The 232,918-nt window shown below is 38.7% G+C and overlaps 1 protein-coding gene and 1 non-coding gene across 4 annotated transcripts; one reads left to right on the top strand and one right to left on the bottom strand.

Moving 5' to 3' along the window:
* Nucleotides 1-8,462: 8,462 nt before the first annotated feature.
* PRDM5 (PR/SET domain 5) lies at nt 8,463-217,975 on the bottom strand. Of its 3 annotated transcripts, XR_009563928.1 has the most exons (17): nt 217,657-217,975; nt 199,478-199,561; nt 149,798-149,920; nt 124,751-124,925; nt 122,186-122,360; nt 120,923-121,015; nt 120,541-120,662; nt 116,599-116,678; nt 112,200-112,284; nt 110,797-110,954; nt 97,377-97,470; nt 93,838-93,998; nt 90,582-90,675; nt 56,827-56,912; nt 25,044-25,148; nt 9,040-11,217; nt 8,463-8,696 (listed from the first exon to the last, which is right to left on the bottom strand). XR_009563928.1 is itself a non-coding variant. In XM_030863957.2 (16 exons), exons 1-16 carry the CDS (start codon nt 217,747-217,749, stop codon nt 11,053-11,055), a joined length of 1,893 nt encoding a protein of 630 aa, XP_030719817.1. In that variant the 5' UTR covers nt 217,750-217,975; the 3' UTR covers nt 8,463-11,052. The 3 variants fall into 3 exon arrangements, 2 of the variants coding, with proteins under 2 accessions (XP_030719817.1, XP_030719818.1); XM_030863957.2 differs by having other exon boundaries at nt 8,463-11,217; XM_030863958.2 differs by lacking the exon at nt 120,923-121,015 and having other exon boundaries at nt 8,463-11,217.
* On the top strand, nt 115,010-115,116 carry LOC115857372 (U6 spliceosomal RNA). The gene has a single exon (XR_004041240.1). It is a non-coding gene; the product is annotated as a U6 spliceosomal RNA (small nuclear RNA).
* Nucleotides 217,976-232,918: the final 14,943 nt, after the last annotated feature.

Raw genomic sequence — 232,918 nt, 5'->3', positions numbered from 1 at the left:
TAACTATTAGAGAAATGCAACTCAAAACTACACACCAGTCAGATGGCTATCATCAAAAAGTCTACAAACAGTAAATGTTAGAGAGGGTGTGGAGAAAAAGGAAACCTCCTACACTGTTGGTGGTAATGTAAATTGGTATAGTCACTATGGAGTAGTTCGGAGGTTCCTTAAGAAACTAAAAATAAAGCTACCATATGATCCAGCAATCCCACTGTTGGGCATGTATACAGAGAAAAAGATAGTTGGAAAGGATACATGCACCCTAATATTCATTGCAGCACTGTTTACAGTAGCCAAGACATGGAAGCAACCTAAATGTCCATCGATGGATGAATGGATAAAGAAGATGTGGTACATATATACAATGGAATATTACTCAGCCATTTTTTAAAAAATGAAATAATGCCATTTGCAGCAACATGGATGGACCTGGAGATTATCATACTAAGTGAAATAAGTCTGACAGAGAAAGATAAATATCATATGATATTATTTATATGCAGAATCTTAAAAAAATGATACAAATGAACTTACTTATTTATAAAACAAAAAGAGACTCAACAGATACAGAGGATGAACTTTTAGTTACCTGGGGGGAAGGGTGGGGGGAGGGACAGATTTGGAATTTGGGATTGACATGTACACACTGCTATATTTAAAACAGATTACCAACAGGGAACTAGTGTATAGCACAGGGAACTTTGCTCAATACTCTGTTATAACCTAAATGGGAAAGAATTTGAAAAAGAATAGATAAATGTGTATGTATAACTGAATCACTTTAGTGTACACCTGTAAGTTACATATTGTTAATCAACTATACTCCATTATAACATAAAAATAAAAAATACACAGAGTGGCAGATTGCATTAAAAAACAAGAGCATATGATATGCTGCCTACAAGAGACACACTTTAGGGTGAAGGACACAGGTTGAAAGTGACAGGTTGGAAAAAGACAGTTCATGCAAATGGAAATAACAAGAAAGCAGGGCACAATACTCAGACAAAACAGACTTTGAAACAAAGGCCATAAAGAAGGACACTACATAATGATAAAAGGATCAACACAAGAGGAGGATTTTACAATCATCAACATATATGCACCTAATATTGGAGCACCCAAATACAAAAAACAAATACTAACAGACATAAAGGGAGAAATTGAGAGGAATACAATAATAGTAGGAGGCTTTAACACCACACTCACATCAACGGACAGATCTTGTAGACAAAATCAACAAGGCAACAGAGATCCTAAATGATACAATAGAACAGACTTAATTGATATTTTCAGGACATTACATCCCAAAAAGAACAAAAAAAAAAACAAAACCCCAAAATACACATTCTTTTCAAGTGCACATGGAATGTTCTCTAAGACTGACCACATACCAGGGAACAAAACAGGACTCAACAAATTTAAGAGTACAGAAATTATCTCAAGCATCTTTTCTGAACACAACCGCAGAACAAGAAATGAGAAAAAAATAGTTACCTGGAGACTAAACAACATGCTACTGAAAAACCAATGGGTCAACAATGAAATCAAAGAAGAAATTAAAAGATACCTTGAGACAAATGACAATGAAAACACAACCATACAAAATCTATGGGATGCAGCGCAAGCAGTTCTTGGAAGTTCATAGCAATAGAGGCCTTCCTCAAAAAACAAGAAAAATCTCAAGTAAACAACCTAACCTACCACTTAAAAGAATTAGAAAAAGAAGAACAAACAAAACCTAAAATCAGAAAAGAGGAAATAAATAAAATAGATTTTAAAAAATAGAAAAAAATCAATAAAGCCAAGAGCTGGTTCTTTGAAAGAGTAAAGAAGATTGACAAACTCTGGCCATGCTCACCAAGAAAAGAGAGAGAATCCAAATAAAATAAGAAATGAAAAAGGAACATAATAACTGATAACGAGAGATAGAAAACATAAGGGACTACTATGAACAATTTATATGCCAACAAATTTGACAACCTAGAAGAAATGGACAGGTTTCTGGAAACACAGAGCCCACCAAAATTGAATCAGGAAGAAACAGATACTTTTTGTTTTTCTTTTTGCGGTACACGGGCCTCTCCCGTTGTGGAGCACAGGCTCCAGACACGCAGGCTCAGCGGCCATGGCTCACAGGCCCAGCCGCTCCGCGGCATGTGGGATCTTCCTGGACCGGGGCACGAACCGTGTCCCCTGCATCGGCAGGTGGACTCTCAACCACTGCACCACCTGGGAAGCCCCAGATACAGATATTTTGAACAGACCAATCACTAGAAGTGAAATAGAATCTGTAATTTAAAAATTCTCTACAAACAAAACTCCAGGACCAGATGGCTTCACAGATGAATTCTACCAAACATAGAAAGAACTTGTACCAATCCTTCTCAAACTCTTCCAAAAAACTGAAGAGGAGGGAACACTCCCAAAGACATTCTATGAAGCCACCATCACCCTGATACCAAAACCAAAGACACCACCAAAAAAATTAGAGGCCAATATCTTTGATGAATATAGATGCAAAAATTCTCAACAAAATATTAGGAAACCGAATCCAACAACACATAAAAAATATCATACACCATGATCAAGTGGGATTCATCCCACATTCACAAGGATGGTTCAACATCTGCAAATCAGTCAATGTGATAACACCACATAAACAAAAGACAAAAATCACATGTTCATCTCAATAGGTGCAGAAAAAGCATTTGATAGAACTCAACATCTATTCATGATAAAAATTCTTACCAAAGGAAGTATAGAGAGACCATATCTCAACATAATAAAAGCTATTTATGACAAACCCACAGCTAACATCACAGTCAATGGTGAAAAGCTGACAGCCTTCTTACTAAAATCTGGAACAAGACAAGGATGCCCAGTCTCATCACTTCCATTCAACATAGTATTGGAAGTCCTAGCCACAGCAATCAGACAAGAAAAAGAAATAAATGGTATTCAAATTGGAAGGGAAGAGATAAAATTGTCATTTTATACAGATGACATGATACTATATAGAGAGAACCCCAAAAACTCCACACAAAAACTACTAGAACTGATAAATTCAACAGGGTAGCAGGACACAAGATTAACATGCAGAAATCGGTTGACTTTCTTTACACTAACAATGAGATATCAGAAAGGGAATGTAAAAAACAATACCTTTTAAAATCCCACCCCTGTAAGTAAAATACTTAGGAATAAAGGTGACTAAGGAGGTGAAAGACTTATACACTGAGAACTATAAAACATTAATAAAGGAAACTGAAGATGACTCAAAGAAATGGAAAGATATCCCATGCTCTTGGACTGGAAGAATATTGTTAAAATGGCCATACTACCGAAAGCAATCTACAGATTTAATGTGATTCTTATCAAATTACTCATGGTATTTTTCACAGAACTAGAACAAATAATCCTAAAATTTATATGGAATCACCCAGTTTTTGTCACTTGATGTTATAGCAGAGTTTCATTTTGATGTGTGCTATGGCATTTAAAATATGAACAATATAATAGGGTTGTTCCCCTTTGAACACTTGGGTACTACTACTTTGTTAGTGGAGAGGTAGGTAGCTCAAGTATAAAATCAAAATTATTGATTAGATTGTGCTTTAAGGCAATAGTAAAATGTAGTTTAAGCAGAATTAAAAAAACCCTGATAATCCAGGAATTAACAAAAATCTTATTTTTATGCTTAAGTTAAAAGAACAGGTCACTCCTAAAAGTATGATATTCTAAACTGGCATAGTATTTAAGAATTTTCGAAAACATTCCTAAATGAAATGCTTCTGCCACCATAATTATGTCAGTGATACACAATTTAAAACTTGTCTAATTTGGCTCGTGACAAGTTTGCTTCAAGGTATGAGCTGGAATGTTGGGGAGTAGTGGAAGTTTCTGAATAGCATATATATAAGGGATTTACCTGGAGGAATACTAGGGTAATATTATTTATTTGAACTCCAGTTAGGATGCCAGGCACCCTTTGCAGAAATATATGCATTTTCTGACTTACTTCTCACAACAAAACCAACAAGCAGATACTAATAAAGCCATTTTACTGTTAAGGAAATTGACATAATTCAGCTGATGAATGTTAGTTTATCATCTTTCCAAATTTATGATCCTTCAACCCTTTTTCTTATGTCCATCCTTTCCTTTCAAATGGGAAAACAGTTGTTTTCACCTCTTGATTTTTTTCCTTGTCTAAAATAGGTTTAATCCCTTTCTTTCTATCCTTTCTCCCTTCCCTTCTCCTTTCCTCTTTCCTTCCCTCTTTTTAAGTATGAGAGAATTGTGGATTTATATAACTTCGAATTTCAGGTAAAATATATTTTGTAACTAAATTCTCAGTGATTTGTTATGCTATACCTTTGTTAAAGTACTTCCTCACTCAAAGCAGGAGTGTATAGGGTATGTTGTGGCTGTAACTTATCTTATTGTCTGATTAAAACATGAAATTTGGTTATGTACTGTTCATTTCAATTTCGTATGTGTATTTTAAATTCCCATGATATGTGTGTGCATTTGCAATAGACCATCCAGGAAACAAGCCAAAAATATTACTGATAAAGAAGGTGAAATATACATGAAATGTGGAAATATGCTATTAATTTAATACTTAAATAAGCTGTGGAAAATTTGTCTCTAATTATTAACTATATGTAACACTCATCTCAAATTCCATGACTTTTGTCCCCCTCCCCAAAATATATTTTCCTTCTTTTTCTGACTCAGCTAATTTTGGTCTAACTGAACATTGGTTTTAACTTACTCATTGAATAGCAATATAAATAGGCACCATCATAGGTATGTACATAAGTTATAAATAACTCCTTTAAAGGAGTACTTAATGTGTCAGGCGTTTAGAAGATCCCATCTTTTTCTACATATGTGTAAAACTCAGACTCAGAGTGGTGTTGTGTAAGTGTGATGTGATTGATCTCCAGTAAGAGAAGAAAGAGAAGGCATGAGATGGAGGGTCGATCTAAACTTTATCATACATAAGCCTTAGGAAAGACATTTGAGTTCTTACATTGCAATACTCTTACCTGAAATTTTAATTCGAACCTACCCATTTTTAGAAGGGGATTGTTGTACTCCCGTCTGTAGGACATACATGTGGAATTCCTCTTTTATCCTCATGACTCTCTCTCAGTATCTGCAGTCGAAACAAGACGCATGCCCTTTACAGAGCCGGCACAATTAGGGGTAACATCTGCAACTTAGCAAACTATGGAATAGTGTTTCTCAGTATAAAGCCAATTGGCTCAATTCACATACTTAGTCTAATAATACCTTAATCAACTAAATTCGTCTGCCCCAATTTCATATTTTATAGTCAGGACAGAAAGGATACAACTTAATATCCTAAATATCATAATTTGAGTCTGGGAACAATACCAACTTGTCACTCTCAGGACCCAGCTGACGGTGAAACTGGAGACTACACGAAGTTATGCAGCAGCTGAAACTGCACAAGAAATGGATTCCACGTGAGAAGAGCAGAAAAGGCTGGAAGTGACACTGAAGGGTGTTGCACTGGACACTGCTTTACTTTGTTACGTTCTGGAGAAAGTGGTGTATTTACCGGGTAGAACGGGACCTGCGAACAGTTACTATGTGCTAAACCTGACTACCGGAAAGTAACGTCAGAAGATTTCCTACATTTCAATGATAAAACTAGATTTAAGACAGTCAAAAGTAGTGACTGGTTAATTTCCACAAAATTTAATTTTTCAGAATTTCTAATTACTATATGTAATATTCCATAAAAGACTCATCAATTTGCCAATTTAAATAAAAGTTTTAGAATCAATGAAGTGTGATTTTGTTCCCCATGCTTTTATGTTCCTACTTAGCATAGGAAACTGTACGGTTTGCTTCAATTTCATAAAAATTAGTTTCAGACTTTCTTTTGTTCATCAAAGACAGTTTCAGCTCTCCAGGTGCTAATACTTACTTTAGAAAGGAAAAACAAATATCGAGTTGGAGGTCAACGTACTTCCCTTTTGATGGGTTGCTTTATCAAATATTAAAAAATGAACAAAGGACGTATTGTTTCAACAACTAAATCCCAATAATGGTGGTGTATTCATTCAGATTTCAGCAGTTATACTTGCGTCCATGGTATCAAAGCCCCAGGAATACTTTTCCAGGAATCTCTTTTGTTGCAAGTTGTGCATCAGCAGCTACCATGGGTCAGCAAGAACCATACAAAGGAGGGTCTTGAATTATGTCTACAATGTCAGGCTTTTATCAGATTTACACATTGGTGGTGATGAATTTCATATGTTAGGTGTAAAGAACAAACTTCTCCATAAGTACAGACTCCAATACAAGCCCAGTGTGCCATATGAAGGCTAGATGAGACTAGAAAAGGCAGGACAGATTCATCATCACAGAATGAAAAGCACACAGCAATTTCAGAGGATAAAAATGTGAAATCTTACCGTAAGTCCTTTATTAGAAACACATCCAAAATGTACATATACTCTAAGAATAGTCTGTAGTAGAAGAATGGGGGGAAAAGGTATGCCAGTCAAAACATTATGTAAAAGATGTCACATGAAATTAACTTTAAGGAATAGAGCATTATTTGTCTTCTTCTCCAAGAAGACAAAATTTTAAAATGAGGTGTCCACGACAAGCTGGAATTCTTTTCATTTCTATATTATTTTGCAGAGGCAAATGCGTGTTGTGTGTGTGTGCTTACTACGTAATTAATTCCTAGTAAGTCTACAGTGTTTCTTGTCAGCAACAGTGATATTCTATATAAACTCCTTTACGTTAATTTAGATCAAGTTTCGGTGGTCCCATGTCCCTTCTCAATTTTCAGCACAAGAATGGTCAATATTACCTAAAATCTTAGTTTCCTTTTGCTATGGAATATGCCAAGGTGCCATGAAAACTCACTCTAAGTGCCTAAATGTTTGCAGGGTTAGGAAGTTAAATATGCCAAGTATTTAGGAAGCCTATTTTGTCACAGATATAAACATTTTTATATATGCTGTTTTACAGTATTGTGTTAAGCATTTTTTTTTAAAAACGTAGAAAGTAAACTTTGACACTGGAACAGCAGCACCATTCTGGGATAAGATCCCCTTTGCATTCTGTACTAGTCCATGGGCCTAGGAAATCTAGAATATTCTCACATGGCCCAGACTGAAGGCTCCAGAGTTAGTTTTGTATTCTGTCATACAACAAATTAACAACCAGCAGTGATAACACAGTTTTGAGCCCAAGATAGTTAAGGCTATGAAAATTCCAAAGAACTAGTACCTCAGCTAGTTAAATGAATTCCAACTAGTACCTCAGCTAGTTAAATGAATTCTGACAGATCAAAGTTACATGAATGTATCATTTTTAAATCTGCTACTTGGAGAATCACCATGATGATGATGATTTTTTTTGTATCAGGGAAACCTCACAAGACTGAGACAACACCAAAATGATGAAACACCACTTTTAAAAAAAGGAACACCTAAAACATTAGCCATAACTTTAATCATCCTTAAATTATATTTGTGAATATCAGAAATAATATTATAAGTCAAGTTTCTTTTATTAGTAGTAATGTTGCTTTTCACACGGTGTTTACGTTTGACCAAGAATCAGATGAGAATTAAAGACAGTGTTCTCTCCTGTGGCCCTGAAATCAACTCGGCTTAACTGTAGAGATACTTTCCAGATCTAGAAATGCTTAGAAATAAACTATAAAACAGGAGGTCTGGGAGTAATGGAAATTATGTTTTCTTCATCAAAAACAACTTTAAAATGTTCATTTGGATTTTACGATAGAACTCTGCTAGTTACAGTCCTGTAGTAAAAGACAATGCTAACACCAACTGTGGTAGTGATTATATAGCTTACAGACATAATAAAATAAAAGTGCTATTGAAGTTCTGCTATATTCACAAATACTGCATTTATATATGTACATGCAAATAAACCTCATCATTAATGATAAAATCTTAGGGTTTTAAATAGACACATTTCCTCCTACCTACCCATCTCCATATATTCACAACCCCAAGATGAGTTTTCACAAGCAACATTTAGATTTGTGAAGGAAAAAATGAATATTTCCAGTACCTATCCTTTTTTCCTCCCTCCCTTTCAGCTTTGGGAGAGGCAGCAGCACATAAAATTGAATGCAAAACCTAAGGTTATAAGACCTTCTGTGATCCATATTCACACTTATCCAATGAGTTGGCTGCCAAATAGGTCAGAAGAGTTTTGAACAAAGTAATGTATTTGCATATAAGCATTTCATAAAAGTGATCCTCTGCATACACACACACACACACACCCCGGATATAGAAAATGTTTCTTAGAAGTAGCATTTTAACTATCCTGTGTAAACCCAAGAATGAATCACCAATGAATACGTTTATGCTGCAACTGTTAATCACGATTAATCAACAAAGTGTTCGGTAGAGCCAACAACTACCTCCCCTGACCAAAAAAAAAAAAAAAAAAAAAGGGAATGGAAAAAAAAATAATAGAAGCCAGTGATTGTAAAGCAAAAAGAAATTCTAGATATACAAATATCTTGAATGTTAATATACAAAGATATAAAAGCATATCTGAACCTACCTGTATTATTGAATACCTTTCAAAATTACTTAGGCCTGACTTCAGGGTAAGAGTTTGGCCTTTTCCCAGGATAGTACAGGAGCCATAACCTTCTACAGCAGAAAAGAAGAGAAAGATACTTCCAAGTGAGTACCTGCACTCCAGCTTGCCTCTAAGTCTTTCCCTCTATGATTGTCTCATTCATGCTCTTAATTTCTCAATTAAACCAAATCACTTCTTATCTTTTTGTTATTGCTAAGTGATTTAATACTTCCAGGATACAAATACTAATATATCTGAAATGCTTATAAATAATCAATCATCTTTTGGATAAAAGGTGACAGCACGCAAAGAGTCTTTTAAGGACCTGTTTTGGTTTCAGTGCTTTCAAAAGAAAGGGTGATGTACCAGTAGGTCTCTCCACACCATTTTCTAAAGTTTCGCTTGACTACAAACCTTGAGCCTGATCAGGTCCAGCACCTCATCGTCATCAGATCACTCCGCAGCATGGACATGACATGGTTTTGAGGGTAATTTCCTCAGCAGCCCTGTAAATTGTGAGTCACTGAGATTATACAAAATTGGTATTTGGCTTCCTTTCAAGTTTCACATTCATCACATAATCGGGCTATGAAGCATCCCATACAGAGAAGGCGGCATCCAAAGCAATGAGCAGATCGTGTTTAAATAATACACACTACTAAATTTTACAGCTGTCCTTTTATATTCAAATGATATTAAGCACACTGTCATGTTAAATTGAAAACACTTTAGATCTAAAAATATACTACTGAAACAAATGACACAGTGAGAAGAAACAAGACCAAAATCTATGTGTATAAAATACAGTCTATGATTTCAGAACAGATGCTACATATAGCCATACTTATTAGATATCTTCTAAATTATCATCTGGGCATTTATATCTTTTAAAATTGTCTCTGGCGAGTCTCAAATTTAGTATTTTCACAGAGTTTAAAACATCTATAACGAATCTTTATGTTTCTTTTTAAAACTGCAACTGAGCATAAATATAATTCTAAAACAAGATTCCTGACTTCAAAGAACTGTCTTCAGGTAACCTTTCTCCAGAAATCAGTAAAACTAAAAAACTTCCTTAAAATTATACTTCCTCTCTCTTCTGAATGGTCTCCAAATAGGAAAGTTCATGAATTGGGCTTCATTTTAATTTTTTTCTGGTTTTTGGATTCTTCTACACTGCTTTGACAACACTATTACATTTTATCTTCTCTTCTCCCAAAACAAGCTGTTCATTGTATGTTGCTCTCAAGTATTTAATTGAAATATAACCTAAAGGAAGAAATTATGCTTCTTGCTTCAATTCCCCTTAAGCATCAGTGATAATTTCAATCATAACAATTGCCAGGTTTATGTTTTTTATTCTGGATTCCTAATTATATAGGATTGAGAGTAATTCAGAAGTGTTTCAGAATCATCTACTGCCAAGATTCTGAAAAATGTCTTTTGTGAAACAGAATGTTAATGCTCTGAGGACTCTGTTATGTCTGCACTAATATGTTCTGCGCACTTTGATGAAATGAGAGGGTAAAGGTCCAGGTGTATCATGACTAATATTGTAATACACCTACTGTCCTGTTACCCTGTCAGTCAACAGATAATGAGAACCTATTTTGTTTCCATTTTTCGTTATATATATTTATATATTGTTAATTTCTAAAGCTCGCTAGTATAAATTCAGGAGGATCAGCCTGATAAATATTTAAGTGTTATGGTCATTTTTTGTGTTGATCTTATCTAGACCATGAATGTCAGCATATGACTGATGAGAGGAAATAATGTTTCCTGAGAATTGTCTAAAATGCACAACATTTCAATCAATGTTTCAGTCCTTAAATACCTCTTTATTTTAAACTGATCTGTTATAAGGAGCTATTTATTAACTAAGATCAACTTTTGGCCTGTTTTAGCAAGTTTCATCCCGTTATCATGCTTGAGACTTTGCAAACTCTTGCCCCTTATCCTTTATCTGCAGTGAAATATCTTGGAAATCTTAATCTCTTTCTGGCTAAACTAGTAATAACCAGTTGCAATAACCAGCATCACAAATGCACACACACACACACACACACACACACACACAAGGATAACAATAAAATAAAAAATGCCTAATACGGAGCATGTTAATAAACTTCACTATAGAGAGATGGCCAAGCAGAGCCATGGCTCCTTTTTCCACTTTTATAAGACACAACACAAGTAGTATTTTGGGAGGCTACAAAGTTATTTTTTTCCATTTGTACCACTTCTTGACAGAAGTAGGATTTTTTTTTTTTTGCATATGTATCTACAGACTCTAAAGGTAGGCAAATAAGAACTATGAGACCAGTGAATTACTTTTCGCTACTTCTGCTATGCTAATCAGCTGAGAGAAATCTGGGTTTCGTATTAGGAGCCCTTCTGAATGGCTTAATTCCTTTACAGCTACCATTAGCTGTCAGCCTCTCCGTGGATATTGTCCATGTGCACTTTGAGGTAGTCATTCCTTGTAAACTTCTTATGGCAAAACTGGCATTCTGCCAGTGGACGATTAGGATTATGAGTCATCTTGTGTCGGATCAGCATTTTCTTCAGGCTAAAAGCCAAGTCACAAACCTAGAAAAGACCCAAAGATACCAATCACATTATATTGAAAAACCTGAAGATACACCAAGTTATCACTTACACAAAATACAATATGCAAATTCCTATTATCAAGTATATACTGACAGGCTTAAGAACAAGAGTGCTCTGGAAATAAATGGAACTTAACATCCAAGGTAAAAGGTAAAGAAAATTAATTATAGTTCCAAGAGTTGTTTGCATTTAATGTGTGTCCTCTGCATCCCAACCACTCTCCCTTCCCCCAGCTACTATATTTTTAAACATCTCTAAAGACACAACTCCCTGGAAACAGTATCTTTCTCCCCATAATTCAGTGTATTAACAATTTCACGTTAAACCTCTTAAACAAAATGCCTTGATCTAGAGGGCATCTTTTTAGTATATGGCATAAATAGCACAAGACATGTCTCACCAGTGATCCCTTCAATCTGGACCCATGTGTGAAGTAAAAGGTTAACACTGCTTTAAGCATCCTAAGCAGAAGTTCGTTATCCACTAGTCCAGTTCTTTATTTCCAATTAAAAATACTTCACATTTTCTTCATGTAAGCTCTGCGACATTGCCACCTGACTCAACAGACATTAAACAGCCCAATAATTTAAAATATTAAATTAACCCAGAAGATGTGAGGCATAGTTATTCAAAAGTAAAAATGAAATGGAATTCTTTTATAATACCAAATTTTCATTCAAAGTTTGCTGTTATTCACAAAAATTCCACGATAAAATAAAATACTTAAATAATGTGAAAATTCCCTGAAAAACATAGTGAATATAATGGGAGAGGTAAAGCCTTGTAAAAATACTGGAAAGAAAGCTGAGGTTCTGAATGAGGTGAAGCATGTGAAAATACAAAAGCAAATAAAAAATTCACTCTCTCTTTATGAGAGAAGCAGGATTTTACATGCTCAGCAACAAGAAACACAGAAGGGCAAGCCCCCAGTTTGGTGACGAGAGGGAGTAATCCAATAATAATGTATTTTGAATTACACATTAGTAGCATAGTGTGACATAAAATAAGTTTTAGAGTTTGCTACGGACTGAATGTTTGTGTCCCCTCAAAATTCATGACGTAAAGCCCTAATCCTTAATGTGATGGTGTTTGAGGTGCAGCCACTGTGAGATAATTAGGGTTAGATGAGCTCATGAGGATGGAGTGATGGGATTAATGCCCTTAAAAAAACGGGAAGAGACACAGATTCTCTCTCTCTCTCTGCATGCACACACCAAGGAAGGCCATGTGAGGCATAACCAGGAAGAAGGCCCTCACTAAAGACCCAACTACTCTGGCACCCTGACCTCAGATCCATGAAGGCAGAGAATCTTCATATATTTTATTCACTCATATATCCTAAGGGATAAGACAGTGCCTATAGAGTAGCACTAAATAAGTATTTGTTGAATTAACTAACCAAGTTTCAACCTGATTCTATCACTTCCTAAGGAAGTTTAAATGAACAAACCATGCCTTTTAACTTCAGTTCCCTCACCTATAAGATGATCGCAATGATCATTATCTCACAGAATTAATACTAAGATTAAATGAGGTAATCTATGCAAATGGATGTTGTACTGAAGACACTCAATAAATGTTAGTGCCTAGTTTTTCTCTCTCATCTTCTCTGGCAAAAAGAATCATCAGCAGGTTGGAAAGAAGAGACTACAACAGCTACCACATGTGGGGTCCGAGAGAGAACACAGCTACTATAAAGAGTAGCAGCTCCCTGCAATATACAAATGATTTTAAAGCAAACAATAATTTTCCATGACAAACATAATGCTTCCAATCAATCTGAGGAAAGGACGTTCTTCTTATGAAATACCTTTGTAAACGTAAGTTTTACAATCACAATTTAAAACAGACTATATACCTTTAAAGTCACTGAAAAACAAAGCCAGGTAAGTTCATGTCATGCAGTAAAAATCGGGATAAAAAGCAAAGACCCAGGAACATGAAAGAGCATAAAATACAATGACAGACTATATAATACATGAGTTATGATAAGTGATATAAAATACTGAGTACCCTTAAAGGCTCTGAAATTAGGGTAAAATGGAAAATGCAAACACATGCTATTTTCAAGAAATGTACTTAAAACAACACACACACCCAAACATAATTTTACAAGGGGGATTGGAATGTGCCTAAGTGTAGAAAATGGTGCTGATGACAGTGCAACCGTACTGAGTAGCGCTTCCTCAAAAGCACCTTGGACGGACAGAGATTATTAGTATTTTCACAAGCCTTAAAAGAGCCAGGAGTACTACCAGTATGATAGCTCCTAGTCAAAGATGTATATATAAGATGTTCATCCCAGAATTATTTATAAAAGTGGAGTATTACAAATAACTTATTTGCCCAAAGTTAATGAGGATATTCATTTTGATATAACGAGAAGAAGAGATACTTCTCAGCTGTTAAAAAAAAGATCATACTTCAAAAAATATGTAAAAAAAGGCAAGGGAAAATGTAAAGGGAAGAAAACAGAATAAAATTAATGCACAATTTACAATACTGAAATAAAGATGGTAACTGTATCTGTATAAATAAGTATTGGAAGAAAATATCAAGAGATTAATGTTAATATTAGTTGACATCAGTTGAGAAATTTGGAATCATTTCATTTCTGTCTTTATTCCCTTCTGTATTTCCTAATTTTTCTAGAACAAAAAAGGAAACAAACTTCCAAATGTTACTTTGGAATGCAAAAAATACCGCTGGCTGAGTGAAGGTTCTACATCCTCATCTTCCATGCGTGCCTCAAGCTCACTGCCATCACACTGATACGTCAAGTGCTGTAACTCCCTGAACAGCTTCGATAGGTCACCAACCACCTCCACATGGCTAAATGGAATGGGGACTCCTGGATCCTCATTTAACATGAAGTTTCAGTATCATTTGACATACCTGGCCACTTCCCTCCTGCCTTTCATTTAGTTTCCATTAGGACCTGTTCTCCTTGTTTTCCTTCTATTTTTCTGGCCTTCCCCCCCCCCCCCCCCGGCCATTTTCCTGTACAGGCTCCTCCTCCACCCTAACCTTGAAGTCTGGATCTCAGTACCTGTTCCTTAGCCCACTTCTTCATTCATTAGGTGTTTTCTCCCCTGGCGACCTTAATCATAGTCATGCTCTTTGTTACTGTTTATATGGAGATACTCGCCAATATCTTATCTCTGATCCAAGTCCTCTCTCCTGATCTGCACAGTGGAGGATCTAAATGCCTGCTGGATAGCTCACTGGTGCTGCAAACTCAGTAAGTCTAAAGTCTAAAGAAAAAATACAACAAACTAGTGAATATGACGAAAGAAAAGCAGACTCACAGAGAACAAACTACTGGTTACCAGTGGGGAGAGGGAAGGAGAGAGGGGCAATATAGTGGTAAGGGATTAAGAGGTACAAAGTATAGGGTATAAATTAAGCTACAGGGCTTCCCTGGTGGCGCAGTGGCTGAGAGTCTGCCTGCCGATGTGGGGGACGTGGGTTTGTGCCCCGGTCCGGGAAGATCCCACATGTCGTGGAGCGGCTGGGCCCGTGAGCCATGGCCGCTGAGCCTGCGCGTCCGGAGCCTGTGCTCCGCAACGGGAGAGGCCACAACAGTGAGAGGCCCGCGTACCGCAAAAAAAAAAAAAAAAAAAGCTACAAAGATATACTATACAACACAGGAAATATCGCAAATATTTTATAATAACTACAAATGGAATATAAGCTTTAAAAATTGTGAATCACTGTATTGTACACCTGTAACTTATATAACACTGTATATCAACTATACTTCAATTAAAAAAAAGACTCTGTCTCCCAAATCTAATTCTCAAAACAAAAATGTGCCATCCATCTGACACTTGCTGGAAATCTGGCAGTCAGCCTTGATCCAATGTCTCCCTCATCCCCACCTCATTTAGTCAATTACCACTTCTTCCCTGTACACATTTCTAGAAGACGTTTAATTGTCACCATCTGTGCTGCCACAACCCGAGTGAAAACCATTACCTGCCTAGACCAGTGATTCTCCAGCAATAAGAAAACATTTCCGCATGCACCTATTATCTGTACTTTTAAATAAAATATACCAAGTGTACTAAGGTATTTCTAAATTATATTATTAGAGACAAACTTTTAAGAGAATTTGAAAAAGATGAAATAAACGTTTTTGTATTAATAATTATGACTTCATATTTTCATTAGGCAACATCTAAGATATGATATTTAGGGTCAGTCATTTTTAAGAAAAATGTAGACAAAAACATATTTCAAATGTCTTCTGGATAATTTCAGTGTTTTGGTTTACTTTTTTTCCAGATATGATGGTGTCATTTGTTTAATCTAAATTTGCTGCTGACTGGTAATATTAACTCTGTTGTTTTCTTTTTGTTGCCTTGTGTCTGTATTATTAATATTATTTTCAATCTGTAGTTTCTGTAAAGGACTCTTTTGTACAAGATTATTTTGTTTAAAAACAGATAACAGAATCCATATCTCCACTTACCTGGGAACACATAAATCGCAGTCCTTGCAAGCACGGAAAACAAACAAGTGACAACCTGCATCGCCATGGAATTGCCACTCTTCCCTCAGATCACATTTAGTACCGTACATCACAAGAAACCAGCTGTTAACAAGGGCACCAAAGTCAAGCCCCGCTATTCAATGATAATAAAGTGTAATTTCTTGTTTTAAGTTCTTTGAAGTTTAAGTTCTTTGTTTTAAAATACACAATAAGCAGGGATCACAACTGTAATCTTTCCTTCCCGTTTCCCAATGGATGTCTCCTAGGCCTCCTGGGATACGCAGCTCCTCACTCTGGAAACCAAAGCCTAGATTATTGCAATAGCCAGTGTCAGTGGTTCTCAAAGAGGTGGTACAGCTTCCCCTCCCCTCAGGAAATGTTTGGAACTAAAGGAGGTGTGTAACTGTCCTGAAGAATGGGGGTTGCTCCATGCATTTTATATAGGAGAGGAGATGCAAATTCCCTGTAATGTATGGACAATTTTACACTGTCAAAAGGACCCAGGTGATAAATACTATCTGAATCTCTCTGCATCCATCCTTATCCCCTTCTGTCCATGCTCCACCCAGCAGGTGGAGGGATTTTTAAAACCATAAATGTCATTTTACTACATAAAACTGTTCCATGGGTCCTTACTGGATCCTTACTTACTTTAAGGGAAACTCCTAAACTCTAGCCCAACTAATCAGCTATAGTGTAGGCTGTTGAAGACACCACAGCCTTCCTGCCTCAGTACTTTCTCACTTCTCTTTTTCTAGCTGCCTCCTATGCATTCCTCAGGGAGGCCTGTATGATCTTTCTGACAGAAGTCTTCTGTTAAATGCTCTCATAGTAGCCTTTACTTTTCCTTTATAACACTTACCTCGAGTGTAATTAATTATTTGTGTGCTTTTTAATGTCTCTCCTTACTAGTCCTAAGGAACAGGAAGGCAAGAGTAGTCATTCCATTAATATTTGTTGAACTAAAGAAAGAAAGAAAGGGAAAGGTAGATAGGTGATTGATAGATACAATCCCTGTGAGCAACGTAAGTAACCCAAAGGCTGTGGAGTAATTCTGGAGAAACCAAAGAAGGTGTCTTTAGAAATTATTTTCAAGTAAAAGAAACTCTAAATTGTTTTTATAAGTATAAATGAACATTTGTGATCGTACGTAAGACAGAATTAAAACTGGTTCCCTATTTTCTATTTCCCTGGCTCCTTCTCTAAACCTCACGTCAAAAGAACAATAGATACCACTCTTCAATGGCTTCCTGTTGAAATCAGATTCAAAATAAATTCCTTAATGTGGCTGAAAGGCTACCAGTTTGCTCTCCAACTTCACCTTGCACCCCCCTCTTCCTCTCTCCCCAGGCTCCAGCTCCCCCTGCCTTTTTACTTCCCCTAACACTGCATGCTCTTTCCCACTCACAAGCCTTGATTTATTCTGTTCCCTGAGCCTAGAATGCTCTTTCCCCCATGGCTACTCTTCATCTTCTAGGTTACTCAGAGTCACTTTCTCAGAGAATTCTTCCCTAACTACTCTTTCCCAGCCCACCCCATTTTTTCCTTTCCCAACCTTTTTCATAAAATGCAATGAGACATCTATTCAGGCTTATTTGTTTAAGTCTGTACTCCACAAGAATGTGAGTTCTATGAGGGCAGGGGACATGGCGTCTTGTTCACTGTTTTATTACAGTCATTTATTTCTGGCACAGGGACTAGGTTTAAGGGCTGACATCCGCTTTCACCGTGGGCCGGGAATGACCCTTGGCAATTTCTAACCATTAGCTTGTTCAGACTTCACAAACCACCCTTTTAGGTATCATCCCCATTTCACAGAAGGAAACTGACACACACACTTCTGTCTCAAGCAGGTTACCCAAGGTCACAGAATGAGGAAGTGGTTTCCAGCATTTAAACCCAGACAGTCTGGGTTCAGAGTCTATACCACCCCCCAAGGGCCAACTATTAAAAAAGTCTCTCACTTCAAACAGAGACATGTGAGCCCACTACACTTTCTTCCATTTGCCTGGCTGACACCATTTTTAAGGAATAAACATCTCTTTGAAAAAATAAAGGAGGTTCTCAGACAGTTCAGCTCACCAGTGTGTTGTGAGGGATACGAAGTTCAAGTCCATTTACATAGTCACCATGGGAAAATTACGGCAGCGGCAAGCTGGAGAAATGGAAAGGAAGTTGGGCAGGATGCCGAAGTCATTGATGACGGCTCAGAATTAAGGAGTTCGAGAAGCTCCAATAGGACATGGGATTGGAACAATCCAACAGACTGCTGAACGAGGGCCAAGGCAGAGGATTAAATGTCAGCAGAGAGTAGCTGATGTCACGGTTGTGAAACTGACTACCTAGACATTAAAAGCTGTGTTCTCATGAACTTAAATGCAGTCATTAAGAGACTTCAAACTGATGCTCTGTATAAATCAGCCAAATGTAAGGTCTTTTATAGTCATTTTAAAAATAGGGAAGAGCAAGGAGTTCCAACAGTGCAACAGAGATGCTTCCTTTTCTTTCTTTCCACATGTGATTCTCATACAACCCTTCAGCCTACTCCAACTTAGTATTAATTCACATTCCCCAAAAATGGGAAAATATTTTATTCCTTCTCTTGGCTAGAGGTAAACTGATTTTGTCTTAAGATAAAGGAAAACAGCATGTTTAATAGAAAGTCCTTGGAGATAATGTTAGAATTGTATACAGTCATCTTCAGTTAACAAATATTTATCGCATACAATGTGTCTACCACTTCAGTAAGGAGAACAGTGACAAAGAGCGCTCTGCCCTGCCTCAGTGGAGTCCACAGCGTTAGGAGAAACACTTGCAATGCCATGAACATAATGCCAAGAGAGGCACACGGGAGGGTGCGATGACTCTTCCTGGATGCACAGGGGTTACCACGTCCTAAGCTGGGGAGTGACGTTCCAGGGAGAAGGAAGGAGATGTACAAAGGCACAGAGGAGTGAACAGCAAGGCTCAGGTGGGGAACGAAAACTGTTCACTAAGGCTGAAGATGAGACACTGTTAGGGGAACAACTTGAAAAGGAAGTTAGAAGGCTGGAACCAAATCCTAGAGACCCTGATAATCATAAGAAACTGGAAGGATGTATATTCTGCAAGCGGTGGGACTTGAAGAAGAGACTGAAACTGAAGTATAATTTAGTTAGCAAGCTAGAGAGTATACAACTGGAATCAGGGAGGCCAAAACAATGTTCCACACCAAGCCAGAAATGATTTGGACATAAACTAAGACAGTGGTCATTGATGCATTTGTTCATTCCTTTAAAATATTCTTTGACTGCTTCTCATACGCCAAGCATTGTTCTAGGGCTGGGAATACAGCAATAAACAATAACGAAAAACTCTGTTGTCATGGAGCTTATAATAAATGATAAATAATTAAACAAACAAATACGTAATATTTCAGGTGGATGTAAGTACAGTGAAGGAGAAGGTGACTATGGGGTGAGGGTTAAGAAAGTAATGGAAGTAAGAGAGAAAGAAATTTGAGCCGAGAACTGACAGAAGCACAGGAACAGATCATAAAGACACCTGAGAAGGGCGTTCCAGGCTGGGGAAACGGCAAATACAAAGACCTATTCACAGGAGTGAGCTCAGTGTGTCTGAAAGAACAGCAAAGAAGCCATGTGGCTGGAGTGAGGCAGAGGGGGCGGTGAAGCCAGAGAGGCTGGGGCACAAGGGCGGGGGGTGCAGGTCACGTGGCCACTTCCAGACTCTGGTACAGCTCTGGTTTTCACTCTAAATGAGATGTACGGTCGTTGAGGGTTTGAGCCAATGAGAGTAATGTAATACATATGTAATCTACACACACATACGTAAAATCTGACTGGGGTTTTAGAAAGATCACTGTGGGTGGCCAGTTGAGGACAGATTGTAAAGAGCAAAGATGGAAGGAGGGAGATCAATTAAAAAGCGACTGTGTTGTTCCAGGAGACTAGGTTGTTAGTTGTGGAGGTGTAAGAAGTGTTCACATGTTCAACTTAACATACAAAGCCAATCAGATTTGCTACTGCACTGGATGTAGGGGGTGATAGAAAGAGAGAAGTGAAGGTGGCAATGGAAACTTAGACAAGGTGATAGGTTTGAGAAATACAGACAAGCAAAGAGGGTCAGGAATTACTGGGGCTGAAAGGAAGCTGCATGGGTTTGATCCTTGGAATCCTGATTTGGCCAGTTATAAGCAGTGAATGATAGGCAAGTCATTCAACCCCAGGGAGCCTCAATTGCTTCCTATAAGTGGAAATAACACCTACATATTTCTGGACTGTAGTGAAATCAGAGACTATATACAAACCATGGATCACTGTGTCTTTCTAACTACAGAAGCTCAACTAGATGATGCTATTGGTCATGGCTCAGGGAAAGAGAGGTGTCTGGCATGAGGCTCCGACCTTTGGCTTGGGCTATTTGGAGACAGTGGAGTTCTCAGAGAGATGGGTAGTTAAAGGAAACATGTTGAGAGCTTGAGAAGGCTGGGAGATCGTGATTTCAGTCTGAATACAGGGGAGATGTCTCACAGGCACCTCACAATACCTGTCTAGAGTTCAAAGAGAAATCTAGGCAGGGAAAGAAAGATTTGGAAGTCATCTACCATATGTGTAGTAGTTAAAGATATTTAAAGTTGAATAGGTATGGCATGCTGGGAGAGCTGCAGAGCATGGAACGACTGGGCCTAAGGTGTTAGAGTGGTGTTGATGAGTGAGGTGGCATTTGAGCGAAATTGTAAAGAACTGAAGTGGATATGTATCAGTTTCTTCTTTACAGTTTTGCTCAGATGCCACTCAAATGTCATATATATATGGTAGACAGTGGGAACGGGAGCAGAAAAAGACTTTCTAGGCAGAGGGAACAGTGTACGCAAGGTACCTGGAACAAGAGACAGATATGAAACAGTATCACTGCTTCAGGAAACTCTAAGTGTTAGTGCAAAGAAACTGCAGAATACTGACAGATAAGATTATTAAGACATAAAACAGTAAGAATGGAGAAAGACCGTAATAATTTTTCAGTCAAGTAGGAAGGCAGATTTTACCTTATAGGTTGTGAGAAGCCGTCATAGAGAAGCACATGACTGAGTTTACATTAAAAATGTCACATTTTGATATTACTACCAAACCCAAAGAAATAAAAACGATTATAAGAGAATACTATGAACTGTATGCCAACAAATTAGATAACCTAGTTGTCATGGACAAATTCCTAGAAATACACAAATTACCAAAACAGACTCAAGAAGAAACAGAAAAATTCAGAAGACCTATAACAAGTACAGAAATTGAATCAAAAAACCTCCCAACAAAGAAAAGTCCAGAACTCAATGGTTTCATTGATGAATTCTAACAAACATTTAAAGAAGAATTAACACCAATCCTCTCAAACTCTTCCCAAAAATAGAAAAGGAGGGAACACTTCCTAATTCTGTGATGCCAGCACGGCCTTGATACCAAAGCCAGACAAAGATATTACAATGAAAGAAAACTACAGACTAATACCCCTATGAATATATAGGAAAAAATCTTCAAATGAACAAACAAAAAAAAAAACAAGACAAAACAAAACAAAAAACTCTAACAGGGGGTTCCCTGGTGGCGCAGTGATCTAGAGTCCGCCTGCCGATGCAGGGGATACGGGTTCATGTCCCGGTCCGGGAAGATCCCACATGCCACGGAGCGGCTGGGCCCGTGAGCCATGGCCGCTGAGCTTGCGCGTCCGGAGCCTGTTGCTCTGCAACGGGAGAGGCCACAACAGTGAGAGGCCTGCGTACCGCAAAAAAAAAAACAAACAAAAAACCTCTAACAAGCTGAATCCAAGATCATGTTAAGAGGATTATAAGCCATGAACAAGTGGCTGTATCCCAGGACTGTAACAGTAGTTCAACATAAAAAGAAATCAAACAATGTACCACACCACATTAACAGGACAAAAGGGAAAAAATGATAATTTCAAGTGATTCAGAAAAGCATTTGACAAGATTCAAAACCCTGTCTTGATAAAAATATTCAGAGAACTAGAAGAGAACCTCCTCAACACAATAAAGGACATTCATAAAAAACTCACACCTACCATCATATTCAATGGTGAAAGACTGAAAAAATGCAAAAGAATGGAGCTCTAACTCACACACCATATACAAAAATTCAACTCAAAAAGGATCAAAGGCCTAAATGTAAGAGCTAAAACTATAAAGCTCTTAGAAAAAAATATAAGGGTAAATCTTTATGACCTCGAATTTGGCAATAGATTCTTAGATATGACACCAAATGCATGAAGAGAAGGAGAAAATGGGTAAATTAAACTTCATCAAGACTGAAAAGTTTTGTGCATCAAAGGACATTATCAAGAAAGCAAAAAGAGAACATATAGAATGAAAGAAAATATTTGCAATCATATCTGATAAGGGTCTAGTATCCAGTATCTCACACTCAACAACAGAGACAATCAACACAATTTTAAAATGGGCAAAGGACTTGAATAGACATTTCTCCAAAGCTGATACACAAATGGCTGACAAACAAGTACATGGAGAGATGTTCAACATCACTAATCCTGTGGGAAATGTAAATCAAAATGACAATGACATACCACTTCATGTCCATTAAGATGACTATAATTTTAAAAAAACAGAAAATAATAAGTGTTTACAAGGATGAGGAGAAATTGGAATCCGTGTGCATTCCTGGTGGGAATATAAAATGGTACAGCTACTGTGAAAAGCAGTATGGCAGTTCCTCAAAAAGTCAAACATAGGGCTTCCCTGGTGGCACAGTGGTTGAGAGTCCACCTGTCAATGCAGAGGATACGGGTTCGTGCCCTGGTCCGGGAAGATCCCACATGTCGTGGAGCGGCTAGGCCCGTGAGCCATGGACGCTGAGCCTGCGCGTCTGGAGCCTGTGCTCCGCCACAGGAGAGGCCACAACAGTGAGAGGCCCGCATACCACAAAAAAAAAAAAAAAAAAAAGTCAAACATAGAATCACTATATGGGCACAGCAATTCCACTCCTAGGTATATACCCAAAAGAACTGAAAACTGGTACTTAAAACTTGTATACACACGTTTGTCTCAGCACTGTTCACAACAGCCACGAGGTAGAAACAACCCAAATGTTCATCAGCTGATGAACAGATAAACTGTGTTGTATACATAAAATGGAGTATCATTCAGCCATAAAAAGTAATGGTGCACTGATACAAGCTGCAATGTAGATTATCCTTGAAAACGTTGTGCTAAGTGAAAGAAGCCAGTCACAAAAGGTCACATATTGTATGATTCATTTATATTAAATATCCAGAATAGGTAAACCTATAGAAATGAAAGCAGACTGGTGCCTGCCAGGGTCTGGGGAGAGTGAGGGGTAACTGTTTAGCGGGTATGGAACTTTATTTGGGGGTGACAAAAATGTTCTGGAATCAGAGGTGATGCCTGCACATCACCGTCAATGTACTAAAGGCCACTGAATTGTTCACTTGAAAATGGTTAATTTTATGTTATGTGAATTTCATTTCGATTTTTAAAAAGTCACCTTGGTGGGGGATTATTACATCTATAGGATGTAATAAGAAATGTAATAAGATAGGATGTAATAAGAAATAGTAAGGTGAGGGTCCAGGCTACGCATCGCTAGTGGGAATGGAAACTGAGAGTAAGGAATGGATCTGAGAACCATTTAGGAAGGAGATAGACTGGAAGTGGGGTGAGAAAGGAGGACTTCTATCTGGAATGGGTAGGTTAAGAGAATAAGATTTTGGAACAGACAGCCAGTTCCCTGACCAGGCTGCATTTCAGGGAAGTTTTGGAGGCATTAAACTTGGATCTCTCCTCAACAGACCAGTCCAGACTGCAGATAAGGCTCAGAGAGATTTGAACATCTGACAGAAGTAAATGGGATAGAAGTAGATAGAAAAAATCATGCCTGTAACATAATTTTTAAAAAATAACTTCATGGTCCAGTCTGTGTAAGGAAGCAGTCCACAAAAATATTCAGCATAAATAAAAGTCAGGTAGAGCGTGATAGAAGGAAGATGTCCATACACAGTTAATATTTAATTTCTATTTCCCATCACTTATTTGTGTAGTTGTGCAATTAAATAATCCAAAAAGTTTTGCTTTTATGAAAATGCTTCCAATAAAAGCACCAATGGATTGAACGTTCAATCCATTAAATTATGAAACTGGCTGTACCTCCAGTCCAGGATAGAGCTCTCCATGTGTACATTTCTTTCTCTACAAGTAGTTCTCTCCTTAAAGAAGTTCACTGTTGATAAAGGTATTTTTATGAGTAGGTCCACTGGGAGTACATTGTTGCCTTAAACTTACCACCAAAGTTTCATGGAAAGACAAGGAAAACATCTTATGTTTGTGAGTTTCCTTTCATATGGACTGCTTACTCCATCCTTTATCCTTTGGGATATGCCAAGGGGACTGAGTACTCAAGTTTCCCTCAACATTTAAAGAGAACTATGTACTGTGCAATTTCACAGATTACAACTTTAATGTTTCTTCTTACATTGAGCTACATTAATACTTTTTTTTTCTTTGCTATTTTTGTGTTAGAAATAAGAACAAGAAGTAAGTGCTTTCCCTAACACCTGTGTCAATTTTCTGTCAACTGTGAATCTTACACAGAACGGTGATGCTGTTCATCGATGAACCATTTTTCTCTAGATTAATCATGATCCAATTAATTTTACTGACAATGGTAGTATTTCTGTCCTTTCATTAATAATGTGAACTATGTCGATAATTCCATTTCACTTCAAATGTCATAAGCAGAAAATCTAAACAATTGGCAGTGGCGTTTTTTAAACAAAGGAGTTTATGCATGTTTTAGAAATTGTTTGGCTTTAACAAAATAAATAATATCTATAACCAGTTAAATCTCTGGTTTAACTATCATTAACCTGTCAAAGACTTGGACAGACACATGAAAGCTGTCTTGAATCATCATGTATTTATACCTTGGAAGAACAACTCAATTGCATTAAAACAGGGTACAGGCATGTCTTAAAGAAAATCAGAGTTCATTTGCTGCCAGTAAACTAGGATAAAAAACATTGCTACAACGTGGTTACATGGATTATGCAATCAAAAGGTATAAAGAGCACAAGACATTAATAGACACAGATCAGCACTGTAAAGCACACACACACACACTCTCTCTCTCTCTCCCTCTCTCTCTCTCTCTCTCTCTCTCATACATGCACAAATAGATGCATGGATACACCCCCACACACATACATATCTCCTGTTACCGGAGGTTACTGGAGGACACGAGGGAAAGAAAAGGGAAGCCAAACTCACATCACACTGAAAAGGCTTTTCTCCGGTGTGCGTCCTCTTGTGCTCATCCAGGCCTCGCTTCTGGCTGAAGGCCTTGCTGCAGTCTGAGCACTTGTATGGTTTCTCCTGCAGTCAGTGAAAAGAGACCATGAATTTGAGTGAATGCAGAGCCCTCCTTTTGAAGGTGTACGTGGGAGGGTGTTTTATCTAGTTCTGCAAGGTGCTGGCAGCACATTCATAGTGGTGTCATGAATTATTTTAAATTTTCAGGGGAAAACAGGAGTACTCAAAATCTCTTGGGCAGTCTTAAAACTACCAGGTGGTTCACAGTTCCAACACTAGATTGCACAACATTTCTTTCGATGCAGTCCTATCTGTGCAAAGGGAGATTCTGCATGATTGCTGTGATCTAACTACTTACTGAAATGAACTTACGTTTTCTTTTGGTTTCGGAGTGCATGCCACAAAGGTTTCGTGGAGCAAGACAGTTTGGGACCCCTGGTTTACATGGTGCAAACTGTTCACTGTCTCAAAGGGATTCCTGGGAATGAAAGCTCAGAACCAAATGTTCAACAGGTTTTGGGGGTAAATTTAAGAAGTTAGAACTCAACTGTGCTTTAAGTATTTTCATTTCCTTTTTTTTTTTAACATCGTTATTGGAGTATAATTGCTTTACAATGGTGTGTTAGTTTCTGCTTTATAACAAAGTGAATCAGCTATACATATACATATATCCCTATACCTCCTCCCTCTTGTGTCTCCCTCCCACTCTCCCTATGCCACCCCTCTAGGTGGTCACAAAGCACCAAGCTGATCTTCCTGTGCTATGCGGCTGCTTCCCACTAGCTATCTATTTTACATTTGGTAGTGTATATATGTCCATGCCACTCTCTCACTTCGTCCCAGCTTCCCCTTCCTCCTCCCCGTGTCCTCAAGTCCATTCTCTACCTCTGCGTCTTTATTCCTGTCCTGCCCCTAGGTTCTTCAGAACCTTTTTTTTTTTTTTTTTAGATTCCATATATATGTGTTAGCATTTCTATCGTCCAATCTTCTTTCCTAGGTAGGAGATGTTCTTTTATAAAATCGAAATTACTTTTTAAAATGAGGCATTTTTTTACAGCTGGTCATAGACTCTTAAGGAAAAGAAATATATCCATAGACAAAGGAAAAAATGATCCACATTCCTTAGCCATCTTTGATACCAGGAACTTACATCACCATCTTTTTAGCTTGGAATAAATTGCAAAATAAATTAATTAACATTGTTTCATCAAAACAGCAGGCCACTAATTACTAAATAGTGCACTGATAAACAGATTTGTTTAAAGTAAAATTGCAGTGTTTTTTCAAATATAGCTTCAAAAATACTGTTATAGACACTTTTTGAATTGAGGTAGTGTGTATATATGTTTTATATTTCATGTTAACGTAGACAAGTTCTATTTATATTTTCTCCTTGGTATTTAAAAGACATTATGAAAATTTTCAGACCTACAAAACGGTATGTAAACAATCGCACACACACGTGTACCCATCGGCCAGCTTAAGACATGGAACATTCTTGTGAACATGAGCGCCGGTTCATTCATTCTTAGTGACTATAGTATTACATTCAATGGCTACATTCTCCAGTGATGGATAGTTAAGTTTTTCCCAAGTTTTCACTCTTACAAATAATGTTGTTCTGAATATTCTTGTAAATGTACACTTGAACACAGATGAGCATAATTCCCTACGGCATGTATATCTAGAAGTGGAACTGCACCTTCAACTTTTCTAGGAATGGCCAAGTAGCTCTACAAAGTGAATAAACCATTTTACACTCCAATATCCAGTATATCCTTATAATTTTATCACTGTAGTTTACAAATTTTGAAACTCTCATTAGGTACATGGTGAGTATATGTAAGTTTAAAACTATTCTACTCCTGGAAAATAGGACCTTTTATCATTTTGAAATGACCTTCTTCTTCTGTAATCATCCTTTTTACCTTAAAATTAATTTGGTATTAATATAGCTATAAAAGCTTTTTAAAATTAGTATCTGCTGGAGTTTGGGAGACTTGTTGAGATGTTGGTCAAAGGGTACAAATTTGCAGTTAGAAGATGAGTGAGTTCTGGAGATCTAATGCACGGCATTGTGAATATAGTCAACTGCACTGTAGTATGCAGTTGCTAAAAGTTGCTAAAAGCCTAGATCCTAAATGTTCTCACTGCAAAAAAAGAAATGATGATAACATGACATGATGAAGGTGTTAGCTGACACTATGATGTAATCATACTATAATATACAAATGTATCAAATCAACAGGTTGCATGCCTTAAACTTATACAATGTTATATGTCAACTATATCTCAGTTTAAAAAAAGAGGCAAAAAATAAAATTAGGATTTGCCTGTTATATTCATCTTTTTACTTTCAAACAGTCTATATATCCTTAGGTATGATAAGCGTCTGTTGTAAACAGCATACGACTCAATTTTTTTAACCCAAACCAATGGCACTTTTCTTAAGATAGTGAACTTTGCTTTTTAATATTTATTATCATTTAAAAATTATATTGTTATAATAGAATTTAATTGCCATTATAATAAATAAAATACAATAGTATCATATTTATCATTATTAATAATATATTTAAATATATTTCTAACATTTAATTTTGTGTACATAAATTTCTAACATTTTATTTTGTGTACTGCTTTTATCTTGCTTGTTTTCTAAGGTTTTTTCCCCTATATTTTCTTTCATGTTTTGGATTTCCTTTCCCCCTGCATTATTATAGAACTTACAAACGCTATTTCTATCCTTTTACTGGTTATCCTTAAAATTTTTTTTACCATGTGCATTTAACACAATTAAAGTTATTTATTTTACCTCGTATTAATTAACATGCCCTGTAGAATGCTCTGTCTTACATGTTATATGTAGCAGTATTTCATTTGTATCTTGATTTTTAATGCCCGGTATGGAATCATTATTATTTTATACAATCAGTGTGGTTTAGCCCAACACACTTTAACAATTTCTTTACTTTTCATGCTTTCTGACATATCTGAATTTCCAAGGATCTGTTGATAGTAAATTCTGATTTTGATTGAAAGTGGCTTTGCTTCTCATTTGTCATTGAATGAAAGCCTACAACCCCAATTAGATCTTTCTATTTTTCATGTCTCTTAACCTGCCTTTGCCATTTCCATCTCTTTGTATTGCACTCTATGTAATTTCTTTAGGATCAGTTGATCAATTCAATTCAGGTATGAATAACTTGCTACCTAATAGGATCACTTTGAGTTTTTAATTTCCTATACTGTAGTTTTAATTTCTAGAACTTTTTATTTGGTTCTTTTCAATTATGCTTAAATTTTTGATACAATCTTACTTTCTATTCATGCTGCTTATGCCTATTTAAAAATATTCTAGGCATTTATACAACTTTCTTCATCTGATAAATCATTATCTTATGTGCTCTGTGGAAGTCTAGTTCTGCGATTTGTGGTTTCTCCTGTCTCGTGCTCATGGCTCTTGTTTCCTTGGGTGTTTCTGGAATTTGAAATCATGAACTCATGTTTGGTGGTCTTTATCTGTTAAACTCCTGTGACCCCCAGGTTGAGGGTAAGTCCCTCCAGACAGCATTTGTGTTTGCTTCTGCCAGGCACTCCAGGATGCTATCAATCAGAGACCATTTTAGGTTTACTTCTTGCCCGAGGGTTTTCTGGTCAGGCAAGCATTTTAAGGCTGAACTCCAAACACACTTGAGGGGAAGGACTGTGGTTACAAACTCTAAGGAGAACCCTTTTCTCTAGCCAGCAATTACTTCAAGACAGTTAAACATCCCGAGCATTTCTGTTTGCCAAAAGTAGATTATTTCTAGCCTCTGATTTCATTTTGAGCATAGTCTTTCTGGGGTCCCAGAATTATGGGGGGATGTGGTTCCATCTCGCCCTTTAACCTGAACCCAGAGCTTGTCCCTTTTCCATCACCATTAAAAACCAAGTCTTGAGTTTACCGAAACTGTAAACACCCTGCAAGGTGCTGCATCCTCAACTTGACCTCACCACTCTGGAGCTGGGTTTCAGTTTTGTTTGTTGGGTCCTGGAGATCACTTTTACTTTTTTTTTTTTACACAATCAGATATTTGCTGTTTGCTTTATTTTATCCAGCATTTGATAGCATTGTACGGGGTATCTTTTCCAGGAAATGGAGTCTACCATATTGCCAGAAATGGAAGTAACCATATGTATAATTTTCAGGACATGAAAAATGTATTTTAATTTGACTGTTCACAATCAACAGGAAAAAAGTAATTGCGTTTTACTGGCAGTCTACGAAATACGATGTTTATGGCCTTTCCCTCTAGTCTGAATAAACACAACCTCTTTTCACATGTTGCATTATTCTTAGCCTCTATTATTTCTTCAAATACTGCCTAGTTAAAAAAAAAATCTTTAAAAGGAAAATGTAGTTCTAAGTATTTAGATCAGGAATTTTCTGGGAATTCCTGTGACTGTTTATTAGCTTTTATTATATCCAAATGTTTCATGTAACTTAATGTTTTAAAGCATATAAAACATATCAATACAATGTATATGAGAAGGAAAAAAAAAGGAAAGCTTTTCTCCCTGCAATTTATCTGTAAAACGAGATCTTATAAAGAAGTGAGAGGCGCATCACTGTGGCAGCTGCCAATGACAGGTAAATGTCTGGCAGAGAACCACCTAAGACAGGACCAACAAGCTGAATGACATCCTAAGAGAAGTTTCAGGGAAGAGAAGGCAGTGAAAAGCAAGTTCTGAGCATCACTGATTAAGACCATCCCTCCCACTCATTCCTAAATTTCCTCATAGGAGATACTGTCTAGGTCAGCATCCTAGAGGTGGCCCTATGGATACTGAGAGGTTCCCAGCCAGTATATGGAGATTCTGGTGGGTCACAGGGGCTTTGCAGTTATCACCAGAGGTTTGAAGTCTCAGATATGTTATGCATTGGCTTGGATTGAATAAATAATGTCTTATACACACACATACACTCACCCACATAGTGATATTTTCAAATGTTTACAGATCCTATTGGTGATTAACTCGATATATTCATTTACGAATGCCACTGAATTATATCACTTTCACTTAATTATTTTCTCCTATAAGACACTAAAAGTGCAACAGCCATCATGTGTTTCTATGTGTATGTTGGCAGGAAAGTGGGGGGTGAAATTTATAATGTCAGAAAGGTCCCTCCACTTCAGAAAGTTTGAGAATCACCGTTGGAAGAGGGACCCGTTTGATTAAGTAGCTCTGTATTTGCCGGGACTCTCTCTTCTTTACCGAGAACCATTTGTAGCCAGGAATTCCCTGGGGTTTTTGCTCTCAGATAAGCTCACAAAGGACCCCAAAATCACATTTCCCTGTCAGTCTAGAAAGAAGCGTTCTCCGAGTGCTTAGGCCATAGCAAAGAAGAAACTATGTTTATCCCTCAAAGGCCTGTCTGTCTCCTTCATCCCTAGTTCTTATTCAAAGAGTCCATACTTTTCCTGAAGATCCTGAAAGGAGGGGTATAATTCGTGACAGGTATTGGTCAGACTGCCTTGCAGTGCTCCTTGGGAGGACCTTTAATGCCCACCCTGGAAGGGATTCCGATTTATAGTGAATGTTGCCAAATCAAGTATTAGAGAATTCCTGCTCCAGAAAAAGCTTTTATGCCAGAGGAAGAGCCAGGAGGTCACGGGTCACTCATCTCAAGTTTAAGAATATCAAATGAACTGAAATAGGAGGAAATACATGCATTTTCTTTCTCAGAACAGAAACTCTCATCCCCCTTCCTTACTAATTTCTTCCATTACTCCTAATCAGCCATGTTAAAGAAACAACACCCTTCACATGGTAAACACAGTCGGGCACAGAGAGTAAGCTGAGTGGTACAGAGCATATTATTACAAAGACACCTGCACCTGTTCCTGTTCCTTTCTCTGAAAATTGTGAAAAAATCTTTGCTGCCTCTAGAACATTCCTGAGTATACTCAGTCATAACTTAGCAGTCATACCTTAGCAATCCAGAAGAATCCATGCTTGTGCACAAGGGTTCACGAGAGCTTCAGCTCTGATCTTCACTGCCTATCCTTGCATTAAGGTTCACTGAAGATGACGGTGGTTAGGTAATTAGTGACTGACACAGCAAGGGACCACGTGACAGAGAAAGCTCCGGAAGCCATATAGTCGTCTTACGGTGGCTGAGCTATCTACTACCTTCCCAAGGACACACTGGAAAACAGCCTGCAGGCCGCTGTGGCTGGACTGCAAGCATGTCTGGATACTGCTGGACTTCCAAAGCCTCAACACCCCTCCTCCACAAAGAGCACAATATCGTCATCTTAACATGAATCGCATCCTAACTTCATTACTTCTCTTCTGCTATCTTTCCCTCCATTATGAAATCTTTAAACTGGGCACAAAATCTGATTCAATGAAGTATCATGGAAATTGTCTGTAACTGTTTCAGAATGGAATGCATAGTATAAATTACACATTTTAACTCATTAGCTGGATTTAACTAGAGACAAAATGATTAGGTTCTTGATGAATTCTGTTTCTGAATGATTATACAGTTTAACTGACAAATAGCTTGTCCTTTGTCATCATAACTGGGGAGCCATTAAGGAATGGAGGCAATCTATTTGTCAGTTAAACTGTGTAATCTACCAAAGGCAGAATTCATCAGCAGTCTAATCAGCCTAGCTTTAATCAAACAGCGTTTGGCAGAATTCATTCAGAAGGTAGGATTTATAGAGCTCTTATGCCCTGCACCTTGAGATGTAGCTAATAAAAAGTCATATTTTTGTGCTAGCGCCCATCTATTAAAGGAACAGAAACTTCAAATGTTATATTTCTTGCCAACATAAACTGAGTAACTAAATTTCAAAATCATTTCAGAGGGCTCGATAGAAAAAATCACATTGTTTATAAATCTTGGAGGGGTCTAAATGTTGAAATTGTATGAAATAGAAATGTATTGGAGGCTTTCTCGTAGTTTAGTTAAGAATTGCTTGCCAGGAGGTAAAGAAGCACGTCCCCCATTACACAGACTCCCAAAGACAAGGATGGATCATGGGCAGATTATCCACATGCTCTGGACACATGATCCACAGATGCCCTATGAGGGTTAAAGGACATTGCCCAAAATCCTTTAAAAATATAAAAATATAATGTAGCCCTTTTAGTTACAAGTTACCCATTTCACCTCTGCCAAAGTCTATAGTATGTCCAACAGGAGATAGTCAACCACTACTGCAGCAGCTGAGAAAATGAGTGTTTTCGTGCTAGGCCACAATCAAATAGAAAAAGAAAATATCACAAATGAGCATTTTCCCGTGTAGTCAGAGGTCAGTGTAAATGGTGTCAGGAAGTCATGGAATGATGGTTAATAAATGTTCTTTCACGGCAGTGGTAGCCTGACCTCAATACAGTTAAGAAAGGAAAATTAGTAAAGCAATTAAAAGAAAACAGGCAGGCTAGTGAGTATGGTAATAAAGACTGTCAGAGCCTGTGGTATTCTGAATATACATAGACACGGTTTGCTTATGAGTGGGTTCAACCTGTGAGTGAAACACTTGGCTATTATAACTTAAATGAAAGTTTGTTCACTTGATGGACAAACCTTTTCTCTATTTGTCTTGCTCAAAGCTGTAACGAGACCAAGAGTGTCTGTGCTGTTAATGAAATAATTTCCATGTGAGCAACCTGGGTATCAAGTACAATTTGAGAGAAAAAACTCACTAAAGAGGAAACAGATGTAGACACAAGTGTCTCTGACACTCCCTCTCTCACACACACACAAGTGTGTTAGCATTAAAAGTTATCTTTTGGTACAAATTAATTTCACTTGATTGTGTTTTCTAGATTAAGGTTATTTTATAGCTATTAATATTTACCCTATTAGAGTTCAGAAAAACAAAGCCTTTTACTAGATGATCATTTCCTATTTCTAAGGTTAAAAGAAAATCCAAAACACCTCATGAAGCAGAGGTTCATGAATTTCTTAAATACGAGCTATGAGTCTCTTAAATGCATGAATTTCATTTTGTTAAGTTATACATTTCTTAAATATGAAATTTCTAAATAAACAAAAATTTTGTAAGGTTTCAGTTTCCCATTTTCTCAGCTGCTACAGTAGTGGTTGACTTTCTCCTGTTGGACCTACTACAAACTTCGGCAGAGATGAAATGGGCAACTTGTAACTTAAAAGGGCTACATTATATTTTTCCGTTTTTAAAGGATTGGGGCAATGTCCTTTAACCCTCGGACTTTTCCATCTGCAGAGTGTCTCACTAATTTCCAAAGTGGACTATGGCACGTCAAGTGCAAGGCAAGATCATATACAGACAGTCTTAGCCTCTTTCTAGTCTGCACCTCGGCAAGACTCATTTGCCAAACGTCCCTGAGACAAGGCACAGAGCTCCGCTGTGGCCCGGAGCAGGGTTCCTCAGCCTCAGTACTACGATATCTAGGGCCAGATCATTCTTTGTCTGGTTGGGAGGGGGGCTATCCCGTGCACCCAGTAGGCATCGATAGCACCTCCACTCAAGCTGTGACTACTCAAAATATCTCCGCATGTTACCAAATGTACCCTGAGTGGCAAAACGGCAAAAGCACTGTACAGAAGAGTGCTTCTGGAACCATCTGTAGTGAAAGACTGTGTTTTTCTCAATGTGCTGCTGACTGATGCTTTTCTAAAATATATTTAAAATGAATTACTAAAAAAAAAAATGGTCGTGCATTTAGATGTGCAGCAAAGTCAGAATGCTATAAAAGTTCTAAACACTTCCTCACAATTTTCATACGAATTTCATCACAGACCAGAAACAAAGAGTCTGTGGGCTGGTACTGTTTTTTCAGCCATACTTTGAATAGCACTGGTCTAGAATAAAAATGTCTGATCACAGGATGTCCATGATTCAGTTTCATCATCATCTAGGTGAACACATTCTAAAATATAATTACACCTAAACCTTGAATTAAATATCATTTTAATATTACATATAAAAATTCCAAGTTTCATGGCTGGGAGGTAGGGAGGTTATAAATGGAGGAAGAATGAATACTTGTTTGAACCTGGGTGAGGGTACATGGAGATTCATTATCCTATTCTCTCTGCTTCTGTAGGTTTGAAATTTTTTTAATAAAAAGTAAAAAGATTTTTTAAAAATTGCTTTATTATTATTTTTTTTGCTTTCATGTTATTTTAAAACTTAAAACATCACCATTCTGCTTGAAAGATCCTGTCTTTTTTTTAGAGGGGCCCTTTTTGATATCAGGACGATGGACCTGGTAAAAATTAAGCCATCTCAGATGTCAGAAACAATGTCTCAGAAATGGCTTCTCAGAGGTGACCCGGTGCTCCTGGGACCGGCCCTGCTGTAAGCCCCGAGATGCGGCCTGGCCAGCAGCAGAGTCCCAAAACCCAGCTCCTCTCTCCCAGCCCAGCATGCCCAGCTTGTTCACTCAAATGTGCCTCCAGAGAAGAGGGTGTCTTGTGTAACTGGGTTAGCATCTGACCTCACGTGGGACTCCACATGACAGATCCTCTGAGAGGAAAATAAAGCTCCAGGCAGCGTTGTGCAGTGGCCCTGACCACTGACCAGGGCTCAGCCTTGACGTGTGCTTCTCAGTGTGGCAGAGACTGTGCTGCAATTTCCAGATTTTTCCTAGGAGCCAACTAATTCTCTTGGTAACGTTGGCTTTGTGACCAAAAGATGGCAACCTGTTTCTAGAAAGCATCCACTTGGCAACAGAATTACGGGTGGCATTTAGAGGAGGGTTTGTGAGGATGGCCCCATGGGCTGCTGTTACACACAGCCCAGCGGACAGATCTACGGCCCACAGGACGGCAGGCCATATATCTGACAGCTCCCCCTAATGGCCCCATTTCTGAAAGTGCACGTGCCACCAGCTGCACACCATCAAAAGGCACTGAGTTTCCCTCTGACGAGCAGCCTCGACTAGAAAACTTCTTTTACAGATGTTTATAGCTTTTGTGGCTTTTTATTCACCATCTTATTTTTATAGCCGGTGTGATCTTTCAACATATGACAAAACATACCCAAGGCCTAGTAAACAACGCACCTAAAAATTCTAACTCTTAGGGAAGCCTACAGAAAGCTAGGAGAAAATTTACAGCAGGTTTCTACACAAGACGTCCATAACTGGTCTTGCATTGTAGCTAATGGAAAACACACATTGTGTAAACTAGGAAAATGTACTGCACAATTCACATTCAGAAAACTAAAAGTAAGCCCAGTAAATAGAACATAATTTTTAAATTTAAGGGATGTATACAGACTTTAAATAGAAACAAGGAAGCCCTCAGTCACTTGTTAGTTAATCCACTCTTGAGGCCCATAGAATAATGTGTGTAAGTGGCATGGCTGGAAGAAAGTCCTATCTCTGAGAGCACAGAGGTGATAGAAGAGCTTGTCTGGCATAAACCAAGCAAAAAATTGCCCAAACTAGCTCAAAAACCTTGTTTTCTTGCGGCCACAGGAGTGACACAAACTGGTCCATTTGGAACAGTCAGATAAACCAACCTAACTAAAATTTTCCTCATACTTTCACTCTCCTAAGCTCTAGCCCAGTGGATTTCATACCTGCCTGCACATTCAAAGCACCTGGGAATCTTTTTAAAAATACTGATGATAGGTCCCACTCCACAGAGACTGATTTATCTGGTCTAGGTGTGGCCAGGCATTGGTGTTTCTTAAAAGCTCCCAAGGTGCTTCTTCTAATGTACAACCAGAACAGATCAGTAAGAACTTATGATCTGGTCCACCATCCTCTCAAGTAATAACTGCAATAGTAATAATTACGACAACAGCAGCAATAACTTCTATCTCCCCTTCTCTTACTATTACTTATGCTTTACCACCAGGGCACTCTGGTGGTACCAGAGTCTGCATGTTTACAGACTGCCTACTTCATGGCTGGCAAAGTGCTAGGAACTTTTAAGGATTTTTTTTTTCCCCATTTAATTGTTAAGCAATGCTGCAAATTGGTATGGTTATTCTCACTTAGCAGACGAAGAAACATTAATTTAAACATATTTCCAAGGTTTATACCATCAGGTAGAGAGGGCAGAACTCAAAATAAGGCACTCGTACTCCAGGGCTGGGGTCTGTGGTGACTATGGCTTCCTCCCCATGCACACCCCTCCCTTGGTCAAGCACTCTGGAACAGGTGACTCCAGAGCCCAGACAAGAGAGGGAACCTTGATCAGGCTCAGCCTTGGCCTCCAAACCTGCCTGCCCATGGAATCACCTGGGGAGCTTCAAAAGCTGCTCATGCCGGTGACCCAGCCCCCAGAGAGTGTGACTGCACTGCTCTGGGGCGTGGCCTGGGATTCTCCAGGAGATTCTAATATGCAGACCCATTTAGAAACTGCTAGGCTAAGCCAGTGATGGAAACTCCATTTCTTCTGCAGTGGTGGGTTTAGACTGGAGCACATGACATGTCTGTGGTTACTGAAGAGAAAGTAAGTCCACAGGGCATTCGGGAAAAGGCCTCCTCTGCCTGGTGAGGCCGACCACGTACAGAGGTGATGCCCGAGCGGCGGCCGAGGAGCTGACTGAGGACCGCAGGAGAGATGAAAGGACCTGGGCCACGGAAGACCCCGTTGAGCCACTGCATAACCAACCCCAGGCTGGCCCTACCTCTGAAAGTCCTGTTATGGGACTTAATAAATACCACAGTTTAAGCCCTTTTAAGTTAGGCTTTCGGTCACGGAGCATGAAAGCATTCTGCTTTCTACATCTTCCCGACCATCACGTCATATTCCGGCAGCTCTATTCTAGTGACAGAGAGTACGTCTAGCTCAGACTGAAGCATAACACTATATAACTATATAATAAGGAACAAGAAACTCGAAGTCAGTGGCTGGCTATTAAAAATGATACTGTTCAACACAGCCTAAGAACCCCCAGCTCTAAAAATGGAAGTGAGTGTTCTTTTAGACAGCAGTGTTTTTCTTATGCACATGAAGGGAGCTCAAAAGGAACTGAAAATATATTTGCTGATAAGAATTCTGAGAACAATATGAGATCTGTGCATTGTAAGAATCTTTAGAAGAAAAGAATGCTGGTTAAGTGAAAGAGTGTTATTGTTTAAATTATCTAAAGGGAAACTCTTTCTCTGCATAATAACTGTTTAGCTTTTTTCCCCTCAAAAATCATGTAAAAGAAGACTAATCGTATGAACAGGAAAATTTTATAATAAGGAAAAACTTATGTTCACCATCTTAAAAATTATAAAGTAAACTTTAAGATTATATGCAAATTATAATGCAAAAATAAAGGAAAGAAATAGAAGAGAAATAAATATGATAAAAAATATAGGGGATATATATACATACACACACACACACAGACAAGTCATAAATACAATGTCCAAGGCAAAAATGCTGAGTTTTAAATAACAATCCAAATGGAAGCCAATTATGAGAAACAAATTGTCAGTTATGAGAGCACAGGCTGGTAATGCAACTGCCTTACTCGTTTGTCACATATTGTCTTCAACATTTTTGTTTGTTTGTATCCCAAAAATTTGCTACTGAAAATCAAAGTAAGTCTTACAAGTCTAAGACAGCCTAATTCTGTTTTTGCATGTTCCAGGGATCTCTATTTACCAATGTTCCTAAGAAATGTGGAGTCTCAGACACAGTAATCCACCACCAAAGGCAAATTTAGGAAGAAAAATATTCACCACTTCCTCTCAAAAGGTCCTTTCCTACATCTGAACTAGTATTTTAAGCTTACAAACCAATTAATTTAAATGTTTCAAGCTCTGTTTACAAGTGAGCTGACAGCAATCAAGACAATTCCCATGATTAGATGATGATGTAATTGAGGGTGAATTTATCAGCAAAAGTCCCCATGCATATTGAGCAAGACATTGTGTTAGGAACTGTGGGAAACACAACAAGGTTTAAAATGCGGTCTTTATCCTCAAGAAGATTCCAACAGGTCGGCAAAGCAAAGACAGGGCAGATGGAGTAGACGGAGTTGAGGTGTACTTGTCCATCAACCTGAGCTTTTGTGGCTACACAACTTGAAATATGGTATTCAGCACATACCAAATATCCCTGTCGATTTAGGGGGCATAACATAGGGGTAAAGAGAATGATGTGAATGAGAACTCAATACAGTCACAGACTACATTTAAGAGGCAGATCCAATCAGTCCACAGAGAATTGATTTAATTCAACTTGCCTACTTCCAAAAATAACAAGCATGCTTTCTGATGTATGTGATGGTGGCAAGTGTAATCCATCTTGAATAAAAACCATAAAGTTTATTCAGAGGTCTCTAGAAGAAAGGAATTACATAAATGCAGAGCCTTAGAAAAAGGTATCTAATTCTAAAGGAATAACATACTTATCCCATTACACAATTTTGAAAATAATAAGAACACAGCAGAAAGGTGCTATCACACATGCAACTAATTCACCCATTTCAATAGCCAACAGAGCAGTCATTTCAGCCAAGTTCATGTCAACGGGTGAAACAAACCCAGCAAGGAGTGGGCAGAAGTCAGAGGAAATCATATCATCAATAGAAATTACATCTCTGAATCAACACACTGCACAGATGGCAAGGAGCTAGTAGCATAAACCTGCCCCTTTCAAACCTCAAAGATGCTGGAAAAAACAGCCTGTCTATTTGCACAGGTGAGAATTCCACAGTTGTCCTGGCAGAGATCTTGCTATATCTGAATGTGCTCAAGTCATAAAATGTTTTGACAAAAAGTAGGTCAGCCTAAAATGTTAAAAAAGGAAGAAATTCATAAAATTAGCATCTCCACTCTTTACCCTTTTCATCTGATATAGTTTTGTTCAGTGAGTAAATCTGAGCTCAATCTTCTTTTACAAATGGGTGAGGTTTTTTGGGGGAAAACTTTTTGTCATCTCTGGTGCTACTACATAGACTCCAGCAGGCTGATGTATACTTCATAGCTTCTGCAAAATACCATTCCTACCCCTAAAAATAATAACCTACAGTCATCAACAGTAGTGAGTAACAAATCAGATTCTGCTTTTTTTTGGTAGTAGTGGTGAACTTTGTAACTAATAGTAGCTTCTGATTGTTTTAGGTTCATATGTTCCTTGTGAAGAGACTTCTCAATAATTGATCTCAAGAACCGTGACTAGTATGACCAACTGTCCCCATTCACCCCTGATTAGCCTGGTTTTAGCCCTAAAAGTCCCACATTCCAGGAAACCCCTCACTGTGGGGCAAAGAGCAAGATAATGCCAAGTTGGTTTCTCTATTAACCAGCACCACCTGCATTTAGGAATAACAGCCCATTGTAATGTCCCACTTAGATACCATCTAGGCAACTATATGCATCGTCCCTGTACATTCGCTCAGCCATCACTTGAGAGAGCAACAGACTAAATAGGAAAGAGACTGCTAACACAAGCCCTGCCTAACTCCCCCTCATCCTCTCTCCTGTTCTCTCATCCCATGTATAAAGAGCCACAGTCTACACTCTCATTGGCAGGATGAACTCAGCTACCAGGAAGAGTACTGATGACCCCCACCAAGAAGAGTGGCTTCCATCCCAGCGGGCGTACGTTAAGGGTACCGGAGGCACAAGGACGAAGAAAAGCAGTACTTCAGGGTGAAGTGCCAAGTTTTTGCTCTGGCCAAACAAAATGCTCTTCCCTCAAGAAGGTGGTTTTTGTTTTATTGTTTTGTTAAAGGAAGAACATTTTGACAGAGATGAACTGTTACTCAGAAATTGTCCAAATCATTCTCTCCGAATATATTAGGTAAAAGAAAAGACTTAATTGAGGCCATTTCCTTGTTTTTACTAAATTCCAAGACACAAGGAACCTGATGGAATCACAGATCTCAATTCTGAGCCATTCTTTTGCATATTGATCTTGTTTTACCGATTTAATTCTTTACATTTACCTCTTGATCTAGAGATACCAGTCCCTTCAGAATATACTGACATGTAAGAACAGAATTGCCAGTCCAATTTCTTAGAAATCTGTTCTCTCTCTTTTAGTGCGGTGGCAATGGTTTTTCTACAGTAGCCAGATATTGTCTAAGTCAAATCAACATAAATAACACACTTGGCAGAAGAGTCAGTTAACATAATTCTTAGTTTGCACAGAAAGGACCTAGGCCACAATGAGGTCCACATGCTCAGGGAGAGTTCAGTGAGTGCATGTGTTTCTTTCCTATCAAATAAAGTACACAACCAAAGGCCTCTTTTCAGAAAGGGATGAAAACATACACTGGTCATCCCAAGACACAAAAATGAGGTTGGGGATGGGTAGTAGAGTAGATCCCTGGGGCTTTAAGCCCCGTATTGCATAAGAAGGAACAGACATCTCAGCTCTTAAAACGACAGATGTTGGAGAACTCACTTATGTCCTGCCAATGGGGAAATATAAACAGAATTTAATATTTAAAAAATTCAGAATTCAGGCATTCAGTCATATATCACTTGGTGATAAACTGTCCCGCATGTTGAAGACTGTAGCATAGATGGTATGTCATTTTTTTGGCAATGACTTGGTACACTGCTTGCATGTCTAAAAACACATGTTAATTTTAGTTCCTTCACTTCTGTTGCCTCTACAAAGCCAAATATACACATATAAGATCCAAAGCAGTCAGGCACATCCATTCTAGCAAAATGTTCATTTTAACTTATCCTGGCACAGTGAACCAAATGTGTTCCTTCACTGCATACAAGGAGTAGCTGCAACAGCAAACTACATGCATAAGAAAGGTATATGTATATGTGTATAGATACATGATATGTATACATATAGACATGATATATATGGTAATAACAAAAGTTTGAGTTAAGTGGAATTCAAATTAATACACTGTAATGCTTACTGAGACTAGTCCTGGGAAAACCTCTAGAATTTCCCCCACTGATGTGCTGAGTTTTGGGGCTGGGATCCAGCCTGCCTCTGGTATGAATACTCTGGGATATTTGAGACCTGGGTCAAGTCCAGTACCATAGGCTTTAGGGCTCAGCGTCCAGGCACTCAGAGAGCCTCAAGGGTAGTGCTAAAGCTTAAGAAGGTTCTCAAATGTCTTCACTTTTTGCTGAGGCAGAAAGTACTTTATACTCTGAAAGTACCACTGAGGAACCTCAGACCATCGGTTTTCCATCATTCTAAGGATCCGTCCTCGGACGAGTGGTTTATGTCACTCACAACTTGCCCTAGCTCAGCCACTGACCCTGGAGTCAAAGGTTTCAGATCTGATTACCAGTCCCCAAAGCCTCTTGCCCATTCCTCCTGCTTCATGATTTCCAGAACACCAAATCTCCAATCAGTAATCTACACTACGTATCTGTTACAATCCAGCATCAGGGCCACAGGCAATCAGCACCACCATCGTCACTATGAATCAGAGCTCTACAAAAGAAAACTTAGGAACACAATCCATTTGTCTGATCTCTCTTTACAATCTTATACTATAAACATTAACAGATAAACAACATTTAGTGACAAAATTGTACTTCAGAAACTTCTCTCAATTCTGGTTCCTGTTATTTCTATTTACAATCTTGAGCATATAATTATAGAGGAACCTCAATTGAAAAAATATGATATATTTTTAGGTATCTTATAGATTTCTAGAATTATAAATACCCTATATTTATTTTTATGCATTTATAAAATTATAAAAATTATGTATAATTTATATTTTTATGGATAAGTTATATATTATACAATTATGTAATTATATATTTATATCACATGTAATGTTAAATATAAATATATATATTCTTTCTGATTCTGTTTCCATACAATAAAGATTTGAGAGAACACTGAGTTACATTTAATAATGTCCAAATATTCAGAAAAATGAAACAGACCAATTGGCTTTTTTCTTTGAGTTAATGCCTGCTTTCATTTTGCAAGGACATGATATCATAGAACTTGGTAGAGTCACTTCTTTTGTACAAATTCCTCTTTCACTTTCTCACCAAGCAAGATCCACCACCACATACATACTCTGCTCAGTGTTGCATTACAGGCATGGCATTAACCTTTTAATATTTGTACTTAAATACTTCCTAGAAGAACTGAGGTCACAAGAAAGGGAAGCACCCACATTAGACAGATTTCCCATAACAAGGAGATCAACTAAATAGAAGACAGACACAAGAAATAAGATTTGACTGGAAAGTAGCCAAATCTGTGACAAAAAATAATTTACAATTGAGAACAGAACTAAAAATGAGATGGGAATTGAAGGGAAAGAATGGAATTTTACATGTTTAAATTAATGTTAAAATGTTCAATAAACAAATGTTAAAGTAGCACATCCAAAGAGTCCTCAAAAGCAGTGGAGCAAAAGCCCACCTAGAAGCTATGCATCTAGGACCCCACAAGGAGGTGATTTTCTCTCTCATGAACCATGATTTATACAGAGCATAAGGACTCAGTCTTGGGAAAGTGAAAAAGGAGATAGCCAGAGCCTCAATGTTTCTCAGGATAAGCAGGTTTTCACTTGAACATAAATATGGTCTGGGTTAGTCAAATTGTAAATGATGTGTTCTTAGAACCACTAACTGCCTCTTTTAGAGGGAAAAACATCAAAGAACAAAGCTTCTTTTAGGGAGAAAAAGGGAACATCCACATGATAATTTAAACTGAATCAAAAACAATAGACTTCTATCCTAAATACTGAAATCAGAGCATTTAAAAAATATTCATAACCTCCTGAAGATGAAAGCAGCACGACTGAGCAGCCTGACGGGTCCTCCAAAGCCACAGTTCACATGTCCTGACCGCTGATCTTGTTATCAACTTGCTATGTGACCTTGTGAGTCGTTCTTGGCTGAGATGTATCTTCCTGGAAAAATATTATACCTAAAATAGCCATCTTCAAAGATCTGAAAGGTTCTGACATTGAAAATGCTGTTTTAATTTCCAATGATGCAGAGAAACTGCAACATGAGGGATTTACATAAGACGTGAGGAGTAGATCTCCCTACACTGAAATTGCACTTATTTAAATGGATTACGAGGCACGTGAAATATCTCTCCCTGGTGGCTTTCAAAATATTAACAATACTTTCTTGAACATAGTTTAAAATGCAAGTGAAGGGAAAACGCCTATAGAGGTCATACTGGTACTGTTGAATAATTTTCTATGAGGGGTGCCTTTGTGACAGTCATCGTGGAGCATTCTCCAGCAAGACACTATAGCATGAATCCTGGGGACCTTGCAAGGGGGGCTGGGAGGGGAGGAGTCCAGTGGACTTAGGAGCAGCCATGAGTTTTTTCTGAACTGGAGAAGTCAACACCACTATTCTTAGAATTTTTGTAAAAGACTGGTTCATGGAATATGGAACATAATCCTTTAGAACATCTTGGTAGCTATATACGTAGTAATAAAGAATAAGGTCTTTAGCAATAAAGAGATCTGAGTTCCAATCTTCATGCTGCCCACTATTAGTCGTATGACTCTGGACGAGCTACCTAATCTCTCAAGCCTCACTTCCCACATTTGTAACATGAGATACTATACCTGTTTCATAGGATTTTGCTTATCATAATGCTTAGGAATTCCATGAGGGTATTTTATATATTATATCAACCTGCTTTCTTCTATGTATTATCAAAATATGCTTAGGAATAATGTAATTCAAAATTGAAAAAGGCACACAAACCATGACAATATAAATGAGGTGATTTTATAAAGAAAGGAAATTATGTACGAGCCTCAATATGGCATTGTTCTTGAACTCCATTAATGGGACCTTCATATAAACAGACAGTCCTTTATTTCAAGATTCTTATGATACTTTAGTAATTAAAACTCCCTGAATAGAGTGCAAGATGAATATAAAATTCTCTTTCACAGGGAAAACAGTATAGAAATATATTACTTTTCTAAAACTAATGGCCTCATTTCTTTTAAAAATTAATTGTATACTGTCTATCCTAAAAACAAAGAAAAATTTTCTTTACACATTTCTGACAGTATGTACTTTCCTTTAACTCCTGAAGTATGTTATTGAAGTCTAAAGATAATATAGTGGTGGCAAAGCAGCCATCAGCCTAAATGCTAAATATTTATAGAGTTTTATTTTAGCTAAATCTGCAAACTGCTCTACATACACCCCTTGTTGATATACCGAGTTCATGAAGGAGTTCAGCAGACATCCCTGAAACAACTGCATTATTATTACAGAGATGACATTCTCTGACAGCACTCTGCCCCAGCCCAGCCCTCCCAGGCACAGTTCAGGAGGATCCAGGAGCCCTTAGCCAACGTGTCGAGTTTCCACGGTGGGTGCCAGGGGAGAGGAAGAGACAGTTGGACTAAAACGCCACTGACTTAAAGCCCCATGACTTACACTTATGATTAGCTGACACGTAATGATCAGTTCAACAAGTATCTAATGAGTTCCTACTATTTAGAAAGTTTCCCTTTTTACAGAAAAGATATATAAACACCAATAAGGATAAGTAGAAAATTAAAAGACATACAGTTACATTGCTGAATTACTGAATGAATAAATGAATGGAGCGCTAAGGAAAAAAGAAGAAAAGGAAAACTATAACATGAAAGTGAAAAAAACTGATTTAATATAGTATAATTAATGTATCAGTAAAGTACGTCCATGGCAGGGGTGGCAGGGAAGGCTGTGGAGAAACTGATGCCTGATCAGGAGTTTTAAGGAGAGCTAAGATCTCCACAGGAAGGGGGGAGAGGCCAGAGGACAGGATTATTTTATTTGTACCCTCAAGAAATATTGAAGCAGATGCAGAAAAACATGGTGAGCTGAGGGAGAAGGACATGCCCTCAATACTGTGTGTCTGTGTACTCAAGGAAAGTGGGGCTGGACAAAGGGCAGGGGGCGCCATGGCCAGGAGGGCACAGGACACCTCAGGCCAGTCTGGGTGCCAGTCTATAGGCAATGAGGAGCCACTGTCGGTTTGTTTTCTTTAGTAACTGAGAAACATCGAAGTTGACCTTCGTAAGTATTACTGTGGCAGCCAATCATGGGATGAATTAGACCAAGATTTCCTAAATAGTGTTTTGTAGAACACAACCCTCCGTGAGATGTAACACACACACACACACACACACACACACACACACACACACACACTCACTGACTCTGCTCAAATTATATTGGTAAATGCTAGGTTAAACAAGCAATACATGAAATATCTTTATTGCTGGACTTTCCAACCTGTAGTATGCTTATAGGTCATGGAACTCCAAGGGGAAGATAGGACATGTGATTTCTCCCTGAAATGCTAAATCTCTTCCTCTCCTGGAGCTCTGGTGTCACCTCTTTTCCCCTGGTTCTCCTTCAGCCTCTCTGGCTGCTCCTTCTTGGTTTCCTTTCGGAGAATCTTCTATTGCTCTGCCTTTTTTTTTTCATTCCATGGAGTCTTCGTGAGTGAGCTTTCTAGTCCTGCAGACTAAACTCTCATCGATGTTTCTCCTAACACCTTTCCTTGCCTGTACCCTTCTTCCCTGGTGAAGCAGGTATTCCTCCTCTGTGTGTTTATAACACCCTTGGAATACTTCTCTTACAGGGCTTCTTATGCTCTAGCTGATCATCTTTTCCCCCAGAATACCTAAGAGCTAACCCTTTTTCTTAACCCTTCCTTGAATATACAGCACATAACTTAAAAGGGCAACTGAGACTAAATGTATGCTCTTCTAAATCTTAAGAGTTACAATATGAAACATACCACATCTGTCAAAAATTTCTTATTTAATTAGAAGTTCTCTATGCAACAACTGTTTGAAGTCATTGTTAAGAAAAGTTAAATAGAAACTGTCACAGAGTGCTCTAAGATAAATTCTTTTGTTTTCAAGTTTTAAGACATTATGTGAGATAATCAAGAAAGGCCATATGTCATCATAAGTCTTTGCAACTTAAAACACAGGGATCTGATTTTATTCCTACTGTTCAGGATAACAGCATTATAAATCAGTTAACCAAATATTCCATAAATAATCCCTTCAGGGCTTCCCTGGTGGCTCAGTGGTTAAGAACCCGCCTGCCAATGCAGGGGACACGGGTTCGAGCCCTGATCTAGGAAGATCCCACATGCCATGGAGCAACTAAGCCCGTGCGCCACAACTACTGAGCCTGTGCTCTAGAGCCCGCGAGCCACAACTACTGAGCCCACGTGCCAGAACTACTGAAGCCCACGTGCCTAGAGCCTGTGCTCTGCCACTGCAAGAGAAGCCACTGCAATGAGAAGCCCGCGCACTGCAACGAAGAGCAGCCCCCGCCCGTGCGCAGCAACAAAGACCCAACACAGCTAAAGATAAAAACAAATAAATAAATTTATAAAAAAAAAAATCCCTTCAAATGAAATTCTGCCTGAATTTTACATTACCCATAAGCTCAAATGATAATGAACTCAAAGCCTCACCAATACCTCAGTTAAAATATCATGTTGATCCTAGCTGTGTTAATAGTCCCTCAGGGTTGGTTATGTGACAGATGGGGGAAAAAAGGCACTCATGTGATATATGTATTTGTGTTACTTTACCCTACTGGAGCAGAAAAGAGTGGATCACTTAAAATGCTGAAAACAGCTCTCCTGTCAGGTTTGGAGGGGGAGGGATGGGTGGTAGAGTCATTTGATTTTAGGCAGATGTTTTACTCCTTACTCTAAAGCAGTGGGAAAAAAGGAAGACCAAACGCAGACTCGAAAAAGGTCACTGGAAAAGGCTTTTACTGTTTCTCCAGGGATGGCTTGCCTGGAAGCACCCCCCTGTCCCTGCCCAAAACTCCCTGGGCAAAGTAGTCAAAAGGGATCAGCAGGCTAAGCAGAGTCCCAGGAACCATGACCATGGAACAGAGACCTCGAACATTTAAGACCAAGGGCACCTGACAGTCAGAGCAGGGCTGGTACTGGCCGGTAATCAGCTATAAACAAAGTACTTAGAAGGGCCTGAAAAAGCCAAAACTCTGAGGCCTTGACCTTTCAGGACTTCTCAACAGCCCTGAGGGTAAATTCTAAATACTTTCATCGAGCATCCAGAGAACCTTCATCATCTGTCCTCTGCTCACGCTGGAAGCCTCTTTTTTTATGACACCCTCTCTATATACCACGATCCATCCCATGAAAGGACCTGAAACTCCTAGGCACCTTGTACTAGACAGTCAACCACGTTATCCCAGGGACCTAGTACAGTCCTGGCACATAGTAGGCTTAATAAAGAGTTGCAGAATAAATGAATTATCCTGTATCCTCGGCTCTAAAAGGGACAATCTTTAGATCAACTGGCACAGCCTCAAAGCCTTGGCACAGTGATATACTATAGAGAGCGGTAAAGTGATTTCTCATTAATAGTAAAGTACTACAGTTTACAAGTGATCTACTTCCTTTTCTACAAATGAGATGAATTTTAATGTCATCCCCTAATCATGTGATCATTCGTGTCCATACCAGATGCTGTCTTCAGTGAGCAAATAAGCAGCAGGGGCTCAGGCTGGAGCCTGAAGCACTGTACGTAGCCCACACTACGGCCTGAGGTGCACAGCCCACCTGAGCTTCCTCTGCTTCCTCAGGTGTGTCAGGGCAGATAAAAAGGGTGGGAATGGCTCCATCACAGGACCACAGACCTCCAGCTTCCCTCTTCGGCAGACAGACCTCTCAGAATAAAGTCTTTAAAGCCAGATGACAAGGACAGTCCAAGAAGGCAGGCAGGGCAAAGTGGGCCCAGTATACACACAAACAAGGTACGTCAAGCACAGAGCAAAAGGTATACAGGGGTCCATTCCTGCCTAGACAGAGAGAACTGGCTTTTACTCACTGTAATGTGAGCAAACGTGGAGATGCACATGTAACAGAAGAAAACCAACACAATGAAGGAGGACTGCCGTGAGGCAGGAAAGCGCCACACCAAAGATGCCAGGATCTCAGGACCAGGCTTAGCGCCTGCTTACACACTTGGGACCCAGTATTTCCCTCTCCACCACTTTGCACACTTAATTTTATTAATTCCTTAAAATAAGGTTTTTAGCGTTCATCTTTCCTGATGGACACAGACAGGGCCTGTGACACAGCGGTTTCTGGCCCATGATGGGCACATCACAAATATCTGCTGAAGACACTCTTGTCTTCTCGGACCTTCTGAGTATAAGAAGGCATTGCAGATTAAGTAAGAATTACTCTTACTACGATAAACAGACTTCAAGCTCCACTGAGGGTAGGGACAACGTCTAATCTGTTTATTGCTATAGTCTCAGTTTACAGCATGCTGTAGTCACTTAGTAAATATTTGTCGAGTAAATGAATGAATGGATTCATATATATTATTTACCTATATATTTTCTGAGTTAATTTGGTAAATTTAATATAGTTTACTATTGCTATAATTTAACTGCATTCATTCAAAAAATTCGATAACCCACTAGGTGTCAGGCATACACAGATGCTGAGGAAAAAGAGGTGTAAGATTCCTGTCCACATGAAAGTGAAGGTCTAGAAAGGAGAAGCATATAAACAAGTTATAACAGTCAATTTGTTAAACTCAAAAACAGAGGTTTGTGTATTTTAAACAGCTGCAATCAGAAAGTAGCCAAATCAAATAGAAAGTCCTAAACAGGAAATGACGCAAGTAACAGTCTACTCAAGATCATGACCTCTGAACAGAGACCACCCCTAATCGAGTTTGCCAGACCCCAGCCCCAAAGGCAAGAATTACACACCAAAGGCCCCGAAACACGGATCATTCCTGCTTGTAATACGGATAGATAACCTAGTTTTAGACTCTTTGGTTGTCCATTTACCTTTCTAAAAAGTATGGAAGAGAAAATGTTATAATGGCAATGGGTCTCATCACTTCAGCCATCCCACTGCCACACCAATTATAAGGCCTATTAACTGAAAAGAAACCTCTTAATTTAGCTCACTTATACATTTTTCAGGGTTACATAAGCAAACTTGCCACCAGACTTTGGATCTATGAATTAAATAGCACAGAAGTATCATGAGAGCCTTACAGTTCATGTTTCTAGGTCTCTCAAATCCTTTTTCAGAACAGTGTATGCCCTTCTGAACAACTGTATCATCTTTTAAACTGAATTTTAAGAATTATATTTTTCCAATCACAAAACATGGCTCCCATTGCTAAATGATGATATTGTGATACAACAGCTAACCTCTGCCAAGTGCTCATTTTAACACTTTGTCCAGAAATGTCAATGACCTTAAAATATAGAAGCATACTTCACAATTAAAATTGTACTTATTCAGCGTTATGTAATATTTAGCCCTCGCCCAGTTATCTACTGCTGCATAATAAGCCACCTCAAAACTTAAGTGACCCGAAACAAGCTATTATTTCTTATGGTTTTATGGACTGACGGGGGGGTATTTTTTTTGTGGGAGTGACTGGGTTTGTGGATTGACTGTTACACAGGCAAAGTTCTCTCTTAGAATCTTTCTTGAAGTTGCGGTCAGTTGGGTGCAGCTGAAGTCACCTAGGTTTCCAAAATGGCTTACTCACATGGCTGGCAGTTCCTGTCGGCTGTTTGCGGAGCGCCCTTCTGTGGCGTCTCCACGTGCCCTCGGGTCCTCACAGCATGGTGGTTGGTTCCAAGAGACGTAGGCAAAAACTGCCAGGTTTCTTCCCACCTAGTCTCAGAAGTCCTAGAATATCACCTCTGCTGCATTCTATTAGTCAAGCAAGTCACTGTGGTCAACCCAGATTCAAAGGAAGGGAAGTTAGGCTCTACCTGTCGACGTGAAGAGCAGCACATACATATGGGGAGGGAAGAAACTGAGGAAAACCGTCTCAGAGGCTACCTTACCACACCATTATTCCAACTTATGCACATTATGCTTTAGATGGATAGTCCCAGCTTTTTTTTTTTCCTTCTAAAAATCAAGTTAGGCACAAAAATACTCGATGAAAATGTAAGCACTGTTAAAAAAAACTCTGCAGAAAAATCACACTTTATGCCAAGTCCAGTTCAATTCCACACATCAGCGGAACTCTACTCTTATAACCCTAAATACAGTGAAACAGGATTTCATTCCACATAAGACTTTTGTCTATTTTCCTATAGGATAATGTACCCACCCAATAAATTTGTCAAGCGTATGAGATCCAACTTATTTTAAGTTTTCACCTCTTACTCTCAAAACCTAGCGAAATTCGGGGAACCACTCCTCAGATCCTAGAATGCCTGGACCCGAAGTCCTACTTTTAGGACCATCATTTGGCATGCCGAAACAGTATTCCTAACCAAGAAGCTGAAAACGTTCTTTGCTGGTGGTTTTAAGAGAGCTGACTAGCTCAAGAGCAGAGCTGCACAGTGAGTAAGAAGGGGAGGCACTCTGCCAAGGGAGTTGATGGCCATCAGGAAGAATTTCCACAGAGAAAAAGGGGAAAGAAAGGGCGAAAAGGACGATGTCAGTCCCTGGAAAGAAAGTTATTTTTCAAATGGTCTGATTTTCCCTTTTACAGAGAAAAGGGAGTTTACTGCGATAGAATAAGCATGTTCCATTTCATGCAGGTATGTCTTCTGAGCCAAAGAAAATACAATGGTATCTTAAAGCCATTTATCTTAAACGATTCATTTGCAGGCCATACAAAATCCCCCAAGCAATATGTGGGTTCTAAAAACGATAAAAGATTTATTAATTCCAAAACAAAATTAAAGATGTTTTCAAATAATGGCAATGCACCAGATCCTCTTGTCCCTACATCACAAAAGCTGATGAAGTTTAGAAAAACAAAAATGTAAAAAATTCAGTTTTCTCTAAAATTGTAATAAACTTAAAAATTACTGAATTTTAAAAAATCTCTTCCTCTTACCTAGACATAAAAACAGAAATAGCTGAGCATGTTCTTCACATACTTAGCCTGCACAAGTGTGAACCGGCAACACCTTCCTCTCCTCCACTTGCTCTCTCTAAATCGACTACCTACTCTTCCTGTCTGTGGGAACTCCCCATCCCCCAAAGCGCCCCTTCTAGGATCTCAGGTTCAGCCCCCTCCCTACTTTTCACCACCTATGTGTACTACACGCCCAGACTTTGTCAAGACTCTTTCAAAGCTGTCTCTCATACAAGTTCCCTACTTTCAAATCCCAAGGCTGCCTGGTGTGGGTGCTCTGTCTCGTTCAGCCGCTTCCGGCATGCCTGCGTCGGGGCCCCCGCCTCCAGTCCTGCCTCAATTCACTCTCAAGGATGACTTCAGAGCAACCTTTCCAAAAGAGAGCCGACGATGTGACCCACCCCTCAAAGTAAGACACACCACTCAAAACAAGATATGTTTCCAGGATTCAGACCAACTCCTTGGTCCTAGCCTGTCTCAGCGGCAGTCAGACTTCAATGTGCATCCTCGGACTTGGTCCCAGGGGACAGGCCACCCTAACTGGGTCTGTACGTACTGCTCTCACTTTGTCCATGTGGTTACATGTGCCCAGCATACCCTCCTCCACCGTCCTCAGAGCTCAGCTCGAACGCCACCCTCTCTCTCCAGCATTTCTGGAATCAACTCGCCTACCCGCTACCTGATTCAGCAGACTTGCTTCTGCATCTGTCACCTACGTTTTTTAGGCATGCCTCATAATGTGTTCATGAGGATTCCAAGCTGGCTCTCTTCCTTAAAAGACCTCGTTCTGTTCTTAACCAAGGCTACCTTGAGAATTCTATCCCATGCTCCTGGAGCTAGGGAGCTCCTTCTTGCCTCTTCTTCCCCTTGACACCCGCTGCTCAATCCCCCTCCTCCAACATCTTCAGCCATAAGAAATTAACGCTCTTCTTTTTCCTTCAACATCAAGCTTACCTTGCTCCCACATGATTCACCAGCTGGATGCTGTGGTCTGAATTTTTGCATACTTTACGAGTTGCTACAACGCTGTACCACCCCGAAGCCTCCAGATAAATCCAGAACTGCCTGGTGCCAAGACACCCACTCCAGTCTGGCCTTGGAGACCCAGGGTCTCACCACAAGGCGTCTAAAGGAAGTGCAATGTGCACACATTTGCAAACCCGGCAGACATCGGAACTGCCTAAGGATCAGGGACAGGAAGCTTCACGAAGGAAAATTAACAAAATATGAAGTGACATAAGAGACTGGCCATTACTTTTGACCACTGGCAATTAATTCCATTTTAATATGTTTAATAACTAATCTGGTTGTTCCTACAAACAAGGCTGGAGCCTCAGCTGTGATCCTAGAACCCTGAAACCTGTGTAAGCCAATTGGGTGTTTTAACTGGTGTTCCAAAGGCAAGGTTTCTGGAATAACTTTCTAATTGGTCCAGGTGTTTTCCATGTTGAACATCAAAAGTGATTAAATGAGACATGAAGCCTTCTGTGGTAAAAGGTTACAAAAAACAATTTCTTTGAACTTAATGTTTACAAAACGGATACTTATGAGCACTTATGTTAACTCACTGACAGCCAGTGTTTTGGCTCAATGTGTCTTAACAATATAAACCTGAGGTCCATGATTTTCAGGTGATCTATAGTTCCTAAGTATAATGTACTAAAATGGACTTGAGATATTACACATAAAGAGTTAAGAAATGACATTCATACCTCAGATATAGTTTAGGGTGGTCAAGAAGACCTTTTAGACAAAAGACAACAGAGATGGGGTGGGGGGCGGTGGTCCTGGAACTATGTCTGGAGCATCTCCAAGCCTAAAAGTCCCAGGAAAATTAATATGATCACTGAGGCTGTTTTATAAGTCTTGGTTGAAGCCACAGTGTCCAAACTAAGACAACTGTCCAACCCCAGCCTAAAGAGGCCCTACTCCTTCCCCAAAGCTGTTTCCTTTATCACCCAAGCGAGAAGGTGGTTGAGGAGAGAACCTAGAGAGAGAGAGAAGGAACTGCTCACAAGGCCAACACCCTCACTGGAGCTCACCAAGCCCACCCCCTATCCCACTCAGGTCTAGTGCTGAGTTACAAGCACCAGCTGACAGGCAAAGGCAAAGACCACTTCTGTGGCAAAGACATGCAGGGTCTGCTAAAACCTGATGATGGAGCAGAACTACTGTGGAATCCCCTGGCCCTCCAGGTCTCCCACTGAGATCATGGAAATGGCAGACCACCGGGGGAGGAGATGAAAGCCTACGGTAACTATAGCAACAACATAACCCAAAGCCAGCGTAACTACTTACCGGATTAGCTCAACCTCTCGTATTAAGGGCCTGGCAGAAGAAGAGGTGTGCCCACTTCCAGGCATAAACAGTATTTACCTCAGTCTATACTATTCTTTCACGTGCAATAATAGGCACTCAATCAAAATTCTGTGTGACACACAAAAAGCAAACCCTCCCCCAACCCGTTACCAAGAGACAGAATAGAGGACACAAGGAGACTGGAAGATGGCCCAGATGGTGGAACCACCTGAGAATTTAAATAACTGTAATTAATACTGTCGAAGAATCCAGTGATAAGGTGAACAACGTGCATGAACAAATGGACAACTGCAGCACAGACATGGAAGCTATTTTTAAAAAGCCAAATGGAAATATCAGAAATGAAAAACATGATGATATCAAAGATGAAATCCTTCAGTGTGCAGACTGAGCACAGTAGAGGAAAGAATCAGTGAAACTGAAAACACTCCAAGAGAAATTAGAAACACAAAGATACAAAGAGACAAACAGAACAGAACTACCAAGAGCTATGAGACAATATCAAACATTCCAACGTATGTAACTGGCACCTTATTAGAAAAAGAGAAATAGAAAGGGACCAAAGAAATATTTGGGGGAAAAAGCTGAGAAGTTTCCCAAATTTAGTAATAATAAACCAGAAATATAAACAGGATGAATGAAGAAGAACATATCTAGTACATCATAGTCTAAGTGCTGGAAACCAAAAATAAAGAGAATATATTGTAGGAAATGAATAAATTACCTGCCCTCGCCTTGAGTCCTGGCCTCTCCGTGAAAGACTAACGATTGTTTAGCCTTTGAGCAAAATTTAGATTTTAGCAAAATCATCTCCCACGCTTGGGGCCCTTGCTGGACTCAATAAATAATTCCCAAAGTGAAAGACTTTGTGTTCCTTCCCTAAGGCGTCTGTGCGGTTTCACAGAATGCAAATCGGGGGCGCTGGCATGGCGTGCAATTTTGTGTTGTCTCACCAAAACTTCTCAAAGACTCAACCTGCTGAATGATACAGTTGTTGTTGTAATGGAATTAAAAGCTTTTGATACAAGGACAAAAAAAAATGTCTGGAGCTAGAGCTATCTAAATACTAAATGTAAGGTGAATAAAAGATTGAAACTGAAAAGTGTTACAATCCAAACGTAATGTCATCTTTTGAATTGAGTCTTACAAACCCAAATAATATTGGAAAAATATAAGCTTTCAGAGACTTCCTCTACAATGCTTTTTAAAACGTCTCTTTTGGTTCTGATGTTAACTTGATTGCATTAGCTAATAACCTTAACTAGCGTTGGAAAAGTTGCTGATATGCTAAGAACATCTGTAATGCTTAGGAAATAGGATTTCAAAATGATGCAGTCTGTATAAATAATGAGTGAAAGAAAAATTTTAAAAGGGTTTGAAGCAAAACCCCAAAGGCCTCTTTGTCCCTCTTTACCCTCTTCTTTGCTAGTACTCTCTACTAAATGTATGAGATTCTGTCTAAAATCTTGGGGCCTCTAGTCGAGGCCTTCTCTGGTGTTCCCTTAGTCACAGGCTGGGATTTGTTTTCTTTTTGTGAAGTCAGTGCCTGAGAGCTGCTAAAAAGATACCACCAGCACCTGGACACCCTGAGGCATTCCGGGATCCTGGACTCAAGGCCCAAATAGTCGAAGGAACATGAGACTTTTAAATAAATTTTAAATGAACTTCTGGGTTCATTACTGCAGTTTGCTTAGTTTGAAAATATATAGGAAAGTATATCAGAGTCAGTGGAATGAGAAAATATTTAATTGAATTAATTGAATAAAAGGCATTGTCGTGTGCGCACAGTAGGTGAGTGGGTGGTCTCTGAAGCCAGACTACCTGGGTTCCAATCTCGACTCTGCTACTCACTTGCCTGTGCCTCAGTTTCTCATTTTTAAAGAAGAGATTATAATACTACCTACCTCGTAGAGGCTTAAGTGAATTGTTAAATGCATTAATGAACTGTTGTGAGGCTTACATGAATTAATAAAAGTGAACTTCTAGAATATAGTACCTGGCATGTGATTAGTGGCCTTTGTATTTAACTATTAGTATTATTCTTATTAATAAACTTTATGTTAAAACAAAGTAAAAGCCAAAATAGGTGAATTGGAAATATCATATCACCCTTTCTTGAGAAAACACAAAAGGTAATTTTTTTCTCTGCAGTAATTTGAACAGCCTCTTCTGAGGTATAATTATAGAGTACCAGATTTTGGTTAACCTCATGAGGTTTGACAAGAGAAACCAGGGCTGCTTTGCCTGTTGGTTGATATCTTCAAAACACATTACTGGCACTACTGTGACAACTGCACACACATAAAACAACCTCCTAAACTCAACTAGCTTAAACCTCTTTAATAGGGCTCGCTGTGAAATAAATATTTTGAGTATGCACATTCAAGTCATGTTGTGAACAGTAACATTTGTCTAATCCTTTATGGTCTATGAAGGAATTTTATATTTAGCCATTACTCCAGTTCCTAATATCCATATACTATGAATATGACATTTTATATCATATGAGAAGCTCAATGTGGACTTGCTCTAATGAGCACAGAAGCCTCCTCTCTCCTCTACCACAAAGAGGAGTATTTTCTTAACAGGACCTCAGAGGTTATCGTTTATGGCCTACAGAACTGAAGTGGAAAGCTAGCATATTATTACACTGGAAAGGTATTATTATTATGTGTTTTCGCTCAAGTTTCATTTTACAGCTCAGGTAAAAAGCGAAATCCAGGAGAAGCCTAAATTAGAATTGCTCTTAAGGGGATTAGGCATGTCTCTTAAAATTTGAAAAAAATATGGCATTTACATACAGACCATAAGGACTTTTAAAAGACCAAGCTGAACAGAGCTGTGTGAAAGGTAATGCGGTGAAAAGAGGAAACAGAGCAAAATCAAGAAGAGCTATTTAAAAACAACATCAAATTTTCAAGTGGAAAGTTCATGTAAAGTATCTAATTGTGTCCTAAACTGAACAGTGAGCTAAGAAATGTAGCTGCATGGAAGGTGAGCCGCTCATTTATTTTTATAGCATGTGAGGCAGATGCTTGAGTCTGAAAAAGCCATAAGTAACAGAATGACAAGAGTCCAGTGAGAGTTGCTGACAGCAGAGGCACAAAGGGCATCCTCGGAAAAAAAGAATGAAAGACAGCACCGGGCACGCCCTGTAGCGCAAGAAGCGGTCCTTCCTTGTTTGCCACCTCCCGTGATAATTCAAATTATTTTCGACGTCTTTCTTGCAAATATACCTGCTCATATGCATTAATTAATGGGCACATGCTGACAGGCGCACCTCTGTTCAAGAAGTGCTGGCATCTGCGTTACTGGCAAACACTCTGCAGACAGCACCCTTATATTTTTCAGTATTAAAATGCTACAGTCTATTTACTGGGCAGTGTGTCCTTTATAACTCCTGTTACTCCTAAAAACTGGTTCACAATTCAAAGAATGGGGATGCTTTGGGAGTTTCAATTTCTGTTTCTTTCATTGTTGTGTCTAAAAAGATTATTCCCAAATGTTCATCATAAATATAAACGTATGATTTTGGATATACCACCTTTCTTTTCTCAGGTAAAGTTAAACCTTTTTAAAATAAGTATGGATTTTATAATACATATTAAGGAGAGAGAATATAATCTTACCCTGGTGTGAGTACGAATGTGCATCTTCAGCCCGTCATTTTTACTGAATCCTTTTTCACAGTAAGGGCATTGATAGGGACGCTCACCTACGAGATAAAGGAAAGCTTCCCGTCAGGAAAATCGAAAGCAGCAAAGCAGGCACATACCGTCGCTCCTCCCGCACCAGATCCTGCCCACCACAACCTCTCCTGCACTGCCAAGAAAAGGCTCAGGCACAGCAGGGCCAACACCTGGGGCAGTTCAGGGTGGCGGACGAGGCTTTCCCTCCTGCGGAGAGGCTGCGAGCCCAGAGCAATTCCAGCACTCAGAAACAAGCAACATTCAGGCTCGCTGCATTTTCCTTTTAATATTTGAGCCCAAATTAAATCTAATTTTAAGAACCTGTTAAAAAGATTTCCTATCAGTCAATTTGTTCTGTCACTATACTGCACATTACAGGGATCACTGTTTCACTGATACTTTGTTTTTTAAAAAAGATTTCAGAGGCTAAACGCTCTTTGGTGGGGCTAATGGCAGACTCCCAGAGGGCTCATGCCAAGGAGTACGTCCCAGAACTGCTGCTGCCAGTGTCCTTGTCCCTGCAGTGAGCCACAGCCATCCCCTGCCTCTGCAGGAGGCCTACCAACACTAGCAGATCACCACGGAGCCCCGAGAAGAGTTCCCTGTGCTATACACCACGTGGCTGACAGGGTCTTGGTGCTCCAGCCAGGTGTCAGGCCTGAGCCTCTGAGGTGGAAGAGCCGAGTTCAGGACACTGGTCCACCAGAGACCTCCCAGATCCACGTAATATAAAACGGCGAAAGCTCTCCCAGAGATCTCCATCTCAATGCTAACAGCCAGCTCCACTCAACGACCAGCAAGCTACAGTGCTGGACACCCTATGCCAAACAACTAGCAAGACAAGAACACAACACCACCCATTAGCAGAGAGGCTGCCTAAACTCATAATAAGGTCCCAGACACCCCAAAACACATCGCCGGACGTGGTTCTGCCCACCAGAAAGACAAGATACAGCCTCATCCTCCAGAACACAGGCACTACTCACCTCCACCAGGAAGCCTACACAACCTATTAAACCAACCTTAGCCACTGGGGACAGACACCAAAAACAATGGGAACTACGAACCTGCAGCCTGTGAAAAGGAGACCCCAAACACAGTAAGTTAAGCAAAATTAGAAGACAGAGAAACACACAGCAGATGAAGGAGCAAGGTAAAAACCCACCAGACCAAACAAATGAAGAGGAAATAGGCAGTCTACCTGAAAAAGAATTCAGAGTAATGATACTAAAGATGATCCGAAATCTTGGAAATAGAATGGAGAAAATACAAGAAACGTTTAACGAGGACCTAGAAGAACTAAAGAGCTAACAAACAAAGATGAACAACACAATAAATGAAATTAAAAACTCTCTTGAAGGAATCAATAGCAGAATGACTGAAGCAGAAGAATGGATAATTGACCTGGAAGATAAAATAGTGAAAATAACTATCGCAGAGCAGAATAAAGAAAAAAGAATGAAAATAACTGAGGACAGTCTCAGAGACCTCTGGGACAATATTAAATGCACCAACATTTGAATTATAGGGGTCCCAGAAGAAGAGGAAAAAAAAAAGGAACTGAGAAAATATTTGAAGAGATTATAGTTGAAAACTTCGCCATTATGGGAAATGAAATAGTCAATCAAGTCTAGGAAGCGTAGAGAGTCCCATACAGGATAAATCCAAAGAGAAACACGCCAAGACATACACTAATCAAACGATCAAAAATTAAATACAAAGAAAAAATATTACAAGCAGCAAGGGAAAAGAAACAAATAATATACAAGGGAATCCCCATTAGGTTAGAGCTGATCTTTGAGGAAAAACTCTGCAAGTCAGGAGGAAGTGGTAGGACATATTTAAAGTGATGAAAGGAGAAAACCTACAACTAACATTACTCTACCCAACAAGGATCTCATTCAGATCCGACGGAGAAATTAAAACCATTACAGACAAGCAAAAGCAATGAGAATTCAGCACCACCAAACCAGCTTTACACCAAATGCTAAAGGAACTACTCTAAGTGGGAAACACAAGAGAAGGAAAAGACCTACAATAACAAACCCAAAACAATTAAGAAAATGGGAATAGGAACATACATATCGATAACTAACTTAAATGTAAATGGATTAAATGTTCCAACCAAAAGACACAGACTAGCTGAATGGATACAAAAACAAGACCTGTATATATGCTGTCTATAGGAGACCCACTTCAACCTAGGGACACATACAGACAGAAAGTGAGGGGATGAAAAAAGATACTCTATGCAAATGGAAATCAAAAGAAAGCTGGAGTAGCAATTCTCATATTAGACAAAACAGACTTTAAAATAAAGACTATTACAAGAGACAAAGAAGGACACTACATAATGATCAACAGATCAATCCAAGAGGAAGACAGAACAATTGTAAATATTTATGAACCCCACATAGGAGCACCTCAATACATAAGGCAAATGTTAACAGCCAAAAAAGGGGAAATCGACAGTAACACAATCATAGTAGGGGACTTTAACACCCCACTTTCACCAATGGACAGATCATTCAAAATGAAAATAAATAAGGAAACACAAGATTTAAATGATACATTAAACAAGATGGACTTAATTGATAGTTATAGGATATTCCATTCAAAAACAACAGAATACACTTGCTTCTCAAGTGCTCATGGAACATTCTCCAGGATACATCATATCCTGGGCCACAAATCAAGACTAGGTAAATTTAATAATATTGAAATCATATCAAGTATCTTTTCTGACCACAATGCTATGAGACTAGAGATCAATTACAGGAAAAAAATCTGTAAAAAATACAAACACATGGAGGCTAAACAATACACTACTAAATAACCAAGAGATCACTGAAGAAATCAAAGATGAAATCAAAAAAATACCTAGAAAAAACTGACAATGAAAACATGACAACCCAAAATCTATGGGATGCTGTGAAAGAAGTTCTAAGAGGGAAGTTTATAGCAATACAGTCCTACCTCAAGAAACAAGAAACATCTCAAATAAACAACCTAACCTTACAGCTAAAGCAGTTAGAGAAAGAAGAATAAGAAAAAACCCCAAAGTTAGCAGAAGGAAAGAAATCATAAAGATCAGATCAGAATTAAATGAAAAATAAATGAAGGAAACGATAGCAAAGATCAATAAAACTAAAAGCTGGGTCTTTGAGAAGATAAACAAAATTGATAAACCATTAGCCAGACTCATCAAGAAAAAGGGAGAAGACTCAAATCAATAGAATTAGAAATGAAAAAGGAGAAGTAACAACTGACACTGCAGAAATATAAAGGATCATGAGAGATTACTACAAGCAACTATATGCCAATAAAATGGACAACTTGGAAGAAATGGACACATCCTTAGAAAAGCACAACCTTCCAAGACTGAACCAGGAAGAAATAGAAAATATAAACAGACCAATCACAAGCACTGAAATTGAAAATGTGATTAAAAATCTTCCAACAAACAAAAGCACAGGACCAGATGGCTTCACAAGCAAATTCTATCAAACATTTAGAGAAGAGCTAACACCTATCCTTCTCAAACTCTTCCAAATATAGCAGAGGGAAGAACACTCCCAAACTCATTCTACGAGGCCACCATCACCCTGATACCAAAACCAGACAAGGATGTCACAAAGAAAGAAAACTACAGGCCAATATCACTGATGAACATAGATGCAAAAGTCCTCAACAAAATACTAGCAAACAGAATCCAACAGCACATTAAAAGGTTCATACACCATGATCAAGTGGGGTTTTTCCCAGGAATGCAAGGATTCTTCAATATATGCAAATGAACCAACGTGATACGCCATATTAACAAACTGAAGGAGAAAAACCATATGATAATCTCAATAGATGCAGAAAAACATTTCGACAAAATTCAACACCCATTTATGATAAAAACTCTCCAGAGAGCAGACATAGAGGGAACCTATCTCAACATAATAAAGGCCATATATGACAAGCCCACAGCCAACATCATTCTCAATCGTGAAAAACTGAAACCATTTCCTCTAATTTCAGGAACAAGACAAGGTTGCCCACTCTCACCACTATTATTCAACATAGTTTTAGAATTTTTAGCCACAGCAGTCAGAGAAGAACAAGAAATAAACAGAATCCAAATTGGAAAAGAAAAAGTAAAACTGTCACTGTTTTCAGATGACACGATACTATACATAGAGAATCTTAAAGATGATACCAGAAAACTATTAGAGCTACTGAATAAATTTGGACACAAAATTAATGTACAGAAATCTCTTGCATTCCTATACACTAATGATGAAAAATATGAATGAGAAATTAGGGAAACACTCCCATTTACCACTGCAACAGAAAGAATAAAATACCTAGGAATAAACCTACCTAAGGAGACAAAAGACCTGTATCCAGAAAACTCTAAGACACTGATGAAAGAAATTAAAGATGATACAAACAGATGGAGAGATATCATGTTCTTGGATTGGAAGAATCAACACTGTGAAAAAGACCAGACTTCCCAAAGCAATCTACAGATTCAGTGCAATGCCTCAAACTACCAATGGCATTTTTCACAGAACTAGAACAAAAAATTTCACACTTTGTATGGAAACACAAAAGACCCTGAAGAGCCAAAGCAATCTTGAGAACAAAAAAACGGAGCTGGAGGAATCAGGCTCCCTGACTTCAGACTATACTACAAAGCTACAGTAATCAAGACAGTATGGTACTGGCACAAAAACAGAAATGCAGATCAATGGAACAGGATAGAAAGCTCAGAGGTAAACCCACACACATATGGTTACCTTATCTTTGGTAAAGGAGGTAAGATTATACAATGGAGAAAAGACAGCCTCTTCAGTAAGTGGTGCTGGGAGAACTGGACAGTTACATGTAAAATAATGAAATGAGAACACTCCCTAACACCATACACAAAAATAAACTCCAAATGGATTAAAGACCTAAATGTAAGGCCAGACACTGTAAAACTCTTAGAGGAAAACATAGGCAGAACGCTCTATGACAAAAATCACAGCAAGATCCTTTTTGACCCACCTCTTAGAGGAATGGAAATAAAAACAAATATAAACAAATGGGACCCAATGAAACTTAAAAGCTTTTGCACAGCAAAGGAAACCATAAACAAGACGCAAAGACAACCCTCAGAATGTGAGAAAATATGTGCGAACAAAGCAACTGACAAAGGATTATCCTCCAAAATTTACAAGCAGCTCATGCAGCTCTATGTTAAAAAAACAAATAACCCAATCCAAAAATGGGCAGAGGACCTAAATAGGCATTTCTCCAAAGAAGATATACAGATTGCCAACAAATATATGTAAGGATGCTCAACATCACTAATCATTAGAGAAATGCAAATCAAAACTACAATGAGGTATCACTTCACACCGGTCAGAATGGCCATCATCAAAAAATCTAGAAACAATAAATGCTGGAGAGGGTGTGGAGAAAAGGGAACCCTCTTGCACTGTTGGTGGGAGTGTAAATTGATACAGCCACTATGGAGGACAGTATGGAGGTTCCTTAATATCTGAAAACAGAACTACGATATGACCCAGCAATCCCACTACTGGGCATATACCCTGAGAAAACCATAATTCAAAAAGAGTCATGTACCACATTTTTCATTGCAGCTCTATTTACAATAGCCAGGACATGGAAGCAACCTAAGTGTCCATTGACAGATGAATGGATAAAGATGTGGCACATATATACAATGGAATATTACTCAGCCATAAAAAGAAACAAAATGAGTTATTTGTAGTGAGGTGGATGGACCTAGAGCCTGTCACACAGAGTGAAGTCAGTCAGAAAAAAACAAATACCATATGCTAACGCATATATATGGAATCTAAAAAAAAAAAAAAGGTTCTGAAGAACCTCAGGGCAGGACAGGAATAAAGACGTAGATGTATAGAATGGACTTGAGGACGCGGGGAGGGGGAAGGGTAAGCTGGGACGAAGTGAGAAAGTGGCATGGACATACATACACTACCACATGTAAAATAGATAGCTAGTGGGAAGCAGCAGCATAGCACAGGGAGATCAGCTCGGTTCTTTGTGTCCACCTAGAGGGAGATGCAAGAGGGAGGGGATATATGGATATATGTTTACGTATAGCTGATTCACTTTGTTATACAGTAGAAACTAACACACCATTGTAAAGCAATTATACTCCAATAAAGACGTTAAAAAAAAAAAGCCATCATCCTAAGTGAAAGAAGCCAGACTCAAAAGGCCACATATTATGATTCCATTCATATGGAAGTCCAGAATAGGGACAGAAAGTAGATTAGTGGTTGTCTAGGGCTGGGGGTGGAGATGGGAAACACAGGAGTGATAGCAAACAGGTAATGTGTTTCTTTTTAGGGAGATGAAAATGTCCTAAAATTGACTGTAGGGGTGGCTGCACATATCTATGAATATACTAAAAACAATATATTACACACTTTAGGTAGATTGTATGATATGTGAATTATACCTCAATAAAGCTGTTTAAAAAAAAAGATTTCATAGTCTATCTCAGTTAAGGAGATGAGTTTTAAAAGAACTTCATAAAATTGGTGTATGTTAAACAGAACCATCTTCTGTTATAACTGAGTCGAGGTTGTATCTAGAGATTCTTATTTAGAAAACAGCCAAACCATTTTTTTAAAACAAGCAAGCATACTCACACGCATCACACTTTCTAAAACATTCTACTGTAAGCTGACAAAGATATGACAAAATTTAATCTCCAGGAGGAATCTGAAGCGTCCCACTGGTCAAAGCCTAATTATTCAGAATGGACAGTACCTCAGAGTCACTCACTTCCTGACTTTCATTTATTCATTGTTTCATTTATTGATTCTTTCATTTCCTTCTCCTCAGAGACAGGCCTTTTGACAAGTAGTGTGCCGATCCTCTGCTCTCTCACATCCCATTTGATTCTCATTCTCGTTCAATCACGTATTACTTGAGTTATGCCAGCGAACGCCCCCATCAGGTCAGCAATGAGCTCCTAGTGGCTCAATCCAATGGTCACTTTTCATCATGGCCTTCCCTGACCTCTCCCCAGTTGCTTCACAAAATGTCCAGCCACGTGCCTGGGCCTGGAGGCTGCATGGCACAGGGGGCCTTGCCCTGTTCTCTGAACCCTGTGTTGTTGGCAGTAACATCATATGGAAGCAACTGGGGCAGAGCTCCCAGCTCAGCAGCTTACCCAGCTGCTCCTTGAGGAGCATCCAGGTCACTCCCTTTGAACTCTGTCTGAAGTGGGCACTGCGAGAGAATGACAACCACCCAAGACAGAAAAAACAAAAACCTAAAAATAACAATGGTAACACTAACGAGAACAGGACTCTAATGAATTATCCAGACTCGCCAATTTCTTCTGTGAGACAAAATCAACTTTTGCACTAAGTAAATCAACCTGGATTCTTTACCTTATGGTTGTGAACTGGGAAGGTGTGGCTTTTCACACACACGCAAAATAAAGGCTTAGAGTCCAATTTATTTGAAAAACTATGAAAATATTTTATTTTAACCTTAAGTCGATAATATGTGTTTATCTTCATTCCAGATCCCTCTGTTGAACCTCTGCCTTGAGATATCCATACACCCACCTGGTATCTTCATTTGGATATCTCACAAACAACTCAAATTCAGCATTCCTGGGCTTTAGACGCTGATCCTCTGTGTCCTGTACATCCTGTCCTGATTAGTTATACCACGATCATCCAGCTATCAAAAAAGAAACTTAAACAGCCATTCAAGATGCCCTTTTTTTTACTCACTTCTCCCTACATCTAACCTCTGAAGTCATATTAATTTCACTTCTCTTATATTTCTAGAACTTTATTCCTTGAAGGTGATGGCAAGAATGAAAATAATATTCATAGCATCAGCAGCAGGAGTAGTAGCAGGAACGGTTATTAATTGATTTTCTTAATCATTAACCTTCAACCATGCACACACAGAGAAAAAGAACTGGAAGAAAACAGCAAGATGCTAATGCTCATGGGGCTAACTCCTGCATCATCGAAGTCCAGATAATGTTTTATTTTCTTCTTCATAAAGTATGAAAAGCAAAGTAATTTTTTAGATTTTCAAAGTAAGTGTTTTACATTAGTGATAAGAAGGCTAAAATGTTTAATTCCTATTTATCTATTAACAATCTAATCAATCTAGATAATAGATAAAGCATGATAAACAGTAAAGTGGTGGACAGGAAAAGTCGTTTCACAAATTTTTAGCAATCATAAATTAATTTAATATTCACAGCTATTCTCTTTGTATCACAGAGCTTTATATGTGGTATTACTCTCCAAAGACCAATAGAATAGCCAGCACAAAAAAAAAAATCAAAGATTTACAGTCATCAGGTTAGTTATATGTTAATTAAACCTAATGTAGTATATTGAATTATTATTTTCTTTCATGATAGCCAAAATTGATTGAGCAAGGAACGAAACATAGATAATACTAAGGAATTTTAGAGAAGGGAGCATAACAAATTCATTCCCCATTTTACCTGGTGTCGTAATACAGAAATTTCCACTACAGACATGAGCTTTTTCTCCTCTTTTAGAATCTGATTGTTCTGAGTTTGAAAAATGCTCATCCTCTCCTAGGTGTAACTCTGGGGAAGTCATGCAACCTCACTGAACCTCTGAAAAATGGGACCAAACATTCAGGTTTGTTTACAGCAGTCTCTATGCCAGTTACCACACGACAAGTAGCACTCCCTTTCACTTACACGAGTGACCCAACTGGGACAATAAAAACATATGGTCACCTATTATGGATTGAATTGTGTCCCCCAAATTCACATGTTGCAGTCCTAACCCCAGTACCAGAGCATATGACTCTATCTGGAAATAAGGCTGTTGGAAATGTTCCTAGAGTAGTCTGGGTCCCTAATCTTATATGGCTGGTGTCCTTTTAAGAACATGGCCTTGTAGAGACAGACAAACACAGGGAGAATGCCAGGTGAAGAGTGGAGTTATGCTGCCACAGCAAGGAACTACCAGAAGCCGGAAGAAAAGCCTGGAACAGATCCTTCCCTGGAGACTTCAGAGGGAGCACAGTCCTGCTCACACCTACCCTCCAGAACCGCGGGACAACAAATTTTTGTTGTTTTAGCCACTCTGTGGTCCTTTGTTACAGTCCTAGCACACTTATACAATCACCCTGCTCATAATGGAGGCGATTATTATCTTCACTGATGTCTGTCTGTCTGTCTGCTGTCTGTGAGGCCTGTGTAGACTGCTCAGGAGAGAAACTGGTACTCTAGACGGCCAGTGTTTCCACCCCATCCCCACTCCAACCCTGAGATCCAGCGATACTGAGGTGATAGGTTTGGGAAACTTGGGTTAAGTCCCACTCCACTCATTCATTCCACTACCCCAGGATGTAACTCCAGTTTTAAAGGATGTCACTGGGTAAATGGCTTTAATAAACAGAAGTTATTTGAAAACTAGAGTATGAGGTTTGCAAATCAGCCTAGGCTACATTAAGCTGCTACCCTTTTGGCTGGAGCATGTTTAGGGCAAGCCTGCCTCTCTTAGACTCTGAGGACAAAGCTACCTGCCGTCCCACACAATCTAAAGCTGAAGGTTACGTGTATAAGTCAACATGCTGATAAACAGTAAAGTTATTTGTCTAATTTGCATATTAAAGACAAGCTGATATTCTTAGGGGTTTTTTTTTTTCACATTATGCATGTGATATTTTCCCTCATTAGTGCAAGGTATTGTGATGAGTAAGTTTCCAGGAAATATTTTTGTCTACATATAAAATTATCCTGGTATGAACAGGAATTTTCTTGAGTTAACTCTAAGAACACAGATCTTTTTTCTTGCTTGAACACTGCCAGTACATAGGTTCTGATGTACAATATGGTGCAAATCCAAGTAATGATTACTTTTAAATGTCTGGTAGATTTAGATGCTGACCGTTTACATTTTGCATAGGCTCATAGCAATGTTCAAATTCTGACTAACATGAAAATTAATCTTAAAACTAGCTAAAAAAATTGAGCTTAAAAACCAATGTAAATGGAAATAATATAATAGCTGAAACACACAGAGCCTACTAGTAGGCTCTCTTCTACGGTTCAGAATACTTAAGGTATATTAGTAATTTTGTTTCTTGTAACAACATTATGATCTAGGAATTCATATCTCTAGATTACAAATGAGGAAAGCAGGCACAGAAAAGATAAGTGATTTGCTCAAGATGACATAGCTATTAAATAGTGGAATCAGAATTTTAACCCTTAATCTTTAACTCTCATACCATAATATAAATTAGTAATATGGCTAGTATTTTATATAAATTAGGGTAGACTTCCTAAAGTTACTGACAAAAACTCTGCTTCTTGCAATTACAGCTGACATTAACCAGATCTTTCTGACTGGTATACCGAGGCATTCTTTTAGTTACCAAAGCTCATCAGGAAAAAGTCAGGGGCAGGTTAGGAATGTATGTTATATCTCAAAGCAGATCCCAAGCGGATGCAAATACTGACATAATATTAAACTATGCCTTGCGAACTACATACAGGTAACCACCTTCAACATTCAGAAGGGAAAAACAGTACTGCCAAATAGCCCATACTACACTATGAGATTCAGCTACCAGTAGTTAGATTCAATAAGCATAGTAACATAAATAATATTGAAGTGTACTTAACAGCAAAATATTTCTCATTTAACTAAGGAAAATAGATGAGTTCTTCACATCTGCTTCTTTCTTTAAATTATGTTCTGACACTGAATATCATTAAAGTCCGCTTGTGTTTTCTTCAAAAACATCAAGGAACATACAGAAACATGATGACAACTGTAAAAGGTTGATTTTAAGCTGATTTTACAAGGTGCCACAAAGTAGGCAGTCCATGAAGCTAATTTATTCATTCATTAAATAGATATTTTTTGGGCACATACCATCTTCTAGTTACTGTCCTGGGCTTTGGGAATGCAGTTGCGAATAGATTCACAAAATCACAGCCTCTTCAATTTTACTAGTGTAAATGAGAAAGACAAGTAAACATTAAGAAAAAAACATAATTCCAGATACTGACATTGTAGGAAGAAAATAAAACAAGGAGATAGGTTTAAGAAAGACCTTTGGTGGGAGTGCACACAGGTTTAAGAAAGACCTCTGGTGGGAGTGCACACAGGTTTAAGAAAGACCTCTGGTGGGAGTGCACACAGGTTTAAGAAAGACCTCTGGTGGGAGTGCACAGGAAAAGGACTTAGGAAAAGGTCATTAGGAAAGGCAAAAGAATTGAATGAATGTAGTACCTAGATGCCAATTCAAGCACACTTTTTTGTAACCCTTAATCATTGAATTGGAAGCATTTTAGCTTTACTGGACTTGAAATAGGTGCCTCCAAATTCTCACTGCGGGCACACCTGAGACAGAAGAAGCTTAGAAGTACCTGAAATATGCAAGAGGGGCTGTGTGGATATTCAGAAAAGAGCTCCAGAAAATTGCAGATGGCCTTCCAAAGGCAGCTGGTGGTAATGAAAGGGGACATCTGGGTGCCACATGTAAGACTTTACCAGAGTCTACCCTGGTCCCCAAATAAGTTACCTTGAGTCTTTTACAAAGAAAATGCATTATGACCACAACCATCCACTGGCAAGTATGGGCAAAAACAATAGGAAAAAAATCTGATTCTAGTTTAATATATGCCATTAGTATTATAATTTATTGACTTTACCATTATTTTGTGCAATATAATTAAACACATCAGAAGAATTCCAGGCCTCACTAAAGGATTAACATACTAATATTAAAACAATATCTTAAAATGTGTGAAGGGAATTCAGGTTAGCATGAATCTTCAGGATAAAAGGAAAGATCTTAAAGCCACTAAACCACTGAACATCCATCTATTGCCTGTAATCACCCCAACGTCCATCTTGAACAAATCCTTTCTAAAGATCTATGTTTACACAACATGAAATTACTAAAGAAAATATTGCAAACTTTGATATACCTATGTTAGATATCTTGATATTCTTAAATTTAGACCATGGATTTAATTTTAGATATGAACTTGATCACTCTATTAGAAGCTCAGAAATATCATTTCATACCACTAAACACACTGAATGCAAAAAACTTAGTAATATTGACTGTAATCAATTTTTTTAAGTTTTTGTTGATGTGGTCCATTTTTAAAGTCTTTATTGAATCTGTTACAATATTGCTTCCGTTTTATGTTTTGGTTTTTTGGCCATGAGGCATATGGGATCTTAGCTCCCCGACCAAGGATCGAACCCATACCCCCTGCACTGGAAAGCGAAGTCTTAACCACTGGACCGCCAGGGAAGTCCCTTTACCACAATTTTTAAAAAAGCGTATGGCCGATGAGCCCTATACTTTGAGAGATTTTTAAACAAGTGGAAAAGTTTACTACATAATGTATGTTTTAAGACATTTTGATTAAAATAAAAACAGATTATTTCCAGAAAGCATTTTAATAATTTTAACTTTTATTCTGTTAGTATATTTTTAAAAACCTATATAGATTTCAGGGAACTCCCATAAATCTCTGAAAATATGAAAAAACGTACATACAGAGAAAATGCAATTTAAGATGGACTAAGGTCAAACTCTTATTTTCGATGAATCCAAATTAAATAATGTTTAAATAGTTAAATTACATAATGTTTAAGGATTTTGGAGCCATAGTTTTAATTTTTACTTTGATTTTTCTAAAATTAAGTTTTGGACACGGCCACTTTCAAATGAAAAAGCAAACCTCAGAAGTGTATGTTTCATGAAAAATACTCTAAGATGGTTCCATATGGTTGAACTTCAAAATATATATATTATACGGGAATTGCTTAGAACTTTATATTTGATTTTCACAAATATCATGGGACTGGCTTATTCTGCTATTGTGGACTAAGGAAACTGTTATAAAACATCAAAGTCACTCATTCTAAATGAAAATTAAACCAAAACTATAATTGTGTAAGCACTACCCAATCATTTTTTCCAATTCCACCATTCCAGACCCCTCAACCTATGGAGCATCTAATAAATTAGCAGAGCACCACAGAGAGAAGTGAAATGCTATGCTGGCTAATGGGAGCAGCTCAAGTTCATTCTTGGCAACTTGCTATGAACTCAAATACTTTTCCTCTGCAGCAAAGAGAGTCACAACACCCCACTGACCTCACTGAACCCCACGTTGTTAGTCTTGGAATACTATTCATCAAATCCTGTGGCATTTCACTTGCCATCTTCAAAAAAGAAAGACAACAAAATCTGAACTTTACATTTGATATTCTACTTTTAAAAGTTTAAAGAGTTTACTACTGGAAGGAAGTGGACCATAAAATGTAAAAATCAAAAGATGACCGAGGGGACCTTTGCTTTGGCCACCTGAATCAAAACAAATTGAGTCTTTTTTAAAAAATGCAAGTTTCTATGGAGCTCCAAAACAGTAAAAGATGCATTGTTTTCCTTAAGAGTCTTCAGTTACGGTATCCCACCCTCATCTCTGAAAAGATGCCACATCAAGTGAGGTGAGGTTCCCTGGGAAGAAGAAAAATAGGAGAGCCACGTGCCCACTAACTTTCTAGTCTGAAATAATAAAGAGCCAGACCTACTTATGGGTGGAGGGCAAAACAAAAAACAGTTTTACTGATGCAGAATACGAAAGGACAACAGTTAACTAGGAAGAGAAAGTAAAAGTTTTCCTACTCAGGATGCCCTGGCTTGGGCCAACCAGGTATGTAAATGACACCCATTACATGTCATTTTGTCTGAAGGGAGCAAGACATCTTCCTCAGGTCCTCGATACGGGTGCTGATAGAAGCAAAGTGGATTGTTTAATAGGAGAAACCTCAGCACAATCCAGACACTGAGGAAGTTTCAAAGGTTCTGACCAGAAAGAAAAACTCCTACATGAGTTCTCCACACTGCTATGTGAAGAGACACTTTACAGTAAGGTTGGGAAGTAAAATAAGGTAATCACTGATCTGGTTTTGCTGTTAGGCAGTCAGATTTTGGTGGGAAAATCATTAATCTTTTCACCCAGTAGTTTCCCGTTTTTAGGAATTTCTACCAGAAGTTTTATTTAACCCAGTATTTACGAGCACAGTTTGTGAAGAGTGGTCATGCAGTGATGAAGCAGTTAAACCTTAGGTGCCTGCACACAGAGGGGTTTTCCTGCTCACAGGGCCAGCAAGGAAGAATCAGAGTATAAAACCGGGAGCAGCAAGAAACCCAGAAAACTAGTTTCTTATCCAAAACCTAGAAAAGCTATAAAACCTTCCCCAGGCCTGAGGCACAATTCAGAACTACAGAAAAACAACACACAGAGAAGCTGTTCTTGGAGGGAAACATGGTAGCAATGGTAGGAGAAAGCACATATCAGAGGCAATCAAATCTCCTTCGGTTTTCCTAAACTAAAAAAAAAAAATGCTGTGTTCCAGATTTAACAGAGGCAGCAATTGATAATATTAGCTAATAATTTACCAATAAAGCTGCTGAAATACAGTTTCAATAATGAAAATCATTGCACAGGCCACTTCTGTTTTTGAGGATCCCAGCAGATCAAAAAAAGAAATGATAAAAATAGTTACATAGATGATGATATATTTTAAATGATCCATCTTATCATGGTCCCTGTGACTGTACTATGGTCCCTGTGACTGTACTATTAATTCACTTGATGATTGTTCATCACACTATATTCCAAGACAATGTCACTCCCTCACTCTTCCTTATGTGCCCCATATCCCAGCCTATGACTAACCTTGACATAAGCATTATAATTTTTATATTAAAAAACTAGGGCCTTTGATATTTTCGAAAAAAGTAAAAAAAAAAAAAAAAAAGATAATCACATTACCAATGAAAGTCAAAATGAATGTCTCTCCCTCTTAAGTTGTTATATATGCTTGTTACTAGCCCAAAATCAACCAGGGAAGAGATAAATACAGAAAAGAGGAAAAAATGGTTTATTCCACTGATGTGGTTGATCAGAAATTATCTGAAGTATCAAAATCACACTGAGAAAATAAGAATCATACATAGAGCTCAAGACTCTACCCACGAGGAAGACTTCTTAGGGAAAATCTGAGCTCTCAATCTTAATCTCTGAAGTATGATGGGGGGGTAGAGGAAATCTTTTATTTCTATGCAGATTCTATACTCAACTATTCTGTTAACTCTTAGATTACCTGTGGGTAAAAGAATATGTGATTTGACCTAACGTTAGTAATTAACCACTTAGAAAATAAAGATAGCAAAATAAATTCCCTCTCAAAATATAGGGGTTATCTAATTATAAACATGTGAAAAGACATGTTTAAATTTTCATTTGTGTTTACAATGACTGTTAATTGTTTATTTTTGTTTATGACTAATTGTAATTGTTGCCTTATAGTTACTTAGCTACTGTTTTTATTAACTTTGGACAAATATTCTACAAAGAATGAAAAAATTCCTTTAGAAAAACTATTAGAGAAGGAAGAAAAACAGTGGCTAAAATCCAAGTATCATCAAACCATGATATACCAATTCTTTATTTCTAAGATGATCACAGGTAGTTACCAAAAAATTAAATATTTCCTAAGACAGTGATTTATTACTACATTCAAATAGCAGTGTGCAAGCAGGCCTAGAACAGAAGGGCCAACACAGCCGGTATCTATTAACACGGAAAGTTGGTTGGAACTGTAGGCAAGTAATTAACCTTCTGGCCCAGAGCTTTAAAACCCCAAAAGCAGTTCCTAGAATTTCTTTCATAATTTATGAACGACTGATGAAATTCATGTCACAGTCCATGGATTCCCTTGTGGAATTAACCCCAGCTCTCACTGACCCTAAGAAGCTATAAACCAACGGGAGAACATGCTCTACTATTTCAGCTGACCCGCAGAGTGCCATCTCTGTCATTCCAACGTAGGAAACTGGATGATAAATTACAGAGCTGCCTGCCAGGCACAGACCTAAACATTCACCTTCACTAACGATGATGGCAACATACAGTCCACGCACCCTCACTCACCCCAGACCAGCCTATTTGACAGCAAACCCTCATCAGTGTTCTAGAGATGATCTATATGCTGCTGCTAAAGGTTATAAAGAAGATGATGATGACGACACTGGGACTAGAGGGTCAGACCTTATATTAAGGGAGTATGAATACCTGTGATTAAATACAAGTAGGAATAACAGAAACAAAACACACAGCACAGCTGGCAGCAACAGCTCACATGATAGCACGCTTACACCATGCTAGGCACCGTGCAGAGTTCTTTGCCTACACGTTCAGTTGTTCCTTGAAACAAGGCTACGAAGTTGGTGCTTTTATTACACCTGTTTTTCAGGTGAGGAAACTAAGCCTTGAAGAGGTTAAGCAATTTGTGATAGCTCATACAAGGAGGAAATCAATAAAATGGAACTTGAAAACCTGTAATCTGACTCTAGGATCTGACTCTGGATATAAACCAGGTATAAAATAATATGGTATCATAGACTGTTGATCCTGTGGTACAGAAGTTTCTCCATACCTAGAGTTAAAGACCTCAGTTAGACCATAAGTAACAAACTACATCCCCTCAAGCTTCCAAGTCGAGATTATTATCCTCAACTGGTTGTTTATCAACATGATAATATCATCTAACGTTACGCATTATGGAAGGAATTTACAAAATTCTAGGGTGAGTTCGAGAGTAACAGTAAAGGTTAGGAGGCATGGTAAAGAAGAAGAAACAAAAACACCAGCAATGTGATATACTGGAAAAAGTTTAAGCCTTAGTTTAGTTCTAGAAGAACCACATATAAATTATGTAACCTTAGCAAATCATTGTATTTTTCTGGGCATTAGTTCAATTAAAAGGCTTGAACTAGAAAACTTCTGAAGTTCCTTTCTTTTCTAAAAGTGAAGACTATTATATTTTAATAATCTATACAAGCAGATGTCTTGGGCACACTTGCCATGCATGTCCTTATTCTAATCACCTAATTATGAAGAATGAGTGGACTTTAGAAGGTAGATACAAGGTTTGTGACAAATAATATTTTCAATGTTAATGGCAAAACCAGAGTTTTGCCATACTTCACCCTTAGCAGTACGATATGGCAGCAATGGGAATAGAAGACAGAGAGGCAGTAGACAAAGAAGAAAGAGGGTGAACCGAGGATACAACTGGTTGGTTATTTACAGTAGTAAAGGAAAAAAATCAATCGAAACATGAAAGAATTGGAGAGATTTTAAAAATGTAGTTTTTAAACACTATTAACAAAAAAAGACAACAGAGACATAAATAGGAAGATCCCTCCCAGCACTAAAAAACGGGTAGTAATCCAACAGCTAAGTGATCACGCCTTACAGAATGACCACAGCCAAGAACCAATAAAATAAAGCCTGCTGTAAGAAAGTTAACACGAAGAAAAGAAAAACACATTTAACGCTACACAAAGCAATACTGTCACTATACCAAATAGGACATGATGAGAGATACCAAATGGCAAACTGGAAGAAAGAAACATAAACTGAAATCATATTTCTTCTTCATAAAGCTTAGTGTTATTTGATGTCACAAAAAAGAAAACTGACATCCCCAGATATTGATGTACAGTTTGAATACCATAAAAAAAAAGTGAAACTGACTCCTTCAACATAATGGGAAAATGATGAAAAGACTATTTATTACCTCTATAAAAATCTCATCACACTGCAGTGTATTCAAATGTACATCCACCTCACTGAAAGGCTCAACTATCAATTAATAATCATTTCTCAGAAATAAAAGAAGTAATCTGTCCAACCATATGACATTCTGGAAAACAAAAAATTATGCAGAAAGTAAAAAGATCAGTGGTTGCCAGGGGTTGAGAATTGTGAGATGAACACACAAAGCAAAGTGGATTTTTAAAGCAGTGAAAATACTCTGGATGACATAGTAATGGTGGATACATGTCATTACACATTTGTCCAAACCCACAGAATGTGCAACACCAACACTGAACCATAAGGTAAACTATGGACTTTGGGTGGTTATAATGTGTCAATGTAGGTTCATCAATTATAGCAAACATACCAGTCTGGTTAGGAATATTGATAGTAGGGGAAATTACACATGCATAGGGGGAGGAAGTAGATGGGGAAAACTCTGTACCTTCCTCTCAATTTTGCCGTGAACCTAAAACTTCCCTAAAAACAAAGTCAATTAAAAAAAAAAAAAGAAGAATCTGGTGAAACTAAACTTAATCATTTTCTCTGTATTACTGCCCACTATTAAAATGAGTCAGAAGTAAATGACCAAGTAAATGCTGCTTAAAAAAAAAAAAAAATCGAAACACCTTTCATTTGGCTCTAAAGCGTAAAATTTTCATACTACAGAAATAATATAATACTTTCAGAATTTCACTCATCTTTTATACTGGAAAAGTTATAAAAGTTTTGTCATTTTTGTGGTACTAATAATAACTGTGTAGCAGCTATGTAACCGTGTAGCAAAAAAAAAAAAAAAAAGAAGAGAACACAAAAATAAAACAGAATTTGAAGTAAAAAGATTTGGATCTTATTACTTTGGATAGGTCATTTGCTTCTCTGAATCTCAGCTTCTTCACCTAGAAAATGAGAATGATACTGGAAACCCATCACACTGACTATGAAAGGATTAACTTAGAAAATATTTGAGAAAGGTTCCCTCCTTCAATTAACGTGATTAAAAACCTGAGCCAGATCTGCCCTGCCCTTCAGCTTAGAATCTAGTGAAGGAACAGATAAAGTAAGTATAATATCATAACTGAAAAGAGACATTCATATATACCAGACAACGGGAACCCTCAAAATCTCTAGTGGATGAGAGGCTGCATAGCACAAGAGACTATAATATACCACACAACTGTTTGTAATCGTTCTAGTTCCTATAGAATTGATTCATCAGACAAAATGGATGGGCAGTTTGTCAGGGCTAGTATTCCTCTCTGTTTTATCTAATGACAATTTAAAAAACTAGGCAATTCCAAGCTAAAAGGAGTCACAAAGAATGGAAAGAAAAGCAAAAGCTTACTACATTGTGAGTAGGCCCAGCTGATAGACTGAGGAGTTTAGCAATTTTATTCTTTGATGCTAACATTTCTCGAAGTGAATTCCACAAACTCTTGTGGGTATTATATGAAAAAATGGTTCTACTGTCAATTAAATTTGGATTCAGATCTGGGACTTCTCACTATGAAGCCAGTATCCTTCCCACTATCCTACAGGTACTGCAATCTACTTGTAGATACTTTTACTTATTCAAGAAACATTCACTCAGTTCTTTCTCTATGCCAGGTAGTGCTCTGAATAGGATCAGATATGGGCACAGCTCTAAGGAAGCAAGAATCTACAAACTACTGAAGAAGGGCCAGCATCTGAAGGGTGCTGTGTGGAGAGAGGTACACCATAGAGCATGCCAACCTAGTAAGAGGGGAGTGAAGCGATGGGCGGGTAACACATCAGGGAGAAAGTAACATTTAATTGGAGACTGGAGGGGAGTGAAAGAAGCCCAGTAAAGGAGCCTGGGATGTCAAGTGCAAGGGATGTTCATTTGCACAAGGTAAGGGGAAACCACTGAAAAGTTTTAAGTAGGAAAATAGCTTGACTAGGTAAGCCTCATCAATTCTTTACACCTTCTTTTATAAAATAATACATATGCTTTCCAAAGTATTTCAAAGAAAACTTCTGAATAATCCATGAGAATTGCAAATTTCATGGAATTCCTTTTTCAAGATGGCTAAGCATGAAGTAACGATACTCTGCTTCTTCAAAAGAATCTGAGTTCTCTCTGAACAGTATAACTGTAAGCAAAAACCAAAACAACAAAAGTCTGTTTTGTTTAAAGAATACAGTCTTCCCTGCTGAAAGAACTAGGCTCTGAGGGAGATGTACACAAGACGTGAGCTATGAAGCTGGATGTTCAGGAGACAGATCTCAGCTGCACTTGGTTGGCATCTGTGTCCATTCCATTGTTCTTATTGAAATAATACACTCCCACTTTTAATTATGAAAAATTTCAAACATGAAGAAAAATTAGAAAACTAGTGCAATGAACACTATATACCCTCACTTGGGTTTAATATTACCATACTTGCTTTCTTATTCTCATTTCTCTCTCTTCAACATATATTTTTCTACGTACTTCTTCTTGCTGGCCCATTTGACAGTAAGATGCAAAGACATGTCACACCTAAGTAATTTAGCAGGAAGGTTCTGACAGTAACAGTTACCTGCATAATCATAATAGAAGATTAATATACTTTAAATATTTTTATTGTACAAGAAAATTATTATAGAAAAATTAGAAAACAGAAAATCATGAAGAAAATTCAAACTGTCCATATTCACAATACACAGAGACAACCAGTTACTAATTTAGTACTTAACCTTTAAGACCTTAATATAACAATGTTTTATCCTTACAAAAATATACTATTTTATTTTGTAACTTATCATTCTCATTTCTTTTCATATTTATATTTATACAATCATTTTTATTGTCTATACAATATCCCAATTTATAGATATACCATAATTTATATAACCAATCTCCTGAATGTTGGATATGCAGGCTCAATCTCCAATTTTTTGCTATTTATAAACAGTTCTTCAAGAAACAGGACAATATTTTTTAAACAAACCTTACTGCCTTTTTGGACTTAGTAATCAAGCATACTTAGGGTTTATGTCTAATAAAGAAGGTAGTAATAATTTTAAAAGCCAAGGACAAGTTTTCATGTCATATGGTCAATTAATTTGTGAAAGATTATTCTGGAGGTCATTAGGGTTTAATTTCAATAAAGAAAGTAGTGAGGCATACAATAGTTCAGATTTTAAAATACCACCAAAAATAATTTTTCCAACTGAGTTCCCCTTTATTAAATACTTATTAAAAAGAAAGGCTTAGTTAATCAGGAACATACCCCTCTACAGTGCATTTTTCCAAAGGTAATATGCTAAGAAAATTCCATGATTATGCCAGACATCATGATGTTAACTTAGTTCCTTATCAACAGTTAATCCAGATTATGTTTATAAACTAAGTTATTAAAGTTCCAGCATATTCAACAATTTAAGATCTTGATAAAGTTGAAAGAAAGAAAAGGAAAGATATTGAACATAAAATTCTCAGTACGATGTCCTGTAAGAAAGAAAAACCAAAGAAAAGGAGGAAGAGATAATATAAGAAACTACATCTTTCAATAAAGCCTTGCCACCCAATGTTAATGAATACAATTCAATGATTCATTTAATTTTGGAAAAGTAGTCTTCAGTGGGAATATTACAGAAGACTTTCAGAGATTATACTTATGACAATTAACTGACCATCTATTAATACTATGAACCAGCAGCACTAAGTATTTTACAGACACGATTCAATTTATTCTCCACAAAGGACTTATGAGGTAAAGTGGATTCAGAGAGGTTAAGTAGTTTGCTCAAAACTGCACAGCTAGTAAGTGGCAGAGGTCAGGATTCGAATTCAAATTAGTTGTTTCTGAAGTGCTGCCCTTTCCAGTACCCGAAGCAGACTCCCCTGGCAGAGGAAGGTAGCGGAGGAGACACATTGGGACTCGCTTCTACTGAGCAGGACAACTCTCTAGGTGGGGAAAGTTGTGCAATCTCACTATCACTCAGATTCCTCCAAACCCCAACTAAAGGATTTCACATAGCAGGAAATAGCTTACTGGTAGGATAACCTTTTAGAAAGGTTCTATCTACAGGCAAATTTGAGAGGTAAGGTCTGCAGTATTCCTATAAATATGCCCAAAGCTGGAAAGCTTTAAATGGTTTTCTGTTTACAATCATAAACATATCAACCCAACAGCAAACGGTACCTATAAAAGTGCACCGTTGGCACACCTCCTATTCATCACCTGCCCTTTTAAAATCCAGATTCCAGCAAAGGCAATGACAATGGACATTAACATGTTTCAGTAGCAGTAGCAGTAGAAGCAGCAGCAGCAGCTTAAGAATTTATCTCAAAAGACAGAGTGACAGTTGGAACCAAAACAGTCTGAGCAATCAAATGAGAGAAATGGTGTCAGTTAAATAGGATGGCCTCTGTCAGTTGGATCCTTACCTGCACAGGCAACACATTCTTCTCTGCAACTTCTACCTCACCTGACCCCAAAACACACACACACACACACACACACACACACACACACACTCCTATTTTCCTAGGCATTCATCATTGGCTAGGTGGTCCTTCTAGAGCATTATTTCCCCAAATATGGTCTGTGCACTCCTGGGGATCCCCAAGATTCTTTCACGAGGCCTTCATGGTCAAAACTACTTTCACAATAATATTATTATGCTATTTTCCTTTTTCACTGTGTTGATTTTGCACTAATGGTACACAAGTAACAGTGGGTAAAACTGCTGGGCCTTGGTGCAGATCAAGACAGTGGCATCTGATGGTACTAGTCATCACTGCATCTTCACAGACACACACTCATAACAGAAATACATGCTGGTTTCATAAACAGAATGCCCTTGATGAAGTAAAAATTATTAATTTTATTAAACCCTAACTCTTAAGATATTTTAATATTCTTAGTTATAAAATGGGAAATAAGTACTTGTAATGCATATTGATATATTAAAGTTGTCTCAAGGAAAAGCACTTGTGTGACTGAGTCATGAGCTCACCTAACAGCTTTTTCTCATGGAACACCATTTTTACTTGAAACAAAATGATTGACATATAAAATATGGTTATTCAGATTTGGTATCTGGTAAACATTTGTTTTTTGAAAATAAAAGAAGCCTGTCGTTTCAAAAGAAAGAAGGAACGAAGGAAGGGAGGGAGGGAGGGAAGTGTTTCTTACCAAACATAAGCATTAGAGCAGTCAAAGCAAAATTTAGAATTTTGGAAAATCTGTACATGCTACCATGTGCTTGAAGGCTTCCGAATACTTAAGACTTGCCTAATGAGATCGGTGATGACACTAACACATGTGGAGGATCCACGTAACTCAGTGAGCCACTATTTTCCAAGTGATCTGTGCATCATGTTACAGAATCACACATGGGTAAAAGATCATTCAAAGTGCGAGACACACCAATGGATTTTAATGCGACAGAATAAGAGAAGTTCACCGAGATGATTTTAAGTTCCACAACACAAGCCTTAAAAAAAAAAGACCACTTTTTGAGTTTTACTGTAGTAACAAATAATATCTAGAATTATTTACAAAGGCTAGTTAAAACTCTCCTCTTCTAACTGCACACCTATGTGAGGCCAGAGTTTCTTCAAATTCAGCAATCAAAAGAACATGTTGCAGCAGGATGAATGAAGAAACAGACATGAGAAACTGTCTCCTCTTGAACCAGACATTAAAGAGAGTTTCAGAAATGTAAAACAATGTCTCCCGCCTCACAATATTATTTCTGATTAGAAAAATGTAGCTACTTTCTACAAAAATATGTTATGTTAACATGTAATGGGTTTCTTATTGTTATTTTTAACAAATTAATAAATATTGTTAAATGTTCTCAGCTTTAATTTCTAATATAGTAAACAGCTATAGACACAACCCACACAAACGAAAGCTTCCCAGGGTCCTCAATTATTTTTGAGATGATATGGAGTGTTGAGGCCAAAACGTGAGCACCAATGATCCAGAGGGCCCTGTTCCTCAGAGGCCGCATCAGCTGTCTGCCCTGACCCTTCCCACCCCACCTTCACTCAGGGTCCTCGCCACTTCACTGCGTGCTCCCTAACAGTATATAACTAAATGTTTCCTACAGAATAGGCTGTGACCCCATACCTGTGTTACCCTATAGCACAAACACAAATCACTAAACCTAGTGTGGGAAAGGGCTGAATTAAATCCCGTGATTTACAGACGGGCGCGAGCCGCGGCTAAAAGCGCGGACCCCAGAGACGGGCGGGAGACGCTAAGGCTGCTGCTGCCGCCACCAAGAAGCCTGTGTGCGAGCACAGGTCACTATCCACACACCCCTTCCGCGGAGCCTGTGCAGCCCGCCACTGCCAGGGTCCCGGGATCCAGGGACAACTTCCCAGTGAGAACGCACGGCGCGCCTCAGGCTGGTGCAACGTAATGCCGGCCTCTGCCGCTGCAGACCCGTCCCGCATGCAGTGCCCCTCCCACCCCCGGGCCTGAGTGAGCCAGAGCCCCGAATCAGCGGCTCCTTTAACCCCGTCCTGTCTGAGCGAAGAACGGACGCCCTCCGGCGACCTACATGCAGAGGCGGGGCCAAATCCAAAGCTGAGCCCCTGGGAGCTCTGCGAACAAAGAAGAGAAAGGGAAATCTCTCCCAGCAGCCTCAGAAGCAGCGGATTAAAGCTCCACAATCAACTTGATGTACCCTGCATCTGTGGAATACATGAATAGACAACGAGTCACCCCAATTGAGGAGGTGGACTTCGAGAGCAAGATCTATGATTTTTTCCCCTTTACCTCTTTTTGTGAATGTGTATGTGTATGCTTCTGTGTGAGATCTTGTCTGTATAGCTTTGCTTCCACCATTTGTCCTAGGGTTCTATCCGTCCATGGTTTTTTAAAAAATTTTTTTTCTTAATAATTAATTTTGATTTTAATAATTTTATTATACTTTTCTTTCTTTCTTTCTTTCTTTCTTTCCTTCCTTCCCTCCTTTAGACAACGAATCACTCCAAATTGAGGAGGTGGTCTCTGAGAGCAAGATTTATGATTTTTTCCCCTTTACCTCTTTTTGTGAGGGTGTATGTGTATGCTTCTGTGTAAGATTTTGTCTGTATAGCTTTGCTTCCAACATTTGTCCTAAGGTACTATCCGTCCCTTTTTTTCTTTCTAAATAATTATTTTTTAATTCAATAACTTTATTATACTTTATTTTATTTTACTGTATCTTCTTTCTTTGTCTTTTTTCCTTCCTTCCCTCCTTCCTTCCTTCCTCCCTCCCGCCCTACCTCCTTTCTTTCCTTCTTGCATTCTTTCGTTCTTTGCTTCTTTCTTCCTTCCCTCCCTCCCTCCCTCCTTTCTCTTTCTTTCTTTCTTTCTTTCTTTCTTTCTCCTTTCTTTCTTTCTTTCTTTCTTTCTTTCTTTCTTTCTTTCTTCATACTTCTACTAATTCTCTCTACTTTTTCTCCCTTTTATTTTGAGCCGTGTGGATGAAAGGCTTTTGGTGCTCCAGCCAGGAGTCAGGGCTCTGCCTATGCGGTGGGAGAGCCAACTTCAGGACACTGGTCAACAAGAGACCTCCCAGCTCCACATAATATCAAACGGTGAAAATTTCCCAGAGACCTCCATCTTAACACCAGCATGCAGCTTCACTCAACGACCAGCGAGCTACAGTGCTGGACAACCTATGCCAACCAACTAGCAAACAGAAACACAACCCCACCCATTAGCAGAGAGGCTGCCTAAAATCATAATAAGGCCACAGACACCCCAAAACACACCACCAGACGTGGACCTGCCCACTAGAGAGACAAGATCCAGCCTCATCCACCACAACACAGACACTAGTCCCCTCCACTAGGAAACATACACAACCCACTGAACAAACCTTAGCCACTGGAGACAGACATCAAAAACAGCGGGAACTACGAACCTGCAGCCTTCAAAAAGGAGACCCCAAACACAGTAAGATAAGCAAAATGAGAAGACAGAAAAACACACAGCAGATGAAGGAGCAAGATGAAAACCCACCAGACCTAACAAATGAAGAGGAAATAGGCAGTCTACCTGAAAAAGAATTCAGAATAATGATAGTAAAGATGATCCAAAATCTTGGAAATAGAATGGACAAAATGCAAGAAACATTTAACAAGGACCTAGAACAACTAAAGACGCAACAAACAACAATGAACAACACAATAAATGAAATGAAAAAGACTCTAGATGGGATCAATAGCAGAATAACTGAGGCAGAAGAACGGATAAGTGACCTGGAAGATAAAATAGTGGAAATAACTACTGCAGAGCAGAATAAAGAAAAAAGAATGAAAAGAACTGAGGACAGTCTCAGAGACCTCTGGGACAACATTAAATGCACCAACATTCGAATTATAGGGGTTCCAGAAGAAGAGAAAAAGAAAGGGACTGAGAAAATATTTGAAGAGATTATAGTTGAAAACTTCCCTAATATGGGAAAGGAAATAGTTAATCAACTCCAGGAAGCACAGAGAGTCCCATACAGGATAAATCCAAGGAGAAATATGCCAAGACACATATTAATCAAACTGTCAAAAATTAAATACAAAGAAAGCATATTAAAGGCAGCAAGGGAAAAACAACAAATAACACACAAGGGAATCCTCATAAGGTTAACAGCTGACCTCTCAGCAGAAACCCTACAAGCCAGAAGGGAGTGGCAGGACATACTGAAAGTGATGAAGGAGAACAACCTGCAGCCAAGACTACTCTACCCAGCAAGGATCTCATTCAGATTTGAGGGAGAAATTAAAACCTTTACAGACAAGCAAAAGCTGAGAGAGTTCAGCACCACCAAACCAGCTTTACAACAAATGCTAAAGGATCTTCTCTAGGCAAGAAACACAAGAGAAGGAAAAGACCTATAATAACGAACCCAAAACAATTTAGAAAATGGGAATAGGAACATACATATCAATAATTACCTTAAATGTAAATGGACTAAATGCTCCCACCAAAAGACACAGATTGGCTGAATGGATACAAAAACAAGACCCTTATATATGCTGTCTACAAGAGACCCACTTCAGACCTAGAGACACATACAGACTGAAAGTAAGGGGATGGAAAAAGATATTCCATGCAAATGGAAACCAAAAGAAAGCTGGAGTAGCAATTCTCATATCAGACAAAATAGACTTTAAAATAAAGACTATTAGAAGAGACAAAGAAGGACACCACATAATGATCAAGGGATTGATCCAAGAAGAAGATATAACAATTGTAAATATTTATGCACCCAACATAGGAGCACCTCAATACATAAGGCAAAAACCAACAGCCATAAAAGGGGAAATAGTAACACATTCATAGTAGGGGACTTTAACACCCCACTTTCACCCATGGACAGATTATCCAAAATGAAAATAAATAAGGAAACACAAGCTTTAAATGATACATTAAACAAGATGGACTTAATTGATATTTATAGGACACTCCATCCAAAAACAACAGAATACACATTTTTCTCAAGTGCTCATGGAACATTCTCCAGGATAGATCATATTTTGGGTCACAAATCAAGCCTCGGTAAATTTAAGAAAATTGAAATTGTATCAAGTATCTTTTCCGACCACAACGCCATGAGACTAGATATCAATTACAGGAAAAGATCTGTAAAAAATACAAACACATGGAGGCTAAACAATAAACTACTTAATAATGAAGTGATCACTGAAGAAATCAAAGAGGAAATTAAAAAATACCTAGAAACAAATGACAATGGAGACACTACGACCCAAAACCTATGGGATGCAGCAAAAGCAGGTCTAAGGGGGAAGTTTATAGCAATACAAGCCCACCTTAAGAAGCAGGAAACATCTCGAATAAACAACCTAACCTTGCACCTCAAGCAATTAGAGAAAGAAGAACAAGAAAACCACAAAGCTAGCAGAAGGAAAGAAATCATAAAAATCAGATCAGAAATAACTGAAACAGAAATGAAGGAACTATAGCAAAGATCAATAAAACTAAAAGCTAGTTCTTTGAGAAGATAAACAAAATAGATAAACCACTAGCCAGACTCATCAAGAAAAAAAAGGAGAAGACTCAAATCAATAGAATTAGAAATGAAAAAGGAGAAGTAACAACTGACATTGCAGAAATACAAAAGATCATGAGAGATTACTACAAGCAACTCTGCCAATAAAATGGACAATCTGGAAGAAATGGACAAATTCTTAGAAATGCACAACCTGCCAAGACTGAATCAGGAAGAAACAGAAAATATGAACAGACCAATCACAAGCACTGAAATTGAAACTGTGATTAAAAATCTTCCAACAAACAAAAACAAAGGACCAGATGGCTTCACAGGCGAATTCTATCGAACAGTTACAGAAGAGCTGACACCTATCCTTCTCAAACTCTTCCAAAATATAGCAGAGGGAGGAACATTCCCAAATTCCTTCTAGGAGGCCACCATCACCTTGATACCAAAACCAGACAAGGATGTCACAAAGAAAGAAAACTACAGGCCAATATCACTGATGAACATAGATGCAAAAATCCTCAACAAAATACTAGCAAACAGAATCCAACAGCACATTAAAAGGATCATACACCATGATCAAGTGGGGTTTATTCCAGGAATGCAAGGATTCTTCAATATACGCAAATCTATCAATGTGATAAACCATATTAACAAATTGAAGGAGAAAAACCATATGATCATCTCAATAGATGCAGAGAAAGCTTTTGACAAAATTCAACACCCATTTATGATAAAAACCCTGCAGAAAGTAGGCATAGAGGGAACTTTCCTCAACATAATAAACGCCATATATGACAAGCCCACAGCCAACATCACCCTCAATGGTGAAAAACTGAAAGCATTTCCACTAAGATCAGGAACAAGACAAGGTTGCCCACTCTCACCACTCTTATTCAACATAGTTTTGGAAGTTTTAGCCACAGCAATCAGAAAACAAAAGGAAATAAAAGGAATCGAAATCGGAAAAGAAGAAGTAAAGCTGTCACTGTCTGCAGATGACATGATACTATACATAGAGAATCCTAAAGATGCTACCAGAAAACTACTGGAGCTAATCAATGAATTTGGTAAAGGAGCAGGATACAAAATTAATGCACAGAAATCTCTGGCATTCCTATATACTAATGATGAAAAATCTGAAAGTGAAATCAAGAAAACACTCCCATTTACCACTGCAACAAAAAGAATAAAATATCTAGGAATAAACCTACCTAAGGAGACAAAAGACCTGTATGCAGAAAATTATAAGACACTGATGAAAGAAATTAAAGATGATACAAATAGATGGAGAGATATACCATGTTCTTGGATTGGAAGAATCAACATTGTGAAAATGACTCTACTACCCAAAGCAATCTATAGATTCAATGCAATCCCTATCAAACTACCACTGGCCTTTTTCACAGAACTAGAACAAAATTTTTCACATTTTGTATGGAAACACAAAAGACACCGAACAGCCAAAGCAATCTTGAGAAAGAAAAATGGAACTGGAGGAATCAGGCTCCCTGACTTCAGACTATACTACAAAGCTACAGTAATCAAGACAGTATGGTACTGGCACAAAAACAGAAAGATAGATCAATGGAACAGGATAGAAAGCCCAGAGATAAACCCACGCACATATGGACACCTTATCTTTGATAAAGGAGGCAGGAATGTACAGTGGAGAAAGGACAGCCTCTTCAATAAGTGGTGCTAGGAAAACTGGACAGGTACATGTAAAAGTATGAGATTAGATCACTCCCTAACACCATACATAAAAATAAGCTCAAAATGGATTAAAGACCTAAATGTAAGGCGAGAAACTATCAAACTCTTAGAGGAAAACATAGGCAGAACACTCTATGACATAAATCACAGCAAGATCCTTTCTGACCCACCTCCTAGAGAAATGGAAATAAAAACAAAAATAAACAAATGGGACCTAATGAAACTTCAAAGCTTTTGCACAGCAAAGGAAACCATAAACAAGACCAAAAGACAACCCTCAGAATGGGAGAAAATATTTGCAAATGAAGCAACTGACAAAGGATTAATCTCCAATATTTACAAGCAGCTCATGCAGCTCAATAACAAAAAAACAAACAACCCAATCCAAAAATGGGCAGAAGACCTAAATAGACATTTCTCCAAAGAAGATATACAGACTGCCAACAAACACATGAAAGAATGCTCAACATCATTAATCATTAGAGAAATGCAAATCAAAACTACAATGAGATATCATCTCACACCAGTCAGAATGGCCATCATCAAAAAATCTAGAAACAATAAATGCTGGAGAGGGTGTGGAGAAAAGGGAACACTCTTGCACTGCTGGTGGGAATGTGAATTGGTTCAGCCACTATGGAGAACAGTATGGAGGTTCCTTAAAAAACTACAAATAGAACTACCATATGACCCAGCAATCCCACTACTGGGCATATACCCTGAGAAAACCAAAATTCAAAAAGAGTCACGTACCAAAATGTTCATTGCAGCTCTATTCACAATAGCCCAGAGATGGAAACAACCTAAGTGCCCATCATCGGATGAATGGATAAAGAAGATGTGGCACATATATACAATGGAATATTACTCAGCCATAAAAAGAAACGAAATTGAGCTATTTGTAATGAGGTGGATAGACCTAGAGTTTGTCATACAGAGTGAAGTAAGTCAGAAAGAGAAAGACAAATACCGTATGCTAACACATATATATGGAATTTAAGAAAAAAAATGTCATGAAGAACCTAGGGGTAAGACAGGAATAAAGACACAGACCTAGTGGAGAACGGACTTGAGGATATGGGGAGGGGGAAGGGTGAGCTGTGACAAAGCGAGAGAGAGTCATGGACATATATACACTAACAAATGTAAGGTAGATAGCTAGTGGGAAGCAGCCGCATGGCACAGGGATATCGGCTCGGTACTTTGTGACCGCCTGGAGGGGTGGGATAGGGAGGGTGGGAGGAAGGGAGATGCCAGAGGGAAGAGATATGGGAACATATGTATATGTATAACTGATTCACTTTGTTATAAAGCAGAAACTAACACACCATTGTACAGCAATTATACCCCAATAAAGATGTTAAAAAAAAAAAAGAAAATGGAACCAGACTGAACATTAAAATATAAAGCACAAAAAAAAAATCACGTGATTTCATAAGAAAAAATAATAAAGAGAGAAAAAGTGAATGTATAGATCTCAAAATGCGAGCTTTATCATCATAGAAGCAAAATAACTACATAAACCCATTTGGTCACTGAGCCAGGTTCCAGCTTGGAAGGGAAAATGGATGCACGTGATTTGGAGGACAGGACAAAGCGAATAAAAGAGAAGCAGGGCTTCCCTGGTGGCGCAGTGGTTGAGAGTCCGCCTGCCGATGCAGGGGACACGGGTTCGTGCCCCGGTCCGGGAGGATCCCACATGCCGCGGAGCGGCTGGGCCCGTGAGCCATGGCCGCTGAGCCTGCACGTCCGGAGCCTGTGCTCCGCAATGGGAGAGGCCACAACAGTGAGAGGCCCGCGTACCGAAAAAAAAAAGAAAAAAAAAAAAAGAGAGAGGCAAAAGCAGCATTAGTCCATGCAGGAAAAGAAATCCACACCAGGACTGTTATGGAAGCCCAGATACTGCCAACCCGCCAGGTCTCCGCAGCCACCTCTGTTGCTTGACACCGACCACTTCAAATACAGCCCCAGCCATGCTGCCAGGCAACTGTCACCAAAAACATAGGCTTCACATCAAAATAACTCAAAGAAGAATTGTAAAATGTGAAAATGAAATGAGTCTGATTTTAAACAGAAAAATCCAGTTATAAGTAAATAATAATTGTAAATAAATAATTATACAACTATTTGTGTGGACATACATAAACACATAGGCCACCTTTATATTTTTACTTTACTTATTTAAATGTATATGCTGGCTGACTGTGCCTTAGCACTGTTGTCTGAATTTAGGTGGCCAGTTTTTTTGATCAGAAACCAATAAACCAGAACCTGTACAACATTTAAATAACCAAATCATATAAAAAAGATTTGAATTTTTAAAAATATTCTTTAGATTACAGATACTATAGAACATAACATGACAACCAAAAAAACTACAAATATTTATTAATATTTTTATCACAGAGAATTCTTGGAGCTCAAAAAAATCTTATTATTGCAACTTTGTAGCAGATAATAATTAAAATTTTAGAAGACATTACTAGTTTAAGTTTATTCTTCTCCACTGCCCATCCTCTACAACTAAAATAAAATGTAGGCACATGGAATTCTCAAGGATGGAATTATTTTGAATAATCAAGTGTTCTATGATTGGATTCATCTTTTCTATGCTGAAATACATGTTTTAATGCATTCTGAACAATAATCACTGCCTTTTAAAAACACACTATTATCAACCATAATTCAATTACATGATAATGTCTCAGGGCATTACTCTAAACTTATTACTATGATACACAGAAATAATACACTTTCCCCATCTCCTAGTTGCCCTCCTTCCACATACAAATTATACACACAAACACACACATACAGACATAAAATCTGCGGAGCAAATTATAAGTTACATTTTCAGGGTGGCACAAAGACGTCTTCTAAGAACTATGGATCCAGTATGGAAGGCTGCTGATTTCACTCTCGCCTTTAACCACGTCTGCCACAATTCCGCATGGCCCCCAAAACACAGAAGAGAGTGGTGCCCACTGACGTCAAAGACTACACTGTTAGGTTTCGGGGCTGGCCTGAGACTTCAGAGCTCTCTCTCCTCTCTCTTCATCATTTACTTGCCTCTTCTGTACAATCAGGACATGGTGCTAACAGTCTCGGGCACTATTTTAAGTCCACCTGTCCTCAGCATGATTCTCTGCTGTCCTTTTCTTTTTGCTTCTCTCTACTTTTCTTTTTGTTGTGTTCTGTTTCTGCTACACATATTGGACTGTGTCCTGAAAGCCTCACTTTCTGTAGATACTTCTAGTCAAGAAGATCTCCTTTCCTTCTTTAGGGCACCCATTATTCCACAGCCATCATGTATAATGTTTGATCTGTTCTTGGTTATATGTTTCATTTGAAAGTATTTAAGAGGCTATTCTAAGATGACAACTACTAAGTTGACCTACGCTTTTCAGCTTTAGCCAGAAAATTTCCAAAATAAGAAATTATGCTGCATGGCTGTCCTTTTTTTTCCCACCTTTGTATAATAATCACAGTATTATTCTTTGATCTGCTTAAACTAACATTTCTTCATTCACAACACAGTTATTGTGCTAAACACTGAGCTAGGAGCTAGGGACACAATGATAAAGAAAGTCAAATACTACGGCTCTTGAATAAAAAGCTTCAGCAATTTAATCCAGTTACACAGTTTACCAAACACAGTCCAGCTACTGAGAACCACTTAAGATTCACACACAATAATCTGGCTATCAAAATTAAGAGTATTCTTTCAAGTCTTTTCAAGAACTTCTCTACATGACAGATAAAACCCAAACAAAGTTCTTTGAAGAATACTTAGCTGTTCATTCACTAGGGCACAGCCCTCCCTCATGGGAGAAATTACACAGGAAGTTGTAAGAAATGAAGAAAACCCTTTAGGAAGCAATTCATGGCATAACAGATATTATGGTCACATCACCCTTGCATCCAATAAAATCTTATAGCATTCAAGCCACATTCCAAGGACGTTTTACATTTTAAAAGGCCACATTTGATGCGAGTTACAGGAGGGATTTTTAAGAGGAGGCCCTTAGCCTTCTGTAAAACTGCTACACCCTAGTCCATCTATTAGAATAGTGTATAAAGTAAATCACAGTTATTTCACAACCAAACATTAATCAGTTGCCACTTTAGATATTTAACTTAGTTTGGGAAAGTGTACTTATTCAAAATTTTTCTAGGGTAAGAAACTAGGTGCTATAAAACTTTACAAGAGAGGAAACAGTCAAGATTAATTCTTAATCTTGGAGTCATTTTGTAAAATTATAAACTCCTTCTCTTGGAAGAATTTGATTTCCCTATGTTGTTTTTATCTACATACCTGTGTGGCTACGGATATGAACTCTCAGTGTACCACTGCTGGCAAACTTCTGGCCACAATATGGGCAGATTTTCTCCTTTTCTCCTGTATGTGTCTAAACGGAAAGGAATAAAAAAGGTTGAGGACAAATATAAAGAATGAGGTTAAAATGATTAAGTGCCTCTGACAACAGTAAATCCTTTTTTTCCCAGGATTATGTTCCTTTAAAATGATTTAATATCACAATGAGATTTTAAACAATTTATCATGGTTATTCCCACTGGTTCAAAAAAACCTCTTAGAATCATGTGTTAGTGTTAATTTGAAAATAACTCTGCAGTTTACATTTTAAGCCTTTATGGAGCCCCCATGTAAAGATGATTAAGTTATACAAAGCCAGTATATGTTAACAAAACCGCATAATCAAAATGGGGCTACAGCTGCCCTTGACTGCTGCCAAGAAACACTTCCTTAGAAGCACTTTTCACATTCTTTGTGTGTATTTAGTGCTTGAGGACAGAATTAATCTCAATAAAGTAATCTGTTACTTGCATTATGTTTGTCAGACTGGATTGATTTTACTGCAAAGCAAAAAGGAATATAAATCTGATTTGATCTTTCAATTCAGCAGGTGTTAACTGAACAGTCAATTTGAAAGATCACTGCTGCCTTCAGTACCTTTAACCTGGACATAAAACTACCACACAAGAAAAGGTGACTGAGTATCACCAAAGCCAGTTTCAATACAATGTTAAGAGAGTTCAAAGAAAAAAAGAGTGACCTCTCCCAAAAAAGGAGGCACATGAGGTGTTTTAAACTTGTCTCACAATCTCATCAGGCGAGCAGTGTTTCTACCAACATCAAAATAGGTCATTCCAATAAATGAGGCGACAGAGCTACTTTTCAAGTCCCATTGGTTTTCAAACTTAGGAGAAGGGAAAAGGAGAAGGAAGCCATTACTTCAGATACCTGCACATTCTCTCAGACCCTTTTTAGAATTGTTAGCTTCAATGATAACCTAAATATGAACAAAAGCATATAGTGGATCATCCGGGTTACCACCACCATCACAAAACAGAACTTCCAGGGCCTGTGTTTGCCTTTGTTTTTAGGCAAATTACTGGCAAATATTATTATTTGAATTGCCATGAGCTAATGGAGAAAGAACAGGAAAGGTTTTTTAAAAGGTGTTTTAAAAAGGTTTTTTAAAAATGATGTGTTCCCAGAAAGGAAAGACAGGCTAGCTGGGATAGAGAAAAAAGGGTGGGATAATTATGTCAGAACCTGACAACCTCGAGGAACCACTAACTTAGCAAAACATTCTCATCTTCCATATTAAATCAATTGTTAACTTTAATATAATTGGTTTATAACCTTATTGGTTGATATTTAATTTATAAATTTTCATATTTGAATTATAATCTATATTTGGATATACACTATCATATTTATAGTTTTTAAAAGAGTTATAAATGAAATATCTTAGTCAACTTCAGTGTCCTCTAGATGTTTTTCCCTTGAAAAAGATTTATATTACATTCAAGTTTGAGGAATACAGTCTAATCAACAGCCACACTAGCCAATGATACTGTCTGCAACAAACATCTCCTTGATTCTTCAATTGGCAGCACTTAACTTTCCATTTTCATTACAAGTTCTTATACAAAACAGTTATACATCCTTTACACCTCAGTAAGAGCTGTTACTCCCATGGTCCACATTATGGTTCAATTTAAAGGAAATGGTATAACATTTTAACATATAACAGACCTGTGTTCTTCTCACTCCCTGACAGAAGGGACAAAATATGGCAATTCTTTCCTGATTAATATAACGTTGTTTGGGAATGGTATACATCTATTACTACAACATGGGATTATTCCAAACAGGAAACTACCAAGTTCTTTGTAGTACGTTTATAAAATCCACAGGATTTCTTTTGCTGCTACATAAGTATTTCATTGTTCACCTACTTATATTCAGTTACTTGTAGTACTTCAGTAATATAAGTTTCAAACTAAAGGATACTACGGCAATATTAATTAAAATAATTAAAGTGTTCTTTTTGGCTTAATTCAAAAATATATATTATTATTAGGTACAGAAATTTGATTGGTTGGTATTGTAAGATATTGAAAGTATAACACTGCAAAATCTTAAATATGGTTAGAAAGCATGGAAACATCACTATGAGAAGAATATTGGATAAATGTATGAGACAAAAATGAACAATGCACCACAAAATATATTCTATGATAATCTGTTATTGCAGACAAACAACTATATCTTTCTTGAAAATTCACTATACTTTCCCTCATTGATTAAAACATAATAAAAGTCTATTAAATTCATGAAGAAGTAATCGAATCAAAGAAAGTTGAAAGATTATTCTATTCAGAGCTTTGAAAAGAGAAGACAGTATCATTATTAATCAGCATTAAAGATACAAGAAAAGAAAGTTACTCAGTCCAGTTCTTTTGAAACAGCTGTATTAAGGACAGGTACCAAAATAAAAGTCATAATGACACAGAAGCCACTTCACATTCACTAGGCAGGACACGCCGAGCAGCAGAGACTACCACACTTCACAGTCATTTCTGAAGTCAACATTAAAACTTTCAACTGCATTAGTTATAATATGAATTTTGCTATTTAAAAAATATACTTAGAATGTATTTAATCAACAAGTAAAAATAACCTGTTGATTTGCTGGAGGTAATTAGCGTAACACAAATAAGATAATCTCCAAATCACCATCAGTATGAACATCATTTTATTCAAGTTGAGCAAATACTTATCAAGTCCCTGTTCTGTACCAGGAATTTCCCTAGGTCCTAGGGATGCAAGGTAAAGAAGGACCACTCTAACCCTAGAAGAAGTTAGACAGCTGAACTAGCTTTGAAAAATAAAACTATTAAAGCTCTACTCAGTATCTTTAAAAAAAGGAACCTATGTTAATCCAAAAATGTATAAAGTCGAAAAGCTCCCGTTCATCGAGTACACCGTAAGACCCACCTATCAGCATCGTTTAGGACTGTGTAGCATCCATACCTGAATCTAGGTTTGCTTTCACATGACAAATATATTCTCTTCTGATAAAATGAAGAAAACAGACATTTGCTAAAGAGCTGCTATCACTCATGGGTTTCGTATTTGTCATTTTGAGTAAATATGTTGATAAATTCATACAAAATTGATTATCACATGATAATTAACATACACGCCTGTATGGTTAAAATACGTAATCCATTCAAACTCACGGAAGGCTTCTACTTACTTTCTTATGACTTCTAAGCACTGAAGGTGTAACAAATGCCTTATTACACAGCTCACATCTGTACTTCTTGTGTCTTTCATGAACCACCTGGACATGAACATTTAAGGTGTCCTTCCTTTTAAAGGTAGCATCACAGTGATGACACTTGAAAGTCCTCTCACCTTAGAAATGAAAAAGCCAAATAAGAGAAACACAGACACAACAGCAGGGTGCTGTTAACTCCCCCTCACATGTACTAGATTTACGGCTGTTTTCTCCAAAAACCCAGCTTTACAGCTCTAACAATTTATCATAACCATAAAAGGTCACTTTTCCAACAACTGTTCAGTTCCATATTTGCTCATTCCCTGTGTGAATCATGTGGGGGGGGAGGGAGAGTCCTTTAACCTTCGTAGATTCTCAGTGCCTTTAACTGGAAAATGTGGGGACTGAATTCGCTAATTTTCTAAAGGTCCTATGAATTTTCTTTAAAAGTATGTATTTCTAAGGCAGGGGTTTGAGTTTGACAAAAGGTCACTGTTCTGCAGAGTGAGTTGCCTTTGGGGCCCCTCCTGAACTCCCCTCACCCCACCATTCTCCCTCTGGCCTTCAGGGGCAGAGGCAGAACTGGCTCCCAGGCAGTAAACTGGAGGGAAGCCCCTGAAGGCGGCCGTCAGAGCAGATCCTTCACCCCGGGACAGGAGAGGGCTACAACTCCACTATCTCAGGAACTTGGCCTGGAGGCCCCCTAATGCAGTCCTTGGTCTGCTGTGAAATGGCTAGGGAAGGGCTTCAACTTCCAGGCTCTCAGACTGTTTGGGGGCTGCCTCTCAAAGAGGCAGCTGGATTGGGGCAGGGGGACCCAGAGTGGCAACTGCCCTTTTCTACCCTAGAGCCCCTCAAAGGGCCCCCCAGCTCTAAGGCTGGGGTCTAGGGCTGTACCCTAGAGTCCAGCGGGGGGCCTCCACCACCTGGCCCCTGGCAGTGCCCTCAGGCCCCTTTTCTTTCCTGGGCAGGGGACCCGTGGTGGGACACAGCGTCTTCCGAATGCGTCCCGGAGAGGGTACCTGGGAGGGTTTTCACCTTCCCATCAAATAGCCTCGGCTTGCAGGAAAGCAACTCCAGAAGCTATGTTGAGGGAGTTTATGGGACTTTTTAAACTTTCATACCATGCCATGTCTAAAGTCCATTTTAAATACATTTTAAGTGATCAATGTACACAATTAGAAGATAGTGAATCTCCCAGAAAGATATAAAACATATGTAGCGTGTATAAAGACAGACTAGTATTTGCATATATTTTCCCTTTTTACAGAACAATTATAATAGCACAGATTCAAAAAGTATATTCACTATGAGATAAAATATGCAGGTAACTGTCTACATCTAAAGAAGAGATTACCTCAATTTCAACCAAGCTCTTCTACCTGCCCTCCATCTAACTAACATAAATTTAGAAATGTGAAGATCCTATTATTTCGTCACACCAAATTTAAGGAAGGAATGACAAGAAGAACGAAAATAAAAAGGAAAAGGCAAATTACCCTCCCTTTGTCTTTTCAAACAGAAGTATGGCTCTTTAAATTCTCTTAAAGTCTCTAAGGAAGTTGTTGAGTTGCTGAAATTCGATACTTGAAACCAAGTCACACCAAACCATGCATGAACTGTATAGATTCTGAGAGCTGTGTTTATATGCTGCCTTTGTGCTTTTTTGTTGCAGGGTGTTATTGTTGTCACCTAGTTTGTCTTCATATATCTTTCTAGATTTATTTAAAATTTTATTGATATTTGTATAAAATGTATAACCAGTGAGAGTAAAAGGACAAGTGACATAAAACTGTAAATGTTAATAATACCAAATCTATTCAGGTACTGGAAAAAAATACTCCACGATTGCTCCTATCAAAGTATTTCCATTAAATTATTAAGTGAATCAAAGTATTGGTTCCTGTACGAAAATCTTATTCAAGCTATACCAAGGAGGTCCATACCTTTCTTCTTTCATATTTTAATTCCAGATTTTTTTGTTTTAAGTTTATCAGAACTTTAAAATTCTGATACGAGGTTTTATCAGATTTCTTTACCTTAAATTTATCAGGATTCTTCCCTATCTTAAAACCAAGAAGCTAGCTAGTAACCTGCCTTTTGGTTTTCAGTGTACTAGGAAATAACAATAATTTCCAAAATAATTATGACATCTTATTTTTCATATTTGGAGCCACAGTGCTGATGTAAGTTTCTAAAACAATCCTCATGTTTTGAAGTTAAATGGGTTTTAACTTTCCTATTGTATAAGACAAGATCTAGTCTTTTGTCCTCTCTATTTTAGCCATTTTCTTTATCAAATGACAGTGAAATGGGATGGAAATTCCTGCTGTTACATGACATATTTTATTTCTTAAATGCATAGCTCTTCTTTATAAGGAAATGGAAAACGGTGCTAACAGCTTCTCCAGAGCTGTAAGGTGAATACAGAATGACATGAGATCTCAGCACTGTCTTTCCTATAGGAAAAGATGCATTTCATCACAATCATTACCACTCAATAAATATAAAAACTTTAGTATCTTTATTATTTTGCATTTTAGATACTTTGACTTGACGAGAGAAAATTTCTTCCAAGATCTGTACAATCAAATGTCAAGACTGTTTTGCTTTTCTCAGAAATACTAAAAATTTAATAAGCATTAGAAACTACATGTTAGAGGATGTTCTACTGATTAAACAAGTCAAATTAAAAGGAAGTTATTACTTATGTTATACCATTTTTATTTAACTTTAGATACAGTAAAGTAGTAAATCTCTGGTTGCTTCAACATCTGAACACAGAACCCACTTTAAAACTCTGTTTAGCAATAACAATTTCTTCTCTGAATAAAGTGGCATGGCTAAAAACTGTGGTATTCTAAAATCAGCTCTCAGTGTAACTGCTAGACAGACTTCACGGTACGTAGGTGAATAACTTAATTCCCCCCTACCCTCACCAAAAATTCCCTTGCCAAAAGAAGTAAGAAATCAGAGGCAGTGGAGTAGGCAGGAAAAACACAGGACTAACAGGCTTGGATGCTACCCCCAGTGCTGTGCAACCCTTCTCTGAGTCTCAATTTTCTCAATTCCCCTCCAATGAAGAGGTTAAATTAGATGTTTACTCTGATCCTTTCCAATTTTAAAAGCCTGTGAGCTAATAAAATCATGCCAGATATCTGCATGTTTTAAAGAGTCAGGCATGTTTCCTTAATCATTACATTTAAAAGGGAACAAAAACGTCTGTTTCAGAACAAATTTCAAAGACACTTTACTGAACATGTTTTTATACACAGCTTTTAATAGTGGGAAAAATGATATAAAATAAAATGTCTCATAAAATGATTAATCTTACTGTGGGAAAATAAGGATAAAGGATGAAAAGGGGAAAGGCAGTTATCGGTCCTTTTTAAGTTTAAAAGCAGATTACATAACTACTTATAGGTCCGCTTCTGTGATGCCTACATTCTCAAAGGTTATAAGAACAAAATATGATATAATTCCTTTGGTCCTCAACTGCCTGGATTGTGACTTACTGTTATGTATAAGCAGGTGTCTCTGCAAAGAAAATGGGGTCCGGAACAAAGCTTTACATTCCTCACATTGGAAAGGCCTCTCTTCAGAGTGGGTCTGCAGATGAAAGAAACAGTGAGTCAGGACTCTCTAGAATCAACTAGTCATTACAATAATTGGAGCCTGGATTCATGATGGTGACCAGGAAAGACAGGAAGGTGGACAATATCCTGTTCCTTCTGGTGACATTCTTCCCCCGTAAAATTGAGAACACAAATAGGCTGTGTTCATGGGGAAAAAAATGACTGTATTTTTAACTTCTCAAATTAATTAACTATAAACTTGATAAACAATAAAGGAAACTGCTCCTATAATCTCAAATGCTAATCTCAATACACACTGGGATTTCTCAGAATCTAGTTTGCAGAGTGAAATGATACGCAATTTCTCTAAAGACTAAACCTCCTTTATTTAGTCTTTAGAGATTATTAGGGCATGAACATTTAGTATAGGAAAATATGGCATTTCAAATTGGTATAAGAACAGTGGACTGTTTAGTAAATGGTTGTGAGGCAACTGTATAGATATTCAGGAAAAATTAAGTTGTGTCTCTTCCCCACCCATTACAAGAGATAAATCCCATTTCAATTCAGCTATATTTTTTTAATGTGAAGAATAAGACACTAAATATACAAGAAAATATGAGTAAATATTTAAATAATTTTTGAGTAGGAAAAGGCTTTCTAGGCATGGTAGAAAACCAGGTACTCAGATGAGAGAATTAAATTTAAAACTGCAAGGCAGAAATATTCGGTGACACAGAAAATATTTGCAACATACACCAAAAGTTTAAAATTACTAATATAAAGAGTTATAGCAAATTAATAATATAAAAATTCCCCCGAAAGGGCAAAAGGACTCTCCTCCAAATAGCACTCTTAAAATTTCATTATTTATTTTGCGCCAAGTCTATGATATGCACTTCATGCCGCTACATGCCAGTCCTATTTTATATTCTGGGGATATAGTTGTGGGAAAAAAAAGGCAAATGTCTCTGCTATTGTGGAGCTCTTACTCTAGCAGAGAGAGAGGAACAATCAACAAATGATAAAATATCAGATACATGCTACAGAGAAAAATAAAGCAGGGAAAGAGGACAGCAAATGTTTCAGAGAACGGGGTAGCAATTTTATTTTTTATTTATTTATTTTTTGCGGTACGCGGGCCTCTCACTGCTGTGGCCTCTCCCGTTGTGGAGCACAGGCTTCGGACGCGCAGGCTCAGCGGCCATGGCTCACGGGCCCAGCCGCTCCGCGGCATGTGGGATCCTCCCGGACCAGGGCACGAACCCGTGTCCCCTGCACTGGCAGGCGGACTCTCAACCACTGTGCCACCAGGGAAGCCCGGGTAGCAATTTTAAACAGGTGGTCAAGGAAATTCTGGCTGAGAAGGTGACAGTTGAGAGAAGATCTGATTGCACTGGGGCAACAGGGGCAGGTTTCCCTCTGGGTGATCTAGGCAGGAAACTCCACGGAGGCCAGTGTGATAGGAACTAAGTGGAAGAGTGGCACAGAAATGGGAGAAGGTGGAGAAATGGGAGAAGCAAATGATGTAGGGCTTGGTTAGCCACTGCAGGAATTTTGTCTTTTACTGAGAGAAATATAAAATCTCCCTAATGGGTTTTAAGCAGGTAAGAGGCATGATTCACTTGGCATTTAACAGGATGCTAAGGTGGCTGTGTTGAGAACAGGATATAGGGAGACAAGGGAGAGCAGAGAAACTAGAGAAGTAATAGCAATAAACCAAGCAAGAGATGATTAAGACCTATACCAGGGTGGGAGCCACTAATGTGAAGGAAAGTCAGAGGCTTCTGGATCTATTATGAAAGTGAACAGGTTTTGCAGACAGACCTGGATATGAAGCATAAGACACAGAAAGAAGGAAGCAAGCATGCCTCCAAAATTGTGACCTGAGTAACGGTAGGATGGATTAGCCATTAACTAGTATATGAAAGAGCAAGCAAGAAACAAGTTTGGGTACAAGATAAGGGGTTCGATTTTGGACAAGTTCAGATGACTATTAAGAGATGTCAACAGGCAGTTGAATATTTCAAGTCTGGATTACTGGCTCTAAAACTTGGGGATGTCAGATTACGTACAGTATTAATACTTCAAGCCATGAATGCAATTAAAGAATGAAAAATTTAAAACAAAATACTATCTATGGTCTATCAGACTGGCAGAAGTGAAGAAAACAGATATCATTCTGTGTTGTCTGAAGGGTAAGAACATGCAAGCTCACATCTGGTAATTGGGAATGTAAATTTTCTGAGGGGCAGTGTGGCTCTATTTACCAAACTGATAACTGTGCGTAGACCTCTTGACTAACCAATTCCTTTTATAGAAATATATCGGACAAATTTTTGCTCTTTTTTTTTTGGTAGCGCTGCACGGCATGTGGGATCTTAGTTCCCCGACCAGGGACTGAACCATGCCCTTGGCAGTGAGAGCATGGAGTCCTAACCACTGGACTGCCAGGGAATTCCCTTGCACAATTTTTTTTAAAAAGTAAAGAATTTTTTTAAAATTCCCATTGACAGTTATAAACCTAACTAAATTCTAGCGACTATTAAATATATTTTTTCTTTGATATGGAAAAGTCTCCATAACATATTTTGAGTGTCAAGAGCCGAATGCAAAGCGTTATACAGTAGAATACCATTTATGGCACATTCATACTCACACAGAACAGGGTCTAGGAAGATGTTCTACAAAACACTGAGGAGGGTTTTCGCAGTAAAGTGGACAGTGGTATTTGACAGAGTTTTTGCTTTGTTCTCTAGAACTTTCTTTGATGTTTTAATTTTCTACAATTAGTAGATAATATCATTATAAAAAGAAAGAAACTCATTTTTAGAGCATCCAAATTGGAACACAGGGTTGCTTTAATCTTCCAAATATATATTCCACCCTAACCCATTCTTTCTCTTTTTCCAAATCTAGGACAAAACAACTTGTGGCTATGATTTAGTGGCTTGATGATTAAAGAACTTGGGACAGCATAATGCCTTAGACCTATGTTAACCAAACCAAAGCCACAACTTCTAGATACTGACCTGAAGTCAGTAGCACGTTTCAAGCAGTAAGCCGTTAGTACATAGCCAGGTGAATAAATACTTTGTCAAAAAGGTTCCAACGCCCAACACCACGGAGGTGTGATGGCATGACCTGTGAAAGTCTCAGCATTCAATCTCATTTAAGTAAGGTGGCAGTGAAATACCCGCAAGTTGTGGATAGAGGACTTCTGTCTCCAAGATATATTCTACAAATACCAAATAAAATTAACCCTCTTAAAGGGTTCCTTATCCTTCCATTTTTCATCTCTACAGGGTTCCAAACTTTCCACTGACTTATTCATCACATTATCCTTGAGCTCCAGAACACCCTCCTTTTAAATGCCAGGCGCTGAGACACCAATATCTGCTGATGTAACAAATGGGCTAGTCCACGAACTGGCACTATGAAATATATCATTTTATGCACCATGTCTGATTATTGTTGCAGATGTAGAAAATACATAAGGAAACGTGTTGCACTACCTGTAACACCTAGGAAAATGTCTCAAGAATGCTTCAGAAAGTTTACAACATAATTTTTATACAATAGTTAGCAAATTATCACATTTCTAGCCAACCAAACCAAATACTAATTTCATGAGAGCAGATTAGCCTTTTCCTCAGGCCCATTCACAATTAAAAATAACTTTGACTATCAGTAATATATACAGCTCCACAGTTAGCAATATTACTTGAAATGACATTTCTTCTTTCAGTCATGTGCAAAACAAGAAAACTATGACAAATTCAGGGGAAATAAGTAGAGATAAAATAAAACTGGAAAAATTATTCCAGAGATACATGTGTTAGAACTATTCTTAAAAAAAAAAATCTCATTATTGAAGTCTGTATAAAAGTATATTGCTATCCCACAGGGTCACATAATAAACCTAAGGTTTTATAAAATGTGTGTCATCTGGCTGTTTACAAGGTCTGTGGATTAAATTTTTACTGTCAGACTTACAACTGGCTTCCTTAAAAGGACTCACAAAAATGAATAGAAACTGGAGAAATACCGAAGAAATCAGTTTCTTTAAGCTCAGTACAGAAAAAGGTAGCTCATGCTACACAGAGAAGTGAAGATGGAGTACAGCCTTGAGTAGCCAGTCCAACCTTTCCATTGCTTGAAAGCCACAACTCATTAGTACAAAACCATAATCTCAAGGGGCCAACTACTGAAGTCCCCGCAGCCCTAAGGACACTCCTCCTCCATATCTGTGGGAGACTGGTTTCAGGACCTCAGAGGCTACCAAAATCCAAGGATGCTCTCAGCTAGTGGGAACATACTACAAAGCACACGAGGCTCAGTTCAGTGCTCTGTAACGACCGAGATGAGTGGGATAGGAGGGGGTGGGAGGGAGGTCCAAGAGGGAGGGGATATAGGTATACATATAGCTGATTTACTTCATTATACAACAGAAAATAATACACCATTGTAAAGCAATTATACTCCAAAAACAAAAAAATGGCATAGTATTTGCATATAACCTATGCACATCCTCTCGTATATTTTAAATCACCTCTAGATTACTTATAATACCTAATGCAATGTAAATGGTTGCCAGTGCACAGCAAATTCAAGTTCTGCTGTTTGGAACTTTCTGGAATTTTTCTTCCAAATACTTTGCCTTCGCGGTTGGTTGAGTCTGTGGACGTGGAACCCGCAGACACAAAGGGCCAACTGTAATACCCTGATCAAGGCAAAGGGAATTTGCTAAGAGAAGAAATAATCACAGGCTTTCAGATGAAGTCTTCCTTGGAAGGCAACTCAGGGGGCTTTCCCCTCTTCTATACTGCTGAGAGACGGTATCTCATATTTGTAACCAAGGATAGCTGTAGCAAACTGTGCTTTCAACACATGACTCTTCAGGCTAGCTGATTTGACCATTAATTTAAAAGTTCTGCCTCTGCATGGCCACTATTTACTACAGCTAGTCTAGAACCATACAGAACAAGTTTATTCTCGCTTCCAAATGAAGCTCTTTGAATACCTGGAAACAGCAACCATGTCCCCTCACAAACTGTCCAGATAACAGAAACTTGTAGCTTCACTACTGAAGATAAAAGTTTTCAGATGCATCATAATAATGTGAAGCAGAATTTTCTGCATAGAAGTAGGCCTCCTAATTTTTATAAGTCATATGTAACACACCATAGCAGCTATACTAGCTCCTTTAGTGGATAACTTGTTTGCTAGGCAAGATGGCGAAATAAATTGGTAATCTTGCAATGAACTTTATGTGCCATCCAAAGAGAAACAAGTGCAGATTCCTAAACTACAAACAGACAAACAAACAACAATGGATCAATTCCAGTCCTATCCAAAAATTACTCTAAAAATTAATACCAGTCCTTCAACAGGAAATAGTTTTCTTATAGTATAAATCCCTAGTAATTAACAGATAATAGGAAATAGGATGAGAATAGGATTCCAAATATTTGGAATAGATAGATATAAAGTAAAATGTCTGTGTATGTATGTGTGTGTGTGTATTTAAACCACTACCCAATTATCTAAGTGTCAACATGGCCAGAGGATATTTTCTCAATCGAAACCCTTATAAAAACTAAACAAATCTATTTTCAACATAATACAGATGCAAAGTCAAAAGATCAGAGTCTGATTCTAAACTGATTCTAGTTTCTAATTTTAAATATAAAACACTCAATATGGGATATTAGGTTCAAAGCTTATTTTTTTACTGAAAATACTGCACGTCAGCATATTTTAATTATAACATACAATTCTCATTTGTACAGTTCTAGTTTTCATTGGTTCAAGTTTGTGGCATTTTCTAGTTTGATACAAATTGTTATAGAAGAGAGAAGAGTGTCTCTTTTTAAAAAAGTAATAGTTTTCCATTTATTTTAACTTAGCTTCCAAATTTATACTACTTATTCACTAAGACTGTCAACATCATTTAAAATTCATTACCCTGCCTATTGCGGGTTCACATAAGTACACTTCCTGCCCTCATGCTAAATCTCCCCCATTTGCCATGCTCTATGAGTCACAGTTTATTTCTAAAGTTTTTTGTCTTCTCTGGGTGAAACAAACCATCACCAAGTCTTCTGGCTACAGCTAACCTGAGTTTTTTTTTTTTTTTCCCCCCAATCCTCTTTCACTTAGTCTTCTTCTAATAGATCCTCTGGGCTGAGAAACGAGTCAACCAAACTTGGTAGAATTTCAGGTAGAATAGAAATGAAAGGGACAAGGGAAGGATCTCCATGTTATACTAAATACTATGTTTTAATACATGAAAAAAATAAGAAATATACTGATAATGGAGAATTAATTTAATGATATTAGAGGAAAATAAACTGTTTTTATTTCCTGCTTTTTCTATCCTGAACATTTCTGAACCAAACCATTCAGAAGAACAAGGGTATATTTGAAGAATTTTTGTGAAGAGGAGCTGTTTTTTAATATATGACACTGATTTCCAGGAAGATAAAAAGGAAGCAGCGGGGCTTCCCTGGTGGTGCAGTGGTTGAGAGTCCGCCTGCTGATGCAGGGGATGCGGGTTCGTGCCCCGATCCGGGAAGATCCCACATGCCGCGGAGCGGCTGGGCCCGTGAGGCATGGCCGCCGAGCCTGCGTGTCCGGAGCCTGTGCTCCGCAATGAGAGAGGCCACAACAGTGAGAGGCCCGCCTACCGCAAAAAAAAGAAAAAAAAAAAAAAGGAAGCAGTGATAAGACATATGCTTATTAACATTAATCTTCCCAAAACACCATGTGAAAGAATTTTGAAAAAGGAAAACTACAAAGGAGCCCTTGTCCAACAGATATTAAAAAACATTATAAATCGCAACTATTAAAATAGTCTGATATTGCAAGGGAATACAGATTAAATGGAACAGAATGGAGTCCAAAAATAGATTTATACAAGAGGCGTTCAATAATGTGATAGCAGTGGTATGAATCAATATTTCAATCCATACCTAAAAATAAATTATTGATGGATTAAAATACCAATTAAAAAAGAAATATAACTTTTAAAAGCATTGACGAGTATTTGCATAATCTTGGAATAAGAAAGTTTTCTAAATAGGACTTAAAACTCAGAAGCTATAAATACTCAGAAGCCATAAAACTCATAATCCATGTCATACTTGAAAACATAAAAATGTAAAACTTCTTTACTCAAAAGATACAAGTTGATAGATGGGGACAAATATTAGAAACAAAAACAGCGAAGTACTGATATTCATAATATCTATAGAGTTCCTAGAAATCAACAAGAAAACAGCCAAATAGGCCAGCAGAAAAAGGACAAAGAGTACCTACAAGCATTTCTCAGAAGAAAAATGGAAAAATAAAAAACATAAAAAGAATTTCACCCACCATTGCTAAAATGCAATGAAACATCACCTTTCACTTCTCAGACTGAAAAAAAAAAAACAAAGGCTGATAACATAGATGTTTGTGATGGCACGGAGCACTTTCATCACTACTAAGTGAAAATAAGAGCTTTTTCAGAAGGCAGTTGGGCAGGAGCAATCAAAATTTAAAGTAAACTTAATATCTGACCCATAAATTCCATACCTAAGATCCAGTTGCATAAATAATACTCTTGGCAAAGTTACAAAGTTTTATGTAAAAGGATGTTCACTGAAGTATCGAAATAGTAATAGTCATAAAAAATGAGTCGCTTTATATGAACCTACCTGAAATGCTCTCCAAGTCATAATGTCAAGGCAAAGAAGTAAGTTCCTAAATGACATCTGTGTCATAAAACCATTTACATTTAAATATACTTTTCTCCCAGATGGGTAGCCGAGACCTTGTGTTTTTCTCCAAGCTCCACCCAAAATGCACATCCTCTTACACACAAACATCAGTGTGGAACGTGGAAGTTCCTGACAATTTACTAGGGTGACGAAGGAGGTGCTCTGTACTTACAGCATTTGAAAGCGCCCCTCCCAACCTAACACTCTGGAGTCTCTTCTTACACTCTCTTCTCCATTCTAATGGTCACCCTTCCCACCTTCTACCCCCCCACCTTCCCAGCTCTTCCCAGAGGTGCTCTGTACTTACAGCATTTGAAAGCGCCCCTCCCAACCTAACACTCTGGAGTCTCTTCTTACACTCTCTTCTCCATTCCAATGGTCACCCTTCCTACCTTCTACCCCCCACCTTCCCAGCTCTGCCACCCAACCACCTCCAGCTCACACCTTCCCATTTCTAACCTTCCCTATTCCAGCCCATTACAGTGACTTAAAGTATGTCAACGGCATTATGCTGAGGATAAAAACTGAATTTTACTCAGTCTACAAAATATCCTCCGGTTACTAGGATCACCTGCCTTTGAATATAGTAGTAGATGTGGTAATAATGAACAAATAATTTGTACAACAACGTGTACAGTTGTTAATATACTTGGGAAAGCCCAGAGGCTATTCACTGGGAAGGGGCCTAGAAGCATGGTAGGCAGAAGGGAGGGTGGCTGGTGCCGGGGATTCTAACCTAAGCTGCATAACTGACTACCCATGCATTCATGTATGATCTTAGGGATTTGTTTTCATATGATGTCTACTACAAAGGAAAAAAAAGGAAAACAAAATTAATTTAAAAATAAAGAACATTTCCCTTTGCGGTTTTAAGAAGGCTTACGGTGTGCACTTGATCAGGCGGGTCAAGTAAAGTGAGCTCAACCCCTGGGTTGGGCTGGGCTGGTAAAGAGCAAAGAACAAAGGCAGTATTCTGGAGGTGAGAGCCAGTCTGAACCTTTAAGTACAAGGCAAGAGTCAGAGGCTAGAGACCTGGAAGGCAAGGCCCTGTGCCCACAGGAACCGGGGTGAAGAAAGCTCTGAAGAGCAGCAGCAATGCTGTGGTTCAGGGAAACACCAAGGAACAGTCTTTAGTTGACGGCTCTTCAATCATAATCTGGGGAAGCAGAAGCAAGCTGGGAGGCAGGTTCTTCTATTAAAGTTTCTCAGGGGACAAAGGGCCATCACTGATTTGGGAGTAAGTGAGCTACATGTGAAATATCTAACTCAGAGCCAGGAAAGGGTTCAGAAAATTAGAACAGTGCAGTGTCTTCAAATGAAAGGTTTAAAGAGTTCTTAGCTATCTCGGGCTGATAAACCCAGTGCAGAAGGAACACAACCATGATTTTTCAGTGGATCACTAGATCACTGATATGCTCATAAAGTCAAGAAAGGGAGTGCTCAGAAAGGGAAAAATGCTGCAATACACACTGCAAATAGAGATTTAGAGAAATCGCTCCTCGTATCATAACTACCATTTAACTAAGAACATTAAATCATTTACTTGGGATAATTTTTTCATGAATTTTTATTCATTCGGACAATGTCTGCCACATTCAAAGTACAATGTGGTCAACAGGTGCCGTGAATTAAAGTACAGCATCTATCTTCAAAGCTTACTGTCTAGTACGAGAAATAAGGTGCTTACATTAGAAACTGTACGATGCCATCCCATCATCCACCGAAGAAAAATAACTGAAACAGGGTAAGCAATTTGCCATTAACTAAATGAGCTTCAGAGGAACATGTGTATCTGTTCCTTTCCTCTGTCAGGTTCAATTCCTACATGCATGCCCCCCTTAGTGTGAGCATCTCATCCTTGTGAATGTGCTTCTAGAACACAAAAATAGGCAATTCTGGACATACAACACCTTACATGAACCACCCACGACTTCACCTACAACCCACCTGAAGAAGAGAAATCTGATGCAAAGTTGAAGGAAAAAGTGGTTGTGATGGAATTACTGAGCCACTGTCTTTCAATCTACAACTTGGCACCTTTCTTAGAGACTGACCAAGATTTCTTTTATTACGTAAAATTTATGCCATATATTATGGTCTTAGAACCTAATCCCTGATTTCTTTATAGAGAGACCTGTCCTTTTCTTTAAGGTCTAATAAAATCTCACCTGCACAAAGTCTGACCTGCAGTGTCTTTCAAACTGCCTGATCATGACCGAAAAGATAATTTTTATATCAAAATCTAACACATACACACAGACACACACACACGTGTATTATTTCATTAAATGACCCTTACTCTCATACTTTCTATTGTATTTTTTATTCTATTCTATTCTATTCTGTTCTGTTCTATTCTATTCTATTCTATTCATGACCCAGTTAATTACTTCAAGACCCACAAAGTGGTCATGGCCCAGAATTTGGAAATCACTGGATGAGGTGTTAGTAGAGGACACCCAATGGAATTATTTTAGGAGAGGTTATGACCAGAGTTCCTCATCGGCTTCTAATGTTCATCCCTTGAAGGTCATATAAAGGTCAGGAAAACAGGTCTCTCATTTGAATAGACACAGCTCTTTCCCCCAGGAGCTTGTCTGTGACTTAATCAGGACAAAACCTCTCTGTACTCATTCCCATCATCAAGCAAGTAGTGCCAGCTCCAGGATCCAAGATGGCTCAGCCCATCTAGATACCACACCCGTCACAGGAGTAGAAAGCACTATACACATCTCAGTTTGGCTTTGCTTTAAATCTGACAGGGAGCAAAATGGAGGATGAAGACTAATTAACTAATTTCTGTTTCCTGCGGTTCTGAAATGTCTGTCCAATTGTGATTTAAAGGATCACAGAATATAGGTGGATCCAGACGAACAATCTTTGTTTAACTAGATCCTAAAAATACAACTATGAATCAGGTTAAATGACTGTCAGGAAGGATTAGGGAAAAGAAAAACTAATTTTGACCAGTTGAGCTTGTATAACTGGCAGGATGACGAAACAAGTAATTAAGTTTAAGAAACAGAAATCACTCCTTCAAAATTTCACGCCCTATTGTCCATCACAATGAAAACATTTCCTTTTCAAGCAAATTTAAATGTTAAAAGAATTGACCCCAAAATAAACCAAATAAGTATAATAGAAATACGCAAGTTACATAATCAAAAACCCCAAAGAATGATTTATTTAAAATAACAACCTTTGGTCATGCTACATGATGAAGATGGGTCTGACTTTTAGTGGGTTTTTTTTCTGCTTTCCTTGCATATCCTTACTTTTTAGGTTTGGAACTGGCCACTAATGAATAATGAAGGAAGAAAAAGTTGATTTGCTTTTTTCACCATAACTCTTGGAAAATATTTTAAACATTTTCATGTAACCATACCAAATACACGCTAGGATCATAACACAGTGAGAAGCACAACTGTCCACAGCAGAAGGATTGAATGTGCTTTCCATTTTGGAAATTACAGGCATCGTTGTTTCTATCCTTCCCAAGGCATCATTATTACTTTCATATGATTTATGATTAAAGGTATGAGAGATGGTGCAAAGATCCTGTGTCAAATTCCCATATGGCATATAACATAAGTCAAACTGTGAAAAACTCGTAAATGTGGGTAGATCAGTTTCATCAAAGAAAGGAGCAAGAGGGTTCCAGAGACTTAGCAGGAAACTAGCCAGATAATTTTTTATAGGCATGTAATTCCAATGCAGCAGTAATGAATGTGGTCCTGCCTCTGAACATATAATGCCTGAGTTAAACATAAGGGCGGTCAGCAAGAAATTAGGCAGAGATGATTTGGTACACCATCAATCAATCCTGTTTACTCTTTCGTAAATCTGCCTTTTCTTTTCTTTTTAGACTGAAGCTGAAACTGATATCGTAACTTCTTAAATGATTTAAAGAGATAAAATGATGTGTTTGTAAAGTCCCAATAAATACTGAAATAATTATAATTCCAATGGAATATTGCAAATAAAAAGGTAACAAGTTATTTGAAAATGCATTATTTATACGTTGTTTAATAGCATCCTACAATATACCAAAATCAATAAGCAAATATGTATCACATCACAAATTTAAACATACACTTTTAAGACAATGAATATCTTTGCACGCATTTTCTGAATTCAATTCAAACATTATTTATTACCTACACAAAGTAGATTAGATAAAACTTTCTTTCTTTTTTTTTTTTTTTTTTTTTGCGGTACGCGGGCCTCTCACTGTTGTGGCCTCTCCCCTTGCGGAGCACAGGCTCCGGACGCCCAGGCCCAGCGGCCATGGCTCACGGGCCCAGCCGCTCTGCGGCATGTGGGATCTTCCCGGACCGGGGCACGAACTCGCGTCCCCTGCATCGGCAGGCGGACTCTCAACCACTGCGCCACCAGAGAAGCCCAAAACTAACTTTCTGATACAAGAACTTGAGTAAAGTGTAGGAAATGCAAACAAAAATCAATAGACGAAACTAAGAGATTGTAACTTGAAGAGAGTCCTGCTAGAAAGGAGGGACGGGAGAAGTTAGAGAGGTCATGCTGAGTTGTTTTTGATATGTCTCATGCAGAAAATAGGAGGATACAAAGCTGGAAAAGGAAGCTGAGGTCATGGTGTAGAGAACTCCGAGTGACAGGGTAAAGCATCATATGTTAATAGGTGCTGGAAATCTACTTATAATATTAGAGTACAAGAGTGATAGAGCTGTGCTTTGGGATGATTTATCTAGTTAGCTGAATAAGTGGGAAGTGATAAGTAACAAGAAGCTGAATGAGATGGGTATTAAAGTGATGAAGATGAGCCATGATCGGATGTGGAAATGGTAGAGCAATGGATGATTGTGACGGTGATAAGGCAACGTAGAGGGTACAATCTTTAAGAATTAGCTTCTAATTCTAAAAAGGGGCTAATATTACAGAAAGAGACAGGGATATTTAGATGCTTTTGTCCTTAACAGAAACTTCCAAAAGTGAAGTTATCTGGAGCGTGCTAAATTCATTAGGTCAAAAGGTGCCCAGTTATGTATCACACGAGCAGTGGCAAATGTGTGTCTGAGAGCTGGGATTAACAAAATAAATCACTTGGAAATCATCAGTACAGAGTTTGTACCAGAATTCATGGATATAGCGGACATTGAGAACATAGAAGAGGCCTACAGTCAAAGCAGCCGGGATAACCCCCTGGGGGAGGGTTCAGAGAACAAAGAAGCCCTCAGAGAAACCGGCAGAAGACCTAGCAGAGTCACTAAAATGGCGCGATAGATGAAGAGGATTTCCAAAAGGTAACAAGAGCAAGAGTGTCAAACTTTATAGAAAGAAAGAAGAGAAGACTTTGCAGTTACTGCAACGCTGGAAAACACTGGATGACACTCTGCTTGTGAGGAGAACAGTGTCAGTAGAGAATACAGATAGGAAACAAGGCCACAGGGGTTACGGCCTGAGTGAGTGGTTAGAAAACAGAAGCAAGATCTTCTCCAATTATTTCATATGTACAGCATGACTCGGATATCCAAAAACCTCTTTGAAGGTAAACAATTGGTAATTATATCAGGAAATCAGCAAAAATACGTATGTTTATAACAATATTAATAAGCTTTTACCTTCTTGTGATTCTTGTAAACATTTCTGTGGGCAAATCCCTTTCCACAAAGCTTGCATTTGTAAGGTTTATCTTCACTGTGTATTACTTTGTGAGCACCCACTTGATCGAGCCTCTTGAAAGATTTATTACAAATCTCACAATTATAGGGTCGTTTTTCTGTGAAAAATGAGTGGAGACAATCTCATATCTACATAAAGGTAAAGGATAAAAAAGAAAACAGCCTTACCTTGTATTACTTCTTATGGATAAGTCAACTAAAACATGATCCAAACAACTGAAACCATCTATACCCAATCCATCTGTTAGACAGGTGAGCCTATTCACAAAAGAAACATCAGTTTGTTCTTTTATTGATCTACTTGCAAGCTAAATGTATAAAGTAGCTTAGATATAAAGATGAAGTTTCAATTCAAGGAAGAAATCCTACTTCTAGATGAAAAATCTGCTGATCGGTATGAGTTCAAGCCAGGGCCACAACTCCGAATGCAAAGGGTGAGTGGCCTGACAGTGATGAAGGTAAAGGACAGACCTGCCTCCTGCTGGGCCAACAGACCCCACACAGGCCGAGCTTCCAATTCTCAGCAGGAACTACACATTTAGGTTGCTGGGTAGAATCCACATTTATACAATATTCATGTAATGCTGACAACTTTTTCAAACAAAGAGTATCTGAAGGCCACCAGATCTTCTATTTTCGATCCATCATTTTTGATCTTCCATTTTCATTTGCCAAAATATCTATATCTGTCTCCAAATGAAGTAGCTATTCAAAAACATTCTGACTTAAATGGTCTCAAAGTACAGACATTCTAAACTCTAGAAAAGAGACTTCATAAAGCTATAAAGTTATTTTCAGAGCTGAATTTTTCTAAGTCTGTGTAACTGACCTGTTACTCAAACTTGCTTAAAATGAAACTATAGCTTTAAAAACTTACATTCTCAAAATGTATTTATAAATTTCTCACTAACATGTATTAGTTCCTTAGTTAGAATGTGAAAACACCTAGAAATGTCGGAACTATAATTGCTGAATCGCTCCTAAATATCAGACACTCTGCTAGCGTGGTACATAGATGACTTCGTTTAACCTGAACAGCAATTTTGAAAGGTAGGATATCTTTTCACAGATGAAGAATATAGAAACAGAGCCTCAAGGAGGATTAGGTAACAAATTAAATGGTGAGTTTGAAGATCTTCAATTTCATTTAGTCCAACCACATATGCTTCAGAAACAAACTAAGGTCGAGAAGCTAAGTAACTTGTTCAAAATCACACGGCCGGTCAATGGCCAACCTGGAACTAATAACCAGGTCTCCTGATTACCACTCTCAGAGCTCCTGAAAATGACGAGGTGAATCTTTTGTAGAGATTTCAATACGAATGGAAAAATATGTATTTTACCTGAGTGGGTGATCATATGACGTTTTAGCTGATTAGCTGAAATGAATTTCTTCATACATTCTTGACAATCAAATACCTCATGAATCTGCAAAACGTTAAATTGACAGTTAAGTCAACTATCAAAGCCAAAAACTGTACAGAGCTCAAGTAAAAGTATAAACATGTGGACAGTTGCTACTGCAATATCCAAACTATATATTATAATTCAGCCCTAATTTGTTCACACTATCCTACATAAATTGAAAATGCAATGAACATGTTACCTAGTAGAAACATATTATTAAAAAAATGTAAGACTGCACGTTATTTAAATATGTAAAACAGCTGATCTATTTTTAAAGTGCATAATAAATTTACACTCTCTGTAAAAAATTATACCTAGTATATATTAAGTCTCTGTTATGCACAAATTTAGACTTGGAAATACGTAACTTGCCAGTAAAAATATCCCCTTTACAGTAGTCAACACTCCTTTAAACTTAAATATATGTAGTACAGAACAACACATTAATTAATGTTAGAGACAAGGAGATACATGATTCTGAAAAGCATTTAGCTCACTGCAAAACTCTCACAGGATAGGACGACCACAATAAAAAACTTTATTAGTTTTATTTTTAAAAAATTATAATAAGGGGGAGGAGCATAACTTTAGCAAACAACCAGCTAAATAAATATTACAGTTTAATATTAAATTTAGTTCTTTCCCTCCCAGAGACTTAATCAGAGAAATTGAATAGGCGGTATGAAAAGCAGAAGCTTAGTTTATTACCAGTAACAATGTACAAAGTTCTAAGAGGAATGTGTTGCAGGAAGCCTTATATTAGAAATGTTGATCACCCCAATGAATAAGAGCATCATACCATTTTGCTGAAGATTCAAAAATGGTTTGGGTGAGGTCCTGTTTTTGTTTCAACCTCATTAAAGGTAGTGCTCACAAAACTAAACCCCAGACAAGCAAAGGTCCTTCTGCAGGAAGCCAAGATACTGTGGTGATCCTTGCAGGATATCTAGCGCCACTAGAGTGAAAGCCAAGGCAGAAGACCCTGAACTGGTACAGCAATGAGTAAAGAGTGGAGGACTGGTAAACGGCTCCCCTGACCTAAGTGACCACAGAGGAACTCAAGGCAGGAATGGTGAAAAGACGTCACCGGGAAGGAAAACGGAAGCTGGGGCAAGGCTCACAGATCCCTGGTCTGCAGTCTGTGCCTTAAGCCTATGTCCAGCCACATGACAGGTCTGAGGAAGGCAAGTACCACATAGTACAGCAGGAAAACTTTCAGCCTAAGAAATTTTAAAGGCAACATCTTCAATCATCAAAGACCCTAACAGCAATTATATGAGGTGTAATGTTTATTTAAAGATAATAAGAACAGATTTATATTCTTAAACTCTGTTTCTGTAACATATATCTTTTATAATAAGCTACTCTAAAAAATGATGATGTGCCTTCTGAGACATACATAAATGAAAACATTTATTTTCATCTTTAATGTTAAATTTTAATTAGTATATACAAATTTTAAATTATCCATATGAAAGTGGCAGCTGTTAAATAAATTACTGCAAAATATATTTGTTCACTTAACTCTCATGGCTTCTGAAACATGAAACATTTTTTTTTATTTATTTATTTTTTTTTGCGGTACGCGGGCCTCTCACTGTTGTGGCCTCTCCCGTTGTGGAGCACAGGCTCCGGACGCGCAGGCTCAGTGGCCATGGCTCACGGGCCCAGCCGTTCCGCGGCATGTGGGATCTTCCCGGACCGGGGCACGAAGCCGTGTCCCCTGCATCGGCAGGCGGACTCTCAACCACTGCGCCACCAGGGAAGCCCCATGAAACATTTTTAAAGGTTGAATTGAATTGATATTATCAAAATTATAAAAAAGAATATTTACTGTACATGAAAGCATTTTTGTATTGACTATCTTATAGTGGAAAATTCAATCCAAAGCTATTCTCAAAACTCCTAAAAAAGTTTTAATAGAACAATCAGATTTAAAGTGAAAATGACACTAATTAATGCCTAATGCTAAGTAAAGCACCTTTTGTAAAATGTCCAGCTTATTAAATTGACATGGATGGTAATAACTTATCATTTGAAGTCCCAAATTAAATAATTTTCAGGAGGATCATAATATATCTTATTGTAATATAGGGCAGTACACAGTAATGTAAGACACTGTTCTAGACTATAATATAAATTTGACCTATTCATACAGCACCATCTACTGGCAAGGTGCAATACTACAACCAAACTCTATTAGACATTAGACATACCCAACTATAACAACAGTCAAAAATGGAGTCAGTAAAAGCTGCCTGTGGCTTCAGAAAGGCTGAGTCAGAGGAGTTATGCTGTAATGAAGAGCTGCACTGAGCTACTGAGTTATTAACATTTGCAGAAACAGAATGGCTGTATTCCACCACCACCAGGTAGGATTTACATCTACCAAGATATTCCCTGGGGGAAAAGTTCTTATGTTATGAAGAAAATAAATGGAAAAGAGAACACTTTTCAGAAATATGCCCCACTACCGACTTTGTTGAAAGAGTCTATTTGGGAAAATCTGAAATTTGGTAAGATATCTTAAATTTCAACTTCTTAAGATCAGGGAAGGAAATCAAAGAATTATAAAAGTATGAGGATTTTTTTTTTAATGTTTATTCAACTGGATTTAATCTTTTTGTCTCAGACTAGGTTCTGCTTCAGAAACCTTAAGGGTGATGAGAAGGGAGGAAGAGAGACGTAAAAGCAGCAGCATCTGGACTGGAGTTCTGTGCAAAACTTCCCTTAAAAGGTAGCTTCAGTGCTTGCTTCAGCAGCACGTGCACTAAATTTGGGATGATACAGAGAAGATTAGCATGGTCCCTGGACAGGAATTATATGCAAATTCTTGAAGTACTCCATATTTTTAAACAATCTGATAAAATAACCACATGGAAACTGAAAAGAAAAAAAAAGTAGTTTCATGGCACTTAAGAGAAGTAATTAAAAGACACTGATCAGTTCAAAAGTCACACTTCATAAATGAGAGAACACAGGCCCAGTGTTACATGGGGGGTTAGGGACAGAAGAAGGTGACATCCACTGTCTTCACTCCTGTCCAGTGCTGTTGCATTATTTCTCCCTAAGGATCATAATCATTCAACATGTAGGATATAACCTCAGACATTTAACAATTCAACTGTCTTACATGTTACAGGTTAAATCCACAGCACATGCTTGGAGCTACAGCGCTGAATATCATATGAGTTTTAAGGCCTGTCAAGTTATTTTGGAATACAGACACACACAAAGAGACAAAATTCAACTTACAAACCATAACAAAAGTAAAATTTTACTTTCACTAGTATCATCTCCTCTCTTCTTTAGTATTAAATGACTAAAAGACAATATTATATGCTCCTAGATATTCTGAAAAAATAATATATGAACTCAGGAAATAATCATTTATATCTTTGTTATTATAATATAACATATTTTTTTGGACTCTGCCATGATATGAACAAAATCTAAACTTTAATTTAATTCTATTCTGTCGAAAATTCTACTACCTAGTGCTAATGTTGTTAGGGTTAATAACTGTCATTTACTTTTCAGGATAACTTTCACATTAAGATAGCAACTTAGTAAGTTGAATGCTTATTGCAAAATGTATTAAATTTATTTTCTCCTAACACAGTTGGCCCTTGAGCAACACGGGGGTTTGGGGGTTGGACCCACTGCACCCCACTCCCACCCCCCAACCTCTCCCTGCAGTGAAAAAATCGTGTAACTTTACAGCGGGCCCTCCGCATCTGCATAGTCAACCAACCCCTGATCGTGTAGTACTGGAGTATGTATTTACTGGAAAAATCTGCTAAAAGTGGACCAGCACAGTTCAAACCTCTGTTGTTCAAGGGTCAACGGCATAATCGTTTCTGCTAACAACACTCTGACATTCTTCTACATTATTTTTAGTTCTTCAAAATAATAGAGCTCTTTGTCTTCGTTTTGCCACACTTAACTATAATATGCATCCATTTTAAGCTAAATGTCACTGCAGAGCATATCATAAATACACAAAAATATATGGTTTCCTCAAATATATAGTATTTCCTGAGCAAACAGCAACTGGGAAAGCTTGAAACCAGTATGAGGTGTCAGTCAGACACAATACTGTGTTGGAGAAATATTTCTACTAATTCTGAACAACAATAAACAACTCAAAATATTCTTTTGCGAGAGTTCACTCTTTTGCATATCAGTCTTGCATTTTAGAATATGTTAGTAGTTAAATTAATGACAAAACTCTGTCTTTACAATATAAAAATCAGCTAAAAATTTTCATGGCCGACACTATAAATGACTAAAAGATCTTACACTATGATGAGCATTAGTCTTTATCTTACTGACCTTCCTATGTTCCTGCAGGCTTGACGCTGAAGAACACTTTTTATTGCACACTGAACATATGAGTTTTTTCTTAGGATCCCCTAAACAAAAACAACAAACAAAATAAAATAAAATACCACCATGATTTATATGAGAATATTAAGAGGAGGATTAGATACAGTGTTTCTAGGTGATTTATCATTTCTAAACAGGTATTTCATCTTCTTAACTTACAACTCCAAAATTTTCAGTGTTGCAGATATATCCATTAAACTCAGATAAAGAAGAGGCTACATTTTAAATGCTTTCAAAATCTGAGAAATATTCAGCTTGGTATACCACTTTCTACATATATAAAATGGGCCTTTCACCTTTCCACGTTCTAATTTAGTATTAAAAGAGAAAAGCACACTTCCGTGAAAAATTAAAATTAATCAAATGTGTACATAAAAGAAAACTGTATTTATTAACTCGTAAGTTGATTTTGCTACTTGCTTTAAATTTTAACAGAATATTTGATTTAATCAGCTGGATTTTTAAAAATGGAATTCAGAGATTATTCTTTTCAGCACTAGACTTGATCAGCCTGCAAGATCTGAGAGTATATGATTTATCATATTAATGTTAAAAACCAGAATAAGGTAAAATCAAGAACAATGAAACATTATATTGGCATTCATATTATTTTACAAATCAAAACAAAGCTCAGTTTTGTCTTCTTATAGAGTGATTATAATTATAGTAGACCATTTCAAATTTCAAATTTCACAGTGGTTATAAAAAACAAAAGATTCAACAAAACAAGATTTTCAAATACGATATAATAACAATATCATCTGCACGCTCATAAGTAACCACAGAATGGTTTTTCAATTTTTAATTGATTGACTACAAATACTCAAAAAGTAAACAAATAATAAAAGGAACCACCATGCAGCCACTGCCTGGCCCCCAAAATGACTAATCCACGGCTATTCCTGCCAAAACCTCAACCTCATCCACTACCTCACTTCTCTATTTTCTTGAAAGAAATCTAAAATCAGTAGAAAACATGATTACAAAATGACTTGACTAAAAGACTGTGTTTACGAGACAGCAACACTTTCAGAAAAAGGAAAAGATTAATTTTTGTCTTATCATTCAAGATACGGATTTCATATAGTGCACTATTTTTAGCATGCCAAATAGTACAGCCAAGAAAAATTTTCTTGGTGATTGACAAGTAATATGGCTACTAAAGGAGAAAATTCTCCCAAGGAAAATGAATATCCGACAGCATGCATTTGGTCGTCAATTCTCCATCCATATCTATTATACATGAGGGGCCACTGAGAAAGAATATTCCCTCTTTTCCAGCTTGCACCAGCGGGTATGTCCCTCCTTTAACCCACAATCCTTTACTTCCCTAGCTTATCCCTCAACTCAGCTGCTCTCTGAGACTAGACCTTATTCTTTCCCAGAAGGTAGGTCAGGCTTGAGGGAGAGAAGAGAAAGAGAAGTGACATTTCCACAGCCACCTGTTTCACCTTATCCCAATACTCCTGCCATGGCTCCTCCAGCTAGAATCACAGGCAATACACCAAACCCCCATCCCTACTCTTCAATCTCTTCTCTCCTCCTATAGCTTCTATTCTTCATCCTAGGACTGGAATCCTAGTTCCTCAGAGAAGAAACATGGGAAAAGTTTATGACTGTTTGCCTGAGAATGTAGACAAATGTTATTTCCCATATATACAAAATCTCTACGTCAGCATCCACAGAATCGAAATCAAAAGAGAAAGATGGTTATGGTGAATTAAGGAAGTTAGACCCGTCACTGTTTCCTCTTGAGTAACTGGGAAGGTCACCCTACAAGCTTCCCCAGGTTCAAGGACAAGAGCATCTACAAAGCCACAGCTAGACTTTATACCGTTTTAGTTTCACTATATTCAGGTTAAGTCTGACATTTGACTTTCTGATTCAGCTTTCAAAAACAGTCAGGAACACATTACTTACAAAGGTAGGAGATGCACTGAAAATTAATACAACTGTACTGAATACGCAGTCACTTAAGTACTGCGAGTTTCAGCACTATGTGGGTTAAGTGTGCTTCTAGGAGCTAGTCTGAGAACCTACCCACCATATGTTACAGTTCCTATGGAAAAATGTGATCCATATTTAACAATTCAACTTCTCTCTTCTCAGCATCTTCAATTCATATCATCTAATGAGGAACATTTGTCATCGTCGGTGGTAAAAGCTGCAAGATCTTCTCTTTCCTTGAATACCTTTGTCTTTCTACAGTAAAGTGTTCTACGACCATGTGTATGAACACTGCTTTTTTCGCTATTCTGAATATGGAATATTCTTTCCCCCAATGTCTGTGTAGCTGACAGATGCAAGGGAAGAAGCAAGAGAGGGGCTGTGAATGACCGATTGAGCACCAATTCCAGCAAAAAGTATGCATGGTGGCCTCTGGCTGAAATACAGCAAGTTTCGTATTTTATGTGATCCACAACACAGAAAAATAAAAGACTTCCTTTTACGTTATTTCCTACAAAATCACCGTAAGTTTTCAGAACCAGTAATATTTTAATATCCAAGACCAACTACAAGAAGCCTCAAAGAAATTATGCTTCCAGCACAGTCTGAAGACCACATGCCCAATAACAAGAATGCAAGTTTCCAGAGTTTCAGTGTGCATCTGTTTTTTTACTTAGTTCAGCAAAGTTAACTTTAAAAATGACATGAAAGATTTGTTATAATACATTGCAGACAAAGATGGAGAAAATTAAGAACAGCATTTTAAACGTAACAGCTTTAAAAAAACAAAAACTAGGAAGAGACAGGTCTATCAAAAAGTTATGATTGCCTTTTGCAAAGACAGGAAAGGCCCAAGTAGAAAGAATTCAGAAAAATGTCATCTTCTCTATATCCTTCAAAAGGAAAGAAAGAAATCAGAAGACTGTGAAGTCCAAGTGATGTGCACCATTCTGAAGCCACATTTCACAAGCCCATACCTTCAGCCACCCTGAGCTTTCAAATGTGGCTTGTACTGAGCGTGCAGCCCAAACTGGTGGTGCGAAGTTGTAACTAGCATTAAAAGAGACACTTGTTGGACAATGAACAAGTATAGGAATCAGAAACCGAGTACCGGTTATTCTTTTCTCCTGAATGTGAGAATAAACAGGATAGGAGAAAAGAAATAACACTTTCCTCATTTGCAGAAAGACATTTCCATCCAGAAGCCAACGGCAAAAGTAAACACATGAGAAAAATGTAAGTATAGAAGGATAAGAGGAGTGCCATGAACCTCAGCCTCCTTTAAGGAAAAGACACTGAAGAAAGAAAACATTAACTCTGACGATAATCATCTGCTCTATTTAGTGCAACAGATTCAATCCCTAAAGTCAAAATACATTTACCATGTGCAAAGCAGATGAAATCTAAGTGACAAATTTTCTATTTGTCTTATTGTTTAGCCATTAGAAGGAAGTCAAATAGTATCTACTTTATAAATCCAAATATATTCAATTAGCATGTCAAAATGTAGCCAGTAATTTTCTCCAATATAGAATATAAGGATTTTTAAAAATGGAATTTTACTGTAAAAATATTAAGGCAGAAGGGCATCACTTAACAGTTTTAAAATATATCTACTAAAAGAGAAATTTCACATGCTAAAATATTACAATTATTATTTAAAACATTAATTCTTAATGCGCCTGGCTACCAAGCACAACTAGATTCTAGCTTAGGTTTCCAGTTATGATTAATTCAGAGATAGGAAAAATGACGAATATTGCTGAAATCAAAAAGAAATAGTGCTCAGTGGAAGAAAAAAATTCCATTTCCAGAGCTCTACATCTGTGTGAAATACAATGGAAAAGCAAGCTCTCTCCTCAAGAGTGAGAATTAAAAACAGATCGCTGTGGCCTGGGGAGAGGAAGCCCCTTTAAAAACAACCCTCTGATGAGTTCTCACCGGCGTGGATGTTTTCCTGGTGTCTTCTCAGGGCATCCTTGCTCTTCAGTCTCTTTCCACAGCTGTCAGCCTTACACACAAACCTGGCATCTCCCCGGCAAGTCTCCTGGTGCTGCTCAAAACTACAAGACAACCAGGAATGGGAAACAGGGAGAAGAAATGGTGAAGACACCTACAAACTTCTAACATCCAGGCTGGCTTTTGTAATGCATGCTCCCCAGTAGAGTTTCAGGGTCATTACAAGTGTTACCTAGGCAGGTAGGAAGGAAAGCACTGAAATTCTGCAGCCATATGATACTAAATCACTAAGAAGCATGAAAGCATGCACGCCTACGATGACCCGCAACTATGTAACAGCCATCTGACAACTCAGATACAAAACCTTGACGCTGAACTGAAGGAAGAATTGCAAACAGAGCACTGAAAACTTCGTGAAGAATCCTTCAGACTGCTTTTCGCTGAGCACTGAAGAACACTGAGGGGAAATGGACAAAAAACAAACACTGGAAGTCTAAGACAAAGACTTATGAAAATATCTCTACTTTGAATGAAGTCACATTCATGATCTCTCCTTTCATTCTGCCTTTTGCCCTTTAAACTTTTAAGTAGCACCTGCAGTTGAACTATAAGACTCAGCTCAGCAAAAGTATGTTTGGTGTAGAATATGTAATACTAAATTGAATAAAAGCTGACTAGAATGCAGTTTTAAAATCTATTCATTAAAAACTATATAGCCCTTGCTTGGTTTTTTAAAGAGTGTATAAGAGAATTTCCAAGTTTTAAGTTTAAGTTTTGAACAGAAATATTTCATCTCAAATTTCATAAGCAAAAGTGGATGCATATATGAAAACTGTCTTAATATGAAATACAGCATGTTTCAGAATTTTACTTTAATGAATTAAAAAATGAAACATTAAGCCTATGTTAAAAATTTCTTGCTCATATGCAAGGTGACATTCTGTTAAAAATAAGTTTATAAATATATGTATCCACTTTCTCATTTTTAATAATTCACGATACTGTACAATACTTAAGTAAAAGGATAACTTAATATGCTGTTAATATATTTAAAATAATAAAGGGTGCAGAGCAATGACTGGGACCATTTAATTCATTTCATCATCATATCTTGTACATATTCATCTTTAAATTATTTCTGCAACATCGCTAGGAAATAAACAGTGCTTCCCAAAATGGCCCTGTATTCTTCATACTCTGAACTCTCTCCATTTCTTAAACTATTTCTTTTCTTTTCTTTTTTTTTTTTTTTACAGATTTCAGAGGGAATATCGAATGCAGACCGCTGAAACTTGACCTGCCACCTCAAAGCACTAGCTAAATTATGCATATCAGATTTCAAATTAGTACACCAATGAGCTTAATATTTAATGGCAAGTTATTAAATGGACAAAGATTGATTAGCATAAACAATGTTTACTTGTTAAACTTCATAATCAGAATGTTTCAAAAACCAATGTACTATATATAGTAAGAGAAGTTTATGACAGTGACAATAGAGAATGCTTAATTTCTACACACACACCATCACACACGCACACAGGTTAGAAACTATAAGACAAACGGAATGAAACAGTTAAACAACGTGTCAGCTTATAATTTTAGATATACTCTTGAATGTACGCACTGTCTTTGCAAAGCCTGTTTAACTGGGAATTTCTTCCCACAGCTCTTGCACTTAAATTCTTTCTCCTCTGTGGGTTTCTGGTGCAATGTCTGAAGATGCTCAGCAAGAATTTCCTCGCTGGTAAAACTCGATTCACACTGGGGACAGGCATAGTCCTCTTTACAGCCAAAGCGACCTGTGAAGAGCCAAGAACTGCTCAGTTTTGCCCTCATTTTAAAATCAAAATTAATGGTGCTTAATGGTACCAGATTAGTAAATTTTTATTATCTCTAGGAGTATGAATAGGTTGCCCATGAAAAATAATAGGAAGTGTTACTAGAATACATTATTTTTTAAATCATTTAACTTGTGTTTCACCAAATTAATACAAATCAAAATCAATTTTCAATTTACCCTGTAACATTAACTTTTCACATCAAAGAGTTATAACAAATGTTGAACTGCAACGGCAAAGTCTTCCCTGAAACGGGTTATCCTGAGTTCACTTTTAGCTGCAAAAAGAGAAAAACTCAACCAAGGGGAACTATGTTGAATTACCAAGGGGAATCTCACATATATATGAAAAAAGGCCAAGGTCATAAAAACAGCACTCATTACAGTAGGCGGAGTGAGGCTCCACTGTCTCTCTGGCTGTCAGTCCTATATGGACTCTCACGGCTCTACCCAAATTTTTCAAAGTGTGCTTCTTAAATTACATCTGTTTTCTGGTTATCAAATAAGATTAATTTTTTTAAGATTTTTTTTTGGATGTGGACCATTTTTAAAGTCTTTATTGAATTTGTTACCATATTGCTTCTGTTTCACGTTTTAGTTTTTTGGCTGCGAAGCAGATGGGATCTTAGCTCCCCAACCAGGGATCGAACCCGCACCCCCTGTGCTGCAAGGAGAAGTCTTAACCACTGGACCACCAGGGAAGTCCCAAGGTTAGATTTAGATAAAATGCAGAAAATATGAAGAGAATAAAAATCACCAATAACCCCACCATGAAGAGACAACTGCTGTAATCTATTTCCAGGCCTGAGTTGTCTTTTGTGCATTCATATTTCATGTGCAGTCTAAGAACCTTTATGATCATACTTTTTATGCAATTTCATGTATTGCTCTTTTTTCCATTTAATATTTTCTCAAGTCAAATTTTTTTTAAACTTAAGGTACCATAATTTACTTATTTAACCAAACTCTCCATTGTTTGACATTTGAGTGGATTCTTTGTTTCTTTTGATCACTGTTTGGTTGGTTTTGCTTCTGTTTTGGGGGGTTTTTGTTTGTTTGTTTTTTGGGTTTTATATTTTGCTTTTATGAACAAAACTGAATTCTAAACTGAAAATATCAACAATATAAGCACGTGATTCATATGTTCTAAGAATCTGTGTAAGTTTCTGTTGATTCTTCTTACCAAAGTAAGAGAAATTGATATTTTGTTAACTAAATAAAGAAAAATCAGGGTAGTAATAAGTAGGAGACTTATTTTTAAGGTAAAATAGTGGACACAGTAATACCGTACCCTGGGGGCAACGCTGAAAATAAATACAAAAATAAAGAAAACATAGAATAGTACAGAAATAATTCCCATCACCCCAAATCTGACATTCCAAACAGCATAATGCATATTTGGAAAGACAAAACAGATAGCCTGTCCTCATCGTCCTTTTAAATACTCCAACTAAAATAAAGAAACAGAAGCATAATCTGGCAATACTGGGAATACTCATACTTTTTCAGCCAATGACATAGAGTTAGAATAGAAAATTCATATAAAAGACATTAATACCACAGTAACTAAAGAAACCAGTGTCACTTCTGAAGTGGCTTTGTTAAGCAAAATGGAAAAATTCTCTATAGTAAGTATCAACCTTTTACAAAATGTGAACACCCTTAACACCATTCACATTTCCCTCAAAGCCCATCAGGAGTAAAACACAACAAAACAGAAACAAGCCCTAATAACAATTGATTATTCCCTGGCAGATGACAAACAAGTGACATCTATCTCCTAGATTGCAGGGCTGATTTAAGCAAGTCTACCTATGGTCATCATACATTTTTGGTTACCCTACTAGCACAACCCAGCAATGCTGTAGGCCTCTATGATCAGAACAAAGAAAGATTTCCAGATGCTCCAGATTCTCAAAGGATCTTAAGAGTGAAGCCCAGGAATAACCCCACAGGGCCCAGCAGGACCCCTGCACTCACCTTTCCCCATGTGCAGATGAGAATGTAAAGTCTCAGAGTTAGTGACTTGCCTGGTTATAACATGCATGAATGGCAGACTCGGGGCTGGAGTACAAAAATCCTCATTACTGGCTACCCACCAGTGAGAGCAGTGAAAGCTGGGAGCTGCCGCTGACCTTGGCAGTCCTACAGGGCACGTCCATCACCCACCCCAGCCCATCATTCCCTTCCTGCTGGAAGAGAGGCGCACAACTGAATATCCTCCGAGAGTTCTGACAACAACTAACTTTATTTTGAGAACACCCTATTATATTGCAATTATAATCAAGCACAGTTCAAACTTTATTTCTCCTACAATTTTCATTCTCTCGGACCATCAATTAGAGGTAATACCTTTTCTGCCAGCTGTTGATTGTCCTTTAGAATTTTTACCTTCCTCTTCTTTGATCATTGTCATAATTTGCTGTTCTTCTTCATCGGCCTCCATGTCACTATCCAGGTAGCCAATCAGAAGCTCTGTATCTGTTTCTATATCTTCAATTGCCAAATAGAAAATGTTTTCTCCTTCCTGAGACAAAATTAAAAATATGTGCTGTTATATGACCAATATATCTCAATAATAAAAAAAGCTAAATCATTCATTTTTGATAGTAACTAAGAAATCATTTTTAAGATACACTGAGTATCATGGGCTCATGAAAAGTTACTGCTCCGTTTTTTATATCTCCACTTGATCTGAACACTGAAAAAGGAAACTGACAATATTTAGTCACCTGGCAAATAAACTACAAATATATATTAAAGATAGTGATATTTACACCTACCAAATGAAATAAGGATAATTATTTAAATTTCTAAAAGTTAAATTTTGCATCATTAATTGGCTTTATGCAGTAACACCTTGTGGAGGTCCATAAATGCAGTAGAAAATAAATTTGTTAAGTAATGGTGTCATTTCTGAACCCAAACAGAGAGCAATGAGATATCAATGACTTAATTATGATTAATATAAAATGCAAAACTGAAAGAAGAAAACTTTCAAGTTATAACACAAACCAGAGGAACTGCAAATGAACCCTGAAAGAATTTCCAAAAAGCTGGACTGGGAATAGAAAAAACACTAGGTACCTGGGAGGTTCAAAACATTGACTGGGTCGTCACATGTACCTAAATCCCACTAAAATGACAGAAGAAAGAAGAAAGCAAGTTCCACCCTTAACATACCACCATTTTTTAGAAAATTCTAGAAGAAGAAATTAGCCAGGGTTGCTAACGCAGAAGAAATCTCAACCCATAACAGACTGAGAAGAGGAATGCAGCAAAGAATAACCCAAGGAAACCCCAGAGAAACTTCATACTTGGAACCAACGATACAAAAAGCCCCTCTGGGGCTTCCCTGGTGGTGCAGTGATTGAGAGTCCGCCTGCCGATGCAGGGGACACGGGTTCGTGCCCCGGTTCGGGAAGATCCCACATGCCGCGGAGCGGCTGGGCCCATGAGCCATGGCCACTGAGCCTGCGCGTCCGGAGCCTGTGCTCCGCAACGGGAGAGGCCACAACAGTGAGAGGCCCGCATACCGAAGAAAAAAAAAAAAAGCCCCTCTAGGCCTGGGGCCAATTACCAGGGAAGCCAGAACTGGGGCTGCTTAGCCAGCAGTCCCCAGGAGAAACACCCTGAATTGATGTCTTTTACACAGTTGAGGATTTGTTCTGGGAGGGCTCCTAGCTTGGCTGCTGAGGATAAAGAGAAGCAAAGCATAACCTGAATTGCGGTGGGCAAGTGAGGGAAAGAAGAAGGACAATAAGCTCCACCCAGGAGTGAAATCCAATAAAGCGAAGAACACAGAACAAAGCCTCCTCTCCTCTGGCAATACCATAGCACCTAGGTGAGGGAGGGGGAGACAGAGGAGGAGGAGAAATCTGTAATGAATGTATGCGTGTATATATATGTATGGATACACAAGCAGAACCCCATGAAAAACTGGAAAATATGCATCAAACTGTTATAAAGTTATCATTTTGAGGCTGGGAGAAGTAGGAGTCTATATTGAATACTGCTTTAGTTTCTTCTTACAACAAAGATTACTTTGCAATTTAAAAATGCAATTTTAAAAACAATAAATATTAGAAAATTCCATGGATGAGGCAGAAATTATGATCACATTTATCAAATACTGTGTAAGGGAGGACTGACTCAGAAGTTCAAAGCAATGAAGCACATTAACCATTAGCTGCAGTTGATTAAATGAAGTTCCTGTAATATATTACAGCATTCTTGGAAGTTCATGAATTTCATACCTCCAGAAACAAAGAAAGTTATTTCTAATTAAGAACACAGTTAACTTCTATACAGCTGTTACTTTTAATGCAACAAAAACAAACAAAAACTAATGTGGACACTCAGCAAAAGAAAGATTTCTTTTTCAATTAACTCAGAAGCGGCACTTTGCAGGTTTTGGAAACTACTTGCTAAAAGAGTCACCAAAGCAACAAAGGGCTCACCTAATGAAGATTTCAGAAGATAATCATAAACCTTAGTGGTTATCTGATCAATATCCAAGAAAGTTAACTGAAATGTCTTTCCAGCATATTAGTCATTCATTTTATAATGAATGACCTTCATAGCACCAAGAGAAGATAATCATTTTTAATTGTAAAACATGATAGCATTAACTTAAACAGCAATCGTAAGACACAACATGCCTATTTAGGGGTTCTGTAATAAAAGAAAATTTTAACATACCAGTTAAAACTTCAATTTAACAAAAGTAATGGCTGCATTACAAGCTCCAAGGATCAAGTACATGTTCTATCTGTATGCCAAACATGTGATAAGAGGAATGTCATGACAGGTATTGCTCCAATCTATTTATTTAATGCAGATAGATATCTAGATATCTCTCTACATATAATTCCTACCACTACCCAGACCAAGAGCCTCTTCCTTTTCATTTGCCACCACAATAAAATTATTGTAAGAAGTATCCTGTTAAATTGCTTCCTTACTGATTTAATCACTCAACAACCTTTCATTATATTATTCTCCTTCTTCAAAACCTCTGATTGTTAGAACCTACCAGATTTCTAATCCCTGGAGCACTCTCAAACTCTCTGGGGTGATTTTCCCCACCTGTAGGTTCATCCCAGGCCCAATCTCCGGCCCTTTGGCAAGAAGGATTTAAACAGCGTTGACCTAACACTACGGGACTGAGCATCAACTCCCAGTGGTCATCAGGCTGGCCATGACCTCCAGCTTTGATAACTGTTTTAATATTCTGATCCTTCAATTTACTTCTCTTTATTTCAGCTATGGTTTCTGGTCATTGGGTTTGTGGCTTATTCCCCTGAACACAGTTCCTCCTAGCAGAGTCACTCCTTGCATTTACATTTTAGGGATCAAGCGCCTTCCTGGGACTTTGCCTGGGGGCTGGGGTCCTGCTTATGGTTCCTGTCATGAGCTCTAGGTCACTTCGCTGAAAATTCAACTTTAATTGAAAGAAAGCTGTTCAACATCATGGTGTGTTCAGAAGCAAATATTCCTTAGTCACTGGTTTTCCCTGTATTGGTGATCCGGATACAACAGAGAGAGCGATTTTACAACTGTTATGCATCTCCTGCATTATTGTCCAGCATTATGAATTTTTTGTGTTCTTCAGTCTTGTTTCATTTTGCTTTATTTTATTTGTATAACGTCTTCAGCTAATTATGTCTACTATGAGCTGTCTGTAATATCAAAAAGTTACAACAGCCTAAACATCCAACAAAATAAGTTGAAAAAGAATAAATGTCTAACAATTGGCTTTAAAAGATTTATCAAATGCCATTTGTATAGAAAAAAACATATATCAATGTGCCCCCCCAAAAAAAAGATATGAACAAAGGTGTCAACTGACTTTGTTTCTAAACAGAGGAAATTGTATTTTGCATAGTCTCCTGCTAGCCCACATGTTTCAATTTTTCTAGAGTTAACAAGTATTATTTTGTAGTAAAAGGAAAAAGTAAATAATAAACAAACCGGGTTCCGTGACACCAGGAATTGGTACTAAATAGTAACTAAGAGCTTTGGGATGGCCACGGTTCAAGTCTCCTTCTATGACTAAGGAGCTGTGGAACTGAGCAAACAGCTTCATCTCTCAAACCACCAGTTTCCTCATCTATAAAATGGAGAAAATAATGCTGCCTATCTCATAGGCTGGTTGTGAGGATTAAAGGTGAGAATATTTGTACAATCTAGCAAGGTGCCTGGCACAAGTTAAGTATTCATTAATGATAAGTACTGCTATCATTATTAGTATTACTATTAAACAAAACTTGAAAGTCAGTGATTAAAATATTTATTTTTCAAAATTTGTGTCCATTAGACTGTCACATAAGCTAAGTTGCTATGACGATGCTCAATTTCATTTGGCTGAAATGGTGTCAGCCAACATATAATTCAACTCCACGGCCTGCCTACCAGAGCTCTGAACTGCTCTGGATTTCTGATTGTCATGCTCTGTTCACTTGCTAACGTGCTAATGTTTTACTCTGGTTTGGACCTCAGGTACCAATTGCTTGTCTGATCTATACTATACCTTAAGTGACCAACCATCTACTTTCCCTGAGGGGTTTCCATGACATGCGGTTTTCAGTGCTGAAACTGAGAGAGTCCTGGGCAGGCCAGGACAGTGAGTCACTCTAGCTACACCCATCATGCTCTCCAAAGCACACTCTAAGCTCTCCTTAAGATTTCCTGGGACTTCCCTGGTGGCGCAGTGGTTGGGAATCCGCCTGTCAGTGCAGGGGACACGGGTTCCTGGTCTGGGAGGATCCCACATGCTGCGGAGCAACTGAGCCCGTGCACCACAACTACTGAAGCCTGTGGCGCCTAGAGTCTGTGCTCCGCGGCGGGGGAGGCCACTGCAATGAGAAGCCTGCAACAAAGAGTGGTCCCCACTCACCACAACTAGAAAAAGCCTGTGTGCAGCAACAAAGACCCAACGCAACCAAAACAAACAAACAAATAAATAAAAACAAACAAACAGATTTCCTGGGACTTCTTTGGCGTCCAGAGGTTAAAACTCCGTGCTTCCACTGCAGGGGGCACGGGTTCAAACCCTGGTTGGGGAACTAAGATCCAACAGGGCACGCGGTGCAGCCAAAAAAAAAAAAAAAAAAAGATTTCCTGACAATAATATTTGCTGCTCCCCCCACAGCATCCAACAGCTCAGGATTCTCAATATGTGGTAACAGTCCTGTCCCAAATATGGCTCCAATGGCTTACTAATTGGTAATCTAAACCCACACTTCATCCTCTCATCCCCAACTATCCTTCAAGTTAACTTGCCTTCTGTTCTTCAGTCCCACTGGTACACCTCCTCTCAGAAAACACTGAACTCATTCCTCCTCAGTACAACTGCAAAGATGCCACCTGGCCTCCCGGCTACGACTTCTCAGCAGCGTCTGAGCCACAGCTCACGTTCACCTTCCATGAAATCTTTTCTAATCTACTAAATTCATGTAGGTTCCAGGAGTTCTTCAACTGGACACTTACCCGTAATTTATTTCTGTGGTTTTCATCATTTAATTCATGTGATCAACGACATTCATGTGTTCCTCTTGTCTCCCCAAACAAAGATGGTTTCCTCAAGGAAGTGAACAAGAATTGCCGTGTATCCCCACAGCACAAGCTATACTCATAAGAGTTGCTCAATATGTTACAAATATGCATAGTAAAAGAGAACACTAATACGCTTGTGTCTACAGAAGAAAAGCACTTGCTAGTAAAAAGTTCAGTGATATCTGCCTTCATTTACTTTTGGTGGGAGGCTATTACAGTAGTCCAGTCACGGACAGGGGTGACATGGGAGGATTATGGCAGGGAAACGGTGGCGATGGTGAGAAGTAATCAGATTCTGAGTATGATTTGAAAAGAAGCTGACAGCATTTCCTGACAGACTGTATATGGAGTGTGGGAGGAGGAGAAGGGTCAAGGAGGAGAACAAGGTGATGAAGTTTTCCCTCAAGAGTTCACAGATGTTACTCCATTTAATAATAATTCTTCCTAAGGATTCAAACTAAAACACCAACGACACATTTTTGCTTTAAACATGTATCTTCTCTGTATGTATAAATGTATTTTCATGTGGTCCTTCACTCAGGGGCCTATGAGTATTAGTCAATTCAGCCGTTTTAAAGCTAATTACTATTCTTTCTTTCTTTCTTTTTTTTCTTTTGTGGCCATACCGCTCAGCCTGCGGGATCCTAGCTCCCAGACCAGGGATCGAACCCAGGCCCTCGGCAGTGAAAGCGCACAGTCCCAACCACTGGACCTCCAGGGAATTCCCTAAAGCTAATTTCTATTCTTCGACAAGTCTGCAAAGTAAGAGTCATTCAAAATCCCCAATGGAAAAAAATTTATTTTAGATAATAAACTACTTGCAAAGCTCTTCCTCTGGACAGCCAATGCATTCTGATAACAAAAGCATACAATTCTGATGTTTCTTAGGAAAGCTGAAAAAAATAGTGGTGGCTTGGATTTTATTAGTCATCACTGTGATAACATCACGTATTATGGAATTCAGATTTACATGCAAATTTACACACACAAAAACGTCTCTGAGAATTCTGAGTGTCAGAGTTTCCAAAACAAACTTATGTAATGAAGACAAACAAATCCAGAAAAAAGCAATAATCTGACTGGGATGATTCAACAGGAAAGTCAGAGGTAGTGCCATGTGGTACGGCCACTACAGAGCATTCTCTTGAGGCAGGGGGCTCCACCGAAGTTTGTATGCACTGAAAGAATCATTTCTGAATTCAGAAATTATAGGAGAATAGCCCTACGAACAGACGTATTCAACTGTCATGAATTCTGAATGTGTTAACTTAGTGTAAATAAAAATACTGTCATCAGGGCTTCCCTGGTGGCGCAGTGGTTGAGAGTCTGCCTGCCGATGCGGGGGGCGCGGGTTCGTGCCCCGGTCCGGGAGGATCCCACATGCCGCGGAGCGGCTGGGCCCGTGAGCCGTGGCCGCTGGGCCTGTGCGTCCGGAGCCTGCGCTCCGCAACAGGAGAGGCCACAACAGTGAGAGGCCCGAGTACCGCAAAAAAAAAAATAAATAAATACTATCATCAATACCAATATCTCATACCACACTAGGAACCTATTCTTCACTTACCAGGGTACCTTAGCACACTGACTGGGAAGTTCCACCACGGGAATCAGTCCGTGGGCAAAGGAATCCCAGCCCCCGCTCCAGAGCAAGAACCCAGGCCTAGGGAGGAGGCCGAGGATAGTGGGATCTAGGAACTGATACTATTCTGCCACTCTCCGGCTATGCGGGCATCTCCCTTATCCCTGTGGGCCTCAACTTCCTCAACCATAAAGCAGAAAAAAATAATACCCCGTCAAAAGACAGCTTTGGCTTTCACTCTTGGGCTCTTTCCCCTTAGGCAAGTCTCCTATTATGTCTGGAAAATGACTGAGGTGAACTTTATTCTCTCATTCCTTCCAGAGCTGGATTCACGCACAAGTGAAATAAACTCATCTTCATGAGAACCGAGTTAATGAATATGAAGGGAAAAGTACGCCTACGTGCTGATGTGATCACGGCTTTTCCTCTCGGGCCTCACTCCACCGGAAGGAATGGAATGGAGAGACCCATTTAACTGGGCTGTCAAGGAAAAGCTGGAATATACAACCTTGTGAGGTCAGAGGGCCCCTCCTTGGAAATTACATCAGATAATGTAAGCCACCACTTGGTAAGATTTTGTCAATGTGACTGCTTCTGTACTGTGACCACAGTTAGGACCAAATAAACTAAACATGCCTTCCAGTCTAATCCTTTCTGATTCTACCACTATGTCAAAACATTTACTCCTGGATATCTAGTAGATGTAACTAAATTTCCTATCTCCCTTCGACATCCGACATTATGTATAAACCTCAACTTTCTCTGACAATTTGCCCATTGTCCCTTCTGAAGTACCACACCTCACTAGGATAGATTTCCTGAACTCATGCATTTGAGGTTCAGTTCTGCTATTTCTAAACAGCAAAAGTAACTGTCTCTTGTTTTGCAAAGAAATACTAATCCTCACTGTGTGCAAATAAACATAACTCCAGAAGAGGCCATGGGTGACTTGGTATTTCAGCTGCATCTGTCTGTAACTTAACTTGGTATTTGTTTATTTTTTTGGCAGACTGCTGTCCACATGTGGACTATGTAAGAAAAACCACGATTTTTAAATTGGCAAAGGCCCAATTCACTGTACTGAAAAGGTAGTAAGCTGCGAAAATCCAGATTATCTAGCTAAGATGACTAATGGGTAATCAGCACAAAAGGAAGTATCTTCAAAACAATGCTTGGTCTTACAAATTCAAACAATCTATACCCGTGTGGGGCGGGGGAAGTTTGGACTTCTACTCAATAATCAATAGAAGTAGGAGACAAGTGACGAAGGTGGAGAAAAGAAAATATAATGAAATAGTGAAAATTCCATATTTAATACCCTGTCACTTAACTTCTCCTTACTAAAATCCTGAATCAGTCTCAACATCACGTCTATAGAGCTCCATACACAAAACTAAAACAATCAGGAAAAAAAAATCATTTCCGCAGCAAAGTTCACCGACTGTATCTATTAATTTTGAACTAACAATAAAACCCAAAATCCTTAAAATGAGACATAACTATGACAGATCATAGCACTCCAGTTTATCCACCACTCCCCTCCCAGTAGGAGGACGGTGGTAAGCAGCCATGTGGCTCAGAGTGCGGCAGGTGGGGGGCATGCTGTATCAGGTTTGACCAGGTGACTTGCACTGACCCATGAGATGTGATTAGAAGCAAAGTGAACCATGTCCAAGGGAAAGCTTTCAGAGCCATCACATGTTTGGGTCACCGCTCTTTCCCCTCTGTCAGGAAAATGCATGTCCCTGATAAGGGCTGTTCCTTCAGACACCAAGTGGAATGGAGCTGTGGACAGAATCGCAGCTTCCAGCAGCCCATACTTGTGTGCACAAGAAATAAATCTTCACTGCTATAAACCACTAAGAGTTTAAGGTTGTTTGTTAGAGCAGTCTTCTTGGCAAAAGTGGACTGATACAATAATTTAAGCAAAATAACATTTTTAAAACTTATTTTGAGAGTAAGAAGAAAACATCTCGCAATCAAGGAAAACAGTATTTAAAACAGTGAAGAGTGCAGGATAAGCTAATTTCATGTTTAAAGTGCATTCAAGTTCCTGTAAGAAAAATGAAGACAAATGCAAATAACATTGTCTCTTTTCTAATCACAACTCATAATTAGCCACATAGCAAGAAAAAAATTTAATATGATTCCTAGGAACGGGATACTATATGAAACAAAAAATCAAATCTATAAGCAAAGAATATCAATTACAAATCACTAACACATATACGTATCTCTCTTTGAGGAGTTCAAGCAAAGATAGTAATGTCTGAAGCATCATAAGAAACAAATCTGACATCATAGAGAAAAAAGTCAAGAGAAAAAATGAGAAGAATAAAAAGAAAAATTTGCTATATAGAAAAGAAGTGATGTGACCCTAAGAAACTGGCTCTTCACAGAAAAAAAAAAACTACTATACCTCAGCTACTTTATTTAAAGGTAAGTTACCAATAATGACAGGCCAAAAAATTCTAGAATAAGATAATGCTGTGGAGAATAGGGTAGCTATTTTATATACAAGGGATTAGAAGGCATATTGTGTTCCTACAGTACGGTTGCTCTATTTTTTATATACAATGTTTAAAGGTTACTTTCCATTTACAGTTATTATAAAATATTGGCTATATTTCCCATGTTGTACAATACATCCTGGAGCCAATCTTACACCCAACAGTTTATACTTCCTACTCCCCCATCCCTCCCCTTCTCTTCCCACCGGTAACCACCAGGTTTGTGGTTTATCTGTTGAGTCTGCTTCTTTTTTGTTATATTCACTGGTTTGTTGTATTTTTTTTTCAATTCCACATATAAGTGATAACATGCAGTATTTGTCTTTCTCTGTCTGACTTATTTCACTTAGCATAATGCCATCCAAGTCCACCCATGTTACTGCAAATGGCAACATTTCATTCCCTTTTTTGCTCTATTTTATATTGGAAGTGATTTTTTTTTTTTTTTTTTTTGCAGTACGCGGGCCTCCCACTGTTGTGGCCTCTCCCGTTGCGGAGCACAGGCTCCGGACGCGCAGGCTCAGCGGCCATGGCTCACGGGCCCAGCCGCTCCGCAGCACGTGGGATCTTCCCAGACCGGGGCACGAACCCGTGTCCCCTGCATCAGCAGGCGGACTCTCAACCACTGCGCCACCAGGGAAGCCCTGGAAATGCTTTTAACTGACCTTCAATTAACTGATTCCCAGATTTACCTGACATATCCTAAAATCTGCCGAGTGACGGCCAAGGCCACATACTCTCAGTCAGCAGCCTGCTCCCTGGTTTGCCTGCACACTCCTGTCCTCATCACTTGACTTGCTTGCTTGAGTCCCAAGGGTCAGCTGTGTTTGTTCCCACACCGGTTTATGCCACTGGTACAAGTTACTGTAATTATGTAACTTAGCTAAACACTACATAAAGCAAAAATATATGAGTCAGAAAAAAATTCAATAGTTTCTAAGAAGATCAACTGAAGGTTTTGGAAAGACTTGCAAAGCAACCTGAGGGTAGAATCCTTCTATTTTTATGATTTCCTCCCACCTTTTATAATTGCTTTGCTTTGTGTAATTTGACAGCTTTTTTAAAGCCTTACCTTTGTGTCTTTTAGTAAAACTGGATACTATACAGAGCGGTTATGAAAAAAAATACGGTAGCAAACTCTAGTGAGAGAACCTAAATGCAGAATCAAAAAGAATTTGGTCACAGATCAAAAACTTGGCAAATAAATGTATATTTCTAAAACAAGTTAAAATGCAATGGTTGAAATATCAATTCTATGATAATTCTTTTTCTATTAATTGACCAAGTACTGGTCCATATCACATCAGAAAACAGGGTCTCACCCAAATTATTATATAAGCAAGCCAGAGCTATAGGTCCCCCAAACGTTCCTCCCTAACCATCTGGCTGGTCCTCTCAAAGTATTTACCCTTGATCTGTATTTATTTAGCTGTAGCCCCAAATGGGCTGTGAAGTGCACGGGGAAGGGTCTATTTACCTGTATTATATATAAATTATCATTCACCAAACAGTCATCATTCTAAACCGCATAAGCCTTAGCTAAGCACACTCCCTTGTCCTGTCTCCTCCCTTCCCCAAGACTCCCAGCTCCCTGAGGGCAGGCACTCTAGTATATTCCTCTTTGTATGAATCTCAATACTGATGCAACACCTTGCTCACAGAAGGGTGTCAACCAAGGATCCGCTGAATTGAACTAAGTAAGAGGGAAACAAATGCAATTTCCTTTTGAATTAATAAGACAGTAAAAGCAAGAATGTCATTCAGGGAAGTGAAACTCACTACAAAAAGAGTTCTAGAATCCATTTCCCAACCCTAACAAATTCTTAAGAATTCAAATGTTAGCCAACACTTGGGAATACTTCAACCAACTGGAAATAAGGGAACAAATTAGACAAGCAGATGTGCTCCCTAGACAGAAGACCAGAGCCAGGCCAAGCACACCCCACTCAACATACCTAGAGTTAATTCAAAAACCTGTTAAAGAAACTGAATATTCATTCAACACATTTATTGTAGCACATAATGTGCACAGTACTGCAGAATACTCACATTCACAAGAATACCCGTATTTGTTCCTGTCCTGAAGCACTTGAAATGCTCTCAGTGGAAACAGAACAAAATGGTTAAATTACAATAAAGTGCAAAAAGGGTCAAGACAGTTGCACAGAGAGTAGCAGCTGTAGAATTCTGGGAGGTAATTTCACAACAGTGTTTGAAATTCACAAGCTGGATGGGTTTTGCACAAGATAAGATCATGAGAAAATGGGTTTTTTTAAAGTAGGGAGAACGACATCAGCAAAGTCACAGCATCACAGAGGGTATATTTGCCCTATGAAAAGAACAAACCTAGCTAGAACATTGGGCATTACAGAAAAGTTGCAGAAAACTAGACAGAAAAAGCAGCTTCAACACATGGAAGTACTGAAAAGTTAGGCATAGATTTTTAAACATGCCCTGTGAATTACAGCATTTGAGGAAAATTACAAGGCAACCACAAGAGGCTGACGTGACAGAAAAAAGACTAAAAGTAGAAAACTGTAAGATATTTTTTAATTTGATCAATGTGATGGTATAGTTCATGTGTCAACTTGGCTGGACCACAGGGTTTCCTGATATGTGGTCAAACATTATTCTGGGTGTGTCAGTGTGAGTGTTGCTGGATGACCTTAACAGGTGAATCAGTAGACTGAGTAAAGCAGACTGCCCTGCACAGCGTGGGTGGGCCTCATCTAATCAGGTGAAGGCTGGAACAGAATAAAGGCTGACCTGTCAGGGAGTAAGAGCGATTTCCTTCTGCCTGACTGCCTTCAAAGTGGGACATTGGCTTTTTCCCGACTTTGGACTCAAGCTGAAACATCGGCTCTTCCTGTGTCTCAAGCCTAAGGGCCTTCAGACTTGAACTACACCACTGATTATCCTGGTTCTCAGACCTTCAGACTTAGACTGGAACTAGGTCTCCAGCTTGCTGACTCATCCTGCAGCTCTTGGGACTTGTCAGCCTCCACAATCACATAAGCCAGTTCCTTATAAGGAATCTCTTTATATATATATACACACACATACACACACATACATCCTATTCATTGTTTCCCTGGAGAACCCTAGCTAATAAAATCAAACTTAAAATTTAAGATGTTTGTTATACTGTTACAATAGAATCTATATGAAAAACTAAAGTACATTTGAAATACCTTCTGGTGAAAGAAAACATATTAACCTAGATATGAGTTTTTATTTTAACTAAAATGAAACTTCTGATAGAGATAAGTAATTCATTTGAAAAAAAGAATTTTTTGAGCACTTTACGTACCAAGAACTATGCAAGGACTAAGTACAATGTAGTGAAATAAAACAGATACAGTGCCTACCTTCAAAGAGCTTACAGACTGGGAGTGGAGTCTGCCATGAATCAACCACCAGAGAAATGGAAAATGACTTGATAAGTTCGAGAGCAGAGAGGGACACGGTGCTACTGGAGCATGTAGCGGAGAGAGCTCACCTCCTCCAGCATTAAGGGACGGCTTCCTGGTAATGTGATAACTTAGCTTGGATTCCAAGGACACAAATAAGAAGAACCCAGCAAAGGGAAAATGCATGTGCGAAGCAATGGAAGGGACTCAGACATTTAATAGCTGGCAAAAAGTATAAGGTGCAAAAAAAGAAAGAAAGAAAGAAAGAAAAAGGCTGGCTAGGATGGTAGGTGGATTCGGAGAAGCCAAAGGAAGAGATGTTTCAGGACGGAGGCACTTGTCAGCAACACCTAATGCTGCTGCAAAGATCTAGCAAAAAGCCTTGAGTGGCTTAGTGACCTGGAGAGCAGTGGTGAGCTGAGAGAGAACAACTGGAAGGCTGAGGGAGGAAGAAGCCTGGTCAGTGTGGACACTGGTGGTGAGAAAAACGGAGCACATGGACAATTCAGGGAAGGAGAAAGGATCCCTGCTGGAAGGGAATATGGAATCAAGAGGGAAAGACTTTGAATAGAAAGAGAAACTTGATGTTTAAAACCAATGAAAAGAATCCTGTTGAGTGTGAGAGGGTAAATATCAAACGGAGAAAAGGGATAACCTACATTGTAAGTGTTCACCAGGAGGAGATACACGGGTGGAAGCCCTGCTCTTAGGAAAGAGGAGGGACCCTTCTCTGTGTGGGAGAAAGGAGAGAGAAGAGGTGCGGCTGTAAGTAAGTGTGCATGTTTGATGTCAGAAGTTGCGGAACCTGTAAGTATTATTTTTATCACTTTTCTTAACATTCACCAAAATAAATGAAAAATGTATCTTCTTAGAACATCTTTTTAATTTTCAAGTATTTACACACATTAAAACAGGCTACTTATATTCTTTTATAGAAGCATACTCCTGACTACTGAACCCCCAAATCAAGTGTACCCAAATAACTTTTGCCTGTGATTTCTCCTGTAAGTCTCACAGTTACATATTTCACTAATTTTGGCAATAGGTCAATTGTAAACATCTCTGCAATTTCATTTATTAAAAATGTATTTAATGACTAAATGGGTAAAGGTGGTCAAAAGGTATGAACTTCCAGTTACGAAATAAGTCTTAGGGATATAATGTACAGCACGGTGAACAAAAAGAAATACTATTTGAAGTATATATTCGTCACTGCTTTAAAATGTACATGTATTCCTCTGAGTCTTCTAGATAAAAATTGGGCTCAGCGTCCCTCTCTCTCTGGGAGAACCTGGATACCAAAATGGCATGTCCGACTAACTGGGTCAGAAAGCTCTGCTCTACCACTTCTAGGCTTTATAAACTTGAGCTCAGCTTTTTCATCTACAGAATGGGTATAATACTACTACTTTTGGGGGGAACTGTTGGAATTAAATGAAATAATGCTGATGCAAAAATTCTACAAATTTTTATAATGGGCCAAAGTCGCACAGTTTGAAATATCATTTCATAAGCATGGATAATCTGTTTTCATTTGTTTTGTTTTCACTTACTGATTGACTTTCTAGAGGTAAAAATATCGTCGGGTTTCCTATGGGTTTTAGATGATGTCAAGAGAGTATTAACATATGTGTTACCTGACAGCAAGGTGCAAAGTATTTCAAGGGATTATTATGAATCTCCCTTATGTACAACATGATATTGGTCCTACTGAATTGAAACAAAGCAGTATATATTTATAGAAGTTTAATAGAAGCATATAAATGCTTGATAATAAGCATTTTCAATCTGAAAAAGTAGAAAAATAAAAGCTACATATAAGCACACTACCTTCCAAAGTCTAGAAGTGGGCACAGAATTAAGTCACATAGGGAAAGCTCTCAAAAGCCTAGCTGGCTATACATGCTATTGCTTGAAGAAAAGTAGGGTAAATTCTCAGCAAGAATGACCATGTGCCTTTTTGTTCCTGTCTCCTGTCTGAAAAACTAATAGAACAGACAGATGTGTAAACCACCATAAAGTGTACACAACTATATCTCAAAGGACTTACTTAACCACAGGAAAAGAAACCAGGAAATGCTGCTTTAATCTCTGCGCACTGAGGTGAATTTAATAAAAATGTTCATTAAATACCAACTTAAGAAATCACAGACACATTAGTCAATTGATTACCCATTTAATTAAGCACAGTAGGCCCTCCATATCCCACATTCATGGGTCTGCATCTGAGGATACACAGAGCTGACTATACTACACCATTTTATACATAAGGGATTTGAGCACCCACAGATTTCAGTATATATAAGGGTCCTGGAACCAATCTCCCACGGATACTGAAGGATGACCCTGTAATAAAAAGTGTGTATAGTTTTGACATAAATCAGTCATGATAATGATACATTTAATTACTTTCTAGACTCCTGTTAAACAAAGTTCTAAGGGAAAGGAAAGGCCATACTCAAGCTCAGAACTCCTCCTCCACTGGACTCTGCTCCTTCTTGATGCAATGAAGCACCACAGACAGTGGCCTACAACCCAGTAAGCAGTCGTCCTTTCTCCTTTCCCCAACCTGTCTTTTTTGAATCCTGTGAGATTTCCAAAGAGGACTAAGACACAGTTATGGAAGATTAGATTCGGTTCTAAGGTAACATTTCTCCTAAGGCTTTGTGAGCCAGTTTCCTCAAAATCTTGAATTTAACATACTTAGCTGAATACAGGGTAACTTGGTTGTGCGGCTTACATCAATTGAAAGATACATAAATTGTAAGAGAAATGGTACACCTTCTTTTGAATATTTTATCAGTTCAATGATGGAATGTGGAACTTCACATTTTACTTTTTATTGCCTAGTAGTGGCTGAACCTTTTATGAGAATCTGTTCATGAAATGGATAGAGTCGTTTTCTCTAAATAGAAATTTCCATAGAAAACCCAACTGTCACTGATAAATAAATGTGGCTAATTCTAGTGTTTTCTGTTATATGCATTACATCGATTGCACTTTGCAGTTTATTACCTATTTTAATACCAATCATTAAAAACTAAATCTAAAACGCATCATAAAATATATCTCCAATTTTGAAAAACAAAAACAAATCATTTCCTTCTTTATGTTCACACACAAAAAAATCTTGCCTGGCAACAAGTAGTATGTATACTTAATTTTAGGTGTCTAGATTTTAGTTTTAACACTTAAAAATAAATTTCATACATAATCTATATGTAATATATATATAATATATATATTTATTAGTTTAATTTCTTCCTCTGATAAATGGGGTATTCATGTTGTTTGCTTCACTGCATCAATAACAACTGTCTCTTCTTTTCACTATATTTTTTAGCAACTAAAAGATTTTAAACTTTCTTCTTTTTAATTTCTACCATACCTCTTCTTAAACTTTGTAATGGCATAGGCTGGTTCCAGTGTATTTAATGCAATGTTGATTAATTCTCAAATACCAATCTTTCATTATTACATTTGTTAAATGTGATTTGAAAGAACCCTACCACTTCACAGCAAAGACCTCCTGTCCCATTAACCTTTGCTATTTCATTCCTCTATATCCCAGGTTTCTGAGTTAGTCCAGACTGGACTGTCTAGCTATTACTCAACAGAGTATCTGAATTTAAGACTCGGATTGTCTGTGGTTATGTCTGTAAAAGGACTTGACATAATGATGAGGTGCTATTGGCCACACAGTCGTCTGGCTAAGAGATAAAAATGCCTACACTGTAGACTGAGATGTGTACACATGACCATACATACTCAGCAGGGACAGAGTGAAAGTGTCCCTGCCTGACCAAATACTCACATGCACGCAAACTGCAGGCCAGAGTTCAAGTGGAAGCATTTGCTCTCGGTCATTTCAAAGGAAATAGACATAAGGGTTTTCCAAGTTGACAAGGCGCATGCAACTAGGTGTACCAGTTCCGGAAAAAGTCAGCAGAGGAGTCACGTGAGCAAGCACCCACTGGGCCCCACCAGATGCATCCATGCAGGGTGGGCAGTGTGAAAACACACGAAACTGACACAGACTGTTCTTGAGGAACTCCGACTAGTGACAGAAATTCATAGGTGAATAAATCATTTCTCTAAGTGAGACCATCGATATATTACGTGGTTTGGGTTTCTGCTCTGGTGGTGTGGGGAATATTTTTAATTAAATATTTTTTAAGTTTTAAATTTTAAGTTTTAAATCCAATATTAAATAGAATTTAATTCTAAATGAATAATAAATTTAAATTAAATGTTAAAAGACTCAGCACCTTTTCCTCCACAAAGAATCATTTCACAGAATTTCTATTTTCAATTCTAATTCATACATTCACTATCTCTAACACCCTGTTACCAAAGGCCCCAAATCAATTAGGAAACACACACTCTTCAGCCCTCTGGCTTCCTTTCGGTTAATGCTTTGCTGGGTTACAAAATGATGAGCCTTTGAAGTGATTTCTAGGGATGCTCCCCACTAGTATCCAGCATTCACTGAAAGACAGCTGAGAGCAGGCAGAATGTAGACATGTTCTTTAGGAAACAACCAACCTGCACAAAACCTGCTTCTTTGAAAAAGCTGAAAAGTGGCTTAGCACAGACATCACAATGATCCCAAACCTATCTCTAAGGTTGCCAAACCACTGCATCTAGTAAAGGTCTCTGCACAGCACAAGACATCTTCTACGTCAGGATATTTCTTGCATCTATAAAGTCCTAATTATCTTTCCAGAGGGAAGATAGGCCACACAGCCACAGCCAGCAAAGTCACGGTAAACAGTGGTCAAGTGCCCTTAGCAGTCGCGTGTGTCCCTGTGCATCCAACAACCGAGGTGCCCAGGAGCCGGGATCCAGGCGTCTGCGGCCACAGTCAGGGGCGGGCCCCTTATGGTTCCCTCATTCCATCCAGCAGGTTGTCCTATCAGTGGTGAATGTTTACTGAGAAGTCTTCTACATGCTTAGAATTATATTAGCTACCTTGAGAGGAATTTAGAGGAAATAAAACAGATTTCGTTCTGTTTTACATAGAGACAAAACTATAAAGACAACAACTATGGACATGGCAGGGGTAGTGATAATGCAAATACTTGCTAACATATATTGGCACATACAGGGGTCAGGGGTTTTGCATATGTTATCTCATTTAATATAATCCTCACAAAAATCCAGTGAGGTAGGTATTATTACCACTAATTCACAAAGAGGAACAGAGTTTTAAAGATTATTTTTACTGCTATGAAAACAGGAACTAGATCATCTTTTTAACTATAATATCTCCAATGTTGAGCACAGGCCCTGGCACACAGCAGATGCTTGGGAGCTATCGGTTGACTGAACGAGTTAAATAAATTGCTCAGCCAGTGAGGTTAAGGGTCAGGAACCTACTGTTTAAAATGGCCTTCCTTAACAGTATCCGAACTGGGCTGGGTTCTGCATTCCTTCTGATTCTATATCAAGGCCTCGTTTTGTCACTGATTCTAACCTTACCCCATCCTTCTATAAAGCGCATTCCCCCCACTGACCACTGCTGTAGCCAGCCTTGAAGACGGCCTCCAGCGACGACCCACCTCCTGGTATCCACGCTCCTGTGAAGTCTCCTCCTGCACTGTGCCATGCTGGTCTGCGTCTGTGTGACTAACAGCATGCTACAGAAATGATGGTATGGTAGGTCATTTCCAAAATTAGGTTATGAAAGACTGCTGCTTTCTCTCCCTCACATCACTCTCAGAGAAGCAAGCTGTTTCTCTCTGTCGTGAGGAGTCCCAGGGAAGGTTTACACCGTGAAGAACTGAAGCCTCCTGCCGATAGCTATGTGAGTGAACTTGGAAGTGGAATCTAATCAAGTCTTCCAAGACCAAACAGCCCCAGCTGACTACCTGACTGCAACCTCGTGACAGTCCTGGAGCCAGAACTCCAGAACCACCCAGCTAAGTTGCTCCTGAATTCCTGACCCTCAGCAAAGGTATGAATAATAAATGTTTGTTGTTTTAAGCTGTTAAAATGTGGGTGAAATTTGTTACACAGCAAATATGTAACTAACGTAACCACAAATACACAGAGATAATATAGGCTAGATAAAAATCGTTCTGAAAAATATCATATGATATCACTTATATGTGGAATCTTAAAAAAAAAAAAGGGTACAAATTGAACTTATTTACAAAACAGAAGTAGAGGCATGGATGTAGAAGACAAACCTATGGTTACCAGGGGATAGCGGGCGGGGTGGGGGAGGATAAATTGGGAGATTGGGACTGACATAGACACATTACTATATATAAAATAGATAACTAGTAAGAACCTGCTGTAGAGCACAGGGAATTCCACTCAATACTCTGTAATGGCCTATATGGGAAAAGAATCTAAAAAAAAAAAAAAAGAGTGGATACATGTATATGTCTAACTGATTCACTTTGCTGTACATATGAAAACTAACACAACATTGTAAATCAACTATACTCCAATAAAAATTTTTAAAATAAGAAATGAAATAAATGTTTGTCAATGCAAAAAAAAAAAATAGCTCAAAAGTCAAGCTCCAATAAAGCTCTAAAGTGATTCATAGAACCCTTGGATGAGTCAAAAGGCAACAACACATCCTACTTTATTGCTGGGTGACACAAGGACACTGGGAAGCAGGATGGTCTTCAATTGAGGTAGTTGAGAAAACTACCTGTATGGTTTCTGGATTGACAGACAAAGAAAATCCTACCTACTCGAAAATTTCCCCTATACCTAACCTGACATGCTCTGATTCTGAAATTTTACTTTTTTTAATTTCAAGAGATCTAAATGTTAACTTTATCTCATTTTTAACACATTAGCTAGCAGCTAAGACAAAAAGAAAGGAACCAAAGGGGAAAAGAGGCCAGGACAGATATTGCCTAGACATCACCTTTATATGAAAAGAAGAAAGTGCAATGCTTTGTAATGAATTATGGGTAGTTGGGGAACTTAAAAAAGATCAAGGAGTATGTGATGTAAATAACTTTAAAAAATATTTTTAAAAATTAAATTGTTCTGCAAATTTTCAGCAGTTTCAAAATACGTAAATAGCAAGTTCAGACATATGGAAGTTTTTTTTTTTTAATTGTTATTGGAGTATAGTTAGTTGATTTACAAGGTTGTGTTATAGTTTCAGGTGTACAGCAAAGTGAATCAGTTATACGTATACATATACCTACTCTTTTTTAGATTCTTTTCCCATATAGGTCATTGCAGAGTATTGAGTAGCGTTCCCTGTGCTATACAGTCGGGCCTTATTAGTTAACTATTTTATATATAGCAGTGTGTACACGTCAATCGCAATCTCCCAATTTATCCCTCCCCCGGAAGGTTTTTAAATCTGACTTTACTCCTTTATAATTTATCTCAGCTCTAAGGTATTAGAGCACGGAGGTTCAGAGAGTAGACAGGGGAGATAATTCACCAGGGTTCAAATCCTATCCAGCTACCCCCAGGCTGTGTGGCTCAGACAAGTCACTTAGATTCTCTGTGTGCTAGTATCCTCATGTGACAAAGGGAAATGATAATTATAGTGTCACAGTAAGTATTAAGGTTTTAATACATATCACCATTTACTGGCGTACAGTAAGCATGCAGAAAGGGTTAGCTGCCAACATCATCATTATTAAGGATTAACTCATTCTTCAAGGCATCACTATGTATCTTAAAGCTCTCTCTATACATATTCATTTTTCCTACCAATAAACTACAACCTCATTGAAAATAATAAACTGATAAGTAATAAAATTCCCCCACTCCCTGTAGGAACATAGGGCAACAGTAGGGTTGGTATTTAAAACCTCATAGGACCAATTACTTGTGATTTTAATTTAGTTTAAATTTTTACCCTAGTGAAAGACAAATATGTACCTTACTGGAAGATAACCCATTAAAAGACAGACCTGCAAGTTATTTAACTGATATTTTATTGAAGGAAATCGCCAGAGAGCTGCACCTTACAATTCTGTAACATACAGAGTCTAGAAAATATTGTAGAAATACCATTTGTATAAATCTGATAGGAAAAAAATAGAAATAGGGAAGAAACAGAATTAGAGGAAACTATGTATAATTTTGGGTATAAGTGAGAAATCCTTTTGATATTTCTTTTGGTTGGCTGCTTGGCTGGTACCATTCTGCATCAACACTATTTGATAAGCCTGTTGACCTTGGTGGCTTGATGACAATGGAGAAAGTACTATTTGGGCTCTAAAAACACGCAAGTTGCTGCTCTCCTTGGAGAGTCACATCTGATCTCCCACTTCTTCATACTGAAATGCCATGTGTCACCAGAAAAGACTCTGGGATAAACTGTCTAAGATTGTCCATCCTCTCACAAGGCACAGGTAGGAGAGCAAATAATATGTAATAAAATAGCTTTCCTGGTAATGGGGAAACCAAACTGACATCGGAATCAGGGTGGAGCTCTTTTGATACCACAAGCTCAGCTCAAAGCCCAGTGCCCTCTAGTTAGACCACCCCATCCCCTGGCACCCCTCACAGAGTAGTGGACCAAGACCCAAATATTCTTCCATATGCTCCTTGTTTTTTTTTTTTTTTTTAGAACAACAAGCCATCTTTCATTACGTTGATAAGATAATATACTGTGAAAAGTCCCAGGAAAGGTATGTCTGGACACATGTCTTAAGAACATGAGATACAATACTCTAGTTCTGAAATGACTAAAGTATTCCAAGTTTTAACTTTAAATGACATAATTCTGTATTTAAACAAATAGTTTTCTACCAAAAGATCAGAAATTTTCAAAAGCCTGCAAAACACTAAGTAGTTCAATTACTTTTCAAATATTACATATTTTTTTCCTTTAGTATAATAAAATTAGCATTTAATAAGAATCACCCGTTCCTTACGGAGCTTAAGAATTCTCTTGGTTCATTTTAAGCCAAATCTTTCATGTTTAGAATTTTCTGGTTTAGTCAGAAATAGTTTTCATGGGTCTGAACATCCAGTTCAACTGATTATTCTGAAATGTGCGCATGTGGGAGGAATTGTTAGCCTATGAGACCCTTCTTCAGTAATTCAGATATTTAAATCATCATTTCCAAAGCAAGTCTTCCAAAATCAAATAAATTGCAAAACTAGAAGTATAACTGAGTCTCCAAAAAAGAGTTCCCATCCTCTGCCAAAACAGACCTTGAATTCTTAATCCCTTGTCCAAAAAAACTGGACCGAGTATTGACGTTTTCCACCAAGCAAGCCACATAGCCACAAATGTTTCTCATTTACTTCACTCCTGGGACACACAGCTCAAATAAAAAATTTCCTGAATACCCTGAATTTCAGATGCAACTTGGAAGGCAAGTGATTCATAATGCTTTGCAGGAAACATTATGATCTTCTCTTACCAATTCAGTGTTTCTGGAACGCAGTCCTCAGGAGATAATCCCAACTAATCAGAAGGATGATATCACTGTCAGCCATGTGACCCAAATATTAAGCTCTCTGCCTCTAGCTCAAATGTGATTTTGAACCCTGAGCAATCCACTTCTCCAGCTACTGTTCAAGTAAGAAAGACGTTACCTCAAGGGAGCTAGCAAAGATGCATACTGTGCTCCATGGCAAGAAACATGGTAGCACCGCACTCAACCCCCCCTTAGGAAAGGCCAAAACCACGTTAAAAGGAATTAAAGGCACTGTCATCACTTCTGCACCCAAAGACTCTCACAGTGGCCTCTGAACAGTCACAGATTCTAATTAAATTCAAGTGTGAAACTTCACATAGCCTCCAGCTAGTTTATGAGTCCTACGCTACTGCCACTCCCACTTCACCCCCTATTAGCAAGTCCAACAATAACATCTTGGAGTACCAAAGTTGCAACAGTCATCTTTTGTAGATTCCTATTTGCTTTCAAGGAAAGAAACACAGTTGAAATAGAGGAAGAAAAGTACTGCACTGAATACACCGAATTAACATGAAAACTGTGTAAGTCTTAGAAATCCTGGTTACCAAAAAGGAGAGAAGTGTAGGTGGCTACAATATGATGAAATAAACAGGGCATAGAGTAGCAAATCTGGGTAGCGAAAGATGGAGACAAACACTTACTGACAGTAATCCGTTAACTAAAGAATTCAGTATAAGCAAAATGTACAGTTGAAGGGAACTCTTCAACAAGGATAAACCTGATGAGAGATTCTGGGGCAAAACTCAAAGCTGAGCATATTACACCTTGAAAGTTTGGGCAAATGGAGAGAGCTACCGATGCTACAGAAATAACAGCCAATAGGAAGAAATGCCCAAAAAGGAATTTGAGAACAGCTTAAAATCATTATTTAAGCATAAGAAGAAAAGAATCTAGTTTAAACAGAATAATATTCTCTAAAACACAATAATGAAGAACCTACAAAACAATGGGTTTCCCTAAATTAGGTTTCATGGTTCTACAGGCAATTTTGATATTGTTAACATTTACAAGGGAACACTTAAACTGAGTCTGTAAATTAAAATTAGGATATAACTGAAGATCCCGTGAGATAAGTATGCCTCAGAAAACCATAAAAAATATAAAATACTTGAAAAAAAATAATGTCTACAAATTAAAAAAAAGAGATCAACTTCAATGTGTGATTGGATCAACACATGTCATGAACAATCTAAAAAGTGGCTTGAATACAGCTGGCTGCCAAAACATCCTATTTTGCATCCCCCACGTGGCCCTTTGGTAAGTCATCACTCATTTATCCATACCAAAAGAAACAGTAATCACACTGGTGATCCACTACTTCTTTTTACTGAAGAAATCTGGTGAGCTAATAACATCAGGAAATGAAATATTCTAAATGACTGTGTTTTCTGGTTACTTTAAAACCTAATTCTGTGCATTTTTCCCTCTTGCTCCTGTTGGTCTTAGACTTGGAATTGAGTGAAATCAGCGTAAGCTCTCAGAGTTTTGAATAAATGACATAATATATATGAAGCTTCTAGAATAGTGCACATGGGTAAATACTCAAAGAACTGTTAGTTCCCTTATTCGTTCCCCTTCCCTCTTGCTTCTGCCAACCATAGCTTTGCTTCCTCTTCTGCAGTTTAGGATTCAGGAGCTGAGTTTTCACATGCGATAAGTTAATTCCCCAACAGAATGTAATGTTTCTTTATTCTCTTAATGATCTGTCCAGTGAGTTTTAATTATAGAGCCCCTCTAAAAACTCCTTGCCTTGACCTTTTCTCTTCTTCCCTTAATTTCCACCGAGGGATCACTGAAGTTCAACTCACAGTTTGTATTAGAGACTAATGTTGTGTGTAGCACTATACTAAGATATAGGGATACGAATTCAGGAAAACATTGATCCCACCTGGCAGAGTTAATTTTATGTGCCAGCATGACTGGGCCACAGGGCTCCCAGACAGTCTTTCAAACACTACTCTGGGTTTTTCTGTGAGGGTGCTTTTGAATGAGATTAACGTTTTAATGCATGAATTTGAGTAAAGGAGATTGCCCTCCACAATGTAGGTGGGTCTCGGCCAATCAGCTGAAGTCCTGACAAGAACAAAAGGGTCTCCTTCCCCCAAGTAAAAGAGAATTCTTTTGCCTGATGGCCTTTAAACTGGAATATCCACGCTTCGGGCCTGACAGCCTTTCAAGTGGGACACTAGCTCTTGCTGATTCTACAGCAGCCTTCCAGTCATCAGACTTGAACTAGACCATCCATCAGCTGTTCCTTGTTCTACAGCAGCCTGTTGCCTCTGGACTCAAAGTGGGACATCGGCGCTGCAGATTTTGGACTTGCCAGCCTCCAATTCCTTACAATGAGCCTCTTTCTCAGTCTCTTTCTTTCTCTCTCTGGATGGATGGATGGATGGACTGACAGATAGATAGCTATACATCATAGATATAGATATACAGATATAGATACATAGATCCTATTGGTTCTGTTTCTCTGAAAACCCTGAGTAATACAATACCCTCAAGAAGCTCAGAGTACAGTCATAGGGATATACCCAAATAAACTTTCTCCATGAAGCCTTTCCCAAATAATAACACAGAATATGGTGCTATGAGCCAAATAAACCATCAAACAGAAAAACTATCAATAAACATTCACTGAGTGAATTAAAAGTACTTGAAAGCAGAAGCCGCCAAGGACAATATCAGCCCATGTAATTCATTCCCTCAAGGATTCTCATAAAGTGAGTGATCTGGTGTCAATTTACAGCTAGGCTTGCCCTTTCCTGCACATGCTGCCTAGATAAGATTTCTCTGCTTTTATGAGTTAGTTACTGTTATTTGAAGCAGGTCATTGGGAAATAAATTTAAAACAGGGAGTACAGTTATAAATTAGTTCATTCCCCTCGCAGTACAGAGTACAAATAAGAAGCAAATAAGCTCACCTGAATGGCAGCCAAGTTCTTCTGCTCCTGAGATGGTGCCTCATGGACAAAGCGAAGCCAGTTGGAGTGCCGTGGGTTGGTAGCATCCAATATGTACAGAACTTCTCCCTTACTCCCACGAACCTGAAACATAAAAGCTCCTGAATTTGTACTTGAAGTTAATACTAACCATACTAAATAGATTACCCATACTAAAAATAACATGATATTTTTTATAAGTATTACCTTTCTTATTAACAGGTGTTGAATAGATGCTGGATTAACATCCGTTCTTCCCTTTAAACATATGTACAAACAGAGCCTACTTTAATTTGGCAGATGTCTAGATGACTCACAATTGCAATCAACTCTCAGAAACATCCGGTGTTGATAGCTCTTTTCTGGTCAAGATTATTTATTTGTAGGTGTATTTCAATATATGTGTCACAAATGCAATTGTTCAGGAGATAACTATAATTGCAAACCATCCCCTTTCTTTCCACCCAAGACGGCAGGGCTGCTTGGTTCCCCAAATGGGAGGGGTGGAGCTGGATAAATCCTTTCAATTTCTCTCTCCACCTGCCTACGGAATCATTTCCATATGCGGAGAATTTGCTAATCTAACCAGTGGAATCTGACATCCCCTGGGCCACAATTCACATTTTTAACTAGTGGATGAATAAAACAAGTTCAATTTTGTCCTTTCATGGCCTGCTCATGTCTTGCTGAGAACGACGGTGGGCTCTCTGTTTTTTGTTTCTTGCCATAAACCCTCCCGGTCAGATTTACTCAACTCTCAATCAGGGGAGGAGGGTAACTGCCAAAGGAGCAAGTACTCCACTGGGCATTCTTGAATCCAAGTTGCTTCGAATCTAGCTTCTCAAAACCTCTGCATTGTAGGGTACTGGGCACTTGCTCAGTTTAATAAAACATATACCAATCTCTACCCAATGTTCATTGTGTGTTTATATTCAATTGGAATTGAGGAGGGGGGGGGGGAGCAATGCGTGATTAGCACTCCACATCTCTAACACCAAGTAACACAAATATAAACACTATACCTTCACTGACTTGGAGTGGGAAAAAACAAATTCCAGACCTCCAAACTTTTATAAAGTAAAGCACAACTAGCCTAATAAGGTACGTATTTTCATGATACATTTGGACAATCATTCATTCACTGAACAAATACTGACTGAGTCCCGACCATAGTGCCAAGTACTGCTAATGCACTGGGAATCTTTCAGTGAACAAGACAGATAGATGAAGCCTGACCTCACAGCACTTAAGAGCAAACAAGCACAGAATATAACTTCAGGTAAAGGTAAGTGCTATGAAGACAACTAAAGGATAAGAGGAGGATGCAGAGTGAGGGGAGAAGGGCTCTTCCAGATGAGCTGGTCAGGCAAAGCCTCTCTGATGAGATGACCTGAAAAGAGTCCTAAATGAAGGGAGGGCACAGCCCAGGGGAGAGCTCAGGAAAGTGTGGTTCCAGGCTAGAGGGAACAGCAAGTAAAGGGCAAACAGAAAGGCCCTGAGTTGGAAACAAATTAAGAACAGCAAGAAGGTCATGAGGCTGGAACAGAAGGAGCACCAAGACAATGGTGGGCGTTGAGATCAGACAGGCTGGCATAGGCCATGGTGGGCGTTGAGATCAGACAGGCTGCCATAGGCCAGATCGTGCGCTGACCTGGAAACCAAGAAGCCATCCCTACAGGTCAAGTTACCCAAAAGCTGCTGTGTAAGAACATCTGCTGCATGCACTGCAAGGACTGATATTCAAGATTCTAATACATATTGTCTGGGAAAAAATACAGTTAGCCTGCCCCTTGTATCTTATATCTGCCATGTTTCTCAAACAATCCCTGTTTTCTTAAGGGCCCAAGGATCCTCAATAATCATTTAAAAATCTCTCTAATAAATGGCAGACCCTCACTGGAAAGCAGGGATTTAATTTTCTATACTGTAATCGCTAAAAGAACGTAAGACTATAAATACATCATATTTACATCTCGTATGTTTAGGTGTGAAGCTATGGGAATTTCTCACTAAATAACGATCTCACGCTGAGATCTGCTTTGGGAGGCCCTTGAAAACTGTCCTGCCTTCCTGCTTAGCCGTTAACTCAGAACCCTCACTGCCCACTGGGTGATGCCAAAAATGTCCAGCCACACTGCTGGGAAAAATAGGACACTCTACAACCCCTCTTCAAAGAGGACACCAGTTCACATGTGTTGAAGCAGAGTAAAAAGGTAATTCTAAATATCTAGGTATAAAATCTCCTTTCCAGGCTCCTCCACAGCTACAGTAACAAAACTGTTTATATTGACAAACAACTAAATTAAGCAGAACAGGTAGCATCGCCACTAGATACCTGAAAGATAAATTTTCTCAGAACTGAAATCTAAAACCTACAACTGTTGTTGAAATCCACACAGTCCAACTGATTCTATGTAGGGAAACACCAGCGTGCTCGCCCATGGCAGACCGCATTTGAGAGGAGAAAACTACCTACAGAAACTGGTTAATGGCTCTTCTTAGCTATACATTTGTTACCCAGTATTAAGTACAATATATATCAGATGTGTTTGACATTTGAAATTCTTTCTTCAAAGATGTGAAACACAACAAAGATTTCTCTGTGACTTATTATAATAAGCCCATTTTACCAGGGGCATTGTTTGTTCCTTATTTTTTCAGCTTTTTCCCAGGCCCTTTGGCTCCGGCTATGTTGAATGACTCAGCAACTCAATTCCAGTCCATTAGATGTATGCACTTTCTGGTTGTCTATTACCTTCTCACATCATATTCTGGCTTAAGAGACATGCACAATTTAATTTTTTATTAAAATTCTTACAAGATTTGTCACATTCAATAATCTAAATTTATATATTATCACTTATACTCTCATAACAACACTATAATGATATACTACAGTGGCCTACACATTCATATTTGAGATAACTTGTTTTGTTCATTAACAGAGCCATTGCCCATTTGTTTCACTCTAAACATCCTTACCCAAGTGACTCTTAAGTCCCTGCACAGTCTTTGCAGGCTACCTGTTTTCTCCAGCTTTCGAGTGGCTGGTCCTTTCCTCGTTCCTCCATTCCAGTCCTCAACACTTCACTGCAAGCTGCTGGATTATCTGCTCACATGACTTTTATCTTCCTACCCTAACCCCGGCATTCTCCTCACTGAAATATCTAAGAGACATCCAAGGATAATCTAATCCATCTTTCCTCTTCCCAGAGAAACCAAATCAAAAAAACTCTAGACAGATGGCTATTATTAAAGTCTCCATTTATCTATTTTAATTTGATACTGAACCCTGAGGGAATAAATTGAACATTTTTTTAAAGACTAATGAATAAAGAAGATCCAAAATTCCTCTTAGTACCATGTTCCAGCATCGAACTGACCTTTGCAGCCAATGTGTATTGTTTTTCCTTTCAAAACTAGTTTTCCAAATGCCATCTTATTCTATTTGAATTTTCATGGAAATGAAGTGTATTGGTTACTGTCCTACGGAGGGTCATCTTCTGAATACCTGGGGCTACAAAGAAGTCAAATTCTCATCTTGCAGTAAAAACCATCTCAATCCCAAACTCTGATCTGCACAGTCTTCCTAAGCCAGTTACACAAAAATAAGTTAGCTAAAGTAGGAAAGGGAAAGAAACCCTCATGTGAACATGAAAACCTTCCCCCTTTAATCCAGTCATTCATATCTCTAGGACTCTGTCACTGTATATTAAATGAAAATTATCACTGCGCAGGAACTTGGCAGGTTCTCCGCTCTGTCAAATGCTACCGACGTCCTTTTGCAAGGTCCAAGATAATGTGCTACAACGGATCTGTCTTTTTTCCAGATTAAAGATCAGCAGCGTTAAATATGTCACAGTTTGTCTTCCCACCCAGCAAAGGACAGAAGAAATCACAGAAAGACTCAGCTCAACAAAAGTAAACCCTAACATGTAAATGAAAGAAATGGAAATATGTAATCAAATAAAATATATAAGAATTTTTCTTTCCTTAAATTTAAGTATTTTCCGTTAAATTGTGTCAACTATAGACAGAAAAGCTTATTTATTACTTGGATGGTTCATTTTCACAGCAGAAGGGTCGACAACGTTACTCTATTATTTTCCTTCAATTATTCTGAACGCCTGAGGAATCTTTCACTCAACACATACAGGACATCAGGGTTCCCAGAGCAAAGCTAATCAGCCAGATTTGTCCCCAGACAGGGCAAAATGTACCCAATGGAATTTTATTTAACATATGGTAAAATTTAATGGCAGTGAAATATAGTCAGTTCCAAAAATATACAAATAATATCCTTAATTAGAAGTCACAATATGTTATGTTGATTTATTAAAGAAAATATATTTTCCTTTCTGTCTTTCAACAAGACTTTTCAAAGAAGGTAGTTTTAAGAACTAAGATTTAGAGTATGGATGTCTTTAGAGGATAAAATGTCATCATATTTTTGTATTTAAATTACAGGCATTCTTTCGGCAATTGTTTTTAACTGAAGGCCAGATGCCCTGCCTTCAGTATTTAATTACCCAGGCTTCATGATATCTTTAGGACCACAAAAAACTAAGTGTGCTCAAATAATCAATTCTGACAGCACACTGTTGTCAGATTTAAACTAAAGAGACACACTTTCAGAAATCAGCAAAGATCATCCCTAGGAAATGCTAATGATTTACAGTTTCTAAGCAAAGGGATGGTTGATTTTTTTTTTTTTTTTTTTTGCGGTATGAGGGCCTCTCACTGTTGTGGCCTCTCCCGCCGCGGAGCACAGGCTCCGGACGCGCAGGCTCAGCGGCCATGGCTCACGGGCCCAGCCGCTCCGCGGCATGTGGGATCCTCCCGGACCGGGGCACGAACCCGTATCCCCTGCATCGGCAGGCGGACTCTCAACCACTGCGCCACCAGGGATGCCCTTTCCTGTTGATTTTTCAAAGTATTCAGTCTAAAATTCTTCCCAGCTTTGGTGCCTTTAAACACACACACACGTATCACCGTAGCGTATCTACTTATATCTCCCCCACATAGTGTCTCATGATCCTAATCCCCAGAACCCCCGTCCTCAGACGGCAAAGCACACAGAGGGAAAACACAGGCTGTTACAGATGACTCTTTACTGAATAACATCCATAATATAATACACACAAAATTAAATAACTTAAAAAGACTGATGAGAAAAATAAAGTCTCTTTTTCATTATAAATAATTAGTGCCCTAAATATTTCAAGCTGGAAGGAACCTCAAGAAGGCATTCTAGAGTGGTAAAAAATGGTAAAAATGCTGGACCAGGAATCAAAAGGCCAGATGTGAGCCAAGCTCTGACTGTATCGCATAGGGTGAGTCATTTCCTCTAGCTGAGCTGAGCCATGGTCTCCTGACCTCTAAAACGGGGATGACAGTCCCTGCCCTGTGACCTCACAGACACTGCGTGAGCCTCAAAGGAATAAGATGCATGACTTCTTTATACCAATGAATATTTTGCAATCACAAAGTTATCAGTACACTGAGGAAAGTGAGGCTCACAGCAACTAACAGACATTCTTAAAGACGAACACTGCTTTCAACAGCACAGCTGGGTACGTATGTACCATTTTTCTGCCATGTCAGCTTTTTCAAGGAACAAACATGAAGGATATCCTAAAAACCCCTATTCAAACCCAAATACATACAAGTAGCCTCTGCTTGGACACCTGAAGTAAGAACAGGTGCCATTACTAGGTAGTAGCAAACCCAGGTGTAGTTTCAGCTGAGCTGACACTCTTCCTTACGCCAAATTCAAACATGTTGCTCTGTGACCAACTGCATTCAATCCCAGCTCTGTCCTTTCAGTAGTTTTAATTTCTCTCCTACGTACATACAGCCCTTCAAATTTCTGAAGGCTGGAGTCCCTCCTTCTCTACACTTTCTCTTCTACAAGAAAATAACTCTTTCCTTGTCTGATGTGATAAACGTTCCTTCACCATCCTGGTTGTCCCCATATAGATGCACACTAATCTGTCAAAACTCTCTTAACACGGGACAGAAGTCAGCACACAAAGGACTATTATGATCTGGGCACTGTCTCTACTGACGCAATTTAAAATCACAAAAGCTTTTTTGGTTGCCACATCTTAGCTGAGGTTGCCTTTTTAATCACGTAAGCTGTATCAAGGAAGTTCTCCTGATACCGTCAAAGGCAAGTTTAACTGAGGAACTCGGTTAGGTTTCTGCAGGTAAGCAAATCCTGTACTTGGGCACCTGTACAGATTGTTTCAGAGATGGAAACCTTTTATTTGGTACTGTCTCAATAAATATTTTATTCACTAAAAGCTCAGCTAATGTGTCCTTTTTTAAACTGTCTTGCCTTTATTTCCTTTAAAAGTTCAAAAATAATTTATAAGAGGTAATGAGAGACTTACTTGAAAAGCACTCCATATCTTGCTTTTCAAAGTACTTTTTAAATTGGGCTAATTTTTTAAAAGAAGAAATAACTGACATGACAACGTGAAAGACACAGTGAAAAGCATATCATCTTTTCCATGGTAAATTTATGAGAGAGCCTTAGCAGTGTAGCCACTGTCCCTTTCTACAGTTTTATAAACACGTTCAGACAGTCAGATTTCAGTGACATTTTTGGATAGACTAGTTTTTTACTGCATACAGAATAAAGTAAATTTAGCTGGCATTAGCTTATTATACCCACCGCTTTAGGGGTTTTCTGTAAAGAACATGCAAAAGATAGTGTATAAATACTGTGGCATCCATTTGGACTGCTTAGTGGCTTTTTTTTTTTACATTTGATTTTGTCAATATCATAAGACAGGTAACTTCTCTATAAGTAAAGTATTATTTCACCAAAGAATCAGAAAACCACATTAATAAAGTCAGCATGTCTTTTGACAATTTGGTGTGATCCATCAGATCCATTAGAAATGATTCACAAAACTTTAAATCTGGTTAAAGTTTTATGAGCCTATAGCGTTGCTCAATTTTTAATACAGATTTGAGACTTAGACAAAGCCTTGAAGTCAGCTTTTGGAGAACCCTCCCTACGGTATATTAAAAGGGCACAGAAAATATGGCAAAAATATGAAAATTTTAGTAGCAAAACTCTACTTATCAGACAGGAAAGCATTTCAAAGAGTTGGTCATATAAAAAAACAATGATAATCTCCAAGATCCAGAGATCATAGTTTTGATATTGTTTTTAAAAGATGATGCTTTGTATCTGAACGTTTCTGGGCAAGGGTTATAGAAACACTGAAAAACAAAGAGCACTGTGCAGTCCACAGGGAGAAAAAATGAAAAGAAAAAGAAAGATCCATTTTTCCTTTGATTCTTATCTCCTAACCCAAATTCCACTGGTGTAGTCACTGTTTTTAGGTTTTTCCTAAATATACAGCTTTTCTACAGCTATTAAAATTGAATCTGCCCAGCCCATTTAAATTAACTGTACTCTCTTCATTCACGTCTTCAAAATATACGCAACTTCCTCGATAAAGAAACAAATGAATTATCTTATTATAAGAATACACCTAAGGCAATCAAGTATTTCCCAATCACCAAGGTTCATCCTTTCCCTTCTTATAATCATCCAACAACCACAGTTCTGTGCTGAAGAATTCTAAAAGGTAACATTAGTTATCAGTAAGCAACATTTATTTAACAACATCTACCGTGCAGTTCTTTATCAGTTATTTTAAAACATGCCATGAGAAGCAACAAATGAAATTCTAGAATATAGTTCCCTTATTCAACATCTTCAGTATTAATAAAGAAACAAAACATGATTTAAACAAAACACCCACAGAGCAATGCCTGGTTATTATAAAGTAGGTGGACAAATAAACTTCATTCATTTCAAAAACATTTAGTACGTACAGATGTACAGTAACACACAGTTCCAAGTCCTGAGGATGGACCGAAGTGAAAATAGGATATTAGAAAAGAGTATGTTATGAAAATCTTTCAGTAGACAAGGTTTGCGAAAGGAGTAAACCCAGCAGGCCTCAGAGGCCTGCTTGTAAGATTGGCCTTTGACTGGCAATGGGAACTTGTGTTCTCAGGGTGCCCCCAGTAAATAGTTAATGGGTAAGGGTGGTTCACTGTTCCTGGACAGTGTAAACACTACGGTTTATGCTGAACACCTGCTTTTCTTCTGGGAATCTGGAATTTTGGTGCATGCTAAGGCAGAAGGTGCCTACAAGCCCCCAGTAAAAATCTTGGGTACTGAATTTCTAATGGGTCTCCCTGTACAGAAACATCACACGTGTGTGGCTGCTTCTTCATGACTGGGAGAAGAGTGAGCTCTGTGTGACCCCTCATGGGAGGGAGAAAGCGTAAGGAAATCTATACATGGGTTCCTCCAGACTCTACCTGAGCCTTCTTCCCTTATGATCCAGCTGTACCACCTCGCTACATCACTGAAATAAATCTTACCCATGAGTACAACTATATACTGAGTCCCAGGAGTCCTTCTAGTGAATCTCTGAATGTGGGGTAGTCTTGGGAATCCCCAACACACAAGATGAGGCTAGTTCCAGTTGCTGAATGAATGGCATACAAATTTGTCAACAGAAGAGGTAGAAAATCATTTCAAGATCAACAGTTTTATCATACTCATATTTAAATTACACAAATTAAACTACATCCATTCAATGAAAGGAAAAAATAAATAAGAAAAAATCAAAGAAAGAAAATAAATATTACAGTTCGGACCGTTCCTTTTCATGGTCCATAATTTTAATGACATGAGATTGTTGCCATATGAACTGGTTTCAGAACCTAAGCCCTGCATAAGCTGTGATTCCACTGCAGGGAATGTTATCCCAATGAAAGAATGGTAGAGCAGCTGAGGCATTTTGCACAGAGGAAGCAAGATGAATGACACTGGTTGGGAAGACACAGCCAGTAAAGAACAAGGGGACTCAAATGTGGTGGTTCAGGCAGCAAATTCAGAGAAATAACAAGAAATAAACGGGAAATGTGTCAATTAGGAAGTTTTGTGCTTCACCTAACAGAAAGTGCAAAGGCTAATCAGGATGCGGCCCAGCAGGAATCATCTTCTTGGTGATAATGTACTACTACATGGAGGAAGAGTGCAAAGTAGGAAAGGATTCAACTGGGAAGGATGAAGGAGAATGCATGATGGGTAGGCATCCAACAACTCTAATACACAGGATGGACTGCGTGTGGAGGGAAAATTTTATGAAAGGAAAAAGAACTAAATAGGCTATTACCATGAGCTAGATGTGAAATAATAAGGCTCTGGAAAGAGGTACGGGTAGGAAGTTTAGAAGCCTTGAAAGTTGGCACCTAATACCTGAAAAATAGAGTATAGAAGAAGGAAAATCAGACAGACCGTTCCCCTAGAAGGTCTGAATCCAAAGCAGACGAAACAAGATAGACAGGCATATTGAAGGTAGCTACAGGAAGGAATACAAACACAGAATGTAAATAATATTTATGTCATATGCAAGCAGAGAAGAAAGTAGAAAATTCTTCTCAAATCCTCCTCCCACACATCTAGCCCTTCAGGTGGGTTGGCCAAGGATTCCCTACTCTCTATAGTTGTCATGATACAGTGGAAAGATGCTGGAATATGACCCTCACGTACAATTCATAGAAGGCCCTTGAGTATCACAGGACAGTATCAGTAAGGGTAATTAACAGTATATCCTCCGAATTAAGGAGTGTTCAGAAAAAGAAGTCTTCTTCAAGGAGTGGATCTTCACCTGCTCCTGAAAGATTTAGGTTTCTCACTCAAAATTTAGAGAGAAAGTTCTTACTTCCTATCTTGCAAATGTGCACAGAAGGACAGCCTCAGAAGGGGCCACAACAACCATGTTGTACATAATTCTCTCTTACTGTAGCTCATTTTCTAGAATTCTGCCAAAAGGCTCATGTTGCCCGGAAGCAGGGCCACTGAAACAGGAGTGTCTCCCTGCTATAGACCAAGCTGTGTCTGGCATCAATCATGCTCTGGCAACAAAAGGGCTGGCAAGGAATGCCATCCAAACCTGGAACACAAATAGCGCAGCAGAGGATGTTTTCTGATAAAGAAAGCTGGGGCTTTCCCCTTGATCTGATTTCTTTGCAGCTGGCCATATACGCCCAGGCCTAGGGAGTCAACGGAAATGAGAAATCCCCCTGGGAAAGAGCCCTTGAGAAAAAGAATCTTGGAGAATCCAAGGGACTCTTCCAGAGTGTGGTCCCTTCCAAAGACCCAGGGCTTACTGGGCTATCTTGGTGGGCCCTCTGACTCTACCACTCAGGCCACTTAACCCTCACTCTCAAATCCCTGCACCTCTGAGGCCAGCTCATGGCCTGCTTGAGAAGAATATGGGCAGACACTGAGATTATTCAGTCCATGCTATTGCTAAATCAGCCCTGCTAGCAATCCTGCTCCAACTCTGGTACTACAAAATCCTAAAACTGCATTCTTGACTTGTTCTCTCATGGGATAATCTGCTCTCTCATTCCCAACCAAGCCCCTAAGTGACTGGGATCCCACCCAGCTCGCTTTACATACAACGTACTCACTCTATTCACTGGATTCCTTTCCCTCAATCCCGACTTCTTTTTAACAGGGCACAGTCATGCGCTGTTGGATTCGTCCAAGGCCAGATGAAGGCCAGCCCAGGTCCCTGCCAGCACCCTGCTGTCGGTGCTCTTTGGTCCTCGACATGCCAGCAGTCCCACTCCTCGGGGATGGGTAACCCAGATGGCAGATTATAGTTCCTGGGCAGCAGCTCAGATGTTCCTCCAAGACTGATCTCCTAGATTCTTATCTACCCTTGGACTCAAATCCCAAACCTGGACCTGCTTCTGGATCAGATGCTCTGCCTCTTTCTGACCAAGAGCATACACCAGGACTGACCAGCCTCACCTCCATCAGAGCATCCTAAACTTTTCTTGTTAAGATGTCAAGGAAAACTACTGGATTTGGGGTATGTTCTGGCAATGATCTACTATCTGAACATAAAGAGCCTTTTCCTAATTGAGTATTTTTCCACACTGACTCAAAATCTATCTTCAAATCCACGCTCCACACTCTCCCCAGAGTCCTCTCTGTAATTCACCCATCTCCCCATGCTAACGCCCATTTAGAAGCTGCCTATTTTCTGCCAGAAGTCCTTGGCATGACGTAGGAGGCCCTTCACATGCTGATTTGTCTTGTCTCAGCCCAGGTCACTCTACCCATCTCCCACGGCACTACACACAGGTACACACCTACACACCCCTGGCCCAAGCAATCTAAGAACACACATCTTCTGCCTGGAAGAGGGGAAAAGTGCTCACACTTCCACCTGAGGGATGCTCACATGAGTCAGATCCCGTGACAAAAGGCTCTCATTTGGGTATCATGTCACTCTTACCGAAAATACGCCTTTGATTCAGTCAAATTCACTCTATGAAAACCAAAACATAAAAGAAAATGATACTGCTTTAAATAACAAATAATAATAATAGAAACAGCTGTTAGCTGAGTGTTTATTATGTATCTGGCACTTTGCTAAGCACCTTTACAGGTGTTATATAATTTACTCCTTGAAATAACCTATGAGGTAGGTGTTACATATTAACTACATTTAACAGAAGATGAAACTGAGGCACAAGGAGAACAAATAATTTGTCCAAGCTTTCACAGTTAGTTAAGTACTAGAGCTAGAGTGTGAACCAAGACAATCTAATCCTGAGCCCACCACATTACACTACCTCAATATACTTACAACCTTGGTCACCAGCCGCTGACCAATACGCAGAATTCTAAGAATAACTCCTCAGGACCCTCACCCTTGTAGAATGTCCTCCTGTTTGAGTGTGAGTGGAACCTTGAGTACGATGAGATATCACTATGATTATGTTGTACTGCAGATAGAAGACTATCCTTGGGGACAGCCTAATCCAATCACACAAGATGCTTAATAGCAGAGTTTTCTCTGCCTGATAGCAGAAGAGAAGTCAGAGAGCTAGAAAGCATGAGAGGAATTTGACATGAGGGAGATTCTCCACTCCTCAGACGGACAAGCCACAAGGCAGTCTGCGAGCAACCCCAAAGAAATCTAGGGACTGAAAACAAACCCAGCAATAGAATAAAGAACTCAGTCCAACAACCTCAAGGAACTGAATTCAACCAACAACCTCAATGAGCTTGGAAGCAAACTGATTCTCAAAGCCTCCAGATAAGATTACTCAGCCCTGCCAACACCCTGACATGACCTTGTAAGACCCTTAAGCAGAGAAGCCGCCTGGACTTCTCACCAATAAAACTGTATGATTAAAAAAAGGATGTTGTTTTAAGCCACTAAGTTTGTAGTGATTTGTTATAGGCAAAAGTAGAAAACTAACAACCCTCTCCTGGTACCAAAAATCTACATTAGTTTTCTATCACTGCACAACAATTACCACAAACAGCTTAAAATGATACCCACTTCTTATCTCACAGTTCTACAGGTAAGAAGGCTGGATGAGCTCAATGGGATTATCTGTTTAGGGTTTGTGAAGAAGGCTCTGTGTGGGAATATGCTTCCAAGTTCACTCAGGGTGTTGGACAAATTCCAGGTCCTTGAAGCTGTAGGACCAAGAGACTTGCTTCTTTCACTTTAGATGACATAATAGATGATGATTTATAATCTACAAATAATGTTAATTATGTAAAAAAGAATGTGAATGCCTTTAAATATAACATAAACTTATGTTTAATGTAAGGAATTTAGTCTTATAGCAAATGAAAGAAGGGGAGAGAAAAAATAGGGAAGGGACCTAACATGTATTCTTTTTAAATTTTAATTCTAATTCTTAGGTTACAGAAACAATCAGTTCCTCTTAAAAAAAATAAAAAGTAGATGCTTCTACATTTCCCATTTCATCAGTTCTCTCCAAATCTTAAACTTTAAATTATGGGGTTTTTTACATTTATTATGGAGCTGCCTGAGTACATTTTCACTGGTGTATATAGAGACATCAAACTTGTATCAAGAACTTCACACATAAGGAAAATACTGACCATAAATATTTTTCTATTACTTTCTCACCTCATAAAGACATATTAAACCATTAAAAATACAGATGTAGAACACACTGAAGAGAAGAAGCTGGGGAAATTGAAAATCAAAAGGTATTATATAACACTGGTTTGAGTTTTTTAAAGTGTGCTTACAAATCTAGGGCTTTCCCCAAGGGAGTGTTTTTAATTTTGCAACAAACTACCTTTTAAGATAAGTCATCTAAAATTACAAAGTGACAAAAACACCTTCTTTGCCCAGAGATATCTCATTTTACTGCCAGCTGTTAGCTCAAAAATGAGAAAAACCTGTCTTATGCACAAACAAAAATCCTAATACTAAACTCTAATGACCAGCTCACTAGACCCAGGACCTTACCTTCCAAATGTGTTCACAGGGTGAAACGGAAACAACATTGGAAAGTTGCCTGCAATGAACTCCTGCAAGTCAGAACAACTTAGACATGTGGGTATTATTACCATGTTCTGTAACATGAATACAAAGATTTTACTTTTACTAACAGTCCCTTACTGACTCTAAAACTGACTGCTTTACTCATCTATTATTACCCAATTATATTTACCTTTAATAGGTCTCTACTACAGAAATATCTACAGTTCTTAGGCTTTTACCTGAACAAGAATTGGCAATGACCCTATACAACATCACAATACCATATATATATTTTTTTACATCTTTATTGGACTATCATTGCTTTACAATGTTGTGTTAGTTTCTGCTGTACAACAAAGTGAATCAGCTATATGTATACATATATCCCCATATCCCCTCCCTCTTGAGCCTCCCTCCCAGCCCCTCTGTCCCACCCCTCTAGGTCATCACAAAGCACCGAGCTGATCTCCCTGTGCTATGCAGTAGCTTCCCACTAGCCATCCATTTTACATTTTAACGTATGTTTTTGAAAGCTGATTTTTTTAAAGTTTATTTTAGAAAAGTAATACGGTGCATACACTGTATTTATGTAATGTTTTCTACAGGGTTTGGAACACCATCCCATAGTCAAACATATTCATGTTTCTGCAACTAAAAGTATGAATAGTCATCTAAGTAGGATAAAAACAAAAGGCTACAAATGGCCTCACATAAGTTCAAGTCAGATTCTGCTGCTAAACATGTTATTAAAAAAGAAAAAAAGAAATTTGGTTTTCAGAGCTTTTTAGATTTCTGACTTCCAGGTAAAGGTCTATGGACCTAGAGGTTAAAATGAGAAATTAACCCGTTAGAGTACTTTTTCTCCACAGAGATGACATAAATGTTATTAGAATGATAACAGGTGCTCTGGCAATAGTACAGCGCTACAGAATTAAAGAAAAACATGCTAATTTACCTGGGAACAGAGATCCTTACTGTGCTAAACGTGTAAAAGGTTGCATGGACAGTAGGCAGTCTATAAAAGGGCTAAAAAAACAGATTTCTTTGTGGAGAACTACCCCGACACTGTCTTTGACCTGGAAGTGAAGCCCATAGATTAAAAACTAGGCACAGGGGCTTCCCTGGTGGCGCAGTGGTTGAGAGTCCGCCTGCCGATGCAGGGGACACGGGTTCGTGCCCCAGCCCAGGAGGATCCCACATGCCATGGAGCGGCTGGGCCCGTGAACCATGGCTGCTGAGCCTGCACGTCCGGAGCCTGTGCTCCGCAACGGGAGAGGCCACAACAGTGAGAGGCCCGCGTACCGCAAAAAAAAAAAACCTAGGCACAACATGAAGATCTACAGTCTCTACGTAAGAACACATTCCTCTTTGATCACCTGTAATCTACTTATTAATATGCAAAGTGGAGACAACATGCAAGGTGCCCTCCTTTGGGCTTTGAAAGGTCTGACATTTGTAAAATACAAAATTACCATCTTCAATACGGACAAAGGACTACGTATGCGTTTCAACTGATCTCTGGGGCCTGACAGAAGAAAAAGTGTTTTAAAAACATGATTCAGGGACTTTCCTGGTGGTGCAGTGGTTAAGAATCCACCTGTCAATGCAGGGGACACAGGTTCAATCCCTGGTTCGGGAAGATCCCAGATGCCGCGGAGCAACTGCTACAGAGCCTGCACTCTAGAGCCCGTGAGCCACAACTACTGAGCTCGTGCGCTGCAGCTACTGAAGCCCACACGCCTAGAGCCCATGCTCTGCAACAAGAGAAGCCACCGCAATGAGAAGCCCGTGCACCTCAATGAAGAGTAGCCCCCGCTCGCCGCAACTAGAGAAAGCCCGCGTGCAGCAACGAAGACCCAATGCAGATTAAAAAAAAAAGTGATTCGTTAATCAAAAGTTAAAAAATAACAAATATGCACATCAAAATGTTAATTATCTAAGCTGCCCTAAAAATTCTGCTAAGAACAATGTACTTTCAGAGTAGTCATTTATCATACGGTAAGGAAATTACAAGGCCACATCATTAACTGGAATGTATTCAAGTCCATAAGCATTAATCTTCCTTATATAAAAAGAAAACACAAAATTTCTCAGGTAGAATTTTATGCAAACTTTCAGTAGTGTTTGGAGAGCGTCCACTGTGTGCAGAGTAGTTACATACATGTTGGTGTTTCTGACTTACAGAAACACCATACCTATCCTTAGAAAAAATTCATTAAACCCACTTTTTTATATTCAACATAAATTAGAGCTAAAATCTGTCACTAAAACAGACCAAAAACTAAGTAACCTGGTTACACATTTTCTACACTCAGATGCAAATAAATCAAGCTATTCATAAAGAGAACTCTAGTGACTTCCCTGGTGGTGCAGTGGTTAAAAATCCACCTGCCAATGCAGGGGACATGGGTTCGAGCCCTGGTCCGGGAAGATCCCACATGCTGTGGAGCAACTAAGCCCGTGCGCCACAACTACTGAGCCTGCGCTCTAGAGCCTGTGAGCCACAACTACTGAGCCCACGTGCCACAATCACTGAGCCTGCGCTCTTAGAGCCTGTGCTCCACAACAAGAGAAGCCACCGCTTGATGCAACTAAAGAAAGCCCACGCACAGCAATGAAGACCCAACGCAGCCAAAATTAATAAATTAATTTTTTTTAAGTTTAAAAGAAAAAGAGAATTCTAGCCTGCCTGTTGTTCTCACATTTTACTACATAATAACAGCAAAAGGTCCTGGCAAACATAAAAATGTAAACGGCACTGAATACAAACAGAGCCTGTGTTGCCATAATATTAAAGAATCCACAGACGGTTGGCATCGGGAGACTGGCACAAATACAAAAAATCTAGAAAGACAAGTAAATAAAAAGATAAATGTGTAGAAACTGAACAAGGTATGTGTGAACCTCATTTGCCATATTGGAAATAAAAACACACAGGTGATCTGGAATCTCTGTTATGATCTATGATCTGAGGTCTTGGGAAAAACTCAGGCTCAGTTAACCGATACATGAACTACAGAGTAAAAAGCCTGCCGAACTGCATGAGAACACTGTGTAAGGAGGCTGCATGGTGTTAAGGCAGGGAGGGGTAGTAGCAGGAAAAGGGAAGAAATGGAGGAAGAAGAGGAAAAGAGGGAGGAAGGAGGGAGGAGGCTGAGGAAGGGGCGGGGAGGGGCAGGAGAAAGGAAAAGGAAGAGGGAGAGAAGCAGGAAAGAAGACGGAAGAGAAGGGCCTGCGAGATGCCCACTCTGAGATTCCGCCTACACGTCCCAACCAGATTAAGGTTTCTAGAACTATATGAAGATGTTATGACCTAAACTGAAAAAACATGTATTCAACTCTTGTATTGTTCCAAAGTGATAAGCAAGTACGGTGTGTCAAGCGCTGGACTAGGCACTGGGACACACGGATAATGACTCTGCCCCTTTTCATGCCATTCAATAAACGTGGTTCGTTTGCACTACGAAATCAAAGATCGACAACATTTAATCCCTGTGAGCGAGCTCATGGCCCAGCGAGCAGGGACAGACACCCCAATGTGCAGTAAATGCCAACACAGTGACCTGCCTCACGTATTCCGAGAGCAGTGAGGAGAGGCCCCCTCGCCCCCGGTCAGCCTGGCAGGAATAAGAAGGTGCGGCATGGGCAAAAAAGTAAAGGGGGGCTTCCCTGGTGGCGCTGTGGTTGAGAGCCCGCCTGCCGATGCAGGGGACACGGGTTCGTGCCCCGGTCCGGGAAGAGCCCACATGCCGCGGAGAGGCTGGGCCCGTGAGCCATGGCCTGCGCGTCCGGAGCCTGTGCTCCGCAACGGGAGAGGCCACAACAGTGAGAGGCCCGCATACCAAAAAAAAAAAAAAAAAAAAAAAGTAAAGGGACTGGCAAAAGCAAAGGCACGTGTGCAGGCGAACGAAACGTAAAACTGAAGAGTTCTGTGTGAAGCGGGAAATATCAAGAACAAGCGCAGAGAGGTCAGCAGTGGGTCAGGGCTCCGGAAAGAGAGTGTAACTCTTCACCGCCCCTGAGTGGATGCTCAGCAGTCAGGACACCTAAGAGTTCCAGACTCTTCTTAAGGGGAGATTCATTCGCTCGGTCCAGGTAGGATTAACCTCGGGCAGGCAAAACTGGACACCTACTCTGTTTTAGGCTTTTGTGTATGGAACTATTTTTTGTCCAGTCTCACACTCTCTTGTGCATGGAAGAAGGCACAGAACCGCTTTTACACAGTCCACTGTGCCAGGTTCCCATGTGGGAGAGGAATATCCTTCCCAGCAGAGCTCCTACTTTCATGCAGCTTGACTCAAACACTTTCCACAACAGGAACTCTCTGTCCTCCTGATGCCAGAAAGGTTTTCCTCATGTTGGTTAGGAACACGTCCGTCTCTACTTCCACATTGTTATTTTTGTTTTCTTCTGTCAGTTCTGTCCTCAAACGAGAAAGCTAAGCCCGCACAGTCTCCGCACAGCAAGCCTTTAAATCATATGAAGACAGCTATGATTCTGCCCCTCCTCTTCTCCAGGTTAAGAACCCCAGCTCCCTCCTGACTGACAGCTCACAGTTTCCAAACCCTTTCTGTGTATGGCTGCTCTCTGTTGAACGTCCCCTGTTTACCAATTTCCAGATTCATATCTAATACCCAGAACTTGACATGACTCTCCTGATGTGGTCTGACCAGTAGGCAGTATAATGGCACATTTCTCTCCATGGTCACAAGATTCTATTTCTTTATTTGCAGTCTGGGTTTTTGATCTAGCCACCAAGTAATACTGCTAACCAAAATGCCCACATTAACCAAGTAAACCTTAAGACATTTGCATATGAGTCAGTATCAAGTCTGGTATGCCTCATCTTGAACTTGGAAAACTGACTTTACATTGATCCATGTTTAATTCCGTCATGTAAGTATTTGGTCCATCACTCTACTTACTAACAGTTTTTGAATATTGACTATATATCTTAAAATATTTTCTATCCTTCATATCCATTAGGATGGCTACTATGAAATAGTAATGGGGGGGCTATTCAAGATGGCAGCATAGGAAGAACCTGAACTTAGCTCTTCCCAATACAGCTACATATGGATCAACCCCCTTGGAAAGAACCTGAGAACTAGCTGAACAGCTGCTCCACAGCAAAGGATAAAAAGGATCACATCGAGACAGGTAGGACAGGCCAAGAAGCACTACTGCCAAAATTCCCACCCCCAGCTTGAGGTCACATGATAGGGAGGCATCTCACCAGGTGGGCCTTCTCCTAGAGGACTGAGGGGTTGGTGCCCCACATAGGGCACCCTGGTCCCTGGGATCTACACTGGAAGGACAAGCCCCCAAAACATCTCACTTAGAGAACCAAAAGGGTTGACATACAAGGGTCCCAAAGTGCTATAGGAAACTAAGACTCCCCTCTTGAAGGGCTCTCAAGTGGTCTCACTCGGTGGAAACACAGCAAAATAACAGCAGTTTGAAAAATGCCAAGACTCTATGCGATGGAGAGTCATTTGTGAATCTAAAAGCATCAGCTGAATGGGTGGGGAATGGTGGAAATGCTCCCCCCAGACGCAGGGAGGCACTAGCAGACCTAATGTGCTCCCTGCTCAGCGACAGTGATTACTGCAGCACTGACCAGCCACTTTGCTGAAGCCAGAGAGCTCAGGCGGCTGCCCTCTGGCTGGGACTGGCAGGGGCGGGCAGTCACGGTAATTCTCACACTCGTGGCTTAGGCCGACATTCTCGTGCAGACTAGGCACTCTCTGGCTGCAGTGCTGAAGCCCACAGGCTGGAGTACTCACATCATTTTCCCGCTGCCTTCCAGAAGCAAGAATGCACGCTCCGCCCTTCACTCTCCAGCTGCCTCGCCAAAGCCGGGAAAGGTACAATCCACACAGGGGACACCTCATGATCACCTGGCTCTGCTGGCATTCCTGAGCCCAAGGGACCACAACAATGGAAAACAACAGCTCTTGACAGGCCAACAGTTCTTGACCACCAGGCACACTGCACAGACAGCAGACTACAACACAACCCCAGTCTTCCTATGACAATGTGTTTATACTTAGCCTGGAGCTTCACCCTGAGCAACAGAGCTCAGGTTTCCCACATGTCTAGAGGATAGGCAGAGACCCCCAGGGAATCTAAGTAAGGAAACACCATCCTGCGCATGCCCGTGGCCTCACAACAGCACAATGAGACTCCCCAGAAAGCTACTCAAACACTTGTCAAAAGCCTTGATTTTTAGAACTGTCACCCAGGGGACAACTCTAGTTCTCCTGGTCTGGAGGTCAGCAGGGATTATAACTGTAGCTACACAGGACTGTATATACCTGTATATTTTAAAAGCTGCTGCCTGGGGGTCCGGCTTCTAATCAGCCTGAAACTAGGCGTTAAATGAGATTGCGCCCTTTGGAACAGACAGGTTTTGAACAGTGGCATATCAAGAATAAATCTGGTGGAGACTCACCTTTGTGACCACCTAGAGGGGTGGGATAGGGAGGGTGGGAGGGAGACGCAAGAGGGAGGGGATGTGGAGATATACAGTATATGTGTAGCTGATTCACTTTCTTATACAGCAGAAACTAACACACCACTGTAAAGCAATTATACTCCAATAAAGATGTGAAAGAAAGAAAGAAGGAAAGAAAGAAAGAAAAAAAGAAAGAAAGAAAGAATCATAGAACCATCTTCACTCCTCTCCTCCCCAAAAAAAGAATAAATCAGGTGGTATGTACAACCACAAAGAATCAAAAGACAACCAAGAGCTAGGGCAGGATTAACAAGAAGGATGATCACTTACACGAGGACCCTCATCCAACACCAAGGAAGGTAGTTTTGCCTAATACATAGAAACAATGACAGAGAGCCAAGCAAAATGAGGAAACAGAAAAATATGTTCCAAATAAATACACAAGACAAAATCTCAGAAAAAGACCTTAGTGATATGAAAATAAGTAATATACCTGATAAAGAATTCAAAGTAGTAGTCATAAAAATGCTCACCAAACTCAGGAGAGTTTGGATGAACACAGTGAGAACTTCAAAAAAGAAACAGAGGGACCTCCCTGGTGGTCCAGTGGTTAAGACTCTGCACTGCCACTGTGGGGGCATGTGTTCAATCCCAGGTCAGGGAACTAAGATCCCGCATGCCGCATGGCATGGCCAAAAAAAAGAGAGAGATAATAGAAAATATGAGAAAGAACCAATCAGGGCTGAAGAATACAATAACTGAAATGAAAAATACACTAAAGGAAATCAACAGTGAATTAGATGATACAAAAGAACAGATCACCAATATGGAAGACACGGGAATGGAAATCACCCAATCAGAACAGCAAAATAGAGAAAAGAATATTTTAAAAGAAGGACAGTTTAAGGGACCTCTAAGGCAACGTCAACCATACTAACATTTGCATTATAGAGGTCCCAGAAGAGGAAGAGAGAGAGAAATGGACAGAAAACCTATTTGAAGAAATAAAAGCTGAAAACTTCCCTAACCTGGGGAAGGAAATAGGCATCAGGTCCAGGATGCACAGAGAATCCCAAACAAGATGAACCCAAGGAGATTCTCACCAAGACACATTATAATTAGAATGTCAAAAGTTAAAGATAAAGACAGAATTTAAAAAAAAAACAAGAGAGCACCAACTAGTTACATATAAGGGAACACCCATAAGACTATCAGTGGATTTCTCAGCAGAAACTGTACAAACCAGACGGGAATGACATGATATGTTCAAAGTGTGGAAAGGAAAAAAACTTACAACTAAGAATACATGACAAGGTTATCATTCAGAATTGAAGGACAGAGCAAGAGATTTTTGGACAAGCAAAAACTAAATGAGTACTCACCACTAAAAGGGCCTTACAGGAAATGTTAAACAGAATTCTTTAACTGCAAAATGAAAGGCTATAGCTAGAAGTAAGAAAACATATGAAAGAAAAAACTCTCACTGGTAAGGGCAAATGTACAGTAAAGGTAGTGAAATCAACCACTTATAAAGCTAGTATGAAGAGTAAAAGACAAAAATAGTAAAATCAACTGTAACAATAAGTAGTTAAGGGATGAACAAAATAAAGAGATATAAAACATGACCTAAAAAACATAAAATGTGGTCTGGGGAGTTAAAATGTAGTGGTTTTAGAATGCAGTTGAACTTAAGCAAATATCAGCTTAAAACTGACTGCTTTATATGTAGATTGTTATATATGAACTTCATTGTAACATAAATCAAAAGCCTATAATGGATACACAAAAAAAAAAATAAGAGAAAGGAATCCAAACATAACACTAAAGAAAATCATCAAATCACAAGGGAAGAGACCAAGAGAAGAAGGTAACAGAAAAATACCAAAACAACCAGAAAGCAGTTAACAAAAGGGAAGTAAGTGCATACCTACCAATAATTACTTTAAGTGTAAATGGTCCAAATTCTTCAATCAAAAAACACAGGATGGCTGGATGGATTAAAAAAAAAGACCTACCTATATGCTGCCTACAAGAGACTCACCAACACAGAGGCTGAAAATGAAGGAACAGAAACAGATATTCCATGTACATGTAATAAAAAGAAACCTGGGGTAGCAATACTTATATAAAATAAACTTTAAAATAGAGACTATAACAAAAGATATTAAAACTCTTGCTCTGTCCTTCAATTCTGAATGATAAGAGCATTACACAATCATAAAGGGGTCAATCCAACAAGAAAATATAACACTTGTAAATATTTATACACCCAACATAGGAGCAACTAAGTACATAATGCAAGTATTAACAGACATAAGGAAAGAAGTTCTCAGTAATACCATAATAGTAGAGGACTTTAATACCCCACTTACGTAAACAGACGGATCATCTAGACAGCCAGTCAACAAGGAAACACTGGCCTTAAATGACACACTAGGTCAGATAAACTTGATATATATAAACATTCCATCCAAAATCTGCAGATTACACATTCTTTTCAAGTGCACATATAACATCCTCCAGAATAGATCATATGTTAGGCCACAAAACAAGTCTCAATAAACTTAGAAGACTGAGATCATATCAAGCGTCTTTTTTTTTTTTTTTTTTTTTTTTGCAGTACGCGGGCCTCCCACTGTTGTGGCCTCTCCCATTGTGGAGCACAGGCTCCAGACACACAGGCTTAGCAGCCATGGCTCACGGCCCTAGCCGCTCCGCGGCATGTGGGATCTTCCCGGACCGGGGCACGAACCCGTGTCCCCTGCATCGGCAGGCAGACTCTCAACCACTGCGCCGCCAGGGAAGCCCCTCAAGCGTCTTTATGGATCACGAAAGTATGAAACAAGTAATCAATTATAATAAGAGAACTGGAAAAAAAAATGCAGACACTAAACAGCATGCTACTAAACAACCAAAGGGTCAATGAAGAAATGAGAGAAAATTTTTAAATACTTTGAAACAAACACAACTTTCCCAAATTGAGGGGATGATGCAAAAGCAGTTCTAAGAGGGAAGTTCATAGTGATACAGGCCTACCTCAAAAAAACAAGAAAAACCTCAAATTATCTAACTATATACCTAAAGGAACTAGAAAAAGAAGAACAAATGAATCCTAAAGTTAATACAAGGAGGAAGAAAGGTCAGAGTCAAAATACATAAAACAGAGATTAAAAAAATAGAAAAGATCAATGAAGCTAAGAAACAATTTTTCAAAAAGATAAAATTTACAAAACTTTAGCTAGATTCATTAAGTAAAAAAGAAAAAGGGCTCAAATAAATAAAATCAGAAAAGAAAGAGAAGTCAGAACTGATACCAAAAAAATACAGTGGATCATAAGAGACTACTATGAACAGTTATACACCAACAAATGCAACAATCTAGATGAAATGGATAAATTCCTAGGAACATACACTCTCCCAAGACTGAATCATGATGAAACAGAAAGTCTGAACAAATTGCTTACAGGTAAGGAGATTAAATCAGTAATCAAAAGCTTTCCAACAGGGACTTCCCTGGTAGTCCAGTGGTTGGGACTCCATGCTTCCAATGGTGGTGGGGGTGGGCAGGGCAGATTCTATCCCTGGTCAGGGAGCTAGGATCCCACATGTCTCATGGCAAAAAAAAAAAAAAGCTTCCCAACAAACAACAGCCAGGGATCAGAAGCCTTCACTGATGAATTCTACCAAACATTCGAAAAATACCAATCCTTCTCAAAGTCTTCCAAAAAATTAAAGAGGAAGGAATTCTTCCAAACTCATTTTATGAGGCCAGCATTACGCTGATGCCAAAACCAGACAAGGATGCCACAAGAAAAGAAAATTACAGGCCAATATCTCTGATGAATATAAATGCAAAAGTCCTCAACAAAATATTAACAAACCAAGCTCAACAACACATTCAAAGGGTCATATACCATGATCAAGTGGAATTTATTCCAGGGATGCAGGGATGATTCAACATCCATAAATCAATCAATGTGATACATAACACTAACAAAATAAAGGATAAAAATCATATAATTACCTCAAAAGATGCAGAAAAAGCATTTGACAAAATTCAACACTAATTTATGATAAAAACTCTCAACAAAGTGGGTATAAACAGAACATACCAAAACATAATACAGGTCACATATGAGAAGTCCACAGCTGACATCATACTCAAAGGAGAAAAGCTGAGAGCTTTTCTTTCAAGAACAAGACAAGCATGCCCATTCTCACCACTTTTATTCAACATAGTATTGCAAGTCCCAGCCACAGCAATTAGGCAGGAAATAAGACATCCAAATTTGAAAGGAAAAAGTAAAACTGTCACTATTTGTGGATGACAGAACTTTATATATAGAAAACCCTAAAGACTCCACAAAAAGTGTTAGAATAAATAAATTCAGTAGAGCTGTAGGGTACAAAATTAATATACAATATCTGTTATATTTTCATACATTAACAACAAACTATCAGAAAGAGAAATTAAGAAAAGAATCCCATTTACAATTGCATCGAAAAGAATAAAATACTCAAGAATAAATTTAATCAAGGAGGTAAAAGACCTGTACACTGGAAACTATAAGACACTGATGAAATAAATCAAAGACACCAACACTAAATAAATGGAAAGATATTCCACATTCATGATATTCCACACTCATGAATTGGAAGAATTAATATTGTTAAAATGTCCATATTCCCCAAAGCAATAAATAGATTCAACTCAATCCTTTTCAAAATTCCAATGGCATTCCTCACAGAAACAGATAATAAAATCTGTATGGAACCACAAAAGATTCCAAATAGCCAAAGCAATCTTAAGAAGAACAAAACTGGAGGCATCATGCTCCCTGATTTTAAACTATATTACAAAGATATAGTAATCAAAACAGTATGCTATTGGCATAAAAACAAAAACATAAATCAGTGGAACAGAATAGAGAGTCCAGAAGTAAACCCACACATTTGGTCAATTAATACGATAAAGGAGGCAAGAATACACATGGGGAAAGGACAGTCTATTCAATAAGTGGTGCTGTGGAAACTGGACAGCCACATGCACAAGAATGAACCTGGCCTACTCTCTCACACCATACACAGAAAGTAACTCAAAATGGATTAAAGATGTGGATGTAAGACCAGAAACCATAAAACTCCTAGAAGAAAACACAGGTGTTACCTTGACATTGGTGTTAGAGATATTTTTTGGATCTGACTCCAAAAGCAATGGCAACAAAAGCAAAAATAAACAAATGGAACTATATCAAACTAAAAAGGTTCTGCACAGTGAAGGAAACCAGCAACAAAATAAAAATACAACCTCTGAAAGGGAGAAGGTATTTGCAAACCATATATCTGATAAGGAGTTAATATCCAAAATATAAGGAGTTGTATGAACTCATACAACTCCGTAACAAAAATACAAACAACACAATTTAAAAATGGGCAGAGGATCTGGATAAACAGCTTTCCATAGAAGACATACACATGGCCAACAGATATGTGAAAAAATGCTCTACACCATTAATCATCAAGAAAATGCAAATCAGAACCACAATGAGATATCACCTCATAGGTGTTAAAGAATGGACAGCATCAAAAAGATGAGATGACAAATGCTGGCATAGATATGGAGAAAAAGGAACCCTTGTGCAGTGTTGGTGGGAATGTAAATTGGTGCAGCCACTATGGAAAACAGTATGGAGTCTCCTCAAAAAACTGAAAAATAGAACTACCATAAGATTCAGCAATTCCACTTCTGGGCATTTATCCAAAGAAAACAAAAACACTAAATCAAAATGATATATGCACTCCTATGTTCATTGGAGCATTATTCACAATAGTCAAGACATGGAGACAACCTAAGTGTCCACTGATTCTCTCTCTCTCTCACATGTACGCATGCATGCAGACACACACACACACACACACACACACACACACACACACACACACACAAAATGGAATACTACTCAGCCATTAAAAAGAAAAAAATCTTACCATTATGACAATATGGATGGACCTTGAGGGCATAATTCTAAGTTAAATAAGTCAGAAAGACAAACACCATCTGATCTCACTTACGTGTGGAATCTTATACACAACACTCAAAGATTCAGAGAACAGATTGGTGGTTGCCAGAGGCGGGGTTGGAGGGTGGGCCAATGGGTGAAGAAGGTCAAGAGGTACAAAATTCCAGTCATGAAATAAGTCAGTCATGGGGATGTAATGTACAGCATGATGATCAGAGTCAGTAATGTTGTGTTGCACATTTTGTAACTTTGTATGGTGACTAGGGAAAACTAGACTTACCATGGTGATCACTTCACAGTATATACAAAGAGCAAATAATTACTTTGTACACCTGAAACTAATGTTATATGTCAATTAAACTCAAAAAAGAAAGAAAGAAAATGTCAATTGGTTCCAAAGTGACTAATATATTAGGGAACAATTTGAGCATAACACATTTTGCATTTGCTTGTTCACAATTCTGTCTCCCAGAAACCGTAGGTGAATAAAGAAAGCTGCACCCAGTTGAAATAAGCCACAGAAATACACAAAACACCTCCATCTCAAATATCTACCACCTTCTTCAGTTTACCATATGTGCTATGAGACACACCCATCCACTTCAGGTGTTCCAACCTTCTATCCAATTCCAGAAAACCCTCTTTCCACCATTTCATAAGCACTCAGAAGGTGCAAACCTTCTGATGTACACATCCACAAGCAAACTTCAGGTCTTTTTAAAGGTAAATTGACCTATTTATCCAGTTATTTATGTATTCCTTAACTATTTAACATGTGTAAAACTATGCTACCATTTTTATTAGATTCCTATCTTTTATTTTGTGTCACTGACAAAGTTTTTGCATATCATGTTCCTGACCCTATTTTTCCCATAAGCCTTATGGTTTTTAATTGAACAATTTTGCATAGCACACTGATTTTTAAGAACATGCATGTCACCTTATAGCAGAACTAACTGTATAGCCAAACAGCTGAAGAGAAACAAGGTCAAAAACATACAGACCTCACAGAGTGAAAAGATTTGAAAACACTTAAGACCACAAAATAAATTCCAGGTCTGATATATATTCCAGGATAAGATTAATTTTTGTAAGTGTTATTTACTGGAGATACATTTGATGAAAAATTCAAGGATTCTATTTACTACAAGTCTAGAATCCCCAGGACATGAAGGAATGCACGCAAAAATTTAGAAAAATAAAAGCCGCCTTCATTCCCTATTGCTATAGTAACTAGGAAGTATTCTGCTTTACGCAACTTAAGTAAAATACTGACAGAAACTTACAATGCCATGTGGGAGCAGTCGAATTCAGAGGAATCCTTAAAAACAAAACAAAACAAACTCTTATAGGACATTCTCTTGCAAAACTCAAAATACTTGTTATCAAGACCTATCCAGCAAAACAATCATCTGAGAAATACCACATACAATTTATTATAAACGGAAAAAAACATTTATTTTCCTGAGAAAAAGAGTAGCCTGCTGAAAATGACTCCAATGTTAACTCTGAGTCAAAGTACGTTCGTAAGAGAACATGAAGCAAGTTCAGCTTTATTTTTTAAGTCACCAAAAAAACAGAAGACTCTGTTCCTGAAACACAAGTGACCTTTACAAGTAGCAAATAGTTTCCTCCTCAATCACCCGTACTTCTGACCATGGTTACTTTCATGTACCACATCTTTCAAGTTGGAATTGCCAGTGAAGTAATCAAGGTAACATTTGTTTAACCTAGCAATCATTTACTGGCCAGCTGCTGTGTTAACCACATTCTGTCTCTGGGATAACTTTCCAATTTACCAATTCAGTTGCTTTTCCACTGCTGGTACCAATTTTTCACTCCAGGCTGTTTAAAGAACAATTTCAATTAAAACGACATTATCTTTAGACCAACTTCATGTTTACTGCCCAGGAAATCATAAAATGTGGTATGCAAAAATTTCTGGCCACATGACAAAGACGAAAGAAGAATAAAATAAGTAACTAGCTTCTGATTATTAAAAAAAAAAAAAAACTAACCACCTTGTTTTCAGATCGGATGTCAATTAAGTCACTCAATTATATTTTAAATCCCTAATAAATAAATGTTATGCGTCCATATGGTAACTAACAATTCCAGAGAGAATAATACAATTTTTGAGCAGCTAACTTCTGTAGACTTTCATTTCTGTGCTTTACTATAATTCCCTAAGAAACAAGCTCACTGAAGTCACCGCTTGATTAAAAAGCAATCTGCAAGAACTTTCAATAAAAAAATAAGCTGGTTAACAAAGTAAAAGCAATTCGATGTAGAAAAGACAGTCTGTTCAACAAATGGTGCTGGAAAAACTGGACATCCATGCACAAAAACTAAACCAGATATAGACCTTAAAACTTTCAAAATTAACTTCTCCAAACGCATAATAGACCTAAATGTAAAATGCAAAACTATGAAACTCCTAGAAGATAACATGGAAGAAAACTTAGACAGACCTTAGATTTGGTGATGGCTTTTTCAGCTACAATACCAAAAGCACCAATCCATGAAAGGAAAGTTAGATAATTCTGACTTCATTAAAATTTAAAATTCTGCTCAGCAAAAGATACATGAGAAGAATGAAAGACAAGCACACACAGAGGGAGAAAATCTTTGCTGGTATCTAATAGATAAAAAGAACTCTTACAAGTCAACAATAAGAAAACAAAATGGGCAGGAGGGGAAACTGGAGGAAGGTGGTCAAAAGGTACAATATATGTATCTTCCAGTTATAAGATAAACAAGTACTAGGGATGTAATGTACAATTAAAATCATCTACATATTTCTTCATTTTTAAAAATGTGTAAAGACATTTTTACTGATTTGTATTATTAAAAGTTTTAACTTCAAAAACAAGCTAAGTTACAAAACTCTTTTCCTTTCCTTGGAGCTCCATTTAGCTAATGCAGTGTAATACTGGTAAGAAAATGTAAATCATATTGAATTTTTTTTTGTCTTTATTGAGCATTTGACAAGCATTCCTCTTTCAGGAAAACCTTGGAGTTAGCAGTACAGTGATCCTTGTAAAACTCTTCCACAACTGAGCCATTGATTATTGGCAAAGATCATTAAATTCGTTGTCTTCTACTACTTTTAATAGTTCCATAAACTGGCAATGATTAAAATCATTCACACATAAATGAATGAACTTAACAACTGAATCCATAACACTTTTCAGAGTCTACTCAGAGAACTGAATGCAAATATTTTCAATATGTATCATGAAATAGAATTAAGCAATATTAGAGAAAGAGAATTAGGGAAACATTAGTCTCTCTTTTAAAATATTCCATAAATCTTGATTTTTTTACCTTCCATACCATGCAAACTTTTTTTAAAAAATCTACACTAAAAGTTCATTTATTTGGGCCATGTATTGACAGTTCTTTGTAAACCTGTAAGTCCTTTGAAACAAACTATGCAGAAAGTATTAATTCTGTGGTGTCTCGTGTCACATGACTCATCTAAAGCCAAAGAAACAGACTTGCAATGTTTCAAACTTTGGCTCAATTGATCTTTAGTATTAGAACAGCCATGTACTCTACAGACAATTATTTGACCTTTCAGTTTATGTTTTTTCCTCATAATTTTCAATAACTAAAATAATTTCTCCTGTAATCTCTCCAACTTAAAAGGTTTTTTTCCCTTGGAGCAAGAACCAAGATGGCCAAAATTACACTCTCAGCTACTGCTGAAATCATATGCAATTCTTTAATAGTACATTTACTTCTGATTTTTGGCAACCAATTTCATACTTCTTTGAATTGTGAAAGGAAACTTATCAAATTTACTCTGTATCTGCTGAAAATCTCTCTTCATACTGTAATCTTTATTACTTTTAATTTAACATTTTTATTTTAAAAAATAGATTTTGTTTTACTCAGCTGCAGAAAACACAATTGCCATTACTGTGAAATCTGTGGCATACGTTCTTCCATTCTCATTTTATCCTTTATTGTTCTGGTTGTGGTGCTAGCTTCTGCAATCCACCCAATTCTGCATCAGTTGTATACTTTATATACTATTTTTCCGTACTTCATTTTTATATTAGAAAGCTAATATAATGACATAGTAATTAAAATAACCATGTTATAATATATAAAAATATACATAAAAACACTATATATAAAGACACATATAATACTTCTATATAATTACTAATCATAAAGGTATCATTGCAACTCATTCTGTCTGAATAAAATATTCAAATACACATTACAATGTTACATAGGTGTACAGAAAAAATCATTTGATTTATCTTCAGAAAAATCATTTAAATCATTCCACTGACATGTATTAAGTCAGTGGCATGTTTCTATAAAATACTGAAAACAATGCACATGGCTGACACACACCTATAATACAACAATATCTCACATGATGTAATGGAAAAGTAAAATGTTATCTTAGCAAAGAGTAAAACCGTATTTAACAGAAAAAATATTTTACACTGCTTTAGCTTTTTTTAGTTAAAGTTTAATAAATAAAATTAAATAAAAATTTAAATTCAGTTTCCTCAGTCATACTAGCCAGATTTCAGGTGCTCATAGCCACATGTAGCTAGCTGCTATAATACTACACAGTGGAGGTCTGTACACTTAAGGTTAAATAAGGTTATTTTAAAGTGCTTTTTTAAATTCAGAAAGAGTCATGTACCACAATGTTCACTGCAGCTCTATTTACAATAGCCAGGATGTGGAAGCAACCTAAGCGTCCATCGACAGATGAATGGATAAAGAATTGTATATATGTGGCACATATATACAATGAAATATTACTCAGCCATAAAAAGAAACGAAATTGAGTTATTTGTAGTGAGGTGGATGGACCTAGAGTCTGTCATACAGAGTGAAGTAAGTCATAAAGAGAAAAATGAATACCGTATGCTAGTGCATATATATGGAATGTAAAAAAAAAAAAGTGGTTCTGAAAAACCTAGGGGCAGGACAGGAATAAAGATGCAGATGTAGAGAACGGACTTGAGGACACAAGGAGGGGGAAGGGTAAGCTGGGATGAAGTGAGAGAGTGGCGTGGACTGATATATACTACGAAATGTAAAATGGATAGCTAGTGGGAAGCAGCTGCATAGCACAAGGGAGATCAGCTCGGTGCTTTGTGACCACCTAGAGGGGTGGGATATGGATGGTGGGAGGGAGATGCAAGAGGGAGGAGATATGGGGATATATGTATATGTATAGCTGATTCACTTTGTTATAAAGCAGAAACTAACACACCATTATAAAGCAATTATACTCCAATAAAGATGTTAAAAAAATTTTTAATTAAAAAAAAGTGCTCTTTTAAAAGAGATATGAAAGATTTGATTGCAAGTAAGTTACTTAGATTTTTCCCCCCCTTGGCCCTCATTTTTTTAAGTTCTCAATGTAAAGAAAATAGAATTATTAATTATTATAGGGCTAGAAGGTAATAAAGACCAGTTACTGTAATCCTCCTAGCGCTGCGCTTTAAGTTAATTTTTTCTTGTTTTGCTAAATGTCTTCTTTTTCTGTTATATGATTAGAAATCTAAAAATATAAGGAAACTGATTCCACTAACTTCATGGAACTCTTTTTTATGCAATAAACACCAAAACTTATACCAATCCCCACTAAAATTTCCTGCAGTGCTGGAGTGCATAATGCATACAATCACTGCTCAGAGAACTCTCTAGGGATCTGAAATCTTTTCTCTAGTCCTAAAGCATTAACTGAACTTTCAGTGTAAGAACTTAACACCTTCAGAAAACTATTCAGAGAAACATGGCACTTTAAAATTTAATTTTACACATGATATTGATGGGTACATAAAATATTCAAAAACAATCGCTAATAAGTACAGGGTTTCTTTAGGGGGTGATGAAAATATTCTAACTTAGAGAGTGGTGATAACTTCACATTCTATGAATATACTGAAAACTACTGATACATATTAAATGGTGACTTTTATGGTATGTGAATTGTATCTCAATAGAGCTGCTATAAAAATAGTTCACAAATGCCTCCTACATTTATGCACAAACTATCAGTGAAAAGACGTCTCTCTCAGTGACCACATATCATATATGCGATATTACTGTTTCATATGTTGAAATAGGATATACATAAAAACTCATATAATTCCTGTTGGTCTTAAATATATCATGGAAATGCATACAAAATGATCTGTAAGAGTAGATACACACACAAAAGATAATGTAAAACTTTAACTTCATGTATTTTGCTCTAATTTTTCCATCATGTTGTCATGTGTTACTTGTGTAATGAAAAATAAATGTTATGAAAACCTAATAACTTGGTTGATATATGTATCTCCCTTCATTTACACTTCCCTCTACTGGAAATACTTTCCCCAACCTACAGAAGCACTGTTTTCTTTTGTTTTGTTTTTTTTAATAAATTTGTTTATTTTATTTATTTTTGGCTGTTTGGGTCTTCGTTGCTGTGCGCAGGCTTTCTCTAGTTGTGGAGAGCAGGGGCTACTCTTCATTGCAGTGCGCGGGCTTCTCATTGCTGTGGCTTCTCTTGCTGCAGAGCATGAGCTCTAGGCACACAGGCTTCAGTAGTTGCAGCACGCGGGCTCAGTAGTCGTGGCTCGCAGGCTCTAGGGCACAGGCTCAATAGTTGTGGCGCACGGGCTTAGCTGCTCCCTGCAGGTGGGATCTTCCCGGACCAGGGCTCGAACCCTGGTCCCCTGCAACCATCCCTGAAGGCTGCTAGACTATTGAATTTCCTCTTATTTAACATATTGTCCTTTTTATTTAAATGAATTGGAGCTGCTGCTGTTTGTTGCCAAATGCATCTATTTCATAAAATTTCTATGGAGCTGTTGTGATCAGAAGCACAAGGATGATGAAAGTACTCCAACAATACAAATATTGTCTGTTTGACTGTTTCTTTTTTAACCACACTACTCAGCCTGGATTCCCAACGTTCTTCTAATCACACCTCTGGTTTGGCTGAATGGCCAGAAGTTGGCTGACATACTCAGGCAGGAGCCATCTTGTGATGAGCAGACAAACCACCACCAAAAAACAAATGCAGAACTTCTGGAAGACATGTAACATTGAATCGCTTTGATTTATCCCAAACTAGAGGACTAGTGTCAGGAAGAATGTACCATGACATCTGCTCTAGGATTCCCAGCATTCTACAAGGCTTCTTAGGTGGTATTTTTCCACTAACATCTACACTAAGTGGTTCCATTTGGAATCTAAAACAAAATGTTATCATCCAGAAAAGAAAAACATTTGGTAAAGAAACTTTCTTGTTCCAAACACCTAAAAGGACTTCCATAAACAATAAAGAAAAATAACAGATTTTAAACAATTGAAAACATTTCTTCCAAAAACTAAAACACATTGGAAACCTGGTGCTGAATCAAATTCCCAAACAGCAGAACAGCTGTAATCACAAAATAACTGCAAAGAAAGAGAAAAACGTCTAAACAAAGTGTCCAGTTTAATATCTAGCCAATCGGCTTCTTTAAAAGCTGTATTTCACTCAAATCACCATATTCATGACAAAAGAAAAAAAAAATGTCTACAAAGTAGGCAAACCCAAGGTAGTAAAATACCAAGGGATCAACAGTTGTTTTTTTAACCCTTAAATTACATATTTTCTAAGAAGTCCAATGGTGAAAATAACTTATACACTTATTCAATATGTTCACTGAATGTGAATGATTAAATACTGACTACAAAACGAATCAAACTTTTAGCTAACTATATTTATGTTCCAGATACTCTGCTAAGACCTGGGGAGTAAAGATTAATAAGACAATGCACTGTCTTTGAAAGTTTACAGTGTAGTAGAGGACCCCATCCTCCCAGCCCCTTCACTCTCACTCTCCAACTGTCCTATCTCAGAAATGCTGTCCTGTCTCAGAAATGTCACCAACTTCCACCCATATGGCACAAGCCAAATACTTAAAAGTCATTCTGGACTTTTCTCTTTCAACACACAATTCATCAGAGTTAAGCCCTATCGGTGTTAGCTACCCCCAGTCTCCAATAACATACAACCAGAAGCCGACCACTTCTCACCAAATCCACTGCTAAGGCCCAAGTCCAGGTCACCATCAGATCACTCCTCCACTATAGCAACAGACTCCTGCCTGGTGTGTCTGCTCCCTCAAGCCTGTTCTCCACACAGCAGACACACTGCTCTTCTCAAGGCATGAACAGAATCACATCATTCTCCTAACTAAATCTTTTCTGTGGCTTCCTACTGCTGCTGTAATAAACCTCATAATCTGCCCTATAACTACCTCTCTAATGCCATGCCCTACCACTGGCCCATCATCATTAACCACTAGCTTCCCTGGCTTTGCTTTTGTCCTTTGAAATTCATTGCCACCTCTGCTACTCCCTGGGCTCTTATCCAGGTCTTCTTCATATGGCTGCACCCTCGTTGTGTAGGTCTCGGTACAACCTGACAGCCCAGCTAGATTGCTAAAGTAGAAACTCATGGCCAAGGCATTTTATCCCACTGTTTGTTCCTTTTTTTTAAGTAAGCTTTTTGTGGAAGTATAATACAACAACAACAAAAAAAAAGAGAAACTGTAAGTGCACAGCTCAATGAATTCTCACAAAGTAAACACAACAGACTCACAAACTAGCACACAAAGAAACAGCACCCCAGAAGTCTGCCCAGGTCCCTACTTCCCCAGTCACTAAGTAACCACAACCCTGATTTATAAATTACCTTTACCAGGTTTTGAACTTTATATAAACAAAATCATACAATACGAATTCATTTGTCTCCAGCTTCTTTCACTCAGTGTTATGTTTCTGAGATTCACCCATGTTGTTAAGCATAGCTGTAATACATTCATTATCATAAAGCTTTATAATCTTCCATTTCATGAATATGCATTTGTACAGTTTGAGACAACTTCCCATGGTGTTGCTATGAAAGTTCTTGTACAAATCTTTTAGTAAATATATGAACGCAATTCTACTAGGAATATGTCTAATGGAATTGCTGTATTGCATCATACGCAGATACTCAGCTCTAGTTTTCCAAAGTGCCTGTACCGATTTAAAAACCCAGCATTCGCATATGAGAGTTTCAGATAATTCTTGTAAATATTTGACATTATCTGTCTTTTCAATTTTAGTCATTCTGGTGACTATATCATGGTTTGCATTTCCAAGATGACCATCTTTTCACAGTTACTGACCATTTAGATAACTTCTTGTGTGAAGTGCCCGTTCAAGTGTTTGGCCCATTTTTTTTTTAATCGATTTGTAGTTTTTAATATATTCTGGATACAAATTCTTTTTGAGACAAATACATTACCAATATCTTCTCCCCCTCAGTTATTTGCTTTTTCATTCCCTTTATGGTATTTACTGTTCTCCAATTTATCATTTTGCCCTTCACACAGTGCTTATTATTTCTTATTTAAGAAACCTCCACCTAACCTAAGATTATGGTATTCAACATTTTCCTCTAAAGGTTTACTGTTTTTACCTGACATATTTACATTTATAATCGTATTAAACTGACCTTTTTATATATGATGTGAGTTAGGGATAAAGTACCTTTTTTCCATAAGAAAATTATTTTGACCTGACACTATTATTGAATATGCCATCCTTTCCCCACCATGTTGTTAATGACATTTTTGTCAAAAGTAATGTCTTTTTGTCTATCCTTGTGCCAGTATAACAGTATTAAACTATAATTCCTTTATAATATGCCTAAGTCCTCCAGTTCTGTTCTTTCACTTTAAGGCTGCCTTGGTAATTCATGACCCCTCGGATTTTCGCATAAATTTTAGAATCAGTTTCCACCAAAAGATGAAAATAAAAATAAAAACGTGCTAGAATTTTTAATGAGATTGCACCTTTTTGTTTTTTGTGGTTTTTTGCGGTACGCGGGCCTCTCACTGTTGTGGCCTCTCCCGTTGCGGAGCACAGGCTCTGGACGCGCAGGCTCAGCGGCCATGAATCACGGGCCCAGCCGCTCCGCGGCATGTGGGATCTTCCCGGACCGCGGCACGAACCCGTGTCCCCTGTATCGGCAGGCGGACTCTCAACCACTGCGCCACCAGGGAAGCCCGAGATTGCACCTTTTGAAATCAATTGACTTGTGCTTTATGACTCAGCATATGGTTAATTTTGGTACGTGTTCCATGTGCATTATTTGATGAACTATCATTGGTTACTATGTTCTGTATATGTCAATTAGACCACGTATGTTAATTATATTGATCAGGTTATCTTTCTATCCTTTCCAGTTTTATCTTCCTGCTTACTCCATCAGCAGTTGAGAAAGATGTGCTTAAGTCTTCCATCTGGATTGCTTTCACAGTTGGAACATGTACATCGTCTAGTGTATAGACCATCTTTATTTTTAGTAATGCCTTTTCCTTAAAGTCCACTTTGTCAAATACTAGTAAGGTTACACCTGATTTCTTTCCATTTGTACTGGCACAATATATCTTTTTCCATCTTCTATTTTCAGGCTTTCTTTGTCTTTATATTTTAAAACAACCCAATCCAAAAATGGGCAGAAGACCTAAATAGACATTTCTCCAAAGAAGATATACAGAGTGCCAACAAACACATGAAAGAATGCTCAACATCACTAATCATTAGAGAAATGCAAATCAAAACTACAATGAGATATCATCTCACACCAGTCAGAATGGCCATCATCAAAAAATCTAGAAACAATAAATGCTGGAGAGGGTGTGGAGAAAAGGGAACCCTCTTACACTGTTGGTGGGAATGTAAATTGATACAGCCACTGTGGAGAACAGTATGGAGGTTCCTTAAAAAGCTACAAATAGAACTACCATATGACCCAGCAATCCCACTACTGGGCATATACCCTGAGAAAACCATAATTCAAAAAGAGTCATGTACCAAAATGTTCATTGCAGCTCTATTTACAATAGCCCAGAGATGGAAACAACCTAAGTGTCCATCATCGGATGAATGGATAAAGAAGATGTGGCACATATATACAATGGAGTATTACTCAGCCATAAAAAGAGACGAAATTGAGCTGTTTGTAATGAGGTGGATAGACCTAGAGTCTGTCATACAGAGTGAAGTAAGTCAGAAAGAGAGAGACAAATACCGTATGCTAACACATATATATGGAATTTAAGAAAAAAAAAATGTCATGAAAAACCTAGGGGTGAAACAGGAATAAAGACACAGACTTACTAGAGAATGGACTTGAGGCTATGGGGAGGGGGAAGGGTAAACGGTGACAAAGCAATAAAGAGGCATGGACATGTATACACTACCAAACGTAAGGTAGATAGCTAGTGGGAAGCAGCCGCATAGCACAGGGAGATCAGCTCGGTGCTGTGTGACCGCCTGGAGGGGTGGGATAGGGAGGGTGGGAGGGAGGGTGACGCAAGCGGGAAGAGATATGGGAACATATGTATATATATAACTGATTCATTTTGTTGTGAAGCTGAAACTAACATACCATTGTAAAGCAATTATGCTCCAATAAAGATGTTTAAAAAAAAAAAAAAAAATAAGGGACATTGGTTGGTTTGGGGATCCAATCCATTAATAACAGTGTTTTAGTGGAAGCACTTAACCCACTTAAATTTTATATAAATATTAATCTAGTTGGATGTATAGATACAATTTTGGTATTTACTTTCTATATGACCCAGTTCTTTTTTCCTCACTTCTTGCCTGGCTTTTTTCATTAATAAAATTATCTTATCAATTATCTCATTTTCCTTTTCTTGTTAGTTACAACAATCTTCTACTATTATTTTAGATAATTTAGTTAGATAAATTTACCTGATAATGCTAGAACCTCGAAACGCCTTAATTCCATTTGCTTCCCTCCTGCCTTTCAAATTGTTCTACCATTATATAAATTGTGTATGTTCTTAAACTCACGAATCATTACTATAATTGTTTAGTACCATCAATGTTTATGTTTACTCACCCATATATTTACCCTTTGTTGAGCTTTGCCCTGTTCTGAATTTCTGAGTTTCCATCAGGATTCATTTTTCTTCTCCCAGAAGAGCTACCTTTACTTTAGTATTTCTTTTGGTGCAGGTCTGCTGGGTTTCGCTTGTCTGAAAACATCTTTAATTTTTTTTTAACAGTATGACTTATTAAACAAATTTGTAAGGTCTGAAATTTATGTTGTCAAAATACACACTTTAATGCCATTATCTTTTCAAATTTGTTTCTGCCCCATTCTCTCTCTCCTCTCCTACCAACACTCAAATGCCCTAACATCTCAAACCCATCCTCTCCTCACTCAATTCCATTTTATTAGATTTTTTTTAACAAAGTGCATGTACATGGTGATAATGTTAAATGCCCATATTACATAGAGTCACAATGTAATCTCTGAGCACTTTAAAAAAGTAAAAATCAAGAATTTTAAGCACAAGGAAGATGAAGCACCCTCCAGCTTCTGGCAGAACAAAGGGAGAAAATTTTCTTCTTCCCCACAGTGCATGGTGATGTGTTAACTCCACATCCCTACTTTCACATTTTTTGAGACAAGAAGGGATAAAAAGGAACTTGAATCAGAAATGTGCAGAGGGACTTCCCTGGAGGTCCAGTGGTTAAGACTTCGCCTTCCAATGCAGGGGGTATGGGTTCAACCCGGGATCTGGGAGCTAAGATCCCACATGCCTCGTGGCCAAAAACCAAAACATAAAACAGCAGCAATATTGTAACAAATTCAATAAAGACTTTAAAAACGGTCCACATCAAAAAACAAAAAACTTAAAAAAAAAAGAAATGTGTAGAGATTTTTCCCCATTGTATTTTGCTCAAGACAGTCTCCCACAAAGTAAGTGGGCAATCTCTTTATTATATGAGACAAAAAAAAATAAAGAAACCTCATTAGGATGAGAGAACTAAGCATAAGAGGGAAAAAACTGGAAATGGCACCTTGCTCAAGAGAATATAAAAAATTTTTAAATAAAAGGAACATTGGAGTCTATTAGTATTCTTTTAGTCATCTTCCTCTTCAACCTTCCTTCTTCTTCCACATCATCACCATCTTCATCTTCTCTTTCACCTTCAGCCTCTTCATCATCAACATGTACCAAGTCTCCTTCATCATTATGAACATCAGCTGCTTCTCCTTCTCCTTCTTTATCATCAATAGGTTCAACAGATATGGCCAAATATCATCTTTGATGAACTCTCTTAATTTGCATGCACCTGCACCCATATCATCAGTGAACAAGGTGAAGAATGTCTGAGATTTTTTTCATGCTACCTCTTCAAGACAGCTTTATTTTGTGTCTGACATAAACATTTCATCAGGTCCTTCCCAGATTCCCATTTGATTTCAGTCAACATTGAAGATGGGTTGCCACTCTTACTGAGATAAAATGAGTTGCAAAGCAGCTTATTTTAAAGCAAGGATTATTAGCAAAATTAAAACATGTTTGTAATATGATTTAATATCTTCAAATTCTGTCACTTCAGTTGAGAAAATAATTCAGCATCTCTTCATTCTCATCCCCAAGCCAGGGAGTCATCAGCACATGGTCAGCAAACATTGCCCATAAATTTGGGATCTGGAGATCAATTATGACCTCCTCTGAAGAGTTTGCAGAGTTTGTTAACACTTTTGTTATATTTGAAAATTTCCTCACTGGTTGTTTGTAAAGTCTGTCAATTTCAATTTATACAATATGTGTGTATCTAAATGCTTCCTATTGTTCTTTCCCCCCCTTCAGCGACTCCAGAGTAGCAAATTTTTCTTCTGGCTGGGATCTGGACATAGTCTTTGTTTCCAAATTTGAAGAGTGAGTGAAGACACGGTTGAGGCTAATGCTGTGAAGCAAATCCAAAGCACAGTCACACAGGGAGATGACCACATCTGAAGAGGCCCAGAGAACTATACCTTCATTTTAAAATATTTTTGCTGGGTATAGAATTCTAGATTGGCAACTATTTTCTATTACCTTAAAGATATATTTCAGTTGTTGACTATCTTTACTACCTTTTTTTTTATCTTTTCTGTTAAAAGGCAGCTATCAGTCTTATTGTTTCATTTTTGAAGGTACTGTCTCTTTTTTTTCTGCCTGCTTTAAAGATTGTCTTGGTTTTCCATAGTTGTACTAAGATATACCTGAGTGTGGCTTTCTTTATAGGAGTGCTGCTTGAGGCTCACAGAGCTTCAATTCATCAGGTAATGTTTTTTAACAGTTCTGGAAAATCTCAGCCATTATTGCATCGAATTTGCTTCTTCCCCATTTTCTCCCTCTTCTCCTTCAAATGCTAAATGATCCTAATGTTACAGATACATTAGATGTATTCACTGTCTCACATATTTATTTTTAGTCTCTGTGCTTCATTTTCAATATTTTCTATTGACTTCTTTTCCTCTTCACTAATCCTGTCTTTTGCTTGTCATATCTAGTATCTAATTCAAACACTGAGCTCTCAATTTCAGTTCATATATTTTTCTTGTCTAGAATCTCCATTTGGCATTTATACCTCCCAATTTTTTAATAAAATTCTCCATCTTTTCATCTGTTTGGTTCATTTTTTTCTTCCATTTGCTAGAACGTATCAATCATGTTCATTTTAGAGTCCTCATCAGCTAACTCCAATCAATACCTGAATCTTAGGTCAGTTTCCGTTGCCCGGCTTTTCTCATGGTTTTAGTCACATGGTCCTATCTCTTAGCATCTAGTCAATTTCTATTAAATGCTGGATGCTGTGTAGTAAAAGAACTTTAGAGGACCCAGATATTATATTTCTCCAGGGTAGGCTCACCCCAACCTCTGCCTGGCAGAGTGGAATCTGTTCACTGCAAGCTAATCAAGCAGTGAGCTGATTCAAAGCTGGCTGCAGCTGTGGCAGGCTTCGGCGGGCCTCAGTTGATCCTACTCCTACAGCACCACCCTACAGTGCTTCCACGTGAAAAGTAGGATGTGCACTGCGAGGCCCTCCACAGCAACATGAGCCTGTAGAACACTCTGCCTTTCAGAAGTTTGTGGTTTAACTTTACGGCCGCCTCTCATGCAGCTTCATAACTCCGCAAATGTCTCGAGTAGGAGACAGCAATGTTTTTGAGTTCCTTTGGGTCTCCAGTATTGTCACTCCAACTTCTCAAGACTGCCAAAAGCTCTACCTGTTTCTCTGTGCTCAAACACTAACCTCTACTTGGACTGAGGTCAAATGTTCAGCCTCTTGCCCGTATCCAGAATCAGCAAAGCTCTGACCACTTCCTCAAGAAAAAAAAAGGCTATAGATGATTGATTCATCTGTTCAAAGTTTTCTCCTCTCTGGAATCACAGTACTCTAGTACTCTGCTTTAACAGCTCTCTGATGGCCTTACACAAATCACTTTTATGTTTAACCTGTCTTTTGTAGCTGCTCTCAGCAGCAGTATCAATGGGTTCAAGTTCTTATCTGAGATAAGTTTTCTTGCCCTGTTTTATTTTCTTTATACCCGTATCACTATCTTTCTTTATAGTACTCATTAAAGGTGTTTTATGTCTATCTTTCCCTGCTGAAACATAAACTCCAAGACAGCAAAAGCTTTACTAGATCCTCACGGCGAAATCAGACTAAAGATGGTCCGACCCTAGTATCCTTCCTCTTTCTATCATGTTTCACTTACCCTGCCTATTTCTGTTTTGTAAAGAATTCCAGGGCTTCCCTGGTGGCGCAGTGGTTGAGTCCGCCTGCCGATGCAAGGGACACGGGTTCGTGCCCTGGTCCAGGAGGATCCCACATGCCGCGGAGCGGCTGCACCCATGAGCCATGGCCGCTGAGCCTGCGCGTCTGGAGCCTGTGCTCCGCAACGGGAGAGCCCACAACAGTGAGAGGCCCGTGCACCGCAAAAAAAAAAAAAAAAAGAAAAAAAGAATTCCAAAGAGCCTCATCATTTCTCAGTATGAGAAACGAGAAAGGCTAATTCTACACATATATATTCTCAGCAAAGAACTATTACTCCACCTTTCCATGTGTCCTCACTTTTTCCTCCATGAGAGAGAGAAATTAGAGTAAATATACTTTGGGTTTCTCTCCTTCATGGTTCCTTCTCTTTATCTAATTGTTAAGACCCTGACAGTCACTCCTTTCCGTGCCCAGCCCCCTGCTGTGCATTAAGCAGACCCGCCATCAGACTCAGGGTGTGCCTTCCACAGCAGACTGCAGACCTGTCTCTCTCTCCCATGCTCTCTGAGATGCTGCAAACTGAACCTGTGAGTCAGGCCACAATTCTCCAATGGCTGATGGACAAATATACTCGGAACTCCTCTGCAGGCCCAACTCCTGCCACAAAGACCAAGATTTAAGAAGCAGAGTATCAAGTACCGACTCTGTACACTTCTGGAACAAAGGGAAAGATTCAAGAAGCGGAGTATAGGCAGCGATCCAGATGGTGGTGTAGTAGGACGTGAAGCTCAACTTCTCCCACAAATACATCAAAGATATGTCTACATGTGGAACAATTCCCACAGAATATCTAACTCAACACTGGCAGAAGACCTCAGACTACTGAAAGGGCAAGAAAATCTCCGTGTAACTGGGCCGGAAAAAAAAAAAAAAAAGAGAGAGCGAGAAAGGAATCAGGACAGGACCTGCACCCTTGGGAGGGAGCTGTGAAAGAGGAAAGGTTCCTTCACCTTGGGAAGCCCCCTCACTGGCAGGTAGATCGGCCGGGACAGAAGGGGAGCATCAGACCCTCGGAGGAGAACTTCAGCAGCCGGTTTGCGGCAGCCAGAGCAGAGGGAGAACTGCACAGACGGTCAGTGCCGCAGTCCTGCACCCCCCAGCCTGACACGTGCTGGCAAGGGCTGGGTGCTGGAACTCGGGCTTCGGAGATCAGAACTGGGGAGAGTACTGGGGATGGCTGTGTGGAAATAGCCACGGGGGTGGGGAATCCAGTGCGACTGCAACGAAGGGTTTATGCGGAGAAAGCCTGGGTCACCTTATCGGCCAGTCGCCATGGTTTGGAGGGTGCAGGAGAGAAGCGGATGAACCCGGGTTGCAGCCTTTCTCCCCGTGCACGTGCTCGCAGCGGGCAGGACACTGCCAACACGGGTTCCAGGGGCAGTCGCGAGCCACCACTGCTGCCCGCCCAGATGCCAGGAGTGGTTACGAGCCCCCCGCCACCGCCCTCGCAGACTCCAGGAGTGTCGGGGAGCCGCCTCGGCTCCCATCGTGTGTTCCAGGGACACGCCCGAGCCTCCACTGCCACCCCCTGCCCACCTCCCCCCCACCCCGGACTGAAAATCACCCGCGCGTCTGCACTTCCCCATCAAGGGGGTATCAACCAGCACACACTGAGGAAAGAGGTGACAGGCATTCCCACTAAGAACAGCCCTTGGGCCAAATATAGTAACCCACACAAGCTACACGGGGACGCCCAGACGTATGAACAGCCCTCCAGGACCACAGGAGACAACTGTTCCTCCTAAACTCACAGAGTAAGACAAATATATAAGTAAAACGAAAAAACAGAGGAACCACTCCCAGTTAAAAGACCAAGATAATTCCCCTGAAGGAACAAACAATGAAACAGACCTCTTCAGTCTAATAGACACTGATTTCCAAAAGGAGAGAATGAAAATACTGAAGGAATTAAGAAAGGCCATTCACGGAAATGCAGAGTTCTGGCAAAAGGAACAACAAACTATAAAGAGGAACCAAGGAAACTTAGAAAAGTCACTTGCAGAGACGGAAACTGAGCTAAAGGCAATGAATAGCAGAATGAATAATGCCGAAGAGTGAATAAGCGACCTGGAAGATAGAATAACAGAAATCACCCAATCAGGACAGCAGACAGAAAGCCAAATTAAAAAATAATAAAAAAAAAAAAATGAAAGCAATATAAGAGACTTGTGGGATAATATAAAGTATGCTAATCTATGCAAAATAGGGATCCAGAAGGGGAAAAAAGAGAAAAGGGGATCAAAAATGTATTGGAAGAAATTATGGCTGAAAACTTCCCAAACCTGAAGAAGGAAACAGATATCCAGGTACAGGAAGCACAGAGGGTCCCAAACAAGATAAACCCAAACAGACCTACACCAAGACATATTATAGTAAAAATGATGAAGGTTAAAGATAAAGAGAAGACGCTAAAGGCAGCAAGAGAAAAACAAAGAGTTAGTTACAAAGGAACCCCCAGAAGGCTATTAGCTGACTTCTCTACAGAAATGTTGCAGGCCAGAATGGACTGGCAAGATACTGTCAAAGTCCTGAAAGAGAAAAATCTGCAACCTAGGATACTCTACCCAGTAAGATCATCATTTAGAATAGAAGGAGATATAAAGAATTTCTCAGACAAGCAAAAACCAAAAGAATACAGCAGGACTTCCCCGGTGGTCCAGTGGTTAAGACTCTGCGCTCCCAATGCAGGGGGCCTGGGTTTGATCCCTGGTCAGGGAACTAGATCCCACCTGCAGCAATGAAGATCCCGTGTGCCGCAACTAAAGATCCTGCATGCCACAACAAAGATCACACATGAGGCAATGAAGATCCTGCGTGCTGCAACTAAGACCTGGCACAGCCAAATAATAAATATTTCTTTAAAAATAAAAAACATAAAGAAAAGAATATAGCGATACTAAACCTATCCTAAAGGAAATGGTGAAAGGTCTTCTCTAAACAGAGAAGAAGAATCTATAGGAAAGAGAAAATCACAATTGCAAAGTAAATCACTTAAGTAAGCTAGTACACAGATTATAAAAGAAAAATAGAAATTAAAAAATTTCTGTGAAAGTTATGACAACCACAGTGAACAGCAAAAGGATGAAACTGAAGATGTAAAAAAGGACATCAAAATCATAAATGTGGGGGAGGAGAGTAAGAAAATGTAGACTTTTTTTTTTCCCTAGAATATATTTGAGCCTATATGACCACCAGTCTAAGGCAAATAGAGATAGGAAGGGGTTAAACATACTTGAAAAACAGGGTAACCACAAATCAAAAACATAAAATAGATTCACAAAAACCAAAAAGAAGAGAACATAAGTATAATACAAAAGAAAATCATCAAACCACAAAAGGAAAAACAAAGAGAAAAAGAAAGGGACAAAGAAGAAATATAAAATCAACAGGAAAACAAGGTTTAAAATGGCAATAAATACGTATCTATCAATAATTACTTTAAATGTCAATGGACTAAATGCTCCAATCAAAAGACACAGAGTGGCAGACTCTGTGTCTTTTGATTGGATAAAAGAACAAGATAAAATACAAGAGATATTTGATAGATATACAAAAGTGGATTAAAAAAACAAGAGCTTACACAATATGCTGCCTACAAGAGACCCACTTTAGGGCAAAGGACACACACAGACTGAAAGTGAGGGGAGGGAAAAAGATATTTCATGCTACCGGAAATAACAAGAAAGCAGGGGTAGCAATACTCATATCAGACAAAATAGCCTTTAAAACAAAGGCCATAAAGAAAGATAAAGAAGGACACTACATAATGATAAAGGGATCAATACAAGGATTTTACACTCAGCACCCAAATACATAAAACAAATACTAACAGACGTACAGGAGAAATCAACAGGAATACAATAACAGTAGTAGGAGACTATAACACCCCACTCACATAGATGGACACAGCTTCCGGACAAAGAATTAATAAGGCAACAGAGATCCTAAATGATACAACAGAACAGTTAGATCTGATTTTTTCATGACATTACATCCAAAAAGAAACAGAATACATATACTCTTCAAGTACACATGGAACATTCTCTAGGACTGATGACATACTCGGGCACAAAACAAGCCTCAACAAATTTAAGAGTATAGAAATTATCTCAAGCATCTTTTCTGACCACAACAGCATGAAACTAGAAAGGCCAAGTTCTGAGAACTTACCAGGCCAGTTTCCACACAAAAACCTCTTGCAGACAATGCAAGAGGATGCTCTGGGAAAAGAAGGGAAGAGGCACTGCCAACAGAGCAGAGCCATTTGGAGCGTTCAAGAAAACACTGGATTCGTCAACAGCCCCTTTGGAATACTTGAATAATAGGCTGAGCAGGTGGCGATGAAAATGTACAATCTGTGCTGCAATCTACAGGTACCAAAACGTAAAGGTATGTGCTAGAATAAGAGCCCGTGCCTGCAGAGGTGGTATTTGAACTGTGCTTTGAAATACTGAAGAAAATATTATAGAAAGAGAAGATGTTGGAGATTTAAAAACAAAGGGTTGTTGAGAGCTTTAGCAACATTACGTGAACGGATTTTGGTCTTAGAGCAAGTCTGAGCAGGTAGACAGTGCAAGGAAATGTATCTCAAGCTCCAAACCATCTGGGAAAATACGCAAAAAGACTTCTAACTAAGGGAAGAATAGGCTACGATACAAACAACTGGGCACGTTCCATCAAATTATCAATGGGAAGCATTTACAGTGGAGCAGTGGTTTCCAAACTCAAGCTCTATAACTGGCCTGAGGCCTGAGAAATCCAGAAGTCTTTTGCTAATGCAGTTTATTTTAAAATAAAAGTAAAAATCTGAAGTATCAAGAAGGCTTAAGGACAGAGGAGACTGAGTCTCTTCAGACCCCAATCTCAAATCCTGGTGGCCAACACAGAACGAGGCTGAGGTGCTGTTTAATGCTCTGAACCAGTGGGCATCGGTGAGTGCCAAGCTGCACCTCTGGGGGGACGGGGGAGGATGCAACAGACGATGATAGCGCTCCCTGATGAAACCCTCAGGTGCCTCTATACCCCGTCCCAAACTAACAGGGGCTCACACACACCAATAGGTGCAATCCTCACTGTTACCTCCAAGTTCTTTGGTGTTAAATGGCCACCTAGGGGCCCTTGGCCTTGTCCACCAGGACTACTGGCACCACAAGTGCAAATATAAACTGAGAAAGAGCTATGCCATGTGCTCTCTCACAGGCATCATTTTCCAAACACTACCCCCAGTACCCAGCTTATGTTCCATAACCATAAACACAGGTAACCACTGGCTTGAGGAGAAGGACCACACATTTGAGAGCTGCAGGTAGTTCGCTCTGGAGCTATGGGGCATATTAGAAATGACTTAACTAACCGGTCCCAATTTACCCACAGAGGAGGGAAGGCTCGTTATCTCCATTTGAGAAGGCTCAAAAGTTTCCAAGAAGAGAAGACTGTGGTAAGACCAGTCAACCTCCTTTCTCTGTGCACCTTCTGAATCCTGGCACCTCCAAAGTTAAAATAATAAAAAGGGACTTTAAGAATATAATTCAAGGCTGGGAAGCAGCTCTCCCAGTTTAACATAATAAGGAACAGGACTAAAGCCAGCAAGCGGTAAATCTTTGCCATTCGAAAGGTATTGACTGTTTTTCAAGTGCTCCCCCAGGAAGATATACCACTGAGAGTGTCTTCCCCTGCCCTGCCCGGCAGCACAACTGGACAGAGCAGAGACCGGCCGACAATCCACCCTGAAGACCAGACTCAGAGAAGGAAGAACTACAGGAGGGAGGGAAAAGGTGCATGAACTAAGGGGTCAAAGGGATCAAAGGTCTTAGGCGAAAAGAGCAGGCTTATAGGGGACAAGGAGACCTTCATCAAGACCCTTCTGAATTGTGTCAAAAGTACAACTATTACTTATTCAAAACACAAGCATAACATAAGAAGTAAAAGAAAATAAAGAATGGCAATCATTATGTGAATGTAACATTACCTGAACATAAAATGTATAAAATCAATAGCTCTTTGGGTGGTAAAGTGAGAGGACTAGGTATACCGGTATGTAAAAACAAATAATAATGTAAAGACATCAAAGAACCACAGGAATACATAATGCAAAACTGGATGAGCTACGGTAGCACTGTCAGCCTCTTTACGTTTCCTATATGCAAGTCTTTTTTTCAAAATAAAAATTATAATCATCATCTGCTTAGCAATGCATCATAAGCAGCTGTGCAAGACATTAACCTGACCACTACACTAAAATTCTCAGAGATAACAAAACAAATATCAAAAGTCATTAACAACCCCTTAAAATTGTTATTTTTATCATTTTCAACTTATTTAGGTTATCTTTTTTGTCACATAAATATTTGGCTTTTGAAAACCTTCACGGTAAAAAAAAAAATAACTGCTGAGAAAATTAAGATCTTACAGAAAAATAGTAAAAGCCGTTAAAAATATTTTCAGGTTTATAAAAATAAACAAAACAGCATACTAAAAGAAGGCAAATCAATAACATTTTCCACTTAAACTGTAGTGAAGACTATATTATGAATTTCCATTTTCCATCACCTGCACTTCAGAAATCTTTCAAGAACCTCAAGCAACCCCACTCCCTACATCAAGCAGTTTCAGCAATATGGTGATGCTTAAAAATGTATTTTCCTTGCAGATAATACATTATATGTTTCACGTGTCAATCTGGCTCGATGGTAGTACCCAGCTATTTAATCAAATAGTAATCTAGGTGTTGCTGTGACGGTGTTTTATAGACGTGGGTAACATCTACATTCAGTTGACTTTAAATAAAGGAGATTACTGTCAAAGCTGTGTGTGGCCTTCATCCAAACAAAGGCCTTAACGGCAAAAACTGAGGTTTGCCTGAGCAGTTCTGCCTCAAGACTGAAGCATCATCAACTCCTGTCTGAGTTTCCAGCCTACAGATTCCAACCCGCCACCCACACAATCCTGTGAGCCAATTCCTTGAAAACACACACACACACACACACACACACACACACACACACACACACACACACACACACACACACACACACACACACACACACACACACACACACACACACACACACACACACACACACACACACACCCATCCACTGGTTCTGTTTCTCTGGAGATCCTAACCGATAAATGCACATTCAGAGAGACATTTTATGTGTAGTTCTCCGTTTCAGTATTCTTTATCTTTCTGATTTTATGATCCTACTTCCCTTAGGCCCACCTATACCATCTCAGCTCCCACCCTCCTCATGGAACCCACCAAATAAAATTCTTGGGACTGAGTTTCCTTTTCCAAGTTTTTGTTTAACAATATCTACACCTCTGCTTTTCTATTTCCATCCCTCGGGCCCTTCTTTTTCTAAAGATTATGAAAGAACAGTAATGAAAACAACTGGCATAAACTAGGATGAAAATTCTCATAATATATAGATATACATTTGCATATACAAATTCCTGCAGCAAAGAGACTTCAGATTGCAAAAGACTATCTACAGTGTCATAGCTCCTTAACTATATGTTTTTAAAGGTAAGGTACATTTTAAGCTGGGATTTTCATTCCAACACAGAGCTCAGAAATGTTTCTGTGTGGGAGATCAGTTCAGTGCTTTGTGACCACCTAGAGCGGTGGGATAGGGAGGGTAAGATGGAGATGCAAGAGGAAGAGGATATGGGGATATATGTATACACACAGCTGATTCACGTTGTACAGCAGCAACTAACACACCATTGTAAAGCAATTATACTCCAATAAAGGTGTTAAAAAAAAAAAGAAATGTTTCTGGGCAATTAGCACTGCAATTGGAAAATAAAAGTTAAAGTATAATTTCATTTACAGAAATCAAATTCTAAATCCATAAAAAGAATGTGCTGATTTTGAAATCCAAACATCCTTGTTCATGGATAACTTCTTTTTTAATGATGAAGTATATAAACTTCAGAGTTACAGAAGAATTGTCTAGTTAGATATTTCAACAGTATTTTAATGCTAAACTTTCAAGGTATTCAGGTTCCTTAAAATTCAAACATTTCAATGCTTTGTCAACTGGAATCAATATCTATTAACTTAGCTTTATACATGCCTTAAATAGTACAAAGAAAAACATATTTTAAATATTTAAAACAACAATCACATGCTCACCTCCCACATCAACCTGTAATCCATATTTTCGTCCAAGTCTTCGGGCATTCTCTTCTCTCCAGCAAACGGTCCAAACTTTTCACCCTGAGTAGTAATGATTACATTGAAAAAGGATTAGTACAATAATCAATAATCAAGTTACTAAAATAAACTATTATTTCTCTTCTGGAAAAATTTTTTTCTCGAAAGCCTTATGCCCAATGATTGAGACGCATTTAAAATATTAATTTACCCAACACAAGATATTTACATATTTAAAATCTAACTTAATCTATTTTAGCCGAAGAGCCTAAATCCACAACACAGGAGCCAACAAGAAAGGGTTAAATCGCTCAACGTTTAAATTCGGACAAGGCTTGAACACTATACTTACATGTTTCAAACCTCTGTAGCCACTGGCAAGGGGTCTTAAAATGAGAAGCACTGAGTCTTGCCTGACTTCAGACAAGCCCACCAGGCAGAAAACCACCTGGTTTCCATAAAAATCATAAATTCGTCCCAATCATGAACAAGAAAGAAGTAGACTTGCCATCCTCAGAGGAAGACTGTTCATAAACAAAGTTTAAATTCTCCCGCCAATCTTTCAAACCACCAAGGGGGCACTCTACAAACCAGGGCTTCTCAAAGTGCGTACTTGAATCACCAGCATGAGAGTCACCAGCGTCGCTTATTACAAATTCAGAATCCTGTGCTTATTAAAATCAGAATCTCTGGGAGTGGGATGTGTGGAGCTGCATTTGGACAAGTTCCCAGGTGAGAGCTGCTGGCGGACACCAGTAGTGGCCCCGGCAGGGAGGGACCCGTGAGGCAGGGTGAAAGGGTAAGCAAAACTGTTCTCACAACTAAGGCAACCAAAGCAGGACTGGAGAGACAGAGAGGGTGGGATCACGCTTGTCCAGGCAGACGATCCACAGACGTGTGTGCAGAGAGGGTATGGGGTCACGCGTGCCCTCGCGAGCCTCCTCCAAACCTGCCTGTGACTATTCTACAGAAGAACCCTTCTCTTCGTTGGGAGGCGGACGAACTTTTTTTTTTTAATTTTTTTTTACATCTTTATTAGAGTATAATTGCTTTACAATGGTGTGTTAGTTTCTGCTTTATAACAAAGTGAATCAGTTATACATATACCTATGTTCCCATATCTCCTCCCTCTTGCATCTCCCTCCCTCCCATCCTCCCTATCCCACCCCTCTAGGTGGTCACAAAGCACCAAGCTGATCTCCCTGTGCTATGCGGCTGCTTCCCACTAGCTATCTATTTTACGTTTGGTAGTGTATATATGTCCATGCCACTCTCTCACTTTGTCCCAGCTTACCCTTCCCCCTCCCCATATCCTCAAGTCCATTCTCTAGTAGGTCTGTGTCTTTATTCCCGTCTTACCCCTAGGTTCTTCATGACCTTTTTTTTCTTAGATTCCATATATATGTGTTAGCATACGGTATTTTGATGAACGTTGTTAGGGGGAAAAATAACCACCAAAACAATGTTTCAAGGCATATAAATGACTTAATGAACAACAGAAAACCCAACTCCAGGCAACAGTCAAATGTTAAAACTTACAGGAATTACAACTAGCCCCTCATGTTACAGACAAAGAAAAGAGGTTCTGAAAAGCCACAAGTAATGGCAAAGCTTTGAAGACCTACTGTTTAATGTTAACTTGGAGGCAGAAAATGCTACAGAGATCCCTGAAATCAAGACGATAATCCTAAATAAACCAAAAACAAGTACACCAAAGAGACAGGGAGACCGCTTGGCTATTTCAGGCAACCTGGAAGACAGACCAGATATTAAGGTGTGTTTTTGGTAATACATTTGAGGATTTGGTATTAATGCATATATAGTCCAACTTTTCACTCCACTTTGTCATGTATTTAGCCTTTACCGACTACTGCAGAAGGAAATCATCTGAGTACACGCTTTCCAATGCAAGAGATCTACCCATGCCAGTCAGTTCCTCTTTGCAGTACAAATTTGGAGGAAATATAAAATTGTATCAATCAATTCAGCAGCATTCAAAGGACTGAAAAGAAAGGGATGGAAACCCAAGTAAATGCACTGGGCTTAGGGAAAAAAGCCTGCTTGTATGCAGGCCTAGGAAGATTATTAAAGGACTTACAGCTTTGAAAATTCAAAACAAGAATCAGGACTGTGAGTTTAAAGCCTTGCTATTAATAGTGAGCAATCACTCTATCATAAACTCTAACTATAATAAATACGGCTTTCAATTTTTTTTTTTCCTCAGCCAAGAAATCCATTTTGCATCTCAGCCCAGCATCTTCACATCTATGCAGCTGACAACACGGTGTGAACTGTGTGGGTCCACTTAAATGCAGGTATCTTAGTTACACCATCCTGGTGGGCTGAATGCACCAGAGTGGAAGAACCACAGGTGTGGAGCCAACCATAAATTCTGTGTGCATTTACCCCCATGTTGTTCAAAGGTCAAGTGTACCCAGAAACACACATAAAACGAACACGTAAATTTTTAAAAATAATACTACCCTTCCTCTGTACAATGTATTCCATACCGTCTACTCTATTTTACTTCACTTTTGAAAAAATACTAGTTTTGACCAATAAAGTTAATTTCATAACTCACCAATGGGTTGCAATCCAATATGAAAAACACTGACATAAAAACACAGATGGAGGAGATAAATTTCTAAGTATATTTGGCTTTCTCGATTTGGTAAAATTGCCTTCAAAGTACAACTAGTGAGTATACTGGGATGATGAGGCCAAATAAACTTGAGCTTCTGTGGCTGCAAGATTACAACAATATAAATAGTCAACTCTTAGTTATCCATACACTTGTGGTAAGAAACGCTGCAGATAATTAAAACAATTTATATTTGGTTTTTGATGAGGATTTTATAATTACTTGACCCACTCCAGGCCTTCCCCTAAAGATCCCAGCACTACTACCCACCCCCTTCTCTCTTTGTTCACTGTCATTTCTACTATACAAACAGCACTTTCTTATCATCACAGCTTTAATGTATACACTGCTTTGTTCACTAACCGCTTCCTATGATATTTCTAACCTAAGAGTAAGCCTCTGCTCTGCTGCCTCGGTAGGCTTCAAACCTGCTCGAGTAACATACCCACGAAAGGAAGATTTAGGGCACTCACCCATGGGTAATTTTTTTCTTTTAGATGAACCATATGATATTGCCAGTATTTGACCATTTTTGAGCTATAAAAATTTAAATTTTTCATAGGATTCATTATAAGTTACATATACATGTGCATGAGCATATTAAATACCTAAAGTGAGGTTCATAATTAATGGTAGGAAGGAAACTAACGTTTCAAACTATCTTCTTGAAAATTTCTAGTTGACTTCCTATCATCATTGGTTTTATTTTTTGTGATTTAGCTGAAGATCTCATACTAGCAGCAGAAAAACTATCAACTCTACCATTTCCTTGCTGTTAATGTGCTTCAGCATCATTATTACCTTCAACCTGTGACTATGTTACAAAACACCTTCCAAGAATTCTTCACTTCTAACAATCTGAACAGTCACTATCTCAAATGCTTACAAGGTGAGGCAGGAAAGCAGCACATTAGACAACAAACATGTGAAGGACACATTAGGGAGTGGCCAGGAGGCGAGCTGGAGGGGCATGCCCTTTTGAAAAGCTTTTTAACTCCAACTGCCTGTTGCTGTATCACAGGGGGAGCCCAATGTTGCCAGATACCTGCAAATATTTTAGTGAGGCTGACAACTCAAAAATTTGTTTGTGAAATCACTACTATTCTACATTGGCAATGAATTTCAAGTTTTCAAAATTCTGCGCAGATCCAATAAAAGGCGATTGTAAGATAAATTCAACCTGTAGATACCAAATGTCCAAGTCAAACTCACTTCTCAGACTGGCCCAATGCCGAGCCTACAGTGGTGCTTCTTTGCTGTTTCTAAAAAATGCAGATAAACATCCATTCAATTTGGGACCCACTGGACTAGACAATAACTTTTAATGAAAAATGTACGATTGCAAACATGTGGGCCATTTTCTCTCATTTTGATTAATATTATTAGCAGGAATTTGAAACCAAGAGTTACTGCAGATATCTCTCTTAGAATAATGGGAAAAGCACTACCTGAGCACTCCAGGGATCTGGATCCTAATCCTGGCTCTGCCACTAATTATCTGTGACACATTAGGATGTCACAAACTTGTGAGCTTCAGTTTCCTCACCTATAGAACTGAGAAATTTGGATTAGCTGTTTTCTAAGATTCCTTCTAGCTCTCAAATCCTATCAGAGAGAGCTTCCACAGACCAAATTTAGAACAATTTGGGGATCAAAGAGAACAAGAGTATAATTGATTGAAACACATTAACAAATTCTTAAGGCCACAATGATTGCTAGAGAGAGGGAAAAAAAGAATTTTTTAAATGTCTCATTTGCTGGCATAACAGCTTACTGAAATTAATAAAGAGGAAGAACTAAGCATCTTGTCCTATCTTTCAACAATTACGCTACTTCGGGATAAGCAGACAGCAGCAAACGATGAAGGACAGCTCTTCTTTACAGAGGAATGCTAACTTATAAATAAAGGAGGAACATTCAAGTGAAATCCCCATTTTGAAATCCCTAATAATGTAAGTGATTCAGGGAAGGATTATCAATGGATGCTAAAACCATCAGGTAAAAGGTTGATAGTAAAATAAGTATTCATACACTATCAGCTCACAGATTACCAGTTAAGCACAAATTATCTTTACAATGGAAAAGTTACGTTAACCCGGTGCTGGTATTACTCAGGGAAAAACCAGATATTATATGCCCTCTGCTAAAACGCAGTATGAAGTAAATCATTCTAGCCCTTCATTCCCCAGCGTCTGCCATAGGGAAGTGACAGGAGTGTTTGCTAAACTCTCCAGGCACCTCCAGAGGCCAAAGGGCGAGTGAACATGCACAGAACTCTTCCCGCTTGTCCTGCCTCTCACCCAGCGCCTGGGGAGATCCTGCTACCTAGGAAGAGCGCACATGGATAAAACACATCGAGAGAGGGAGGGGAGGCTTCCTATGTTCCCTCCTGTCTCCCACTGCCAAAACTGCACTATCTTCTGCAACATAAAGAGTATCCAGAGGGTAGAGAGAAGCGTTTAATACACAATGTCAGTGTGTTTCAAAAAAAAAAAAAAGTAAAATAATCTATATCTAACTCTTCAGATGACAAGAAATACATAAGATAGAGGAACATTAAATAATGTGCCTTGGAAAACCATCAGATAAATCCAGATTGTGAGATACACCACAAACAATTAGCTTGATCTCTTCAGAAAGTAACTGTTATTTTTTTAAAAAAACGGTATGGAAACAGGGAAACTGTTAAACAGAGATTTAATAGACATAACCAAGTATAATAGGTGGTCCTTGAGGATCCTGGTTCGAAAATAAACAGCTATGAAAGCATTCTGGGGCTTCCCTCGTGGCGCAGTGGTTGAGAGTCCGCCTGCCGATGCAGGGGACATGGGTTCGTGCCCCGGTCCGGGAAGATCCCACGTGCCGCGGAGCGGCTGGGCCCGTGAGCCATGGCCGCTGGGCCTGCGCGTCCGGAGCCTGTGCTCCGCGGCGGGGGAGGCCACGGCGGTGAGAGGCCCACGTACCGCAAAAAAAAAAAAAAAAAAACATTCTGGAGGCACGTGGAGTAATTTGAATATGGGCTGGAATTAAAAGACATTAGGAAATCACTATTATTTTTGTTGGATGTTAAAATGACAGTATGGCTACTTAAGAAAATGTCCTTATGCTAAAATATGGAGGAATGAATTGTCATAATATCTATAATTTACTTTGACATGGTTCAGCAAATAAAAAATATATACATATAGATGAAATAAGTTATATTCAAGTGAATCAATCTGCAGTTGAATCATTTATATGTAAAATAATGATGTTTTTCACAGAAGGAGTCTAGAGTCCTCACTTAGAACGTAATTATATTTCAGTGCTAAGGTACTATGCTTGTGTGTGCTCTTGCAATACAAGTAGGCCATCAATAAAGTACATTTCCAAAAAGTTCAATATGAAAAATATCCAATCTTCTTTCCCTACTAAGACTGCCCAGGTAGAGACAAGTTGCTTCCCTATATCCATCCTCCTTAGTACTAGAATGCTGACCTTGTTGCGGGTACTAATGTATCCAGGTAGAAAAACGACGTTACCAGTTCCCCATTTAGACAGAGAAGACAGCTAACAACATGGAAGCAGAAATCACTGTATGAACTTACTACAAAAGCTCTTAAATGAGAGCTAAGTCAGGAGGTACACCCTAATGCCTTGGTTACTTCCTCTTTCTCCTCACCGGGAATCAAAGCATGATAGCTGGGGCTAAAGGAGCCATTTTGAGGCCGAGAGAACTGCAAAGACTTCCACCCTGACATTTTGAGCCACTGAACTGATAGCAGCAAATGCCCACTTTGTTACAGAGAGAACATAACCCCCAAGCTTTAGGTTACTACAGTAGCCTCTGTTACTCTGAGCTGATACAACAAATATCAGGCAAAAGAAATGCACTAGTGCCCAGGATATAGCAGAATTATTCTTTATGAAATTCATCAGTTATAATATGAATATGAAATGGGAAATGCAGGAGAGTTGTGAAGGAGAAGTGATTCTGGAATATGGTGACCTGAATGCAGCACCTTTTCCTTTAACCCCAACTCTAAGCCACTTGCTTCTCTTGAGCAAAACGACTTCTACTAGCATGTATGGGTAACTGTGTATAAGCGAAGCCTTAGGTTCTGGCACAGAACTGGTGTGAGGCATTCTCTAAAGTGGGCTGAGTAATTAACTGAAAAACAGCAGAAGAGTGCTGAGGACGGGCAACTAGGGGATCCTGAGAAGAACCTGAAAGGCAGAGAAGGCTGGGGCCATAGCCCACAGTCCTTCCCATCCTTGCCGCCCAGGAAAGTGCAAGCAGACCAGAAAGCCAACAGGGAATTGACAGTCTATCTGTCAATGCAGGCCTATGACAATAGAGACCCCTTTGCCTACGGGGAAGGACTGATACCACAGAGTGTTCTTCAATAACCAGTCTTGAGCTTCGATAAAACAACCAAGGCAAATTGCCTGTAAAAGGGGGCCCAGCTGCCTATGAAGGAGACCAAGCAGAAAAATAATATCCATACTCTGTAAAACAGAACATCTGTAGGAGACAGAGTACTTTAATTAAAAGGAATTACGTCGGGAATTCCCTGGCGGTCCATTGGTTAGGACTCCGCGATCTCACTGCCGAGGGCCCAGGTTCAATCCCTGGTCGGGGAACTAAAATCCCACAAGCCATGCAGTGTGGCCAAAAAAAAAAATTAATTAATTAATTAATTGGAATATGTCAATTACATATGAGAATTTAAGGAGATTCAAGTACAGCACTCAAAAAAAAAAACCTTTTAAAAGTGAAAAAAACATAATTTCCTAGTTAAATATTTTTAGAGAATAAATTGAAAGAGAAATACAACAACCTGAGAGTCACTTACCCAGTCAGGAAATCCTTTACAGTCAGATGGGAAGGAGAGCTATTTGATGATATACACAGAATCAGAGAGAATATTATCCACATGATTTAATGAGAAAAAGAACCATAAAAAGTCTCTAACTAAACAAATTAACCAGAACAAAGGACAAAAATTAGAAGAAAATGAATAGCTGGTGTACATACACACCTGGGTATGCAGAATATACAAGTTAAGTAACAACTCTTGGGGCCTCCCTGGTGGCACAGTGGCTGAGAGTCTGCCTGCCGATGCAGGGGACACAGGTTCGTGCCCGCGTCCGGGAAGATGCCACATGCCACGGAGTGGCTGGGCCCGTGAGCCATGGCCACTGAGCCTGCGCGTCCAGAGCCTGTGCTCCGCAATGGGAGAGGCCACATCAGTGAGAGGCCCGCGTACCGCAAAAAAAAAATAAAATAAAAAAAAAAACAACTCTTGAAACAAGGGATATATTTTTAAAAGAAATTCTATTAAGTAACACACCATTTCATCAAAACTTAGGAATCTGGGGGGAAGAAAGGCAGGAACATAAAAGCATCCCCAAAGTTGCAGGGCAGGCAGAGGTTGGGGGGAGCGCTGAGTGGTGGCAGGAAGAAAGGAGAAGAGGGAACTAATAGAGAAATAAACATCTTGTGGAAGAAATCATATTTTTTGTGGAGAAAATGGTTGAGGCTCTAGCTATCAAATAAAAAAATCATGTGCATCTGATTATGAAAGAGGGGAAGAAGAAGTAAATCACTAAAGAAAAAGAAGAGTAGAACTAATAAATTAAGAAGAGGGGGGAAAAAATGAACAGTGACTTGAACAGACAGCAAAAATAAGGAAAATTCAAAATAAGTTATAACAATATAAAATAAGTAATGAGTGTAAAGATGACAAGAATAAAAATCAATTATATCAGTCATTACACTACATATGAAAAGGCTAAATTCTCTTATTAAATGAGATTGTAATACTGCATTATGAAATATAACCTAGCTAACATGATTACAAAAAGATAAAACAAAATGATAAACAGTAAATTAAAATGAGTAGACAAAGATATACAGATAAAAGCAAAGAAAAGAAAGGCAATAGTGTACCACACAAGGTTAAATTAACAGCTGAATGCACTAAACAGAATAAAGCATAACGTTATGTAATGATATAAAGCATATTTATGAAGAACATAGAACAGTGAGAAACCAGTAGCACAGAAATCTTAAAAACGCAAGAAGAACTAGAGAGGGAGATTTTAAAATACCTTTCAAAATTGGACAGATAGGTTAAGTAATAAAAAATAATAAATAAAAATATACAGAAAATGCCATTAATCTTAAAACTTTCAAAGTTCAATATCCATCAAAGATTTAGAAAGACTATCTAATAATAGATAATAATAAGAAGAAAGTCTAATAATAAGAAAGTCTGATAAACTATAAAATCATAACTTTTCTTGAAGAGTGCACTGGCTTACCTATGGTGGATCACAGAAGGAGGAGCTGCCGGCCACCACACAAGCAAGTAAGAAATCAATTAACATTTTAATAGTTTGCTAAGGAATGCATGTGAGACAGCTTGACTGTATAGAACCACCAGAAGCCCCAGACCCAAGGGGAGTTCACACACACTTACAGACTCTTTTCCAAGGGCCTCCCCATATAAGAAAGATTGGGGGACAGAAAGAAGGACAGAGACTTCTTCAGTAGTGCAGAAGGAGAACAGCAGCCGCTGCAAGAATGCACAACACCCCATACCTCCTGCCCTTATCTTTCTCTCATATTAGGAGAAGCCTTTAGCTACTACAAGAACGTAGCAAACTCTGTCATCTCCAGGATACAAATAAAGATCAACTGCTGCTGAAGGAAGCAGTACAGGCTCAGGAATTTATACCACAACCTCAAAGGATTCTTACCATTGGGTGAGGGACAGGAAACACTCTCCCACAAAAAAACCAATCACTGATACAAGACACAAGTTTGGCTCCTACGGGAAAGAGAGGTAGGAATGCTATGGAAACTCAACTCCCAGAGCTCAGGCTCATAAACCCCAGATAAGAGTGAAGCTGGACCAAGACAGAGAACAGAAAGAACACAGACCTCAAATAACACAGCGGTCTACTGTGGGGGAAGGACAAGGGCGTGGCAACTTGGTGAGAGAACCCCACTATGATGCAGGCACTCAGGGACAGGAGAAAGCTGAGAGTAGAACAGAGACACTGAGAAAAACCTGGAGCACCCCGGCCACCACCCTAATCACAAGGCAACTCTAGAAGAATCTGAAGCCTGGGGTGCACTGAAAGTAACAAAAACAACAACATAATGCAAACCCACCTCATCTCCTAACTAGGTTGACCCAAACTCCCACACTAAACAGGATGACAAAATAAAACACGTGCGTACTTCCAAACATAAATACTATTTACCACACTCTGATTGTTTCACACCTGACACTGGCATTACAATACTGACATTGTATTACTGGCAATACAAAAATAAAAACATACAAGGAAACAAGGGAAAAAACAGCAAATTCTGAAGAAACAGAGCAATCAGCAGAATCAGATGCAGAAATGACACAGACATTAGAACTATCAGACAAGGACTTTAACAATAACTATGGTTAATTTGTTAAAGAATGTACTAGAAAAGGCAGATAACATGCAAGAACATAGGGGAAATATCAGCTAAGACATGGAACCTATAAGAGAGAATCCAGTGAAAATGCTAGATATAAAATCATGGTTTCAAAATTGAATTCCTTTGACAGACTCACCAGGTAACTTAACACAGCTGAGAAAAGCAGCAGTAAACTTGAAGGCAACAGAAATTACCTAAACAAACACAAAGTGGAAAAAGAAAAAAAAGAGAAAGAAAGCAGAACAAAGAATGTAAGAGCTGTGAGACAATATCACATCAACTGGTCTGACATACATGTAATTGGAGTCCCAGAAGAGAGAAAGCTTATGCCAGAAGTAATATTTGAAGAGAAAATGGCTAAGGATTTTCCAAAAATGATAAAAGACATCAAACCACATATAAAATAAAAAAGCAAGTTTTAAAAAAAATTTTAAAGACATCATATTCAAACTGTTAGAATGCAAAGAAAACGAGAAAAACCTTGAAAGTAGAGGAAAAAAGATTATGCGTGACGAATGTAACTTATAGCAGACTTCTTGTCAGAAACTTTGTAAACTAAAAAAAGAACAAGTGATATCTTCAATGTAATGAGAAAAAAAAAAACCTGTCAACCTAGAGAAGATATCTTTCAAACAATAAAGCAAAATATTTTTTTTTAGAAAAACAAAAGCTGAGAAAATTCACTGCCAGCAGACTTGTGATACAAGAACTGCTCAAAGAATATGATAGCAGACAGAAATATAACTCAAAACAGAGAAATGAAGAGCTCCAGAAATGGAAACAAAGGTAAAGGACGCAATTTGCCTTATTTTTTAATTGTTCTAGAAGATAACTGATAGTATAAAGGGCAAAGAGTAAAATGTACTGTAAGGTTTATAACACACAAAATCGATGAAAATGATGGCATAAAGGATGGGAAGGAGGAATTGCCAGTATAACAACTATATCTCACTGCCTTTTTGATATCTGTTGTCTAACAGACCTGTCAAAATCAACATGCCTTAAACCAAACTGCAGATCTTCCCCATTTAGACCTGTTGCACCAAAATCTTCCCCTATCTCAGCCGCTGGCTGACAAACCAATCCTCCCAATTTCTCAGGCTGAAACCCTTGGAATCATGTTCCCTTTCTTCCACTTATCTCATCAGCATATTCTATCTTCAAACTACACTTCCAACACTGCCACTATCTTGGTCTAAGACACCATCACCTCTCACGTGGATTACTGCAAAAGAATCCTAATAAGTCTCCCAGTTTACACATTCACCCTTTGGTCAACTATTCTCCACACAGCAATCAGGGTGATCCTGATAAACTCAAGTCAGATCACGTAACTCCTCTGCTCAAAACCCTGCAGTGGCTCCCCATTTCACTCAAAGTAAAGCCAATGGCTTCACAATGCCCCAAAAGGCCCTAAGAAATGTAGGTCTGGTACCCTTCTCTTCACTCTCTCTCTGACCTCCTCCCCTAGTACTCGGCCCCTCGGTTAAGTCCATTCCAGCCTCACCAGCCTCCTTACTCCTGGAACACAACAGGCAAACGCCCATCTTAGGGCCTTTACTCTAACTGCTGCCTAGAATGTTCTTGCCCTAGAAATGTTTGGCTACTTTCCTCCCATCCTTTAAGTCACTGCCCAAATTTTCCGGCTAGTGAGGATTAACTGGACCAACCACCGATGTAGGAAAACATCCTCCCACAAACACACACAGTCTGCCAAGTCAACAACACCCAGCTCTACTTTTTCTTTTCTACAGCACTTATCACATTTTAACACAGTGTAAGACTTTTCTAATCGTTCCTTGTTAATTTTCTTCTCCTCTCACGAAAATGCAAGCTCTGCAAGAAGCAGAATTTCTATTTTGTTCACTACCGTATTCCAAACAGCTGGTACCAATCTTGGTAATAAACATTTACTTAATAACTGTGTAAAACAAGATCCAAAGAAATGAAAATAATGTCCTATCCTCCGCATAGAATATGTTCAGTTATTAAAAATAACAAATTAGAGCCAAAGCAGATTACCTAGAGGGATTTCTACGAGATACTGCTGAATGATACTCTTTTCTCCTTTTTGTAAAATAACTTTTTAAAAGTGTGTGACTAGGTATGCGTCTGTACTCATGGAAATGAGCATGGATGAAGCATCTTATCAGTATATTGAAAAATAATTTTTGGTTTTCTTTTTTAAGTGAAAGGGATGTACGGAAGAATCTGCGTTCCAATTCTGACTAATCCCCTTGTGATAGAACCTTCTTCACAGTGTCCTCATCTATAAAACAAGGACAACAACGGCCACCTCGCAGACTTGTTGTAGGGCTTAAATACAAACTGTGTAACACATCCAGTAACTATTCTGTCACTAGCAACTAGCCCAGTGCCTAACAACTGCAATTGCTCAATAAATATTTGTTGAAAGGATTAACTGTAGCTGTTATAATCACACACAAAAACCAAAATCTGAATCTGTAATAACACCAGGAAATACAAAGCTGCATCGAGTCACTCTTGTAGAGTGTAGATGTGTGGACACAGAAAAGAGAGAGCACGTATGGCAGGCATCGACGGTGACTATTTTCCCTCTGATTACGTTTCCAGATTCGCTATCACCAGCCACCAGGAACCGTAAACAAACATCTACTGGCAGAATTGTAGCCAGAGCATAAAGACCCATTATTTCTCCAGGAGAGTCACCTTCTGAGTGGATCAACAAAACACCTTCTTCCACAAAAGCTAGTCTTCTTGCATTAAAATGTATGCATGGTGATTCTTCCTCCATGCTTTTACTTACTTCTCTTTGGGGGTTTTCTCTTTCCCATATGTTTTTCTAACCCTATACAACTTGCCTCATTTTTTTAGCTTCTTGTATTTTCACGAACTCAGATTCAAACCCTTATTTCAGTTATTTTTCTCTTGGGATTTTACCTCATCAAATGTCTTTGCTACAAATCCCTCAAAGAGAACCAAGGTGCCTGCCTTGGTGTGAAGGAGAGGGAGAGGGAGATGGTGCTGTGGAAGGAAGAGGAGCTTGCAATACAGCTGTGAGCAGCAAGGTTCCCAGCAAAGGTTCTCTGGGCTTCAGTGTCATCATCTGTAAGATGAGAAGGTGTAAGATGAGAAGGTGCAAGCTGGATTCCCTCTGAAGTTCTTTTAAACGCCATCATTCCGAACACCATCAGAATCTATTATTTCCTATTCTACTTCTCCTGTACATATTTTCTCTTCCTCTTTATAAGGAAACCACTCACCCAGGCTTTACTGCATGAATGCCAACCTTGTTGATCTCTGCTAGAATCAACACTGAAAACAAGGCAGAAGAGTCATCAACATGGTAGATCTGCAATGCGTACATTTTATTGGGACCAGTATGTGAGGAAGGATGCACTGTAAAATGTTCCACGTAATGTAGACAAGGAAGAATTATACTTTGGAGCTGTGGTAGGATGTATAATGGCCCACGGAAAACGTTTACATCCTAACCCCTAGAATCTGTATGTTACCTTACATGGTAAAAGGGACTCTGCAGATGGGATTACATTAGGGACCTTGAGCTGGGGAGATTACTCTGCGTTATATGGGTGGACCCAATCTAATCACAAGGGACCTTGTAAGAGGAAGCAGGAGAGTCGGAGTCAGAGAAGGAGATGTGATGACAAAAGCTGAGGTCAGATTGATGTGGGGTCATGAGCCAGGGAACGTGGGCAGCCTGTAGAAAACTATAAGCCAAGAAACTAAACTCTCTTTAGAGCCTCCTGAAGGAACCAGCCCTGCCTGCCCATCTTAGATTAATATTCTCCAGAACCATAAAATAATAAATCTGTATTGTTGTTGTTTTTCGTTTTTCTTGTTTGTTTTTGTTTTTTTTTTTTTTTTTTGCGGTACGCGGGCCTCTCACTGCTGTGGCTTCTCCCGTTGCGGAGCACAGGCTCCGGACGCGCAGGCTCAGTGGCCATGGCTCACGGGCCCAGCCGCTCTGCGGCATGTGGGACGTTCCCGGACCGGGGCACGAATCCGTGTCTCCTGCATCGGTAGGCAGACTCTCAACCACTGCACTACCAGGGAAGCCCAAATCTATATTGTTTTAAGCCACTAACTGTGTGATAGTTTGGAATCAGCAATAGGAAACTAATGCCTCCATGCGGCCAATAAGTTGTGTCCTGAAAAGAAGCTGTGGATAAGATCCTAGGGTATTTGGCAAGTTTGAACTAGGAACCTGCATTTGTTCAAGAGAAGAGCAAAGTGTAATGGGAGACTGCCCTAGGGTTCAAGGGCACAGGATGCCACTCAGGAGTCCCTAAGGCAAAAAGGCACAGGGATGAGAGGGAGAGAAGCCAGGAACTGAGCTACCCCAGTGGGGTCAATTCACTTGGCTGGTGTGTATCAAGGGACCTGAGCCTCAACAATGCTCCACCAGGAGGCTCCACCTCCATTCACTCTCTAATGCATCACCCCGTTTCTTTCTTTCACTTAACACATGCTGCAACTGTCTTGGAAATCTTCCCTTCCTTTACCTGTTTGCTACGTCTCTCCCCACACAAGAACACAAGCTCCATGTGGACGAAGACCTTGTCTGTTTTGCACCCGTCTGTATCCCCAAGGCCTAGCACGGTACTGCCACACCTGAAAGACTAAAAGTCAGAGGGAAAGAAAAACCAACAGCCTACAACAAACCTCAAGGAAACGAAGAGTGGTAGTGGTATATCTGCCACCTTAACCCTTTCCATAAAATCACAGAATCTGAGAGCTCAAAGAAATCTTATGGTTTACCTCTCCACTTTCTGAGTTCAAACACAATGTCAAACACACCACCGCCTCGTTAATCATATAAGCCGGCAATGAAAAATATGGTCATGATATAAAAAAATGTAATGTAGTGAGATGTTTACATAACTTTTCATCGTATGTATACTTCCTATATTAGCTTTGAGTACCTAACATTAATTTTAATCTGCATAGTAACCTAGAATTCCACATCTTTTTTACAACATTAAACTGTGCTCATGAGATAACACATGGCAAGCACTTAGAACAGGGTCTGGCATGCTCAAGTGTTAAATCTACTATTTTGTATTATTTTTTATCTTATCCTTAGCAAATTGCAATGCGTATAAATGTGAATGAACTCAGGCCTCCTTTTTCTACTCTAGGGCTTTCCAGCAGACTCTCATCCATTCTTTCTCCAAGAATAATGGCTCACACAGAAATATCTACCAGATGACCCTCGCTTCGTGCAATCTCTAAATTTCCATAATGGCAAGAAAAGGAAAGGACTTTCCATAATGGCAAGAAAAGAAAAAGAAGTCTTTCCCATTTCTTCTTCTTGTCATTTTGTAGATTTTATACAAGGGAAAAAAAAAAAAAAGCAGCGGCGGCACCAGGCCTACAAAAAAGGACAACTGCCAAGGAAACACCGAGTGGGACTAAGGTGGAGCCAGGGAATTAGGTGACTCTGCTGCAGGGACTCCACGCTAGGAGACTCCACACAAAAAGGGGTGGGTCTAGAATGGGATTAGGGATCCCATTGGTAAGGGAATCCCCAATCAATATGGTGAATGTAGCGCGGGTAGAGGGTCTAGCAAAATCCCCCAACCTCAGTACAGCTCTGGATTAGATTCTCTGAACTGAAATCAACAGATGACGTGAATTGCAACTGTTTTTGAAAAACAGAATTGTTAGACAAGCATACGTGTTTTTTTATCATAAAAGTGTGATAAAACTTCTGTGATACATTCCAAAATTTGTTTAGAATAGAGAACATAAAAACTTTTAAGTAAGGTCCTTAATAGAGCTGCTGAAATACTTTTTCGCAGACCCTCTGATTAATGGCCAGAGTTAAAGCTAGTACAAGGTAACTTCAAAACTATTTAAGCATCGAGAAACTATATGCAAACTGGTAAGGGATGCACTGATATTCATATTAGCTTTACAGTACAGCTAAAATCTGCTGGAATAGCTAAAATCAGCTTCAGCTTTGTCCTCAGCTTCTGGAAGGCAAAGGAGCTGAAGCCTACTTCAAGGTCAGTTCTGGCATCAATGAACCTGTCAATGATCAATGACCTTATGATTATCTTGTGATCACCACTAACCTATATCACCAATAGTATGTCATTTGGATTTATTGCAAACATCTGCATATTCACTTGAACTATAGGTAAGCATTCTAGATGTGACCTGGATGAAACCATGCGTTTTACGTGTTGAAGTTACACAAACCAGGAAACGATAAGTATCTGTAAGTACTGCAATGATAAAATGCAATAATATATGATTTTGGAAGCTGTTCATTCTACACCCCAAAATAATTTAAAACTTCCAAGTAACTTATTTCATGGAAAAAGAATGTGGAATTAATAAAAATATCAAAAGAACATACATCGGCCAGCTGTTTCTAAAAACCTAAATAATATAAGGCAAAAAATAAGGATAATTTAATAATTCTAATATTTGTACCATTTTTACTATATTACTATTAAAAACATAAAACAAAATAATGTTTAAGAACTGTGTTTAACTTTTAAGTACTTATATTCAGTCCTGAGACCTTCAAGAAAAATCCATTTGGGAATTTTCATAGCTTGTGAGAAAATTAAAAAGCAGAATCTCAACTTCTGCTTTGAAAGAACGTTGAATTTAACATTTACCCTTTTGGCAAAAACATCTATTCAGATCAAGTGTTTACACCTGCTTTTCTCCTTTGCGCATTCTCCCAAACTCCCATTTGAAGGAGTAAATACGGGGTTTATTGTTTCCAGTTTTACCCTGGGAGATACTTACAGACCCTGCTGTCAGTGAAGGCCTTCTGAAGCACCTGTGCACCGTTCTTCACCTGCTCCTTAGGTGAGGGGGTGGAGAAAGACTCACACTCAGATGAAAGACATCCTGGTGTCTCCGGTGCATCTTGTGAACCTCTTGTTAGCTCACCTTAACTGAACAAGCCTGCTCCTGCCCAAACCTCACCCCTACACAGTGGGGGTGAGGGGTGCTGGGAAGCTGGCAGAAACAGATCTGGGAAGGACATGAGCTTTGGACTAAGAAGCGATGGGTCTGAAGCCTAACTCACTAACTCAGCAGGAAATTTAACCTCCAAGTACTTCTGCTTTCTCCTCTCCTACAAGAGGATTAAGGCTGTTCTCACGGGAGTGCTGTGCCAGTGAAGTTACTAACAGAGGTAACGCAGCAATGGGCCCTAGCACCAAGTATCTGCTCAGTAAACGCTGGCTCTCATGACCCTGGGCATTTCACCACTGCCTCCGTGATTTCTGATTTCACACATCCTTTGAAACGGCTATAACACAGGTCTCATCGAATCCAAAGACTTGGTATTGTCCAGTAATCTTTCTTCCTAGGCCTTTGCTTTCAACATCCAACATTCCCAGGCCGTTCCCTTAGGGCCACTGCCATGTGCTGGTCCTACTCACGTGTCTCTAAATCTCTGGAAGGAAAGATCCGAGGAAAATCCAGAAAAACTGAGAAAAAAGTTCAACGATTCATGCATTATCTAGCTGGCACCTCCCAGGATTCACATTACACATTTTGGAAGGAAGGAAAGAACTGCGGGGTGTCTGAATGACATGCTAAGGCCTGCGTTGAGCTGCGCTCTGGGCAGCTCCCCGCAATCCCCACAGGGAAAGTGAGGCATTCCCTACAGGAAGAAAGGCGGCGATGGAGCTCGTGCGCGCCTGGGAAGACACCCGCCCACGCGTGCCTCTGCCCACTCCCGGAGCCGACGAAGAGGGAGGCTCCATCCCGACTCACTTCCTGCAGGGGAGGAAAGACATATTGCCGCAGGGCGGCCGGCGGCAGTTCCGCCTCTGGACCGGCCGGCTACAGAGCGCGCCCCGCCGACACCTACGTGGCGCTGCCCGCTCGCGAGGCGCGGCGGGCGAAGGCCACCCCCGCCGCCCTAGCCTCCCCGCGGGGCTCCCGGCCGGCCCGGCGAGGGACGACGCGAGTGAAGCCCGCGGAGCCCCCGGCCCGGCGGAGGGGCGAGCCCGGGAGGCGCAGAGCGCGCGGCGGGAGCAGAGGCGCGCAGGCCGCCGCCGGGTCACCCACCTTTCTTACTCTGCGGGCCGTGTAGAGCCCCATCCCGTCCTGAACCCGGGAGGACTTCAGGGAGAACCTGTCCGGCACGTACATGCCCAGCATTTTCCCAGCCGCTGCCGCCGCCTCGCTTAACACCGGCGGTCTGCGCCCGGGAGACGACACATGGAAATTTGGGGTGCCGGGGTGGAGGGGAGAGGCCGGCGGGGAAGGAGGAAATGGAGTTTTCCTCCCAGAATCCCCACCTCCCCGCCGATTCCAGGATCCCCCGCGGCTCAGCCCCTCCTTGTCCCGGGTCTAGCTCGGTCCGGAGCCGCCGAGGCCGCAGCTGCCATTGCTGGCGCGGGGGCGTGGGGGGCGCGGGCCCGGGCGCTGCGGGCGCCGGGACGCTGCGGGCGCGGGGACGCCGCGCGCTGATTGGCCCGAAGTTAGCGGCTCGGACCCGCTCCCGGGCGTGGAGCCCGGGGCAGGGCTGACCCCGGAGCTTCGAACCCGGAGGCCGGGGAGCCGAAGCGACCCTCCCGCACCGTGCGCCCCGCGCAGCCGCGTGCGGACCCGCCCTTGACCAGCTCTGGGTTTTGAGTCTCTGAGCTTGTACTCCCAGTCGGCGAATTTTGCACTCTTCAGATGCAAAACGAAATGGGCCTTGACCGAGCTGGGGCCATCCTCCAAAACAACTTTAGAAGTTCTAGTCCGAAGGCATACTTACTGCCTAACTACTGAGAGCAGTCCCCGGGGTCTAGGAAATTTTAGTCCTTTTACATCTGAGTTATGCATCTTTGGTTTATTTCATGCTTGTTTCAGAGGTTTGAACACATAGGGGACCAATAAATATGTAGATTAACGTTCAGAGAAAGCGGGTATAAGCAGCCTGCAGCTAATCCATTTCAAGTTAACTCAAAATTTGTCATGAACAATTGAAGTAATATTTAAATCCAGCAGAACCTAGTTCTGTTCTGGTGTCCTAATCCCTGGGAAATTCTTACACTTCCAAAGATGAGCTATTCCTGAGTCCTCTCTACCTTGAAAATCACCAGACCAATTCCAGATTTTCAGACATAGAGCAGTGGAGATGGGGGAGATGAGAGGGAATGACCGAACGAATAGTGGAATCTGGAATCACGGCCTTGAAATAACACCATAAGTCTTCTTTTAGTGTTGTTGCGGTATACGGGCCTCCCTCTCACTGTTTTGGCCTCTCCCGCTGCGGAGCACAGGCTCCGGACGCGCAGGCTCAGCGGCCATGGCTCACGGGCCCAGCCGCTCCGCGGCATATGGGATCCTCCCAGACCGGGGCACGAACCCGTGTCCTCCTGCATCGGCAGGCAGACTCTCAACCACTGCGCCACCAGGGAAGCCCCTTCTTTTAGTGTTTTTAATGAAGTTAGTAGGTATCGATCGCAGTGGCGCTCAGAAAGAACTTTAGAAGGATGTTTCATCTTTCAAGAAGAACTGGGTGCTCTCTACTCATTTCTCTTGATATTCTTGATAATTTTCTACTCTGGGTTCTTTTCTCAGGAACTATTTGATGTTTCCAATAAATATTTGATGTTTCTTATAAACTAATAGTAATAATAATAATTTTGACAAAATTAAAGGCCACACTGTTAAAAAAACTCAACTGAATACATTTTAAAGATCTTATTGGCTTTATGCAACAATTCGTGGTTTAGACAACATACAATCTGGCAGATAGGAGCTCTGAGGAGCTATACAAAGTGAAAGGCTTTCACGGGTAGAAAGAAGCAGGAACGAGGAAGTTATACCAGGCAAAAAGTGGATTGGCTATTGCAAGGTACCTTTCTCTTAGGGGATGGTGGAAGTCTGTTAGGCACATTACCTAACTAATGCTGAACAGGCACCTCCCAATTGGCTGGCTTAAGCTTCCATTTCTAGAAGAGCCGAAATTGTAATTAAGTCTCAGTTTGGTGATGGAGAGTTTAGCATAAGGGATTCCATTTGGGGCCTGTTGTCTTGGTTTCAGCAACACACATGGAAATGATTCCTTAGTCTTCTGGACTAAGAAAAGCTTTGGAACACAAACAGTTCCTAATCTCCTAAGTAGGAGAATTTTATTAAAGTTTAGAAAAAGGTTTTTGAAAAAGCATTATGAAGAAAATCATGTAATAGCAATATTTGGAGATTTTAAAGAACAGAATAAATAAATGATCTTCTTCTTTTTTTTTTAAAAACTGAAGGATAGGTAGCTTTGCCAGGGGTGAGAGGAACAATGCCTTAATCATTCTTTGAGTTTTGATCTCTTTGACCTAGCATTAAAGATATCTAACTTCCTGTAGGTGGATATGAATTAATAAATACAAAGTTTGTTTGGGGGAAATTTGAAATTAGATGGCCTTGAAACATGTAATAGGGATTCAATAAATATGTCTTGATTAGAAGTCTATTCTGAGGCTAATCCGAGATTTTCAAATTAGTCAACAGTGAGCCTACACTCCAACTGTTGTTCCTCAGACAACCTGGACTAAGTAGGTTTTCCTGGAATCCTTTAAGCCAGTGCTAAAATAAGGCCAGACCAGGTCCACTGGGCCCAGCTGGAACCAGACCACCATCCAGAGGGTGGCCGTGGCACTTTCCCCAGGGCGCTCAGTCCTTTGTCACACACAGCTTTTCAGCCCTGGCCCTCAAGCCACCCTGGCTCCTCAGTAAAATGCTCTGCCATGTCTCTTTGGGCACAAAAGTTTCCACAGTTTTTGATCACTAGAGAGAAGAAGAAGTGCTTTCTGGACTTGGTCTGACGCAAGCCTCATTCGCTGATGACCTTGCTTTGGCATAGCTCCCTTTTCATTGCTGCTGTGTGTCTGGGGAACAAAGCTGTCAGCTCGAGAATGCTCATCTCTCTGAATGTAGGCATCTTTACTAATTAGGAAGCAGTAATAAAAATAAATTAGTTCGTGATGATAAATCTGAGATTAATAAAATGAAAAACTTTCTAGATCTTTTATGAATCTCTGTCAGAGATTTTGTTACAACTAATGCAAACAGTGTATTTCATTAAAGCATGCAATGTTCTGTTTATTTGTTGGAGTTTTCTGAAGATCTACAACCTAAAACATAGAGAACAGCAACAAAAAGCTCTTAATAATAATCTCTCTTACAACACATAAAAAAGGATATGTGCTTGCCTGATGAAAATGCACCATACTGACCGGAAATTTGATTTTGAAGCCTATAAGGCAGTAGTGGTACGATGAGTCATTTCTTAAAACTTTTAAAGCTAGAAAGTGACCTTTCAACATTGTCTTTGAAAACAGGGAAATTAAAATTCTGCTTTATATCAAGAGTTTAAATCCAGTCTTAAAAAAATAAGAAAATCAAAATATTGACATTAAAGTACTACCATGCACCTGATTTACTTATTATAGAAAACGTTGTACTATCTTGAGACAAGAGAAATGACTCCAAATACATTTCTCCTTATTTTCAAATTTGCTTTTGGAGGAAACTTTTTTCATTGATATGCCTAAAGCAAGCTCTAGTTATTGAATTCAAACTTGTGTACTGGTGCAGTCCTTGTTTTTCATTACAGGGGAAGATTTCATTCTATAATTCTGTAATAAATAATTATTTTACCACACACACTGTAAAATCTTTTGATTGTGTCTCAATTATTAATGACTGTTTCCAACTGTCATGGTGGAGTAAAAGCCTGATAGGAAAAAAATACTGAGGTTTATTTATCTTTAGTTTCCTGAGAGTCAGAAGGACTTGTAGTGAATGAATATAAAACCAAATTTCCCCAGCAGAAAAGAATAAAGATATATTGGTTTGGCCAAAAAGTGCCTTCAGTTTTTAAGTAAAATAAAAGACCCATTTTTCATTTTCACCAAGAACTTTATTGAACAACATATTCACCGTTTTGTTCCACTACCTTCTGCCATTTTTCAGGCAACTTCATAATTCCATTTTCCCAAAACTTTTTGAGCAAAGAACTGTTCCAGGTGGGTGCCTTTTACAAGTCTTCCAGGGAATTGAAATTTTTTGCATTAAGAGAATTTTGTAAGGACCTAAATAAATGGAAATCCGAAGGTGCAATGTCTGGTGAATACGGTGAATGAATCAGAACTTCCCAGCCAAGCTGTAACAGCTTTTGCCTGGTCATCAAAGAAACATGCGGTCTTGCGTTATCCTGACGGAAGATTATGCGTTTTCTGTTGACTAATTCTGGATGCTTTTCGTCGAGTGCTGCTTTCAGTTGGTCTCATTGGGAGCAGTAGTGGTTGGAATTAATCGTTCGGTTTTCCGGAAGGAGCTCATAATAGAGGACTCCCTTCCAACCCCACCATATACACAACATCACCTTCTTTGGATGAAGACCGGCCTTTAGTGTGGTTGGTGGTTGTTCATTTCACTTGCCCCGCGATCTCTTCCATTCCACATTGTTGTACAGTATCCACTTTTCATTGCCGGTCACAATTTGTTTTAAAAACAGAACGTTTTCATTTCATTTTAGTAGAGAATCGCATGCGGAAATACGGTCAAGAAGGTTTTTTTTGCTTAACGTATGTGGAACCCAAACATCAAAGCGATGAACATAACCAAGCTGGTGCAAATGATTTTCAATGCTTGATTTGGATATTTTGAGTATGTCGGCTATCTCTCGTGTGGTATAACGTTGATTGTTCTCAATTAATGTCTCGATTGATCGCTATCAACTTTAACTGGTCTATCCAACAGTGGAGCATCGTCCAGCAAGAAATCTCCAGCACGAAACTTCGCAAACCACTTTGGACACGTTTGATCAGTCACAGCACCTTCTCCACATACTGCACACATCTTTTTGTGTGTTTCGGTTGTGTTTTTACCTTTCTTGAAATAATAAGGCATAATATGCTGAAAATGTTGCTTTTATTCTTCCATCTTCAATATTAAAATGGCTACACGAAAATTCATCAATTTTGATGTCTTTTTTTAAATGCACGCTGATATGACAGCTGTCTCATACAATTTAAGAAAACTGTTTTGAATGAAGTGAAAGACAACTAGGTGCTACTAGAGCCATCTTATGGAAAAAAAAGAATGAATCTTTTGGCCAACCCAATGTTTTCTGTGACTCAAAGAAAAAAGAAAAGAAAAAAATCCTTAAAAATAAAATCTGGGGTGGGGTTGTTGAAGTCTTGCACTGAAACCATCCTCTCCATAGCATTGATTCCACAGTAGCAATAGTGCCATGAAAGATGACGCTGAAACCTGAAAAAGTCTGCACATTAAATTTTCCTTAGTCTCTTTGTTTTGAATGACAACACCAAAGACTTGTATGCAGTACCAGAGAAAAATCATAAAATTCTTTAATTAGAAGAAAGCTGGAAGTTGTTGGGACTACAGTGAGTGATGTTATAAAAAGAAAAGCCAAAGAGTTAATCAGTGGTCCTCTCACCCCAAAAGTCAGATGCTGTTCATGGAGCAGTTATGGAAAAGTAACATGAAGCTGAAGTAAAGTGAGAGGAAGAAACAAAGAAGGATAATTATTTCTATGTATTGAGCCTAGTATATGCCAGAAACTGGACTGGATAGGTTCTTCCTATGCATTACCTTAAAGCCCTAACAGCCCTACCATAACAGCCCTGCAAAGTAAATGTCACTAACCCCACTTTACACACAAGAGAGAAGTGATTGATCTTAATCAATTTCATGAATCCATGAAGCGGTGGAGGTAAAAAAATTCAGGACTTTGTTTCCAATGTCCTTGATTCTACCTACAGCTGACTCAGTCAGGCTCACTCTCTAGTTCCACTTCCCATTAGGCTTAGCAGCACCTCCAGAACAAGCAGAACTCTCCGTCTTTCTCTCTCCTTCCCCTTCCCCTTCCCCTTCTTCTTCTCTTTCTCCTTCTACTTTTCTTTCATGTTCCCTCCCAATCCACCTCCACCTCCTCTAGAACTGGGCAGAAAATTTGACTGGCCAAGGTCAAGTAAATAGTTATCCCGAGGTCAGATGCTCCAGTTTGATCCCAATGACTGTGGAGTTATATGATTCTCCAAAGATATCCCCTCTGCAGAGAGGGCTGTAAGATAAGACCCTGCTTTTACAGAACGTTTCTCTGAACCTGGCAGATATTTTGAGGCTTAGCCTATTTATAACCACAGCCTAGCTCATCGACAAATTTTTAATCCACAGAAATGATAATATTTAAAAGATTCAGTAATTAACCAAAAAGCAATACCAATGCTCTTGTTTGTCAGAACCACTCAATTTGTTCTACTGGTTTCCCTTTTCCCTCACTAAAATAAAATAGTTACTGAACTATTATTAAAAGGGGGGGAGGGGATCACCTTCTTAATATACCATTCCAAATGAGTAAGGAGGAACTTAGTTTAAGTGATCATTTTCTATAAACTCTCTGATACTATGCAGAGAGTAAAAATCATGATAATAATAATAATAATTGTAATGTCTTACCAATTACTTAGCACAGAGGCAAGAACCAACTTTTTCCATAGAAAATGTTATTTCAAATAAACATCACAGTTGAGTGCTGATGTCTTGGTGACCTCTCAGTACAAAGGGAAGCATACACAACCAATGATGTAATTCCCTACTGAATTGGGGTCTCCATAAGGCCTCCGCTCTGCTGACTGTTTCTTTCTTCTTACATTTGGCAGATTGAAGTTTCACATAGTATTTCATCATCAGAAAGGTAAGTTTCTAACTGAGTATTAATGCAATCATAGCAAATTAATACTGTTTGAAGATCATTCATTTTAAAATTTCCTCTGTAGTTTCCAATTGCAACCAAGTACCATATTAACATATGTTTACATATGAATGAAGAACATTACTTTTTACTTAGCCTTTTAGGTGAGTTCAGGAAAATAATGTACATCAACATTGGTTTACCTAGTTTCAAAGTCTTTGTAACTGGCAATGGTATATGGATGTCACTTATTTCTAACACATCAACAAAATTTTCTGTTGCTGAAACAGGTCTGCAGATCTTAAGCTTTTATATCCAAACCTAACTTGTGAAGTATAGTATTTAAATAGAATACGTGACTGAAATAAGAAACAATATATTATTCTGAAAGTTACTAATACTGCTTGCCCTGAAGGTAACTCAAATCCTGTGTTATAAGAAACTTGTCAACATATGGAAAACCAAATTGGAAGGCTTCTGGCTGTGTGACAGGTGTATTCTCTGGAGAAAAGATACCCCCCAAATTTTAAATAATCAAATATGGCAAAAATAACAGATTCTCTTATATCCTTGGGTCAAATGTTTCCTCTGTGAATTATAATCCAGCCAGCCTTTGCACTGCTGTTCTCTTTGCTTGAGGAATTCAGTTATTATGAGTCTCTCTTTATAAAAGGCCACTATGCAGCTGTGAAGAAAAAACTGGCATCACGCTGATTCCTCAAGTCATCATTTCTGAATGTTTCTGCAAAAATTTACCGCAAAGAACCTTAGGCCAGAAGGAAGCAAAAAGACTTTGTAAAAAATCATACATATCGTGCCAGAGTCTGTGCTAAATTATACAGGCTACCCACAAAAATAGCTTCTGGAAACCTCTTCCTCCAGACATAACTGCCAGAAGAGTGTCCCTCCATTGCTCCTACCATGGGGAACTCCTTTCTATTAGGAGAGCTTCCCAGTCTCTCTGTTGGAGTGGCGAGGAGCCATGGAAACAGCAAGAATTTTGGAATCAGGAAATATGGAGTTCGAATCAAGTATTCAAGAAAAGTATTAACATGAGACCATAGGAAAGGTTAATAACCACTTGAGAACGCTATTTCCTTGTCTGTACAATGAGGATGATAATGCCTATTTTGCAGAGCCCCAGGCACAAAATAGGTTCAAAATAAATGGAAGTTATTATTATTATTACAATGGACCAGATCTAAGTTTCATAGCTACATTGCAGCGTTCTTCACCAAGCCATCTGGAGTTTGCTATAATGACACAGAAGTGAATCCATTAACTTGTACTGAGGCACAGGGCAGCCCCCAGTCATCCTTCCAGGGCAAGAATGATGTCTTTAATATCTGTATAATGCGGGCTATAAGACAATGCTACTTCTGCAGAGACAAGCCATACCCTAAAAATTCCCAGTGAGAGTTTGTAGGAAACTCTTTTCTTCCCTGGGCTCATAGATCATTTGTGTCTCTCAAAGGGGAAGAAAAGAAACCTACCAGTAGTTAAATTCTGTTAAACATATTTTGTTAGTTTGGAGTCCTTGATAATATTCCCAATTTATTTAAAACTTCGTAAGTTCTTCAATTTTTAACTCAAATTATGTGGCATACATTTAAAAAGTATATCCTTAAGACCATTATATATTCCTGCAGCAAGTATTTCTAGAACTCCTAACTATGTGCCAAGCATAAGGAACAAGCAATACAAGTTCTCAGACTTTGCAAACTTAAGAGCACATGAAAATTTCACTGTAACGCACACTACTTCAGGTTGGGATGAGGAAAGAAGGAGCCTCTTTAACGTGCTACAAGGGATGTCCCATGCAGTCCTTGTTGCTGTCCAGTTGGAGACAGAGAATTTGTGGGGAAATAAAGTCTTGCTGACAAGGAGGCTTCAACAGCATTTCTGTCACTATAGCCTTTATTCTACTAATAGAAAGGGAAAGAAATGGAGAAATGGAGCAGTCACATTAGAGACAGAGCACTGTAGTCTTGCAGGGACACAGCAAGCATCCGGCAGAGTTCACAGAACAGAAGAAAGCCTTTCCTAAGCATCAACTGATAACAACAGCATTAATACCTTGTATTTGAGCAAGTGCCCAAGCAAAGAGGAGACTCGGCTGCAAAATTCCTGAAGGTGAAAGTTGATAGGACATTTTAACTGGAAAGAACAATTATGAGGTACATATTAGACATGATTGACACAGAAGAGGATTCACAAGGGCCAGAACTGATTCTTTACACACTGGGAAATGGGAAGACATGGAACAAATACTAGAACCCAACAGGTACATAGCATATGTAGTAAATTGTACACATAGCACATGATATACTGGTGTGAGGAATAAACTGAAGATTGTTCTCATTGAGAGAATGAGCCCTATCACCTTAAATAGATCTTTCATTAGGTACTAAAAAATTCCTCCAAAATTAATTAACCATCAACACAGAACTGAATGACCTTTACCCATGCTTTGCCATAAAACTATGATGCCCAGAGTAAACAACACATGATCAGCAACACGCCTCGAAAAATTCTGTCTACATAGGACTTAGATTTTTCTGGATATGCTGTTACTTTGAGATTTAGAAAAGATAATTAAAGTCAACACCAAAGAAATGGAACCATTTGGAATCTTTGTAATAGTTTTCACACAATGAGAATGTGGAGATGAAATAATATGAGTTAATCTTAAAACTATTTGGTTCATTTATTTTGAATTCCTGGGTCCAGTTATCTCACATACATTCCCCTCTTCCAGCCTCTATTTCCTTTCGCTTTTCCTGCCAGTCTCCTGGAGCTCCACTGTTATTATATGCTATAAAAAATATTTTACTCATGCAATTGAAATGCTCTTTAACTTTCAAGCTCAGTAGGAGAAAATGTAGAGGTGTTTAATTCTCCAATTTTTTAATTTTTTCATGGGAAATGAAAGTCAAAATCCGAAAAGTAGCAACCTGCAGTAAAACATTATTTTTCTTATTTTCCCAATATGTCAAAATGGCATCAAGTTCAAATGCTTTATTACACTTAATCCTAGCTAATTTAAATGTCCAATTTCTCAATAAAACACGAATCAGGAAAGGTCAGTATCTTTGCAAATGTGATTCCAAATTTTGCCCTCAGATAGTGTAACTAAATTTCCACTCACTTCACTGGGAGTTATAAAAAGTACATCTGAGGGGAGAATTTGGCCCATGAAATTTAAAATGATTGTAGAGTAAGTAAAATATTTCTTATGCTTACGATTATATAGTAGCTGTGGAAATTTCAAAAGGAAAACATTAAAAGCCTATAATATAGTAAAATTCAACTAAAAAGAACTTGTTAATTTATCTAGCTTTGAAGAGTTTTAACTCATTTTAAAGAAAACATCTAATAAAGAATGCTTTATTCATTCATTCAAAAATATTTATTCATACCAACATCAATTTTTCCAAAGGATAAGTATTTCCTAGCCCAATAACATTCCATATGGCAATTAGCTCTAACGTAAAATCTGAAAAAGCTCCAACTATTGTCTATATTAAGAAAGAAAAATTTGGTCCATGTAAGATATTTAGTTACAATCATATGATCCTCACACTTGTTCTAAGAAGACTAGAGATAAATATTGAATAACTAAAATAATTTTAAAATTACCAAAAGACTGGCTTTCATGATTTTTAATCATTTTCTTTACTGGATTCATAAGCCAAAGTTTATTTTAGACCTCTAGTGGTACAATCTCACTCTGTTTAATCACTCCAATTTTCCTACTTTAGAAATAGTCTGCCAGAAGGAAAGAAATCATAAAAATCAGATCAGAAATAAATGAAAAAGAAATGAAGGAAACGATAGTAAAGATCAATAAAACTAAAAGCTGGTTCTTTGAGAACATAAACAAAATTGATAAACCATTAGCCAGACTCATCAAGAAAAAAAGGTAGAAGACTCAAATCAATAGAATTAGAAATGAAAAAGAAGTAACAACTGACACTGTAGAAATACAAAAGATCATGAGAGATTACTACAAGGAACTCTATGCCAATAAAATGGACAACCTGAAGAAATGGACAAATTCTTAGAAATGCACAACCTGCCAAGACTGAATCAGGAAGAAATAGAAAATATGAACAGACCAATCACAAGCACTGAAATTGAAACTGAGATTTAAAATATTCCAACAAACAAAAACCCAGGACCAGATGGCTTCACAGGCGAATTCTATCAAACATTTAGAGAAGAGCTAACACCTACCCTTCTCAAACTCTTCCAAAATATAGCAGAGGGAGGAACACTCCCAAACTCATTCTACGAGGTCACCATCACCTTGATACCAAAACCAGACAAGGATGTCACAAAGAAAGAAAACTACAGGCCAATATCACTGATGAACATAGATGCAAAAATCCTCAACAAAATACTAGCAAACAGAATCCAACAGCACATTAAAAGGATCATACACCATGATCAAGTGGGGTTTATTCCAAGTATGCAAGGATTCTTCAATATATGCAAATCAATCAAAATGATACACCATATTAACAAACTGAAGGAGAAAAAACCATATGATCATCTCCATAGATGCACAGAAAGCTTTCGACAAAATTCAACCCCATTTATGATAAAAACCCTGCAGAAAGTAGGCATAGAGGGAACTTTCCCCAACATAATAAAGGCCATATATGACAAACCAACAGCCAACATCGTCCTCAATGGTGAAAAACTGAAAGCATTTCCACTAAGATCAGGAACAAGACAAGGTTGCCCACTCTCACCACTCATTCAACATAGTTTTGGAAGTTTTAGGCACAGCAATCAGAGAAGAAAAGGAAATAAAAGGAATCCAAATCAGAAAAGAAGTAAAGCTGTCACTGTTTGCAGATGACATGATACTATACATAGAGAATCCTAAAGATGCTACCAAAAAACTACTAGAGCTAATCAACGAATTTGGTAAAGTAGCAGGATACAAAATTAATGCACAGAAATCTCTGGCATTCCTATACACTAATGATGAAAAATCTGGAAGTGAAATCAAGAAAACACTCCCATTTACCATTGCAACAAAAAGAATAAAATATCTAGGAGTAAACCTACCTAAGGAGACAAAAGACCTGTATGCAGAAAATTATAAGACACTGATGAAAGAAATTAAAGATGATACAAATAGATGGAGAGATATACCATGTTCTTGGATTGGAAGAATCAATATTGTGAAAATGACTCTACTACCCAAAGCAATCTACAGATTCAATGCAATCCCTATCAAACTACCACTGGCATTTTTCACAGAACTAGAACAAAAAATTTCACAATTTGTATGGAAACACAAAAGACCATGAATAGCCAAAGCAACCTTGAGAAAGAAAAATGGAGCTGGAGGAATCAGGCTCCCTGACTTCAGACTATACTACAAAGCTACAGTAATCAAGACAGTATGGTACTGGCACAAAAAGAGAAAGATAAATCAATGGGACAGGATAGAAAGCCCAGAGATAAACCCCCGCACATATGGTCACCTTATCTTTGATAAAGAAGGCAGGAATGTACAGTGAAGAAAGGGCAGCCTCTTCAATAAGTGGTGCTGGGAAAATTGGACAGCTACATGTAAGAGAATGAAATTAGAACACTCCCTTACACCATACACAAAAATAAGCTCAAAATGGATTAAAGACCTAAATGTAAGGCCAGAAACTATCAAACTCTTAGAGGAAAACATAGGCAGAACACTGCATGACATAAATCACAGCAAGATCATTTTTGACCCACCTCCTAGAGAAATGGAAATAAAAACAAAAATAAACAAATGGGACCTAATGAAACTTCAAAGCTTTTGCACAGCAAAGGAAACCATAAACAAGACCAAAAGACAACCCTCAGAGTGGGAGAAAATATTTGCAAATGAAGCAACTGACAAAGGATTAATCTCCAAAATTTACAAGCAGCTCATGCAGCTCAATAACAAAAAAAACAAACAACCCAATCCAAAAATGAGCAGAAGACCTAAATAGACATTTCTCCAAAGAAGATATACAGACTGCCAACAAACACATGAAAGAATGCTCAACTTCATTAATCATTAGAGAAATGCAAATCAAAACTACAATGAGATATCATCTCACACCAGTCAGAATGACCATCACCAAAAAATCTAGAAACAATAAATGCTGGAGAGGGTGTGGAGAAAAGGGAACACTCTTGCACTGCTGGTGGGAATGTGAATTGGTACAGCCACTATGGAGAACCGTATGGAGGTTCCTTAAAAAACTACAAATAGAACTACCATATGACCCAGCAATCCCACTACTGGGCATATACCCTGATAAAACCATAATTCTAAAAGAGTCATGTACCAAAATGTTCATTGCAGCTCTATTTACAATAGCCAAGAGATGGAAACAACCTAAGTGCCCATCATCGGATGAATGGATAAAGAAGATGTGGCACATATATACAATGGAATATTACTCAGCCATAAAAAGAAATGAAATTGAGCTATTTGTAATGAGGTGGATAGACCTAGAGTCTGTCATACAGAGTGAAGTAAGTCAGAAAGAGAAAGACAAATACCATATGCTAACACAAATATATGGAATTTAAGGAAAAAAATGTCATGAAGAACCTAGGGGTAACACAGGAATAAAGACACAGACCTACTAGAGAATGGACTTGAGGATATTGGGAGGGGGAAGGGTAAGCTGTGACAAAGCGAGAGAGTGGCATGGACATATATACACTACCAAATGTAAAACAGATAGCTAGTGGGAAGCAGCCGCATAGCACAGGGAGATCAGCTTGGTGCTTTGTGACCACCTAGAGGGGTGGGATAGGGAGGGTGGGAGGGAGGGAGGCACAAGAGGGAAGAGATATGGGAACATATGTATATGTATAACTGATTCACTTAGTTATAAAGCAGAAACTAACACACCATTGTAAAGCAATTATACTCCAATAAAGATGTAAAAAAAAAAAGAAAAAGATGGGCTTTCCTGGTGGCACAGTGGTTGAGAGTCCGCCTGCCGATGCAGGGGACGCAGGTTCGTGCCCAGTCCGGGAAGATCCCACATGCCGCGGAGCGGCTGGGCCCATGAGCCATGGCCGCTGGGCCTGGGCCTGTGCTCCGCAACGGGAGAGGCCACAACAGTGAGAGGCCCGCGTACCGCAAAAAAAAGAAAAAAAAAAAAAAAAGAAATAGTCTGCCAGCATCTCGGCTTGAAATACCAACTCCCTGTTTACCAGATATCTTGGATTTATTTATTTATTTACCTATTTATCTTTTTTCTTTTTTCTTTTTTATCGTTTGGCCATGCCACGCGGCATGCAGGATCTTAGTTCCCTGACCAGGGGCCGAACCTGTGCCCCCTTCAGTGGAAGCGCGGAGGCTAACCACTGGACAGCCAGGGAATTCCCCAGATGTCTTGGATTTAGATTCACTTTATTCCTGTCTTGCCTCTTCCCATGTCACTGGCGCTCTCCATAGTTTAGACCCTCGAAGCTCCACATCTATTATAATATTTATATAACACCCTTACTTTAGCTTTTTTTTTTGCTTGAATGTACTGTAGACGTCACTGTTAAATTAATATTCCTTACATATTTTCTTGACACTCCTTTTCTCTAATAATTTGAGTAAGTCCATATACCACCTGGATATTTCAAATCCTTTTCCTGAAATCAAAAGGCTGTCCACAATATGGTTCCATCCTACCCTTCCAACCTTAACTCCCTCTATTCTTTTAGAATCCCCTATTCAATTAATTCCACTTATTCTCTCTTCTCTCAGACATTGTGACTGCTGGCTCAATGTTGTGCTTACATTTTTTCCATTGTCTGAAATGTCCTCTTTATTATTTTCTTCTCATTTAACTTCTACCACCCTTCACAGTCCAATCTGTGTTTCTGCTTTTCCATGAAACCATTTCTGATCATCATAGTTGGAAGTGATCTCTCCTGCTTTATATAGCCATGGTTTGTTTTGTTTATTCCTTCGTTTGGCACTTAACAATCATTGTCTTACATTGATAGGTGTGTGTGTGTGCCTGTGCATGAGCATGTGTGTGTGTGTGTGTGTGTTTCTCTGTCATATTTACCTAATACTATTTTAAGGTCTTTGAAGGCAGATACTATGTCTTACATATTATATCCTTATTTATCTAGCATCTTACCATAAAGATAGTGCCACAGTCCAGAGTGAGGCAGGTCATGCATTACACAGTCTAAGGGGCTTCAGTCACATCATAGTTAGTGTGAATGGCTCCATCTGGAGCTGTGCAGTGCACCACTGGCATGGTCATAAATGCCGACCTGCTTGCACATAATATGGCATCGACTTAATATTTACCCATGATTTCTACCTCTTGTGTCATTTCTCTAATGTTTTATAACAAAAAGTTCTCAATAGTTCACTACCCCCAATCTACAGGGATGAGAACACAATGCTATATTTCTAAGCATATAGAACACTTTGTAGCAAGTACTCTTTCTTTCCAAATTCCCTCTCCTCTCTTTCATTGGTAAATGCTGTCAAAGCAAGTTAGCCCTATTGGCACCCAGGGTCAGACTAGGAATCTTATACCAAGGACCAGGCTCTCTTTGAACTTGACCTTGGAAAAATTAGAAACTTTGTTCTCAACGTAGATC

Source organism: Globicephala melas, chromosome 5, assembly GCF_963455315.2.
Source record: "Globicephala melas chromosome 5, mGloMel1.2, whole genome shotgun sequence".
Lineage (NCBI taxonomy): Eukaryota > Metazoa > Chordata > Mammalia > Artiodactyla > Delphinidae > Globicephala > Globicephala melas.
This window is presented reverse-complemented; position numbering and strand designations above follow the sequence as displayed.

What these genes read in the sequence shown, in the direction of transcription:
- PRDM5 (XM_030863957.2), bottom strand. Translation starts at nt 217,749, where the DNA reads ATGCTGGGCATGTACGTGCCGGACAGGTTCTCCCTGAAGTCCTCCCGG. An exon ending in ATTACAGGTTGATGTGGGAG is followed by an intron (nt 149,921 to 199,477) that starts GTGAGCATGTGA and finishes TTTATGTTTCAG; the next exon opens with GTTCGTGGGAGTAAGGGAGA. An exon ending in TTTACAAGAATCACAAGAAG is followed by an intron (nt 97,471 to 110,796) that starts GTAAAAGCTTAT and finishes TTTCATCTGCAG; the next exon opens with ACCCACTCTGAAGAGAGGCC.